This window comes from Ochotona curzoniae, unplaced genomic scaffold (assembly GCF_017591425.1).
Source record: "Ochotona curzoniae isolate NIBS_2020 unplaced genomic scaffold, NIBS_Ocur_1.0 contig_3819, whole genome shotgun sequence".
Taxonomy (NCBI): domain Eukaryota; kingdom Metazoa; phylum Chordata; class Mammalia; order Lagomorpha; family Ochotonidae; genus Ochotona; species Ochotona curzoniae.
Window position 1 is genome coordinate 26,555,020 of NW_024466004.1, and position 288,358 is coordinate 26,843,377.

The 288,358-nt window shown below is 41.4% G+C and overlaps 2 protein-coding genes across 9 annotated transcripts; one reads left to right on the plus strand and one right to left on the minus strand.

Annotated features, from left to right (window-relative positions):
* Positions 1-14,627: 14,627 nt before the first annotated feature.
* SMAP1 (small ArfGAP 1) lies at positions 14,628-145,392 on the plus strand. 7 transcript variants are annotated; one of them, XM_040983613.1, is made up of 12 exons: positions 14,628-14,936; positions 60,447-60,580; positions 77,943-78,028; positions 88,697-88,772; positions 96,564-96,644; positions 102,038-102,118; positions 115,630-115,639; positions 117,779-117,856; positions 137,346-137,473; positions 140,690-140,858; positions 141,698-142,005; positions 144,084-145,392. In XM_040983613.1, exons 1-12 carry the CDS (start codon positions 14,819-14,821, stop codon positions 144,216-144,218), a joined length of 1,404 nt encoding a protein of 467 aa, XP_040839547.1. In that variant the 5' UTR covers positions 14,628-14,818; the 3' UTR covers positions 144,219-145,392. The 7 variants fall into 7 exon arrangements, with proteins under 7 accessions (XP_040839547.1, XP_040839546.1, XP_040839545.1 ...); XM_040983612.1 differs by lacking the exon at positions 115,630-115,639 and having other exon boundaries at positions 102,038-102,142; positions 117,772-117,856; XM_040983611.1 differs by lacking the exon at positions 115,630-115,639 and having other exon boundaries at positions 117,766-117,856.
* Positions 145,393-145,492: 100 nt separating this feature from the next.
* Positions 145,493-234,383, minus strand: B3GAT2 (beta-1,3-glucuronyltransferase 2). 2 transcript variants are annotated; one of them, XM_040983621.1, is made up of 4 exons: positions 234,009-234,383; positions 178,978-179,122; positions 145,665-145,813; positions 145,493-145,579 (listed from the first exon to the last, which is right to left on the minus strand). In XM_040983621.1, the coding sequence occupies exons 1-4, from the start codon at positions 234,381-234,383 to the stop codon at positions 145,493-145,495; spliced, it is 756 nt and encodes a 251-aa protein (XP_040839555.1). The 2 variants fall into 2 exon arrangements, with proteins under 2 accessions (XP_040839555.1, XP_040839552.1); XM_040983618.1 differs by having other exon boundaries at positions 233,793-234,383.
* Positions 234,384-288,358: the final 53,975 nt, after the last annotated feature.

The following is a 288,358-nucleotide window of genomic DNA, read 5'->3' on the forward strand; positions in this document are numbered from 1 at the left end:
ATGTCTCCTATAGGCAATAAATAGTAGATGGGTTTGTTTTTTAAATTCAGTTTACTTACATTTGACTGGTGAGCTTAAGCCATTTACATTCAGAGTTTAATATGAATGGGTGGTAATTTGGTCCTGTCATTTTAGCAATGGGTTGTTCATTGGTTTAGTCTTCTGTTGTCATTTTACTGAGATGTTCTTCCCATTTGCCTTTGGTTTTGGTGAGTGCTATTCCTCTTCTCTGTCAAGAGAACATCTTGAAGTATCACTTGTAGGGCAGGCTTCAAAGAGACATACTCTTTTAACTTTTCTTGACTGTGGAAGAATTTTGTTTCATTTTCAAAGACAAAGGAAAGCTTTGCTGGATGTGTTATCCTAGGCCGACAATTCTTTTCTTTTAGAATCTGGAGTATGTGTCTCCATTCTCTTCTGGCCTGTAGAGTTTCTTGTGAGAGATCTCCTGTGAGTTTAATTGGCATTCCTTTTTATGTCAAGTGATGTTTTTCACATGCACATTGAAGGATCTTTTCCTTATGTTCAACTGAAGAGAGCTTGATGATCATGTGTCTTGATGAAGATTGCTTTTGATCAGGCCTTTTGGGAGTTCTGTGCCCCTCCTGGATCTGGTTTCCCAATTCTTTCTCTAGATTAGGGAAATTTTCCTTTATTATTTCATTAAATAGATTTGTAAAACCTGTTTCTCTTTCTGCACCTTCTGGGACTCCCATAACTCTTATCTTAGGCCTCTTGATAGTGTCTTTCAATTCTTGAATACTTTTTTTGGCCTGTTCCAGTTCTGCTTTCAGCTTTTTATTTCTCCCTGGTGACAGGAAATATCTTCTATTTTGAGATTCTTTTTTTTTTTTTAAGATTTATTTATTTTTATTGCAAAGTTAGATATACAGAGAGGAGGAGAGACAGAGAAAAAGATCTTCCATCCGATGATTCACTGCACAAGTAACCGCAATGGATAGTGCCATGCTGATCCAGAGCCAGGAGCCAGGAACTTCTTCTAGGTCTCCCACATTGGTGCATGATTCCAAGGTTGTGGGCTGTCCACAATTGCTTTTCCAGGCTACAAGCAGAAGCTAGATGGGAAGTGGAGATGCCGGGGTTAGAACCAACACCCATATGGGATCCTGGTGCGTTCAAGGCAAGGATTTAGCTCCTAGGCCATTCCGCTAGGCCCCTAATTCTGAGATTCTTTCTTCTGCCTCCTTCATTCTATTTTGGAGACTCTCCACTGTATTTTCAATTTGCTCCACTGTATTCTTCATTTGTGATATATCAGCTTTCATTTGATTCATTTCCTGTGTGACATACTCCTTAAATTCCTTGAACTCCTGTATTACATGCTTCTCGTTGTTAATAAGCTTTATAGCAAGTGTTTCAAATTCTGTATGCTCCATTTTCTTGATGTCTTCCTCAGTGAACTCTGAGGTTGGCAAAGGATTTTTCTCCTTTGCAGAGGAGTCTTCAGTAATATTCATTGTGCCTTTGTCTCTTCTTTTGCTCTTGGTCAGTGTACTTCTGGTTAGCAGAGTCTTCTTCTTGGGTCAGGTTTCTACACTTTGTCACCCACAGGTCTGCAGTTCAATTTTACCTATTGCAGTTGGTACACGATTTGTTGTTCCAGTCAGTTGTGCCAGTCCCTTCAGTGAGTTCCAGGTCTGGGTTCTTTTGTTAGACTTGCACCATGGTCTGCATAGCCCCAGTCCTGGCTCTCCTCTCTCTACCTCTTGTGATACTGTGCTGAAGCTGCACCATTGTCTGTACAACCTTTCTCCTATTTTCAGTTGGAGTAGGTCCCAGGATTAGGGAGATACCAGGTGTCCTATATAGCTAGGTTGTTGGTGGTGTTGATCTTGTCAGAACCTTTTGGCTATTAGGTCTGAGGGTCACATGGACCTATTTTGACCTGTACAATGCAATAGTCGGTATTATTTTCCCTGTGGGACCCATGAAATGCACTGAGCACAGTGAATTCCCACTGAGCTCACTGCATGTATAGCTCACTTTTATCCCTGCAGTCTTAAAACCTTTGCCACACTGTAGGAATTAGTGCCTCATGAGCTACTACTAGAGTTCTTGATCTCTGGCCATCAGGTCTGTGAGCTACCCGGACCTATCTTAAGTGGAACCTGGAAGGATGCCATGTTGTTGCAGTTTACTAGCCAGAAATTAGTTCTCTTCCAACTCAGTGCATGTGCAATCCTGTCCCATCATAACATTTTGGTCCCTACACAAAATGGTGCCTGTTTCAGCACTAGAGAGCTGACTGGCCTGTGAAATCCTCTCTGTTTCCACTGCCATCTGCTACCGGCTGCTTCATCTCTGCTCCTGGTCAAATCAAATGGACCAGTAAGGGGACTGGAGCAGTGGGCTAGCGGCTAAAGTCCTAGCCTTGAACACACCAGGATCCCATATGGACGCAGGTTCTAATCCCAGCAGCTCCACTTCCCATCCAGCTCCCTGCTAGTGGCCTGGGAAAGCAGCTAAGGAAAGGCTTGGGACTCTGCACCCATATAGGAGACCTGAAGGAGGTTCCTGGCTCCTGGCTTAGGACTGGCTCAGCACCGGCTACTGGGGCCACTTGGAGAGTGAATCGTCAGATGGAAGATCTTCCTCTCTATCTCTGCTCCTCTCTGTATATCCACCTTTCCAATAAAGATAAATAATTTTTAAGAAACAGACCAGTAAGATGAGCAGTTCTTTGTCTGGATTCACCTCCTAAGCTCCCGGTGAACACCCTTCTCACCTTGTTGCTGGTGTAGTTGTGGTTGCTTGTGCAGTTTAGATCACTGCTTGCTAAATGCCACGGGGGTATCAGTAACTGCACCACACTGATGTGTCCATACTTTCCTGTGTCTTTCAGTCTCCAGATACTGTTCTGCTGTTGTTCCGTCCTCTCCTATTTCCTGAAATGTGCCCTCTCTGCTTCACCCTGTCTAATGTTTCCCCATCTGTTTAAATGTGTCTATACCATATTCTACTATCTTGATTCTCTTTGCAGGAAATATTTTTAAAATTTATTTTAAACTTTTAAGTGAATGTGTAATCTTTGCATTTTTAAGGGTACAATACTACATTTCGATATGTATTTGTAGTTTTAACTCACCATATCAGCTGAAGAGCCTTTTGCTTTCCTTATTTTCACCTTTGTTTTTGGTACCTATCAACTCCTCTATCCGTATTCTTTTTGCAGAATATTACATATTATCCTGAACCATAGTTATCCTATTGTGTTGCCAAACACCAGAGTCCATGACATTTACATTTGTCCTATTATGTTTTTCAGTTTTTATTTATTTATTTAAAATTTTAAAATTGTTGATGATGTTTACATAGTTGACCAGGATGGGAAGAGTCAACCACTAGGGTGTTTTGGATGAGACCATTGTTTCCAAATCTTCTCCCCTTGTCCTCCTTAATCTAGTGAAAGAGGGAAATTTAGGGAAGAAACTGCACCCCACAGCCCCACTGCCACAGTACCTGGGGATGTGGAACAAGTACCTGAAGCCATCCCAGAGTCCCTGATGTGGGACCTGCTCCAAGATTTCCACTCAAGTGGTTTCGATAGTTCTGAAATGGTGTTGATCTCACCAATCCAAGGATGAGGGAATACTTCCAAGGTCCATCTGCTGACGCAGTCCATCCCAGAATCTTCATTTGCCTAGATTTTTGCTGCCTACGCTTGACTGGGGTAGTTGAACAATTTGATCTGCTCTCCTTCCTCTGTTATGGTATGACATGTCCACAAACGGACTGCCACATCTTCCATGTGTTTCTGGGCATGCTGTCTGCTGATCCATCTTAGCCACTAAAGAGGTCTAGTTCTGACACATGCATTGCAGAGTAAGACCACAGATACTACAATTGTCCCTAAGATTGGAGTTCTAAGTTCAGTAGTTCAGTGCATGTCTAGGGGCAATCCTAGACCTGACTCTTGTGTGTTCTTGCCAATATAGTGTGTAGCTCAATCAGTTGTCCATGTCAGCCTATACACACAGTGGTAGTTGCAATTGCTGGGTCAGTCCTATCTCCAATCCCATCTCTTAGGCAAGCTGATGTATACTGTAGCCCAGTCCAATCCTGTGCACACATGGCCCTCATGTTCACTATCAAGAACCATAGCCTAGTCAGGACAACCCCCACTCCTATTATGGTTTTTGTTACAGAAAAATTTATTGGAACCAGCTCAAGGGGCTAGCTGGCTAATCTTTTACCTCCAAGTGCCAACATCCAATATGGGCACTGGTTTGTATTCCTACTGCTCCAATTTTAATCCAGCCGCTTGCTTATGGCCTGGGAAAGCAGCAGAAAATGGCCCAAAGGCATTCTCATGTGGGAGACCGGGAAGAAGCTCCTGCATCCTGGCTTTAGATCAGTTCAACTCCAGACATTGTGGCCATTTGGCGACTGAACCAGTGGATGGAAAATCTTTTCTTCCTTCTATTGTAAATCTGCTTTTCCAATTGAAATAAATAAATCTGCATGCACCTGGGATTCCATATGGGTACCAGTTTGTATCCCAGCTGCTCCACTGCCCATCCAGCTCTCTGCTTGTGGCCAGGGAAAGCAGTGAATAAATCTTGAATAAACAAATATATATATATATTTAGAGATTATGTTTGTGTGCCTGTATGTGTTTAACTTTTTCATAATATTTTCAGAAAATCTGTGACTTGAATCTGAATTTGTTTCCAGTTGTCAATGATGATTTATGAGACTAGACAGAGGTGAACATAGAATAAGTTGAATTTTGTTTAAGTAAGGGAAAGAAGAGCTCTGAACAATATGACCAGAGGAGCTGGTAGGGGGACCAAGCTGCTGAGCTCTCTCAATTTATGGCATTTATTGCTTTCCTGTGTTATGTTGGAGGAACACAAGTAGTGTTTGCATGAGTTACTATGAAGGTGAGTGGGTTGTACACTCAGTGTAGTCCTTTCTTTGTTTTATGGAAACCTAGATCCTGTAATTGATAAGTATTTGTTATAAGAGGCTTTCAACCTTGTTTTGTTTAGTGTTCACATGCTGGAAGAGGTAGCAGCATACCTACTGACAAGGAACTATGGGATGATGTTAATGTGACATGCTTTTATTTCAGGACCCATGTAGTATTTGTCTTGGTCTTTCTGCCTCTGCCCTATTTCACTTAATAGAATGATCTCCTATGGGCATCTTTTTTTCTAAAAATTGATTTTGTTTATTTTTTCTATTGGAAAGGCAGATTTACTGAGAGAAGGAGATACAGAGGGAAAGATCCTCCATCCGTTTGGTTCACTCCCGAAGTAGCCTCAATGTCCAAAGCTGAACTGATCTGAAGCCAGGAGTCAGGAGCTTCTTCCTGGTCTCCCTTGTGGGTGAGGAGACCCAAGACATGGAGCATCCTTAACTGATTTCCCAGGCCACAAGCAGGGAACTAGATGGGAAGTGGAGCAGCTGGATTACAAACTAGCATCCATATGGGATTCCAGTGTGTGCAAGGTAAGAATTTAGCCACTGAGCTATCGAGGCAGGATTTCTTATGGACATCTTCACATGCCCTCCAGTGAGCACCTCTTCTTATTTGATCTGAAATGTCTTTTTTTCTTTCTTCCTCTTCAATGTATTCTGTTTTTATTGCTTTTCTGCAAAATGCCCAACCTAGAATGTAACTGCAACTATTTGGCAATGTGTAAGAGACATATCCAGGGAAGACATGATAAAACACACAAATGAAACAACCCAAAACACTTAAACACTGAGATTCTAACATCTTTGGGCTGTAGTGTGATCAGTGGAACTGTCTGTGCCTTGGAGTGATGTGATTCTCTCCTTTTCTCCACAATAATTACATGAAATTAGAGTGCCAGTGTTCTAACATGATAACCACAAGTTCCTTTCCTACAGTTTCCTCCAGTCCTTTAGTTGTAATCTGACCAGTACAAAGATGATTGGAATTTTTCAAAGTTCAAACAGCCTATCCCAGCTATGGCTGCTGTTGCCATTCGTGGAATGAACCTGTGAATGGAAACCCTCTCTCTGTCCCTCTATCTCTGCAAGTCTTTGAGGTAAAATGCACTTTAAAAAAAAAAAGGTTCAAATGGCCTTTAGTTGTTGTGTATGTGACCATCTCTTAATTACATGATTTTCTGCAATTTTTTTTCCACAGGACAAGCATGAAGTCCCCCCATTCCCAAATATCTATCTGAACATTGAATCATCTGCCTTTTCATCTTTTTTTTCTTTTTAAAGGTTAATTTTTTATTGGGAAGGCAAATTTACAGGGAGGAGCAGATACACACAGAAAGATCTTCCATCCACTGGTTCCATCCCTAAATGGCCACCATGGCCAGAGCTGAGCTGATCCAAAGCCAGCAGCCAGGAGCTTCTTCTAGGTCTCCTACACTGGGTGCAGGGTCCCAAGGCTTTGGGCCGTCCTCTATTGCTTTCCCAGGCCACTAGCAGGGAGCTGGATGGGAAGCAGAGCTGCCAGGATATGAACTGGTACCCATTTGGGATCCTGGGCACATGCAAAGCGAGGATTTAGCCATAGGCTACAGCACTGTGCCCTTTCCTTTTCATCATCACAAACCTTTTTCCAGTATTTATATGCAAGTTATTGCTTTTTATGTATAAGTTATTGGCTGGCTCTTTTGTACTGCACAGGGATGAAGTGGGTAGGAGATGACACAGGTTAGGATAGCCAATGCTTGTTCATCTACTCTACTCACTGTAATGTAGATGTTCTTGGTATTGCCAGGGGTGAAGACTATTGTGAGGTAGATGATGCCCTGCATGGAGACATGGAAGTTGTTGTAAAAGCTCAGGATCTTGGTGACTTCCACATATAGGCTCCTAGGCTTTGGAACTTCATGCTCTGTTCCTGATTTCCACATGTCTCTTGCCAGATGGAATTCTGGCAAAATTGAGGAAGTTGATGAGGCAGAGATAAGTGGCTTTGTCCATCCTGCTGGAGGCTAGTCAGTGGAATGCCTACAGAATGGTGCATGCTTGTCCACACCCTGGGGAATATCTTCAGGCTTTTATCCTTCGAGTGAAGGTTAAGGCTTACATGGGGGAAGTAGCAGATCATGCCCAGTGCTCCATGGATCCTTCCCTGGGCATGCTGACATGCCGACAGTGCCTTGCACAGCTGTCAGCTGCGATCTGCTTGTGGGATTGCACCTGCGGCTCCCGATTCACCACTGGATGGGGATCACGACCATCTATATTGGTAGCCAGAAAGTCCTTGACAAAGCACATGGCTTATTATGTCATGTTGGCAGAGCAGGCAGCTGTGCTAGAAGACAGTTTGAATGGTCAACATCCTGGATTCAGCCTGGCTACCACTGAGAGGCCAATCCTTTTCTGTTCCTGATCTGGGTTAATGGTATCCCCATTTTACCTGCCTCCAAACTTAGAAGCCTTGGTGTTACTCTCACCTCCTTTCTCTCACCCTTCCTGTACCGTCAGCTGCTAGATCTTGTTGCTTCTAATTTTAAAACACCTTTTGACTCTATCCCAAACCTTTTACTATTGGCTTAAAATAGGCCTCCATAATATTTTTTTGATTATTACTGTAATAATTGGTCATCTGGTTTAATAAGTATTTTCCTACCCATGTCCCCATTCCTGTTGCTAAATACTGAGAATAAAACCCAAGAAGTCATTTTTCTTGGTATAAGTTGGTTGTATGACGCTCTTAAGCACTAATTAGGCCTCTTTTTCTCTACCTTGTTTCCTTTCCTATTTTGTTATTTCCACACATAATTTGGGTTCCTGTTGCCTCTTACCTCACAAGCTTCCAACATAAAATCCTAAATTTTCAAAAGCACACGTTTTTCAAGCAAAGAGTTTTTTCACCGTTACCTCTAGGCACTTAGAAAATTTCTACATCGATTACAATAAAGTTGAAGCAATATCTCCTTGAGAAGACTTTCCCAAATCTCCAAGGATAGCACATGTTCTGTTTCTCTTGCTCACAGTCCTTCATATTTGCTACAGTCTTTACACTGTGACTCTAAGATTTCTGTTTGTTAGATCCTATCTCATAGTGGACCCAACGTTTCTGATTATAAGTGGATGAATGAATGAATATTATTGAATGAATGCAATGTGATTTTCTTGCCAAGGTGCCTTTGGTATCAGTCTCATCCTTTCTTCCTACTTCCGTCTTAATAAACAATTCAAGCTTAGATTGTGGTAGCCTCTGAAGCAACACTATTCAATAATGTAGCCTCTAGTCACATGGGACTATTGAGCATTTGAGATTCAGCTCCACCAAACTGAAGTGAGCTGTAAGTGCAAATACCGACTATATTACAAAGAAAATGTGAAAAGAATGTAATATATCTCAATTTTTATATTATTCACACATTGAAATGTTTTAGATACACTGAGTTAAATAAATTGCACTTTAAATTTTGCCTGTTTTTTTGAATGTAGCTATTATATTCATTTTCATTAGACATTGCTATGGCCCTACATTCTATCCTGTGGGTCATTTCTTGAGGTAAACCTATCCTCTCTTTTTCTGAATACTTGCAGTGCTAAGCAGAATTTTAGAAAGAGAGTGGTTAATACTAAAAACTAGCTTTTGTTGTAAGGTTGCTGCTACTAACTTTCCCCCCAAAGTCACTTTGATCCTGCTACTAATCTAATTGAAGAATCTGTAAATTTTCTTTTTTTTTAAGATTTATTTATTTTTATTGGAAAGTCAGATATACATAGAGGAGAAGAGACATAGAGGAAGATCTTCCATCCGATGATTCACTCCTCAAGTGACTGTAATGACCATTGCTGTGCCATTCAGAAGCTAGGAGCCTAGAACCTCCTCCAGGTCTCTGATGCGGGTGCAGGGTCCCAAGACTTTGGGCTGTCCTCGACTGCTTTCTCAGGCCACAAGCAGGGAGCTGAATGGGAAGTGGAGTTGCCGGGATTAGAACTGGCGCCCATATGGGATCCTGGCGTGTTCAAGGTGAGGACTTTAGCTGCTAGGCCATACCACCGGGCCCAGAATCTGTAAATTTTCTATCAATGACATGTTACTTGACTCTTCCAAGTTTTCCAAAATCTGTCATACTTGACTTATCCAAACTTCTCTCTCACTTGGACCTAACAAATACCTCTGTGCTACAGCCCGTTTTCCAAGCTACCTCATGACTACGGTTTTGTGCAGTTTCCTTTCGCTCATTATCATCCTCCATATCTCCCACTTTCTTTTTTTTTAATGTAGATTTTTAAAAGATTCATTTATTTTTATTACAAAGTCAGATATACAAAGAGGAGGAGAGACAGAGAGGAAGATCTTCCGTCCGATGATTCACTCCCCAAATGACCTCAACGTCCTGTGCTGCGCCAATCCAAAGCTGAGAGCCAGGAGCTTCTTCCAGGACTCCCACATGGGTGTAGGGTCCCAAGGCTTTGGGCTGTCCTCAACTGCTTTCCAGGCCACAAGCAGTGAGCTGGATGGGAAGTGGAGCAGCTGGGATTAGAACCAGCGGCACCCGTATGGGATCCTGGCGTGTTCAAGGTGAGGACCTTAGCTGCTACGCTATCATGCCAGGCCCCCAATCATTTTCAATCATAGTATTTTGTGACATGTTTGATTCCACTTGACATTATTTTTTTCCTTTTTATTGAAACTCATTCTCATAATGTTCTGGGATGTGAGAGAGATCATGCCAGACAAGTCTAGGATATATTAAGGATTCTTTATTAGTCAAGCTTGGTGATGGCAGATCCCGTTATTCTAGGAAAAGAATAATGTTCTAGCATGTTCAGAGTCCCACCTTCTTAATTACCAGCTGCAGGTACTAGGCAACCATTCATCTGATCATAACAGAAAATAGCAAATGAAATGTCATCGTGGCAATTCAGTCTGTATCAAAACCCTGAGAGGAACAAATGGTCATTCCTGTGAAATCCATCTGTTAAACTGAAGACCTATGTTCCAGCTTCCCCAGTAATATAAATTATCTTAAGAGACGTGTAGCAAACAGCCTGGACACATTTACAAAACTGCAAATATTTGCCTTTTCCTGGCTTCTCTGTTCACATTCCATGATTGTTAGGCTTCTCCTCTCGCAGAATTTTTGAAAGTATGCAAGTTACAAATACAAAACATTTTAGCATTTGCATCTTTGCTGACTTACTCAAGCAGTGAACAGAAGGTGAGGAGTATAGATAAATTTAGGCCATGTTCAGGGCTACCCCTATCCTCAGAGTCTGTCCCTAGGAAGCCAGAAGGCAAGCAGGTACTAGGCAGGCCAAGAGTTGCAGGAACTCACGAGAGGGCAATGGATGTGCAGGACCAAGAGACCAAGCCCCTCCTTATCTTAGGCCTTTAGGGGATTGAGAGGAAAGTGGTGATGCAACAATGGAATATCACCTTGCTTCCAGTTCCAGGTGATAATAAGTGAGCATCATTTAACTCACAGGTGTGCAGAAAAATTTTATAGGCAGTGGAGATGTGGTTTCTGAATTGGTGACCCTGAACTAGCTCCTAAGACCATAACAATAACCCCTGTATTTATCATTTGTCAGAGCAGCACAGTTTTAGCTCTTCTTTTTTTTTTAATCACAGAGCATTTTCATTGTCAAATCCATTCAGTTTAATTCCACAGCATTTTTGAGCCCTTGTTCCAAGAACAGGGCTAGGGAAGCATAAAGTTTTCTGTTACCAAGAGACCGAAACCAGCAATTAGTCTTATATAAAAAAGTTTAAGATGGGGACAAGGAGTGGATAAATATCACTTGGGACCCCGTGTTCCTGTATCCCATAAGCGATTGTCTGTGTTAGAATCCTGGCTCTGCAATCCCAGCAACCTCTTAACAGGAGGTCATATGCACAGAGCAGGGGGGACCCCAGAGTGGAGCAGGCAGACAGGAGGAAGCTTGTATCCCAACTCTGAAGACTCCTAGATCCTCACCAAGGACTATCAGTACGAGCTCCGAGGACTATATCCCAACCGCCAAGGAGACCACGAGGAATTGGAGTGCCTTCGGAGGCCGAGAACTTTGAGGTCACCCATTTCCATTTGGGTCTCACACATGGGATGGAAGAAGCCCATACCCCGCCTTGCAGGATCCAAGGTCTTCGGAACGACAACCAGGAGCACTGAGCAGTCCGCAGAAACAAAACAGTAAACTTCCTTCGGGACTAGGGAGAGGAGCTTTCTCTGGCTCTTGCCTGGTTCTAACTTTGGGTCCCCACTTTCTCTCATAATGACCATCAGGATTGCTCCAGAAACCCCTCAAAACAAACTAACAAATAAACAAATAAACAAAAAAACCCCCTAGAATAGATGGAGAACAGCAAGGAAAGCTTAGAAACAGGAAATGGGCAGTGGGGATGCACTTATAACTCACTGGGTGGGACACGAAGATTAGTTGCTCCTCACTAGGGGATTGAGGATTTCTCTGCACACCCCTCCTAAAACCGTTCACCTAAACTGTTGACATATGTCTTGTTAGAGTTATAGAGCTAGACTACCCGAAAAACAGCCAGGTTCTGCAAAATCAGGCTTCAACACTATGAACTGCTAAATACTAAAAAAAATAGACATGAGACAGCTGAATAGTAATCTATAGCCATTTTAAGGTGTATACAACCCAGCTGTATATAAACTAATAATTGTAATGTCAATGTAGCAGTCATAGGATGTGGTTCAGAACTTGTACTCTTTTTTTTTGTTGTTGTTTTCTCTCTCTCTCTTTGAACATGCTGGCTACACAATATCATGTCAAATAATTCCATTACGTTATAAATTGTTACTGATGTAATGTCGGGGCTTTTAATTGATTGAGACGATACTCTTTTTCGGCTGTACCTTCAGACCAGAGACTGTCTCCCCATGAAACTGTTGAACTTATCTGCACAATAAGATGCTGGACTCTATGCTTTGTAGATGCTTGCAAGAAAAAAAAAATTTCAACTGAATTTGATCTGTGGTAATGCAACAAGGTGGAAGAATCCACCATGGGGGGGGGGAAGCGGGTTTTGGGGAGGGGAGGGATGGGGGGAATCCCAGTGCCTGTAAAACTGTGTCTCATGATGCAATGTAATAAAAAAAAAAGTGGAAAAAAATATATAATATTAATGAAAAAAAAAAAAAAAGAATCCTGGCTCTGCTTCCAGTTCCAGCTTCCTGCTAGTGAACACCCTGGGAGGCAGTAGGTCAGGTCAAAATGTCGGATGTCTGCCACCCATGTGGGAGATCTGGATTGGGCTGTTAGCTCCTGGCTTCCACTTGTCTCAGTCTGGCTACTGAGAGCATTCAGGGGAGTGAACTGTTGGCCGAAGATCTCTTCATTTGCAATAAATAAAAATCATAAGTCAATAAAGGGTATTTGACACAAGCCCTGGTCCATCACTTTTCTTAGTATTTGTCCCATCACAGTTACCAGAGGAGAACAGAGCTTGCTTTGACTCCCCACTCGGGCCTTCGATTGAAACCCGGAAAAACAGCAGAAATCCAGTGTGCCCCTGAGGCAACAGACCAATGACAGATGCCAACCAATATCCAACACCAAGTAAGGACTGAAGTGACCCTGCTTCAGCCTCCATGTCTAAAGGGGTTTAAAACTCCCAGCACATGTCCTTTCCTTACCTTTCTTTCTGTTGCTTTGCAGCCCCTTCACCCCCTTCTTCAAGTCTGTTTCTCCACTGCAAGGGAGAAAGGTCCATGAACTGGTGTTTCTTTGAATAAAGGTCATCTATATTCTTTTCTTTACTTGGCTGATATGCTCCTTCATGGGTGGCCAGTGAATCTAACAGTGTATTGATTACACGAACCTCTTTATTACAAATTGCTAATAACACCTAACACACCATATCTTTCAAACGATCTCATGCAGAGTTCAAATCTTACGAACCTGGAATAAGGAGTCCTTGGCTCTAATCAAAAGTCTTTTGACCAGAAAGCATCTTTCTGGGCCTGGTACGGTGGCCTAGTGGCTAAAGACCTTGCCTTGCATGCACCAGGATCCCATATGGGCACCGGTTCTAATCCTGGCAGCTCTACTTCCCATCCAGCTCCCTGCTTGTGGCCTAGGAGTGCAGTCCAGGACAGCCCAAGGTCTTGGGACCCTGCATACATGTGTGAGACCCAGAAGAGACTCTGGGTTCCTGGCTTCGGATTGGCGCAGCTCCGGAGTTGTGGCAGCTTGGGGAGTGAACCATGGGATGGAAGATTTTCCTCTGTCTCTCCTCCTCTCTGTGTATCTGATTTCCAAATAAAAGTAAATGATTTTTCTACAAAAATGTCTTTCCAGTCCTCCTTCTCTCCCTTTTTTCCTTTGCACTGAAGATCAATGTTTATACACTGCCCAGTGTTTGACTGCTTTGAATAAACCTTTCCCTTCTTTTTGAAGATTTACTTTTATTATTTTTTTTTATTGGAAAGGCGGATATACAGAGAGGAGAGACAGAGAGGAAGATCTCCCATCCCATGATTCACTCCCCAAGTGAGCACAACAGCCGATACTATGCCGATCCGAAGCCAGGAGCCTCTTCCGGGTCTCCCATGCGGGTGCAGGGGCCCAAAGCCTTGGGCCGTCCTCGACTGCCTTCCCGGGCCACAAGCGGGGAGCTGGAAGGGAAGCGGGGCCTCTGGGATAGAACCGGCACCCATATGGGATCCCGGGTGTGCAAGGTGAGGACCTTAACCACTTGTGCCACCGCGCCGGGCCCAACCTTTCCCTTCTTATTACCAGGTTCCTGAGACTGGAACTACACTGCTTTGGGTCTGAATCTCAACTCTAATTTGGATAACTGCATCACCTTGGCAAACTACTAAACTCCTCCGAGCTGTAGTTTTCCTCAGCATACAATGAAGATTGCAGTATCACAGGATTAAATGAGTTAACAGTTCATGGCACAAAGCACTCACTTAATACACATTAGCTTTTTGTTACCATCAGATGAATTCTTTGTCCTGAACTGTAAGGGATCTGTTTCTCTTTTATTCCATGCGTGCTTCTACCTCACACAGTTTCAAAACTGCAGAAGAATATATTCAATCAATTCAATTACTTCTGCACTTATGATATTGTCCCTATTAGAAGAAACGGCCCAAGCATCAGAAACACGGAGAGGTGACTCATTGACAGCTGGGTCCGTTTTATTAGAGAATAAATCTGAAAGGGGATCTTGGGCTACTGAGACCAATGATGCTCCCTCTTTCAGGGGAAGGATGGGACTTCCCACCTCTGCTAGCTCTGCAGTGGCTGCAGTGCAGAGAAAACAAGGTGCGTGGCTGGGCTTTGTGGCTAGGTCAGGAGGGGCTGGGCGACTTTCAGGTGCAAAGCAGGGCAGCTTTCTCAGCACACCAGCTAGGCTGTGAACACTCCTGGTTGAACACATTCTGTAGTTTCTACCCTTTCTCATTAACAGCCCAGAAGAGCAGAGCTAAGGAGGCAAGTCATACTGGCAAGTGCCCCATTAGCACTCAGAGGCAGTCATCTCTAAAAACCCAGGCCAGATAACCTTTGAGGAATCACCTTGGGCAAAGGCCCTTCAGGGAAAACACCTGCGGACCGGATTCCGGAGACGCTGTGCGCAAGCGCAGCGCCCGCGCCTGCGTTTCTTCCTCCCTTCCACCCGGAAGTCTCGGCGTTGCCTCTCCCTCTCCCTCTCCGCCTCCGCCTCCCTCGCGGGCTCCGGCGGAGCGTGCGGGGCCAGCCGGGCGAGGAGGCGGGACACGTCGGCGCTGCCGCCGCCCCTCCTCCGGCTCCCGCCGCCGCTTCCTGGGCCGAGTCCGCCCGCGGCCCCAGCGGCGCCAGGTGCGTCCACCCTGCCCGGCTGCTGCCCTCGGTGCCCCGGGTTCCTCGCCCCGCTGCCGAGATGGCGACGCGCTCCTGCCGGGAGAAAGCGCAGAAGCTGAACGAGCAGCACCAGCTCATCCTGTCCAAACTGCTGAGGGAGGAGGACAACAAGTACTGCGCCGACTGCGAGGCCAAAGGTACACGCTATCCGTGGACGTGGTCGTCGCCGCCCGCGGCCGGGGCCTCCGGAGACCGGTGACCTTCCGCTCCGGGCCCTGCGGGGAGGGCGGGTGCCGGGCCGGACGCGGGGCTCCCAGCGCCCCTCGGCTCCTCCCGAGGCGGCGGCCAGGTCAGGCCCGCGGGCTCCGCTTCTCCTCGGGCCTCCCTGCCCAGCCGGTGACCGTGTCCGGCTGTTCGGGTCCTCCTCGGGGCTGGACCGGGAGCGCCGCACTGGGCGCCGGCCGGGCAGTGCTTGGGTGAAAGGGTTGTCCTCGCCTTTCTCCGGTCGCGGCTGTCTCCGTGGGTGGGGCCGGCCTTGGGTTTCTGTCCCTCTCTCGACCCTTGCTGGTGACCAAGTCCTCCTGCTCGGGGCTTGCATGCCTGCCTGTCACAGCGAGCCCTACCTACCTGCCCACCCGACAGCTTTCGTAGAGGGCGCTCGGCTGTGCTCTCTGCCAGACTCAAGTGGGCCTTTTGGGTTGGGATTTTAACTGGAGTGGGCAATTAGGGAGGGTCTTTGTTGCTATCAAGTGGTTTTAAGGTTACTTTTAGCTAGAATGGAGAGAATTTTATTTCATGTATTTCTTGAAGATTTTTTTTTTAAGTAATTCCCTAGTTTGAGGGAATTGTAGGCCCCCTAAACGCCAAAGATGCATATTGAAGATCCAGACATGCAGAAGATCTAATTTTGGTCTGTTCAGTTGAGGGGCTCCTGCACCAGCCTTTAAAATACATACACTATTTTTAGGCGATAAGTTGTCTTTGGAGGTCTGATTTATACTTGCTGCCTTGTAAGTTATGGGAAAAAAATGTTTCAAGCGTGTCTCATGTAGTTAGGAAATGATCTTGAGTATTTGTGATTGGATTTGATCATTCTGTTAGAAATTTGCAGTTCTTCGAAGCAAGAGACCTTTTTTTTTTTTTGCATTATTTGATCTAGACTTTTCCTGAAGCTTTACTGTTCTTAATACTAGATAAATGAGTCACATTTCTGTAGGCTGCTGAGATTTGATTAGATTGAGCCAGGCAGCATCACTGCTGTAACAGGTGTGAGGCTGCTAACAGGATTGGGGGCATACTCTAACTAGATCGCTTTCTGAAATACTTTAAAGTGTCATGGTAACTTGATTGAGCCAGTGTTCCCTGTATCGCATGTGATGGTTCGGGTGATGAGTTTAACAGAATTGTATGCCTGTTTCTTGTAGTGTTTGCCTGACGCTTGATTGTGTGTGCGGTAACTTGGGAAGAGAGGATCAGTTTTTTTGCTTATCACTAACTACTCCACCGGTGAAACTGAAAAACGGGGCTTTAACAGATTAGAGAAAGAAAGGTGCTGGAGGGATGTGTTACGCCACGCCGTACATTTTGTTGTTTTGAGGAATAGATCACATTGGCAAGTAGAAAATCTGGCCAATGTTAAATCTGTGTGTTTAAAATCCGGCCAGGGTTGGGGGACATTTGGCCTCGCAGTTAAGCTGTGTGTTGGAATGCTTGCACCCCGTGTCAGTGCCTGGGGCTATGTCCTGACTTGGCCTCCGGCGGTGTTCCCCGTGATTGGCAGCAGCTGGGTCAGGTAGTTGGGTCGTGGCCACTCAGATGGATTAGCTCCAGCTTGGGCCTAGGGGTGAGGGACCCTCACGTACACCTGGGGAATGACCCAGTTGATGGGCGTTTTCTGCCTCTTCCATTAAATAGGTAAATAACAACAAAATAGAATAAAATAGAATAAAAGTAGTTTTAACTATTACCTTCTTTTAGGTATAGAAATAATTAAGAATTGCCTTTGTTCAGATTCTTCAAAAGGGTACTTTGTAAAATCCAATTTTTCCTAATACTTCATACAGCAGTTTTTTTTTTTAAGAGCTTACCCCATGTTAACATTTTTTTTCATTTACTTTTTCTTGGGGAAATGGTGGGGAGAAGAGAATGGTGTGCTTCTTAAATAGGCATCAACAGTTTTAGCTTCTTACCTGAATAGTAAGAAGAGTTCATTTTGCTCACTGTTTGTATTTCCTCTGAAGTTAGTGGATATATGTTGAGTAAATTTCTTTTTTTTATTGTAATGCTTGGTCTTTTTGTTTATTTGTTTGTTTCTTTGATTTGTATATGAGAAGTGGAAGATGTGGGAAAGAAGGGTTAACATAAACAGCTCAAGTGCAAATTTGAGGGGCATAAACTTAGTCATGACTTAGAAAATTATTTTTTGATATTAATATAATATTAAAGCCAGAATGATGTTAAAATAAAGTTGTAGGTTATCTTGTTGCTTTATCATGATCTTTAAGAAAAAATATCACTAGTAAGACCACTTACAAGATTTGATTTCATAGTGTTTATAGAATTAAATACATCTTTGGAAAGTTTTTAAATCTTAGGTGGCTGAATGTCACTTTAGAGCCCTTTTAGTACAATTCTTTATTACATAGTTTTGGTTCTATTACGTATATGCTACATTACGTAATAAATGTAGGGAGTGAAAATCTGATTCAGTGTTCTTTAGAATGTACATTAAGGGTTTCATTCTATAGCTCCATTATTAAGAACTTCTATTCTGGGCCAGCGTGGTAACCTAGTGGCTAAAGTCCTCACCTTGCATGTGCCAGGATCCCAGATGGGTGCCGGTTCTATTCTTGGTGGCCCTGCTTCCCGTCCAGCTCCCTGCTTGTGGCCTGGGAAAGCAGTCTAGGACGGCCCAATGCCTTGGGACCCTGCACTTACATGGGAGACTCAGAAAAAGCTCCTGGCTCCTGGCTTTGGATCAACTCCCTCCTCCGACTGTTGCCGCCACTTGAGAAATGAATTAGCAGATGGAAGATCTTCCTCTGTCTCTGCTCTTCTCTGTAAATCTGACTTTCCAATAAAAAGAAATAAAATCTTTAAAAAAAATTCTAATTATGTATGATGTCTTCCTCATGACCTAATTCCATCCGGATTTTCATGTACTTTGAAACGTCTTGGTTACCTCAGTTTCCTTCTCAGAGAATGCATTCTGCGCTGATACTTGAGAACATGTATGAGACGAAAATACGAGGTTGGAAATGATCCCTTTCTGTTGCTAACTGTTGTTAACAGAGGTATGTCAGTTGAATTTTGACATGTAATTAGTCACCAGTTTTTGATCTCTATTGACAATGTTTAGGAATGGAGAAAAAGATGGTTTTGATGCCAGTTTCCTGTTTTTAATCCTTTTTGGCCAAATTTGAGCAAATTTGGTAAATCGGCACAGGCAGATGGAGCTGTGTTTGTTCTCCAACAGGCCACATGTGTGACTTTGTGGCAGATTTAAGGCAGCTTTCTTGGTTATTAGTTGGAAATATGGGGCAGTGAGGTTGGAGTGCCCCGTGAGGTTAAAATTTAGTTTTCAGTGTGTAGTTTCATACAGAGATAATACTAGCCTTGAATTTGGGTTTGTGTAAACTGGCATGAACAGGGGTCTCTTTCCTAGTAAGTTTTGGGGTAGTCAGAAACAAAAAGTTTGAACCTGATTACTTTTTCAGCCTGTTTGGTATTGTGAAGGTAAGAGGGTAAGCTCCTTGCTAGGAGCAAATTGAGATTTGTTCCTGTCACAAGCTTTTTCTTGAGGTCATGTGGTGTGTTAAGCAGTATCTCAATATTGAGGCTGTTGAAAATTCCGCCGGCTGAAGGAGTTGTTTGGTGCAGGCTGTTTTTGCAGATGAGTAATTCTAAAGCAGTGCTGAGTGCCGTCCTTGTTGTTTTGAGATTGGCCTCCCTCTCCACTGATTGCCACTGCTGCTGATTTTTTACTCTGATTTTTGCCCATTGGTTGTCTTCACAGTTCCTACAAAGCATTCCTCTGGCCTTTTTTTAAAAAAAGACTTATTTATTTATTTTTATTGGAAAGCCGGATTTACAGAGAGGAGAGACATCTTCATATGCTGATTCATGCCTCAAACGGTCACAATGGGCAGAGCTGAGCAGGTGTGAAACCAGAAACTTGCTCTGGATCTACCATGTGTGCAGAGTCCCAAGACTTTGGCCGTCCTTTGCTGCATTTCCAGGCCATAAGCAAGGAACTGGGTGGGCAGTGGAGCAGCCAGGACACAAACTGGTGCCCATATGAGATCCAGTGTTTGGAAGGGGAGTATTAGCTAATTGAAGCATCATTCTGGGCTCTTCCTTTGGGCTTTTTCATATTGTGTTCCTTCAGTCTAGGAAGCTCTGGAACAATTTTCTGATTGGTTAGACTTTACTGCTCTTCCTGCTTTGTTTTGTTTGTTAATTTAATTCCTACCTTCCTCTTTTCTTAGATTTATCTGTTTATTTGAAAGGCTGAATTACTGAGAAGGAAGGAGAAACAGTGAAATTTTCATCTATTGGTTCACTCCTCAAATGGCCATAGAAACCTGGCCTATGCCAGAATGAAGCCAGAAGCGTGTTCTGGGTCTTCCACTTGGATGCAGGGACCCCCTGTTTTCAATGCTTTGCTAGATACTTAACATGGAGACAGGTCTGAAATTGGGCAGCTGGGACTTGAATTGATAACCATGTGGGGGCTGACACTGAAGATGGTGACTGTACTAGGATACATTGCTAGCCCCACTAAAATGCAGTTTCAAGGAAAGAGATTGTCTTTGATCTGCCATATAAGGCTCAGTTTCCATTAATATATGTAAGGCATCACTTTGAATTGTTTATTGCACTTACCACAGTTGTAATTAAGTAATTATTGGATATTCTATTCTATATCCTTGTTGCTTACACCTGCAAGAGAGAGGAGGCCTTGTTTTTCTTGCTTGGGTAGTACCTCCAGACCTTAGCACATTATATGTGACATGTAGTAGCTAAAGGTAGCTCAGCAAATAGCTTTCATTTTTATTTATTTGTTTCATGAGAAGAATGTATGCCCATATGGGCCACTGATTAGGGCCACTGAATTGGACAAATGTCTCCAGTTTTTTTTCTCCTTTATCTTCAGGGAGGAGGGAAGGACCACTCCTTGCTGCCAAACTACCTCGGCACCTGGGCATAGGGGATGTCCACTTGAGGCATCCTAGAGACCGCTATGTGGCAATGTTCTGAGGGTGTACTGAGTGCTTTCGATAGTTCTGACACTTTGTTAGTTTTGATACTCCAGGGCTGAGAAAATGTTCCAAGATCCATTGGTTAATAAAGTTCACTTTAATGTGTCCGCACACCCAGGCACTTGCTGCCAAACTTGACCAGGAGAGTTGTCCAACTTGTTCTGCTTTCCATGCTCTGATGAGGCACTTGATGTTTCCAGTTGGCCTGGATAAGCTGGCTGGCATGTTCTCCCCTGTGTGCATCTGGGCATGTTGTTCACTGCATAGGCATCAGCAATCAAGGAGGCCCAGTCCTGATACTTGCACTCCAAGCTTGGACCACACATCTTGTAATTCTTCCCATAGCTGGAGTTTAAGTTTAGTGGTCTATCTGGGGAGTTCCCCAAGAAACTGCGCTAGGATGGTCCCATACCTGATGCTTGTGTGTGCCAGCTAGTGTGGGGTCCATTTCAATCTGACTCCTGCATCAGCTTATGCACACATTGATGAATGCAGCTGTCTGGTCACTTCTGTCCCCAGCCCCATGTCCTACATAACCTGCCAGGTACTTTGGGCTAGCTCAACCCAGTGTACCACAAACCTGGCCCTTGATGCACACCAGTGGGAACTACAGCCTGTTTGGGGCAAGCCCACGAAACTCTGACTAGGCCTGTCCCCAGCCCTAGTTTCTTCACATGCTGGGATGTACAGATTAGCCTGACCTTTCCAGCATCCCATCCAGCTGTCGTACATACCCATGGATGTTGTGTCTTAGCTTAGCCTCACCCATCCCCACATTCAGTCCACCTGTGTGCAAACAGATGCTGTTGCCTTGTCCAGCGTAGACTGACCCTAGCCCTGTCTCTCATGCTCAACAGTGGGAGCTGCAGCCAACAGAGGAGGAGTGGCCACAGTTTCCCTACTAGGCTCACTCTCAGCCCTTGCCAGCAGGTGCTGCAGCAAGCCTGATTGGCTTGCATTTATTCTAGCTCTTGCATGCACCAGTGGATGCAGTGGCCTAACCTTGGCCTGGCTCTCCCCCAAACCCAGTTCACATATAGGACAGTAAGTGTTGCAGCCCAACCTGGTCCATGCCCAGTCCTAGCTCTCAAGCTCATCAGTGGCCTAGCAGGGGAGCCCGTGAAGCTCCCCTGCCAAGCTTGTTCCAGCAGGGGACTTGGTCTTGAGTGTGCTGGTAGTTGCTGCTGCCCAGTCTGGTGTAGCCTGCTTTGCCTTGGCATTCGCTGGTGCATACTGCAGCCTTGCATCATTCAACCTGCCCTAGTCTCAGCTCATTCTGATGGGTACTACAGCCTAGCCTTGTCTGGTCAACTCCAAGTCGTGGCCTTTGTGGACTGGCAGATGTTACAGCTCAACCTGACCTGGGCTGGCCTGTACCTATCCTAGCTCCTGCACCTGTCAGCAGGTGCTACAACTGGCCCAATCTGATCTGCCCCCAGACCTGCCTTCCCTGCTTGGACCCTCTTCCCCTTCCCACTCCCACTGTAGCCCAGGTCTGGCCTATGATGCCCCCAACCTTAGCTCTAGGCCTCACCACCTAACACTGTGTCCTAACAGGGGTGTTCCTCAAGTTCCCCTGTCAGACCAGCTGTCAGTCACAGGTCTCCTGAACACCACTGGGTGCTCAGCCCAGCTTGACATGGCCCACCTCCAGTCCTAGCATTCACTGGACTGGCCCACATGCATTCTGGCTCTCATTGGTAGGTACTACAGCTCATCCCCACCTGGTCCTCCCAGACCAGGTTTTCATGTGGACCCTAGCATGACCTGCCTTCAGTCCCAACTTTGCCTGTGGTGCTGCACCCTGCTCTGCCCCCCATCCCTGGCTCTCATATGAACTGGCAGAGGTGTAGTAGTCTAACCTGGCATACCCACATCCTGTCCTGGCTTCTCTTTGTGCCAGTGAGTGCTATAGCTTGGCTTGGCCCTGCCCAGCCCGCCCCCACAAGCCAGCCTACACACATTCTGATGAGTGGTATGCAGCTTTTCCTGGGCTGGCTCATGCCCGGCTCAGCCCTAATATTCAGCAACAGGAGCTGTGGCCTAGTAGGGGAGTTCCTTAATTTCCCCAACCATGCCTGCTCCCAGACTCTTAGCTCGTGCATGCTCGTGGATGCTAGGCTCCTGCTTGGCATGACCCACCTCCCAGTCCCAGCCTTTGTGTGTGTTGGCAGGTGCTGTGGCCTATTGTGTCCCCTGTACCGAATTCTTGGATGTCCCCTCTGGGGCTACAGCCTGGGCCAGCCCAGTCTGCGCCCAACCCTCTGTTCCTGTGAGTGTCACTGAGTTCCATGGTCATTCCTAGCTTGGCTCATCACCATCCCTAGCTGTTGTGCAAACCAGGGGATGCTGCAGTCCTACAAGGATGAGCCCATAGATCCCCTATAGAATCTGCCCCCAGACCCAATTCTCTCATGTGCTGGTTGGTGTTATGGCCCAACCATGAGTGGTCTGTCTCCTTACTGACACACAGCTGTTGGGTATTGTAGCCTAGTTATACCCTCCAGCCCTAGCTTTTGGGTGCACTTGTGGGTGATGGGTGATGCCACTTAGCCCAGCCCAGGTCTCTCCCATGTGTGTGAGTGCATTGGTCTAACCCAGATAGGCCCTCCAGTTTCCCCTCTTCAAACTACCTTGTCTTACCCCCTCATAATCAGAAATACCACAGAAGTCATTCACATCTTTAAAGTATTTCCTTCGTGCATCCCCCGCCCCATCCTCAGATTGGCTCCCCAGGCAATCCACAGCCCCCATGCCAGCATGTACCTTGGGTCCTGGGCTTGTCCTTTTGGAGGCATGGTCCAGCAAATAGATTTTAAACAGATGAAAATGTGAATGAGCATGGGACCCATGGCAGGAGCAGGATGTGCAGAAAGGAGTGCACCTGAGAAAGGGAGCGACCTGGGGTGATGCTGTTAGGAAGAGTAACCGGTCTCATTTCTTCCAGGTTCTGAAAGTAGGTGGGATTTTGCCAGTTAGAGAAGGAATTAAAAGACACAGTTGTACACACAAAAGCATTGGTACATAGAATGAGAGGTTCCTATTTTTTTTTTTAAGTGTTTAATTGAATAGCAAAGAGAGGAAGACACAGAGAGAGCAAGATACACATCTTCTGTCCTGTGGTTCTCCAAGAACCGCGAAAGTTTCCCACATGGGTGTCCTGGACCCAAGTACTTAGGTCTTCATCTGCTTCTTTCCCAAATCTCTTGAAGATGCTGCTTTGGTATCGGAGCAGCCAGGACTTGAACTGGCACTCCAAGATGGGATGGTGGTGTTGCCAGCAGTGGTTTAACCTGCAGTGCCACAACTCAGGTCCCCCTCCCCCAGTTTGACTTTTTGTTTCTTTACTCTTTCCTTGAATATGATCATTGGTAAATCAAAGGAAGAACTGGGATGGTGAGAAATTGCAGGCAAGCCACTGATTTAGGATTAGTTAACAGTCTAAGAAGAGGGGTAAGGAGATGTGTAGAGCAGGAAACAAATCCACTCTAGCTATTTTTAGCTATCAGGGATTTAAGGAATCAGGTACTTAAAAATCATTGGGAGAGTTAGAGGAGGACAGGTCAGGCAGCCACTAATGGACTTCTGGTTTCCAGTCCACAGATATTGCCAATGTTACTACTGTCTCATTGCCATGACTATTTTTTTACTCAAAAAAACTGATGAGATGTAGAGCAACATGGGCTGTGGTTGCTGCAGCCATTGAATGTCTATTAGGATTAAAAAAATTTTTTTAAGAGAAGAGAGAATGGGTGAAAGATGGGCACATGGGGAGAGGAAGAGGGTGCTTGCTCCAACAGGCTGGGCAAGTCGCAGTTGTCTCATGGTAGGACTGGATTGGGCCAAGTTAGGGGGCTGGGAATACTATCCAGGTCTCCACTCAACTACTGGAGCCATCAGCTGCTTACCTCCCCAGGGTGCCCATTAACAGGAAATTGGCCTTAAATGTGGAGCCAGAACTGCAACCCAGATGCTTCAATATGGGATGCAGGGGTCTCAACCAGTGTTCTAGCTGTTAGGCCAGTTGTCTGCCCCTCTTTGTTGTTGCTGTTACTGTGGAAATGTGATCTCTGCCACATTTGTGCTTTCCATGTTAGAATAATCATCAGTCTGTTTATGTCCAACATACGCCTTTAAGGAACTCTTAACTTTCTAACCTTTTCAAAAAGCAGGAGTGTGTACAGCCTGTTTGGCTTAGGGAACCAATCTTAGTGTCAGCACAGGAGCAAGGATAGAAAATATTTGATATTTTAGAATTGTCACCTAAACCCATTTTAAAGTAATCTCACTAAAAGAATGTAAAAATAACCTTGAGGAAATGGTATTTATGATGTTGATGTTTACAGGATCAGCTTTTACAAACTGAAATCTGCTTGTAATTCACTTAATTCTTTTTTTTTTTTTTTTTGGAAAGGCAGATGTACAGAGAGGAGGAGAGACAGAGAATGATCTTCCGTCCGATGATTCACTCCCAAAGTGGTCGCAACAGCCGGTGCTGCGCCCATCTGAAGCCAGGAGCCAGGAACTTCCTTCTGGGTCTCCTACGTAGATGCAGGAGTGTCATACCCCATGTGCCTATCATTTACCCATTTTCTCTTCTCACCAAGGCTTTGGGCCATCCTTGACTACTTTCCCAGGCCACAAGCAGGGAGCTAGATGGGAAGTGGAGCTGCCGGGATTAGAACTGGTGCCCGTATGGGATCTCAGCGCATTCAAGGCAAGGACCTTAACCGCTAGGTTAGGCTGTCGGGCCCACTTAAGAAATTTGCCAACCTTAAAGTTCCCTTGAAATGGTCAGTTTCAGTGTAGCATAGCTGCTGTTGTGATTCTAGTGATGATGAGGTTTTCTCAGGATGATTGTGTGCAGAACCATGGTGTCAGAGCTGGGAGGGTACTGGAACCCATGACTCATTAGTTTAAGCTAGGGGTGCATGTTGCTCCCTGTCTTGTTTTCCTTCTAACTCTTCTTTGTCTTTTTTTTTTTTAAATTGAAAAATATTCATTAATTCATTAAGGAGATTTATATTCTCTAAATTCTTGATGTATGAGATACGTGAGTACACCCTATTGATGCACAAAAGACTTGACATTTTACTAAGGTAAGCTATTTGGCATTCTAATTGTATACTTTATAAATTCAGGCCTCTTGTTTTAACTTATTTAAAAGAGAGACACATCTCCTACCTGTTGGTTCACTCTAAATGCCCATAGCAGCCACTTGCTAGGCCAGGTCTCAGCCGGGACCTGGAACTCTTTTCTGGTTTCCCACATGGGGGACAGGATCTGACCATTTGTACCATCACCTGCTGCCTTCGGGAGCCTCTGGCAGCTGAAGCTGTGGCAAAGTCCAACCAACCCTCATCCACTCTGATTTATGCTTGCACTAGTTGTAACAGTCAGCCCAGCTTGGCTTTCCCCTGATCTAGCTCACATGAGGCCCAAAGGTGTTGTAGCCCTGCCTGGTCTGGTCTGCCCTCATCCCAGCTCATGCTCTCCAGTGGGAGTGGCTGTCCAGCAGGGAGCCCACATTCTCCCTGCCAGCTTTTCCTCCTTGCGCGCTGGTTCTCACGTGTGCTGCTTTGGCGCTTTGGCCACATCTAGTACGGCTCACCTCAGCTTGGCATTCCGTAACGTGCACTGGTTTATGTTGGGATTGAACCTGGTCTGACCCATACTCTGTTCTGGTGCTTGGATTTGCCAGTGGGTAATGTGAACTGGTTCAGCCTGTTTTGCCCCCGATCTATGCCAAATGTATACTGGTGGGTATGTTTTTCTGGCTTGGTCTGGATTGCTCCCTATCATGGTTCTTGTGCTTATCTGCAGGGACTGTCCTGCCAGAGGAGTTTCCCAAGCTCCTTCATCAAAACCTCTCTCTATGCCAGATCTTGGCATACTGGTGGGTCCATATGCCAGCCCTCCTTGCTTGCCTTCAGTCCGTTTTGGTTCTTACTGTTGGGTGTTTCCGCCCAGCCAAGGCTCGTCCATACCCAGACACTGCTCACACATGGCTTAGTAGGGGCAGAGACCTATCCTAGTTTGTCCTACATCTCCCCAGGTTCTCGAGAGCATCAGATGGTGCTGGTGTTTAGCCCGGTTAGGTTCATCCAGCCTTAGTTTACACTTCTGCCAAGGGAGATTGCAGCCATATGCAGACCAGACAGCAGCCCCCCACTTTGGCCTCTGCACTCACCAGTGGGAACCCCAACCCAGCAAGGGTGTACTCTCATAGCTCCCCAACCGAGTCTGTTCCCAGCCCTAGATTATGTGCCTGCCAGTGGTTGCTCTGACCTAGTTGGCTTAGCCCCTCACCTGTCTCAGCCTTTAGCTTCAGTGCTGTGGCCTAGTATCCCTGGCTTTTGCAGACCAGTCGTTGGAAGAGCCTAGCTCAGCATGTCCTGTGTTCCATCCTGAATTCTGTTCTTCCTTGTGAGTTGAGATTTGCTTGGCCCTGCTCTGCCCTGCTCTGCCCTGCCCGGTCCGTCCATTTCCAGTTGCAGCTCGGCTCCCCCCACATCCTATTTTAGGATGCACTTTCGGGTGCCTCTGCCTTACCTATACAGGGGAAGATTTTGAATGGTTACACACACACACACACACCAAAAAGATGATTAACTATTGAAAGGGATACTTAGTTTTACCTTATATGGAGTTGGGGATGACATGTGCTGTAGCTTAAGCTGCTGCCTACATCTGCAGCATTCCATGTATGAGAGCTGGTTTGAATACAAGCGCTGCCCTTGCAGCCCAGCTTCCTGCTCATTTGTCTGGGAAGGCTGTGGGAAGTGGCCTGTGTAGATGGACCTGTTACCCATGTGGGAGATCCAGTTGGAATTCATGGCTCCTCATTTGGCCTGGCCCAGCCCTGGCTGTTGTGGTCATTTAGGAGTGAACAAGGAGTTGGAAGATTTCTGTCTCTCCCTGTTTATCACCCTGCCTTTCAAATAAAGTAAATCTTAATTTTAAAAAAATGTTCATTTTTATTGGAAAGTCAGATTTATAGAGACAGAGACACAGAAAGAACTTCCCTATGTTAATTCACTCCCCAAGTGACCGCAACGGCCAGAGCTGAGCTTATCCGAAGCCAGGAGCCAGGATCCTTCTCTGGGTCTTGCATGTAGGTGCAGGGTCCCAAGACTTTGGGTCATCTTCTACTGCTTTCCCAGGCTGCAAGTGGGGAACTGGAAGGGAAGTAGAGCAGGTGGGGTATGAGCCAGCATCCATATGGGATCCCAGTGCATGCAAAGTGAGGACTTTAGCCACTAGGCTACTGCACTGGACCCAAACTTTTTTTAAACTGTTGACTAACATATAATTTCAGGTATAGATCAGTGTTTGCTGTGTGGTTTCCTTCAGTCTTCCATTGCTCTAACAAAACAGCTGAGGCTGAATACTTTTGTGAAGAAAGAGGTTTATTTAGCTTCCAGTTTGGGAGGCTGAGAATCTGTGCATCATGGTGCCAGTTCTGGTGAGGGTCCCTGTGAGGGTGCCCTGGCTAGTTTACCTCATGGTAAATGATGTGAAGGAAGGTGCTGTGCCAGAGGCAGAGACCACATAGTGATACCGGTAGTCGGAGATTGGGTGGGGTCAGGCTTGGTTGTTTCAAATAACTTCCTTTCCTGGGACCTAGCCACCTCTCACTGGGCTCCGTCTCACACATCACCGCTCTGAAAACCAAGCTTCCAACACTTAAACCCTCACGTGGTTTGGAGGCCAGGGGGAAACAACATCCAAAGGATGGCAAGGGCACTAGAGAGATTAACTACCCTGTTAGCTACTGTTGTATGTTTGGAACATTAGAAACATGAGAAACTTTGATAGACGTAAAACAGTTATCAGTAAGTCCTGTGTTTAGACTCACGGATTCACTAGAAATGGGATCTCTTTAATGTGTCCTGAAGAAAGACAAAAAAGAAATTTAGTGTTTACACGTGAGTTATACAGTGTTTTTTTTCTTGGTAAGGATTTTATGAGTATTTTATATTATTATGCACTTATGTTTTTAAAGATTGATCTATTTTGGGCCTGGCGCGGTGGCGCAAGTGGTTAAGTCCTCGCCTTGCACGCCCGGGATCCCATATGGGCGCTGGTTCTATCCCGGCAGCTCCGCTTCCCTTCCAGCTCCCTGCCTGTGGCCTGGGAAAGCAGTCGAGGACGGCCCAAAGCTTTGGGACCCTGCACCCGTGTGGGAGACCTGGAAGAGGCTCCTGGCTTCGGATCGGCATATCATTGGCCGTTGTGCTCACTTGGGGAGTGAATCATCGGACGGAAGATCTTCCTCTCTGTATATCCGCCTTTCCAATAAAAACATAATAAAAATAAATCTTTTTTAAAAAAAGATTGATCTATTTTTATCTGAAAAGGGAAATCTTTATAAATAGAGGAGAGATAGGTCTTCCATCTGCCCTTTCACCTCCCAAATAGCCCCAACGGCCAGAGCAGAGCTGATCCAAAGCTGGGAGACAGGAACTTCTTCCAGATGTCCCGAATGGCTGCAGTGTTCCAGGGTTTTGGGCCGTCCTCTGCTACTTTCCAGGGCCACAAGCAGGAAGCTGGATGGGAAGTGGAGCAGCCAGAACTGGAACCGGAACCCATATGGAATGCCAGTGCCACAAGTGGTAGATTAGCCTGTTGAGCCACTGTGCCGGCCCCTATTCTTTTTTTTTCTCTTTTTTTTTTTTTTTACAAGATTCATTTACTCTGTAAATCTGACTTTCCAATAAAAACAAAGTCAGAATTACTGAGAAAAAGACGGAGACACAGAAAGAGCTTCCATCCACCAATTTGTTCCTTAAATGACTGTCATTGTCAAAGCTGTATCAATGGGAAGTCAGGAGCCGGGAGATTCTTCTAGGTCCCCATGTGGATTTGGGAGCTTCAGGTCCCTGGCCATCCTCCGCTGCCTTCTCAGGCCATAAGCAGGGACCTAGATCAAAAGGGGAACATGGGCCCGGCAGCGTGGCCTAGTGGCTAAAGTCCTCGCCTTGAACATGCCGTGATCCCATATGGGCGCCGATTCTAATCCCGGCAGCTCCACTTCCCATCCAGCTCCCTGCTTGTGGCCTGGAAAGCAGTTGAGGACGGCCCAAAGCCTTGGGACCCTGCACCCATATGGGAGACCTGGAAAAAGCTCCTGGCTCCCTGCTTTGGATTGGCGCAGCACTGGCCGTTGCAGTCACTTGGGGAGTGAATCAGCGGACGGAAGATCTTCCTCTCTGTCTCTCCTCCTCTCTTTTTATCTGACTTTCCAATAAGCAAACAAATCTTTTAAAAAGGGGTGGAGGGGACAGCCAGCACTGGAACTGGCCCCCTTATGAGATGCTGGTGCCACAAACGAACAGCCGACTTTGCCAGTGCACTGTCCTCTAATTGTATTTTTAAAACCTTTTGAGACAGATAATTCTGATGTCCTGTTTTGCAAATGAGGGGAAAGATTATGTAGCTTTCCCCGTGCCATATAACTAAGAAGTGGTAGAGTCAGGATTCTTTTCATTAAAGATAAAATAATAATAAAGTTTAGGGGCAGGTGCTTCACCTAATGGTTAATATCCTGCTTAAGACTTTCATATCCCTTATAGGAATCCCTGGGTTTGTTACCTGGCTCTGCTTCTGAAAATTCCTTCCAGTACAGATCCTGGGAGACTATGAAGATGGCTCAAGTAATTGGATTCCTGTCTCCATTGAGTTCCCAGCTCTTAGTTTTGGCCACAGCTTGGGCCTGTTGTGGACATTTGGGGAACAAACCAGTGAATGGAAGGGATCTTGTTTCAGCTTCTCAGAAGGAAAATGTTTAGTGATCACTATTTCAGCCACTTCAGTAGGAGCTACACATGAAAGCAGGGATTTAGTAGAGGAGGCCTGTGCTGCTCATCTGCCTGCTAGTCTGCAGAAGTTAGCAGCAGGACGACATGCAAGCTCAGAGCTTGGGGATTTGGATTTGGGTGTGATCTCTCCACTCTAAGTGGGTAAGTTTCTCATTGTGCCTAAACTGTTCATATACATAATGTGGTTTATGTTGAATGTGCACTTTCCTTTTAGGACTGTGAAAATTGCATTTGTACCAGGCACAGGGCCTATATGGCCCCAGTGAGACCTTTCTCACCTACTGATTCTTTGGTGAGCTTCCCTGGGGGCAGTATTTAACACATGTCAAAATTCACTGCTGGGAAAATTGCTTGTGTCAGTGCAGCCCCACTGGCAGGGGTCTTGTTCCTGGTTTCTCCTGGAATTTGCTGCTTGTGCCTTTTTCTTTATCAATTTTTCTTTGTACCTCCTTGCTGCAATACACTGTAACTGTAGGTACAACTCCATATGGAATCTTGAGAATCCTCTTAGCAAGTTATTGAACCTGAGAGGTATTGGTTACTACCCAGCGTAACTAATGGTATATTTTTCCATTCACTATATAGGTATGTTGAGGTCTCAGCATTTGTCAATCAGATCTGGAAACCAAACCCAGTGATAAGGGTTAGGATGGGACATTATAGGCTCTTAGAACTTGGATAAATTCTGCTTTTCCTGAACTGAGGTAGTCGTGGGGCTGTGAACCCAGGAGATCCGGCCCTACAGGGTCTGTGCTGTTAACCATGCGTTCAGTGGAATGGTTAACACATGCTCTCTGTGTTTGAAATGCTGTCGTATAAAGATTGTTGTTTGGGAGACTGTGAAGCCAGGTTATGATAGTCAAGAGGCCAAATATGGAAGCTGTCTTCAGCAGAAATATCCTAACTTCTGTATGTTAGTTTAAACAGGTTAGATTTTGTTGCCTGGTTGCAAAAATGTATTCTATAAATCGATTTAGTCAGTAGGCAGGCATCTAAGTGCTTATTTTATTCATTTTTGTCTTCCATATTTGTTTTCTGTGTTTACAGTTAATATGGTGTAGGGATTCACCTTCGCATGACTACAGCCTTTTTGGTGGTAGCTGCCCCGTTACCCCTCAGGTGACCATGGACGGCATCCCAAGTCCTATAGGGACATAAAATTATTGAGATAAACTTCTGTACTTTTCTGAGGTCTGAAATGCTTCTTGTAATTGTTAATATTTTTTGAAAAAAGTCCTTGTACATTTTAATTAGACACCAGCCTCTTTATCTACAAACCCTTTTTCTGCCTGTTGGCCTGGAGATACACGTCTCATGGTCCTCTGAGACCACGTTCTCTCTCCGTCCTCTTCTGTCTCCTCCCCCGTATAAACACAAAAACACTTACGCTCCTTGCTGTCTTGGACTTTCTTCAATCTCAAAACACTTCCTGCCTTTTCCAATTGGTTCTTGTACATTGTGTTTTTCTAAAACAGCTAGGCTGGACCCAGCTGGGATAGAAACCCAGTTACTGAGCCATCACTGCTGCCGCCCACAATCTGCACGGGAGAACCTGTATTTTTTCTTTATTTTAAATATTTTTTACATAATTGAGATGAGGCACTCATGTATAGGACCTGTTAATTGCTTGGGTTAATTCCTGCCCCCAGGACATTTTTCCTTTCTTTTTTTTTCTTTTTTTTGTTTTTCTTTCAAATAAATCTCAAACAGAGAATTTTCCATCATTTGGTTCACTCTCCTAATAGCTGCATTGGCCAGAGTTGGGCCAATTTGAAACTAGGAGCCAGGAGATTCTTCAGTATCACCATGTGGCTGTAGGGATCCAGTACCTGGGTCATCATCTACTGCTCTTGCACTTTAGCATGCAGCTGGATCAGGAATGGCACAGCCAGGACTTGAGTGGAGCCCATGTGGGATGCCAGTGTTGCATGCTGTGGCTTTCCCCACTGCACTGTATTACTGGCCCCTCTTTGGGCATTTTAAACCATAAAAACAGGGTGATGTGATCACTGGGACTGGCCTGGGTTAAGCTGAGCCGAGCAGGTGTGAGCCAAGCTTGGCCTGTGACCTGCCTGGTGCTCTCTCATGATCCGGTTGCAGAGGTTTGTTTCAGTTGTTGTGTGTGTTCTCTTAGAATCCTATACTTTCATCACCTCTTGAAATATTTGACATTACTCATATTATCATAATTAAACTTTGGGTCATAATCAAATATTTTTATCTTTTCAAGTTTTTCCCGGAGAATTTAGCTCTTGCTGAGCCAATTTACCTGTCATTTAAGACAGGACTTACAGGTCTATTTATTTTTCAGCCTACCATGTACATTTATCAATGTCAGTGTTTTCTAGGGAGGTGTGTGAGATTCTCACATAGAAATGACATTTAAGATATTTCACTTAAGATAGAGCTTAGACTCTTAGACATGTGCTACATTTATGTTCACATGTGTTTTAAGGTACACATTAAGAACTTAGAGTGTAAAGGAAGAGAATTGTTAACTTTCTAGTAATTTTCCATTTGCTGTTTTCCCCCTCATGGCCCATCGAATTTTTGTCTTCATTTTGTGAGAGATCCAAGTGACTAACTACTTTAGATGTGATTAATGATGTCTGTGATTGATCTTTTATCTTGTGTAAAGAGTGCATTTCAAGGGTCAGTGTTCAGCTCAAACTTAAAAGAAAAAGTAGGGCTTTTTAAATTTAGTTCCTGCTTCTCTGTAACATAAAGCTACTCTTGGAGGAGGGTGGTCATTGTGTATGTTGCCACAATACTTGCAAAAGTGTGTGAATTTTTAAAAGGTTTACTTTACCATTTTATTGGAAAGGCAGATATACAGAGAGGAGAAGAGACAGAGAAAGGTCTGCCATCTGCTGGTTCACTTCTCAAGTGGCTGCAACGGCTGCAGCTGAACTGTTCTAAAGCCAGGAGCTTCTTTGGGGTCTCCCACACTGGGTGCAGGGGTCCCAAGACTTTGGGGCATCCTCAACTGCTTTCCCAGGCCACAAGCAGGAAGCTGGATGGGAAGTGGAGCAGCCAGGACATGAACCAGCACCCGTATGGGATCCCAAAAGATGCAAGGCAAGGATTTAGCCACTAGACTGTTGCAGTGGGCCCAAAAGTATGTTCATTGAAATGAAGTGATCATCCAGGATATATAATCATTTCCTTTTGTTGCTGTTAAAAACGTACTCAAATTTAGTTGCTTAAAAAAACACATACACTTCAGTTTTGGAGATCAAACTCCCAAATGAGAGTTACTGAGCCAAAAACAGTGGTAACAGGCTCATGTTCCTTCTGAAAACTAGGAGAGACCATCTGTTTACTTCTCTTTTCCAGCCCCTATGAGCCTCTGTTTTCCTTGGCTAGTGACTCCTTCCTTGCTCACATCTTCCCTGAAACTTTGAAGGACCTATGTGATTACGTAAGATGTATGTAGGTAATCCAGAATAGTACTGCCATTTCAGTGTCCTTAATTTATTCATTGGGATTTCAGGGATTAAAACAAGATGAGGAACCTTTTCTCTGCTAAGGACCCCTGGGATATTTGTAACATGATTTGTGTGCCATACAAAATTATCTTAAATAAGATGTGGATTTATTGAATCTCAACTTCTGTGGATTTATTGAATTTCAAGTTCTGCCTGTGGTTGTCTTGCAGGTATAGAAATAGCAGAGCCAGACCAAATGATTTTTTAGATCTTACGTGGCCTGTGGGCTGGATATTCCCCATTTAAAATTACAGCTTACGCATTCTTGTGGGTCATTATTCTGCTTGCCACAAGTAGGTTTGTCTTAAAAATTGTATATTGAGCCTGGACTTTTATAAAAGGTACTGCTTTGGATGGCTTTAAAATTATATAGGAGTGGAGCCAGTGTGATGACTGAGTTTGCTAATCCTCTACCTGTGAGCACCAGCATCCCACATGGGCGCCAGTTTTATGTCCTTGCTGCTGCTCTACTTCCCATCCAGCTCCCTGTTTGTGGCCTGGGAAAGCAGTAGAGGGTGCCCCAAGTCCTTGGAATGCTACACCCACGTAGGAGAACTGGAAGAAGCTCCTGACTTTGTAGTGGCTTAACTCTGGCCATTGTAGCTACTTGGGAAGTGAACCAGCAGATGGAAGACCTTTCTATCTCTCCTCCTCTCTCTATATCTGCCATTCCAATAAAAAAGTCAATCTTTTTTTTTTCTGAATAAACATTTTATAAATTTAAAGTCCTTGTTACAAATTTATGATTTGGCTAAATCTTTCATTTCTGAAACAAGATTGAAATGCCAATACCATCAAAATCAAACTATAGATAATCTTATACTATTCAAATAGATTATTAATGTCTTTTTTTAAAAATAAATTTTGACAATCTTTACATAGTTAATGCAGGAAAGTGGGTAAGACTATTATTTTTTCCAAATTGTTTCCTTCATGTTTAAAGTGGGGTACTAAGGAGAAAGCCCACCCAATTTCCCATACTCCCCAGGTCCCGATTGTAGGGTATACTCCGAGGGTCTTGCTCGAGTGGATTTGATATTTTAATAGTTATAAATCGTTGCCAATCTTGCCACTCCAAGCACGATGAGGTCCGTGAGGATTCCTCTGATTGACATAGTCCTTCATAGAGACTCTGTTTGCCCCGTATTTCGCTGCTAACATATAGCTGGGATGGTTGGTTGACCTGTTCTGTCTTCTCTTTTTTCTTGGTTGGGGTTCTGAGTCCAGCATTTTGACTGGGGAGATCTCCAATGAAACTTTGTCTGAGGTGTTCTTGGACCTGATTCTTGTATGTACTAGCAAGTACAGGGCCCGGCACAGTCCATCTCTGCAATCAGCTGGTGGTTGCAACTGCTGGGTTGGTTCTGTTTTCACTCCCGACTTCCACTGGAACCAGTGGGTGTTGCAGTCCAGCCTGGTGCTGCCCAGCACATACTTGGCCCTCGCATAAACCAGTAGGAGCTGCAGCCTAGTTGGAGCGACCCGCAATAACCCCCACCAGGCCCGCCCCCTACCCTGGTTTGCCAGTATGTGTAGCAGTAGTCCAGTCTGTCCCACACCCCATTCCACCCCAGCCGTAAAAAAGTAAGTCTTACAAAAAAAATTACAGGATGGTAATCTGAATACAATTAAATTAGTAATTCCCTCAGAAACTATTAAAAAATAAATGCATTAAGAGTCAATTTAAGTAGTTTCTTTGCAATATGATCTTATGCACAAAACTCTTAAGAAATTTATTAAGTAAGTATTAAAACCAATAATTGAGTTTATTAAGATAGCAGGGTTGCAGGTAAATATAGAACAGTTATTTCTATAAGTTATCAGCAAGCTGTTGAAAGTTGTATTAGTAAATCCCATTTATAATATTTATAAAATATGGGGCTGGTGCAGTGGTATTTCAGAGTAATCCTCCATCTGAAGTGCTGGCATCCCACATGAGTGCTGATTCTAGTTTTGGCCGTTAACACTTTTCATCAGCTCTCAGCTAATGGCCTGGGAATGCAGTGCAGATGGGCCAAGGTTTTGGGCCCATGCACCTATGTGATAGATCTGGAAGAAGCTCCTGGCTCCCTGCTTTGGATCAGCTCACCTCTGGCTGTTGTAGCCCTTAAGGCATGAACCAGTGGATGGAAGGTCTTTGTCTCTCTCCCCAGCACCCGCCCCTCTCACTCTTTTTTTTTTTTTTAAGATTTATTTTTATTATTTTTTTTTATTGGAAAGGCGAATATACAGAGAGGAGAGACAGAGAGGAAGATCTTCCGTCCCATGATTCACTCCCCAAGTGAGCACAACGGTCGATGCTATGCCGATCCGAAGCCAGGAGCCTCTTCCGGATCTCTCACACAGGTGCAGGGGCCCAAAGCTTTGGGCCGTCCTCCACTGCTTTCCCAGGCCACAAGCAGGGAGCTGGAAGGAAAGCGGGGCTCCCGGGATAGAACCGGCGCTCATATGGGATCCCAGGTGTGTAAGGCGAGGACCTTAACCACTGCGCCACCGCGCCGGGCCCCCCCTCACTCTTTTAAATAAAGTAAGTGAATATATATGCACATATGCTCAAGACCTGTAAACTGTAAACTACAAAAGATTGCTAGGAGAAACTAAAGATATGCATTTAAAAAATTTTATTTTTGATGTTATTTACATAGTTGACTAAAATGCAGACTCATGAGGACCCTGAATAGGGAGGGGAGGGTGGAAGTAGTGGGAAGGTGGGTGGGACAAATGCTTCCAATTTTCCTTTTCCTCCCTTATCTCCTGTATGAGGATAAGAGGGAGGGGGCTGCTCCCAGTTACAAACTACATCAGTACTCGGAGATAGGGGATGTCTACTTGATGTTACCTTATAAACTTCAGTGGGAGAAGGCTTCAATGGTATTGCTTGAGTGGTTTTGATGGTTTCAAGATGCTGTTGTTTTCACTATTCCTAGGGTGAGAAAATCCTTTCAAGATTCATTGGCTGATAGAGTTCACCGCGGTGCATGCACTCATCCAGACATTTGCTGCTAAAGCTCAGCCAGGAGAATTGTCAGTTCCGTTCTGTGCTCTATCTTCTGACATGACACTCAGTGTCTTCTGCAGGCCTAAATGAGCTGTCATGTAGCCCTTATACAGCTGGGTGTGCTATATCTGCATAGGCATCAGCAGTCAAGGAGGTCCAGTCTGATACGTGCTTTCCAAGGTTGGAGCACAAACCCTGTGGTTCTCCCTGTGGCCAGTGGTCTAGTTAGGGAGTCCCCCAAGAAACATCACTAAGGGTGACCCCAAACCTGACTTGCAAATCTGGCCAATACAGAGTCCAATTCAGTCCATCACCCATATCTGCCTATGCAAACACTGGTGATTGTAGTTGCCTGGTCAGTTCCATCCCCAGCCCCAGGACCCAAATATATCAATGGGTGTTGTGGCTTAGCCTACCATGCCACTGACCTGGCCCTTGAGCACACCAGTGGGAACTGCTGTGTAATTGGAGCAATCCCCCATAATCTACCAGGTCCACCCCCAGTTTCTACAGTTCCTTTGGTTCCTACACGTACCAATATGTAAAGTAGACTAGTCTGGTCTTGTCTATGCTGCATCCCAACCAGGTTCTTACATACACCTATGGGTTATACAGCTTAGCCCAGCCCAGCCCACCCCACCCCAAGAACCAGTCTACCTGTATGCTGATAAGTGCTGCCACCTTGTTAATTGTGGGCTGCCCCCAAGCCCTGGCTCTCATGCATACCAGCAGGAGCTGCAGCCCAGCAGGTGAGTTCCCACAGCTTTTCTACTAGGCCCAGTCTATTCCTGGATCTTGCACTTCCCAGGGAGCACTGCAGGCCAGTCTGACAAAACTTGCTTCCATCCCCACACTTGCTAATGGATGTTGCTGCAAAGCCTGGCTAGTTGGCACTTACTCTGGCCCTTGCTTATACCAGTGGATGCTGTGGCCTGGCCTACCCCTTCTCTCCCCTGGCCCAGCTCACATACAGACCAATCGTTGTAGCCCAGCCCGGGTTGCAGCCCAGTCTATGGTCACTCCCAGCTTTCATGCTTACCAGTGGGAGCAGTGGCCTAGCAGGGGAGCCCCTGCAGCCCTGTGACTAAGTTCATTCCTAGCTGGCATGTGCTGCAACCCATCTCACTTTGACATTCACAGGTGGATGCTGCAGCCTAGCCCTGCCCAGTCTGCCCCCATCTCTAGCTCTCATGCAAATCAATAGGTGTGATAGCCTAACCTGGCATGGCCCACACTCCATCGGGGCTTCTGTGCATGCCAGTGTGCTACGGTTTTGCCCAGCTCTGCCTGGTCCATTCCCCTACGGATCCAACCCACATACCTGCTGACACATGAGGCAGCCTTGCCCCGCCTGACCAACACCCAGCTGATTCACATGCTTACCAGCGGGAGCTATAGCCAGCCAGGGGAGTTCCCTCACCAGGCCCACTCCTAGACCTGCATCTCACATGTGTCAGCTGGTGCTAGGTCCCTACCTGGCATAGTCTGCCTCCAAGTCACGGCCTTTGTGTGTGCCCTTGGGTGTTGCAGCCCAGCCTGTTCCAATTCCAGTACCCATGAGTGTTGGCAAGTTCTGTGGTCATGCCTAGTTTGACCCATCACCACCCCCAGTTCTTGAGCACACCAGCTAGTATTGCAAACCTGCAGGGGTGAGCCCACATATTCCTCACAGAATCTGCCCCCAAATTTGGCTCTCTTGCATGCTGGTTAGGGTCGTGGCTTAGCTAACATTGTCCACCCTCTGCCCTGACGCTCACTGGCAGGTACTGTGGTTGAGCTCTGTCTTGCAGGCCCCTAGCTTTAGTTTTTTGTATCTGCTGCTAGGTGGTTGTCAGTACCAACAAGCCCAGCTCAGATTTTCCGTATGAGTGGGTGCATTGATCTGACCCAGAAATGTGCTTCAGTTTCCCTCCTTTAAATCACTGGGCCACAGCCCCCTCATTGACCTGCAGTTGCAGTGGTCTGGTTGGTGGAAGTCCCTCAGAAATCATTTCTCACCTGTAGTGTTCCCCTCAGTGGTCCTCTCTCTCCCACACACTTCCATAACACCTTTTCTGAGCAGTTTGCAGGCCTCATGCCCATAAGCACACAGGTTCCTAAGCCCAATTTTCTGAAGGGGTGGTGTGCAGCCTGAGGCTCTGCCTCCTGTCTGGGGCCCACACATGATCGTGCTGGTTCGATCCCCAGATCCATGCCATGCACTGGCATCTGTTCTGCTGTTACCTGTGAGAGATTAGCTTAATAACAAAAACTATGGACTTCATAGCATCATAGTTTGAGTTAAAAATCTTAATTTTTTAAACGCTGGCTCTAATTACATTCTGCTTCCTTCTTTATGGTGAGAACCTGTTGCTTAGATTTTCTGAGTTTTAGTACCATTACAAATAGAATGGTGATTGATCTCTGTGTCATAGGATTGTGAGGATTAACTGGTTAATGAAGTAATGTCTCACAAAGTAAGGATTACATAGATGAGTAAGGAAGGAAGGGCTTGGTAATTACACCCAATGTTAGTGTTTTGTTCTTGAGCACTTAGAATATTTAAACTACTTTACCATTGTAAATTACGTTGGCAGTGATGGATCAATGGCTGATCCTCCCCTTGGAGCACTGGGATCCCAAATGGGTGCCAGTTGGTGTCCCAGCTTCTGTATTTCCCAACCAACTCTAGGAAAGCAGTGGAGGATGGCGCAGAGACTTAGGACCTTGCACACACGGGAGGTCAGGGAGAAGCTCCTGGCTCCTGGCCTTAGATCAGGTCTGAGCAGCCTTTGGGTAGTGAACCAATAGATATCCCTCTTTTTGTAAATATTTCCTGTGTAAATCTGTCTTTACATTAAAAATAAATCTTTTAAAAAATCATATTTTGGTAGATAAAATGGTTGAGCAGATTGTGAGAATAGACTAGTGTGAAAGTCCTTTTTGGAAGACTCAGGAAAGCAGTCTAGTCGTTTCTGTCTGCTGGTCCACTAGAGGTGTACATCACAATCCCTTTTCTACCCTTTAGCAGCGTTTATTCTAAGGAAACAGGCAGGCCATAGCCAGAGTCTACTTCGTGTATCTGTGTGGAAAGAGTAGTGTTAGAAGTTGAGAGAGTACACATGACCGAAACAAGAGGTTGGGAAAGGCTTTTAATAGAAGGGATAGATCTTGAGGGAGAGAGGACTGAAGAAGAGCAATAAAGTAATTCTATTGTTCCACCTAGAGAGAACCTGGTTAGCAGGTTTCTACATGCATACTTGGGGTCATATGTTTCATTCCTGGTGCATGTGTAGGTACTGGTTTAGGCATTTAGGAAAGATGAGAAGACAAGATGTGATTGCTTAATTGGGAATCATTTGCATAAAAGTATTTGCCCAAACTGAGTGGCCAGGTTGGATGCTTGCTTAATCAGAGGCCCAGTGATCCAGATTTTGCAGGAAGACAGCAGAAGTAGGATTATTAAAGTAACTAAATAGCATTTGCGGAGACTGCAAGGAAATCCAGACTGGAGAGACTTCAGAAGGGAGATCTCATACAAAGAGGGATATGGACAGGAAAATTAAATATAACAGGGAAGTAAAAGGGACTAGAAATGACCATTTGATTTCTATGTTTTTTGGTCAACTTTAAAACTTTTCTTTTGTACTCTCTCTTATTAAAGACTTCTTTATTTTTAGTGGAAAGTCAGATAAATATAGAGAGAGACAGAGAAAGATCTTTTAGCTGCAGGTTCACTCACCAAGTAGCTAGAAGGAAGTGGAGCATTCAGGGCAGGCTCTGGTGCCCACGTGGGATCCTGAAGCATGCAAGGGGAGGATTTATCCACTGAGCCATTGTGCTGTGCTTTTTTTTCCTTCTTTTTCTTTCTCTGTTTTTTCTTTTAAACATTTGCTTGTTTTTGAGAGGTGTATTTACAGAGATAAGAAGATACAGAAATCTTCAGTATGTGGATTCACTCCCCAAATGGCTGCAACAGCCAGAGCTGGGTCAGACCAAAACCAGGAGCCTGGGGCTTCATCTAGGTCTCCTGTGTGGGTGTAGGGGACCAAGGACTAGGATTATCTTCAGCTTTTCAGCTTTTCCAGGTACATTAGCAGGAAGCTGGACTTGAAAGTGAAATAGCTGGCACATGGGATGCTGGCATCACAGAGGGAGACTTAACTTATCAAGCTATGATACCTGCCGCTGAAACTGTTTTCTAAGTGATAAGAAAGTGTCTGTTATGAAGCTGAACCCAAGTTGCTGCAGAGCCTGTTTCTGTGTGCTTTACAGAGCATTTAAGAAATTTAAGAAAACAAAACTAGCATGTTGACACCACTTAAAAAGTTTTTCCTAGGTAGTCTTTTGCCATTTTAAAAATTATCTTTGCCGAATTTCTTTATTTTTTGCATGTTGTTAGCTTTAAAGCAAATGCTTGCTTTAAAGCAAATGCTTGCTATAGAAAACTATAGAAATACAAGTTGGGCCCGGTGTGGTAGCCTAGCAGCTGGGGTTCTTGCTTTGCACATGTCAGGATCCTATATGGGTGCCGGTTCTTGTCCTGGTGGTCCAGATTCCCATTTAGCTCCCTGTTTGTGGCCTGGAAGAGCAGTCGAGGATGGCCCAAAGCCTTGGGACCCTGCACCCGTGTGGGAGACCCGGAGAAGCTCTTGGCTCCTGTCTTCAGATAGGTGGCTCAGCTTTGGCCATTGCAGCTGCTTGGGAAGTGAATCATTGGAGGGAAGATACTCCTTTCTGTCTCTCTCTGTATATCTGACTTTCCAATAAAAATAAATAAATGAAAAAGAAACAACTTTAATACTCTCAAGAATGAAAATTTATTTTTGCAGAAACAGGAATATTGTTAGTAGGTGTGTGAATGAACCTAGAAACAGTTAACATTTTGTAAAAGTTGGTTTTGATTTAGAAATTATACTTAACTTGAATAAACTGATATAAATCGACAAGGACTGGGTTCTGGGGAGGCTAATGAAGTGTAGTTTTGAAAAATATATATTTAAGAAGCATAATTACTTTGTATAAATGAATGTAATATCTTTTGATTCAGTGTATTTGGACTTGGAATATTGGAGTACGACTTAAGTGACATTGGAATACGGTTTAAGGGACAGTTTTGTAACTACTGCCCTCTTCTGGTGAAGATACATTATTGCTGTTAACTCAATATTATTAAGTTCTTCAAAAAATCCTATATTTTCAGGAGTGGCTATAAAGTGACATTTTGTAAGAAGTTATTTGAAAGGTTTATGTTCTGTTGAGATAGACTTGCTCAGTGAATTTTCTTCTTCAAATATTGCAGTAATGTCTTTCCTGAGAAGTAGTATAATACAGCAGTGATTAATTTTAAAGTGTGTGTGTGTGTGTGTGTGTGTGTGTGTGTGTGAGAGAGAGACTTTTAAATTTGGGGGTAAGTCCTAGGTATGTTCTGCACATTGTGGAAGCCATATGTTTAGCTTGTTAATTGAATAATTCACTAATGTAACTATTGAGTTATTTAATTTCACTGGGCACATTGCGAGGCTTAAGAGACACACTTGTGTGTTGAACAATTTGGATTACAGAATATTTCCAATATCACAGAACTTCATAAATATACACCCACAGACCAATCTGTATGCAACAAAGTTGTATCGCTGTGAGGATCTCTCTCTTAAAATGTATTTATTTATTGGAAAGTCAGATATACAGAGAAAAGGAGAGACAGAGAAGATCTTCCGTCTGATGATTCACTTCCAAGTAGCTGCAGTGGCCGGAACTGAGGCAATCTGAAGCCAGGAGCCTGGAGCTTCTTCCAGGTCTCTCACACTGCTGCAGGGTCCCAAGGTTTTGGGCCGTCTTCGATTTATTTCCCAGGCCACAAGCAGGGAGCTGGATGGTAGGCGGGGGCTGCTGGAACATGAACCGGTGCCCATATGGGAACCTGGGTCTTGCAAGGTGAGGACTTTAGCCACTAGGCTACCACACCAGGCCTGAGGTTCACTTTCATTGCCCTCTTAACCTGCAATCATCTTCTGCCTTCTCCTCCTCACCCCTGCTCCTAGCCCCTGTTTTAAATAGACTGTAAATTACCTCTAAAATTTGTCAGTTCAATAATATATAAATGAAATTCCTTCATTATGTAACCTTTTGGGATTATTTTTAGTAATGTAATTTTTGGAGAGTCTGTCAAGTTGTATGTGTTAATAGTTTTGTCCGGGATGAATACTTGGCCTGGTGGCTAAGATGCCACTTGGGGTGTCTGCACCCCACATCAGAGAGGCAAGGTTTAAATTTTGGCCCTGCTTCCGATGTAAAAATCCTGCTAATATGTTCCCTTTGAGGTAGCAAGTGGCTGTTGGCATTCCCTTGGGAGGTCTGGATTGAGTGCCTAGTACCCATCTTTGGCCTAACCTGACCCCTGACCATTGCGGATATTTGAGGAGTGAACCAGTATATCTTTTTGTCTGTCAAAAAAAATTAGCTTTTTTCTCTTATTAAATAACTTTTTATGTTGTGAATATTTATGTGCTGTACTTTTTTTCTTTAAGATTTATTTCTATTGCGAAGTCAGATATATACATAGAGGAGGAGAGGCAGAGAGGAAGATCTTCTGTCTAATGATTCACTCCCCAAGTGACTGCTGTGGCCAGAGCTGTGCGAATCCGAAGGCAGGAGCCAGGATCCTCTTCCGGGTCTCCCACGTGGGTGCAGGGTCACAAGGCCTTTGGCCGTCCTCAATTGCTTTCCCAGGCCACATGCATGGAGCTGGATGGGAAGTGGGGCTCCTGGGATTAGAACCAGTGCCCATATGGGATCCTGGCAGGTTCAAGGTGAGGACTTTAGCCACTAGGCAGGCCACAGTGCAGGGCCCCTATGTACTGTACTTCTTTCAGACATTCACAAGTTGAAGGACTCTGTTTATTGTTTTTTTACTTTAAAGTTGCTAGAGGGGCACATGTTGTGGTCTTGTGCTTAAGTCACTTCCTGCAATGCCAGCATGTCACATGGGCACCAGTTTGAGTCTCAGCTGTTCTGCTTCAGTGCCTTGGAAATAGTGGAAGATGGCCCACGTGCTTGAACCTTTGCATCAGTGTGGGAGACCCAGAGGATTCTGGCTCTTGGCTTGAGCCTGGCCCAGTCCGGGTGTGGTGATTTGGGGTGTGAACCAGCAGAATAAAGGTGTCTCTCTGTCTCCCTCTGTTACACAGCCCATCAGATAAATACAACTACTGTTACAATTACAGGTTTCTCAGTAATAGGAATTTTCATTTCGCTGATCAGTGTCTAGTAAGTAGTACAGTTCACTTGGTTGTGTGGTAATTGAATGTTTAGTTCATACAAAGTGGGTTGCTATTTCTTTGTCAGCATTTGGTAGTGTGACTATTTTTTTGTTTTAGTCATAGTGGTAATGATACTGGCTTTGATTTGCATTTTTCCTGTGGCTAATGATGTTTGCATACAGCTTCATGTGTTTGTTATTATTGGTGTATCTTTAGTCAAATGTGTCTTTTATGTTTTTCATGTTTTGTTGGAGCTTTTTGATTGTTGAATTTTGATGATATTCTAGATTTAGTCTTTTGTCGGTGTGTGCACTTTGTTCTGTAGCTTTTTTTTTTTTTCAAAAAAGTTTTAATTATTTTACTTGAAAGAGTAAAAGAGCGAGATCCTTCTTCTGCTGGTTTACTCCCAAATGGAATGAACTCCCAAGCTGCCAGAGTTGGGCTAGTCTAGCAGCTTCTTCTGGAACTACCATGTTGGTGCTGGGGACCAAGGCCTTGAGCCATCCCTCTGTTGCTTTTGTAGGGTATAAGCAGGGTGCTAGATTGGAAGTGAAGCAACTGGGACATGAACAATGCCTGCATGGGATGCTGGTGTTGCAGGCTGGGGCTTAGCATACTGTGCTGCAGCAGCAGCCCCTAGCTTCTCTTTTTTCTTTCCTTATTATTTTTTTTTAAGATTTATTTTTATTTTTATTGGAAAGTCAGATATGCAGGGAGGGGGAAGGAGAGACAGCTAGGAAGTTCCTCCATCTATTGATTTACTTCCCAAGTGGCTACAACAGCTGGAGATGAGTCAAGCTGATGCTGGGAGCCAGGAGCTTCCTCCGGGTCGTCCACATAGGAACAAGGTCCCAAGGTTTTGGGCCATCCTCGACTGCTTTCCCAGGCCGCAAGCGGGGAGTTGGATGGGAAGTGAAGCAGCTAGTACATCAGTTAGCACCCATATGGAATCCTGGTACATGCAAGGCAGGGATTTAGCGACTGAGCCATTGTCCTGGGCCGACGTGCCTTGACTTCTTGTCATGGCTTCTGGGCTTGAAGGCAAGTACCTTTAAATCTCTCTCTGCCCCATTTCCGGCTGATGCCCTCCAGTGTGCGTAACCTTCCACTACTCCACCTTGTAAGCATACAGCTGAGGGGATTAGCAGCTACCAAATGCCCCAGGATATTCCGCTCCATCTGGAGGTCCTCAATTACTTCCACAAAGACCTTGCTCCAGATAAGATGACACTTACAGGATCCCCAAATGGGATCCTGGTACATGCAATGCTTGGACTTTAGCCACTAGGCTATCTTGCTGGACCCCAAAGTTTTTTATTTACTTGAAAGACTGGTGATAGGAAGATCCTCCGTCTACTGGTTTACTCTGTAAACAGCTGCAATGGCCGTGGTTGGTCTCGACTGGTGCCAAGAGCGTAGAGCTCCATTTGGATCTTTCATGTGGGTGACAGGGGCCCAAGAACTTGAGCCATCCTCTTTTAATTTACCAGTACAATGTTAGCAGAGAACTGGATTGGAAGCCGAGCGACTGGGACTGGGTAGTTCATGTGGGATGGAGGCATTGCAGGCAGTAGCTAAGCTCATTTTGCCAGTGTCAGCCCCTTTCTATGGTTTTTGATAAACGAAGTTTTTGGTTTTGGTTTAGGTTCAATTTGTTACTTTAAAAACTTTTAAAATATCTATTTACTTATTTGAAAGGACCAGGTTGAAGGTTGGAGTCAGGATCACCATTTTTTAAAAAAGATTTATTTCATTGGAAAATCATATATACAGAGAGGAGGAGAGATAGAAGTTCTTCCATCTGCTGATTGACTCCCCAAGTGGTCACAATGGCTTGAGCTGAGCCAATCTGAAGCCAGGAGCCTGGAGCTTCCTCCAGGTCTTCCAGTTGGGTGTAGGTCCCAAGGCTTTGTGTTGTCCATGACTGCATTCTCAGGCCACAAGCAGGGAGCGGGTGGGAAGTGGGGCTGCAGGGGCACAAACCTGCACATATGTGTGATCAGCACATGCAAGGCGAGGACTTTAACCATTAGGCTATTGCACTAGGTCAGGATCACCATTTTAAAGTCTTCCACATGGGTAATAGGGACCTGAGCACCTGGGCCATTGTTTGCTGCCCTCCTGGGTTCATTAACAGGAAGCTGACCTAGAGATAGAGCAGTCTGGTCTCAGAGTCTGATACAGGACACTGCTGGTGTCAGCAAACTTAGCCCAGTTGGCCACAGTGCCGATCCTTCCTTTTGTGTGTGTGTGGATTTTGTTTTTGAGAAATCTAAATACTATGTACCTAACCATGAATGCTGAGGGTTTTTTTTTTTTCTCCTGTGTTGTTTCCTAGGAGTTTTATAGTTACATATTATGCCTGCGGTCCAGTTTGGGTTGCTTTGTTTTTAGCATGTGGACATATTACCAGCAAAATTATCCTGTCTTCCGTGAATTGCTGTTTTGTCATTTGCCAAAGCTCAGTTGCCTGTGCATGTTAGAGTATTTCTGTTTTTTTTTTTTTTTTTTGGTCTGTTTGGCAGCTTTTATGTCAGTATTGCCAACACTGATTACTATATATAGCTTAATAATACATTTTGAAATATTTTTCTAAGTTGTTTGAGAACTATAGGTCCTCTGACATGAGTGTAGTTTTTAGCATTAATTTGTAATGCTTTAGCATTTGAATCAAGATTGGTTTATATCTGTGAAGTCACTTTGGATTGAATGACATCTTTAAAATACTGAGTCTTCAAACCTGTATATCAGTGATATCCCTCCGCTTACTATTAAAGATCTACTCAATTTCTTTATTTTCACTCTATAGGCCTTGCTTATTTTTTGTCAGATTTTTTCCATATGTAGTATTTATTTTTTTTAAAATAGAATACCTTTTTTTTAAATGGTTTTCTTTTTAAAATTTTAGTTTTTATTGCTGGCATATAGGTGGATTTCTGCATATTTTTCTTGTAACCTTCAACTCTGTTAACTTCACTTGCTTAAAAGCTGTTTTCTAGATTTTCAGATCCTTTATGCAGTTAATTATCTCCCTTAAGTAAAGACAATTTTTGTTTACTTTGCAATCTAGATGCCTTTGATTCCTTTTTTTAATCTTTGTACTAATTAGAACATTCAGTGAAATAGAAGTGGATAGTCTTTTTCCTAGGCAAATTATTAGGAGTTTCCTGTTAGTATAATGTGAATTTAGTGTTTTTTTTGTAGATGATTTTATTTAGGAAATTCCCTTCTACCCCTAATTTGCATAGAATTTTCCTCAGAAGCAGAAGTTGGATTTTATTAAATATATTTTTCTGCATCTATTCAGAAGATACAGCTTTTCTTGTAGTTTTTAATATAATAAATTACACCGATTTTTGCATATTAAGCTGACTTCGTAGGGGCAGTGCTATGGTACAGTGAGTAAAGCGCTGTCTACAGCACTGGAGTTCAGCTCCTGTTTCTCACCCATCTCTCTGTTAATGTGTGTACGAAGGTAGCAGAAGATGGTCCAAGTGTATGGCCTGCTGCCACCCATGTGGGAGACCTGGGCAGAGGTTCTGGCATTTGCCTGGTCCAACTCTGGCCATTGTGGCATTTGGTGTGAAAAGAGGACTAAAGATCTCATATACATTTTTTCTCTCTCATTTTCTTTGAATGACTTTGAAAAAAATCAAGTATGTTTTTTAAAAGCCAGCTTACCTTGCATTTCTGGAGCAAATTGCACTTGATTTTAATGTATTCTTTTTAATGTATTCTTTAACCTGCTAAAGCTTTGTTGATTTTGTGAATTTTTATGTAGCAATTTGTTGATTGGCAGTTTTTATTTCGTATCAGGGTAATTGTGATTTCATAGAATTAATTAGGAAGTATTCCCTATATCTCCTCCTTTTCCTTTAGTTTGCAAAAGTTTGTATTTCATTGGTACCATTCTTTTTTTTCCCCTCTGTCTATTCATCTTTTTCCACATTAATATTTTTTTGTTCTGTATCTGGGGCAAGGGGAGGGATAAAAGGAAAAGCCCAACCCAACCTCCCACCCATCCCAGGTCCCCGACGTGGGATAAGCTCCGAGGGTCCTGCTCAAGCAGTTTTGATCAACAGTTCTGAATTGCTGCCAATCTCGCCATTCGAAGCAGGATGAAATCTCTCCAGAATCCACTGATTGATAGTCTCTTCATGGTTGAGGTTCTGAGATCAGTAGTTGGTTGGAGGGATCTCCAAAGAAACTTTGTCTGAGATGATCCCAGACCTGATTCTTGTGTGAGTTTGCTAGTACAGGGTCTGACACTGTCCGTCATCCCAATCAGCTTATGCACATGCTGGTCGTTATAATTGCTGGGTCAGTTCTGTTTCCAGATCTGTTTTCCACACGAACCAGTGGTTGTTGCAGTCAAGCCCAATCCTACCCACTTCATACTTGGCCTTCACGCAAGCCAGAGAGAGCTGCAGCCTAGTTGGGGCTACTCCCGGTAACCCCTACCACGCCTGCCCCCTACCCTGGTTCCCATGCTTGCCAGTATGTACCATAGAATTACGCAGTCTGTCCTACATCCCATTTAGCTCTTATGTATGTCGGTGGGCATTGGAGCCTAGTTCAACCCAAGCAGCCCTACTTTCCAGCTCACACATGTGCTGGCGGGTGCCTTTCTGTCTAGCCACCCCTGCGCCAGTCCTGGTTTACATGCTGTCCTGTGGGAGTGGTAGCTCTAGAGGGGGGTGCCCACTTTTTCCCTACTAGGCCACTCCCACTCCCTGATCATGCTCTCTGCAGGTGATTCTGTGGTTTAACTTGACAGAATTAGTCCCAAGTGCCAGCCTCTGCCAGCTGATGCTGCGGCAAAACCCAACCAACCCTCACTCACTCTAATTTTTGCTCGCACCAGTTGGAACAGTCAGCCCAGCCTCGCTTTTCCTTGATTTAGCTTGCATGAAGCCCACAGGTAGTTTTAGCCCTGCCTGGTTTGGTCTGCCCCCATCCCAGCTCACACTCTCTAGTGGGAGTGACTGTCTAGCAGGGGAACCCACATTCCTCCTGACGGCTTTTCCCACTTGCCTGCTGGTTCTCATGTGTGCTGGTTGGGCGCTTTGGCCCAGTCTGGCCTGGCTGCCCCCCTCACTTCAGCATTTGCCAGTGGGTGCTGAAGCTGGCTGGGCCCACCCCCAGTTCCAGCTCCCGCTTGTGGGGTTTACAGTCTAGCCCAGCCCAACAGGCACCCCATCCTAGCTGTAATGTGTACTGGTATTTGTTGCGAATGAACCTGGCATGACCTACATTCTGTTCTGGTGCTCAGATTTGCCAGTGGGTATTGTGAACTGGTTAAGCCTGGTTCGCCCCCGACCTGTGCCAAAATTAGGACAGTGAGTACCTTTCCCTGGTCTGGTCTGGGCTGTTCCTTTTTGCGGTTCTTGTGCTCACCTGTTGAGACTGTGTCTGCCAGAGGAGTTGCCCAGACTCCTCCATCAGAACCTCTCCCAGTGCTCGATCTTGCACATACCCGTGGGTCCATGGGCCAGTCCTACTTAGTCCATCTCTTGTCCTGGCAGGAACAGTGACCTTTCCTGACTGGCCTTGGACTTGTTCTGGTTCTTACTGTTGGATGTTTCAGCCCAGCCAAGGCTTATCCATACGGAGACACTGCTCCACATGGCTCAGTAGGGACAGAGACCTAGCCTAGTCTGTTCTACATCTACCTTGGTCCCCCAGAGCCCCAGATGGTGCTGGAGTCTAGCCTGACTCTGAGCGTCCAGCACCAATCTACACTTACTAAGGGACACTGCAGTCATATTCAGACTAGAACGCAACCCCCACTCGGGCCCCTACACTCACCAGTGGGATCCCCAACCCAGCCATGGTGTTCTCTTAGCTTCCCAACCAGGCCTGCTCCCAGTAGCAGATCGCAAGTGTGCCAGTGGTTGCTCTGACCCATCTTGGCACAGCCCCCCACCTGTCTTGGCCTTTGCCCTACATGCTGTGTTCTGGCTTCCCTGACTCATGCAAACCAGCCAGTATAAGAGCTAGCTCAGCATGACCTGTCCTCCATCCTGATTTCTGTTCTTGCTTGTGAGCTAAGGTTTATTTGGCCCTGCACGTTCTGCCCCCATCTATAATCAATTCACACTTCAACCAGCCTTTGGAGCTACTATTCCCAGCTTGCCCGATTCCCACGCCTGGCCCTTGTGATCATCAGTGAGAGTTGTGACCTGCTAGGAAAGTTTCCCCAAGTTTCCCCAGTTGACCCACTCCCAGTCCCAGATCTCATACATGCCAGTGGGTTTTAGGCCAGTGCCTGGCATATTCTGCCCTTTCATTTTGGCCTTGTATGAGTTGGTGAATGTTGGAGCCCGGCTTACGCCACACCCTGTTTTAGGATGCACGTTTGGGTACTGCTGCCTTGACCTGCCCAGACTGTTGTTGGTTCCTTTACCCGTGAGTGATAGCAGGTACCATGGTCACACCTAGCTCAGCCCATCACCACCCCAACTTTTGGGCTAACCAGCAGGACTTATATCTCCACAGGGTTTGGCCCACACATCCCCCACAGAATTTACCCATGGATCTGTTTCTCTCATGTGCTGGCTAGTGTCATGACCCTACCTATTGTGACCCATCCTCTGTTCCAGCACTCCATCAGGTACTGGTACCTAGCCCTGCCAGGCAGGCCCCCAGCCATACCTTTTCTGTGGACTGGCATGTGGCAGCCAGAGATGCTCTATGCTAACAGCCCATCTCAAGATTTCCATGTGGGCTGGTGAATCAGTCTGGCCAAAATGGATGTTACAGACTCTCCCCTCCAAACCACCAGGTCTCAGTCACCATGCTTGTCAGCAAGTTCCATGACCCCGTCACTGGGAATCACACAGGATTCATCCCTCACCTACACTCACATTGGGCTTATTCATGGATGTCCCTAAGCAGGAATTACATACCCTAAAAACCCCAGAGCTTGCTGCCAGGCCACCAGCAGGTAGAGCCTAGTGCCTAAAGCCTACGACTCTTAGCCCCTGGTGACGGTGCCCATGGGCCAAGTCCTGGGCATTGGGTTCGGCCTGGTTCGGGCACCCTCTGCAGCAGCCATGCTGCAGGAGGCTCCTTTCGCCTCAGCCCCACTGCAGAACACTGCCCTGGCTCTTCCTGCCGCAGATGGTGGCGGAGCCAGGGCTCTAATCCCATTCCTGAGATTTCCTCATGGTGTACTTACCCTGAGGGAAGAAATCTCTTGGTCCTGGGAAGGTCTAGGACTTGGTCACCCCTTGGCAGCAGTGACCATGGCCTGAGTCCCAAGCATTGGGGTCTGGCCTGGCTCGGGTACCCCCTTCAGCAGCCATGCTGCAGGGGCTCCTGTTGCCCCAGCCCCATAACCGAACTGCCATTCTTTATTTATCTCATAACTTTTCCATTTTTAGCAAGCTGTGCTTAGAAATTTGTTTAATTTTGCTGATGGCTTTAACCTATAGATTTCAATTTCTTAAATAGATACTGCATAGTTCATATTATCTTTGTCTTCTGGAGAGAAATTATTTGTGTCTTTCAATGAATTGGTGCATATAGTAACATTTATCTTCTGATAGCAGAAATTATTTGTCTTTCAATGAATCAGTGCATGTATTAAGATTTATCTTTTCGATACTGTTAGAATCTGTGACTGTGTCACTTCTCTTATTTCTGATATTGATAATTTGTTTTGTTTCTTAATCAACCAGGCTGAAGGGTTATCATGTTTATTTATTTTTCCCAAAAAATTCACTTTTATTTTTGTGTCTCATGTTATTAATTTCTGACATTATGTTTATATTACCTTTGGTTTATAAGATGATTCTAGCATGATAAGATTTGTTGATTGACAATAATATACTTTGAGTGCTCTTATGAATTTGTTCCAGCATCTGTTTTTCTGGTGAGAAATCTGTTCTGATTATATAGGCATTTGTTCCTTTGTACACAGTGCCTTTTATTAAGCTTCTTTTAATACCTTTTTATCATTGCTGTTTTTCATCAGCGTGATTAAGATGTATCTTTTAGTTGTTTTACTTATGCTTCCTGTATTGTAATTTTTTGGAGTTTTTGGTTCTGTGAATTTGTTTTTCAGAAAGTTTTTTTTAAATTATTATTGATTACATTCTATTATGTGACACAGTGTTATAAGCATTGGGATTCCCCCCGCCCCTCCCCAAACCCTCCCCCCATGGTGGATTCCTCCACCTTGTTTCATTACCACAATTCAAGTTCAGTTGAGATTCCTTCATCGCAAGCATATACCTAGCATAGAGTCCAGCATCTTATTGTCCAGATAAGTTCAGCGGCTTGTTGGGGAGACCATCTCTGGTCAGTTTTCAGAAAGTTTTTGCAGTTACTTCTTTACATGCTTTTTAAAAATTGTCCGTCCGTCCGTCCTTCCTTCCTTCCTTCCATCCATCCTCCCTCCCTCCCTCCCTTGCTTCCTTCTTTCCTTCCTTCCTTCCTTTCTTAACTTCTTTCTTTTTCCTTTTCCTTTTCCTTTCCTGTCACCTCCTCCTAAGTCAGAGATTCCAATTTTAACTTAGACTCTGAAATTGTTGCACAGCTCAGTTGTGCATTTGCAGTTGTCTTTTTCTCAGTTTCGTGTTGGTTATTTTTGCTTTGTTCTCACATGCTTTGTTGTGTCTTTTTATAATCTGTTACTTCTGTCCAGTGTATTTCTTATTTCAAATATTATAGCTTGTGGCTTCTAACAGTTTTAAGATTTACTTATTTATTTGGATGGCAGGGATATAAATAGAAGGAAGAGAGAGACAGAAAGATCTTCCATCTGCTTGTTCACTCCCAAAATGACTACAATAGCCAGGGTTAGGGTAGCTAAAGCCAGGGACCAGGAACTCTGCATCTCTCACACATGGTGGCAGGGCCCAAGTATGTGCTGCCTTTCCAGGAACATTAGCAGGAGGCTAGATTATAAGTGTAACAGGGTTTACATTTTGATGTAGTAGGTTCAGCAGTGCTAGCTAGCATGGGCACTGGTTTGGACTCTGACCTTTCCATTTATCCTTCATCCTGCCAGTGTGCTTGGAAAGCAGTGCAGGATGGTTCAAGTACTTCAATTCCTCTGCTCATGCAGGGAATATTGATACAGCTGTTGACCCCTGGCTTTGCCCTGCCCAGTACTGGCCTTTGTGTTCATTTGGCAAGTGAACAGTGGATAGAAGATCCTCTCTGTCTTATCCTCTTTCTCTATAATGGTACCTATCATATATATAAAAGTAGTCTTATTTATTTATTTAAACATTTAAATTAATTTATTTATTTTTATTGCAAAGGCAGATATACAGAGAGGAGGAGAGACAGAGAGGAAGATTCTCTGTTTGATTCACTCTCCAAGTGACCGTAACGGCTGGAGCTGAGCCAATCTAAAGCTAGGAGTCAGGAGCTTCTTTCAGGTCTCCCACACCAGTGCAGGGTCCCAAGTCTCTGAGCCATCCTTTGCTGCCTTTCCAGGCTACAAGCAAGGAGCTGGATGGAAAGCATGGCGCCGGCATTAGAACCAGTGAGCATATGGGATCCGGGTGCGTGCAAGGCGAGGACTTTATCCACTATGCTATCACGCTGGGCCTGATATTTAATTTTAAGGAGACCACTGGCTGGCTCCCAGATTGAACTTTCCTGTGTCAGTGCCTGAGCACTTCCCTAGGCAGTAATCTGCATTCATGATGTGACTCCCACCTAGTTTGATGTCTCTCACTTGATTTCCCATTGCTTCAGGGATGTTGTTTTATACATTTTGCTTATTTTTAATGTTGCCTTAGTTTAGTTTAAAAAAAAAATTCATTGGGGCTGGTGCCATTGTTCAGCTAGCTGATCTTCCATCTTGAGTGCCATCATCCCATATTGGCTCTGGTTCGTGTCCTGGCTGCTGCACTTCCCATCCAGCTCCTTCCTTGTGACCTGGCAAAAGCACTGGAGGGTGGCTCAAGTTCTTAGTACTCTACATCCTGTGTGAGACTCAGAAGAAGCTCCTGGCTCCTGGCTTTAGATCAGCTCAGCTCCGGCTGTTGCGGCCACTTTTGGAATGAACCAGTGAATGGAAGGTCTTTGTCTCTCCTTTGCCTTTTCAGTTAAAAAGAAAAGCTTAAAAAAAGAGAATATATTGTCATTTAAATGGTATGATTTAGTTAAGTATCATTTATAAATAAACATGACGAATCCACAGAATTTTTACATTCTGTTTATTAACTACTATAAATATTAGAAACATGTATTTGTCTTTCTGGATCTGGGTTTTTCCACTTAGCATAATTATCTGTAGTTTATTTTGCTACACGTTTCAGGATATCGTCCTTTTTTATGGCTGGGTAGTATTCCATTGTATATGGAATATATACCATATTTTCTTTAATGACATTTCAGTTGATTTCATGTTTTAGCTGGTGTGACTTGAGCTGCTGTAACCATGGGGAGTGCATGTGTATCACTTTCACACATGGATTTAATGTCCTTTGGCCATATTCCCAAGGTTGAGATAGCTGGGTCATGTGGTACATCTGAGGAGTCTTCATACTGTTTTGTGTAATGCTTATGCCAATTTGCATTCCCACCAGCACTGTATTAGGGTATTTTTTCCCCCATATCCTTATCAGGAGTTATTGTATTTTGATTTTTGTATAAGAGCTATTCTAACTGGAATGGGGTGATACCTCATTGTTTTTATATGCTTTACTCTGGTGGCTTGTGATCCTGAGCATGTGTTTATTAGCAGTTCGTCTTTGGTGTTTTGAAAAATGCCTGTTCATATCCATTACCCATTTCTTTTTTTCAATTAAAAATTTTTGATGCTGTTTACGTAATTGAGACACATGCATACCCATGTGGATCTTGGATTAGTGTGGGGAGGGTCAAGATTTGGAGGAGGTGAGTGGGACAGATGTTTCAGTTTTTGCTTTTCCTGTGTCCCCAGGGGGAAGGGTGGGGGACAGTCCTTGGTCTCAGACTACATCCCATCCCTGGGGATGGGAGCTGGTCGTTTGACAACACCTTAGATACTCTTTAAGTTGGAAAGAGTGTTCCAGGGGTGTTGCTTGAGTGATTTTGATAGTTTTGAGACATCATTGGCTTCATTGCTGCATAGCAGAGAAAATCTTTCTAAGGTCTATGGGTCAACCAAGTCCACCTAGTGCATCCACAGACCCAGGAACATGATACAGAGCTTGCCAAGAGAGTGTGCTGACCTAGATAAGCTGGCTGTCATGTGCCCTGTGTATACATCTGGACATGCTGTCTCCTGCATAAGCATCAGCAGCTGAGGAGGCCCAGTTCAGACGCATGAGCTCTAAAATTGGAGCACATGTATTATGATTTTCCTGTGGCCAAAGTAAATATCCAGCCATCTAGTTGGGGAGTCCACCAAAAAAACTTGATCTGAGGGGTGATCTCAAACTTGATTTCTTTTGTGTGGCAGCCAGCACAGGGTCAGGCTTGGTTTGTCTTTTGCAGTAATAGATGCAGTTGTCTGGTCAGTTTCACCCCAGCCCTGTATCTCACAAAGCACTGACAGGTGCTTCGGCCCAACTTGTCACAGCCCCAGGCTTCAAACACACTAGTGGGTGCTAGGTCTAGTCAGGGCCCCTGCAATAACCTCCGCCAGGCCTATACCTTGGCTTGGTTTTTGTGTGTGCTAAAGTGTACTGCAGCCTACTAGTCCATCCTACATTTCATCCTGCTCTTGTGTACACTCATAGGTGCTGTAGCTTAGCTCAGCCTGCCCTATTCCAAATCCAGGCCACATGTATGCGACAGATTCTGCTGTGTTGACAAGTCTGGCCTGCCCCCAACTCTGGCTTCATGTTCACCAGTCGCAGCTGCAGCTCTCATGGGAGTGTCCATAGTTCCGTACAAGGCCCACCCCCAGCCCTGGATGTTGTGCCTGCCAAAGGGGTACTGTGGTCAAGCCTGACATGACTCATACCCAATCCTGGTATTTACCAATGGATGTGCCAACCTAACCCAGCCTGGCCTGCCCCTAGACCCAGCCTAGATGCTAGCTGATGGGTGCTGCAGCGCTGAAAGGACTGCCCATCCTCCAAGTCCTAGCTTTCCTGTTCACCATGGAAGCAGTGGCCTAAGAGGGGAGTCCTTGAAGCTCCGTTTCCAGGCCTGCTCCCAGCCTTGGTTCTGTTCATGCCAGTGGCACTACAGCCCAGTCTGAGATGACCCATCTTCTTTCTTGACATTTGCCAGCAGGTGCTACAGCCAGACTCAGTTTTACCTGCTTTCAGTTCCAACTCTCACTGGTGGGTAAACCCATTTATAAACCATGTTTTCTGTGATCTGGGAAGACTTGGGGAACCCTCCCATCTCTCAGAGACAGCTGATTTAGGAGCCAGTCTCTCAAGAGAGTTACTGAAGTTGATGTAGTACTACTATATTCTGGGAAAATCAATGAACCTTGATTTATTACAGGGACGGGACATTAGTGAGAGAAAGAACAAGAAGTTCCTGCACTCTGTTTACGCTCCTGAGATCTAAGATTTGTCCTCCTCTTTAAGCTCCCAAGTTAAGCTAATAACCAGAGATCTGACCCCCCTGTCAAACTTTGACTGTATGCAGGCAGTTCTTTATAGTGAGAAACTGGGATCTGATCATTTCAATCATTTTTTTCTTGACTGATCTCAAGGGTTTAAGCTGCTGGTGGTGGTTGTGTGTCCATTCAGAACTACCTCTGGAAACACAAACGTGGAGTCCTTATTGCTCCCAGTTATTGGTGATTTCACAGTGAAACCCTTTAAATACTTTGTAAAAAAAATTAGAGTGATCGATTTAGGTCCTTAAAAAAGTTTATAAGAAGTATATGTCTTGATATGTGTAATGTGCCTGAGACTTGAATTACTCTGGTAGATGTGGTTTCAACCCTGCTTTCTTCAAGCAAGAGCTGCGAGTTGGGGAGTGCCTCATGAATGTATTACAGTATACAAGGGGAGCAGCTCATATGGCAGTGTCTCTATTTTTCCTAATTGTTTTGGTGTGGATATTTTTCTTTCAGTTGCACAGTGTGTGTAGAGTCCTTTACAGTTGCTAAATTTCTCTTAGTAGGATTTGTGTACAGATGTTTATTTGGTACATTTGTGGGATGAGCCTCTCATTTTACTGGTTTGTAGATGTCACTCAACACATTTTCAGATTACATTTTTTTAAATAGTTGATTTTATTTCTGGGTGTGCCATTTAGGTGGAAGAAAGACCTTTTACACTGGTAAGACATCTTTAGGAAATTCATTTTTATTGTATACATTCTCTTAGAATCAATATTTGAGGATTTGAGAAGATAATACACCGAATTTCAGGAACTTTGTTTCATGTGTCTATTTTAGTTCTGTTGATTGGGAAAAAAAGTTATGTGTGAATTATTACTTGCTGACTCTTTTACAGAACAGATTTTATAAAGTTAATGATCCCAAGAGGTTGTTTTGTTATTTCCTCTTTACCATAAACTCCCTGCTCAGTTCTTTTGTTTACTCTTGGTCATAGTATCAGGGTAAATAAGCATACGGTCTTCTCCTTCCCAGCTCAAGAAATGTCATTGCTGATTGCTAGGAGATTACTTCAGAATGTTTCTAGAAAAAGGTGAAATATAGTGATCATTTCCTTTTTGGTACGTAATAATGCTGAATGCATAGTTAAATGGAGTAGTGTTTTGCATGAGCTTTTTGAAGATCTCTGTATGCATATTTTTCAAGTACTTTTATACCCACATACACTTCTGTTTTCATGAGCTTTTCGAAGTACCATCTCATAAAGAAACTAGTAAAATTAAGTTCTTTTGAAAGAGATCTCCATTTTTCAGAAGATGCAAGCAGCTAAAATAGTTTAATTATGATATTAAAATTGTTATTGTGGATTAGAGAAGGCAGTTTAGAAGAAATAAGAAATAAGGGAAACCACTTAGCAGCTAGTATTAAATTCTCTGTTCCTCTTTGTATTTTATTTCATTTTTAAAAAAACATTTATAGTTCCATAGGTCCTGGGGTTGCCCAAGTCCTTCCACAAGGTCCTTCCCCCCAACATTAATTTCCCGTTTAGTTTTACAATGGATGTCCTTCATGAACAGTCAGAAGTTCATTGTGTTGAAGTGTTTTGTAGGCATGGGCATTGTCAAGGAGTACATCATCGTACTGTTAGGATAGTTTCAATTTTTTTCACTGGGGGGTCCATCTCTGGTCTGTATGCATAGATATATACAGTACTTTGTCTTTATATCTAAACATAGCAGTCTCTGCTACACTTCCATTATGTATTTCCTAACAATCAGTGAGCACAGTCCACATTGGGGTGAAAATAATAAGTTTTCATTAACATGAAGTTAACAACCATGCTGCTAAAATAAAAATGCATCACAGGAGTGGTAAAAACAGAAATCAGAATCCTTCTTGAAGGAATAGATGCCAGAGTGTGACTCTTGTGGCGCTGAGGAATTACAGTTAATAACTAGAACTTCATTATTTGTGATATGTAGCAAAGCAGTGTTGAAATGGACATTTACAATCTCAAGTGTTTATAAGCAATCCATCTCTAATGGATGATCAGTTAATGAATCACAAGACCTTATTGGGAAATACAGGTAACTAGGAAGTGCAAAAGGAAAGATGCACTGCAAAAATAATTAGGTTTGACTCTACAAAACTGCATATTGAAACAAGCAAGAGCCATTCCAAAAGATGAGCACCGGAGCAGGCAATTTTGTGTTTTCTGTGCATCTGGGAATATTGTTTTTCTTTGCATGAGAGTCAGACACAAAGGTGGCCTAGTTGGACAACATGTGCTCCAAGGCCTGGCCACACATCTTTGTCATGTTCCTTTCCCCCTCCCTAAGCATTCATTTATTTTTATTGAAAAGGCAAATATGTAGAGAGGAGAGACAGAAAGGTCTTCTGTGTGCAGGCTCACTCCCACAGTGGCTGCAATGGCCAGAGCTGAGCTGGTCTGGAGCCAGGAGCTTGTTCAGGTCTCCCACACAAGTGCAGGGTCCCACGGTTTGGGCTATCTTCTGCTTTCCCAGGCCATAAGCGGGGAACTGGATGGGAAGTGCAGCAACCGGGACAAAAACTGGTACTCATTTGGGATCCTGGTGGTTGCAAGGTAAGGATTTAGCTATTAGGCCATTTCACCAGACCCTGTGTGATATTCCTTGAGGTCAAGTTTTGAGTGCCATGGTGTAGTTGGGGAACTGCTACTGGGCTGGTTCTCAGACCCAACTCTGAAGCATGCTGGCCATAGTTGTCTGGGAGTTTCTTAAGAATCCTTACTAGGCCAAATAAGTTTTTTTCTTTTTTTTGTTTTTTTTTCCCCCTTTGGGAAAGTCAAATTTACAGAGAGAAGGAGAGACAGATCATCCTCCATCCACTGGTTCACGTCCCAAGTGGCTGCAACAGCCGGAGCTGACCCTATCCAAAGGCAGGAGCCAAGAGTTTCTTCCAGGTCTCTCATGTGGGTATAGGTTCCCAAGGATTTGGGCCGTCCCAGAACTATGTTTTATTTACAGAACTGTGTTTGCAGCAGTGATGATATACACAGGCTTTCATTCATTATCCATTTTGGTTTCCACATATAAGAGAGAACATATGGTATTTGTTTTTCTGTGTCTAGTTTGTTTCATTCAACATTATATCCTCTAGTTGAAACCATTTTGATGCAAATGATAGCTGAGTAACATTCTGTATATATAAATCACATTTTTCTTCATGTATTCTTCTGATATAGGGCACTGTGATTGATTCCAAATTTGAGGCATTGATGAATCACTGGTAGAATTCACCTTAAAGAAGGTGCTCGTATTTGTATCTCCAATAGACCTTGAGTCCTGTGTTCTTAATTGCCTGCTGGATGTTTTGTCCTGTGCTTGGTTTGTCACTGTGTTTTCTGTTATTGAGTCTTCTTATTTCTTCGGGATGCTGTTTACATTGTCCATTTCCCTTTTTTCTTCCTCCACATTTGCGGATCAACAACACTAGACACACTTACAATGCTTTTGCTTTTTGCAGTTTGTTATGTATAGCCTACTGTTTTTTCAGAAAGATTAACTGGAAAATTCTAGAGATAAAGTTTTAAATTGTGTGACATTCTGCATAGTGTACTGTAATCTTTTTCCTTCTCAGTTTATCTTATTGGGAAGTGAATTACTTAAATATCCATTGTATATATGCTAAATATTCTATTTGTTAATCAGAAAGAAGCTGTAAATTATGAGATCCAATGTTACATACTGCAGTGCTTATGTTTCACTGTTATTTTACTTAATAATGGTCTCATTGCACAAGGGTAGACATGGTGGTCATCAGATTTGCCAATGAGAAGTCATAAAGTACCTCATTTAAATACTACATTTCCCCAAGAAGAGTGGAGCAGCTGGAACACGAACTGATGCTCACATGGGATCCCCACACTTGGAGGAAGAGGATTAGCCAGTTGAGCCAGTGCACTGTGCCCTGAAAGGCATTTTCCTTAATTACTACAGCAATTGTATGGTTTTCATGTTTCTTGACAATATATATTTTCTGGGAACAACCCAGCCTTATTATTGGTAGCCATTAATTTCTATGTTTACTTTTCTAAATGTTTTTGTTTGATATCTATTTTTGACCACTTAAGCAAACTCTTCTCTTTGATAAATAATTACAAAGGATGTTACTAGTAGTAATTAAAATTGTGTAAGATATTGTTCACATATAGGGACAGTTTCTAGAAAAGAAAAATTAGTATTGGATAAGATTCTTGAAAATCGACTTTTAACCTTTCAGTGCAGTTTTGACACATACATATGTTTTGTTAGCATGCTATTGCACTGAAAATTAGCATGTGATTTTGGGAAGCTTCTAGTATAATTGTATTAAGAAAGAATGTATCATGTTTATTTTACCTTTTAATATTTGGTGTTCTTTGCTGCTTTTCCTTAATTAGGTCCACGATGGGCTTCCTGGAATATTGGTGTGTTTATTTGCATCAGATGTGCTGGAATTCATAGAAATCTTGGGGTTCATATATCCAGGGTCAAGTCAGTCAACCTAGACCAATGGACACCAGAACAGATACAGGTAAACATAGTTGATCAAGAAGTTATTAAAAATACTTAAAATGCTTTAAGAAGATTTACCTTTGCTTACATCTTAAGATTAATGCTAAAAATTTATATTGAAATGGCCTCTATCACGTATAAAATTTGCATGTTATTTGAATTGTCAGTTTAATTTTCGTTTATTTCCTGGGTCTGTGGTACAGTCAGGTTTTAATTTTTTTTTATTAAAAATGCTGATTTTGGAATATTTAAAGAAATATCATCTGTGTTGATACTATGTAACAGTGTAATTCTAGAGTTTTATTTTCTTGTCAGTAGAGGGAGCCAACATAAAGAAGATGCACCTCTAGTTAAAAAAGTGGCTTGTGTATGATTTCTCTTTATGCAGAGGTATTCTTGATTTTTTAGGTAGAGTCTAAGACGTTGAGGCCAGCTCCGTGAACAGATATTTTTAGGACTAGTTCAGACTTGTTTTGAGTGTTTTAGCTCTATAAGAGACAAATTTATAATTTTGAGTTTGCTGTTTTTCCAAAATGAATGTCTTTAGCTCTCACAATTTTGCTTTCTAATTCTTAAGATTGGCTGCTCATATAAAATGATCGTTTCTAGGCATGTTATTTTATAATTTGTGATGAAATTATACTACTTAAATGCTTTGAAATTACTTTGATTAAGTGTTGAGCCAACCAAATATGTAAATATAAAGTTGTTATTCAGTATTTCATGGGAGATTGTTTTCAGGACTCCTTTGTGGATACTAAAATCTGCAATGCTCAAGTCATTTAAATAAAATTGTATAGTGTTTACATATGTATATGTATATACATATATAACTTACACAACATTCTCTGGGCAGTTTAAATCTATGGATTAATTGTGCCTATTGAAATGTGTTGTATAAATAATTGGTCAAACTGTATTGCTTAGGAAATAATAACAAGTAAGAACAGATGTACTTAATACAAAGGTGGCTTTTTTCCTTACATGTTTTCCACTTTTGGTTTGTTTAGTCTAGGATAAAGGGCTGGTGCAAATTGAGAATCCCAATATATTTGATTGTAATCCACTATGATTTTATTATATGCCTTTCTACAGATTAAAAGACACCACAAAAATTTGCATGGATGGGATGAGATAGGTGTAGAGAAGGTAAAACATACATTCAGAGTATAGATTCACATGTAATTTTATTTGATTCCATCTTAAGTTAATTTTTGAGCTGTTTACTTGCTAGGACATGAAGAAAAACATGATTTTTATGTATTTCTAAGATTATGGAAGGGAAAACATTATAGTTACATCAAGCAAGCAGACCTTGTAGGGCACTTTATAATCAAAGAATGTTTGGTAACAGTTGTGATAATAGATGTCACAATCTAAACTTTAGAAAAATATCAGGGCTTGAAAATATAAGACTTGGCATTTATCATGGATTATAGAGATGAAAGTCATTCCAGACCAATGTGTAGTGCCTTTTTAATGGTTGGTTATGATTTATTTTTATTTAACTGGCAGATTTAACACACAGGGAGAGATTTTCATCTGCTGGTTCGTCCCCCTAATGGCTGCAGTAGCCAAAGCTGGGCTGATCTGATGCCTAGAGCATCTTTCAGATCTCCCTATGGGTGTAGTAGCCCAAGCACTTGAAATGTCTTCCACTGCTTTTCCAGGCACATTAGCAAGGAGCTGGATCAGAAACAGAGCAGCTGGGACTAGAACTGGTGCGCATAAAGGATACCAGCACTGCAGGTAGAGGCTGGACCTATTGTACCATGGTGCTAGCCCCATGATTTGTTGTTATTAAGGATAGAACAGTTCAGTTTTACAAAGATTCCTTTTTTCTCAGGTTCTTCAGAGTTGAATAGCACTGTATTTGAGGTAGTAACTGTATTGTGTTCAATATTTATTTCAGGTTAGAAAATGTGAAGAGCACTGATTCTAGAGAGGTAATAAAGCAAGGAATTCAGAGGGTTGTCCCTAGAGTCAGGCTGCCAGAGTTAGACCTGTGTGATCTCAAGAGAATATTTCAACCTCAGTTTCTTCATTTGTAAAATGAGAGCAGTAATAGTACCTATTTCTATATAGCAAATAAATTAATACGGGTAGAACATTTAGATAGTACCTGGAATCTATTTTTTAAAGATTTTATTTTTATTACAAAGTCAGATGTCATGTACAGAGAGGAGGAGAGACAGAGAGGAAGATCTGTCCAGTGATTCACTCCTCAAGTGAGCACAATGGCCGGTGCTGTTCCTGTCTGAAGCCAGGAGCTGGGAACTTCCTCCAGGTCTCGCACAGGGGTGCAAGTTCCCAAGGCTTTGAGCCTTCCTCGACTGCTTTCCCAGACCACAAACAGGGAACTGTATGGGAAGTAGAGCTTCCAGGATTAGAACCAGTGCCCATATGGGATCTGGGCCACGTTTAAGGCGAGAACTTAGCCGCTAGGCCACCGTGCTGGGCCCTCCTGTTTTTGATTTTTTCTATTTGTCCAACCTCTGGATGTTTCTACTTTGAGTTATATAGCCTTTGTTCTATTGACTTGAGAGAAAGTGTTGAGGAAGATACATTCTTAATTAATCTGATTTTATTTTCATTCTCAGACATCTTTTTTTGCTTTACTATCTAATTGAAAATTTGAAATCTCAGGGCCTGTGGAACTGTATAATAAAATGATAATAAAATGGGAAGATGTGAAATGTGATTTCGACTATGAAGTTCATTTTGAGTTTTTCATTTTTAGGCAATATGAGGGATAAAATTGCATGCAGTTTATTTATGCAAAATTATTGCTGTGCATTTCCTTTTTCTTCTTGACATAATTTACTGATTTAACTTCTAATAATGTCACTAATTGTCCTTTTAAAAGCTGCATCTGCTTACTATATAGTAGTTCGGTTAAAGTAATGAACAAAATTGTAAGATGAGTCTTAGCAGAAGTCTTTCATTTAACTCTTACATTGCCTAGTCTAGGTAGAATTTAGAGAGTATACATAAGTAGCAAGGTACTTGATAATAGCACTTGGATCTTCAGTAGATGACTATCTGGAAGGAAAATATTGAATGTGGTTGAATAAATACATGTGTGAACAGATCATCTGGAAAGTCAATTTCACTGCTTCTGTTTTAGATATATAGTTGATTTCTGCCTTGGTTTGTGTAACTGTAGTGATAATACATGTTATGAGGCATAAAGCACTGATCTGGAACTGTAGAACCAGGTTCGGGTTCTATCAAATACATGGTGTGTAATTTCTGCAAATCATTTACTTAATAGGGTTTTTCTTGTTTTTAAGATTTATTTATTTTTATTGGAAAGGCAGATAAGATTGACACAGAGAAGGAGACACAGAAAGATCTTCTGTCTGCTAGTTCACTCCCCAGGTGGCCACAGCAGCCAGAGTTGAGCTAATTTGAAGCCAGGAGCCAGGAACCAGGAGCTTCTTCTGGGTCTCCCACGTGGGTTCAAGGTCCCAAGGCTTTGGGCCGTCCTCTACTGCTTTCCCAGGCTACGAGCATGGAGCTGGATGGGCAGTGGATCAGCCAAGACACGAACTGGCGCCCATATGGGATCCTGGCACATGCAACACAAAGACCTAGCCACTGGGCTACTGCGCTGGAGCTATTAAAGTGGTTTAAATGGAAAAGTAACATCTGACATTCTTAACTTATGAACCTCTCTTGTTCCTGCTTTAGCTCAGGTGACTAGATCTAGCATTAAGGTACTGGCAGTGAAACTGATAAATGGGGAAAACCTCTAGGAAATACTGCAGATTAGGATCATTAAGACTTGTGGCAGAAGAAGGAAGAATGTGGGATGACGCAAGAGCTGAATTTTAAGTTACTGTGATTAAAGTAGTGGTTATCCCTGTACTTCAAATTGAGTGAATTTCATAGTAAGATGAAATGACAAGCATGTGATGTGAAACATTTAGATTTTTATAACGGTGTTTAATTTCTTAGCCTTTTTACAAGAATGCGTTGTGAATTTGTGCTAAGTAACAATTTTAGTAGATAAGACATGTAAATGTCTTTACGGTGTTGAAATGTATGAAAACTGCTGCCTCTAATTCCATGTCATCATGAATACTTTGAAATTATATTGCTTAGTCTTATAAACAATTGTTAATATAATTAACACAGAGAACAACTCCCCATAAAGTTTGAAGCTAGAGGAATGGACTCTGTTAAATATTTCCAAAGAGTTCCTGAGACCAAAAATGGTGGCCCTTCTTTTCCAGCAGCTGGAATCCAAAAGATCTTGAAAGCAGTCCTGAAAGGCTTGCTCCTATGCAAGAAATCCTGGTGGCTTTTGAGAGGAAGATAGAGAATTATTCTGGAAAATGTCCAGTGATAGTGGAGGTGAGTCACGGACATGAAGAACTTACCAAGGGATCATAAATAAATACTCCTTTCTCCTTTTAAATATAAGAATTTCTTTAAAAAATCAATTTATGTGATATACAGGGAGAGAGAGAGAAGAAAAGAGAATCATACATTTCTGCAGCAAGAGAGAGAAGTAGAGATGGAGAGATATCAGTGGATCAGTTGATCCTATGTCTACTGGTCTGTTATCTAGAAGTCACAGTGACTCAGGCTGGGTCAGCCTAGAAGCCAGGATCCTGGAACTCCAGTCAGGTCTCCCATGTGGTTGGCAGGGAACCCAGCACCCGAACCATCTTCTGCATGCTTCCTGGAAGCATTAGCAGCGAGTTGGATCAAAGTGGGACAACTGGTTCTCTGATGAGAAATGGGAGACAGCTTACATTGCTTCTCCAGTAATGCCCTGCCCCGGAGGGTTTTAAAAAATAGGCCTCTACCACTCTGAAAATTTTCTTTTGTGTGTTTTAAAGATTTTAATAACTAAAAAATAGACAAGTCTTCCCTCTTCCCCACATAAATATATTTAAGAAAACTCCAGTGTTAATCAACTAGTAGTGTTTAAGATGATACTAGGAAAAGACGTAGTTAAATACCAGATTGGTGTTTATATTTACATGGATGGGCTTTAGAAATATTTATGTATTTGATTTGCTTTTTGATGCATCAGTCACTCTCCTTAAAGGAGGAAGTCTACTTGCTCTGATTCAGACTTTGCTTAGATAGCCCTCCTGGAGTTCCTCTAAATGACATAGTATTGATATTGATGATAGTGGTTAATAAATGATACGATGCAGTTTTAGTGTTTTTCTATTCTATTGAGTTTGGGGAATGAGAAATATTATGAGTGTGGTACAAACCTCAAAAAATGTGCAAATATAAAGAAAACATACTCACGCCCACTTTCTCCCTTACCCAGTTTCCTCTGTATAAGAAACTGTATTTGTCAGTTTCCTGTGTAGCTTTCCTGAAGTATTTTATGCAAATACCATAAGTCTTCAAAAAGTTTATGAAAAACAAATTTCCTTTGACTCTCTTCTATGAACATTTGAAGCAGGTTCATGCATATAAACATATAAATTATTGACCTTCATAATAACAATTTTTAACCTGGAAGTAAGATTCTTTTCCCTCTTCCAATCTGTTCCTCAGAAAATTGGATAGAAAAATTTGAGTTTTAAGTTTTTTTTCCTATATGTTAAACACACATGTAGCATTCTTCTGTTAAACATTAATGCTTAAGAATCTATCAATATTTTAATGTCTTTCACTTTTGCGTTTGGAAATTTAGAAGACCTAGTTGCAGCCTGATGATAACCATATCATTTGCAATGCTGCTACATTACTATTTTTTCCACTTATTAAAAAAAGGGCAGGGAACATGGTACAAAGGCTCAATGGCTAAATCCTCACTTTGCAAGTGCCAAGATCCTATATGGGTGCCAGTTCATGTCCCAACTGCTCCACTTCCTATCCAGCTCCTGCTTTATGGCCTGGCAAAGCAGTACCGAGGATGACTCAAGTCCTTAGGACCCTGAACTCACATGGGAGCCCTACAGAAGCTCCTGGTTCTTTGCTTTGGATCAGTTCAGCTTTGGCCGTTGTGGCCATTTGGGGAGTGAACCAGTGGATGGAAGGCCTTTCTGTCTGTTTCTGTATATATCTACCTTTCTAATAAAAGTAATATTTTTCTAAATAAAAATAATTAATTTCAAAGGGCAAATCAATATACACAAATATTTGTGATTACTGATAGCATTCTAAAATAATGCATCTATGTAAATTGCAAATTTATTCTTCATGATTATAGCATCTGAGGGAAAATGTCAAGAATATATTGCAGGGGAGAGGTAGGAGGAAGGCATAGGAAAAAAAAAACCTCTGAGGTTGGCAAAGGATTTTGCTCCTTTGCAGGGGAGTTTTCAGTAATATTCATTGTGCCTTTGTCTCTTCTTTTGCTCTTGGTCATTGTATTTCTGGTTAGCTGAGTCTTCTTCTTGGGTCAGGTTTCTAAGCTGTTTCACCCACAAGTCTGCAGTTCAATTTTACTTACTGTAGTTGGTACATGGCTCTTTGTTTGCAGTGAGTTGTGCCACTCCCTTCAGTGAGTTCCAGGTCTGGGTTCTTTTGTTAGACTTGCGCCATTGTCTGCATAGCCCCAGCTCCTGGCTCACCTCTCTCTCCACCTCCTGTGATACTGTGCTGAAGCTGCACCATTGTCTGTACAACCTTTTTTCCACATCCGGTTGGAGCAGGTCCCAGGATTAGGGTTTTCTATATAACCAGGTTTCCTATATAACTAGGTGTTGGTGCTGATCTTTCCTGAACCTGTTGGCTGTTAGGTCTGGGTGCCAAACGGACCTATTTTGACAGGTATGATGCCATAGTTGGCATTATTTTCCTGTGAGACCAGTTCAATGCACTGAGCTCAGTGAGTTCTTGATCTGCTCAATGCTTGTGCAGCTCACTGTTGTCCCTTGCAGTCTTAAAATTCTTTGCCACTCCATACGAAATGGTGCTTGATGTGCCACTACTAGAGTTCTTTATGTGCTTGCCATCAGGTCTGAGAGCTACCCGTACCTATCCTGGCAGAAACCTGTAGGATGCCATGTTGTTGCAGTTCACTGAGCCAGAAATGAATTCATTCCCAGCTCTGCACGCTCAGTACTGTCAATAGCCCTTAAACAAAGATGGCATCTGATATGGCCGTAGGGGATATACAGAGAGGATATACAGAGAGGAGGAGACACAGGAAGATCTTCCATCCGATGGTTCACTCCCCAAATGAGCACAACAGCTAGACCCTAGCCAATCCGAAGCCAGGAGCCCTTCTTGGTCCTCTCACTTTGGTGCATGGTCCCAAGGCTTTGGGCCGTCTTCTATTGCTGCCCCAGGCCACAAGCTGGGAGCTGGATGGGAAGCTGGCCCACTGGGATTAGAACCAGCGCCCATATGGGATCCTGGCATGTGCAAGACAAGGATTTTAGCCACTACGCTGTCGCACCAGAAAATCCACACTATTCTTACACTGTTCTTCTGGGATCTGCTGCTCCATCTCTGCTGCTGGTCAAATCAAACAGAGCAGTAGGACAAGCAGTTCTTTGTCTAGGTTCACCTCCTGAGCTCCCAGTATTATGTCCCTTCCCACCTTGCTGCTGGTGTAGTTCCACCTGCCAGTGCAGTTAAGATAGTCATTACTAAATACCAGTGGGGTATCAGTCACTGCCACGCCATAGTTATTTCCACTGCTTTTCTGTGTCTGTCAGTCTCCAGGTACCCTTCTGCTGTTGTTCTGTCCTCTCCTATTTCCTGGAATGTGCCCTCTGGTTTACACTGGCTAGTGTTTCTCCATCCATTTCAATGTGTCCTTGTTCTATTCTGTTGTCTTTATTCTCCAGACGCCATTTTTAAGGAATCTTTGCTGCTGTTTTGTCATTGTAGAAGCTCTGCTGACATAAAACAGTGATTATTTTTACATATACACGCTGTTACATAGTTTTTCGTTGCATTTGTTTACTGCTTACTGATTTTGCTTATTTCTTAATCTTTTTTTGTTATGTTGCCTACTTTTTTGTTGTGGTTTGCTAGACAAATATGTTAAGCACATGTAATAAAAAGTTTAAATTGATAGATTCAATTATCTTCACTCATTGTAAAGCAGAAGTCAGTGTGTGTGTGTGTGTGTGTGTGTGTTTATTAAGTTTATTTATGTATGAAAGATGGACTTAGGGGTGGGAGAGAGAATTCTTCCATTTGCTGGTTAACTCCCCGAGTAACAACAGTGGCCAGCACTCCGTTAGTCCATGCCAGGATCCAGGAGTTTCATGCAGTTCTACCATGTGGATGGCAGGGGCTCAAGCACTTGGACCACCTTTTGCTGCTTTTCCCAGGCCATTATCAGGAAGCTGGATAAGAAGTGGAGCAGCCATGGTGTGAACTGGTACCTGTTTGGGATGCTGGCCTTACAGATTGTGTTTTCTCTCATGATATTATAACCTCGGCTCCTATATGATGTGAAAACTGGGACTAGGTAAAATATTTTGTGATTTAGAAGTTCAAAAAGGTGCAAAGTTTCTGTATGGTAGATTGTGGTGGTAGTATGTTAGGCTATTTAGTAATTCAAATATTGTCTTTTGAAATTAAAACCTCGTGATGTATGAGGCGTTGGACTGGTTGTATTCTGGGTTATATAGAGAAACAGAATACATAAATTTAAGATTAGTAAGGGCATGCTGCCTTTAAATCAGATTTTGAGATTCTAAAGTATGATTTACTATACCAATTCCAAGTAAAACATACTTTTGTAATTTTAATGGTGACTTTGAAGATGACTGAGTCAGAAAAGTACAATAAAACATTCTTTTAGGAATATATCATACATTAGTGAACAGACCACGTTTAATGGAAAAAAGTAACATTAATTTAAAAGTGTGTTCTACCCAACTTGAATTTGTTATAACTATGAACCACATAGGTTTTTTTCTTCAGTATGGTAGTATTTTCCTTAGAGTGACAATAAATGTTGACTTTGTATTTAAGTGTGTTCTTATAATAATTTGTTAAAAACATAAATACATCTTTACACTGGCAATTTTTGTAATTTAAAAAATTCCCAATTTTGAGACCAGCTATAGTATTCTAAGTAAATATCTATATAAAATATTTCAAAAACAAGCATAATAGAAGGTTAGCACTGTCTCAATAGGTTTATCCTCCACCCTGTGGTGCCAGCATCGCATAGGGGTGCTGGTGTGTCCCAGCTGCTCTACTTCTGATCAGCTTGCAGCTTATGTCCTGGGAAAGCAGCGGAGGATGGGCCAAACCTTGGGACCTTGCACCCACCTGGAAACTCCAGAGAAAGGTCCTGGTTCTTGGCTTTCGATCAGCTCAGCTCAGCTCTGGCTGTTGGAGCCATTTAGGGATTGAGCCAGTGGATGGAAGGCTTTTCTGTGTCTATACTTCTCTCTGTAAGTCTGCCTTTCAAATAAAAACAAATCTTAACAAGACAACAACCATAATCAAATTTTGATTTAAGTAATTGGGTGTCTTCCCCTTTCTCATACTCAACATATGAAAGAAGGTGAACTCAACGCTTACCATCACCCATCCATCCCCCGCGCCTGCAGGAATGACTTGACCTCTCTAAAGCAGAGACTTTTCAGGAGTATTAGTATCTTTGCAATTTTGATACTTTGATGTCCTTACAAATATTCTTGCTATTGGAGAAATTTTAAAAACAGGTTTGAAAATTTGAAGTTTTTAAGAATAAGACATAGTACCTAGGATCTGTCTTGGTTTCTGGAAAATAGATAGTAGAGGTTAAGTTCATAGCTTAAATCTGCTACTGGCTATAAAGAAGTAAAAACAGCTTGATCTTTTAAAATAAATGTCATTTATTGCCCTATTGGTTTTTTTATAACCAGTTTAAGTACCCAGGTTGCTTGTCCCAGATTTCATAGTTTTTTTTTTTTTATTAGCTGCCATGCAATGGTAAAGATAGCACTTACCTTGCTCCATTTAATGAAATCATTATTTGGTTTTTTTGAAACGCAGATTTAGAGAGCGAGTGAGCGAGAGAGAGAGAGAGAGAGAAAATATGAATATGAGTTGAGTGCTTTTATTTGCTGATTCACTCCCCAAATGACTGCACCAGCCAGGGCTGGATTGATTCAAAGCCAGGCATGTCTCATGGGTCTGCCGTGGTCATGTCTTGGGCCATCCTCCGCTGCTTTCCCAGGCATGTTAGCAGGTAGTGGACCAAAAGTGGAGTATCCAGGACTCAAACTGCGACATTTATGTGATGCCAGTGCCACAGGCAACATTGCCCATTATGCCACATTGAGGCTGCAGCTCCTAGTCTTAATACTTTCATTAAAGCATACTTACTCAACAGAAAAATTCTTACATTTTCATTGTGCCTTAGTTTCTTCATCTGTAAAAATAAACATCGAGTTTCTAAAGCAAAGTGCCTGGTGTCTATTAGCCTTGCTGGACATAGTTTCAATTCCACTGGATGACACTTCAGATGCCTAAACCAACTGATGGCTGGTGTTAATTCTATTGTTAGATGATAGAGACATAATCGTAGGAATATTATTGAATAACTTGGAGATTAAGCTTCATTTCCAGTAAAGCTAATGTTATAAAGCCCATTTTGGTGTTTTAAAATTTAAAATTATTAAAATTTTTAGAATATTGCATACTTGTGTATTTATATGTACACACACGAAATACTGAATTTGTTGCTTACTATCATAATTAGTAAATTATTTTCATTGTATAATTTCTCTTGCCAGTAACTGAACATAATTTTCTCTGATTATCTAGGCAGTAGAATGCATTTTGTTAATTTTTGAAGGGTCTTTTGCTGTAGTGTACTTACCCTTTCCTTAAAAGTCATCTCCACGTTACTCAGTCTTTCATGTCCATTGATCCTTTCACTGCTGATCTCTACTCTGCTTTTCAGAAACCTAGAAACTGTGTTTATCATTCTCTTCTGTAGTCTCATAAGACAATCTTTATACCTGTGAAGTTATTGAATCTTTGTTCACCTCAATCTCAATAAACATACATAAGCAACTGCATCCTGTAATTTTTGGCAATGATCTCCTGTGGAAATAATCTTATTATCTCACTTAACTTATCCCTTTCAGGTGTTTGTTTCCTTCTGTTTTTACTATTTAATTGTGGTGGATAAAACCAGGGAAACAATGTTTGATTGTTTGGTTTAATGTACATATATACATTGTTCATAATTAATTTATGATTTGTCAAAATAAAAATAGAATTGATGTGTACACATGTTTTCTAGTCTAATGAGGAAAAAAATGGCTGATTTATGAAGCACCAATTTTAAGGCACTTTTTTACTCAGAGATGCTAAAATGTGGAAAACATTCCAGGGGTCTCAAGGATCCTAGGCACGCCATACCTGCAGCTCACCATTGTACTAGGTTTGGGGCAAAAGGATGGAATCCTGGGGATGGGAGGAGGGTGCGCTGATGTCCTTTGACATCACCAAAATGCATTCGTTTTCAAGTGGAGTTTTTGATCTCTGACATGACAGGCTCTCCAGTCTTGGGGTCCAGAGCCCAAGGGCTATGTGTCTGGCATAAGAGCCCACAGTGCATGTTGTGCTGTCACCTCTACAGGAAAGATCATGCCTATGTGCACACAAATGATGAGTCAATCTGCTCATGTGAACCAGTTGAGGAGTTCCTTGAGTGCTGCTTCAAAAAAAAAAAAAAGAAAGGTCAACAATTTCTCTGAGTGATAATGATAATGTGGGGGACATAGCCATTAGAACCACTGACTAATAAAGATGAACCTGTTAGCTGAGACGGGAAAATATTTCTGAACCTGGAATATATAAGGCTTATGTCCTCATTCAGAGGGAAGTAGCTACAGAAGATGAGAAGAATCTATATCCTTCAGTCACCCTTAAGAACAGGATTGGGAATCTCTAATGGGGAAATAAAATGAGACCAGAAGGTAGCTATCTTTGAGTCACAAACTGGAAGCCATACCACTCCTGCCCTATATAATACTATCTGTTTATCTGGCAACCAAGTGATCCCTTCCCTAGGATGTGTTCCTGCTTACCTGGGGCTTGGAGGTGCTATCATGTAACTGCCTTCCCTTTAAGGATTGTAAGAGGCCAGGCAAGGGGAAGGGCACTTGCTCTCATTGACACAAGATGATCTTTCTCTGTTCACTCTGTTGCTGCATACGGCCTGTGTGTGTCCATAGTTCCTCACCTTTTTTTTAAAAAAAAAATTATTTTTATTGGAAAGGCCGATTTATGGAGAGAAGGAGAGACAAAGGAGAGACAAAGACCATCTGCTGGTTCACTCCTCCGATGGCTGCAATGGCCAGAGCTGAGTGATCCAAAATGAGGAGCCAGGAGCTGTTATTTTTTTTTTCAAAGATTTATTTATTCTTATTACAAAGTCAGATATACAGAGAGGAGGAGAGACTGAGAGAAAGATCTTCCCTCTGATGATTCACTCGCCAAATGACATCAATGTCCTGTGCTGCACCGATCTGAAGCCAGGAGCCCGGATCTTCTTTCAGGTCTCCCTGAAAAGGTGCAGGGTCCCAAGGCTTTGAGCCATCTTCGACTGCTTTCCCAGGCCACAAGCAGTGAGCTGGTTGGGAAAGTGGGGCTGCCAGGATTAGAACTGGCACCTATATGTGATCCTGGTGCATTCAAGGCGAGGACTTTAGCTGCTGGACCCTAGGAACTTTTTTGGTTCTCTCACCTCGGTGCGGAGTTCCAAGGCTTTGGGCTGTCCTGGACTGCTTTTTCAGGCCATCACAGAGAGCTGGAAGCAAAATGGAATAGGTGGGATACAAACTGGTGCCCATATGGGATCTTGGCACCTAGCAGTAGAGAATTGGTCCATTGAGCTATCCTGCTGGGCCTGAGTTTCTCACCTTTTAAGTAAACTTTTGTTTTTGTTTTCTGTCTTAAAGCTTTGTAGGCATAGTGCTTCCCACTTCTTTCTCTTCTCCTTTCCATTCTCACCAGCCCACTGATTTCCTCCATATTACAGTAATACAGTCCTTCAGCTGCAGTCACAGTTCTAACATTCTGTTACTTACATGTGACCTAACATCGTTGGTATAGGCAAAGGATGAGAACCTAATACATTGTCAAGGTATATTTAAAAATTTCTTTGGTGGTCCTTTTATATCAGAGTAGAGATACACACTGCAGCTCATCTTCTCCTGGTACTCTGGTCTCTTATGCAGTTAATTTATGAGAATATATGTATGTACTAGTTTACTTTGGCTTATTTCTGAAGATAATGGTCCCCAGCTGCTATCACTCTGTTGCAAATGGTGGCATTTCATTCTTTTTAATGGCGGAGTAGTATCCTAAGAGTAGATGTACCACGGTTTATCCATTCCTCTTTGGATGGGCATCTGGGTGGTTTCCATGTCTTTGCTGTTGTAGATTATGCTGCCAATTAAAAATAACTGAGAATTGATGAGACATAGTGTGTGTAATTGATGCTGCTTTTTGCCATCAACTTTCATGTTAAAATTTCCATATAGTCTTGCTTACCTGGTTGAACCTTTTCAAGTATTCTGTCACAGTTTCAGTGAACTATATCTACATGACTTTTTGTTTCATTGCAGATACTGTGAGACTAAGGTATTTTCTTTTTCCTGGTCGAATTCTTTCCAGATGTTTGACTTTTTGATTATGTAACTTGATCATTCCTGCTTCTAAATTCACACCGTAACATAAAGAAGCAGTGTTATCTGAATGCTGTGATTGGAATACATTTTTGTTTCTCTGTTCAGGAAAACTGAGCTACATTTGGAGTTTCTAGGTTCTTCTCCTCTCACATAGAATTACATTTCACCTTCACTTATAATCACTCATGGCAGTATCTGCCATGACATAATAGAGACCCTTGACCTTGTACTGCATGTTCAACTTACAAACTTTTTACGCAGTTTCGAAGCTCAGTTTTATTTTTCTTTAGTTTTGGCTTCATTTTGAGTTAAAATAATCACTGTTAATTTTTTCTCTGGCTGCTATCCCTGTTACTTGACTTTCTTATTATCTCTAGGGAGATGGCTTAAAAAATGTAATTTACTCTGAGAGAATACTTAAATTAGAGGTCCAATAGAATAGATACCCTGAAGTGATTACATTGGGATTTCATAATCTAAAATCTTTCATTTGCGAGAAGAAGCAGTATAATTTTGTTTGAAGGAAGGTAGTTCTGTGATTACTCTAGACCTGCAGCTCTAGATTGACATTAGCAAACATGGGTATAGGGACATACATGTGGGTTATCAGGAAAATAAGTGTTAAAAACTGTTTCTCCATTAGTTAAATCATGAATTTATGTAATAATTCTATATTTTTTGGTAACATCCCATTTAGTTTCTGATGTAATAGAACATCAAGAAAATACTGTTTGGCTAGTTATTACTCATAGATAATACTTAAAGTTATTTATGCTGTGGAAATTATTATAGTACTATTTCTATTTTACTGGGGATAACTTATTATTTTGTGATACAGTTCCATAGCCTCTGGGATTTCACTTACCCCCTCCCCAACACCCTATCCCCCACCCTCACTGATTACTTCTATATTATACTTCTTCAAAAATAGTCATAAGTCCATTATTGCAGGCATGGAAAATGGCAGCGTCTCCAGCACCCTGTAGTCAAGACATATTCAATGGTTTCATTAGTCCACTCCTAATCTGGTATCAGAAATGCATACTGCATTGTATCCTCACATCTGGATATGATCGTCTCCATTACAGTTAATAGTACATCCCCTTAAATGAAAAGCCACCAAAAAAAAGGAAGAAAAATAGAAATTTACAAGGCCACAAAGCTAAATAAGGTGCTACTGAATGACTAATATGTTACTGAAGAAATTAAATCAAGAACCTTCTTGAAGAAAATGATGCTGCTCTCTCAGTGAAGAATCCATTGATTAAAAAAAAAAAGTTCTGAAGAAGCAAAAGCATCCAAATCCATGAGATATAGTTTCTACTGATCATGATTGGTGAGCTATATCTCCTGTAGGCAACAGATAGATGGATTTTGTTTTTTTAATCCAGTTTGTATCACTGACAGATGATTGATGGGTTGAAGCCGTTTATATTCAGAGTTAATATGAATGGATGGTAACTTGATCTTGTCACTTTAGCATTGGTTTGTTCATTGATTTAGTATTCTGTTATTTTACTGGAATGTTCTTTGCATTTGCCTTTGGTTTTGGTGGGCACAATTTCTCTGTCAAGAAAACATCTTGAAGTATCATTTGTAGGGCAGGACTGGAAGAGGCATATTCTTTTAATTTTTCTTTACTGTGGAAGAATTTTATTTCATTTTCAAAGACAAAGGAAAGCTTTGCTGGGTACATTATTCTGGACTGACAATTTTTTGTTTTTAATATCTGGAATAAGTCCATTCTCTTCTGGCCTGTAGAGTTTCTTGTGAGAGGTCTCCTGTGAAATTAATTGCCATTTTTCTATATGTCAATTGATTGTTTTCACATGTACATTTAAGGATCTATTCCTTATATTTGGTTGAAGAGAGCTTGATTATTGTTTGTCTTGGTGGAGATGGCTTTTGGTCAACCCTGCTGGGAGTTCTGTGCCCCTCCTGTTTTCTGTTTCTCAATCCTTTCTCTTTTAGAAATGCTTTCCTTTATTATTTCATTGAATACGTCTTTAAACCGAGCTTTTCTTTTCTGGAATTCCCATAACTCTTCTATTTTGCCTTTTAATAGTGTCTTAATTCTTGAAATACTTTTTAAAGCTTGATTCAGCTCTGCTTCCAGCTTTTTGATTGTTTCCCCATTGTGGCAAGAAATATCTTCCAATTCTGAGAATTTTTTCTTCTGCTTCCTTCGTTCTGTTATGGAGACTTTGCACTGAATTTTTAATTTGCTCTGTTGTGTCCTTCATTTCTAATAATTTAGCTTGATTTTGTTTCAGTGTCGCTATTTCCTGACATACTCCTTAAATTCCTTGAACTCCTGTATGTGATTCTCACTGTTGTTAAGAAGCTTTATAATGAGTTTTCTTAATTCTCTACCCCCCATTTTCTTGATGTATTCCTTAGTTAAGTTTAAGGTTGACAAAGGCTTTTGTTCTCTTGCAAGGGAATCTTCAGTAATATTCATTGTGCCTGTGTCTCTTCCTTTGTTCTTGGTTATTGCAATTCTGGTTAGCAGGTGCAGCTCACTTTTGTCTCTCCGGTTACATAGCTTTTGCTACACTGCACAAAATGGTACTTGTTGTGCCACTTGTGGAGTTCTTGATTTGCTATTAGGTTTAGAGACTATACCTGGTCCTATTTTCGGTGGAACCTATAGGATGCCACATTAGTGCAATGCACTGAGCCAGAAATGAGTGTGCTCCCAGCTTAGTGTGTGTTCATTCCTGCCATTAAACCTTTGCCTCCCTATACAAAGTGGTGCCTCATGTGGCTCTGTTAGCAGTCTGGGATGTGATATCCACACTGTTCCTGCAGTGCTACTTCAGGATCTGCGGGTCTGTCTCTGTCTGTGTCTTTGTCTCTCTCTCTTTCTGCTCCTGGTCGAATCAAACAAATGATCAGGAAAGGCAGTTCTTTGCCTGGGATCACCTGCTGGAGGCCCAGTAAACTCCCCTTCTTACCTGACTGACTGTGGAGCTCAGATCACTGCTTACTGGCTGCCACTGAGGTATCTGGTCACTACAACACCACACAGTAGTTTCTGCCGCTTTCCCATGTCCTTCAGTTTCCGGGTACCACTTTGCTGCCAGCCTGTCTTTTATTTCCTGGAATATGCTGTCTTTGCTTCACCCTGGCTAATGATTCTCTGGTTAAACATGTCTTTACCCTATTCTGCCATCTTGATTATCCTGTGCTACTATTTCATGTCACAGATTATATAAGTTTTAAGGGAGACATAATAATAACATTTGTTGATAAAACTTGACCATTAGTCTAAATTTTGTGGGTAAAGCTTTTTAGAGTATCAAAGGACTTAATTACATCAAAGAAATAAACTTAATTTTGCACTGTGCTAGCCTAGCAATATTTATTTTCTAGCTTTAATTGTGACCCTGATTATGAATTTTGAGAATTCCAGAGTGGTTTACAATGCTAAAACTAAGACAGTTTGGTATTGTGTTATTAGTCATGGGGATCCCACTGTTCAAGTGGTATATTTAAGAAACAATACTTTCCACAGCCAGGAAATAAACTTTTAGGAAGTAGTGAATATAAAATAGTATGCTTCTTACAAAGAATACATGTTTAGAAATCTATGGATGCATTTGTTTTGACAACAACTCAGTATTAAAAATAAGCTGCTATTTTGAACTTGAGTAATTGTATAATTGTGGTTTAAATATGTTTCCAACAATAGCATACGTTAGAAACAATGTTACTCAGCATTTGTATATATGTATATGTAGGAATTACTTTGTAATGTTAATAGTAATGTAAATACTTGATTTTCTTTTATTATAGTGCATGCAAGAAATGGGAAATACTAAAGCAAGACTACTATATGAAGCTAATCTTCCAGAGAATTTTCGAAGACCACAGACAGATCAGTATCCTTTAAAATTGTGTTGTGAGATTGTAAAGAATTAGCTCATTTTCATAGTTCATATCTTATCTAATAGTATTTATGAAGATGTAAAATTTGCCTTGCCATTGCTCCATAAAGATAGAAGTTATTTTCTCTGGGCATCATTTGGTATATATAATAGGCTTTTAAAAGAAATTGTTTACTTATTTAGGAGGCCGAGAGAGAATGAGTGAGTGAGCATGCTCCCCTCTGTTGGTTCATTTGCCAGATGCCCACAACATTCATTTGGCTAGGGCTAAAGCCCTGGTGGCTCAGGAGTATACAGGATTCCAGTCATTTGAGTCACCACCCAGCATCTGCATTGATGAGAAGTTGTAGTCAACAACGGTAGCTTGGTATGGAACCCAGGTACTCTGATACGGGATATGGTGTCCCAACCAGCTGCTAAGGCTAAACTTCCACCCTTATAATCTAGTTGGCTTTTGATAGGAATATGGTAAATGTGTGATATATATATTATTTTTATGTATGTATTACTAAAATGTTGTGTAACTGGCAGTTTTGGCTGATCTCTGTTATTTCTTTTTTCATTTGGAAGAGTTACAGAGAGAAAGAGCTGTCTCCCATTAGCTGCTTTACTCCTCAGATGGCTATTATGCCAGGCAGAAGCCAGTAGACAGGATCTTGATGCAGGTTTCACTAATGTGCAGGTAGCTGGATTAGAAGTGGAGTAGCCCAGACATGAATAGGAGTCCGTATGCTGGCATTGCAGCTTAATCTTCTGCACCACAATGCTGGTGCTGATCCCTGTCATCTACTGAAAGTATATTGTTCATTACTTTATATTGTGAAAGATTTGATTTGTCTTTTAAAATCATTTTCGTAAGAATCTTGTTGGTTAATTCAATTCATTCCCTTTCTTTCTGCTCCCAGCCCACAAATTTGAATTTATATGTAAGATGCCTCATATTGAGGAATTCTGTTTTTCTGGAAGTTTTGTATAATTATTTTTCTGTGAAGCAGTTAAGTATTGAAATATTTTCAAGGGAAGTTATTTAGTATGAGTAATGAAAAATTCATGTTAATATTGTCTGTCAGTATTGCATTTTTCTCATAGGTTTCATGATGGTGTTTGCCTTTAAGAATGGATAAGAAATTTTTCCATAGGCATTTATTCAAGGTGTGTCTCATTTGTCAATGATACAATCATGTGATTCTGTAGGATTTGTGAAACTTTATATTTGAGAAAGTAATTCATCAAAACTGCACTGCTCTCTAATATGATCTAATTGTAGGCATCTGAGTTTTGTGTGAAAATGACAATAATGATTTGGCAATGAAATGTAGCTTCTTAAAATCAATTGTATATTGTTCTTTTCTATAGTTTAACGATTTTCCCAGATATAGTGTATAGGTCATTGCATACTTAGATTCGGTCAGAAACATTGTAATTAAAAAGGTAGTAATTTCCAGTTGGCCTCTTTTGTTTCGACTTCTGTCACCATTGTCTCACAAATTGAATAATCTGGTATAAAGGCCATTTCTGTTACAGAAAGATCCTGGACTAAGAGTGTGGGATGCATTTGCAGATATAAAAAAAATGGAGCAAAAGTATGTGGGTGGGAGAAAATAGGACCTTTTAGGGTTTTGTTGTGATAAGATTATGCATAAGGTATCATAAAGAAAGGTATTTTGTGAATACTTTTCGTATTATGTAGAGCAGTTTGAACTTTTAATAAATGTATTTTAAAAAGAAATATTAAAGATGATTTTTTTTTTTAACACAAAGGCAGAGTTATACAGAGAGACTAACAGAGATCTTTGATTCACTGATTGGTGTGCTGCCCAGGTGGCTGCAAAAGCCAGAGTGGACTGTGCTTGGTCATCTGCTGCTGTTTTTTCCAGGCATGTTAGCAGGGAGCTAGATTGGACATAAAATGGTGCGGACTGAAAGTGGTGCCCGTACAGGATACTGGTTGTTTTAATTCACTCCCTTTTTGCTCCCAATCACAAACCTGATTTAATAGGTAAGATGGCTCACATTGAAGGATCTTCCTTTTCTGAAAGTTTTTGTGTATGTGTGAAGGGTTTGGACCAGATTTTTTGGTTTTGGCTTCCCTTGAATATTGTGGGGCAATTTAATTATTTGAGGATCCTAAAGTTTTGGCTTTATTGTTTATACAGTGCCTTCAATAAAAAAAAAAGTTTTCAGATTTAGTTGATAATTGTGAATCGTTGTTTCCACATTTAAACCTGAAAGAAAGCAGGGAAGGGTGATATATAGCTTGAATGTATTTCTGTATATTGAATTCTTCTGTGTATCATTTTGTGTAAATTAATAGGCATTCAACTTCTTAAGTTATTATCCATTTTGTGATGAATTTTGTAAAAGGAAGATTTATATTTAAAAATATTTGTTCTTACCCAAAGTTTTCAGGAAAGATGAGATTTTTATAGTAAATTGATTTGTATCTCGTATCTATAAATCCTTGACCTTTGACATAGTGAAGATATAATACTGGCAATAATAGCTACAAAAGATTTTTTGTTTTTTGCAGACATGAGTTTTCCCTTTGCTAAGCACTGCTCTTGGCATTTTAAGTATTATCAAAATAGCCACATGACATAAGCATATTTTATTTTTTAGGGAGGGTAGGTGGAGTGCACAGAAATTTTAAGAAACTTTTCAAAATTCCTGATATTACCTCCTGAGTAAGGTTCTTAAATATTATTTTGTGATGGTACTCTGCTTGAAATTATTTTTGCCGCATTTGCATTTTGTCAGCCTTTAATAATAGATGGACTTATAGTGTGTGTCTCTGTTCATCTAGATCAAGCTCTAGGTGAAGATTTCAACTCTGAGTAACTATTGGGGTTCATGTTTAGCTTCTCTATTATCTGTATGTATTTTATTCTTAGCTCAAGCATGCTTATCGATTTTTTTTCCCAACTAAACAGTACAGCTTTCAAAGCATTTACAAATTATAGCCATATTTATGAGGTGTTAAACTTTTGTTGTTCCAAAAAGATAATCTAATGGTTACTGGAAACAATTTGAATATAAATAGAAGGTGCAAGTACAGCTCTTGGACAATGAGCCCATCCTCCATATTTTCATATAAGACTGTAGCCTTAAAATCATTATAATAATTCTTTTAAAAATTATTATAACAACACTTTCATCATTGCTTCTTTTAAGTATGTCATTTGGATGTTTTGTAAGGAAGGCTAGTAATAAAACTAGTATCCTTCCTTTGTCCCTTCCACTCACTCATCCACCCTCCTAACTGCCCACCTGTTGGTTATTCTAAAACTCTTTGCTCTAACATTTCTGCACTTTTAAGGGTGTAACATTAATTGTCTTATCCTTAGGGGTGAGTAGAACTAACCTGGGTTAAAAATATGGGGTTTCATTGCATTCCAAAAAGTACAAAGCGTCAGTGCTTACAAAAATCACACAAAGACTACTGTGAAAAGTGTAACTCTTCCTATTAATGATGGACTGATTGCATGTGCTAATGCATGACATAACGCTTTACATTAAGCTTTTCAGTATTAGATATTTTGTCTGAAAAATTTAATTACTTCACGTCCATGTGATCTGTTGTACACCAAAGCTAATGAGCAGTTCTCTTTCATTGAGTGTTTCAGAGTTTGCTGCTGTCAGTGGTATGTGTCTAAAACTGGAGGGATTTTGGTCTTTGAAAGTAGACAATTTAATTGTCTCTGAAATGATATCTTTAAAGAAAGGGAAGAGAATCTTCAAATATAAACACATGTTATAAGAAAAAGTAAGTAATTAAATGTTTTCCGGGGCCTGTTGGCTACCAGTAATTAGTTTTGTTAGTGTAGTCAATTGGGGCATTCTAGTGCGTGCTTTGTAGCTATAGGCATGGGAAAGAATCTGACATATATTGATGTCCAATTACTAAATCCCAGATCAACTACTTACAATACCAGGAGTCTTCAGGAAGTTAATAGAGAACTGCATATTATGAAACTACTGTGTGTGAATTTCAAAACTAAGTACAATCATGTTTTCTTTATGTTGGTGCTTGAAGATATTATTGCTGTTTCTAATTTTTAAAGATTTATTAATTTATTCAAAAAAGCAGATCTACAGAGAGAAGGAGAGACAGAGAAGGATCTTTTGTCCACTGGTTCACTCCCCAAGTGGCCGCAGTGGCCTGAGTTGACCTGTTTTGAAGCTAGGAGATTGTTCTGAAGCTAGGAGATTCTTTTTTTTGCTTGTTTTTTTTTTTTTTATTATATTTTGACAATCTTTACATAGTTAATTAGGGTAAAAAGGTTCAAGGGCTATAGGAAAGTGGGTAAGACTATTATTTTTTCCATATTGTTTCCTTCATGTTTAAAGGAGCGTATTAAGGGAGAAGGCCCACCCAATTGCCAAGCCTCCCCAGGTCCCGGATGTAGGGTATGCTCTGAGGTTATTGCTCAAGTGGTTTTGATATTTCAACAGTTATGAATCACTGCCAGTCTTGCCACTCCATGCATGATGAGGTCTTTGAAGAATCCACTGATGGACATAGTCCTTCATAGAGTCTCTGCTTGCCCCATATTTCGCTGCCAAGATATAGCTGAGATGGTTGGTTGACCTGTTCTGTCTTCTTTCTTTTCTTGGTTAGGGTTCTGAGTCTGGCATTTTGATTGGGGAGATCTCCAAGAATCTTTGTCTGATGTGTTCTCGGACCTGATTCTTGTATGTGCTAGCAAGTATAGGGCCTGGCACAGTCCATCTCTGCAATCAGCTGGTGGTTGCAACTGCTGGGTTGGTTCTGGTTTCACTCACGACTTCCACTGGAACCAATAGGTGTTGTAGTCCAGCCTGGTTCTGCCAGAAGCAAGAGATTCTTGCAAATCTCTCTTGCAGGTACAGGGTCCCCAGGCTTTGGGCCATTCTGGACTGCCCTTACAGGCCACAGACAGGGAGCTGGATGGGAAATGGAGCAATCAGGATTTGAACTTGTGATGACATGGAATCCTGGCATATGCAAGGCGAGGACTTCAGCCACTAGGCTGCTGTATCGGGCCCTATAATTTGTTAAAGTTTATTATTAATCTGCATCATTGTAACAATATTTTCATTTTAGGTGATATTTGAAGACTGGAAAATATTTATTTGCCAGTCTGATTCTTTTGTTTCTCATATATTCTTCTATGTAAACTTAATAATATGCATGGCATTTTATCCCAGAAACAGTTGCTTAATAGTAGTTATACCTTCTCCCTGCCATCGTCTCTGTTTTAGAAGGTTTGCCTATCAGAATAGCTTTATATTAATAAGAAGAGTAAAAAGTTAAATAACATTCATTTTTTACCATGCAGTGTTCTTAATTCTTCATATATACAATTATCCTGAAGGATGTGTTACTGGTATTTCTCCCATATTGTAAGTAATAAAAGAACACTAAGTTATATAATAACTAGAACTGTCTTTGTCTATTTCATGCTTACCATTTGTCAGTTACTGTACTAAGCAGTTTGAGTGTGTTATTCCCAAAACTCTGGGCAACCTTGTGATGGGTTACCACCATTTCCTAAGTAGATATGGGTTCCATGGAATAACTAATTTCATAGTCCCGGTACTGCCAGTTAAACAATAAGTTCTACCGGAACCAGGAATGAAATGTATATTGGAACTATTCTGCTTTGAGAAATTAGATACTGGATTTAATGTATGAGATGGAAGTATGGTCAAAGTTTTGGAGAGAATCAAGATGGGGGAATAGGGTAAGGACAAGTTTAAACGGACAGGGAAACACTTAATCAGGATGAAGCAGAGAGGAAATATTTCAGGAAATAGGAAAGCACAGAACAACAGCAGAGGGTTATTTGAGAATGACACAGAAAAGCAGTGGACACAATGGTGTGGTATTGCAGTGACTGAAACTCCAGCGGCATTCAGCTAACAGCAATCTGAACTCCACCAGCAGCCAGAACTCCACCAGCAACTAGGTGGGAAGGGACTTTCACTGAGAGCTTGGAAGGTGAACCCAGACAAAGAACTGTCCGTCCTGCTCATCCATTTGATTTGATAAGGAGCCGAGACTGAGCAGCAAATCCTAGACGGGCAGTGTGAGAACAGGGTGGAATTCACAACCCAGTCAGCACCCTAGAGCTGAATTGGCACCATTTTGCGTAAGGAGACAAAGGCAAAGGAAAGGACTGGGCATATGCTGAGCTGGGAGTGAGTTCATCTCTGACTCGGTGACTGCAGCAATGTGACATTCTACAGGTTGCACCCAAGACAGGTCTGAGTAGCCCCCAGACCTGATGGCCAGCAGATCAAGAATTCTAGCAGTGGTATAACAGGCACCATTTGTACACTATGGCAAAAGCTTTTAACACTGCAGGAGACAGCAGTGAACTGCGCATGTGCTGAGCTCGTGAGCACTCACTGAGTTCTGTGGATTGCATTGGTCCTTCAGAAAATAATACCAACTGTGACATCGTATGGGTCAAAAATAGGTCTATGTGGCACCCAGACCTAAAGTCCAACAGGTTCTGGCAAGATCAACATCACCAACAACATAGCTATATAGAACACCTTGTGTCTCCCTAATCCTGGGACTTAATCCTATCAGAAGTGGGAGAAAGCTTGTACAGACAACAGTGCAACCTCAACACAGTGTCACAGGAGATGGAGATTGGTGAGCCAGGATTTGGGGCTATGGAGTTCTTTGTGGTAATCTAACAAAAGAACCCAGACCTGGAACTCACTGAAGGGAGTGGCACAAGTGGCTACAAGCAAAGAGTTGTGTATCAACTACAACAAGTAAAATTGAACTGCCTACTTGTGGGTGACACAGCTTAGAAACCTGCCCCAAGGAGAAGACTCTGCTAACCCGAAGTGCAATGACCAAGAGCAAAAGAAGAGACAAAGGCAGAATGAATATTATTGAAAACTCCCCTGCGAACTAGCAAAACCCTATGCCAACCTCAGAGTTAACTGAAGAAGACATTGAGTAAATGGGGGACACAGAATTCAGAAAACTCATTTTAAAGCTTCTGATCAACAGTGAGAAGCACATACAAGAGTTCAAAGAATTTCAGGAATATTTTACACAAGCAGCAGCAGCAATAAAGCAAGTCAAGGCTGATATATCAAATTAAGAACACAGTAGAGCAAATTAAAAGTACAGTGGAGAGTCTCCAAAATAGAATGAAGCAAGCAGAAGGAAGATTTTCAAAATTGGGAGGTATTTCCTGTCATCCCGGGGAAGCAAACAAAAAGCTGGAAGCAGAACAGGAAAAGGCCAAAAAAAGTATTCAAGAATTGAAAGACACTGTTAAGAGGCCTAAGATAAGAGTTATGGGAGTCCCAGAAGGTGCAGAAAGAGAAACGGGTTTTACAAATCTATTTAATGAAATAATAAAGGAAAATCTCCCTAATCTAGAGAAAGAATTGGGAAACCATATCCAGGAAGGACACAGAACTCCCAACAGGCCTGATCAAAAGCAATCTTCAAAAAGACACATGATTATCAAGCTCTCTTCAGTTGAACATAAGGAAAAGATCCTTAAATGTGCATGTGAAAAAAATCAATTGACATGTAAAGGAATGCCAATTAAACTCACAGGAGATCTTTCACAGGAAACTGGGCAAGAAGAGAATGGAGAGACACATACTCCAGATTCTAAAAGAAAAGAATTGTCAGCCTAGGATAACACATCCAGCAAAGCTTTCTTTTGTCTTTGAAAATGAAATAAAATTTTTCCACAGTCAAGAAAAGTTAAGAGAGTATGCCTCTTTGAAGCCTGCCCTACAAATGATACTTCAAGATGTTCTCTTGACAGAGAAGAGGAATAGCACCTACCAAAACCAAAGGCAAATGGGAAGAACATCCCAGTAAAATGACAACAGAAGACTAAACCAATGAACAACCCTTTGCTAAAGTGACAGGACCAAAGTACCACCCATACATATTAAACTCTGAATGTAAATGGCTTAAGTTTAATCAAACGTCATAGATTAGTAGACTGGGTTAAAAAGCAAAACCCATTTATTTGTTGAATAGGAGAAACACATTTCACCAGTAAAGAGCAGCAGAAACTATATCACATGGGTTTTGTTGTTTTCTGTTAGTTGCATCTCTTCAAAACACTTTCTTCTGATTAAATCATTCAATGACTTAGATCATACAGTGGCATCATTTTCTTCAAGAAGGTTCTTGATTTTCATTTCTTCAGCTACACGTTAGCCATTTAGTAGCGTGTTATTTAACTTCATGGTGTTGTTAATTTCTTTTTTCTGATACCGATTTTTGGTTTGTGACTTTTAATGGAATGTACAATAGCTGTAAAATGGAGACTGTCATATCTAGTAAGATGTTATTTAACTTCATGGTATTGTAAATTTCTATTTTTTCTATTGTTGATTTTCTATTATGACTTTTCATTTGAGCGGATGTTTAGTAGCTATGAAATAGAGACTAACATATGTGAGGATAGAATGTAATATGCATTTCTACTTCCAAAGATGGACTTACAATGAAACTGTTTATTATATCTTTTTTTTTTTTAAAGATTTATTTTTATTATTTTTTTATTAGAAAGGCGGATATACAGAGAGGGGAGACAGAGAGGAAGATCTTCCGTCCGATGATTCACTCCCCAAGTGAGCGCAACGGGCCGATACTATGCCAATCCGAAGCCAGGAGCCTCTTCCGGGTCTCCCACACGGGTGCAGGGTCCCAAAGCTTTGGACCGTCCTGGACTTCTTTCCCGAGCCACAGGCAGGGAGCTGGCAGGGAAGCGGGGCTGCCGGGATTAGAACCGGCGCCCATATGGGATCCCGGGCGTGCAAGGCGAGGACCTTTAACCACTTGCGCCACCGCGCCGGGCCCTGTTTATTATATCTTAACAATAGGATGCTGGTATTGTCCATGCCTGCAGTGATCGACATATGACTGTGTATGAAGAACTGTAGTTTAGTAATGATATAGAGAAACTGGAGGTGGGTAATTGGGGCTAGGATAAGGGAAATGCTAGGAGCCTATGGAACTGTATCATAAAATGATAAAAATAATAAAATGTAAAAAAAAAGAATCGTCAGGATTTCGTTAGAAAATGCTATACATTGGCTGTAGTGTCTGTTAATAGGTAAATGTGTCCCTGTATAAATTTGTCTTGGCTATTCTTTGACATTAAATACAGTCCAGGAGTCAGTGATTATTGGTCCACTAGCCCACTGTCTGATTTTGTAAGTTAAATTTAATTGGAATGCAGCTTTTCTAATTCATTGATTAATTTTCTGTGGTTGTTTAGGAAGCCTGTAGGCAAAGCTGGATATTGAACATCTGGAACTATATAGTGTAGTCTTTTAAGGTCAAACTAACCATGAGAAATTCACTTGCATGTGGATTTTATATGAAAATAAGAGAGGACATTCTTGCTCTAAGAGGCATGCAAGAACTGAAATACTCATTGGCTGGCTTCAATACTGAGTGCTGTTTCAAGCCCCAGCTGCTCTGCTGCCAGTTCAGCTTAAGGTGACCCAAACACTTTGGTCTCTGTCGTTTGAGAGACCAGGATAAGAGTTTCCTGACTGGTACAGACCTGAATGTATTTTCCAGCTAGGGAATGAAGTAATGGAGGGAAAATCTCTTGACCTTTCTTGTGTCCTCTCATCCATTTTGTTGACTTTCAAATGAGTCAATCAATAACTATTAAAAACTGAAGCTAGGAAGTGAAAACCAGCAAGGACTTGCCATGCTTCCTAAATTAATTTTCCTTTGGGTCACTCCTGTGGACTTAAAAAAAGTTCACTTTATGGCATGCGATTTTTTTTTTTGTTGAAGTAATGTTTTATGTTAATGATTAGGAATTCCTAACCAGTCACTCTGTTCCATTAGTGTCTTCCATTCCATTGTTTTAAAACAGTTGCAACAAAGATGCCAGTTTTGGCTTCATATAATTTTTTTTAAAAATTGCTTCCTTCTAATACAGTTTTTGAAAATGTTTGTCCTAAGCAGAAACCTTAGTTTTAGCTTCTTGACTTCAACTTTGTGAAGAAAAAACCGCTCCTTTTTGAATGCACAAGGAATCCTATATGATACAGCAAGAAACAGCATGAATATAGTAGAGAGTTATATAATTATAATAGACAATACATGGTATATATCTATATGTTATGTATAATTATACAGTACATAGAATATAATATATTATCTACTATTTAGCTATATAGTATATATTGTATATATTATCTACTATATATAGTATGGAGGAGAGTGATTTAATTATTCAGACACTGGTTAAGCAAATAATTGCTTAATTCTTCTGATTCTTTGTGAAGTGAAAATAATTAAATATTTTCCTCAGTGTTTTGTCAGTGGAATTAGAGGAAACAGCATATGTATAACATAGAGCAAGCAGGGCCTTCTGAGTTGTGCTTACTGCACATGTGTTCAAGTTTATTCTGAGTTTTCAGTATGCAGTTACAGTTTGGTGGTAGAAATGTTGTTAGTAATAGTAGAGTTAAGATTTGATAAAGCAGAAGAGGAGGAGGTAGACTTTGGGAGAAAGAATGGGTTGCAGAATTTAGTTGAAGATGTAATGCTAAGTGAAGTATAAGTTGAAGAACAGGCAATTTAAAGTTGAAGTCCAGGCTTTGTCAGTTGTCCAGTGTCATCATAACCATGCTTTTCCTTAAGTTATTTGTTTTCAGAGCGGTGGAGTTTTTCATCAGAGATAAATATGAAAAGAAGAAATACTACGATAAAAATGCTATAGCTGTTACAAATGTAAGTAAAAATCTTCATCTCCCTCCAACTGATGTGTGTTGACTCTATTTCAAACTTTTAGCGTGTAATATATCCAAATTTTTTGCTACAAAAAGTATTAATTATATATTTTAAATATTTGAATACTAGAAATTCTTTAGTCATGTAATGGTGAGTCATTGAGAAGCAGAACTTCCAATTCATAGAGAATCACATTCTAAGTCTTAATAATTGCAAATGTGGCATTTATTAACTTTATAAAATGTGAAAGAAGATAATGCTTCAGCTGTGAAAAGAGAGACTAGTTTGCTGGATTTTGGAAATAAAAAAGAAAGCAGGTTTATACCTCTTTTCTGAAGGCTTTGGTGAATTTGCAGAAATAATAAATAGCCTACATATGTATTAAAACATGGTATTTTCATTGCTTATTATCATGCATTTTAGTTGAGGACTTAATGTAATAATTTAGCATCTTCTTTTTTTCCTGATTAAATGTTCCAATACAAGTTAGTTGTAGTTTAAGGTTAATTGCCTTGATTTTTGAAATCATTTTTTGGTCTTTGATTCCTATATTAATAAGCAAGCTGTAAAACTTCTGATTAAAGTCATTTCTCAGGCAGTTTAGAAGCCAGTAGTTTCATTACATTTTGCATAGGAACTCAGTTTTACTTTTAGCTTACATGGAAAAGCAGTATTCTAAACATTCCATCAAATCCTAACAAAATAATTTTTTTTTCTCTCTTTTTTTTTTTTTTTTTTTTACAATCTTTACATAGTTAATTAGGGCACGAAGGTTCAAGGGCTATGGGAAAGTGGGTAAGGCTATTATTTCCACATTGTTTTTGTCATGTATCTGGGGTAAAGGGGGAGATAAAGGGAGAAGCCCCACCCAGCCACCTACCCATCCCAGGTCCCTGATGTGGGGCATGCTCTGAGGGTCTTGCCCAAGTGGTTTTGATAGTTCAGCAGTTGTGAATTGCTGCCAGTTTTGCCATTCCAAGCACGATGAGGTTGCTGCAGAATCCACTGATTAACATAGTCCACCTTAGAGTCTCCGTTTGCCTAGTTTTTCACTGCCAACATATGGCTGAGGTGGTTGATTGATTTGTTCTACCCTCTTGCCTCTGTTGTGGTACCAGGTATCCTCTGCTGGCATCACAACAGAGGACAGAACAAATAATATTTTAATGTATCATTTTTGAACATAAGAAAAAGCTTTCTTCAGAAAGGGTTATTTATGTTTAGTATGTATTTTGGAGTGAGGAGGTCCCTGTTGTAATTTATGCTGTATTTATGAGGACACAAGATGAATCTGAACAATTTATAAAAGTTGATTTGTTGAGCATTATGTTTTAAAATATCCACAAATTTAAGGTTAGTGTAAGCATTATGGAAGGGGAAGGACTAATTTAAAATATAAGTAGCATATTTTCTTTTGAAACGTTTGATAACATATTTATAAAACATGTTATTTTATATTCTCTTTAAAATGTTAAGTGTTCTATTGCTTCTTGTTTCATTTGTATTATACATTTTTTTTTTTTCATTGGCAACAATTTTAAAATTATTTTTACGTGGTAATATACAGGAAAATAATCTTATCTTTGACAGCTGTTATTGTGGTACTTGTTGTTTTTCCTCCCTCAGATGTGGCAGTAGTATGTTAATCGAAGAGAATTTCTTCATTCTTGATGTGATAGAATAAAATATTGAAATAATAAATGTTTCAGCTGATTCAGTGAATTCTGGCAGCTGTGGTGTTGTGTGTATGTATGTGTATTTTTGGAGTGGGAACATGACAGTATTAGTATTTGATGGACATTGGTGATATTTATACAGGTATTAGTTCTGTAATTTCCCCTGTTTTTATAGGCTTGATAGTAAAAATTTTAAGGCAAAGATAGTATACTAGTGAGCTTATGTTACTAATGAAATAAAATTTGGAAAAACCCACAAAAATCACATTTAACTTAAGGAACGATATATTCTGTTTATGCCTTTCTAAGCAAAATTATGATTGAAGAAAACCAATTTATGCTGTAGGAAAGTTTGAATTATTTTTCCTCTGTATGGTAGTTACTGTGCATGTAATACAATTATAATGAGAGTTGCATTAGATATTTGTATTTGTCTTCAGTGACAGATGAAGCATACATTCAAACAAGCTTTGCAAACATGCTCATTTTTTTAAGTAGTACTAGAACAAAGAGAATATGACCCTTGCTTTCAGAGACATTTATCATAGTGCAGGTAAGGTCAGATTTTAAAAATAGGCACAGTATGAGGAAAAATGTAAGGATCTTAAATCTGTGATATTTAAGGACTATTAGGTTACTTGTGGAAGATAGTTTGAAAGCTGACTGTACTCTGATAGCGATATCTTGAGTGACTGTTAAGATTCATGTGATCGTTACCCTCTTATGAAATGATCTTAAATTATTGTGACTTTTTTGTTTTTTGATTTGCGTTTCATAATGTAGTCTCCTCCTGTTTCAGACTATGTTTTTGAGGGTTCTAAGCAGTATATGTTGCTGTTCTTTTTTTTTTTTTTTAATTTTCAGTTAGGGCATTACAGGAAGAATGCAAAGGTAGACCTTCTTTCTCTGTGTAAAACAGTAGTTTTTGATCTTGACTGACTTCTTGCCCTCTATAAAATGAACGTGTCAACTGCTATAACACAATACAAAGCAGTAAACAGCCACAGAACAATTAGCAGCCACAAAACAAAGAACTTTTTGTTGTTTTTGTAAAATATCATCCTGCTGCATCCCAGGCTGTTTTTGACTTTGTATTTTATTTAAGAGACTGAGAGTCTAAGATTGGCAGAGAGAGCTCCCATTCACTGTTTTAATCCCCAAATACATGAAATGCTTGGTCTGGGCCCAGGATGAATCTAGTAGGGAGAACTCAGTCAAGATCTGCCATGTGGGCGGCAGAAGCTCACCTGAGCTGTCATCTTCCCAGGTCTGCCATTAACAGGAAGCTGGAGCCAAGGGTGAGAGGTAGGTATTGAATCAAGGCATTCTAATAATACAAGATGTGAGCATTTTAACCACTAGGCTAAGTTCCTGCCTCCAGGTTATTAATTTTTGAGTTAAGGCTCACCAAAATGCATCTTTTTTTTTAATTAAAGATTTATTTTTATTAGAAAGGCGGATATACAGAGAGGAGAGACAGAGAGGAAGATCTTCCATCCGATGATTCACTCCCCAAGTGAGCACAACGGCCTGTGCTGTGCCAATCCGAAGCCAGGAGCCTCTTCCGGGTCTCCCACGTGGGTGCAGGGTCCCAAAGCTTTGGGCCGTCTTCGACTGCCTTCCCGGGCCACAGGCAGGGAGCTGGAAGGGAAGCGGGGCTGCTGGGATAGAACCGGCGCCCATATGGGATCCCGGGCGTGCAAGGCGAGGACCTTAACCACTTGCGCCACCGCGCCGGGCCCACCAAAATGCATCTTAAAGAGCATGGGTTTGAATGGAACTTCCAGCATTCTTAGGAATTTATTACAGAAGCCCAAATACCTGGGCATTGCTCTGCTGCTTTTCCAGGCTATAAGCAAGGAGCTGGATGGGAAATGGAATATCCGGTATACGAACTGATGCCCCATATGGGACTTAAAAGCAGAGGATTAGACAATTGAGCTGCATGCCTAGCACCCCACCCCCAAGAAGCACAGTCGTGAAGGGAGCTCCCAAGTCTAGCAGCTCTTCAGCAGCTGAGACTAAACTCACTTTATTTGCTCTCTTCCTTCACTAGCTTGTCTCTGCTCTGACCTCTTTTCTTTTTTTGTGTTTTGAATTAGCTTTGATGTGAAAGAGCTTAGTTACTGTTTGGTTTTGTTTGTCTCTATTTTTCGTTGCAATTTGTTTTTCTATAGAACAGGGATGATCCCAGGGTATACATTACATATTATTGTAATAAGCAAATAAGATACAACATGGTATTGTTAGTCAAGTACCTAGCACACCACTGAAGAGGGAAGGTAGTAGTGATAACAAATCACTGTAAGCGAGTAGGTGATTAATAAAGAAACCTTAACTGATTGCTAGTTGGTTAATCCCTCTTCATTTCAGTCCTTCAGCTTCTGTCTGTGTGCTCTCTAGTGATTCTTGCTACAGATCGTAAGTGTGTTGCCCTGCAAAGGGCCTTGAGCTGGCTTTGTTAGAAGACTTAAGTCATTTTCAAAGTTTTCCAGAATTCTTGCTTCTTCTTGACTTAGCTAAAAATTTAATGTGTTAAGATTATGTGTTTCTGCTAACTTGGTGGTTGTGTTTATCTTATCAGTATCTTAACTCTCCTAATGATGAGTTTAAGTGATGATGTCTTTGGTCTTATTAATTTAATCTGTTTTCAGATATTTTGTACTATCTTTTTATAGAATTTATTGCTCTTCTTCGTCTTTTTTTTTCTATTTGGAAAGTCAGAGACAGATTCCATGCACTGATTCACTCCTGAAATAAACTCAACACCTGGAGCTGAGCTGGTGTGAAGCTAGGAGCCAGGAGCCAGGAGTTTCCTCCAGGTCTCCCACATGGGTGTAGAGTTCCAAGCACTTGAGCCACCCTCTGCTGCTTTTCCAGGCTACAGGAAGAAAGCAGGATTGGAGGTGTAGTGCCCATTTGCGATGCTGGTTCCAGCAGGAGAAGATTATTAGCCAGTTATGCCACCATAATATGCCCCATAATTTTTTATCTTAAGACATACCATGAAACATAAATTATGATGGAAATATTTTAATTCAGTTTTCCCACAATTTTTTTTTAAAGTTTTATGGCTAAATAGTGGAGGATAGGCAGGGCAAGGAAGTATAGGAAAATAAGGTAGATAGCACTTGTGGCCTGATTAATGAATTTGGACTCTGTCCTTATGTAATACATGTGTGAAAACTATTTAAACCCCAGCGCCTATAAAACTGTACTACATAATACAATGTAAGCAACAATTAAAAAAAAAAAAAGAAAACTATTTAAGGCTTCTTTTATTTTCAAAGATTTATTTTATTTTTATTGGCAAGTCAGATATACAGAAAGGAGGAGAAACAGAGAGAAAGATCTTCCGTCCAATGATTCACTCCCCAAGTGAGCGCAACGGCCGATGCTATGCTGATTCGAAGCCAGGAGCCAGGAACTTCTTCCAGGTCTCCCACACGGATGCAGGGTCCCAAGGGTTTTGGCTGTCCTCGACTGCTTTCCCAGGCCACAAGCAGGGAGCTGGATGGAAGTGGAGCTGCTGGGATTAGAACCAGTGCCCATATGGGATCCCGGCACGTTCAAGGTGAGGACTTAAGCTGCTAGGCCACGCCGCTCGGCCCTGTTTAAGGCTTCTAAGCAGGGATAAGTGGTAATAAGATTTGTATTTGAAAATGACTTTATATTGAGAAGGGATTTGGAAAAGAATAAGACTAGGAAGAGACTAGTTATAGGAACTAAACTAGGATGAGTATCGGTGCTTTCTTTTAAAAGAAGACTTAGTAGGCCTTGGTGTTTGTTTTCTTTTTGCTTACACTTTGCTCTTATTTTTCTTCTCTCTCTTATATCTCTGTTTTATTGAGCCTTACTTTCCATTGTCAGTATATTAATTTTTCTTCATTTTGCTCACAGTGCATCTTACCCTGCTCAGTGACATTTTAAAATGAATTTTTAGAAGTAAATTTGGAATGTAACATATACAGTAAAAGGCAAGCATTTTACGGAACACATCAGTGAATTTCAGCAAATACTTTTCCCTATGTAACCACTGCCACTGCAACCAAGATGTAAAATCTATGTAGCACTCCAAAAGAGTTCTTGGTGTTCCTTCCTAATCACCTTCCACTTCTGCCCAGGAAACCACTCATTTCCTTTTTATCCTTGTTGTGTTTTGTTTTTAGAGTCTCATATAAATGGTGTCATGTGCTGTGTGTGCACCCTTTTGGGTGTGCTTTCCCTTATAATGCTTTGAAAATGTTATCTCCATTTTTGTGTGTACCTGTTTTTATGTTTTTTACAGTTTCTATTTTTCATGCTATAGTTCCATTGGCTCAGGGACTTCCTCCTTGATCCGCCCCATGTACTCTCTCCAACCAGTTTCCCCCTATATTATTACAATGGTATAGTCGTTCAGCAAGTCACAGGGCCATCATTATTCTATGTGCATCATGACATTGTAGGTGCAGACAGTGGTACAGAGTCTAGCATCCTATTGTTAACACATGTTTATATATTTGTTTGCAGGTAGTATTTTATTATATAGGCATACCATAGTTTGTCATCTATTCATTTGTTGATCTGTTGACTTTTTAATTGTCTTTGAAGCTGAACAAATTACTGTTTCCTTTCTCAGCTGGAACATATTAAAGTTCTTGTATATTTTATACTAAAATGTAAATTAAACTACTGATGTTGAATAAAATTTTATGGTCCTTTTGTGTTTTGAAAGTGCTCATATTTTCTTTCCAAAAGACGAACAAGCACTTTATAATGAATTATATTACCTGTTTAGCAATACTTGACATACTAAATGCTTTTATTTCACACTTATATTTTATGTTCTGTCTTTACAGAGTTGGCACATTAATATCCTGATTAGATTGTCATCTGCTGAAGTGATTTTGTAGCTTTTTAATTCTTTCCTTTCTATATAAATTAGCAGTTAAAAATTTCTAGCAAACAAATATGCAGTAGTGTAAATCAACTAAGTCAGGGTTTAAGTATTAACCACTTTTTAATGAAGATGGACCTCTCTTTGTAGCATATGTATTTTCTTTTGTGTGTAATTTTCAGTAGTAATTATATGGATAGTTTGCACAGTCGTAACAGTGCCAACACTTTATAGGGAAAAAAAAATCCCCAAAGCTTTATAGTCTTGGGTTATGGTTCAGAAATTACTTCTGCAGCTAATTTAATGAGCATATTGAGGGAGTACTTGTCATCGTCTCTGTTATTTATAATGACCAGTCTCTAATGACCAATCTCTAACAGTGCCATCCCTAAAATATAGAGATGTCAGTTTTATGGCGTTAAAGATCTATACATTTTGCAGATGTATTTCAGTTGTATTTTTACAGTAAAAAAAGCAGGAATATAATGTTTCCATTCAAGTGATCAATTGCATGTATAGAAATTAAATAGAAGATAGGTGAAAAAATTTCAGGTAAAACCCAGTTTATATACATAAATTGCCTCTGCTCCATGTAAAAGTGCTGTATATATAACTGTCTCATGATGCTTGGAGTAGTCAGCAAATACTGCACTGAAAAAAATTGTGTTTGCGTGCTTATCTTGGAGGCAGAGGTATAAAAAATGCTTTAGTAAGACTGTTGGCTTCTCAGCTGTTTTATTAATATTAATCTGTTCTTTTTTTTCCCTCACTTTTTTCTATTTTAAAGAATTAGAAATTGTAATTAACTTACTGTTTGAGCTGTTTTTATTTTTTAGTCTTAAAAATTTTATGTAACAGTGAAAACTGTTCTGCTACTTGGGACAAGGTGTCTCCATGCCTCAGAGCATTCCTGTTTCAATGGTAACATTAATCAGAAATGAACTGTCTGGGAAGTTTTGTTATTTTTCAGATATTTTTGGTGTGTTCTTTTCTAAATACATTTGGAAATGTTATATTCTGGTGAAACCGCTGTTTAATAACAATATTTCATGCTAAATCCTTTTAGAAATTTCAAACAAATTTTAGGCAAACAGTGCCTTCTTGATATACTGTTAGCATATTCCTGAGCGCTCTGTATCTCAGAAGTATGCAGGTTTCTGTTTCCTTCCTGTGCCTGTTAATTCTGATTCCGTTCTTTTTGCTCTTTTCTTCTTACCTTTCACCTGCCTTCCACAGAGTTCTTCCTCTGATGCTCCTCTTCAGCCTCTGGTGTCCTCTCCTTCCGTGCAAGCTGCTGTTGAGAAAAACAAACTAGAGGTATGGCAGTGTTTTAGTCAGTTGCGTTATATTAGCGTTCAGTTGTGAATGAACTTTCTTTGACAGTGTGCTGTGCTTTCAGAGTGTTGAATAATTGCTGCTTATTTTTAAAAACTATTTATTCTCATTTTGTTTAAAAAGCAGACAAACATGTCTTTAACGGTTGGTTCACCCCCCCCCCCCCCCACTGCCCACAATAGCCAGGGTAGGTTTAGCTTGAAGACAGGAGACTGAAACTCAGTCCAGGCTATCTGTTGAGCCATTACCTGCAATGCATGTTATGACCTAGCTGCCTCCTAAGGTTTGCAGTCATGCGAAGCTGGTTTGGAAATGGAGGAGCCAGTATTTGAACAGGCCCTCTGATATAGGATGAGGGCATAACTGTGACTTAACTGCTCAGTCAAATGCCTATCCTGTTGTTTATGTTTTAGATGATTCCTTGTACTGAAATCTATTAAATACAACAATTTCTAGAATTTTTCTTATACCACAGGCATATTTGGAAGTCTTTAATTTCAGAGCAACTGACTTATTGGTGCCATAGATATATCTGTACAATTAAGAAGCATTTAATTTTTGTTACTTCATTGACTACCTTATATGAACTTTTTGAACTATCAGAAAGGTCTCGGGCCAGCATGTTGGCTCAATTGACTCATCTTCCTCCTCCCAGTGCTGGAATCCTAATGGGCCCAGTTTGTGTCTGGGCTGCTCCACTTCTCATCCAGCTTCCTGCTTATGTCCTGGAAAAGCAGCATGGGATGTCCCAAAGCCTTGGAACTTTGCACCCATTTGGAAACCTGGAAGAAGCGAAGGTCCTGGCTTCTGGTTTTGGATTGGCTGAGTTCAGCTCTAGCCATTGCGACTATTTGGGGAATGAACCAGCAGATGGAAGATCTTTGTCTCCGTGTCTTCCTCTCTCTAAATCTGTCTTTCCAATAATAATAAGTAAAAAATAAAGATCTTGATTAAAAATATCTTCTGTGATTCAGTTGTTACAAGCACCAGCAGAATGTTGACTGTCATTTTTTTTTAACACTACTAAGCCACATACTAGATTAAATGTATGTAGTAGTAGCCACATACTAGATTAAATGTATGTAGTATGTACTAGATTAAATTATGTAGGATCATGAATTTAGATTCTTCAACAGAAATTGTTAAATATATTCTGAATAGTGGTGGTTATGCTGCAAAAGTGATACTTAACAGAATGCATTTTTAGCATTATCCTTATAAGTGTTTGGTAGTTTTAATTCCTTTAGCTATCTTTTCTTTTGTTAGGTTAATTTTGAGGCATTCTTTGTCATTTTTCCTGTGCCTTCTCCTTGATGATTGGTATATTACATGTTAGGGTTACATAGATAAGATACAGCCCCTACCCTCAAGGAGCTTCCAGTCAAATGAATGAAAATAAATGCAGTAACACACATACTGTACTTTGAGGTATAATTACTGTCCTGCAGTTAATAATGGAGGCATCCTTCTGATTCAGCTTAAACTCTGAGTAAGTATGAGTTAAGATTTAGGTAGCTTTCTATGCAAGTCAGTTTATGAAGAAAAATGGATAAAGTGCAGTATTTGGGGAGTTGTAAATTGATTGGCATGGCTTAAATAGGTGTGGGGCAAGGAGAGAAGTAGAAGGGAGAGAGAAATTGGAACTCAGTGAAGGAGTTTGTTCTTCATTCTGAAGGTCCAGGTATTTAATGATACAGATGAAGGAGGAACGGACTGATGGGATACGATTTTTAGGTTGTAACATTGTTTAACTGGTGTATGTACTTAATTTTGTGATGATGAGTGAGTCTGTTCGCTCTAGTACAGGAATAAACTGATGGGACATGTGCTAACCTTGGAACAGTAAATGAAAATGAATGTGTGATTTTTAGAGCTGAAGAAGGTTGAATCCATAGGCGTTAGCTCTTTATGAATTGTGGAGGTGGTTTGAAAAGCTTGTGATTATCTCCATTGAAAATGGCATGGTTTACTTTGATAAGGAAAAGAAGGATGTGAGGAAGGAAAATCAAGAGAAAATTCAAATGTAGATTTGTTTCTGAGTATGAGAAACTGTGGAACATGCAAATATCCAAATGGTTGGTTGGATATACATACAGGTGTGTATTTCAGAAGAAGTGTTTAGGCTGCAGAGAGAAAGGAATAGAGAAGGAGTGACACTACAAAGCAAATCTGGGAGGTTATGGGGACAGTTTTGGGGTACAGAGTGCAGGGTTGGAGATAGGCAGGCCTGGGTAATTTAGCTGTGGTGGCTGAAGTTAGTTGGCAAGCTTAGGAAAGGAGCTCTCCAAAGAGTATGGGGATCACCATGAGAAAATCAGAGGAGGCCAAAGATCAAGTGTAACTTTCTGAAAAATTTTATTGGACATGTTTCTTACTTGGGGATGAGAATAGTGATGCTGTGTTGCTTCTGCCTCCAAGTTTCTTAAAAGAGTGTTCTAATTCTGTGGTCTTCAAAGTTTAGGAAACAGCCTAGAAAACGTGTTTGGGATATCTGTTCAAGCATTTTTCCCTTATACTTTTTAAAATGTCTACTTTTGTGTATGTTTCATGTGTATATTATATTGTTATTGGTACTTTATAAGCTAATCTACACATGATATGTTTTTAACGTAGGAGTACCTAATCAATTTTTGGAAACCGTCTTTAATCAAATCACATATTTTTATTATAATGAACCCAATATGTACTTTTCACTATAGTACTTGAAGGTTTATAACAGTTTTCGAGAAAAAAAAATTTATTTTTAACATTGTTTACATAGTTGAGAGGGATGCACACCCAGTGAGTCTCCGATTAGGGTGAGGGAGGGTCAGGGTATGGACGAAGGTGAGTGGAACAAATATTCAACCTTTTTTCCTCCTGTGTCTGCAGGGAGAGAAGGGGAGACTATATCAGTAGCTGGGGATGAGGGACAGTTGTTTGATGATACCTTAGACACCACAGTGTGTTCTGGGAATGTTACTTGAGTGGTTTTAATAGTTGAGACATCATTGCCTCATTCTTTAGTTTCCATTTTATCAGTTATTTGTATAGCAACCAAGTTTCAGGAACTATTATAATACCAAATGCTGTTACAGATTTGTTCACAAAATAGTTCAGGACACCTCAGGGTCTCACAGTATTCTTTGATTGCATAGCAGCTTTTGATTCTATAAATGGGAATCACTGTAGGTCAGGTTGTTTGTTCTAAATTTAGAGACATATTGTTACTTCAAAGACTGCTCATACTTTGACTACTATCAAACTCAGTAGATGATATCTATATTTTGAAAACTCAAATTTCATAGACTGAGTACACTGTAAGGAGCAGATATTTATTTCTCATAGGTAAGGAGGCTGAGAATTCCAAAATGAAGATTCAGCAGATTCAGTGTCTTGTGTGAATGTACTTCCTGCTTTGTAGGATGGTACCTTTTTGTTTTGACCTCAAATTGCAAGAATGAAGGATTTTTTATGGGGCTACTTTTACAAGAGCACTAGTAGCACCCATTTGAACTCCGCCTTTATTAAGTAATCACCCTCTTATGACTCCCATGTCCTAATAGCATCATATTATGAATATCAGGGTGAGTGCAAGTGTTCAGAATATAACAATACCTAACGATTCTGAGAATTTATGGGAAAAAAATCAATTGATTTGAGCAAAATAAGCTAAAGTTACGGTAGTGTTTTAGTTGGTTGCATGATGTAGTACTCAGTGTAAGTGAACTTCCTTCTGCAGTGTGCCACGATTTGGAAGTGCACTTTGAGTACACACACTCACACACACACACACAGTTATTTGATTTTATTTATTTTTTACTTTTGAGAGGCAAAGGGATGTTCCATCTGCTCATCCATTTTCCAGCATCTAGGACTGGGTCAGACTAAAGCTCGGGAGCCAGGAACTTCATGCACAACTGGCATGTGAGTGGCAGGAAACAAGTACTTGAACCATCATCTGCCGCCTGTGAGGCTGTGTTGTGTTTGGTAGGAGGCTTGGTTAGAAGAGCAGAGCTAGCACTTGATCCCATGTATTCAGATCCCAAGTAGCAATGTAATGTGCTGCACCACAGTACCTATTACTGTTACTATTTTTAATCTTTAAGTTTTTTTTTTAAATGCAGGAAGAAAATGCTGAAACAAAGACAGAGGCAGACCCCCAGCTGAACAATTGACCTTCCCTTCATTGATTCACTCCCTAAATCAAAATTAGTGGCCAACTGGGATAGGTCGAAGCCAGGAGCCTCATTGCAATGTCCAGAATGGGTGACCCATGTATTTAACCTCGTCTTCCAAGTAGGGCGGCTGGGACATTAAGTGGTGCTCCATGAGATGTCAGTGTCTTATGTGGCAATTTAATTCACTATGCCACAACACTAGCCGGTGGTTGGTATCTTAATTGTTAGGCTAAATGCTTGTCTCATTCCTGAAGTTTTTAATCCTATCAGAATGCCACTATAGCGTATCTCAACAGCATTATACTAGTCAATTAACTAAGGTCCACAAGTACTATCTTTAATATTTTTAAAGAAAATTACATATTTACCTGTTTTCCTCAAATGCAAAACAATGATAATGAACAAAATTGGCAATATATTTAAAAAAATAAATTGATCTTACAACTTTTTCTTTTTTAAATATTTATTTTTATTGGAAATATGGTTATACAGAGGAAGAGAGATAGAGAGGAAGATCTTCCGTCCGACTGTTCAGTCCCTAAGCGGCCGCAATGGCTGGAGCTGAGCCAGTCTGGAGCCAGGAAACGGGAGCCAGGAGTTCTTCCAGGTCTCCCACGTGGGAGCAGGATTCCAAAGCTTTGGCTGTCCTTGACTGCTTTCCCAGGCCACAAGCAGGGAGCAAGATGGGAAGCAGGGTGCTGGAATTAGAACCGGTGCCCATATGGGTTCCCTGTGTGTGCAAGACAGACTTTAAGCACTACGCTATTGCTCCGGGCCCTGATTTTATAATTTTCTTCTCATTTACCTGTTACAGTTTGTCTTTATATGCGTGCTAAGGAAATTTGTTCTGTTGTTACTTTTTCTCCTTATTTAAAATTCAACGTTCCGAGACTATTAGGAAGTCTAACTTTATATAAGAATCTTAGGACAGTGGAGGACTCATTTGTTTGAAGTAAAGAAAAATAAATCCTAAAGTGTCAAAGCGGTTATGAATTGTCTCACTGAAGTTTTTAAGATACTCTTTATATGTCACCAATGTGTTACTGCAATGGGAATATGAATATGCTGTGTTTACTTCTATATTTCAGCAGCGTCCGTGTATTATGATTATTGAATATTTCCACCTTTCTAAAATGACCCAAATGATAAAATAAAAATGAATTAAATTGCTTTATTTTAAAAAGTAAACTTATCAAAATTTGGGCTATATTTTAGAAAGAAAAGGAAAAAAAAAAGGAAGAGAAAAAGAGAGAAAAGGAGCCAGAAAAGCCTGCAAAGCCACTTACTACTGAAAAGGTAATTTTTTCAAAAAAAATACCAGTGTACTCAAATATACGAATGACTTGGTAGGTATATCATTCATTTAACAAGTGATTATTAAGTGATTACTTTGTGGAAAGCATTTCCTTCTGACTTGTTCTATGTGCCTTGGAATCGATTACATATGTGTAAGTATAACTCAATCAAGTATTCTTTTGAATGGCATGGAGAATGATGTTTTAGCTTTCATGCAGAGAATTCAGTGGAATTTAGACAGTGAAGATACCATACTTGAAAGGGGCTTTAGAGAAGATGTGAGCATTTGACAACTTGAAGCAGAGTTAAGTTGGAAGGTTGGAGGAGTATATCAGTTTGAAACAACAGCTTGAAGACGGGGATGCAAACTGGAACAACATAAATAGGGGTATGCCTAGGATAAAGAGGTTTAAGAATGGTACATGTCAGTGATAGAAATTGAAAAAATAAAAAGGTTATAATGGTAGGTTAAACTCAAATTATTGATGTTTTATTGGTTTGGGGAAAGAAAGGCTTCCAAAGCTTCCCTTGAAACTATTTCAGAGGTGTGTGTATATGTATAAAATTATTTTATGATACGGTTTAATAGGTATAGGGTTTCCTTGCCTATGCTCCCTGTTTTCCCCCCTCAGCATTTTCCTTCGTTATTATAGTGGTATAGTTCTTCAGTAAAAATTAAAGTATTATTCTATTTAAGTACATTATGGAACTGTAGGTATAGATCATAATACAATATCTAGTATCATATTGTCAAGGAATATTTCACAGGAAGTCCTGCTTTTAGTTTTTTTATCCTAGGCATACCCCTCTGAGACAGTTGTGCTTGATGTGCCAATCTCTTATAATCCTCCATGTCATCCGGTGTTGGGAGGAATCTGGGCTCTTCCTCCTCCATTGTCTTCTTGATGGTGGTGGATCTTTCAGGATGAGGTCATGAAGTTGTCTTACTGGAGGGGCTTACTCTAGTGGATGGGGTCTAGGGCTTTACATTATGAGCAGGCACCCCAGGTTAATTTTTTAGTTCATAATTTTGTATGGTCTGTGAATTATATTTTAAATATTAAAATGACCCTTGGCAAAAAATCCTTCACTGAGGAAGCCAGCTGAATAGGCAAAGGGTAGGACAGGTAAGGGACAGTGCTATTTCACCCATCTAAAGGTTGGGCTTTGTAAATCCTAGTGTTCCTTGTTTTTTCAGAAGTTCAGTTGTTGTATAGTAAGTATTTGTAGGGTGAATGAGAACACATGTATTGAATGTATGAGAACCCATTCAGGTTATTTTTTTCTTTTTTCTTTATTATTAATAACATTGTGTTATGTGACACAGTTTTATAGGTACTGGGATTCCCCCCATCCCTCCTGTCACCCTCCCCCGAAGGTGGATTCCTCCACCTTGTTGTGTGACCACAGTTCAAGTTCAATTGAGAGTTTTTCATTGTAAGCATATACCAAGCATAGAGTCCAGCATCTTATTGTCCAGATAAGTTCAGCGGCTTCTTGGGGAGACCTTCTCTGGTCTGAAGGTAGAGCCAACAGAGCAAAAACCATTCAGGTTATTTTACATCCATCTTTTCAAACAAATTTTATTAACACTGAATAGTTATAAATATGTGATACAGTATAACCTTTTTATAAATGTATACAGTATGTACACATGATATCAAACTAATTTTTCCCTCTTGCTATAACTTTTAAGATTGGACCATTTGATCCTCTCCTATTATCTAAGAAAATAAATAATAGGCTGTTGTTAATTGTATTGACCTCAGTGTACTAACACTAGATGTTTATTTCCTCTGTTTTGCTGTGTTGTCCAACCTCCTACATGTGTCTTCTGGCTTTGTCACATGGGTGCATGAACCCAAGAACTTGGGCTAGTCTTCGCTGCCCTCCCTGATCACCAACAGGGAGCTGAATTGGAAGTGGAGCAGGTGTGACACAAACCAGAGCCCACTATGCCACTGTGCTGTACCGCTTCTGCCACAGTTTTCTAGGGTGCCATTTTATATTCTTTTGTGGCAGTTACAGTTGCTTTGAATTGTTCATCATAACTGGGTTTTGTCGTTTGAAAAAGACTGATATATATTCAAACAAATATACTCTTTTTGTTGATACTAAGTAGGCATGTAGAATGTCCTCAAAACTGAAAGCTTTCCTTAAAATAATAAGTAACTTAATTAGCTTGAGATACTTTTCACTGGCACGTGGAAAGTTCATTCAGTTTGGTTTGCTGTGTTCTGACTGATTAATATAATTCAGAATTTATTAAAATAAGAATTATCTTATAAAAAGCTGTATCAAATTGGTAGTTACCTCAATTTGTCAGTTGAATGCCCTCAAGTCTTAGAGGAAAGGGGAACTAGGTGACGTTTTAAAAGCTTTAGGAGTCTTGCTTAGTATTAAAGCAACTAATGAGAAAAAGTATGAGGACTGAGGCAAAAGAAAAAAAGAAACCTGTTAGATTATGTTACAGGCCTTGTACTGGATTGGAAACGTTTTTCCTTCACAGAACTTAAATGTTTTTGTAATCATCTAAAGCATTATTGCTAGTAAAGTAATAAAAAGGGAAAAATCCAATTACTTTAGCGGCAAAGCTTTCATTTCCTATTTAATGAAAGAAAGGCTTTTATTCACTAAGCATGCAAGCACTACAGCCTTTTTTAGTAAGTCAGAAATTTCTCTTAATAGAAAGTTAGGAATATGCTTCTCATTAAATGTTTGGATAGAAGGTAGTTTTAGTAAGGTTAAGTCTTTGCATAAGAGTTTTGTAGCTAACAATGCCTTGAAACTCCTAAGTAGCAGAAAAGTTAAACTTGTAACTGCTACTCAAAGACTATACCCCTGTGAAAATATGGGAAAAATAGCAGGAGTGGGAAAGCAGGGGAGGCCCAGTGAGGGAGAGGGAGGAGCCCCAATATCTACAAAACTGTGCCATGGAAAATACTGCTAAAAATGGGGAACAAAACGTTGTAGCTGAAGTGTGGATTAGTCATTGAAGATAACTAACATAATCACCAGTTACTTACCTTGTAATTAACATATGCCATTAATAGACACTATTTCAAACCATTTACATATACTATTTGATATTCTTCCCAACAGCTTCCTGACTCTGATGCTAGTGGTGTTTTCATTTATGTTGAGAGCATGAGAGATCCAGATTTGATGGCTTAATGTTGTTATCTAGCTATTGAGTACTGGCTACCTTAAAAATCGAATCCAGTCTACCTTCAAATTATCTGTTTTTATTCCATATGCCGTACTGCTTTTTAGTATAATAATACCAAAAAGTGATAGAGGAAAGAAGGGAGAATAGGTAAGGACACTGAATCAACACTTAATGCTCTCACTGCCATGCATTGTGCTAAGGGTTTTTATTTAAGCAATTCTCAGTTACCCTAGGAAGCTTTAGCATAGTTATCATATAGTGGACAAATGTAAGATTCAGAGACCAAAATTTGTTCAAGATTACTTATGATTTTATTAGAGAAGATGAATCAAAAAATGAAGATGTTGAGATTGCTTATCTTTTCATGAGTAACTGCCATGGGTTAGTGTAAAAAGCTGCTAATACTCATTAAGAAGTAGCAAGCTGTTAATATTTTTTAACAGAACATTTTTAGTAGTAGGTGTCCCTGGACTGACTGAAGACATTGTCTGTGCTAAGTTATAGCAGCTTAGTATAGTTAAAAAATTTATGAATGCTGGAGTCAGAAAATTAAAGCTTTGAAATTAAGCTATTCAGAGACATTGTCATTGTCTGATTATTTTTGGATAAGATGCTCATCTGCCTAATCCTGAAATAGGCACAGATTATTCAAAGTGAAGTGTGTGCTTGATTTGTGACACTGTTAGACGCTCTTGATGTGGTAGTGAACAATGAGACAAAATCCCTTCCTTTGTTGTGTTTACTCTCTACCAGGTTGATTTAGTTGTGATTTGTTTTTGGGAAATTGATGTTTCTATTATTGGTCTGATGCTTTCCCTCTATCAACTTGGTATTTGCTGATCTGCCTGACAGAGCTCATTTCCAAGAGCCCCTGTTTTTATTTATGTGCTACCTGGGCTCTTTGTGTGATCTTCAACTTATTGTTTCCCTGCATGCTCTAAATACAGTGTATTTTTTATCGAGTATCTTCTAAGTAGCAAGTCCTGTTATAGCTTTGGAGTGCAAAGATGTCATTAGAAAAAAAAAACCTACTCTATCTTCTAGGGCAGAAGGAGGAGAGAGGAGAAAACCTTTTTGTCTTCCACCTATGGTCTTTGCCCAATCCATTCCTCTACCCTCTTCCATAACAATTAATTGGCATAGCAGATGTATAAATGCTTACATAAGCAGATGTGTAAGTGCTCACTGTAGACATCTCTACCTCAGTCATCCGAAGGGAAGGAAGCAGAAAGGCGCGCTTTAGATGTATGTACACTTTGTTTTCTTTACCTTGCTTAATTTTTCTTGAGCTGTCAGTGCTGTTTTCATATCTTTTTTCATGTCTGTATTTGCATACTGTCACTAATATGCAAGAGGTCCTTATTAAAAAGGGTTCCTCTTGTCCTGCTTGGTCTTGTACTTGCTCACACCCACTTGTCACTCAGTAGCCATCTTAATTATCAGGTCAACTCTGCAAATTCACAGCACTCTAAGTAGCCCCAGTTTAACAGTGGCCCCAAAACATCGGGGTGTTGATACTGGTCAGCTTCATTGTAGTATTCTGGTACACATTGTTACCTGATTAGTGAAAAGGTTTACTGTTTCTAATTTATACATGAAGCTGCATCACAGGTATAGGATCTGGAATTGTCTCTACTTTGGGCATCTGCTTGAGATTTTGGAATTTTTTCTTTTACAAGACAGGGGCACTTCTATAATGCAGACAGCTCTCTAAGTTCACTATACTTCAGGGAGTGAATGGTTAGGATCAGAAACCAGAAAGCTTAAAATGAGAATCCAGCCACTGAGCCAACAGTGGAATATGTAAGCAGTGTAGTGTTCAGCATGCTTTTTCTTCCAGCTTATACTTTTTTTTTTTAAACTATTTCAAGTTTTTTTTTTTAAAGATTTATTATTTTTGTTGGAAAGTCAGATATACAGAGAGGAAGATCTTCCCTCCGATGGGTCACTCTCCAAGCAGCCATAATGGCTGTAGCTGCGCTGATCCAATGCCAGGAGCCAGAAACCTCTTCCAGGTATCCCATTTGGGTGCAGAACCATAAGCCTTTGGGCCATCCTCAACCGCTTTCCCAGGCCACAGGCAGGGAGCTAGATGGGAAGTGGGGCCACCACGACTAGAACTGGCACCCATGTGGATCCTGGCACATGCAAGGCGAAGACTTTAGCCACTAGGCTACCATGCTGTGCCCCCAGCTTATGCTTTTAATAACCTTTTTAAAAAGGAAGGAAAAGATGCAAACATGATAGGAAATATTTAGTCAAACTGTGGAAGACAGTTTATAGAAGGTACTGTCTGTTTCTATTGTAGCAAAATAGTCCTGGAAGGTAAGCTGGTAGTAAAACTTTGCAGCATTAGAATTGGATTAATACGGTGTTAATAATTTGCAGTATATTTTACCCTGAAGATTTATTTTTAATGTGAAATGCAGATTTATGGAGGGGGGGGGAAGAGAAAGAGAAAGAGATTGATCTTCCATCTGCTGGTTCAGCCCCACATGGCCATGTTAGTGAGAGCTCAGACAATCCAAAGCCAGGAACTTTCCCTGGAACTCCACAGGGTGCATGGACCAAGAACTTGGGCCATTCTCTGCTGCTTTAAAGCCCATAAGAAAAGAGCTGGATTGGAAGTGGACCAAGTGGGACGTGAACCGGTACCCATATAGGATGCTGGTGCTGCAGGTGGAGGACTAGCCTCTTTAGCTGCTGCACAGCCCCTGATTTATGTCTTCTAATACTTTTTCCTAGAATATCTATATGAGTTTTGCCATTTTTTGAAAGATGTTTTCCTGCACTGTAAATTGTGATTCAGTCATTATAGGCTGTGTGAAAATCTATGCAAAAGGCCCTTAATGAGCACTAAAGTGCTTCATTGGCTATTTCTATAGAGAGTTGGTATTTAATGCCCATACTGATTTCATTGGTGGACTTTAAAGCTAGTGAAGATGTAAATAATCTAGTTCAATCCCATTATAGATCAGGTTTGGGGAACCTTTCGTCCATGGGACATAAAAGGATAAGAAATAACTTGATCTGTCTCTGCCAAGGTAACCACAAATAGACTAAAAATACAATAGAGCTATGGTAGGTTAATTTTAAAGTATTTATGTGTTTGAAAGGCAGTTGTAAAGATAAAAGGAGAAGCACAAAGAGAAAAATCATCCATTTGCTAGTTCACTGCCCAGATGGTCACAAGAGTCAGGGGAAGACTAGGCTGAAGCCAGGAGCCCATATTCCATCCATGTCTGCACTTAAGTATAGGGGCCCAAATAACTGGGTCTTCTACAGTGAGCTGCTTTCCTAGCACACCACCAGGGGGCTGTGTCAGAAGTGAGGCAATTTGGACTTGATGGGATGCTAGCCCCAATCGCAGGATGATGTTCTAAGTCGATAATGTTGCATGGCCCTAAATAATGTTTTAACTCTCCAAGTGATACTTAGAGATACAAATGATTCTTAGATGAAGAAATGAGAGCCAAGTATGATTATACAGTCAATAAGTATGGCAGAACTTGAATCCCACAGCTCTTGATCGTAGTTTGAACCAGTCACAGCTTCTTACTATCTTTAATCTCTTGGAACCAACACTGCATATGCATGACCATCACTGGATGTAGTGTTTATTTTTAAAATAAGTTGACCATTTATGCTTACCTAAACCCTATCTAACCTATAGGGTTTAGATTTCAAAATTTTGGATTAGTGATGCTCAACCTTTCTATATATATATTTTAAAGATGTGTTAAGTGCATTTGTGTACACACGCACTCACACATGGAAAGAAAGATCCAACCTCTTGGGTCAGTCCTCATATACTTCTGATGGTCCCCAGGTGGGATTCAAGCTGTGAATCAGGAATGTAATCCAGGCCTCTCATCTTAGTGGTGGGAACTCAGTCACTTTAACCATTATTTCCTGCCTTCTTTGGTCTTCTTTAATAGGAAGCAAGAGTGAAGAATCAGAGCCCAGTATTCAGTACTCTGATTTGTGCTGGAGTTACTGTAAATTGTATCTACACTCTTGGGCTATGTACTTCAACCCAGAAAACATGGCACAAGGAAAAAAGACTTGTCATATTAACTACTATCACGGTGATACTGACATTCCAAATGAGTGCCAGTTCTATTCCTGGCTGTTCTACTTTAAATCCATCTACCTGATAATGTGCCTGGAAATGGAACAGAAGATGGCTCAAGTGCTTGAGCCCCTGCTGCCTAAATAGTGGATTCAGATGTAGTTCCAGGTTCTGGCTTCTGCCTGGCCCAGTCTGGCCTTTGCTGCCATTTGAGGAGTCCAGGTATGCAGGAGCTGTATGTCTCTCCTTCTGTGTAACACTTTCAAATAAATAACAATCTTAAAAAAAATAGTTTAATGTATAGTTTAATGTATATGTCCTTTCTAGTTGTATTATCTTACTGAATGTGAAGGAAGTATTGCAGATACAATAGTAATGTTTTAAGCTATAGTCAGTTTTTAAAGTAAGCTATAGTCAGTTTTTAAAGAACATTTTGAATCTCTAGTTCTTAGAATTTCATGTTCTTGTATATTAATTCTATTAATTGGCCAACTGAAGAATAGCAAACCGCATTGTTTAAAAAGATTAGGAATGGCAATAAATGTAGAAATTGGAACCCAAAAAAGTTTTGATTCAGTTATATTTTATGTAGCAACATGGATCATAGAAGATGGTACAGTGAAACTTTGCTAATAAAAGCTTTAATAATTTGAATGAGACATCTCAATATGAATCTAAGGAAGTTGCATTTTATAAAATTGCTTTATCTAAGTAAGCCTATGCTTTTGCTTGTTAGAAAATTTTATTTGCCAAGTTGATAGATTGCCCAGTATTATCCACTCATAGTTGACTGCTTTCCTCATTTACTAGGAGCAGATTGCCTCTGTGTTTCCGGTAGCAGGAGAATTTAAAGTGCAGTGATTTATACATAATGTCTACCAAGTCTGAGCAGATATGAAATACCAAAGGATGACAGTTTTATGAAGGAAAATGTGGTCATCAAGCTATCAGTTGACTGTTAAATTTCACTATAGTAGTCTCTGCCCATAAATCCTGACAACGCAGTAGCATCTTTATTCTTAATCTTATAAAGTTTGACTTTAAGATATTACAAACTTTGGGTTTATGAGAGCTGTATTTCAAAAGCCTTAAAATTTTTTGTTATGCTATACCATAGGACAAAAGAACAAATTAATGGCTTATATATTAATATTTTGGTGATTTACTCCTGTATCCTGATATTCTTTTGAATGATAATATCTTTATTTTAGAGTTACACAAAGTGAAATAGATCTTCCATTGTTGGTTCATGGAACTCAGTGGCCAGGCTGGGCCAGACCCAAGCCAGGAGTTAAAAGCTTCAACCAGGTCTACCACATGGGTTCAGGATTCCATGGACTTAGGCTGTTTTCTGCTGCTTTCCCAGGCATGTTAACAGGGAGCTGGATCAGAATTAGAGCAGCTAAGAGCTCTAGCTGGTGCACATATAGGAAACTGACATTGCAGGCAGAGGCTTATTTAATACCACAATGCTGGTCCCAGTATTATAACAGTTTTTTTTTTTTTTAGGATCATGACTTCTTGTGTAATAGGCAAATCTTAGAGAAAGCAGACATCTTCTTGAAGATTATTTTCAATTTAGGAGAATTTATCAGGAAACCATGTGTGTTGCACATCTGTTTAATTGTTAACTAAAATGTGTTTAGAATTTTACTTAATTTTGCTTTAAAGGCAGAGGGGTAAGTAAGAGGAAGAAAATGATGGAGAGAGAAAAAGGCAATCAGATTTTCCATCTGCTACTTAACTCAAAATATGTGTAACGATCAGGAACTTCCAAAACTCCAATTGCATCTCCCATATGCATGGCAGATCCCAAATGCTTGATCCATCAGCTTTTGCCCCACAAAGTATGCATTAACAGGAGGAGGGTGGGAAATGGGGCAGAGATCCTAACCCAAACACTGTGTATCGGCTGCAGTTCTAGAGGGAACTTACTGTGCCAAGTGCCTGCCTCCACCAAAGTATTTATGGAAATTTGTTTAAAGTTCTGTGAACATTAACGAGAGATCAGCAAATGTGAGGAAATGTCAGATAGTATGTAGGGAAAAAAGGTTAAAAAAGGTTTATTTTGGTGCATTTTTTTGGTAACACTGCATAGTTTTTTCGTAATACATATACCCCATGAAGTTTTTGAAGGCCACTACTACAGTTTGTTTTAGTCACAAGATGTGATTTTTCAGGATGAACACAGAATACAGCTTCTATTAAGTCCAGATTATGTAAATCTATCCCATGTCTTCGATGCTGTATAAGGGACAAGAAGAAAACTTTTCTAAACTTGATCATCTTAAATACTTGGTTTTTGGACCTGGCGCAGTAGCCTAGTGGCTGGGGTCCTTGCCTTGCATATGCTGGGATCCCATATGGGCACCAGTTCATGTCCCAGCTGCTCCACTTCCCATCCAGCTCCCTGCCCGTGGCCCGGGGAAGCAGTGGAGGACGGCCCAAAGCCTTGGGACCCTGCACCTGTGTGGGAGACCAGGAAGAGGCTCCTGGCTATGGATTGGCATAGCTCAGGCCATTGCGGTCACTTGGGGAGTGAATCAACAGCCAGAAGATCTTCTTTGTCTCTCCATTAAAATTAAATAAATCTTTAAAAACAAAAATTCCACTTGATTTTTGAAATGCTAGATTATATAATGTGCCAAATAAAGGAGACTTACCCTTACCTGTTTCTTCCCAGTTCATTATCTGAGATCATTAATATTCCCCTTCTATCAAAAACTGAGTATCTGCCTTGTCAACTTTAACAATATGACATTATTGGGCAGCCCTAGCAGTGAATTGATTCAATGGCTGGAGGTAGTGCTTATTTGAAATAGGCTTTACCTCACAATTTAATGATCGTATTGGGTTGAATATATAATATAATGGAGTAAAACACAAAACATAGACCATAAAAATTGTATAAGTACTTATACACAGACTACATTCTGGAGTTTCAATACAAATGTGGTTTATATATATATAAAATATTTGTTCTGATCAAATTAGGATAGTCAGCATTTCCCATTTTTGACATTACTTTATAATTAATAGTGGTTGAATTTATATATATCTTTGTTTATGTAATTGTACATTTTAGGGTTTTTTTGAACCGTGGCAATTGCAATATTACAGAAACATTTGTTTTTCTCTAGTCTATAATTTTAGATATTATTAGCCCCAAACTAAGTAATTTTTCCTTCTGCAAAAAGCCTTGCAAGAGTAGTTACTAATCAAAATTGCTTTTCAAGTGCTGTTGAATAGTTGTGTAGACAATGTGTTTTTATTGGTATTTAGCTACAAAATATAAGCTGTTTGTTTACCTGTGTAGAATTTTAGGAAGATTTCTTAGCCGTTGTTGTGCTTTGTTGTATCTCTGGCTGTTTCATAGTTAGAATAAAGAGGTTAATTTATTAGGTTTCTGATTATGTATAGAGGAGTGTGACATCTGAGTTCAATCTTGGTAGCTCTCATTACTATGTGTAAGTAGTACTTAGGTTACTGTGAAACAGAAAAGTAACATCAAAAGTTACTTCAGTATGACATCAGTATGTTCAAGTTACTACTTCACTATGACTGGAAGATGGAGATGCCAATTGTGATTAATGTATGGTTTGTTTAAATCCATCTGGAATAGCCAACTCTGTACTAGTAAGTTTGGGGCATAAACAATCTTCACTAATAATTTGACCTGTTGTAGAAACAAGAGAAACTTCTCTAATGATTTTGTTAAGCACTCTATTAAGAATTAATTTAACACTAGGATTTAGTTTTGTGAAAAAAACGCAAAAAAGTTTCTTTGTAGGGATGAGCATTTGGCATAGTGTTTAAGACTTAGCACAGCAGCATCACATATTGGAGTGCCTGAATTCAGGTGTGGGTTCTGCACCCCCTTCTAGTTTCTTAACACACTCTCCAGGATGCAGCATTGCTGTCTTAAGTTACGCAGGAGACCTGGACTGAGTACCTGGCTTTGCATTTTGACCTTACCCAACTGTGATTATTACAGGCATTTGGAAACAGGTATATAAAATGTTTTTTTTGTTTTTTTTTTTTTTTTTCAAATTTTAACCTCCCTTTCAAATATAATAGTTCTGATTTGGTGGCAAAATGCCTCATAAATGAGAATTTGAATTTGGATTTACAGGAAACTTATCTTGGGGACCAGCATTGTGGTTTTGCAGGTTTAATCTCCTGCAATGATTGTATCCCATTTGTGAGTTGGTTTGGGTCCTGGCTATTCCACTTCCAATATGGCTCCCTGCTGATGGCCTGGGAAAGCAGAGGAAGATGAAATAAGTGTATGGGCCCTTGAACCTATGTGAACGACCTAGATGAAGCTCTAGGCTCCTGGCTTTGGCCTAGCCCAGCTGTGCCTGGTGGGGGTGTTGGTGAACTAGTGTGTTGGGGAGATCTCTGTTATCTCCATTTCTCTTTGTAACTCTGCCTTTCAAATAAGTACGTTCTGAAAACAAAACAAAACAAAACAAAACAACCTGAAAATCTTCCAGATTGTTAGAACATTGGAAGTAAACAGGAGTAAGACCAGTACAGGTTTTGTTGTTCACTGCATTTTCCCCTGGAACATTCTGGGTTTTACTGATCAGAAAAAAATAAGAATGTTTGTTACACTGTTTGTTTTTGATAGAGTATCTGAGATTTAGTGTGCATAATATATGAATTTGGCTAGATTATGTAGGTTTCTTTTCAGAATTTTGTTTGAAAGGCAGATTTACAGAACAGAAGGATTATCTTCCATTCACTGGTCCATTTCCCAGATGGCCACAGTGGCTGGAGCTTAGCTGATCTGAAGTGCAACATGGGTACAGGATCCCAAAGACTTGGGGCATCCTCCACTGCTTTCCCAGACCACAAGTAGGGAGCTGAATGGAAAGTACCAGCCAAGACACAGATTGGTACCTATTTACATTGCTGGCACCTGCAAACAGTAGATTAGCTGGTTGAGCCATGGAACTGGGTTTGTTTTCAACTTACATTTTGTTCTGATTTTAAACAATTAACTATGTGTTAAATTTTAAATGTCTTTAAAATGTAAGACCCTTTCCCAGAGTATTAAAGGGCAGTGCAAATATGCCTCAGTAAGCTTTCAGGATGATATCCTGGAACATTTGAAGTTTGCGTGCTTGTGGCCTCTATCCCTATATTCCTTTGCACATTTGGATAGTTGCATAACAGGTTGTCTAGTAAAAGCTTAAAAGGGAGGAAGGAAGACTGTTCTTCATAATTTTAAGTAATCGGGTGAAAAGAATTGTTTACTTCATTACTGCAAGTCATGTCTTTGAAATTATTTTGAGTTCCTTTTTGATAAATAGCATAAATCTCAGGTTGAAAAGTAAGCATGTAGAAAGGATTATGTGAAACCCCTTTAAAATATATATGGTTATAAAGTGATGTTTTTGTATTAGTGATGGTTATTAAATCAGTGGTGGTAATCTGATGAATAAAAGTAATTTTAAATCAGAAAGTGAGTAATATAAAAATATTTTTAGAAATTACATATTGATAATTGAAGAAAAAGTGAACTTAGTAACAAAGTTGTGAATTTGGGTAGTTATAGAAGGATTGATTTTATAAAATTGGTTTGAGATATGAGGGAATGATTGAATGTTTTATTTTTTTAGTTTAAGAGAGGTGGATGTTCAAGCTCATAATTCAGTGGTTGAAGGTTATTTCTTTTTTTCTTTTTGTATGTGTGTGGGTAAGACTATTATTTCCACATTGTTTTTGTCATGTATCTGGGGCAAAGGGGGAGATAAAAGGAGAAGCCCCACCAGCCACCCACCCATCCCAGGTCCCTGATGTGGGGCATGCTCCGAGGGTCTTGCCCAAGTGGTTTTGATAGTTCAGCAGTTATGAATTGCTGCCAGTTTTGCCATTCCAAGCACAATGAGGTCACTGCAGAATCCACTGATTGACATAGTCTATCTTAGAGTCTCCATTTGCCCAGTTTTTCACTGCCAGCATATGGCTGAGATAGTTGACTGACTTGTTCTGTTCTCTGTCTTTTCATGCCTAGGGTTCTGAGTTCAGCAGTTCAATTGGGGAGATCCCCAAAGAAACTTTGTCTGAGGTGTTCCCAGATCAGATTCTTGTGTGTACTAGCAAGTACAGGGCCCAGCACAGTCCATCCCTGCAATCAGCTGGTGGTTGCAATTGCTGGTTCGGTTTTGTTTCCAGTTCTGTCTTCCACTGGAATCAGTGGGTGTTACAGTCCAGCTTGATTCTACCCAGCATACACTCGGCCCTCGCATAAACCAGCGGGAGCTGCAGCCTAGTCAGAGCGACCCACTATAACCCCCACCAGGTCCGCCCCCTATCCTGGTTTGCCAGTATGTGCAGCAGACTAGTCCAGTCTGTCCCACATCCCATTCAACTCTCATACATGTCAGTGGGCATTGAAGCCTCGTTAAACCCAACCAGCTCGACTATTCAGCCCACACACATGCTGTTGGGTGCCTTTCTGTCTAGCCACCCCAGCCTCTGTCCTAGTTTTTCGTGCCCTCCCATGGAAGTGGTAACCCAAGAGGGAGGAGCCCACTATTTCCCTCCCAGGCCTCTCCCACTCCCAGATTATGCACTCCCAGATAGTTCTGTGGTTTGATTTGACAGAACTAACCCCCAGTGCCAGCTTCTTCCAGCTGATGTTGTGACTAAGCCCAACCAACCCTCACCCACTCTAATTGTAGTTTGCACCAGTAGCAATAATCAGCCCAGCCTGACTTTTCCCTGATCTAGGCCACATGAGGCCTACAGGTGTTGTAGCCCTGCCTGGTCTGATCTGCCCCCATCCCAGCTCATGCTCTCCAATGGGAATAGCTGTCCAGCAGGGGTGACCCCTTACTCCCCCTGCTGGTTCCACGCCCTCCCTCCCTCCCTGGTTCTCACGCATGCTGGTTGGGCGCTGCAGTCACATCTGGTACAGGTCACTTCACCTTGGCATTCCTTATTGTGCACTGGTTTTTGTCACGACCAAACCTGGCTTGACCCACACTCTGTTCTGGTGCTCGGATTTGCCAGTGGATGACGTGAACTGATTCAGCCTGGTCTTCCCTGACCCCTGCCAAATGTATGCCAGTGGGTAACTTTCCATAACCTATTCTGGGCTGTTTCCTATCCGTGTTTCTTGCACTTACCTGCAGGGTCTGTGTCCTGCCAGAGGAGTTGCCCAGGCTCCTCCATCAGAACCTCTCCCAATGCCAGATTTCATGCATACCAGTGGGTCCATGAGACAGCCTTACTCAGTTCACGTCCTGTTCTAGCAGGAACAGTGGTTTTTTCCTGACTGGCCTGGTTGAAAGTCATTTCATCCTTACACAGGGTTTCTCTTGTGTCAGCTTGGAATGTAACTGTGACTTTAACTGCTGAGAATGAGAATACTGTATTTCAGAAGTCATTAATAGGTTGGGCTTGTGATGAAAATCAAAGAACTTTTTTTTTCAGCTTTTTCCTGGTACAGTGGTGTCTTGCCAGCCATGAATATGGGTGATGGGGGAGCAGTGCATTTGAGGCTTCAAGCCCAAATATTGCCAGAGTCCAGCTCCAGCCGAGTTTGGAACTCGAGAAGGGTGCATGGAATAGGCATAGAGAGAAAAGAAATGGACCGCTACAATTTCAGCATTATAATGGACACTGCAAGAAAGCTGTCCCCTTTTTTATACAGAAGCAGACACAATCTCTGGCACAGACTTTTGATGTCATGGTCAAGTGGGTGTTTCCAAGGATAATTCTGCCAATTATTTCACCTTAAAGCTCTCAAAAGAAGTTTTGAGTCAGTAACATTTCTATTACAATCCTCATTCTACAACTTAATCTTAATTCAGTTAAGGGAGGAAATTCATCACAAAAATGGGGAAACTAAAGACCAAGGATGATCAATTGGGGGCAGCAGAGACAGCATGAATTGTAAAAGGCCTTTGGCAAGACTTAGCAGCAGCATCAACTTCCAAGCTCACATTGATAGTAAAGACCAACTCCCACAGTGGCAAACAATGCCTAAATAGATTACAAAATTCTCAGCGCGGTTTTCCGGTGTCCATGCAAAGGGAGGTAGACCGCTTTCATGTGGTTGTAGAGACATCCCCTGGGCCCTGCCATGCAGCGGGAAATTCCTTGCGACCTTGCCTGCAATGGAACAGTTCTTTTCACACCTTTGTGTCCCCCACACCCACTGCACAGACCCTAGCAAAGTATAGGAAGAATCAGATGTGTTTAGACATGATTTTAGGGTCCTGTCACAAATTAATTAATCATATATACTTGCTCTTGATATAACGGTAAACGGTCTGGGCTTCATTATAAATGTTTGCTATGTTTCTTTATATATGCTAGCTACATCAAAGGCATATTGTTTATTGATACTTGTTTGATAAAAATTAATAAATATAATCTTCTATTTTAAAACTACAGAAAAAAGAAGATCAACAATTAGAACCTAAAAAAAGTACCAGCCCTAAAAAAGCTGCAGAACCCACTGTGGATCTTCTAGGACTTGGTAAGTAATAATAATAAGTCATCACTAGAGTTCTAAAACAACTGAAACCTTCAAGATGATGGCTCTAGCCTGAGTATACCATAAGACACCTATTACCTGAATTTGAAAGTGGTTTGTTTGGCTTACTGAGCTCTCACAAAAAAAGAGATGTTTAATAAGGAAGCCAGTGTATGTCAGTGCTCTCCTCATTGATGCACACATAATGAGTTCCTAGGGGGAAAAGGAGATGTGAAAGCAGTCTTCAAAGACTTTTGGTAGATGTGACATCTCAGCATTTTAAATAGAAAAATAGTGGTTCACCCCCTCCACGAGCACCATCTTTCTCTCTGGTTTTATAGAGAATGTTTCCCTTTACAAAATAATTCTGAAAAAGCTTTACTGTAAATAACATTAAAATGTAATTTTTGATAACTTAAATAGCAGATTTTATACCCAAATCTAGGGGCTTATTGTATGTAAATATAACTGATGAGAATAAAAAGGGGTCATTTTAATTTAATATTTATTCTCATGGCTGATGGAAAATATGAGGGGTTTGAAAAGTTTTTGGAATATGGTACAAAATGTTGAAATTCATATATACAAAGTGTCTTTAGAAAATTAATGGTAAACACATGCTATGAAAAAGTGCATGGATTTCTTTTGTTTTGTTAAAAAGTACAAGAATCCTTATTGTTTTAGAAGCAATGTTGAGCATACAGTTCAATATTTAAAAAGAGACGCCATATATAAACTAATGGTTTAAACATTTGAAGGGGCCCGGCACGGTTGCCTAGTGGCTAAAGTCTTCCCCTTGCATGTGCAGGAATTCCATGTGGGTGCTAGTGCATATCCTGGCTGCTCTACTTCCCATCCAGCTCCCTGCTTGTGATCTGGAAAGAAGTCGAGGGCAGCCCAAAGCCTTGGGACCCTGCTTCGTGTGGGAGACCAGGAAGAAGCTCCTGACTCTTGGCTTTGGACATGCTCAGTTCTGGCCTTTGCAGCCACTTGGGGAGTGAAGCAGTGGACAAAAGATTTTTTATTCTGTCTGTCCCCTCCATAAATCTGCTTTATATAAATAAACCTTTTTTTAAAAAGGCATGGAAAGTGTTTACATGTACCAATTTTTTCTAAAACATGAAAAACATCCAAAGGCGAATATAGTATACCACCAAGGTGGAAACCAATAAAACAAAAATTGCCAAAGATAAAGAGCATGTGGCTATGGAAAATAATATTATAAATAGGCTTATATATACAATTTAAATTATATAGAATATTATATATTAATGTATAAATTATTATATATCGATTATATTATATATGATATAAAATAATATTATAAATAGCCTTATATAAACCTGTCCACGTAAAATACAGGTACTTGAGCCAACTTCTGGTTTTTTTCCCAAGTGCATTAGCAGGGAACTGAATCAGAAGCAGGTTGACTGTGTCTGTGCCCATATGGGATGCTAGTGCTGCAGGAGCAATGTGTTAATTACTTTTTTCCATAAACTTTTTTTTTAAAGATTTATTTATTTATTTATTGGAAAGTCAGATATACAGAGAGGAGGAGAGACAGAGGAAGATCTTCCGTCCGATAATTCACTCCCCAAGTGACTGCAATGGCTAATGCTATGCCGATCCTAAGCCAGGATCCAGGAACTTCTTCCGGATCTCTCACATGGGTGCAGGGTCCCAAGGCTTTGGGCCGTCCTCAACTGCTTTCCCAGGCCACAAGCAGGGAGCTGCATGGGAAATGGAGCTGCTGGGATTAGAACTGGCACCCGTATGGGATTCTGGCATGTTCAAGGTGAGGACTTTAGCTGCTAGGCCACGCTGCCGGGCCCTTCCATAAACTTTTTAATATTCCCTTGCATGCTATCTGGTATGATAAATAAATAGGTTTCACACAAGAGGTGCTTATTCTTTGCTTATGAACAGATATTATCAGTTTATTTTTATATATTTTTTTCTCTTCCTTATGAAAGAATTGGCTTGATTTTTTTAATTTTAAGATTTTTTTTTTTTAAGATCTAGGCCCTTCCCCCACCCCCCGCCTTTGGAGAAAGGTTGACAACTAAAGTAAACTAGTTGAAAAAAACAGACCTCATTTACTATTAAATTTTTTTTGTTTTAAGAATTAGAGTTGAATGTTTTATTTAGACCTTGGGAATCTGGAATATCATATGTGTATACTCCCTAGAGGTAAAATTCACCTATGATGAATGTAGTACATTAGAAATATAAAATATAACTTTAATTTTAAAAGCAGAGCTTCAGTTCAGGGGCTGTAAGTACAATTGTGTTGAATTCTTGGCCACATAATTTCTGTATTTATTTTCATTTGTGGTTAAATAAGAGAGAAAGAAAAAAGATTTATTGCCAAGGTAAGAAAATATCTTAGATTATATGCATTGTTGTCTTTTATGACAGAATTTTTTCACAGTCTGAATACTCAGTTTTATTAGTTTGCAATTTGGAAATGTAAGATATAGGCTAGCTCTGATTCTTGTCCTACACTTCCAGATTCTCATTAATTTATCCAATATTTATTTATCCACTGTGTGTCCAGGCACTATTGTACATACTAGGGAGACAGTTCTAAAAGGAGATCAATAACAGTCCTTGTCCACTGGAAGCTTTCCATTTGGCACATAGTGAATAAATAGTTAAGCAAAAGATGGATTGTATGTAGTCAGTGCTATAGATAAAACAAAAATGCGTAGTTGTAATTTTTCAAGTGGGTGGATGGGGAGGTATCATTGGAAGAAAAAGAGAATGTGAATATTTGGATGAGTGGGTGGCAGCATCCAAACAGAACAAGTGAAAATCATGGTCTGTAGCATTCTATTTGCCGTGTACAGGACCAGCAAGGATGACAGTGCAGCTGAGGTGGATTGGTCTGAGGGGCAGTGATGACAGGACAGATGTGGTGTAAGGGGTGAAGAAAGGGGCATGCTGGTTGAGATAGTGATTTGCCTTTTACTCTTAGTGGCTTGGAAACACATTGGAGAGGTTTGTCAAGAAGTTAAGAATTTACCTTTAAAGAACTGTTGCAGCTTCCTGTGCTGAGACTAGATTGTAGGAGGGCAAGTCTAGCATCAAGGAAACCGTTGCCATAATACTGAGGAAAGATGACGATGGCTTATGCTGACTGGTGGCACTGGAATATTTAGGATGTAGCGTGACTCTAGATTCATAAAACCAGCAATTTACTGACTGGCTATGAGAAGTGAGGGAAGAGGGGAGAATTAAGGATGGTACAAAGTATTTTTGACTTGAGCAAGCAAAAAGATGTTAGTTTTCATCCACCCTGTCACAAAGTTTACCAGAGATTTGGGTATGCAGTACTGTTGATCTGCTGGCTGTTCTAGCTTGTTGCAAATAGCAGAAAACTCCAAAATCTTGGGGTTCAATAGCTACCATTTATCCAGACAGTTGGAGAACTTCATAAAGCAGCATCTTCAAATGAGAATCAAGGTACCTTTAGAGCAAGAAAGTAAAGGAAATGTTTAGAGATGTTAAGGATATATAGGAGAAGTTGCAGATGACGTACAGTGGGTGGGCTTTGGATCATATAAAAGTGTTCCATAGGTGTGTTTAGAGACTTAAAAAGTCTGTTAACCATAAGATTCATGAAAGTGTGAAAGACTACAAAGATCCAACTTCGTTTTTCAGTTCAAAGCATTCAGTGATCCTGGCCTTACTGGTAGCTATATTGGGCCACAGTTTATTTTCTCCTCAGGAGCAGGCCACTGTCCAAAAATGAGACTGATTTGCACTTAAAAATGCAAACACAATGGAAGTTTGAGAGCATGTGTCTTAACGTCATGTTTTAGAGTTTTGATCTCTTTAAATTAGTTTTAGTGAAGTTATGATCTTTATTTCAACCTGGTAATTCAGGTTAGATGTCCATTCTTAAGTTCACTGTTTGTGACCTATTTACTGTTACGCCAAAGGTCACCAAGTGCTTTTGGTGTAGTTTTAGCAAGGGCTAACAAAACAAGTTTTCTTCTGGATAGGGCCAAATATAAAATATTTCACTTTGCAGGGCATATGGCCTCGTTAGGACTACTCACTCAGCTCATTAATGCATAGGTAGAACCATGGGAAATATGTGAATATGCATGTGGTTTTCTGTCCCCTACTTTAGTTCCTCTTCATACCTGCAAGAGCTGCTTTGTATTTAATTACTAGTCATTTAAGTCTATTTAAATGCTTCCATATGCCAGAAGGGGTTTCAGAAAGAGGGGCACACATGGTTGTTACATGTTCTTCAGTATTAGATGTTCTTCAGAGTGTAGGATGTGCTGTTGACCACAGTGACAGATGTAACAAACTCTGAATACACCACACTTGACTCAGATGGATGGTTTTTTTTGATTTAGTAATTTATTCTGTTTGGTCCACAAGATTTATATAGCTTTAGTTTGAAAAAAAAAATTAACCATCCAAACACAACAGCAGTGAAACCAAAACACTGTTTCCAAGTCTGGGTCCTTCCAGCATTCGAGACCCAGCGCTCGGAGGCTGTATGTACCAAATGGAGGAATAAAACAAAAATGTGAATGAAGCCATGGCAATTCACAAAACAAAATTTTATATAGCTGAAGGATCCTTCCTGAGACATGGTAATTGCCTTTACAAAAGTAACAAAACAAAACAAACAAATAAAAAAGAACACTCTAGAATAGAATAGAATGAAATTCCAGTGTTCCAAATAAACTTGCTGTATGTGGACAGAGACCCACTGTGTCCTGGCAGAGGTCCGATTTCCCTGTCTCTCCCTAGAGCTCTAATTTTGAGTCACTTCAGCAGAGACTCCACAGGCAACAGGGAGGAAGATTGTGGCATTAAAATACTCATGTAGACTTCTGTCTAGTTAGACAGTGGTCTTATTTCTGGGCAAACCATGAGGTTGGAAGTATAATTTAAAGACTCAGATGCAATTTAACTTGAATATTTATCTTATGTTAAATAAGTGGTGGTGGTGTTCAAGTATGGTTACGTAAATAGTTGCTTTGGTGTTGTGAATGATACTGCCCAAGGCTGTTTGGGTATTTATAACATCACTCACAGGGCATACAAAATTATCAAGTTAAAAATTAATCTGCTATAGATTTACTGAATTTTGAGTTTTGACTGTGGTTGTGTTGGCATGGCCACACTAAATGATTTTGTGGGCTCTCTATGATCTGTTTCCATTCCAACCTGCATCTGTTCTTTGCTGACAGTTTTGATACTGATAAAAACTGACAGACTGCTTAACAGTTGGCTAGCATATTCTCCGAAGACTAATACTTCCCTTTACTGGTGTCTTTTGTGGATGAGAAGACTACCTCTGAGAATTAAATCAAGTGAGCACATGCTTTGAGCATAAGGCATGAGAAGAAACGCAGTCTGCTGGTGTGAAATGAAGCCTCAGAGGTTTCATTTCCATCTCCCTGAGTGATTCCTGCAGGGTTTCTGTTTTGTGGCCATCTGTGTGCTGCCTGTACGATGCCAAACAGCCTGATCCCAGCAGGGAGGCGTTGGCTCAGCATCCTGTGAGGCCCAGAGTTGTGTACCTGTGTGAGAGGGACCACCAAGTGTGTCTGAGAAGTGCATCTCCTCTGTGCTCCAGAAAACAACTCAAAAACAAGAATGGTGTTGGTAATGAAAATGTAGCTCAGAGGTGCTGTTGTGTGTCTGTTTTTTGCTGGTCAAATATAATTGACTAATTTTTTAATCTGTTCTTACTCTTTGATTAAAGGAATTTTCTCCATAACCATTTTACAATTTTAAATTATTTAAAATAGTGAGCTGCAGAGAGAAGTAGAGATTCCATTGGTTCTTAATTGAAGTGATCAAAGGAATGCATTACTTTTAATTTCTTCATTCATGCTTGTATTCTGGAAAAAGTCTTTTTACTTACCAAAATGATGAATACAGTGCTAGTGAAATGTAATTATCAGCATATAACTTATTTAGTTAATAGCAACATATATTCCTGTTTCATATAAACAGATTTAAACATTCCCTTTTTTTTTCTTTTGATGTTTCTTTTGTAAAGATTTTCTGGGCAGAAATTAACCAAAGGATAAAATACCAACAGAAGCATTCTACTTACCTTTTAAATAACAAATTCCTACAGAGAAATTTCTAAACATTTCTCAGAATCCTTTATATTGTGAAGTGAAGCAAATTTGCAGGTGAGATGTGTGGGATGCCAGCATTAGCTTTGCAGGAGTGGTCCTGGAAAGCCACTAGTGTTCTAAGTGAGCTATGTATTCTACCAACTCTTGAGAATGTTTGTGAAGATTCATACATATCTCCCTTGCGATGAATACTGCAGTGAGAGGATCCAAGGACATTTTTTAGCCATGGTTTTCAAACAGGGTTTAAAACCTGTAGCAACATGTATTACTTCTAATTAGAAGATCATGTTTGATTAACTGTCATCAAAAAACAGGAGTTAGGAATTAGTACTATTTGTGCATGATCACATTTGTGAAAAAGAAAATGTAGGTACAAGAATATGTTCGTGTGATGGAACTGGCAATGGGCAGATCCTTACCAGTGGTCCTGAGTCTGTGCTAGGAGAGTTGGAGAAGTGACACTGGACCTGATGGAGAATGTAACACTTTAAAAAGAGAGCAAGAAGGAGCAGCTTCTTGGTAGTGCTGAAACAGCATAGAGCTGCTGAAGAATGTGCTGATGGACTAAGCAGCAAACATAGTTAGGGGCAGGCATGTGGTGCAGGTGGGTGGCCAGCATCCTATATTCTCAGTAGATGCAAGATATTCACTCTCTGCTTCTTTCTTTCCCTCTCCCTCCCCTTCCCTCCCCTCCTCCCCCTCTTCCAAATAAATATGTGCTTCTTATAAAACCAGAAACAGAAAGCTTTGATGTCCGAAGAAGTGAAAATGCCTCATAAATGAGACTAGTACTGGCATCGATAACTGAAAGCCTTAAAATGGCTGCAAAACACAGATATGAAGTTATCACACATGGTGGGAACTCTTGAGGGGCTGTGCAGTGGTGGAACACTGAATTCGGGGAGCCAGGATCTGCTGCTTCCTGTGCTGCCCCCCTCATCCCAGCCCTGACTTGGATCTGTAGAATTGTCCCTCCATGGTTGACAGATTGCATTGCACCATTAATCATTCTTGTATAGCACCATATAAAGGGTGGTTTTCTTTTACCAATTTGTTTCTGAGGAAGGAACTTTTTTTCAGAAAAGTGCTCGAGAGAATTTGCAGACTGGCTCTGGTCATAATTAGATTACATGACTTCACTCATATTGCAGGAGTGGCTAGAAAAATAGTCCCCCTGTATCTGATGTGGCAGCATCAGAGCCTCTGCTAAAACAAACTGCAGATAGTACCAGTCCTTCTTATGCAATGCTTTTCCCCTCTGTTTCTGTGTTTCATACCTAAGATAAATTTTGATTTATAAAAGAAATTAATAACAGTGAATGATGAAATTAACTAACCATAGCAAAATACTGCAATAAAAATTATTTGAAACTTTTATATTGTTTATTTCTTGCAGTTTCCATTTTATCTTTTCACACCATGGTTGACTATAGATTACTGCTATCATAGAAAATGAAACTGTGGTAAGGAGGAACTTATGTATTCAGCTTTACAGTGGAGGTATGTCTTGCCGTTAGGTAGTACCCAGATGGAGTATAGTGGGGAATGTTGTGGGCTGTGATGCCAGCATCCCACATAAGCACTGGTTCAAGTCCCAGCTGCTCCACTTGTGAACCAAATTCCTGCTGATGGCCTGGAAAAAGTAGTGGAAGATGACTAATGTTTCAGCCCTTCTGCCCATGTGGAAGACCTAATGTGGCTCTTGGGTTTGGCCTGGCTTAGTCTTGGATGTTGTAGCCAACTGGAGAGTGGACCAGCAGATGGAAGCCTGTTCTTTCTCTCGCTCTGTGTCTCTTCTTCTCTCCAACTCTTTCAAATGAATAAGCAAACCATTTAAAAAAAAAAGTGCCAGCCCAGTGCCATGGCATAGTAGGCCAAGCTTCTGCCTGTGGTGCTAGCATCCTTTTTGGGCACATTTTTTGGGTCCCGGGCCACTTCTATTCCACCTCCTTGTTATAGCCTGGGAAAACAGCAGAGGATGGACCAAAGCCTTTGGCCCTTACACCTATGTGGGAAACCTGGAAGAAGCTCCTAGCTCCTAGTTTTGGATCGGCTCAGCTCAGCTCCACCCATTGCAGCCTTTTGGGGAGTGAACTAGTGGATGGAAGATCTTTCTTACCTTGTCTCTGTAATTGCTTTTCAAATAAAAATAAATCTTGGGACTTTGGCAATCCAGTGTCTGGTACAGGTGCTTTCCATCCTTATAACACCTCTTTAGTATAGCATGTTTTACATACATGCATGTAACACACATTCTTTTTCTCACAGACTAGAAAACTGGAACTAGCAAAGTTAACTTCCAAGGCAAAGCAGGCACATGACTAGCTTGTTGAGCCACTGCACCAGCCTTATAACTCAAGTTTTAATTATCTTGGTGTGCTTAAAATAACAGCAACAACAACAACAACAAAACTGGGATTCCAGTTATGCTCCAGGCAATGCTTTGAGTGTTTCCATATACTTATTCATTTAACTTCGTAATAACCCTGAAGATGGTAAACTGTTATTACTTTTGTAGATAAAATAACAGGTGCAGAGGGGTCACACAGCTAGCATGTTATATAACTGGCATTTAACACAGCAGTGTGTATGTTCTTAACACTGAAATGAGCTATGGTTAAAAAAAAAAACTATAAAAAATGAGATTGTGCCACCCAAGATAGACATTCAGTCCATTCACTTGTTATGAAAAGAAACTGGATTCAGAGGAAGGATTTTTATCTAGGTTCTAACATCTTCATCAAGAAAATGGAAATAACAAATGTGTTAAAGTTCATGGCCTGGATGAATGGTATGCTGTAGGGAATCACCTATTGCGGTTATTTGTTCACAGTCCTATGCTGAGTCTGGAGCCTGAATGCTAAGTCAGAGGAATCAGCCTGTGCTCAGAAGGGGATATGCAGAGGAGGGATTCAAGTTATGTTCAGTAGTGTAGCCTGGAATTCCTGTTGGATTATGCCACAGGTAGCTATTACTAATGGGAAGGAGGGAGACTGTGATCACAAAGCATGATCTTCCTTTGTGGAGGATTTGCAGTTGCCTAGAATTGAGGAAATTGGAGGATTTCAAGCAAGTCTCGTCACCCATTTTTAAATATGTAATTATTATGCAATTTGGTCTCGCATTTATATGTATTTTGAGGCTTTAAAATGGTACAGAGATATTTGAGATGTAAAAATAAGTTGGAATAGTCAGTGCTAAATATTTTTGCTTAAACCACTTTCTAGTAACCTTGTAGAGCAGTGCTGAGTCAGTGAAAGGTTGGTAGCCCTGCAGAGTTCCTGCAAACATCATTGGTTTGTGCAGTATAGACTCTCCTCCTGGTAAAGCAGATAGATAATATGTTGGGGCTTGGAAGAGGAAGGACAAACAGCGACAAGGTCAGGATCATCTTTTAAGTGCTTGTTCAGTGGCGGATTAGCAAGGAGCACCTGTTTTAGCATTAAGAAAAAAGAGTTTGAGAATTTTAATATGCCACAAATGGATATTTGTGACTTTATTTTACAAAGTATGATATATGAAACAAGTCATGTGTTTTTAATATGGAGGACTTACACATTTTTTTTTTTTTACTAAGGATAATACTTTTTTTAAGCAGTGTAATTTTTAAAGACATTTTTATTATTCGAAAGGCAAGGACAGATGAGAGACTTAGATCTGTTTGTTGTTCTTCACTCAAAACCTTGTAGCAACTTGGATTGAACCAGGCTGAAGCCCAGAGCCTGGATCTCAAGCTGGGCTTCCCATATGGGTGGCTGGGACTCTACTACTTGAGCCATTGTTTAGTGTTTCCCAGGGTGCTCATTAAGAGGAAAATGGAATCTAAAAGCAGAGCTGGAACTCAAACACAAGCACTCTGATAAGGAATGCAAATGTCCCACACAGTATCTTAACATCTGTGCACGATGCCCACACCTAAATGATTTCTTAAGTGGAAGTTAGTTTGAGCGGTTAAAGATTTGAAAGGCTTTGTGGTTTTACCATTAAGAAGACAAGCACAGAATCTGATGCTATTTCTGCTTCAGTTTCATCCCTGTTCACGATTGTGCCTCAGTAGTCATCAGTGAATGAAACATGCCCATTTTCATTGTACAAAGGGTCTACTCAAGGCTGAATTGTTCGTGTTCAGCCAGAAATGGTAATGAGGGACATGACATCCATTTGCTCATCATGTGCTTATCTAAAGTAGATCAGCAGTTCATAAAATTTCACATTAGTCATTGGCTTTACTATTTGTGCAAATAGATTTTGACCAACTAATGCCTCTTAACATTCAAGTAAAAGATAAATTGAATTATTGAGCAACCAGCAGAGCTGGTAGGATTTCTGTAAACACAAGAAAATGCAGCTCTGTATTTGCAGTCATATGAGTGGGGGATGTAGTTGTTCTATAAACTGGTGATGAGAAAATTATCCCTGACAGAAGGTGCGATTCTGTAGAATTGGTTGTGAAAAAGCAGTTTAATACCTGGATTAATGTTAAAAATCTTAATATTTCTTTAATTCTCAGGTAATTTTTGTTATTAGAGTAATAACAAATTAGTTTATTTTGCATTGTAGAAGCTTATTTCATGCAAAAAGTAGTAAGAATGGAGGTCTGTTTAGATTCACAGTTGGAGAAACTGACTACCCAGATAAATGTAGCTATTAGTACCTTATCTTTATGGAGCAACCTATGATTTGAAACATCTGTTTCACATTGAGCAGACAGCTGTGGAATACATGTCAGATGTTGAATAGGGCATGTGAACAGTGACTGCAGCAAGAAGGTGAACTGCACCTGTCATAGGATAGTGCTGTGGCAGCAGTGCTGCACCAGCCTGCAGGGAGCGTGATCTGGGAGGCATTTCTGATTTAGAGAGAGGATTACAGCCTCTATAATCAGTGGGGTTCCAATTACAAAGCAGTTGTCATATCTTAGTAAAATAATGGAGTGGAAGCTGTGGCTGTGAAACCAAACTTTGAAGAGCAGCAAGCCAAAGCTATCAGCAGCAGTAGCTGGAGGATCTCAGAATGTGGTAGAAAGCTGGGGGCGAGGACAGAACTGAGATTTATAACCAGAAGATTATGAGTACTTTTCAAAAGTCGGGTAATTACTCTCTTCTCTCCTGCCCTGCAAAAAAGTAAAATCACTTTATATCTTCGTTTGTTGGCTCCCTTCCCAAGCTTGCATTGGAAAGGTCCATCCTGGGTAAAAGCTGGGAGCTGAGAACTCTATCCAAATCTTGTGGCAAAGCACTAAGTTGGCAGTCACTTGCTGCCTCCAAGGTCTGCAAGAGTAGGAAAGCTGGAATTCTATGTATGCAGTTCAGGAATTTTGGTATGGAATGTGCTTGTCTTTAACTGATAGACCAAGCATCTGCCCAAAGATGATACCTAGTGGTTGTTCTCTTCATGATTCTAATATCATGAAGAAATTCTTCCATCAGTTATTTATTGAGCATTTGCTTTGCACCAGACATTAACTTAAAGATGCAGGTGCAATTTCTCTCCCTGGTGACAGAGCATAAGGGACTGGATGGGGGCTCCGGAGCATAACATTGGTGCCAGGCAGTGAGTAACAAGGCTTATATCCTACGGGGTAGTACTTGTTCATTCTTAACTGTGTTTAGATTCTATTACACCCTAAAAAAGGAGAAGGATAAGGCACCTAAAAAGGCTTTCACTTTGTTACCTCCTGGATTAGAGACAGTAGGCCTAATTTATCTGATGTTGGTGGTGAGGCCTTCAGTGAAAGTGGGCTGGACCTTGTGGGCACCATTCAGTTCCTTAGAATAGTTGCTATGCCTGGGCTGGGCCTTAAGGTCAGCCCCTTCTCTTCCACCATCAAGGTGGGTTTTTTGTAGATTATTGGTTGATGGCTGTGTAAACTATTACAACTCTGAGTTGGAAAGAAGCACCTGTTTTCTGCCTTCCTTGGAACATCAGGGAATTGTCTTACACTGTTTATAGTGTTTGAGTTTTCTAGGTGTACCAGCTTGTAAGCTGTGTTGAAATCCTAGGCTTATTTGTACAGACGCCTTTTATGTGGTATGAGGATTGAGATACATTGCATAAAGCATAGGTCAGAGTATCCAAACATAAAACTTAATGTTGAAACATGCTATTAAAACGTGAAATATTGAATTCTTATTTCTTCTATGTTTCTATTTAGAGTTCTATTCAAGTTCTATTCAGAGTTACTAGGAATGGGCCAAGGGAAAGACACCAAATGTTATTTTAAATACTTTGTCTTTTGGATTATTGACATGAGTTTTGGCATAGCTGTAGTTAATAAAATGAACAGCTTCAATCATTGTATTAAGGATTTCTAGCTAAGAGAGATTGGCCTTCAAGATTTTCACATTTGAAATGCTACCTTCTTTCTAAGCATCTCAGTGTCCTGATATAAGAAGTAGGCCAGTCAATGCATGGAAGATACACCTTATGTTTATTTAAGATATAGGACTGATAAAAATAACCATTTTTGTAAGTCACACTTTAACCTTTCTTTTCAGTTCTGATATAAATGAGTTTAAAATACCCATCTCCTAATTTAGTTCACAAGTAAACACTAGCTTGAAATATAAAGGTTATGTAGAAAGAAAATAGTACATACCCATAAATTACTAGCTCTAGGTTTAATGCCTTGACTTTAAGTTTGAAATACCTTCTTCATTTCATTGCATTGTCCTAAGTTCTTGTGTTTGCTCATTGCCTTTTCAGGAGGTCCGTTGTGCTTCATTTTCATTCTTTTTGATGTCGCTTACAGCTAGATTTCTTCCATTTACCTTAGGCTTTTCTTGTACTCTTGATTTCCCTATTTTTATTTTCCACCAACTAGTTTGTGCTACTGATAAAAGGGGAGTACTGTCTCCTCCTGCTGGTTGCTGCCACTGTTGTTTTGTAGCTGAATGAAGAACACATACATTAGTAAGATGCATGTAAGTGGTGAATTCTGATTAGTTATTGACAGAGAAGGCTCATAAAAGGCACTGTGTGGTTGGCCTGGGGTTCCTTTTGTCCTAAAAAAGGAAACTTGCATGTGTATGCATGTGTGTATGTGCACACACACAATAACTCATGCTGTGCTCTGTGCTCTTGGTGGACTTTTGATGAGAAGAATGAATTACCTTCCAGTGATTTGTCAATATTCCTCTTTGCTCAACAGCTGATTATATCCCATAGATGCTTCCTTTGGCCCACTTACACTTCAGTGATGAGCATATACACCTGTATCTCTCCCTGAGAAGATACTGGTCTTTGTACAAGGGCAGTGGAATTGTGGGATAATAAGAAGTGTGTGAAGCATAGAGTGGTTTTGAATTTTTAAATCATTGCTTCTCAAATTTAGTGCAGATAACTAAATGATTGATGACGATTTTTTTAAAAAAATAGATATGATTGTAATTGTGTAGAAAGCACTAGTTCAGGAATCAGAAGACTGCACCATTGTGCATGTTTGCTATTTAACCAGGTGAGTGACATTGAGAAAGATTTATCTTTCAATGTTGAACTTTCCGTAACTAGGGACAATGGAAGAAAATGCCCGTCTCATCTTATTTTGAAAACAAAATAATATGCATGTGTTCTTTAAAGATGTAAGTGCAATGTTTATAAGTGATGGTAGTAATTACAAGTCTTTCATTCCCCTTATATTAAATATTTATTTACTTGAAAGGCAGGTATACAGAGAGTGAGACAGACATTCTCTACCCACTGGTTTATTCCCAAGATAGCTGCTTTAGCCAGGGCTGAGTGAGGCCAAAGCCAGGAGTTTAGCCTGGTTTTCCCACGTGGGTGGCAAGGACCCAAACATTTGGGCCATTTTGCTCTACTTTTCCCCAAGCAATTAGCAGGGAGCTAGATCAGAAGTGGAGTATCCAGGACACAAAACATTTCCCATATGGGATGCCAGTGTTGCAGGTGGTGGCTTTATTCACTATGTGACAATGCTGGGCCCACTGTCCTTTTATATACTAGATAAAGATGTTACAGCCTTACATAAATCAAAACTGTTTAAAGAATTTGGTTTAGGAAACCAAAACTATTAGTGAAATTAGAAACTATTGAAACTCACTAGGAACTTTTAGTTACTCATTTTTCAAGGTAGAGAGATTTATTTTTAGGTTAATTTATTTCTCAGCAGTCTGTTAGTGCAAAGCTTTTGTAAGAACAAGGAAGATCCATGGGAGCAAAATCTAGGACCCAACATTAAACAGCATGTGAGGCAGAGAGTCAAGAGCGGCACTTTCTCTGCTTGGAAACAAGAGTTACTTGTGTTCTCATGAGGAATGTACAAAGTAGTACCAACCCTTCCACAAAATAACAACGTTACTAAGCAGGTACATTCTTTTTCTCATTCTAAAGGATTCCTAAATCAACTTTTACTTTGGGTTGAATTTCACAACAAAGATCCCAAGGTTTCTAGTTATGTGGGATGCCTGAGATTTCAACAGGCTAGTTTCAAAATATTAATTGAAAAAAAAAAAAAGGAATGAGAGAATGGACCTTATTATAATGCAATGATAAAAATAAAAGTCACATTAGCTTGTAGTGAGTGTGCAGACTTTGTATTAACTGTAGATAGATGTTTAGTGTTCTATTTTTGCATTGGTGAATGTCATAAAATTAAATGTCCATGAATTATGGATTAGTTGTATAACAGATCCATTTAGTATCACCACTCATGCATAAATTTTAATGATATATAGGAAAACTTTTGGTGTAATCCTATGTGAATTATTTTTGTAAATTGTGGCAAAGCAGGCACAAATGTGGTGTCATGGTTAAGTTGCTGGAGTGCTTTGTTTAAGTACCACATCTGCTTTCTGGTCCAGCTTCCAGCTAATGTGCATTGTGGAAGGAAGTGGGTGCTGGTCCGTGTCACGTTTGTGAGAGATTTGGATTGAGTTCTGGCTATTGCAGGCATTTGGAAAATGAACCACTAGAGGGTAGATCTGTTGGGATTTTTGTGTGTGTATGTCTGTTTGAATAAGATGAAAATAAATAAAGTTTGGTGAAATACACATTAAGTTTCACATTGTAATCATTTTTAAGAGCATAGTCAGTAGCATTAATTATTGTGCAACTGTCAGCACCATTCATGGTAGAGACTTCTAATTTCCTTATTTTTTGTGATTTGAATCTTTTACAAGAATGCATTGCTTTTATGGTAAAAATTGAACAAGATTACAATCTAAGACTTCACTGTATCTCATGACACTGGATAAGTTACTAGTCACATCTGATTATAAAGGCTGTGAGGAGTAAAATAAGACTTTTATGGGTTAATATATTGCTGTATGTGAGTAGAATATAGAACAGACTTAAAATTTCTGAGAGATACATAGCTATAAATGTAATGAAGACATACTTCCTTATAGGAATGAACCTTGTAGTTTTCTCACAGTGCATCCCAGGCACAATGGTGTTCTGTGATGTAGTCTGCACCCCAAATTAATATTTTCTTATGTTAAAGGTTTGTATTTCATAAGTGCTAATAATACTTGTTACTGCTTAAAAATAAAAAGTAACTTGAAATTATTGCTTACACTCAGTATTTTTTATATGTTCTCTTGTTTTCGTGAGTTTGATTTTATATTTATATTCTTTTAACAAAGTTCTTCCTCATTCATATGGTAGGCTTGGACATGTCTAGCTGCTGACATTTGTCTCCCCATTCCCAGCACTAGCACCACTGGTCTACTTGTCATTTTTTAAGTCCAAGAAGTTCTAAAAAGTGTTCCTTTGGCTGTATCTATAATCTAGAATATCCTCTTCTTTAAAAGTATCGCTTTATTTCTGCTTAATATTTATATGACTACAGTATGTCAGGGAAATTGAGTGTAGATTTGATTGAATATGATTGTTTAAAGAAGGCTAACTTCAGAATGCAAGTTACTTTTTGTGAAAGTATTAGAAATAAAAGAAATGTTGAAGCATATTTTGCAGTTGATAGTTGTCTCATGTAGAAATTCTGTCGTAACTGTAATAATCTGTTGTTTTGCCCTTTAATTAGTTAACTATGGTTCCCAATATGTGTATAAATGTATGTGATGTGTAGAAGTATGTAGTAAATATATTTTTATACAGCTCTGATATGATTTCCTTAAAAAAGTCTTGAAAAATACTTGATGTCTTCAAAATAGCCTAAATTGTTTTCACACACTTTATAAATAGTAAAAACATTTTAATTTTGTTGATATTAATGATAATCCAGAGATGTAAATAGGAAAATTTAAAAATTTTAATTCTGTAGTTAGATAAAAGCATGATTTTCTTGGATTATGGAGACCATATCTAGGGTGTGGTAGACTGTACACTTGTCAAATATTTGACGGTTTTGCGAAAGTCAGCCCATTTAATGTTGACAGGGTTTGTAAAGATGACTTTGAGGAGGCTATGATATCAAACAGGGATCAAATGGTAGTATAAATTGTTAAAATAGAAGACTGATAAGGATGTAAGTCCCAAGACACTGCAGTTTTGATGCCTGGGCTATTATATGGTTGTGGACAAAGAAAACTGAGCTTTGTGAAAGCCATGCTTGCAGACTCTCTTCACTGTACCCAGTCCAGTTTGCACCCCTTAAACCCTATAAATTGGTCTATAATATAAAGAAGAGACGTCATAAACTATTTCTAAAGTTTTTTTGAAAGTAAAACTCTGCACAGATGATTTTGAATTGTGTCAGTTTTCCTTTCTGTTTTTAGTACTACCATAACTAAGGTGACAGTGCCTAAAGAAAGAACTTAAGGTGTGGCCCTTTGGGTGAATATTTGAGGCACTGATAAATACCCAGGTCACATGTTGGTGACCAGGTTCAGTTCCTGGCCCTTGCTGCTGCCTCCAGCTTACTGCCAGTGAGGACCCTGAGAGGCACAGTAATAGCTCAAATAATTGTGTTTCTGCCATTGATTGTAAAGACATGGTTTGTGTCTGTTGCCTTCTGGCTCCAGACATTGTAAGCATTTAGTGAGTGGACCAGCAGATATGAGCCCTCTAGGTCTCTGCCTTACAAATTAAAAAACAACAGAACAGAGCCTATACGGTAGCCTAGCGGCTAAGGGTTCTCACCTTGCACTCTCTGGGATCCCGTATGGCCATATGGCAGCCTCATTTCCCATCCAGCTCCCTGCCTGTGGCCTAGGAAAGCAGTTGAGGACGGCCCAGAGCCTTGAGATCCTGCATCTGCGTAGGAGACCTAAAAGAGGCTTTCAGGGTCCTGGCTATGGATCGGATCAGCACAGCTTGACTGATGTGGCCACTTGGGCAGTAAATCATTGGCCAGAAGTTCTTTCTCTCTGTCTCTCCTCCTCTCTGTATATCTGACTTTAATTTAAAACAAAACAAACAAACAAACAAAAAAAACAACCAAACAAGAAATCTCAAATTCTAGAAATGTTTCTTACAGAATGTGTATAGTATATATATGTGGTTCCTTTCTTCCTTATTATAGAATGCAGCATCTTGAATATTTTAAATCATTAGCATATATTTCCAAGGTAGAAAAAAATGATAGGAAGTAGGGCCAGTGTTGTTGCATAGTGGGCAAGCTGCTGTTTGCAACACAGCATTCCATATCAGTGCTGCTTTGAGTCCAAGATGCTCTGCTTTTTTTCTTTTGGAAGATTTGTTTATTTCTATTGGAAAGGGTGATCTATAGACAGGAGAGACAGAAAGATCTTCCATCTGCTGGTTCACTCCCAAGGTGACTGTAATAGCCATAGCTACGCTGATCTGAAACCAGGAACTTGTTCCAGGCCCCCACACGGGTACAGGGTCTCAAGGCTTTGTGCTGTCCTCCACTGCTTTCCCAGGCCACAAGCAGGGAGCTGTATGGAAGTGGAGCAGCTAGGACACGAGCCAGCACCCTTCTGGGACCCCAGAGCATGCTTTGCAAAGACTTTAGCCACTTGACTACTTTGCCAGGCCCTTCTCTGGTTTTGATCCAGCTCTGTGCTGATGCACTTGGCAAAGTAGCAGTATATGACCCAAATGCTTGGACCTCTGCAAACATGTGGGAGATGTGAATGGAGTTCCTGGCTTCTGACTGTGGCAGCTGATTGGGGAGTGAACCAGCAGATGGAAGATCGATCTTTCTTTTTTATTTTTTTTTTAAGATTTATTTTTATTGGAAAGGCAGATCAGATTTAGAGAGAGAAGGAGAGACAGAAAGATCTTCCGTCCACTTGTTCACTCCCCAGATGGCCACAATGGCCAGCGATGTGCTAGCTGGTCTGAAGCCAGCAATCAGGAGCTTCTTCCATGTCTCCCACATTGGTGCAGGGTCCCAAGGTTTCAGGTTGTAATCTGCTTTCCTGGCCATAAACGGAGTGAGATGGGAAGTGGAACAGCTGGGACACAAACTGGTGCCCAAAAATGATCTGGTTCTTGCAGGTTGAGGAGTTAGCATTTGAGCCATCACACCGGACCCTCTTTTACAAATAAATATTAAAGTTAATTTGGTATATTGGGTAAAGCCACTGCCTGCAATGCCAGCATCCCATTAGGGTGTCCTGGCTGTCCCACTCTGACCTAGCTCCCTGTTGATGGTCTGGCAGAAGCAGTGGAAGATGGCCCGAGTTCTTGGGTTCCTGCCACCCATGTGGAGACCCAGAAGAAGCTCCAATGTTTGACCTGTCTCAGCCCTTGCTGATGGGGTCATCTGAGGAGCAAAGCAGTGTATGGAAGGTCTGTCTCTCCCTCTTTATAACTCTTTGAAATAAATAAATAATGAAATAAGAAAGATATAACGTAATCTCAGACATATGCACGTGCATGCTGGGGGCATTATTTATAATAACCTGGAGATTGTATTTTAGCCACTTATCTCAAAAGAAGTATCTGTTTTATAAGAATGTAATGACTTTATCAGTTCCTGGCACACAAGAAGCATCAGAAAATTTTTAAGATCATATAAAAAAGAACAGTGTAAATTCTGATGTCATTTGTCAAAAAGAGAGTTTGGATATTTACATGAAAGCAAGTGGATAAAGAATATTTCTGAGAAGATAAATCAGATTTATAAATTTTTAAAATCCTTTTTATTTGAAAGAGATACAGTCATCAACTGTTCAGTTCTCAAATGGATGCAACAGGCAGGTTGGGACCAGGAGCTCTATCTGGATCTCCCACGTGGATGAAAGCGCCCAGAGGCTTCAGCCGTCTTCAGGTGACCTCCCAGGCACAGTAACAGGAAGCTGGATCGGAACCGAAGAGCCAAGGCTCAAACTAGCACTCCAATATGGCGTGCTAGTGTCACAGGTTGCAGCCTAACCAGCTGTACAACACCAGCCAGTGTCAACTTTTGAGTGGTTACTTTTTAAAACAACTAATATTTCAAGTAGCTTAAGAGATTCTGCTTCAAGAATTTATGTTCTGTTTAGATGGTCCTACTGAGGCAGCAGTGACCAATGGAAACACAGCCACAGTGCCAGCCCTGAATGACGACCTGGACATCTTTGGACCGATGATTTCTAATCCCTTACCTGCAACTGTCATGCCCTCAGCTCAGGTATGTGCTGCTTCCTTTGGAAATTTTTCGTGGGCTTTTTTTTCCCCAAAAAATTGCGTTCTTGAAAGAATTGTTTCTCCATACTCACTGATGAGTGTTTCTGCAGTTTAACTTAACAGAATTCCCTCTGCCAACCCCCTCGTACCAGCATCTGCCAGCTGATGCTGTGGCAAAGCCCAACCAACCACACCCACTATGACATGCATGCACCAGTAGGAGCAGTCTATCCAGCCTAGCTTTTATCTGATTCAGCCCACATGAGGCCAACAGGTGTTATAGTCCAGCCTGGCCTGGTCTGCCCCCATCCCAGCTCTCACGCTCTCCAGTGGGAGTGGGGTCCAGCAGGGAGGCCCCTCGCAGCACCCCCTACCATGTACACTCCCCCCTCCTCTGGGTCTCACGTGTGCTGGTTGGGTGCTACAGCCCAATCTGGCATGACTCACCTCATCTCGGCATTTGCCAGTGGATATTGTAGCCTGGCCGGGCCCAGCCCACCCCAATTCCAGCTCACGCTGATGGGAAATACAGCCTATCCCAGCCGATCTGGCCCCCAGTCCTGGCCCTCATGTTAACTGGATTGTGTTGTTGTGACCCAACTTAGCCCGACCCATACTCTATTCTGGTGCTTGGATTCGCCAGTGGGTGATGTAAACTGGCCCAGCCTGGTTTGCCCCGACCTGCGCCAAATGTGTGCCAGTGGGAACCATTCCCTGGCCTGGTCTGGGCTGCTCCCTACTATGAACGCTAGTATTTTTATTGCACATCTTTTCTGTTATACAAGTTCTTATATACTTATGAGTAGAACTAAGTTGATTTCTTAGGAGTAATTGGTTTAAATGTATCTTTATCAAAATTATCTGTAGTAGTCGGGTTTATTTTCAGCAAAGAGCTTATTTTATGGATTTGCCCTTTTCCCCTGTGATAACACATACAAAGACCAAGTATTGCTGCTCTGTTAGTTAATTAATATCAATTACCACAGGGATTTCTGCAAGCATGGGTATGTATGAGATAATAAAAATGCTTTCATAGTGTGACTTTGGAAGGAAATGTTCAGGATATTTACAATCTGAGTGTGAGAAGCAATTTAAGTCTAGTATTCTAGTAAGGCAATTACATCTGCTAGACTTCCCTGCAATTTTACAACTACTAAAGAATTAGACTCTGAAACCGTTGAGGTTTTAGTATTCTTGCTATATTCTGTTAGTGTCATAAACATTGTCATAGCAGCAGTTCCCGCAATGCAGCCTTAACATTTAACAGCCAAGTCCAGGCCGTACCATAATGAGTATGAGTTGGGCTTCTACCATTAGCCAGGATAGGAATTGTTTTCATGCTTTATGTCTTCTGATTAGTACATGCTACGTCGATGGGACTGTTTTAACTCATCTTTATTTCTCCTTTTGGAAATTTGTTTTAGGACCAAAATTTTGTTAATTCTGTTGATTACTGTAAAATATTCGGTGACTTATCTCTTCATGGTAGCTTACTTTTATTACAAAGTCAGACATACAGAGAGGAGGAGAAACAGGAAGATCTTCCGTCCGATGAATCACTGCCCAAGTGACTGCAACAGCCAGTGCTGTGCCAATCCAAAGCCAGGAGCCAGGAACCTCCTCTGGGTCCCCCACACAAGTGCTGGGTCCCAAGGCTTTGGGCTGTCTTCAACTGGTTTCCCAGGCCACAAGCAGGGAGCTGGGTGGAAAGTGGAACTGCCAGGATTAGAACAGGTGCCTATATGGGATCCCGGTGCGTTCGAAGCAAGGACTTTAGCTGCTAGGCCACAGTGCCAGGCCCATCAGATACATTTTAATCATATGATTTGATATTCCATACTGGTTCATTATGCATCTAAGCATTTTGCAAATTAGGTGGCTTCTGTGATTTCATCATTTTTGCTCAATTAGTCATGAATTATCTATTTTGAATTAGTGTCAGAGTAGAATGTTTGGTAATTTATCATGTGTTGTTTTAGCCAGGGCAGTAAATGTTTAACTTCTACCTGCTACTCAGTTTATTGCATAGTTTGAAATAATTTTAGCCAGCTTTTACTGGTCTTGATGGAATTCTCTGACATTATTTTCATGTATAAAACATGTCAGCATGGTTAAGAGTACTTCAAAAATTAATGGAAGACAAAATTGCTTATTTTAATGCAAAAAATTCAATGAACTTTTTGAAATACCTGTTTGCTTGCAAGGTTATCAAATACAATTATCAGTTGCTATTGCAAAATACTATCTGTGTGCAAACAGATTGAGAATTTGGGCTTTGTTCTACATGTCAACATGCTTGATGTTTGTTTATTTGAAAAGAAGAATGACAGATGGGGAGCTTCACCTGGCGGGTTCACGCCCTATGACTGTAATGGCTGGTGCTAGGTCAGACCGAACCTGGGAGTTTAGAACTCTGTGGGTCTCCCATGTGGGAGGCAAGGGCTCAAGTGCTATCTTCTGATGCTTTCTCGGGCACATTAGCTGGAAGTTGGCTCAGAAGCAAAACAGCCAAGATTTGAACACGCCAGCACTGGATGCAGGCAATACAAGCAGTGGTGTAAACTGATGTACCACCATCATGACCACTATTTTTTATTTATATTTACTTTCTCCATCTAAACACAAAGTACAGCAAATAGCTGAGTGTACAGATGGTCTGCGTTTAGCTCTGCTTCATTTCTAATAATTAAAAGAAATCAGATGTTGTAGTTAATAGTTGCTTTAAAAAAATTTTTCCAGCATAGCTTAAAAAATGAAACATTTGGATGAGTGATGGTAGGGCATTTTCAGAGTCTTCCGTAATTGTACAAGTGTGCCTCATTCCATGGGATGCTGCCAGTCCAGTTCCATAAAGACGTGCTTGTGGAGGGAGAAGCCTGAGCACCTCTCGTGAGAGTGACAGTGGTCCTGACAACACTGTAGGACTCGTATTGAACCCACTGGTTCAGGAGTGCAGTGTGTAGAAACTCAGTGTCGGTGTACCTGGTGAGTGCAGGGTATTATGGAAGAGCTTTAGGTTTACCCTTTGTATTTTACCTGATTGATAGGAGGAAACATTGTGCCTTTATTCTAGATTTTTTGTGTGTGTGAGTCTGAATGATCCTCTAAAATGTCACTGTTTATTCATGTGTAACTTCATAAGTTTATGTGGATTTTAAATAATAGGTATGCCATGCTTTACTCTGTGGAATTTGACAGCTTATTTTGGTGTTTGTATCAGGGGGCATCTTCTGTACCAGCAGCTGCAACCTTGTCTACAGTGACATCTGGGGATCTGGATCTGTTCACCGAGCAAGCAAAATCAGAAGAAGTAGCAAAGAAACAACTTTCTAAAGACTCCATCTTATCTCTCTATGGTACAGGAACCATTCAGCAGCAAAGTACTCCTGGTAAGTAGCTTTTAAGATTTGCTTTGAGTGAATGCAGTGACATTACTAAAAGCATACCCTTTGTAATTACAATAGTATCAATTCTTTCCTCATTTCCATGGTTAGTACACACTTTGTTGTAGTCAACACAGCTATGAAACTAAAATGAACAGAACATTAGAGTTATAAGCATGCACAGGATTCACAAAACTTTATTCATTTAGATTTAACAAGGTGTTCACATATAAGTATTTCACAAGTTTACAGGACACAAACTGTCTTTAAAGAGTTACTGAAATTTGATTTACATGAAGTTTATGATTTTATGTACAACATATATTCTTTCCAGGTAAACAATAAGCAGTATGAATTATGTGGATTCCAGAAATGCTTTCAAAACTTTTGTAATTCTAATGAAACATTAGTGTAAAATTTGGTTAACACAATTTTAACTGGGTATACTAGTTCCTCTGCAGTAATGACTTGAATTTTACATATGTATGATCTGAAATTATATGACAACTTGTTGACTTCCATTTGTCTGATGCTGGGAGACCAATGGCTGGGTCATAGAAACAGCATATATTCCCATGCTGTGTAGTTTGGAAACATTTGTGTGGCTGTTGAACATCTATATTTCCTAATTAAATTTTATCAGGTTAATAACTGATTTGTCTACATTCTGAAAATAGTTGTGTAGCTGTGGGTTGGTCTGAACATTATGAACAGTCTGGAAATAAAATTGTTATAGATAATTCAGAAAGACAGTAATCCATTTTTTATGTGTATAAGTAACTACAGCTATTTGGAATAACCCTATGTTCTTACTTCATTTTCTATTCATGGTTCTTATGATACAGGTGTGTTTATGGGACCCACAAATATGCCATTTACCTCACAAGCACCGACTGCATTTCAAGGTTTTCCATCAATGGGTGTACCTGTGCCTGCAGCTCCTGGCCTTATGGGAAATGTGATGGGACAGAGTGCAAGCATGATGGTGGGCATGCCCATGCCCAATGGGTTTATGGGAAATGCACAAACTGGTGTAATGTCTCTTCCTCAAAATGTGGTTGGCCCACAAGCAGGAATGGTGGGACAGATGGCTACACCCCAGAGTAACTTTGGCCTGCCACAAGCGCAGCAGCCTCAGTGGAGCCTCTCACAGGTAAGGGTCATATTCTCCCCTACTTAACTCACATTTGAGACCATACCTAGATACCACGGAGTTGTATCAGATAGACACATGATTGGACATTTCCCCAGTTTATAGTTTTAATGAAGATTCCCTACTCTGTTTATAACCACTAACAGTTACCTTTAACTCTGTATATTCTCCCTTAGAATCAGGTGTTATAGTTTCCTGCTGTAACATTTTGTGATCTGTTTAGCCCAAACTAGCTGATAATTTGAGGTCTTTCTAAACCTTCAGAATACAAAAATAGCAAGCTTTATATTTTCTTTCTTAATAACTCATTTATTTGAAAGGCATAGTTAAGACACAGAGAAAAAGATATTCCATTTGCTGGTTCATTCCCCTAATAGCTATGAAGCCCTAGCTTGGGCTAGGCCAAAGCCATGAACTTCATCCTGAGCTCACTTGGTGGGTAGCAGCATGTGAAGTACTTGGAACCTCTTCCACTGCTTTCCCAGGTATGTTAGAAGGAAGCTCGATCCAAAGTGGAGCATCTGGAACTCAAGCTGGCACTCACGTGGTATGTCAGGGTCACAGACTGCAGTGTAACTCACTGTACCATAATGCCAGCCCCTAGTTTCCTATTTTTAATGCGGTATATGAGGAATCTGGGTGGTCTTCTGTGGGGTGTGGTTTCTGCCCATGGACTTAAAAACAAATACAACTTGAGTAAAAGAATTCTTTTAACACATTATTTAAATGTGAGTTTTATAAGCATCTACCAATTCCTGTGAGGTGTGAATAAGTTAATATTTGTCTTGGACCCTTTATACGAGTCCTGATTTCTACTTCAGTGGTTTTAAAGTGCATTCAGGTGCTGCCTTCATGGGCAGTGCCTCTCAGACCTAGGTTCTTATTCCCACACCCCTTTCTTTTACACTTGATATTTGTTTCCATTTAACTAGTTTTACCTTAAGACTCTTTGTCCTAATGTTACATTCTGGACTATTCCCTAAATTGATATATATTTCTATTCAGTTCCAAGGTATTGTTATCTGTAAGTATTTATAGGAGTATAGTTATAGTAAGACAATGAACTGTCCTCTGGGAGTCTCAAAATCCTTAAGTGCCAAATGTTACTAACTTCTGGTAAACTTAAATGGCCAACATGCTGGAGCATGTCCAGCTAAGAGGCTGGAGGAACAAATGGAAAGTTAACATTAGCTATTACTTCCAAATACTGCAGAAGAGGAATCTTTTGGTACATCAATGAGGTGGTTAAAGCAGTTCTTGTAGGTATAAAAAGGTGATCTGTCAGCAATGTGGTTAATATTAGTGTCTGCAAATTTCAAATTAATGAACTTCATTCAGTTCAGAACAGATTAATTGAACCCACTCTGTACTTCGTGAGTATTTTCCTTCTGATATTGCCAATTTTAGAAGAGAACCACAGAAGTTAATTGTATCTAAGATCATTATTGTAAAAAATTGAGATCTATGCAGTTTTCAATTTTAATTAGCTTTTTGAATATCCTTCATAGCATGGATTTCAAAAATATTTTGCTCTAAAATTCACCATTGAAATCAGTTTTTCATGAGCTTCTGAATATTTGTATACACACTTGACAAGACTATTAGAAAAATACACATAATTTTACACTTTATAGCATACAATGAAAATTGATTTTAGATACTTACATTGTGAAAACAGTGAAGGAGAATGTATGCTTCATAATATTTTAGGAAGGATGCAGTGCCATGTAGTGTTAATAGAGGATTTTTACAGCTATTAATAAAGTACTTTGGGGACTAAGAAAATTTTAGAAATAAGAGTAACTGGTTCATTGTATAATGACTAATTATAACATGTTTTTAAAAATTGTGGTTATTAATTTTTGAGGACAAGAAATTTAATGTAGAATGTGAATAGAACTGATAACATTTTATAGGTAGTGCTAAAATATGGAAGAAAATTAACAAGAGTGCTCTGTAAAGAAAAATTTCTGTTGTAGTCTGCTTTTACCTTAGATTTGACTTTCACATTAGTGCAAATAAACAGGAATGAAAAGTGAAGTAATCCTTTTAAACTAAGCCTTCTATGTGTTTCACAGATGAATCAACAAATGGCTGGCATGAGTATCAGTAGTGCAAACCCTGCGTCTGGTTTCGGCCAGCCCCCCAACACAACAGCAGGCTGGTCTGGGAGCTCTTCGGGTCAGACCCTCAGCACACAACTGTGGAAATGAAAACTGTAACACAAGTCTCATCCAGAACTAACACCTGACATTCCTTGCTAAAATGCATCTAGTTCCTGTTTAATCCATGTACATATAATTTTTTTCTTTTCCCCCATTTGTTCACATTAAGAATGATCTGACTTTGTTGGTCTGTTCTGATTAAGTTTAATGTGGTAAAAAGCGGGATGAAAAACCATTTTATGTCCAGGGCAGCTTTACTCATTTTTCCCATGATTTCATAAACTGCATTATTTGAGAAGCTGCTCAGTCAACTTGCATAATCAGTTTTACTCTCAATAAAATTATAGCTCTAATGTTTGCATATAAGGGAAGTAGATATCATGTTAGTAAAATACCTCTAACAGTATAAACCCTACCCCTAAATTAGCCAGTAATCCTATAGGAAGGTACTGTATGATCAAATGTTTAATCATATAAATAGAATGTAAATGTATCACTGAGCACTGTTTTCTAGTGTATCAAAATTCTTTTATTTCATCATTTCACTTCACTGTGCTGTTGTTATGATGTGCTTAACAGGGGACGTGGTTAAGTGAAAGGAAGATAAACCTGGATGTTACTACAAAATAATTTAGTGACTGTTTAAAGGATTCAAATCTTATCTGCCTCTTACAATTTGGATCTCTTTATGTACATAGTGCTAACAAAGACCTTTTCCTGCACTATATGCAAACAGGGTAACTAAAAGCCACTTTGAACCCTTAAAGTTATGTCCAGGTTTATGACAGTAATTGTGTTTACATTTTATGGTGCCTAGTATTGACAAAATGTTATTACCCTATATTAAACAGATGAATCCCAGGACCTTTTTATTTGTGGGTTTTATTTCCTATGATGTAAACTGCCACCAGCCTTCCAAATTTGACTTAATGTTGCAAAGTCAGGAACTGGGAAATTTAGTTGACAAAATACCTGTTGTGTGGTTCTAAAACCTGTTCAGTTCTACCAATGTTAAGATCAAATGGGGAGAAAAAAAGGATGGAATGATATCTTCCAGTGTCCTTTAGCAGTACTGTACAGAAATATTCAAACTAAGTTGTAAGGAATACATGCAGAACAAATGAAGACAAAATATACATTTTGTACCATCCAATTAACTTATGTTAACTGACAAGCTCTGTTTGAACAGATGTCCATCAGATGACAATAAAGGCTGTTGTACTGAAGTAAAATGAACAATACCTGAATGCTTTCCAGCCTAAACTCCAGACATCCTCTTCCACATTCCTGGGCTGGGCAAACTAATCAGTTGCTTCTTCATTTTATACTTCAATTTTCACTGTATCGAGGTGGTGTTTCGGCTCATTGGCCAAGTTAACCTTTTCTGTCCGAGTGTGCCACACAAGAACCTAAAGGGAATGGAAACATTCTGGGTAACATTCTAGGTAACTAATGCCTACACGCAGGATCAGGTAGCATAAGTGAAATGAATACCTTGGTGCAATTATTTGCTTTAGGTTCCAGTTCTTCCACTGTTGTTATCTGTTTTAGAAAGTCGGACTCTTGCATCCCTGGCTGGGATCCACGGCGTTTAAATACTGCTTTTGGATTGGACAAGATGACTTGAAGACTTACAGCAAATCCTTTGTGAAAGTTAAAAAAGAAAAAAAAAAACCCTTATAATGTTGGTGCCTATTTTTCCTTATGCAATTGTTATATCAAAAGCAATTTTTAAAATCTGTTTCAATTCTTAGTGTACAAAAGTTGAATATCAGTCTCACAAGGAAGGTTAATCGTTATTTAATTCACGATACAAGAGCAGTGCACAGTGGGCATGTAGTATAAAATATGGAGTTATTCTATAGATAATAAAGGGGGAAGTTTCCTTTAATGGTCTTATGAGAAATCATCAGTATGTAGTTCAACAAATTCTGTGCTAGGACTCAGCCCTACTGAATTAGCAAGTAATTGTTTTCAAAGTCCCAAGCTCTGGTTCTTCTTCCAGTTTTGAAGCCATGTGAATAAACACCCAGGGAGCATTTCTTGGCAACTTAGACTTTTTTGAAAAAGTACAGTTGGCAGTGTTAAGTACCAGATGACACTGGGCACTAATGGAGCAGCTATGAGGAAACCACATTTCCACAGACTCTCCAGTTGCAGCTCATTGGTCTAACCCTGCTGAGACAACTGCAGGTAGAGCATGGATTGAATCTGTATCAGGTCACCTTTTAAGTTGTTCCTTGGCAGATGAAAGTTCCCCCACCGCTGCTCTAGATTTCTGCTGCCTTTTTGGGAAAATTTTAACACCATGCTACAAAAACACACAACTTGGTCCAGCTGGTGCTGAGTGAAGCACAACAGAGAATTAAAAGGTGGCAGTCTTAGGACTGTCCCCACATCCTTCAATCCTGGAAGGAGGCAGCACATTCCAGCACAAGGAACACTGAAGCTGGAATTAGAAGCCTTTGTCTTGGCCAGTGTCCTAAATGCAAGGACGTAGGCAAACTGAGCTAACTTTCCTGATTCTCTAACTTCGCTTTTTAAACTATTATTGGGGGCAGGTGGTGTTTGCCACCATCTCCGCCTGCCAGGCAGTAAAATCCTGGGTGCCAAAGCCAGGTTACCTACATGTCACCATTCTGGCAACACATCTGAAGCTTTCCTTGGGCATAACTGGGATAGCACAGAACTTCAACAGAAAATCACAGGCTCAAGTTATTAAAAAAAAAGAAAAGCCACAGATTCAAGTATATAAAATGCCTTCTCGTACAATTCAGCTTTAATGTGAAGAGGTTTCTTTACAAAATGTGCTTATACGGAAAGTTCACATTTTATATACTGTCACACTGAAACTGTTCGTGCATTCATGTGACTTCAAGGGGGCTGATTTTATTTTTCTCATTTTCACATTAAAGTAAATCAGATTTAAACTGTGTAGAAATAATTTTGAAAATGATATGAAGGACTCTGATCAGATTTCTTTCATTTTCTCCTAAGACCGCTAACACAGGCACCATGACTGCTGGAAGTCTGAGATTCGGAGTGTCTCCTTGTCTTAACTCAGCAATGACTTTCCAGCTCCTGACGGAGTTGCCAGCAGCCCTGTTTGGCACAAGTGCCCTCTTTCCCAGCCTCCCTTGAGAGGTCTGCGCAACCAGGGGTACTCAGCCTTGCAGGCTCCTTGCCTTGAGGAATCAGAATTGGAAATTTGAGGAAACCACCACAATTAACAGTATTTGCAGACAGAGGTCTGGGGAGGAGACCCGAGTTGTTGAAAACCTGGAGAGAGCCCTCTGTAGACCAGCAGGGTTATGACAGCGAATAAAGCCTGCGGTCAGGCAAAGCACCCCTGGAGAGGTGCAGGTAGTGGATCAGCTACTGGTGCTAACTTAGGGTGGGGAACAGTTTACATTCTCAGTTGGGGGTACATGACAGAGTAACCAGAAGGTGATACAGCCACTGTGATATAAATTATGCCCAAGATAAAGACTAAGTATTTTTGCCTGAGATGAGCTGGAAAGGACTGCTATGTTTTACTCAAAAAAAGGCCTTTTTTGGGCCCGGCGCGATAGCGTAGTGATTAAAGTCCTTGCCTTGAACGCACCAGGATCTCATATGGGCACCGGTTCTAGTCCCAGCAGCCCTGCTTCCCATCCAGCTCCCTGCCTGTGGCCTGGGAAAGTAGTCGAGGATGGCCCAAAGCTTTGGGACCCTGCCCCCCGTATGGGAGACCTGGAAGAGCTCCTGGCTCCTGGCTTCAGATTGGCGCAGCAACAGCTGTTGCGGCCACTTGGGGCGTGAATCATCGGATGGAAGATCTTCCTCTCTGTCTTTCCTCCTCTCTGTATATCTGCCTTTTCAATAAAAATATATCATTAAAAAAGGACTTTTTCTTAATTATAAACGTTTTTAAAAATGAGTTACACACTTATATTATGCATGTCCACTTTGCATAAGCACACGTTTTAAAATTCAGAATGCCTGAGACAAAAGTTGCCAGATGTAGAGAGAAGTACGAAAGTCTAGCAGAGATACAGAATTACAGAAAAAGAACACTAAATGCATTGTAAATATATGCATGTGAGGTAGAAGATGTTAAAATCTAAACAAACATTGGTGAATAGATCATTACTAGACTTGGGCATATAACATTAAAAACTACAAAAATGAAACCACCCATAGAGATCATCACACAGATGCACACACGTGTGCCCGGTCACAGGAGGAGCCCGTGTTTTAGCTGCAGCTGGCTACGTCAGCACTTCTGGTGCTGGGATCCCACCCTAAAGCACTGCTTGGAATTCCAGCTGCTGCACTTTGACCCACCTCCCTGCTGAAGCCTCTGGGAAGGCCTAGGAAGTGGCTCTAGCACCTGAAACCTTGCCATCCAGGTGGGAGACACAGATGAAATTCTTCCTGGTTTCAGCCTGTAACAGCCAGCTGTTGTAGCTATTTCAGGAGAGAATGAGCAGTTAAAAGCTATCACATGTGCTTCACCTCTGCCTGTCAAAAATCTTTAGGACAAAAAAAAAAATTACTGGAGCTTACAACAAACGATGTCCAGACTTGGAAAACTGGGATATATAAGACTTAAGAACACTATTACCAACCTGACCTAAATGACAGTTTTTGAAACGCCCCACTCAACTGTAGCAGAATACACAGTCTTCAGGTACAGATGGAATACAGCATGTTCTTTGACCATAATGGAATAAAAATAGAAGTAATATCTGAAAAAGCGCTAAAATATTGGGAAACTAAACATTTTTACAGGAAATGTTTGTAAAGACAAAGGGGAAATAAAATATAGCTGCAAAATGAGAAATTTGAACTGAAAAGAATTGTTTCTGAATTGAGCACTGGAAAAGAGGGTCTCAATGTCCTAATATAAACTAGAAAAAGTAAATGAAATGAAGTAAATGAGAAAGGAAGGTACTAATATAAAAGCAGAAATCATTAAAATAGAAAAAAGTCAGTGAAATCAAAACCTGCTCTTTTGGGAAAAGTCAATAAAATTGTTGAGCATCAACTGGCTTTCAGGACACAGGAAAGCCATGAATTGCCAACACTGAAAATGAGACGATGATCAGTATGAATTCTGGAAGCACTACAATGATAGCAATGCAATATTACTCGTAATGCTGCAGCAAATTTGACAACTTACATCAAAATAGACAAATTACTTGAAAGTCAAACTAGCAAATTTCATTATGAAGCATAACCCAAAATAGCTTTCCATCAAATTTTAGTTAAAAATCTCACATATAAGCTGTAAGTCAAGTTTCTATATTATCAAACACCGAAGAAATAATAGTTTTCTAAGCTTTCTAGAAAACAGAAAAGGACGAAATGTTTCTCAAATCAATTGTATGACCTGCATTTTCCTGATGAACCAAAAGCTAAGAAAAACAGTGTAAGAAATCTACAGACCAGTAACTTGTCATGAATACAGAAAAATTCTCAAAATTTTAACAGATCCAACTATGCAGAGTTCCGTAATCATTACTCTGTGTGGCTTATCCCAAGATGGCAGATTTAACTTTTCAAAATCAGTCAATGTAGCTTGCTGTATTCACAGACTGAGAAAGGGTGCGTAATGACCGTATCTCAGCAGAAGAAATGCACTCAAGAATATCTAAGTTCTAGTCATGCTTAAAAGTGCCTCTCCACAAAGGTGGCAGTGTGCTTTATCAACTTCATAAAGAGTACTTATAAAAACGAGCATGGTGCAGTGTGTTAAACCACCTCTTAGGTGATGCCAGCAAGCCGTAACACAGTACTGATTTAATTCCCAGCTATTCTAAATCCAGTCCTGCATCCTGGCAATGTGCCTGGGAGGCAGCAAACAATGGCACAAGTACTGGAGTTCCTGCTACCCACATGAAGACTTGAATGGAGCTCCAGGCTGTTCCTGGCCCAGCGCTGGCTACTACATGCATTTGTGGAGTGAACTAGCAGATGGAAAATACATCCTCCTGTGTTTCTGTGTTTCCCTTTCAACTCGGAATAAAAGCATTAAAAATTTTTTTTCTTGCCAGCATTCTACTTAATGGGAAAGACTGAGTGCCGAAAACTTGAATGAGAGGAGGCTGGCTGCTCTTGGACTTACTCAGTAATTTTGCCATTGAAATCGGGGGGTGAGGGGTGGGTGGGAAAGGCAGAGGTTCAGTATTGTAAACCATTTCCCCTTTACCCACAGGTCAACAGCAGTGCTTAGTTAAGTCTCTCCATGTATTTGCCCTGCTTCTAATTCCTCTCCCACTACACATGCCTGCTTTCAGTAAGACTGTTACAAATAACTATTTTCCAATTCCTAAAGAACTGGCTTTTGGGAACAATATCTCTGTAGACTGCTCACAAGAAAGGTGCCAACAGCTTTTTCTCTGGAATCATTTGTTCCTGCTAATTGTACTAGATTTGGAGTTCTTGACACATTGTTGCCAGTAGGTATCAGGTACTTTCTCAAAGGTTGACTTGGAGATTATAATTAACATGCTGTAAAAGTCTAGTTTTGTCTAGTTTAGTAGTATAGAAAAACTTTGCTTTCATATATTCATACACTCTTCTCTTCCATCACCACTGTATTGCCAAATTAATTTTGTACAATGTGCCTCTACAATCAGATTTCTAATTACTGCTTTACACAGTTTTTTAAACAAAGAAAAAGCTACAAATAAGATGAATTTGTTATTTTAAATTTACCTATATGGTTCCCATGACTTTTGCTATTTGTTCATGTCTATTGTCCCTTCACGTAATCCTGAAGGCCTCCCCTCCCCCCTCAGTGTTTCTTGTAAAGCGCAATTGCTGGCAGAAAATTTTCCTGGTATTTGAAATCTAGGGATATTTTCATTTCTCCTACAGTAATTTGGAGGAATCGTTTGTTATCTGTAGAATTTCTGGCTGATAAAATTGTTTTAGTCTGCCTTCTACTTCTAGTACTTTAATGTGTCATGTCCCTGCCACTGGCTTAGCTGGTTTCTGGTGAGAAATCAGCTGTCATTGCAACAGAAGACTCTGCGTTCACTCACTTTGCTTTATCTGCTCAAGAGTTTCTTCATCTCCCGGCTTCAAACTGAGGATGAGCCTTTGTTTGGACTGGTTTGAGTTCATCTATTGATCTTCCTGGACTCTACACGGAGTCACATTTTTCTTATAAATCTGGGAAGAATTCAACCATTACTTTTTCAAGTGTTTTTCTGTCCCCTAGTTTCACCTTTTCAGCCATGCACAGGATGCATATTGGTATATTGAGCTCTTAAACCTCTGAGGCCCTATTCATTTAAATGTATTCTTTTTCGATTTAGATTACCTCAGTTTGTCTAGGTCTAAAGTTCAATCTCTATTCTGCATGTGTTAGCCTTTCTGGTGAATTTTTCATTTCTGTTAATGTACTTTCACTCAATTCCAGCATTTATGTTTGGTTCTTTTAAAAAGAAAACAATGAGGGCTCGGTGCGGTAGCCTAGTGGCTAAAGTCCTCCTCTTGAAAGCACTGGGATCACACATGGGTGCCAGTTCTAGTCCCAGCAGCTCCACTTCCCATCCAGCTCCCTGCTTGTGGCCTGGGAAAGCAGTCGGGGACGGCCCAAAGCCTTGGGACTCTGCACCCATGTGGGAGACCCAGAAGAGCTCCTGGCTCCTGGCTTTGGATTGGTGCAGTACCAGCCACTGTGGTCACTTGGGGAGTGAATCATTGGATGGAAGATCTTCCTCTGTCTCTCCTCCTCTTTGTTTATCTGCCTTTCCAATAAAAATAAATAAATCTTAAAAAAAAAAAGAATGAATTCCATCTCTAAGTTGGACCCTTTCTTGAATGAGACATGCTGCTTTTCATTTTGCTTTAGTTATTTAGACTTGTTTTCTTTAGCTGACGGAATATGTATGCTGAAAACATTCGACTTAAAATCTAGTAAGTTTAACATCCAGTTTTTTTTTTTTAAATATCCAGATTTTTTAAGGACAACTTCTATTGCATGCTGTCTCTTCTGTATATTGGTTATGCTTTCCATTTTCAGTTAGTAGCTTATACTTAGGTGCTTAAAAGTACAGATTTTAAGACTAAAATGTTGTAGCTCAAGATATAAATTCTGCTCTAAGGTTCATTATCGTTGCTCTTCGTTTAGCAACATTCTAGAATAGACTATTAGAAAGTCTGTATTCTGAGCTGAATTAGGACCAATGCAGTGTGTTTGGCTAGCTTCGGTACAGCTACGTTTGCGACACAGTTTTCTGTTAATGCCTGGAGCCAAAGGGTGTTTCTGTCAGGATGCTCCACATGTCTGTTAAACACGCTCTGAACATCCAGACCAGTAGCTACAGCCCTTCACCTTAACTTCCTACTGCACAGAAATTTATCATCAGGGATGAAAACAGGGGCTTGTAAGGCTCTTTGAGCCTACACACTGCCATGAGCATGCACTCAGCTGTGCATATCCACCCGTCCTTCCAAATTCCCAGAAAGATGTCAGCACTTCAAACTCCTAATGAAATGAAGTATTTAAATGACTTTGTTTGGCTTGTTGCCACAACTGTTACCATTATCTTCATGACCTATGTTGTTAAAAGTTGACACAGGTTGTTTCTGACCTACAAGGTGAGTTAAACATGTGATCAGATAAGAATAAGCCATTTGAATAGAGCTTTCTAGGGAACTGTTGGATAAATTCATTAAAAACTCTATTCTGAAAGAATTTTAAGTGCTGCTCTGTTCTTCCAGTGAACACAAGCTATTGTTTTTCTTTTTTTTTTTTAAGATTTATTTTTATTATTTTTTCATTGGAAAGGCAGATATACAGAGAGGAGAGACAGAGAGGAAGATCTTCCGTCCGATGATTCACTCCCCAAGTGAGTGCAACGGGCCGATACTATGCCAATCCGAAGCCAGGAGCCTCCTCCGGGTCTCCCACGCGGGTGCAGGTTCCCAAAGCTTTGGGCCATCCTCGACTGCTTTCCCAGGCCACAGGTAGGGAGCTGGAAGGGAAGCGGGGCTGCCGGGATTAGAACCGGCGCCCATATGGGATCCTGGGCGTGCAAGGCGAGGACCTTTAGCCACTAGGCCACCGCGCCGGGCCCGAGCTATTGTTTTTCAAGGCTACTATGTAGCTGTGGGAAAGAGGAAGGGAAGCTGAAACAATACAGCACTCAGTGTTTGTCTTACCAAGATTTAGCCATTAAAACAAGTGTATCTTATTTTAATGGAAAACTTAGGCAGAGAGATCCTCCTCCTGTTGATTCACTTCCCAAATAGCTGCAGTGTTAGGGCTGGGTCAGGTTCAAGATTGAAGCCAGGAGCTTCATTTATGTTTCCCACATAAGTTCAGGAGCCCAAGTGCCTGGGTCATCCTCCGCTACTTTACCAGGCACATTAGCAGACAGCTGAACTGGAAGTAGAGCAGCTGGGACTCCAACTGGTGCTACAGGTGACAGGTTAATCCACTATGCCACAGCTCTTGCGCCAAGATCTAGCCATCTTAAAGAACATCAATCCTTAGATTGTTACATATCTTTGGTTTGGGGACCAAAGGTGCTGTAAAGGTTTGGGGACCAGGTGCTGTGGCCTAGCGGCTAAAGTCCTCACCTTGAACGCACCAGGATCCCATAAGGGTGCCGGTTCTAATCCTGGCAGCTCCACTTCCCATGCAGCTCCCTGCTTGTGGCATGGGAAAGCAGTGGAGGACAGCCCAAAGCCTTGGGACCCAGCACTTGTGTGGGAGATCTGGAAGAAGTTCCTGGCTCCTGGCTCTGGATCGGCACAGCACCGGCTGTTGCGCTCACTTGGGGAGTGAATCATTGGATGGAAGACCTTCCTCTCTGTCTCTCATCCTCTCTGTATATCTGACTTTGCAATATAAATAAATCTTTAAGAAAAACTTTGTAAAGGTTTGGCAAAGTTCAGTTTGAGAGTTTGTGTGTGTGTGCAGTGTTCTCATTGCTGCTGTGCAGGAGGTTCTTAACTGTCACCTGCAGTGACACCACTGCCTTTCTCTTTTTGCAACTCTTGTTATTACCCTTTAAGGTGAATTAAGCAAGGGAGGAAAGCTAAGGTAGAGCATGATGGTTAAAAAAGGATAATCTCTACTGAAGTCCAGTTTCCCCTCCATAATCTTGTATTTCACAGGCCTGGCACTTCAAAACTAACAACTGCAAAACAAATGAGCAGTATTGTTGTAGAAATCGTTTCTGCTAGACTTAACTACAGAAAACAGGGAACAATGAGACTCTGACGGGGAATGAGCCACTGTGTATGATGTAAAAGGCAGCACCACCAGTTCAAGAGTTACTGTTCCCTGCTTCTGTTCCCCTCGGAAACTTTCTGCTTTGCAATGCTCAGGTCACATTCAGCCACTCTAGTCCAGCCCAGAAAACGTAACAGCATCGGGTGGAGAACATACTTGTGGTCCTGGTTCTCAGCCTTAGTAACCAGCAGCATTTTCTTTGACAATTCACTGATGCGGAACTGATAGATTTAAATTGCCTTCTTGTTCATTGATTACTGAGTTGCAGAGACGGAGGGTCATTCCCCCAGATGCCCAGCATGGCTGCGCCTGAGCCAGGCCAGGACCATGGACTCCCCTCAGGGTCTCCCGTATGCAGGGACCCAGCCACTGAGTCATCACCTGCTGCTTCCCCAAGGGCACATGAGCACGAAGTTGGAATTGGAACTAAAGTTGGGACTGAAGACTCGAGCACTGTGTGGGGCGGTGGCCCCTTGGCAACATTTTAGCTGCTGCAACAGACGCCTGCTCCATGTCCCTGCCTATGTGGGATGTATGTTGGTCTTCTAAAAACTTCTTTTCATGAAAACAGAGTGGCCATAGGAGAGAATAACTGAGAGAAGGTTTTTAATCTGGAATGCTTGGGTTCAAATGCCCCCCCGCCAGCACTTACTACTAATGACTCAAGGAAGTCCTTGTCATGTTAAATCAGAGTCTCACTCCAAGTGCAGGTGGAAATAGTTACTTTCAGAGTATCGTACTGTGAACCTTTGATGAGCTAATCCATGTAGGGCATGCAGAGGAGTCCCTGGCACATTTTAAGCATTCTCTGTTCAAAATGATCACCATAAGCTCCTTCTGGTTCTAAATAATTGTCTTACAAATGTAATTCTAAATGATGCTACCTTTGGTCTTTCACATTCTCTGGTGTTCTCTCCTTCGTGGGCCCTCTGCATGTCGCCGTCTCTGGCATTGATGCTGTGACCTGGAGGAAGACACAGCCCCTGGCCCCTGCTTGCCAGGTTCTGGATATTGCTGCCTCTGAAACACTGCACAAGACAGGAGTGCAGATCCAGGCACAGATGCTGGAGACGCCGGTGCCGGCACATTGGGGTGCTGCGTGGGGACAGGCGTGAGCGTGCACATGGACTGTGGAGCACCATCTGGCCATGCAAAGGAACAGCAAGGGAAGTTGAGGCAGGAGCACTGAAAGTGGACAGCAAGGCACCAAAGTCCCCAGACTCCTCCTCCCTGCAGTGAACAGCGGAGCTTCAGGAAGATTGCCTGGTAACAGGAGATGCTGAGGGACGGCTGGCCACTGTGCTGGGGTGTCCGGGAGAGACACTGTGCGGCCTCATGCTGCTGTGAGTGCAGGCATGGGCAGGGGTGCAGGACAGGGCCGACAGCCGGTGCTGCACGTGGAAGAAGAGCTCGTGCTGGAGCCCTCAAGGCCAGCTGCGATCTCTCCTGTGCGCCACGCGACTACAGCAGCAGCAGGGGAGTAATCCCACCTGGCCAGCCTGCTCCCTTGCCCTCTGCCCCTCCACCTCTTCTACGAAGCTAGGCGTTTTGCCCAGGACATGTCCTGCAGCTCCTCATCAATACTGGTTTGTGATATGAAGTCCACCCTACGCCCACTCCTCTAAAACCTGTTGGCACCTAACTCCCTTCCCTACAGGGCTTCTAGCCATCAGAGATCTTCACACGCAGAATCCTGCGCTCAGCCTGACCTTGTCTTGGCTTTGAAGCCTGGCACAGCCTGAGGCCCCGTGGCCAGGCTCACCCTGACCTCCGTCTTACCTCTGAGCCCCTCCTACTGGTCACCATGTCTGATTCCCTGTCAATTTTTTTAAAAAAATGTTGTTTCTGGGCCTGGCACGGTGGCGCAAGTGGTTAAGGTCCTCGCCTTGCACGCCCAGGATCCCATATGGGCACCGGTTCTAATCCTGGCAGCCCCGCTTCCCTTCCAGCTCCCTGCCTGTGGCCCGGGAGAGTAGTCAAGGACAGCCCAAAGCTTTGGGACCCTGCACCCACGTGGGAGACCCAGAAGAGGCTCCTGGCTTCGGATTGGCATAGTATCGGCCATTGCGCTCACTTGGTGAGTGAATCATCGGACGGAAGATCTTCCTCTCTGTCTCTCCTCTCTGTATATCCGCCTTTCCAATAAAAAAAATAATAATAAAAATAAATCTTTAAAAAAAATGTTGTTTCTATTTACCAGATATCTTCTGGAAGTTCTTGAAAAATGTGCATTATGAAAAAAGAGTTTGGATTAAAATACTTATCTTTTAAATTCATTTTCTCATCGACTTTTGAAGTCCCTTCATAGTAACTTCTAGTGTTAGTGCTTTGAGCATGAATATGCATACACACTTTGATATTTTTAATGGACCAGTACAATCCAAACTTTTGTTAACTTTTTATGAACATCTGAAACAGGCGTATTGTTTGTGTATATCGAATGTGGCTTTTTATATGTGTAGCTATTCACTCCATTTCTCACACAGCCAGTTCCCTACAGCCTTTTGGTGTGCTGAATGTGCCTGTCCTGACGAGGGCGTTGCCGAGTTTCCTGTTCTTTATCTGTGCCTACTTGTACCTTTTGGATCCAGCGGCATTTGGTGCAGCACGGCTGATGAATGTGTAATACTTTTGTGCTACAACCCAGCCTTTTGTCAACACATTAGCTGTGTTTTCTGACTCAGCACTTGCTGCCTGGTCTTGTCCTTTGTTCCCCTGCGTGTGTGCTGTTTGTCCCTCCTTGCGATGCTGATCCACCCTTTACCGTCCACCTCCATCCCTCGCACAGTGTATCCTTTATGCCGGATGATGCTCTCTCCTGCTTCCGACTGCCGCCTTTACACATGCACCAGCCACGCTCTGTTCTCCATCATTTGTTGCTCATTATTTTACCTGGGATAGCAGCCTCTCAGCTTCTGAATTCTTTATTCTAAGTAACTTTACTTAGGTACTTTCATTAAAAAGAAAACAAACTTAAGAAAACACATACAATCTGATTTTGGTCCACACGAAGACCCATGATTTCCTGGGTACAAAACTGTACAACTGATTCCTTTTCCTCGGAATTCTACCTTTTCCCACCCTTCTAGATCATTGTATGTTGCAGCAAGGAAATCCTATGCCAGTCTCACTTCCTTTTATCCACCAGGAAGTAACTTGTTTCTCTCCAATAATCCCAAGGATGACTGTGTTTTAAGATCCTAGCACAATTGTTCTAAACTTGGCGTTCAGCATCCATTCAACAAAATATACATACCAGACAACGTGCCACAGGCTAGAATGCAAGCAGTAAGCAAAGTCGGTCAGAATTTTAATCTTGGAGTCACTATGGTTACAGAGTGTTCAGCAAGGCTGCAGGTGCCCACACTGTGACAAGAGCCATGGAGGTGGGGTGCACAGGGCCACGTGAGGACGGGCAGAGGCTGGATTTGTACGAGTAAGCAGAGATGAGAGAAAACAACTCTAGGTTGGGAGAAGCATTTGCAAACAGAGTTCACCAAGGCCAGGGAAGTTGCAGTGGGCTTGACCTCTAGGAGCTGGCACAGCCCTGCTCAGATCTAGCAGTGGGGTCTCTCAGAACTCCAGGCTGGAGGAAATCTACTTCATACATAGTGGCTCATGTTCTAATTCTGAAACTCACACTGAATATCTTGCATTTATACTGTTATTTTCCCTCCTCCCACAATTGCCACCTTCGAGACCCAGCTCCCTTGGGGCAGCTTTCAGGAAGGTGGGCTATTTCCTCTCTCTGGCAGCATGGGGCTCCTCTCAGGACCATAGCACTTGGCGCCAATGGGCCTTCCCTGTCCTGCAGGAGTTGGGCCAGTAAATTATTTCTGAGAATCCTTGCTTGTTCTCCGGTTATTCCTACATAATGGTGGCCAACTCTTGTCAAGCCACAGCTTTTGAACAAGCACAGAGAATTAACAGCAAAACCTTTGAAGCTCTCTCTCTTGATTCCTACCCTTAACTGCTCCAGTGAAATTCCTGAGTCCCATCTTTAAAAAAAAAATCTTGTTAGGGGCTAGCACCATGGTATAGGGGCTAAGCTTCCACTTACAGTACTGACATCCCATATGGTTCAAGTGCTGGCTGTTCCATGTCTGATCCAGCTTTCTAACGTCCAAAAGGGGCAGCTTTACCTTCTCTGACACAGTACTGGTCCCAGCTTTGGCTTTTCTAAAAGTACTTACTTGCAGCAGCTAGCATTGTGGCACAGCAAGCGATGCGACCATCTGTGGTGCCAGCATCCCATAATGAAGCGCGACCTCAAGCCCCAGCTGTAGTGCTTCCAGCTGGGGAGCTGTGCACACAGGAGGCCACCGAGGACAGCCGCTCTGGGCCCGGGGGGCTTCCTAGGGGCCATCTCCCCCTGCCCTGGTCCTGCCTGGGCACTGACTTTGCTTCCACCTAAATGCACCTTTACTTTCCCTCCCCCCATGCTCCATGGTTTCACTGCACACAGCCTTTCCTATTCCCTGGCCTAGTTGACACCTGCCTCATTTCGTCCTCTTCATGATTTTGCACAAGGAAGGAGAAGGAAGGGATGGTGAAGCCACTTCACTGATCAGAGAAAAGCTCTTCCCATCCTCCACCCTCAGACATTCTGGATTAAAAGGACATTTGCTTATTTTTCTTTAAACATAGATGGATTTCCAGTATACAACAGTTAACCCCCAAACAAGTCAAAGGCTAAAGAATTAAGACTTAGTTAGAAAGCAGGAGAAAAGCATCAAGACCCTTGGATGGTGATTCCTCACTCGTGACACTGAGAGCACACGCAACACAGAAATAAACTGGATGTCATCAAAATTAGAAACTTCTGTGCAAAAGCCACCATCAACAAAGTGGCTACCCACAGAATGGAGAAGAAAAAGGTGCAAGTCGGATCTGGTAAGAGAAGATGCCAGGACATACAAAGACATTCTACATCTAAACCCCTAACGGAGTAACTCAATTCAAACCTGGACAGAGGAACTGCACAGACACCGCTCCAAAGACGGTGAACAAACGGCGAATCATCACACAGAAAGGGACTCAGCATCACTAATCGCCCGGAAATGCAAATCAAGACCTCAGAGACGGAGCACTTCATCCTGAGGAAGTTCTTAAAACTACATATAAACTACGTGAACTTTGTTCTCTTTATATAAATGACTTTTTAAAAGGATATAGGGAAGTTGGAACCGTTACATACTGCTGGTAGGAATGTAATATGATGAAGCCACTATGGAAAACAGACCTGGGGTTCCTCTGAAACAGACGTAATCATCCCGTCACCCAGTGACTCCTCTTTGAGAAGCACTCCTGAAAGAACTGGAAGTGAGAACACTATCAGATACCGGCGCCCCACATTCACGGCAGCATCAGTCACAACAACCCGAAGGCAGAAACAATCCAAACGAATGCGACTTCATGGAACAAAGCTTTGATTTTTAATTCCTTCAGGCAGTCAGCAAGAATTAAGCCTTCCACCCACCAGGGCCAGCCTGAATGCAGCTGCGGCTGAGAAACCTGGAGGAAGAGGAGTCGGGCGCCACCTGGCGGACGCATGCGTAAGCACAGGGCTCTACGGGAACAGGTGGGTGATCCATCTACGTTGGGCGGGGAATCTGGAAAGAATTCCCAGGGAAAGTCATTCCAGCAATACTGATGGGTCCAGAAAGGTGACTAGAAATTCACCAGGCAACTATAGGAGGCCAAAATGGCATTTTTTACTCGGGCCACTCGATTACCGCAGACCCAGCCAACAGTGTCAGAGGGCACTGGAGGTAAGCAATGGCTGAAGGATTTGCAATGAAGTGGACTGATGTGTTTGGCCTCAGGGATTTTATGGCTGCCGACACAGTCCAGGAAGCACTGGGTATGCTGAGACTTCTGAAACCAGTGAGGACAGAGGCATGGTAGCCACAGCATTTGAACTGAGTGCTGGCCCAGTTACCCGCACAAAGATTCTAATTATTTTTTAAAAATATTTATTATCATTGCAAAGTCAGATATACAGAGGAAGATTTTCCATCCAATGATTCACTTCCCAAGTGACCACAATGGCAGGAGCTGCGCCAATCCTAAGCCAGGAGCCAGGAATTTCCTCTAGGTCTCCCATGTGGGTGCAGGGTCCCAAGGCTTTGGGCCATCCTCAACTGCTTTCCCAGACCACAAGCAGGGAGCTGGTTGAGAAGTGGAGCTGCTGGGATTAGAACCAGTGCCCATATGGGATCCTGGTGCATTCAAGGAGAGGACTTTAGCTGCTAGACCACCACGCCGGGCCCAAGATTCTAATTATTTACACAAAGAAATCTCCTCCTTGACAGGCTCCCAAGCAAAACTGCATCTGCAGAAGCTCTCCCACGCCCTCTCCAAAAAGCACAGTGAGAACAGGAGGTGCTTCTCCTGATTTGACTGGAAGGCACCAGAATCCCTCTCTCCAACGTTTCCCAAATGGCAGGAGTAATCTGTAGGATGAAGACATGGCCCTGTCCCCACACTCCCAGGGGCACACCGGAATGTCCGCTGCGCCGGACACAATACAGATCTCAGCGCTTCAATGGCGCCTTCTTTCACATTGCTCGAGTGCTTCTCTTTGGACAGTTTCTTAGCTGGGAAGCTAAAAATAGGCACATACTGCTCCCCCACAACTCCTCAGTGCTCTTGGCTGGTCTTGCGTTTTCTCTCATTGATCACTCTATTTGGGGGTTATTTGTAAGCAGAGGCCAGCACTGTGCTCACTGAGCTAATCACAGCACGGTGATGAGCCAAAGTCCACGGGCCAGGACTGAACGCATGAGCGCAGAGCAGGGCTGGAAGGGCCCGGAGCACTAATGTCTGTGGGCTGCACTAGCTATGGGCTGCGCAAACCAAGCCTTCCCAGACAGCAGGTGCTCTTTCTTTCTTTTTTTTTTTTTTGATTTATTCATTTTTATTGCAAAGTCAGATATACAGAGAGGAAGATTTTCCATTCAATGATTCACTCTCCAAGTGACCACAATGATTGGAACTGAGCCAATCCAAATCCAGGAGCCAGCAGCTTCTTCTGTGTCTCCTCTGTGGGCAGAGGGTCCCAAGGCTTTGGGCCATCCTCAACTGCCTTCCCAGGTCACAAGCAGGGAGCTGGATGGGAAGTGGGACCCCCAGGATTAGGAACGGCGATCATATGGGATTCTGGTGCATTCAAGGCAAGGACTTTAGCCATTAGGCTACCGCGCCAGGCCCAGCAAGCACTTTTAATGGATCTAATTCTCATTTCAGCATCTCACGAATACAGGGAAGGTGGTACAAGTCCTAATCCTTAGGGGGGGAAACAGACCCCACTCCTTGTTCAGGTTAACATACGTACAGGTCAGGCATTGTCCTAGCCCACAGCCTCCTGCACAGACCTGACCACTGAGACAGCCAAGCAAAGCACCAACCTGAATCCTCTAAACAAATGTGTAAGTCAATGCAAGACCCGAGTGCCGCCTGATTTCGCTCCACATTCACCGGGTACCTACGATGTTCTCCTGGCTCCTTTGTGGGAAAAGTCTTACTGCACGAGAGCATTCGTTTACCAGATTCTGCTTATGAAAAACATGGAGGCTGAGAGATCAAAAACATGGCCAGGTAGTGCAAGTAGGAATTCAAGGCCAGATGGAAGCCCTCTCTGTAGACATGGAACCCTCACCTTCACTCCCAGCTCTCAGGAACTGCAACTCCAGACAAGGCCTTCCTAGGTCTCAGGCTTCTCCTATTCCAAAGGCGATAAGGAAACCAGCGTCCCCTGCACAGAGCCAGGTGCACACACAGGTGCGTGAGGAAACACACCGAGGACCCAGGGATCTCCAGCAAATACTCAGCACACAGTCAGTAATTACCGTGTCTGACAGACTTCCATGATACAAGGGCGCAGTGCATTTTCAAATCTCTAAGCCCCAAATGCTTTACTATTCTGATTGATAGCTTCTGGAGAGTTCTGAGAAAGAAGGTAGACCTTCCAGAACTCACGTGGAGTGGAGTCCTGGAATTGCCATCCAGACCTCCCCTGCAGCATTTACAGGGTTCCAGGGATCCTGCCCGTCCTCCCTCCGCTTCACCTGACCGGTCAGCTGCTGCACCCAGGTTCCCCACACCATATGTCCACCTCCGTGTGACACAGTACATGTGTGGGCAGCACACGTGGTGTCCTTGAGACCATCAGACGCCGCCAGGTCTCTCCAATGTGCCTCATAGCAGAATGAGAAAATCCCACGGTTCTTACCAACTTTACATCCAGCCCAGCAAGTTGACTAGGCTCCAAGAGATTCCTTTGCTCTGAAAACAGAGCCCATATTGCCTCCCTCTGGCTCTGAGTGCCAGACTCCCAGCTGCTGGGTACAGCTGCTAAGGCCTGCAGAGACTTAAGGACAGCAAGCAGCCCTGCTTCTTTCAGAAGCCCCCAGAGCAGCCAGGGTGATGAACAGGCCCCAGGGTCACACCCCCTTGCTCTCCATGATCCACGGGAATCTGTTTCGGGAGGCCAGCAGCAGCTCACAAATACTCCAGCAGGACCAGCCCCCAGGAAGTCCCCTCTGCACCCAAGACACACAGCTCAGAAAACGCCAGCAGGACCAGCGCCGGGAAGATCCCTCCACACCCCGAGACATGCGGCTCAGGATACACAGAGGTCAATGCGGCAGGAAGGCGTTGCATAAATGTATATGCATGCCACCTAAGATCACCCAGATACACAAAGCACAAACTCAGCCCTAACAGGAGAGACGCAATCCAGCAGAGCAGTCGTGGGGGCCTTTAATACGCCACTGTCACCAATGGTCAGCTCATCCACACAGGAAATTACTCAAGATACATCTGAGCTGAACTGTATCACCAGGCCGCTGGACTCTGCAGGGGATCTCAGGGCACTTCACCCAAGGCTACAGAACGCACGTCCTGCTCACGAGCACGCAGATCACCTTCTCAGGTAGACCACGTACTAGGCCATGAATCAAGGCTCTGTAAATTAATATAAAAGAAAGTCATACCATGTGTCTTACCCAGACTACAAAAGCATAAAATTAGTAAACAAGAAAAACAGAAAACTTACAAATACAAGAAAACTGAGCTACATGCCTGTGGTTGATCATTAAAGAATTTAGTTTTAAAAAAAATCTAGAATACAAATGAAAACAATATATCAATGTATATGACATACAGCAAACAATATTAAGAGTAAAGTTTATGGCGGTAAGTTCTTATATTAAAAAAAATTAATTAAGTAATCCAATGATAGTATCACAAGGACTTACAAAAGAGAACAAACCAGACTCCAAAATACCAGGAAACAAGAATCAGTAAAAATCAGAGAATAAATGAAGTTTAAGCTAAAAAAAAATACAAAAGATAAAAAAACCCAAAAACTGGGTTTCTGAAAAGTTAAAACATAGATGAGCCAAACAAAATAGATAAATGTTTAGTAAAACACTAGACTTTTGTTTATTCATTAGACTAAACAAGACTAATGCTATAAGGAAATCTGTAGTTAGACTAACCAAGGGGAAAAAAGAGAAAAAGCTGCTAAGGTTTATCATTTTTTTTTTTTTAATTTTAAAGGCAGATTTACAGAGAGAAGGAGAGATAAAGTCTTCCATATGCTGGTTGACTCCCCAAATGGCTGCAATGGCCAGAGCTGAGCTCCAAAGCCAGGAGCCAGGAGCCTCTTCCTGGTATCCCGCACAGGTGCAGGGGCCCAAGGACTTAGACATCAGCAGGGAGCTGGGTGGGAAGAGGAGCAAGTGGGACATGAAACAGTGCTCACGTGGGATGCTGGCATTGCAGGTAGTGAACTAGCCAACTGAGCCATTACATTGGCTATCAAGAACAGCTTTTAAGATTAGAGATGGTGCCCAGCACGGTAGCCTCGTGCTTAAAGGTTCTCGCCTTGCACAGGCTAGAATCCCATATGGGCGTCAGTTCTAATCCTGGTGGCCCTGCTTCCCATCCAGCTGCCTGCTTGTGGCCTGGGAAAACAGTTGAGCATGGCACAGGCCTTGGGACCCTGCACCTGCGTGGGAGATCCGGGAGAGGCTCCTGGCTCCTGGCTTTGGATAGGCGCAGCTCCAGCTGTTGCAGCCACATGGGGAGTGAATCATTGGACAGAAGATCTTCCTTTCTATCTCTCCTCCTCTCTGTATAGCTAATTTTCCAACAAAATAAATAAAATGAATCTTTTAAAAAAGATTAGCTGAAAAAGAAATATTAGCACCAATACCTCAAAAAACACAAAGGGTTGTAATAAACTACAGTGAATAACTTTGCGAACAAATTGGTACTAATTTGTACCAAACTAATGAGTAAAATCCTCAGATACATCTAAACTACCAAGATTAAATCAAGAAGAGATGGAAAAGCTAATTAAAGGTCTACAAGCAAGAAAAGCGTCAGCTCCTTTAGGCTTTACACCTGAATTACAAAATAAAATTAAAATAAATTAAAATTAAACTTAAAATAAACAAAGTAAAATAAGTATAAGTAGTTTTCAAACTATTCCAAAAGATTTTAAATGATGGAAAACTGTCAAACTCTTTATGAGGCCAGTATTACCAATATCGAAACTAGAAATTCAACACAAAAGGAAAACTACAGACAAACACACCTAACAGATGCAAGAATAGATGCAAAAATACTCAGATCTATAATAATGCTAGATGCAGGAATACTCAGCAAGAAACAAGCGGTCCAAGTGCAATGCTATGTCAAAAAGATCATACATCATAAGGTGGAATTTCTGCACAGATGCAAGGGTGGCTCAACACTTGAAAATCAGTAATATCATAAATCAAACAGAATGAAGGGGAAAATACAAGCACCTCATTGATGCAGAGAAAGCATTTGATAAGATTCAATATCCCTTCATGAAAAAAATCCCAACAAATTATTTATGCTAAGGAACATACTACAAAATTATAACGGCTACATATGACAAACCAACAGCCAATGGCATACTAAATGGGGAAGAGATGAAAGCCATTTCCTCTGCAACAAGACAAGGACGTCCACTTTCACCACTCTTATCCAATATGAGAGATCACCTCCGGATCTCTTCCTGCTACCTGGTGGGCGTGACTCAACAGCCTTCCTGCCCATGACCTGAGGCACAGCTTCTAGCCGTGTGTGGAACATGAAATGTGACATGACTGGAGGGTCTAAAGGGACAGATGTGTCTTCTAGCCAATTACAGTGTCATTGCCGAGTGGGAAGACAACTGGGCTGCCCCCCTGCTTTCCTCTTGCCTGGTCTATGTTAAGTTATGCTCATTTTATAATAAATAGACATTTTTCATAGGACTGTCCCCATGGTTCTGTGCCAGAACAACACTGTCGCCTCACACACGTGGTAGGCATGGGGCCTGCTGGCAGAACAGTAGAGTATGGGAAGAATTAGAGCAATTGGGGAAGAGAAAATAATAAAAGGCACCGATTTTAGAAAGAAAGAAAAAAATTCATTTTTACTAATGATAGGATTCTGTACACATTCCAACAAAAAGCTGTTAGAACTTGAGGAAACCAAGATGGCAGAATAGGGTAAGGACACGTTTAAACAGATGGAGAAACATTAGCCAGGGTGAAGCAGAGAGGGCACATGCCAGGAAATAGGAAAGGACAGAACGACAGCAGAGGGACACCTGGAGACGGACAAAGGGGAAAGCAGTGGACACAACAGTGTGGTAGTGCAGTGACCAATACCCAACAGCATCCAGCAAATGATGATCTGAACTGCACTCGCAGCCAGAACTCCACCAGCAACAAGGTGGCAAGCAGAATTCACTGGGAGCTCAGGAGATGGACCCAGACAAAGAACTGCCCATCCTGCTGCTCTGTTTGATTTGACCAGGAGTAGAGACAGAGCAGCAGACGCCCAGACGGGCAGTGTGAGAACAGGGTAGATTTAACAGCCCAGTCCACTCCCTAGAGCCAAATCGGGCACCATGTTGTGAAGGAAGGCAAAGGCTATGGCACAGGACCTGCATGCACTGAACTGAGGGGAAACTCATTTCTGGCTCATTGAACTGCAACAACGTTGCAATCTACAAGTTCCATTCAAGATAGACACGAGTAGCACCCAGACCTGACACCCAGCAGATCAACAACTCTAGTAGGGGCACATTAGGCACCATTTTGTACATCGGAGCATAGGCTTTAAGACAGCAGGGACATTAGTGAGCTGCACATGCACTGAGCTGGGAGCAAACTCACTGAGCTCATGAATTGCATTGGTCCCACAGGAAAAATAATACTGGCTTTGGCAAGCACAGGTCAAAATAGGTTCATGTGGCCCTCAGAACTAACAGCCAATAGGTTCCGTCAAAAACAGCACCACCACCAACTTAGCTATATAGGATACCTGGTGTCTCTCTAATCCTGGGAACTACTCAAACAGGAAGTAGGAGAAAGGTTGTACAGACAACGGTGCAGCCTAAGCACAGCATCACAGGAGGTAGAGAGTGGTGAGCCAGGAGCTGGGGCTATGCAGACCATGGTAGAAGTCTAACATGAGAAACTAGACCTGGAACTCGCTGGAGGGAGTAGAACAAGTGACTGCAAACAAAGAGCCATGCACCAACTGCAATAAGTAAAATTGAACTGCAGACCTGTGGGTGATACAGCTTAGAAACTTGCCCCAAGGAGAAGAATCTAATAACCAGAAGTGCAATGACCAAGAGCAAAAGAAGAGACAGAGGCACAATGAATATTACTGAAAACTGCCCTGCAAAGGAGCAAAATCCTTTGTCAACCTCAGAGTTAACGGAGGAAGACAACGAGAAAATGGTGGATACAGAATTTAAAACACTTGCTATAAAGCTTCTTATTAACAACGAGAAGCATGTAATACAGGAGTTCAAGGAATTTAAGGAATATGTCACACTGGGAAATGAATCAAATGAAAGCTGATATATCAGAAATGAAGAATATAGTGGAGCAACTTAAAAGTACAGTGGAGAGTCTCCAAAATAGAATGAATGAAGCAGAAGAAAGAATCTCAGAATTGGAAGATATTTCCTGTCACCAGGATGAAACAAACAAACAAACAAAAAAGCTAGAAGCAGATCTGGGTTCACGTTAAAAAAAAGTATTCAAAAATTAAAAGAAATTACAAAAGATCAAATATAAGAGTGATGGGAATCCTAGAGTGTGCAGAAAGAGAAGCTGGGTTTAAAAATGTATTTAATGAAATAAGAAAAAATTCCCTAGAGTTGTGCCAGAAGGGGCACAGAAAGTGTTGACCAAAAGTGTTCTCTCAACACATGATCATCAAGCTCTTCAATTGAACATAAGAAAAAGATACTTAAACATGCACATGAAAAAAATCAATTGACATATAAAGGAATGCCAATTAAACTCACAGGAGACTTCTCAGATAAAACTCCATAGGTCAGAAGAGAACGGAGAGACATATTCCAGTTCTAAAAGCAAAAATTTGTTGGCCCAGGATAACATACCTAGCAAAGCTTTCCTTCTCTTTGAAAATGAAATAAAATTCTTCCACAGTAAAGTCAAAAGTTAAAGGAATTTGCCTCTTTGAAGCCTGCCCTACAAATGATGCTTCAAGATGTTCTCTTGACAGAGAAGAGGAATAGCACCTACCAAAACCAAAGGCAAATGTGAAGAACATCCCACTAAAAAAAAAAAAAAAAAAAAAAAAAAAAAGAAAGAAAGCAACAGAAGACTAAATCAATGAACAATCCACTGCTAAAGTGACAGGACCAAATTACTACCTATTTGTATTAACCCTGAACGTAAATGGCTTAAACTTATCAATCATATGTTATAGATAAGCAGACTGAAACAAAAAACAAAACCTATCTATCTGTTGGTTACCAGGGACATGCCTCATCAACAAAAATCAATGGAAACTAGACGATGGGTTTTGATTTTTTAAAATTTCATCTCTCCAAAATTCTTCCTCATGAAGTTCTTCATTTACTCACAGATCATACAAAAGCATCATTTTCTTCAAGAAGGTTCTTGATTTTCTTTTTCATTTCTTTAGCAACACATTGGTCATTCATTAGCATGTTATTTAACTTCATGGTGTTTTTAAGCTTTTTTTTCTTCCTGTTGAATTTGTTTTGTGGTTTCTAATTTAAAGAAATGAACAGTAACCTTGTGATAGAGACTAACATATCTAGTGGCATGTTATTTAACTTTATGGCATTGTAAATTTCTACTTTTCTTCCTGTTGTTGATTTTGTATTGTGGGTTTTCATTTAAGGGGACATATAGTAATTGTGTAATGGAGACTATCATATCCAGATGTGAGGATACAATGCAGTATGCATCTCTACTTCCAGATCAAAGATGGACTTCCAATGAAACAGTTTACTATATCTTGACATTAGGATGCTGGACTCTTTGCCATTGTCCATGCCCACAATGATGGACATATGATGCTTAAGCACTATACTAAAGTCATAACAGGGTAATTCAATGGGGGCAGGGGCTTAGGGAGGGAATAAGGGAAATTCTAGGGCCTATGGAATTGTATCAAATTAATAATAATAAAAAAAGGAGAAGAAAGAATTGGTAGGGTTAGGAATGGGTGTGAACTTCTTTAAGGAAAAAAAATAACAAAATTTTAAATACAAATAGGTATGAGTTAAAAAAAATCACAATAAATTATAAATGTATTAATGTCAATAAAAGGTTTTAGAACTCCTAAATCAATTAATTGAAGTCACAATGTTTAAAATAAGCATATAAAAAGTAGCATATATATGCACCAAAAGTTATTTTGCTAAAAGAAAAATCAAGAAAGAAATCCCGTTCACAATAACTGTAGCATACAAACACTTAGCATTTAGGGATGGATATATTTAACTGATATTGAAGATCACTGCAATGCAAAGTACAGCACTGGTGAAAGAGGTAAGCAACACCACCAAAAGGGGGGACATTTTGTGGTCATGAATAGGAAAAGCGATGTTAATAAAGTGTCCATTTTTGCCTAGAGCAATCTTCAGAGGCAGTATAACCGCTGTCAAAATACCCATGCCATGCTTTACAGAATTAAAGAGAAATTCTAAATTTCATGTTGGACCCAAGGACTCAGAGTAGTCACAGCATTCCTGGAGTATAAGGGAATCAAGCCAGGGGTATCACAGCTGACTCCCAAGCATAATACAAAGCTATAGTAATTAAAACAGCATCGAGCTGGTATGAATACAGGCTTAGGTCAAAGCAGAACAAAGAATCCACACCGCCAACTGAGTTCTGACAAAGGTGCCAAAAACATATCTGAAAAAAGAGAATCTTTTTAATAAATTGTTCTTAAAAAAACTAGTTATACATATACAAAAGAATGAAATCAGGTCTTCGTCTCTCAGCACATTCAAAAATCAATTCAAGATGGATCGAAGACCCAAAACGATGAGACTACTAGGAGACACGGGGGATATGCTTAAAGACATTGATGTAGACTATGATTTTCAGCAAGACCTTCAAAACTGCAGGCAAATAAGAGCAGGAATGATTCAAAAGCGATTATACCAAGCCCAGAAGCTTCAGAATAGCAAAGCAGAGTGAAGAGGCATTTGACAAAATGGGAGAAAATATTTGCAAGTTACTCATCTGACAAAGGGTTACTATCTGGAATATATGAAAACCTCAAAAAGCCTCAACAATAAAATTCTAGTGAAGAAATATGCTAAAGACTTGAATGGGCACTTCTGAACCAGAAAAAAAAAACATTTTTTTTTCTTCAAAGGTAGATGTTTTTTGAAATGCTCAGAATCAGCAAGCACCTGGGAAATGTGCATCAACCCACACTGAGGTGTCACGCCACCATCAGAGCGGGTGTTGGCAAAGGGCCAGCGGCACAGCAGCAAGGGGCTGCTGCATGGGGAACTCATACAAACTGGCAATGCCAATCTGAATAGTCACTGTGAAACGCCACATGGTGATTTCCATAAAATCTACAGAGAGCTATACTCAACCCAGCAACCCCACTACTGGCTCCTGGCTCCTGGCTTCAGATCACTCAAGCTCCAGCCCCTGCAGCTATTTGGGAAGTAAATCCATGGTTGGAAGACCTCTCTGCCTCTCCTTCCCTGTTTGTAAAAGTCTTCCAATTTAAAAAAAAATCTGGGCCTGGTGCTGTAGCCTAGTGGCTAAAGTCCTTGCTTTTGCAAGCATCAGGATTCCCTAGAGGTACTGATTCATATCCCAGCTGTTCCATTTCCCTTCCAGCACCCTTCTGCTTGTGGCCTGGGAAAACAGGAGCGAAAGACCCACGTTTTTGAACCCTAAACCTGCATGGTAGACCTGGAAGAAGCTCCTGGCTCCTGGCTCCGTATCATCTCAGCTCTGGCCACTGCAGCCATTTGCGGAGTGAATCAATGAAGACCCGTTTCTCCTTTTAGAAACAACACAGTTACATAATGATGGGGATATATATATTATATTAGCATTATATATATTATCATTCAAAGTGCAGTTTTATTTAAGGGAGAAAAATTCCAAACAATATGACTGAAGGGATGGCTCATATTCCTGAAGTGAAGCAAACCTGTGACTTGGACTGTAGCCATTTGGCTTTGATGTTCTCCTGATCTGGCTTGGGCTGTGGTTTATCATGGCACCATCCACCAAGAAGGGCTTCCTCTAAGTCAACTGAGTCAGGTGGAAGTCCTTGTTGGCAAGTAGGAAGACCAAAGAACCTACATACGCTGTCCCAGGTCCCTGCAGAGCCCACCAAAGAACCCCACCATCTGTCCTGACCTGTCACTTTTAATGGTTGTGCAGTCACTTGTTGGGCCACCTGCCAGTGGAGTCAGACACTTCAGAATAAGGTAATTACTCGGATTCACTGAAAGTGTTGCGGTATACATGGGACTAGGGCTGGGCAGAGAATGGACCACATGGGGGTTCTGCCTTCTGCCCCTAGGGGTGCTACACTGCAAACAGTGTGGGTGTGCAGGTGAGGGACACGATGCCACACTGCTGGGAGTTACAGGCACAGCAGGTGTAAAGGGAGGAAGCTACCTTAATGCAGGGTGGCCACCAAGACTCCCCCTGAGAGGGCGACCTGCAAGCCGAGGAGGGAGGGACAAGCCAGGCCTCGCCATGCCGAGGTGGGAAAGAGGCTCCAGGGCTGAGTGGTCGGAGGTGCTGCAGGAACTTTAGGAGAGATGGTTCCTGAAGACCGAGGAGGAGTTGAGGCAGGCACGGTAGCCCTTGTGGGTGACAGGGTGCTGGTCCTCAGCCTGGGACTGCTGCCCTGCAGACCTCCTGCTGCTTCCGCAGCATGGCAGGGAGCTGGGGAGAGGGACAGTGGGCTGGGACGTGTGGTCCTGGGATGCCAGCCTGCCCTTCCTCATATCCACCTCCAGGGCCCTGCGTGAAGACAGCCGCCCACGGCCAATCCAGAGCCAAGAGACTTCCATGAGGAAATGAGACCTTTTCCACACAACTTCCTGTTTTCCTCAACTGACATTTGAGTTAACATGCTTTTCTAATTACCCCCAAATTACCACAGTTTCTACACATAAATTACCACTCGAGGATAAAACAAATTACACCTATTAAATCTAACCGAACTTAGATCTAACATGTCAGTTATCACCACACCATCCATCAGAACAGGTGTTACCAAGACTTAACTGTCTGCTGCTTTACAAGCATGATCTGAAATGGCTTGTTAAAATTGTATAAGCCCCTAATAGCCACGCCACTTGAGGCCTCCATCCCTCTTTCCCTCCCCCCATCAGCTGCACCAGCCTCTTCCTGGCCCAGCCCTCCACTCACTAGGCACCCAAAGACATGTGGGTCTCAAATCCTATTTCAAATCACCCTAATCGCCGCCCTGAGAGAGTCAGAGACCCTCTGGTACCCACAGAGAGGAGGAGGAACTTCTCATTCCAACAGGCAGGCCTCAAAGTCCCACCCCAGCCTGCCTTTCCCCAAAGCGCAACACACCGGAATATGCTGGTTCCTCGCTACAGCCTGCCTGGCCCTGGGCTCCTGTCTTCAACAGCATTCCAGAACCTCTAAGAGCTGTGTGCTCTCTTCCAATGTAAACCCAAGCCTTCCCCCGCCGCCCGTGCCTCTCTAGTTCTCTCTCTTTAGATCTCCCCTTCAAGTTCGGTAAGCATCTGTGGAATTCAGACCAATACTGCCCCTCCCTCTCTACTGTTATTTACAGGATGGTTGGCTCAACATCTGGCACACCCAAACCCCCAGATCTAGGATACACTCTTGCCTTTTTCCTAGGAGCAAGACATGACTGCCCATGTGAGCTGGTCCGTCTAAGGCCCCGACTGCCCCTCAAGGCCTCTCCTTTTGGGTCTTCCATATTTTCTTCCCTTAAAACTTCAGAAAGCTGCCACATCCCCACTGTCTCTGCTCTTCCTATTGCTGCCACAGCTCTTGACACATGGGGGCTCCTGGCCCTGCTCCTTTGGAATCTTGCTTCTCATGCCCAGCTCTGCACCCCAGCCATCTTCCTCCCTGTGAGGCCTGGGGCCTTTCCAGTCTCTAGAGATTGGAAATCACCAGCAACTGGAAATCAGAACCCACCATGTGTAGGAGGAGCTGGGTATGGCCTTCGCAGGTGCAGACATGGGATGCAGGAAGACCTCCGGCACCCTACACCCTCGGAATGAGAACTGGCGGAAAGTCACATGATGATGCCTGGGTTGGCTCGGACCCCAGAGGAGCTGTCCCAGCCTTCCCAGGCTTTGCTAAACCCTGTGCCATGGCCATCCTGCCAAATGGGGGCCTCCTCAACGCCTGCCCAACCTTGCTCTACGGGAGACCCGATTTCCTCAAGCAACCTTGCTGGTCTTCTATTCAGAATCCTGGCACCTTATTCTCCCACACATCCCTTGCTCCATGGGCAGCTGGGTTACAATCGCATGACGCTGACTCCGTGCTTCTGGCTCCTGTGCTCCCCAGGGATCCCCTCCCTGCCCTGACACAAGGCATCCACATTCATGACCTACTCACCTTCTGCCCAGCATTGTCTAGGTCAGTTTGCCCCACCACTGCTGTGCTGCGCCAACGTTCCCTCCCTGCTTCCTCCCGCAGAAGCCGTTCCATGCAATCCTGGCTTGCTGCAGACCCTTGCTGCGTGTGCAGCCACTCCCATGGCGATGATCTTAAGAGGGCCCTTGGGCCTCTCACGGCTTTCTCTAACGCGCACCTGAGACAGTTTGATCACTGACAATCACATCTCACTTTTACTGGTCACGAAAAAGCTCACGAAGCCCAAAGTGACCCTGAGCCACCACTTAAAATACTTTGCGCTGTCGTCGATACAAACATTATTAGCACAATAGCACACAGATGCCATTCTTTATGACTGAAGTTACCCTTTGCTGATCCTGCGACATAATACTAAAAAGCCAAATTGATCTTTGCGCCGTGTTCCTGGCAAGGGATTTCAGAAATCCTTAACATTTCTTGATGGGAACGTATGTGATGCAAATAAGGTGGCCCACGGTGGGCCCCAGCTAGCTTCAGATGGAGGAAGTCACCAGACAACCGAAGGTCGAGCAGAGGGTTGGGAGGGACCCTGGAGAGTAACTGCACCACACAGCTAGGGGATTAGTCAATCACACCTGATAAAATGGAACCCTCCCACGAAACCTGCACTCCAACACCGAGCAGGGTGGCCTGGTTTGTAAATATGTGGGGTGGCCCAGGAGACCTGCACCCCCACCCATGTCCGTGTGTCCCTCTTCACTGAGCCAGTCCTAACGTGCATCCTCTGTCATACACCTGGAATCGTCAGCATGCCACCTTCTTGAGTTCTGAGTCCTTTGTAGCAAATCACACAGCCTGAGGAGACTGTGGGAAACTGAATGAAGGGGCAGTGGTTGCAGTGCATCTGGCTTTAGGGTCCCCACAGCATAGCAGGCGTCCGAGATAAGGGCCATACAGCTGGCAACTAGGACTTGCACACCACCTCCAGGGTTTGTGCGTGGTGCACCTGTCTGGCCTGCTGTCAGAGCAGTGTGCCTACTGTGTGCCAGGAATGTGCCCGGGAAGCGCAGGTGCACACTATCCTGAACACAGCTTGCCACTGGTTACTGCTACTAACAGCACAGGCAGATAGGGAGAGTCCCTCCCCACGCATTTCCGCCTTCAACTCTGCACCTGAACAAATCCCCGGCTCCTAGCAAAGCAGATGTTAAGCTCCCTTCTTTCAAGCCATCATTCTTACTATCACCTTCCTGGAAATGCCAACATTGAGACTACCACTTTAAAGTAGTGCTCTGCCTTTGAAACAGAACTGAAAACTTGAAGAGGATTGTCAGATGTCCACAGGGTAGGAGCTGGCGCCGAGGCACAGACTGGCAGAAGATTTCAGGGCCTCACTGGCCTGGCTGCCTCTGATGTGTCCTTTCCAGCCTGGGGTGAATAAATCTTTAAAGTCGTGATCATTATGGTTTAAATGTTTCCAGTGCAACCAAAATATTCTTTGCTTGTCAAGATTGTATACACAAGATAAATTTCAAAGCCATGCTTTTTGTCATCTGAGAGCAAAATTTCAGCACTAGGACAGTCCAATATGGCAGTCAAGCCTAAGTTAGAGCTGCCAAGGGATGTGAACCAACACAGTCTCTACGTCTGATCTGCAAATGCACTTCCAGTGATGGCACAGACAGAGCAAAACAGGACAGGCTCAGGGGGCATGACTGAAGGGCGCGCCTCCTCTCAGAGAGGCAGCTGTGGAAATATGACCTCTGAGCTCTTTGGCTTCCACTCTCACTTTTCCTTCTCTCTCTCTCTTTTTTTTTTTTTTTAAAGATTTACAAATTTGGGGACTGGCACTGTTGACATCCCACACAGGTTTAAGTTCTGGTTGCTTTTTTTCTGACTCGACTTGCTGCTAATGGCCTGGGAAAGCAGTGGAAGATGGCCCAATTCCTTGGGACCTGGAAGAAGCTTCTAGCTCTGGAACAGCCCAGTTCTCTCTCTCTCTCTGCCTGTCAAATAAATCATCTAAAAAAAACAAAAAAAAATAATTTATGTATTTGAAAAATGAAATGATGGAGCAATGGAGAGGGAAGGGGGGTGAAGAGAGAAAGGGAGAGGCTGCAGTGGCCAGGGTTCGGTCAAGCCAAAGCCTGGAACCAGGAACTCCACCTGTGCCCCCCAGGTGGGTGGCAGGGGCCCCCAAGGACGCGGGCCACCTTCTACTGCCTTCCCAGGCGTTTCAGCGGAGAACTTGACTGGAAAAAGAATGGTCTAAGTTTCATATTTCTTAATTGGCCTTGTAAATTTAAGAGACAACTAGGTTCCAAATACGCCCTGCTCAGCCGTCACAAAGCATTTTCCAAGCAGTGTTCCTCAGCCTTCCCCAGTCTTGTAGGGAAGTGGGCCCCACTTCTCCTCCTTTCCCTTGCAGAGGGAGGGAAATGCTGAGTACGTGGAGCCTAGGAGGCCCCTCATTTGGCCTGGCCTGGCCTTACCAAGGCAGCCACAGGGAGGGTGCAAATTCAGTAAGTCTAACAGACTAATGTTTACATTCAGAATTTTTATATGGCCTGTGAATGAGGTTATAAATATCAAAATGGCCCTTGGCAGAAGAAAGGTTCTCCACCCCTGCTGGAAGTGTGTGTGTGTGTGTGTGTGTGTGCCTGCATGTATACCCAGGTAACATAAACATGTGCTAGGAGGGCAGCTGTCTGGTGTAGCCCCTAAGATGCCATTTGGGATACCTATGTTCTATAGCTGTGCGCACAGGTCCAAGTCCTAGCTGAGCTTCTTACTAATATGCACCTTGGGAAGGAGCAGGTGGTATCTGAAATACTGGGGTATTTAAAATGGAACCTCTGGCTTCAGTTTCAGCCTTTGGGATTTTGCCTGACCCATGCTGGCTGGTAAGGCATTTTGGGAGTGACTCTTTGACAAAAGACCTCTGCTGTTCAAATAAAAGGGAGTAAATAAAAACCTAAACATAAAGTAGATGTGGTAGGAATCACCATTTGGTTATAACAACCGAAAAAGTGTTGTCCTCTCCCCACAGTAAGTCAGAGTCATGTAACATCTACACTGGCATAAACTCGTTCAAAAAAACAGGATCATGATCCTATCAAGCAAATCACAAGTCAAGGTTTCAAGAAATAGCGATACTTTACTGAAAACTATGATACAATCTAAGTTCGTGCGTGAAAAAAATTTAGTGTGGCAAAAGCTGTCTTCTGAGAGACAGATATTTTATTCCTATTTTCGTACAATGAAAGTAAAACAAGCAAATCCTACCTTTATAAGAGTATTTTATGGTGCTTTAAAAGTATATTGAATGCTCAGAAAAAATCCAAACATTGCTAATGTCTCATTGGACATTTTCCCATAGAATTTAGCAATGAAAGTGCATCAAATGTGTTGCCCTAAAAACCCATGTGTCTTTCTTGAACTTCTGGAAAAAAAAATTGCACCCAAATGATAGGGGAACCAGTGCAATCATTCAACAAATATATTGGATGTTGTCAGGAAAACATGATACATTAAAATCCAGAAGATTGCCCTCACATTAAAGCTCAGTGTACAAGGTCACGTGGTAGAAATCTTATGCAAGTAGACATGTGTGGGGGATGTGTGTTGAAACAAGAGTCAGGGAATGGTCAAGGCCAAAGGTATGTCTGCTGTCTCAATGGCCTCGAGTCCTCACGTGGAAGCCTGGCTGCTGGGCTTTGCTGAGCTGCCCAGGGAGGCTGGGAAGTTAGACAGGAGGACACACTGGAGTATTCTGATCCACCTCCCCTACTTCACGCATGAGGAAACCAAGTCTAAGAGAAATGACAGGACTTTTCCTATTTATCTCTGATTTTGTTTTTTAAATTTTTTTCAATATTTGTTTTATTTATCTGAAAGACAGAGTTGCAGAGAGAGTGAAGCAGAAAGAACGGCCCTGAGATATCCCATCCACTGTTTTACTCCACAAACGGCTACAACAGCCAGGCCTAGATCGGGCTACAGCCAGAAGTCTGGAACTCCCTCTGCATCTCCCAGGTGAGTGGCAGGTGCCCAGACAAGTCAGCCATGTTCTGCTGCTTTCCCCAGGTGCATTAGGAGAGAAGCAGATCGGAAGCAGAGCAGCTAGGACTCGAACCAGCATCCACATGGAATGCTTGCAATACAGGTAGCAGCTTAAATCACTGTAGCACAATGCCAGTCCCAGTGATCTCTACATTTTCTACTCAAGTACATACTTTTGGTCAGTCTGGGGCTAAGTTTTCAAGACACACAGAGGCCAGCCTCATTTAGAGCAATGGACTGAGGACTGAGTTCAGGCCTCTGAGACACAGGGGCCCCCAAGGATAATCTCACATGCCTCCTGGCCTGCCTCCAAGTAAATGCTTGAGTTGCGATACCAGCTCAGCTCTGTGGTGCTAAGCACTTAAGGCCAAAGGGTATGGCTGGGGTTGACAGAGGGATGGAGAAGGTGCAAGGGAGAGGCCAGCCAGAGAAAGCTATGAGAATGAGACTGCCCTGAGAGTCCCACGGTGCCAGAGCTCCGCAAACACCTGCTAAAGGTGGTAGGACAATACTCCTCTGTCGCAGTGTGACAGACTCACCAAGCAACCATCAGTGAGAGCTTAGTGCCTGCCCCTTCAGGTCTGTAGTACTCTCCGAGGAAAGGCTGTGAATCCAGTTAAGAACACAGCCCTCATGGCTTCAGGATTCTGAGCACAGAAATTCTGACTGTAGCTGAAAAATCTGCACAAGAAAACTGGGCGAGTCCAGGCTGACAGACGGACGCAGCTGCACTTCAGAGCTGAAGATGGATGAGATCAATTTTGAAGCCTTTCTGCTTTCATCTTCGAGGTTACAGATGTCAGGGATTTTTTCCCCCTGTTTTGCCTCTAAGCCCCATGTTTCGAAATCCACCCTTTCACAGTTATCACAGGCATTTTATATAACCCACGGAATTCAAGTCTCTTTATGATAAAGCTGCCTTTTGGAACTTGTGTCTACCACAGATCTAAAACAATTCAGTTAATTCTTCAGGGAATACAACTTAGACGGCAGTGAGACTCAAAGTTAATATAAATGCTTAAAGAACCAGCACTCCAATTTTAATAGCTTAGCTTCGAAACACATCAGTAAAGCACCAAATTCATCAAACAAGCATTAATAGGACTTGTCCATCTTACACCATTATAAAGAAATTACCAACAAACATGTGGTACATGCTACTGCATCAATAAGTCTTCCCGGGAGAAATACCTTAATGGTCCAGCTAACAGAGCCCTGGGGCAAGGGAGAAAGAGGAAACTTGGTCAGGTTCTTAACACAAAATCCTCCCTGTCCAAACCAGCACTTGGTACAGAGATATTTGTTGGATAAAACAGAACAGCACAAGCATTTTTTAATCGACCCCTGAGCCATTTTCCACTTGAAATAGCCCAGAGGCTACTTTAGAGCTATGATGAAATGGTTCATTTGTTGAATATGATACGGTTTTATCCAGAGTAGTTTTTCAAAGCCTTGTCCCTCTAGTGCCTAGTATAAAAGCAGGATCTCACACGCCACCACATGCTGGTACCCCAGGACAGAAGGGGCCACTCACACACAGCCAGGCAGGCACACGTGCCAGCACCCACAACCTCACCTGCCATGTCGATGGCGAAAGGCCTGTCCGCCCTCCAGCCGGTGTACCAACCAACCACTTTGCCGTTTTCCACCAAGGGACGTTCGTAGCGTCGCCCGCCAACCAGGCCCACTGGCCACACGGAGACCTTGCGTGTTGTTCGCATCTGTAACAGGGGGAAAGAGATGAGTTTTAGGTCTCCTTATGGGGAAAAAAAAAAGAAAAAGGAGAAAAGAAACGTGTTCCACATACATAAACGAGAGGGTGTGGCTTTGAAAGGCTGACAGTTTTCGGACAGAATCCATCTGTCGGGAACTGTCACCCAAATTTATCCCTGTTGGATGGCCCGGTGCTATCAGCTCTGCCCTTGGCATAAATCCAGCTGCTTACTCAAGAATTCAGAGAAATAAGGTGAACAACACTTGTCTGCAGGTCACTGGTGACTACTGAATGTTTCCTATTTGTGTCAAAGTTGACTTTGCAAAGCAATGCTTTGTATCTTTAAAAGTGAGAAGGTCGAAATTCCCACTGAGGGAATTTCATGATTCAGTAACAACAAAAACTTGGTTACAAGTGCATCCTTTTCCCAATTTTATTTTATATTGCTACAGAAATAAACAAGTCTTGGCTGGAAGCATAATGGAATCCAAGCACAGTAGAGATCCCAAAGGGAGAAAAAAAGCACAGATCCACCAAATCTATCTGCCTGCTCAAGGCAGAGTGGCACCAACGAGGGAGGTGCCCTCCCCGCAGCTGGAACAGATGGTCCTCTTTCAGTAGACACTGGCAGACTGAGGAGGCTATACTTGCTTGACTTCTTTGAGGGAAAGATGCACTCTCAAGAATATTTGCCACTGTTCAGCAGCAATGTTGCATCACTGCCACCTTCGCCCAAGACCTGTTACGCAGTCCACAAGGTGCCTTAGAGTCCACTCTCTCAGCCAGATATATTCCATGTCAGAGCCCACAGATTGGAACAAGTTATTTTAAGATCTGCTCACTCTTATGGTTAGATGAGCCTTTATGCAGCTCATCAATGTGCAGGTTGAATGAAACAGCCCTCAGTGTATAACACTCACTGCTGGGAAACTGAATTGTGGGCAGGGACAGTGTTTGAAAGGGCAGTTAAGACACCCATCTCATAATGCCTGCCTGACTCCCAGTCTCAGATTTAGTTCCAGGTGCCCTGCCTTTCCCTAGCTGAGTCCCAGATGTTTGATGTACGTGGGAGTGAATGAGCACATGAAAGAGCTCTGCCACCATGGCACCACCAAGGTAACAGACATAGCCAGCACCTCAAAGGCATCCTCACTTCCTTTTTGAAGATGTTGAATAGTAAAGCTTTTGTTATTTTTAAAATGTATTCATCTTTATTGGACAAATATATAAAGAAGAGACGAGACAGAGAGGAAGATCTTCCCTCCGATGGGTCACTCTCCAAATGGCCACAATTGCCAGAGCTGAGCCTATCTGAAGCCAGGGCCAGAAGCTTCTTTCAGGTCTTTTGTGTGGGTACAAGATCCTAAGGTTTTGGGCCATCCTCTACTGCTTTCCCAGGTGTGATTCAAACAGCACCCATATGGAATTCTGGCATGTTTAAGGGGAGGACTTTAGCCATTAGGCTACCATGCTGGGCCCGATTTATTTATTTTTATTGGAAAGACATTTACAAGGAGGAGAAGCAAAACAATTGTCCACCCACTGATTTGCTTTCCAAATGGTTATATCAGCTGGAGTTGAACCAATCTGAAACCAGGAGCTCCTTGCAGGAATCCCATGCAGCTGTAGGGTGCAAACACTTCGAGCCATTCTCCACTGCCTTCCCAGCCCACAAGCAGGGAACTAGATGGGAAGTGGAGCAGCCAGGCCACAAACTGCTGGCACTTTCAGGCAGAGGTTAACCAGTTAAGCCATTGTGCTAGACTTACTTCATTTACTTTTTAAATCTATCCCTCAGGTTCTTCTTCACATCCCCATCTCCAGGAAACCACATACCACCTTTCTGGGACCATACATTGGCTTGAATTTTCTATAATTTTAGGTGAATGTACTCATTCACCATAGGGTGAGAGGTTATATAGAAATTAAATAGGAAGAATTATATGAAAACCAAAATTATATGAAATTCAACTATTGTAACATGTTTCCATGAGAGAGAACACCCCTATCTTTTGGTTCATTCCACAATGTCCAGAATGGCCAGTACTAGGCCAGACTGGAGTCAGGAGCTGGAACCTCATTCCAGATGTCCCAATTGTGTGCCAGGAATTCAACTATGTTGAGCCATCACTGCTGTCTCACAGGATGCGAGAGACAGGTGTCCCTATGGCTACTTCAGTATGGGTTGCAGGCACCTTATCAGCTAGGCCAAACATTTCCAAAATGCTGTTCTGCAGTATGCAGACAGCACAGTTCATTCATTCACCCACTGATGGATGCGTGGCTTGCTTTAGGCCTTGGGCTATTGCAGATGAAGCTTCTCTGAGTATCTGTGTTAAAGTCTGTGGGATTTATGGTTTTAAAAAGTAAAAAACTGAGAGGAGAATGACTAGATCATTCAGTAGGTACTCAACCTTATTTTAAAAAGTTTATTTTCATTTACTGAAAGGCAGAGAGAGAGAGAGAAAATGAATCCCAAACAAATGGCCATAATAGCTAGGTCTGAGCAAGACTGAAGCTGGTTTCCAGAACTCCACCTTGGGAAGCAGGGGGCCCAGCTATTTCAGGGCCATCTCCTACTGTCTTCCAAGGCACACTAGCAGGAAGCTAGATTGATAAAAAGAGCAGCCTGAACTGAAACCAGTACTTCAATGTAGGATGCAGCAATCAGTGGCTTTGCCAGCTCCCTATTTAGCTTTTATTTTAAAAAAGAAAGATTTATTAATTTTATTGGAAAGGCGGATGTACAGAGAGAAGGAGAAACAGAGAGGAAGATCTTCCATCTGATGATTCACTCCCCAAGTCAGTGCAATGGCTGGTGCTGCGCCAATCCGAAGCCAGGAGGCAGGAAATTCATCCAGGTCTCCCACACAGGTGCAGGGTCCCAAAGCTTTGGGCCATCCTCGACTGCTTTCCCAGGCCATAAGCAGGGAGCTGGATGGGAAGTGGAGCTGCTGGGATTAGAACTGGCACCCATGTGCGATCCCGGTGCATTCAAGGCGAAGACCATAACCATTATGCTATCGTGCCAGGCCCCCCTATTTAACTTTTAAGAGAACTGTCACAAAGCATCTTCTAAAGTGGTTGTGTTAGTTTAATTAGCATCACCTCTGTGCGACTGTTCCAGTGCCTGCTGGTTCTCACCAATGTCTGGTATGGTTAGTCCTCCAATTTTACCAATTCTTTATTATTCTTCTAAAATTTTAAAAGATTTTATTTCAAAAGATTTTTAAAAAGTAACTTAAAGACAAGTTAACAGAGAGGAAGAGAGAGATCTTCTGTCTATTTCCCTCCCCAAATGGCCGCAGAGGAAAAGACCAGTTCAGGTTAAAACCAGGATCCAGGAAGTCCACCCAGGCCTCCCATGTTGGGTGGCAGGGGCCCAAATACTTGGGCCGCCTTCCACTGCTTTCCCAGGCATCTTAGCAGGGATCTAGATCAGAAGTGGAACAGCCAGGACTCAAACCAGCACTCTGATATGGAATGGCAGCATCACAGGCAGTGGCTTCATCAGCTGCCAACGCAATGTTTCCCCTTTCAACTCTGGTACTTGTGACAGGTTGTATCTCATGGTTATCATTCATATGTTCCCAGTGCCTAATGATTTAAACGTCTCTTCATATGCTTATCATCAACTGGAACTCTTATTTTGTTAAAAGTCCTTTGAAATGTCTACTTTGAAAATCAGCTTTCTTATTAATAGTTTCCCAACTATTGAGTTTTTTGAGTTATGTTTTTGTATTCAATTAATGTATCAAGTTAATTATTTACAAATATTTTTCCCAGTCTGGAATTTATCTTTTCATTCTTTTAACAGTGTCTTTTCAACAACCGAAGTCTTTTATGTTGACAGATGTCAATTTATATCAATTTGCTTTTCTACTGGATCATGTTTTGGTGTTGTATCTAAAATATCCTTGCCTAACCTTAAGTCATAAGGTTGTTCTCTTATCTTGTGAAAGTATTCACTGCTACCTTATACATTTAATGATGACGAATATTCAGATATGAGGGATTGCCGAATAAACAAACATTTTATTTGCTCCTTTTTGTGTATGACGTCCAATTATTGCAACTTTATCAAATTGTCTTGGAAAATGGAACTGATTTTACATCCTTTTAAAAAAGCAGTTGTGCATATATATGAAGGTAGGTGTGAGTTTAGTTTTGGAAGCTATATTCTAGTCCATTGGTTTATTTGGTGATCTTCATGCTAATGCCTCCCCTTTGATTTACCAAACTTTATGTGTGAAGTTCTTCCTTCTTCAGCCCGCTGAAAGGACACTCCACACTCGGTAACAAAGTGCTCAGCGTTTATTTCTCCGGCATACTTCTCCCGGGAAGGAAGAGCACAGGCATATACACATAGCATAAATCGATCCACATAAAGTCATTCCAACATGCACAGCACACACCAATCCTTAAACAGGTCATGCGCTGTTCACGTGCACAGCACGCCTTCTACAACCAATGGGAAGAGACTTCCTTAAACCTGTATACAACTGCTGGTGCTTTGGCACGGCACCAGGCGCCATCTTGGAGCTAAGCAGAAGTAAGCTCCCAACATTTATGAAATGAGTACTTTAAGAAAACTCAAAGGAAATGCAATCAAAAGGTGGTTGAGCAAAGCACTGATATCTTTGTATAGCTTTTTCATAATATATATACATTCCACCAACGTTTAAGATGATCATTTATATGTATGATATTCAAGCATTTTTCCACTGACATAATCTTAGCTTTTAATTCCATTTTCATGTACTGATGAAATACCTTTGTAAGTTTTACAGTCAGTGTTAGTCTTCCAATTTTTCCCCTTATTTACAAGGCTGTTTGGACTGTCCTGGGTCCCTTCAATTTACATATGAATTTCAGGCTGTTTAAGGCAAATTTTAAATGGGACACCTTGATTCTTACAATTTGGTGAGATTGCCATTTTACTAATATCAAGTATTCTAATCCAAGAACATGACTTCTTTTTCACTTAGATCTTTAGTTTCAATCAGCAATGCTTGAGTGATTACACTCGAGTCCATATCAACATTTAAATCCTAGAATTTCTTCATAGGTTGGACAAAAACTCAGAAAACTTAGTACGATTTTCACAAATAGTCAGTCTATCTTTCCAACTCACTCCACTTTCAGATTTCTGGTTTCTAACAATGCAAAAAAGGAAAACATTTTAATTTTTTTCTTATATATATCAAATATGCCAAATGCAAGGGAACTCATTAAATCTAATACACCCGTTTTAAGTAAGCAGAATGGCTTCAGACCTAGAAGGCATCAGAAAAAATAATGCTCTTTAAACAAAAAAAAAGGGAATTTTCTTAAAATGGTTATGATTTTTAGACTCTTAAATGTGCTTCTGCCTGGGGCATTAAACTGTCAAATCTTAGAAAAAAATGGTGAGCAGACCCCATCTCAGGCACTGATATTCTCTTGTGATTCTATAACCTGTGCCCTGCACAAAGCAGCTGCCAAATAAGTACTGAGACATCAGATGGAGTTGAAAGGTGGGCTTGACACGTGTTAACAGTCAGTCGGCTTGTGCCTGGGTCATGCAAGAGATATGCTAATCTTGGTGGAAGACAATCACAGAATCATAAACAAAAAAATTTTTTTAAGGAGGGAGCAAAAAAATGTCACTAAAGAGAACAATTGTGGGACTACCATGAAGGGACAATTCAATTTGCCGTAAGAATGAGGTATGTTTATGATTATCTTTCTTTTAAAGATGTATTCTATTTCTTCAAAAGGTAGAGTTAGAGAGAGGAAAAGACAGAATCTTCCATCCACTGGTTGACACTCCAAATGGCTACAACACCTGGACCTCAGCTGGTTCGAAACCAGGAGTGTTTTCCAGGTCTTCCAAGTGGGTGCAAGAGCCCCAGCACCTGGGCCATCATCATTCACTGCCTTCCCTTGAGCATTACCAGGGAGCTGCGTTGAAAGCAGAACATCCAGGACTCAAGCCAGCACCCATTAGGGATACCAGCACTGCAGGCAGCAGCTTTCACTGCTGTGCCACAATGCCAATTTTTCACTAGAGGAGAGCCATGGAAGACAGGATTTTGTCCATACAATTCAGAATGGCCTAGAGTTGCAGGTAATGAGACGAAGCAAAGGCTCACATATCTGTGCCAGCTTCATGTTAGAAAATGCAGGTTTTGTATACTCTGAATTTCTGAGAGCAGCTCATAGTGAACATTTGTTCATGTTTTATTTTTCCAGAGGGTTGGGTATTACAGGTGAGGTGGTAACTATGTAAATGCAGATGATGTGGCAGGATTATGTTTCAAAGAATCTTAAGTTTTTAAAAAGTTTGCCAAGGCAGTAGTTACAATGTTGGAAAGGCTCCAGATGCCCCTGCTGGCTATGTGCCGTTCTGAGATTCACTGCAGAAGGCTTCATCACAGAATTAGGCACACGACCGCTATCCTGCACGGAGGGCGCCAGACATTTCAAAGGAAAATAGCACAGCTATTTACAGAGCTTCGGCACTCACCCCTGGGATCTCTCCTTTGTTCCATGGCCTTTCCACTCAATCTATGCTCTTTAAGGATTCCTTGGCAGCTACTTTCTCTTTGGAGAGGAGGAAAAAATGTAGCAAAGATTATGACTAGTAGAAATGAAACTGCCTGCATATTACTAAAAGATTCTCGGTCTTCAAAAGCCTTGTTACTTTTAAAATGCGGAATAGTGTTGACTATTCTGTATATTCTGTATTCAGGCATAACTTCAGCAGCTGGAGTAATGCAATGGGTGGTAAGATACAGAGAAAGCAACTTAGTTACAATATCATATATGGTGTAGCACTCAAAAGCTCCCTGTTCCCATTTACTGAACAGCAGAATCATAATGCTGCACTGGACAGACAGAGCTTACAATGCTAACCAGTCAAACTCAAATCCACAGTAATTTCCAGAGACACAATGCCTACACACAGGTAACACACAGTGCGCCCTGTGCCCCTCCAGGGCTGCTGCTGCTTGCTTGTTTCATTGTCACCTGCCCCAGGAAGAAGAGAGGCAGGTAACCGCTGTGCGTGCCCTGCCCAGTGACCCACACTAACAACCAGCTGTTGTTCCTCTGGCCCACTTTCCCTTTCGCCGCTTTAAGCTGTGCTCTCTCAGTCTCTCCACAGGAGATGACTAATAGCCAAGTTCAGGGACTGAACACTTCAGAGGATCACGTGCCAGGCACTCATCAGAACACACTCAGAGAAAGGCAGAACAAGTTAAATAAATGCCGTTAGCTTCCCTGAAGACATGGAGCTGGTTACAACCTCATCTTACTTTTTTTTCCAAAGAAAGATGAATAGGTTTTGATCTTCTAAAATTTAAAATGCTATAGGCAACCTCAAGGAGTAGTGTTATAATAAGGAATATTATACTCCAAATTCTGCTTTTTAAACTTCTGATTTCAATGGAATAACAAAAACCAGCACTTCCAGCAGGCTCAACAAACTAAAGACACAAAGGAAAAGTAGAACAAATATGGGGAAGATCTGAATGCAAAGGCCATCACTGGGAACAATCTCATTGTTCACAAACATCTACTACGTTCCACAGAACTGCATTTAGATGATCCCACTGACCCACAACTTCTCCTTGGAACAGCTTGAAAATTACCATGCTTGTTCCTTTTCTTCCTCTAGCACCTGCTTCTTGATTTTGCCACCCATTTTCTTCCATGCTTGTTACTCAGTTCATTGCTATTCTTTCCACACAGTGTCCTTCATATAACTTTCTATGTAAATTTTTAAAACAGGACAATAGAGTGCCATTTCCACCATGTCATTTTTGAGGCACGTAAGCAAATTATTTTCAGGAGCAAAAATTTCCAGAAAGCAGAAAAGTTTTTAATGTGACATTCTCAGTCCTTCTACAGCGTCGCTGGGAAGAAGACTGACTTTCACATTTCTTCTTTTATTTTATTATTTTTGCATTTAGTTTGTACATTTTAACTATTAAGATAGCAAACTTTCAAAAAACTCAATGTACTTAGAAATGCAATCCTGGCCCAGCACTTGCATTTAAGTAGTGAGCAGCTTATCTTTACCCAATACTTATCATGCACCTAATTTGTGTCCAAACTTATGCTAGGTCCTATGCAAACCAGGAAAGATCTTTATCTCAGGAAGCCAACATTCTGGGAAATAGAAAGCGAGAAAGCAACTTCAGAATGGTGAAATAAGTTACTTTCTACATCGATAAATACTATAAGAAAACCAGGTGGTGGTATGGGATCCTGTTGCCCAAACTATGCCCTGACCTGATTTGCTGGGTGCTTCTTTGAAGTTATTAGTGTGAACTAAGCCTGAGGCCTGTGTAGCATTTATCATTGTGGACAGGAAGACCAAAAACTTACAGGAAGAAAAGCTGAAGGCCCCCAGGCCCTTGAGAGAATACTCTGTTGTATTAAACCTGCATCTGTGTTAAAAACACCCATCTTGGAGAGTGGACTTTGGGAGTCAAGTTTTTAGTAAAGGAAAGTTGGGAGTGGAAATTCATAGACCAGCAAGCATGGCATGAGGCGTGAATGTTTTATGTTATCAGAGATTCAACTTGGAGACATCAGTGTGAACTATATTTAGTTCATTTCGATAGATATCATTACATAAAGGCGTATTTCTGATGCATGCTAGACTCTGGCTAGCACGTACACCTTATTTCTCTGGCTGAGAGTCCTGGAAGCCTGGGCTCTCCAGAAGCTATGATCATACCTGGCACACAGAGCCTGGCTCAAGTACCATGTTCCAAAGCAATTAGACCTACTTGGACAAGTAGCTGATGTCATCACTAGGCCAAAAAATATACACGATGAGTTTTCAGTATCCTGGAGAGTCAGAAAGTGAAGAAATGTTACATAAAAAAGCGACAAATAGAATAAACTACCATATTGAAGCCAACGAGTAAACGTGCTCATATAATTGCACTGAGGGTGTTCACAGACTAAAGCTGGAATTATCTGAACAAGAACATAGTTTCAGATTGAAGCCCAGAGTTCACAACAAACACAGAAGAGTTGAGATGGATACTGATAAACGAATTGGGTAAGTTAAAAATGAGAATTGGGACTCAAGATGGCAGAATAGGGTAAGGACACACTTCAATGGATGGAGGAACATTAACCAGTATGAAGCACAAAGGGCACATTCCAGAAAATAGGGGAGGACAGAACGACAGCAGAGGGGTACTGGGACACTGACAGTCATGGGGAAGCAGTGGACACAACAGTGTGGTAGTGCAGTGACATACCACAATGGCATTCAGCAAGAGGCAATCTGAATTGTACCAACAGCCAAACACCAAAATCAGCAAGGTGGGAAGAGACGTATACTGAGAACTCAGGAGGTGAACCAGGCAAAGAATTGCCCATCCTGCTGTTCTGTTTGATTTGACCAGGAGTAGAAACAGAGTAGCAGACGCCCAGACGGGCAGTGTGAGAACAGGGTAGATTTAACAGCTCTGTCCACCCCCTAGAGCCAAATCGGGCACCATGTTGTGAAGGAAGGCAAAGGCTATGGCACAGGACCTGCATGCACTGAACTGGGGGGGGGAACTCATTTCTGGCTCATTGAACAGCAACAACGTTGCAATCTACAAGTTCCATTCAAGATAGACACGAGTAGCACCCAGACCTGACACCCAGCAGATCAACAACTCTAGTAGGGGCACATTAGGCACCATTTTGTACATCGGAGCATAGGCTTTAAGACAGCAGGGACAATAGTGAGCTGCACATGCACTGAGCTGGGAGCAAACTCACTGAGCTCATGAGTTGCATTGGTCCCACAGGAAAAATAATACTGGCTTTGGCAAGCACAGGTCAAAATAGGTTCATGTGGCCCTCAGAACTAACAGCCAATAGGTTCCGTCAAAAACAGCACCACCACCAACCTAGCTATATAGGATACCTGGTGTCTCTCTAATCCTGGGAACTACTCAAACAGGAAGTAGGAGAAAGGTTGTACAGACAACGGTGCAGCCTAAGCACAGCATCACAGGAGGTAGAGAGTGGTGAGCCAGGAGCTGGGGCTATGCAGACCATGGTAGTAGTCTAACATGAGAAACCAGACCTGGAACTCGCTGGAGGGAGTAGAACAAGTGACTGCAAACAAAGAGCCATGTACCAACTGCAATAAGTAAAATTAAACTGTGGGTGACACAGCTTAGAAACCTGCCTGCCTCAAGGAGAAGATTCTGATAACCACATGTAAGATGACCAAGAACAAAAGAAGAGACAAAGGCACAATGAATATTACTGAAAACTGCCCTGCAAAGGAGCAAAACCCTATGTCAACTTTAGAGTGAACATCAGAGGAAAATATTGAGAAAATGGTGGATACAGAATTCAAAACACTTGTTATAAAGCTTCTTACCAAGAGTGAGAAGCATGTAATACAGGAGTTCAAGGAATTTAAGGAATATGTCACACAGGAAATGAATCAAATGAAAGCTGATATATCAGAAATGAAGAATATAGTGGAGCAACTCAAAAGTACAGCGGAGAGTCTCCAAAATAGAATGAATGAAGCAGAAGAAAGAATCTCAGAATTGGAAGATATTTTCTTTCACCAGGGCAAAACAAACAAAACACTGAAAGCAGAGCTGGATCAAGCAAAAAAAAAAAAAAAAAAAAAAAAAAAGGTATTCGAGAATTGAAAGACACTATTAAGAGGCTAAATGTAAGAGTTAGAGGAGTCCCAGAAGGTGCAGAAAGCAAAGCTAGGTTTAAAAATGTGTTTAATGAAATAAGAAAAAATTTCCCTAATTTGGAGAAAGAATTGGGAAACAACATCTAGGAGTGGCAAGGAACTCCCAATGGGCTGCCAAAAAGCGATGTTCACCTAGACACATGATCAAGCTCTCTTCAACTGAACATAAGGAAAAGATCCTGAAATGTGCTCATGAAAAAAATCAATTGTCATATAAAGGAATGCCAATTAAACTCACAGAGACCTCCCACATGAATCTCCATAGGCCAGAAGAGAATGGAGAGACATATTCCAGATTCTAAAAGCAAAAATTTGTTGGCCCAGGATAACATACCTACCAAAGCTTTCCTTGTCTTTGAAAATGAAATTTTTCCATAGTAAAGTCAAAAGAATATGCCTCTTTTAGCCCTGCCCTACAAATAATATTTCAAGATGTTCTCTTGACAGGGAAGAGGAATAGCACCCTCCAAAACCAAAGGCAAATGTGAAGAACAACCCAGTGAAATGACAACAGAAGACTAAATCAATGAACAACTCATTGCTAAATGGACAGGACCAAATTACCACCATTTATATTAACCCTGAATGTAATGCATTAAACTCAATCAACCTCCATTTATTTGTTGCCTACAGGAGACATATCTCACCAGCAATGATCAGTAAAAGCTATCCCATGGATTTTTATTTTTTAGTTTCACCTCTTCAAAACTTTCTCATTAAGTTCTTCACTGACTCACAGATCATACAGTAGCATAATTTTCTTCAAGAAAGCTGTTGATTTTCTTTTTCATTTCTTCAGCAACACATTAGTCATTCAGTAGTATGTTATTTTACCTCACTGTTTTTTAAGTTTTTCTTCTTGTTGATTTTGTTTTATGGCTTTTCATTTAAGGCGTTGTGTAGTAACTGTGTAATGGAGACTATCATATCCAGATGTGAGGATACAATGCAGTATGCATCTCTACTTCCAAAGATGAACTCCCAATGAAACTGTAGCTATATCTTGACAATAGGATGCTGGACTCTCTTCCATTGTCCATGCCCACAGTGATGGACATATGACTGCTTATGAAGGACTATACTGTAATAATAATATAGGGGAACTCAGTAGCAGGGAGTGTATTTAGGTAGGGGACCAGGTAAATTCTAGGGCCTATGGAACTGTATCATAAAATGATAATAGTAATAAAGAAGAAATGAAGAACAGCTAATTTTTCCAGGCCAAAAATTTCCAAATAAGTTATACAGTTATTTGTGCTTCCCACAGAGTAGTGGAGAACCACTCCTTACCCTGCAGGTGTGGGCTCCCCAATGTAATTTCCTTTAAGGGCACAGCATGGGCTACTGGAAATGGGGGATTAACTTCACAGTGAAGAAATACTGTATGTTCTGTTCAATGATCAAGGATATTATTAACAGTGATGAGAAAGGTTAACAGTATGTATTCTTGATATGATATACTGTGATAGACACAGTAACTCTGTGATCTTATGTTTTAGAAGCATTCGAAGATTCTTGGAGAAATGGCTAATTCCAAGACTGGGATGGGAAATGCGCAAGATGAAGCTACAGGAATTTGCAGTAGGAGAAAGAGAAAAGTAATAGAAACCCTATACAAACCCACTTAGAGTGTGGCAAAGGGACAGAGACATCTGAAATGGCCCAGTGGTCAAAGCCTGAAGAATCTGAGAATAATGCTGACAATATGCACTCGACAGTATTTTGTGAAGATAAATGTCACTTGGCTTTTCTAAAAAACATTACCACATTTCCAATCATGAGAAAATGGCAAACAAACTTTTGAGGGGCATCCTAAATACTCCTCAAAATTGCCCCAGTCATCAAATACAGAGGAAATCTGAGAAATTTTCACAGTCAAGGGGAGCTTAATTGGACAGAGAGACTAAACATAATTGAGAGCCCTGGATGGCTTCTGAATCAGAAAGAGCACTGAGTAAAAACCGAGAACACATGAATGAATAACAGGATTCAGCCAATGTCAGTCGATTAATTGCAGTATGTGTTGCCAGCAGGGTGGTGTAGGAAGTTATGCTGCCATCTGCTGCATCAGCATCCCATAGGAGTGTTGCGTCAAGTCCCAGCTGCTCTGCTTCTGACCCTGTTCCCTGCTAATGTGCCTGGGAACACTGTGGAAGATCTTCAAATGCTTGGGCCCCAGCCACTTACACGGAGAGCCTGATGCAGTTCCAGGATACTGGTTCTTGCCCAGCTGCCGCAGCTATCTGGGAAGCGAGCCTGCAGGATCATAGATAAATCAACTGATCTACCTCTGTAGCATTCACATTTAAAGCAGCAATAACAAAGGAAATTTGGCAAGGGGAAAGAGTATGTAGCATATCTCCAGTACCTTCTCAGTATTTCTTTAAACCTAAAACTTGGCTAAAAAGAAAGCCTATTATAGAAAAAAAATCCATTTTAAAAGTACCTATGGCAGTGGGTCCCCATCCATCCACCTGTGTCAAGTGCACAGCAGACTTTCTCTTTGGACTTGGATCGATTATCTACACCTGTTCCACACTTTTCTTTATTGTGCCAACGAGAGGCTGAAGGGGAGGCCTACAGCCTTAGGTGGCTCTACAGGGATGTTTGGCTTGGCATGCACAGAGCTTTGGCATTTTAAATTGAGACCTACTACAATCCAGACATTTCTGGCCCTTCTGAAAACCTGGCAGTCTGGGCTAGCAGTCCATCATGACAGTCATGGGTAAGGGTTCAGTCCCCGCGAGCAGCACTGGCTCCTCCTGCTGGCCATAGCCAACCTCCCCTCTCCCTCCAGTTCCCTATCACATCCCAGATGCTGAGTCTGCAGCCCAATCACCTTTCATTCACAGCTCAAGCTGTCACAGCAGATGATTTTTCAAGTGGAAAACTAAAAAATGGACCAAATAAATCACACATGTCCAGATCACTGGATGGCCACATTGTTTTATGTGGAAATTAGGAATGTTCTTACATATTTAATATACAAAGAACATGTGTGAAAATAGGGGCCTGGTGCAGTAGCCTAGTGGCCGAGATCCCATATAGGCACTGGTACATGTCCTGGCTGCCCAGCGTCCCATCCAACTCCATGCTTGTGGCCTGAGAAAGCAGTCGAGGATGGCCCTGCACATGTGTGGGGGATCCTGCACACACATGGGAGACCCAGAAGAAGCTCCTGGCTCTAGCCAGGAGTGGCCACTTGGGAATCATTGGATGGAAGATCTTCCTCTCTTTCTCTCCTCCTCTCTGTATAGCCTAACTTTCAAACAAAAATAAATAAACCTAAGAATGGAAATCTATGTATCATTTTTAAAAACATGCATTTTGTATGAACTTCTTAGGACCCTTTATATCTATGGATTTTATAAATTTTTGCATCAAAATAAACAGTTCCAATTTCATTTTCTATAAACTTCTTGAAATACCCTCATGGATGCCTCTATGGATGTTGGATGAAAAGTTTCCACCTAAATTGTTTTAAGAGAAGCCCTGACTTCTAAGGAGATGAAATAGCCAGATGCAGGTGTGTGTGTGACTACAAACTTACCAAGGTTAAATCCAGGAGCCCCTTACATTTTTTTTTTTTTTGGTTTCTAGAAAAGTAGCAACTGCTGCAGGGAAGAACCTCAGTTTCAGCGTGCAATCATCATGTTGTATAGCTTACATGGCCATACTGGGGCAGAACAAGAGAGCATGTTCCTGCAGTGCACTTGAGCTGCCCCCGTCCTGCCATCAACAGCCTTCTAGAAAAGCCAAATGAGCGTTGTCTACACCATTATTCCTATATAGAACTGTGTAACAGTAAAATTTGGCATTTTTCAAATTATGCTCATTTAATTGTCAATAACCATGTTAATCTTCATTTGGAAATCAATAAAGAAAAACTTGGTATCAAGTTAAACTATACTCAAGTTTGCAAAAGACATTTGTAAAAAAAGTATCTGGCATATTTCAATATTCTAAGCTGTTGCCTCTTCTAAACGTTAATTCTTGGCTACACAGACACCTAAATGCTTCAAGGGCCTGGAGTTCCGTTATGGAGGAGAGAAGGTGACTCCCTCCACGGCAGTGTGTTCAACTTATACCATCATACAGCTCCCATGGTGGGGGGTTGGGAGCTCTCAGCAGTATCCAATGACTGGTCTCACTAGTTCAGTAACCTTTAATTAATTAATTGATTAATTTCAAAAGTCAGATATACAGAGAGGAGAGAGAGAGGAAGATCTTCTGTCTGATGATTCACTCCCCAAGCAGCCGCAACAGCCAGAGTTGCGCCTATCCAAAGCCAAGAGCCTGGAGCCTCTTCCAGGTCTCACATGTGCATATAGGGTCCCAAGGCTGTGGGCCATCCTCAACTGCCTTCCCAGGCCACAAGAAGGGAGCTGGATGGGAAGTGGGGCCACTGGGATTTGAACCAGTACCCATATGGGATCCTGGCACATGCTAAGTGAGGACTTAAAGCCACTAGGTTACTGTGCTGGGCCCTCAGTAGCCTTTTTAAAAATGATTTATTTATTTTTACTTAAAGGGAGATTTACAGAGTGAAGGAGATATGGAGTGATAACAATCTCCCATCTACTAGTTCACTCCCCAGAAGGCCACAAATGACAGAGCTGAGCTCATACAAAGCCAGGAGCTACTTCCAGGTCTTCCCTGTGGGTACAGGGTCCTAAGGCTTTGGGTCCCTTCTCAGCTGCTTTACCAGGGCAAAAACAGGCACTGAATCTGAAGTGGAGCAGCTGTGACACAAACTTGTGCTAATATGGTATGGAACTGGCATGCTGAGTCACTGTGCCAACCCTAGTTAAGTAGCCTATTTCATGTAACAGGCAAACCCTGATACAAAAAGATGTGTCTCAAAAGAGAGACAAACTAACATTTGAAGGAATAATGTCTTTCCTTTAACAATTTTGATGTAGTCTGCTGTCTGCTGTGTGCTGTGGTGGTGGTATCAGGGCAGTGGGTACTGGGAGGACGGAGAGGAAGATTGGGGACAAGTACTAGATGTTCGACTCATTTTCATCACTATGGAAGATGCAGAGTTTGTAACAAGAACCGTCACCTTGTCCACACTCAGCCCCGAGTGAATACTGAACCACAGACTTCTACTCTATTTATGTTGGACTGTAATTACACGAGGAAATCTGAACTGCATTATCTCTTTTCTAAAATTTTCCATATGAAAACCACCTGTTATCCTTTATTTTTTTCCACCTGCTATTCTTTTCGGGGAGAATGGTGATGGGAGAGGTCCTTAAAGCACTCAGTTTTAAAGTTCTTGTTATTCACCTAGTTCTAGCAGTAGGTGTCATATTCTGGGATCCTGAAAAGATCTTGCCTCCCTGCCAAGCCCCAAGTCCCCCAGCATTTTCCTACAACAATTTTCCAGAGAAACACTCACCCAACTTTCTCCCCCAGGCAGTGAGATGTGATCTCATTCCATAAATTTAAATGTAGTATTCTTTTCCTTCTTATTCTTCAAATTTGCCTTGTGCTTCCTTTAGAATCACTCTACCTCTGAATTTCTTAGTATTTGATTAGTGTGCTTAGCATTTAATTAGCACCCAATCAGGATATAAGCCAATTTAGAATCACAGAGGAAGGAAAATTGAACAGAGGTGACTGAAAAATCAACACTTTGTCTATCCAGATCAAGCATACTGAAACAACATTACAACAGTAAGACCAAATACGCAATGCTAGGCACAAACTTACTGGGAATAGTGCAGGAGCCTCCTGAAGAGCAATCAAAAACTATCAAGAAACTTAAAACATATACACAAGTAAGGAGACTGGCTGTGGCAGATCATGTTAGCTGCCTATTCCCCATCTGCTCTTCCCTTTTCCTTAGTTTAGGTCAGAAGATGATCAGCTCTTGCTCAATATTATCAAGAAGTTGAGGAGATGGAGACCCCTCCCAATGCCAGGGTTAAATTATGACTTGTCAATGGTAAGTTTGGGTAATGGAGGTTATCATCAGAGGAAGACTGTCTCAAGAAAAATTCTCTCTCTCAGGCGAAGTTCTCTCCCTTAGCACAATGCCACATCTGATTGTGATGGTTGGAACTACGGGAGCCTCTTCATAACCAAGAGGAGAGCCAGTCTGAGATAAAGCTGATATTCTTGAGCAAGTGTTTGGCAAAGCAGTTGAAATGCTACTTGTGTTCTCAGCAACCCATACCGGAGGGCCAGATTTCAAGTTATGGTCCTGCTTCCAATTCTCTCTTCCAGCCAATGCACACTCTGGGACACAGCAGCGATGGCCCAAGTACTTGGTTCCTGTCACTCACACGGGAGAGTCAGACAGAGATGGAGGCTCTTGCGTCAGTGTAGCCTACACTAGCCCTTATTGTAGCAGACATTTGGGGAATAAACAGTGGATGGAAGATTTCTCTGAAATAAAACTAAAAATACAAATTTAAAAACAGAAAGCTGACATTCTGGTAAGAGATGAACTGGAGAGACAGATTCCGAGAGCCTGGTGTCTCCTTGGAGTCACAGAGTCATGTCTACTACGGGAATGAGGCTCCTCACACCTTCTATAGGAATAAGTTCTATAGGAATAAGTTCCTCTTTTTCCTAAGCTCACACGAAGGCTACATGTTTTAGCATTATTTGCAGTAGAACTGGGTCTAATGACAGATAACAGGTTTCTGGTGCATGGGATCAAGTGACATAAGGTAATTCCAAGTCTGGTCCTTAAAAACCACCGGTATTATTGACCAGCAGTCTTCCCACAGAAGGATGGAAGACTTTAGAAGTCATGATTTGCAGGTGGTACAAACACAAAACAGAAGCACTGGCTATCTGCGACGTTAACTTGGCCGAGGACAGTCATCAACCCCAGCAAACTGTATAGGACCAAGCAGTAAGTGGACATTCCATCATTTTTCAGAGAAAAAGGTTTGCTTCCTGTGGCAGCAGATATGTTTCTTCCTATACAGTGAGTATCCTATATAGTATGTGCTAACACATATGTAGTATTATTTAAGTCAGTTCAGGTGGGGCTTTTAAAAGCTTACAAAGGTTTTCTGCTTGTCACACTTGCCATTTTGTTGGACCAGAATTCTCGATAATACATAGGATTGCTCATGTTGATGCTCCAGGTGAAGAGCCCCGGACTGCGGCTACTCTGGGTTGCTGGTCAGCTGCAGGGCCACAGAAACTTTAAGCATCACACCAGAGAAAAGTATGGCAGGATTTTTTGGCAAATAAATGGAAGGCATGTAACAATGATGAGTACCTGAATAGAGAAGAGTCAGGGGCATTGCCCCTGGGGAGTTGGTCATGGGAGCCACAGGTCACTTCTGTGTAACAGATTGACTTACTGTGTCCCTGATAAGAAAATAGAAGTTTTCCATTTTGCTAGTCTTTGACAGTAAATGGGTTCTTTGAACAGCAGGACAGAAGTTTATTTTTTTACTGATTAAGAAAGCTCTAGAATGCTATGGGTTGAATATAGAGCATGACCTTGTGGGAAATTCTAATTTCTAAATAAATAGAGCATTTGTGAGAAGTTCACTTGAAGAAAAGTTTTAGAAGCAGAAAATAAGAGATGAAGGCAACAATATAAATACATCTTAAAAATATGGTATAACATGAGAAAATGGAAAAATCTATTCTGCAATTCCGTTCACATGTAATTGTATATCGTGTAGCAGGGCAAGTGTTTTAAGCAGTGACTGTGAAATCTGTATCCCATGTTGTGGGTTTGGGTCCCTGCTCTATTCTCCTTATTTTTAAATGAGATTGATTTATCTGTGTACATACACATAATACATTATTTAAAGGCAAAGTGGAGGGAAGAAGAGAAGAAGAGAGAAGGGGATGAAAGGGCGGAAGGAAGAGAGCAGTATCGCTCATGCACATCTTCACTCTTCAAAATGCAAAATAGTTAGGGCTTGGTGAAGACAAAACCCAGGAGCCAGGAATTCCATGTATAAGTCTCTCACAAGGGTGGCAGGGGCCCAAGTACTTGGGCCATTTTCTACCGTTTTCACAAGCACATTAAGTAGGGAACTGGATTGGAAGTGGTGTCCACAGAGGATGACGGCATCACAGACAGCAGTTTATTTGCAATGTCACAACACCAGCCCCAGCCCTGCTCCATTTTCCATCTAGCTTCCTGCTAATGTGCATCCTGGGAGACACAGATGATGGCTCAAGTACCTGGAGCCCCACCATCCACATCGGACACTTGGTTTGAGTTTTGGCTCTGATTTTGGTTTGGCCCTACACTGGATATTGTGGGTATTTCTGAAACTTACTCTTTTTTTTAAAAAAAAGATGCATTTATTTTTATTGCAAAGGCAGATTTACAGATAGGAGAAAGAAAGGGAAAGATATTCCATCTGCTGGTTCACTCCCCAAGTGGCCACAAAAGCCAGAGTTGAGTTTATTAGAAGCCAGGAACAAGGAGCTTTTTCCACATCTCCCATGCAGGTGCAGGGTCCCAAGGCTTTGGGCTGTCCTTGACTGCTTTCCCAGGCCACAAGCAGGGAGCTGTTTAGGAAGTCAAGCAGTTGGAACATGAGCCAACATCCATATGGGATCCTGGTGCCTGAAGGGGCGGGGGTGGGGGGCATTAGCCAATTGAGTCATTGTGCTGGGTCCTGGAGCCCTGATTCTGTTTCTTTTTGTCCTCTGTATTTCTAACTAATAAAACTAAAAAAACTTTAAAAACACATTTTTGAAAAGTAAAATTAACTGCTGCACATATGATGGTAAGCATTGGACATAACAGTTAAGATACCACTTCAGATACCTGCTTCCCACATCAGTCTCAAAGGTTTGAGCCCCAGATCTGCCCCCATTTAGCTTCCTGCTAATGCACAGCAGAGAAAGAATCAGGGCTGTCTCATGGACTTGGATCCCTGCCATTCACATGGGAGACCTTGACTGCATTTCAGGATCCCACCTTCAACCACATGCTGGAATGAAAACAATACTGAATAAATTTCAATGAGTGTTGAGTAAATTTTTCAACCATGATAAATTAAATCATGGCAAGAAAAACTAAATAATCAGAAATTGACAATATTTTTATAGTATTTAATAAAATTATGGAAAACTTTAGCAAAATGAATCAGTGGAAAATTCTAAGTGAACATGGAAATAAAGCTTTAAAATGTGTGGGATGCATTTGAAATACAGCTCAGAGGAGCATATAGTTTTAAGCAAGAACTGAAAAAGAAGAAACAAAGGTCTAAGATTCCGGTGCTTGGTCACTTAGTCACTTTCTCTCTCTCTCTCTCTCTCTCTCTGTCTCTCTCTCTCACACACACACACACACAGACACACACAGAATAGAGCAAAAGCGGATAAAAAACAAAATCAATGAATTAGAAACATACAACAGAGATAAAACAAAGTAAAATCTGGATCTGTGAATCTGTGGTTCCAAAAAATTAAATCTCAGCTTCAACACTATTAGCTCTATGCTCTTTTCCATACATGTGTGTATAAAGACTACTCCATACCATCTTACAGGATTATTTTGAAGATGAAGTTAATGACAACAGATAAAATACTTAAGGTCCTGGTGCTGTAGTAGTGCCTGCTTTGGCTAAAGTCATCACATCTCAGGTTTTTCAGAGGCACAGATCCTCCAACCTTGGTGAATCCCACAGACCCAGGCCTGAAGATGCACATGAACAAGATTCAAGTCATTAAAGCATCGCTTACAAAAAAAAAATCAATAGAAATCAACAGTCTATAGTACTTAATTTGGCAAAGTCTAGATGTATAATGCTTCAAGTATTTTAATATAAAATAATGCCACTATGCAATCAGTTTATGTTTTCAAATTCTAGTTCTTTTAAAAAATTATTTGCCTCTCTCCCTCTGTATATTTCAAATAAAAACACACAGGCAGAGAATCAGAGGAAAAGGGAGAGAGGGAGAAGGAAAAGGGAGGGAGAGAGAGAAGGAGAGCACACCTATCTACAGCCTATTTCTATTTCCATCCATCTATAGTCTATTTCTCAATTTCCACAACAGATGGGGCCAGGCTGAAGTCAGCAACTCTATTCAGTTCTCCCACATTGGTGGCAGAAACCCAAGCACTTGAACCATCATCTGCTGTCATCCAGGTGCATCAGCAGGAAGTCAGATCGGAAGGACGGAGTTGCTGGAACTTGTGTAGGAACTCTAAATGCAACAGTGGTGTACCAAGCAGAGGCCTAACCCACTGTGCCACAATACCCACTACTATTTGAGTGATTTATTGCGTTAGTATCTAAAGTTTCTCTGTCGTGTATTTTTTCAATTATTTGAAAAATATATGATGCTATTTTTCAGATATGTGACAAAGAGCAAAACAAAATAATAATTTTAAAAAACCCCACATAACATAAAAAAGGAAATGTTTAAAGTAAGTTTAACAAAGGAGAGAAAAAGTCCATACACTGAAAGGTATGAAAGACCGCTGAGTTAAATGAAGGATAATTTAAATGCAAAAGGCCTTTATGAATGAACTATTATTATGCAAAGTGAAATTTCCAATTTTCCTTTTTCCACAAAATTTCCAATTTTTCTTTATGGCAGAAACAGAATACATTTGAAAAATCATACGGAATACCAAGATACCTTCAACAATCAAAACATTCTAGAAAAAGAATAAAGTTGGAAGATTGACACTTCTCAATTCCAAACTTCCTACAGAGCTACACCAGTCCAAACAGCATGGTACTGGAAAACACACACATATAGACCAATGAAACAGATGGCCCAGAGATAAACTCAGATATGTGGACTAACAATTTTCAATAAGGTCAATGATTTTCACTAAGATCACACAAAAAGGGGGAAAAGTCTTTTTAACAAATACTAAGAAAAACTAGTATCCAACCCACATGCAAAAAGTTGAAATTGGGTTCTTACCTAACAGCAACAATAAAACAGCTGAAACTGTTTAACAAGAAAACATGTAAGAAAAGCTTCCTGGCACTAGATTTGGTGTGAGTTTTGCATAGAACATCAAAAGCATAAAATAAAAGGTAAATGAACTTCATAACATTTAAAAGCCTTTGTGTATCATGAAACATTATCAAGGGGAAAAAAGGCAACACATGATAGGATAAAATATTTGCAAATAACATATCTGATGCAGAATATGCAAAATACACAAACTTCCCCAAAACTCAGTAACCAAAACAACCTAATTCAAAAAGTAAGAAGAACTTGAGAGTCAACATTTCCTTAAAGCAGTAGCCAATAAGCACCAAAGAGATGCTGAGCAGCACTAATTAGGGAAATGCAAGTCACAAACACAATGAGACATCACTGCACATGTTTCATGAGATCTCACTTCAAATTTTTATGTGTGAGTATTACCCTGAAAACACTGGACAAGCTAGCATTGGCTAGGGAAATTGCTGACCTTGTGATCTGTTAAACAGAGCAGTTGACCTGGAAGGCAGCATGACAATTCCTCAAAACTAAATGCAGAATTACCATGTGGGATCTAGCAATTCAAATTCTAGGAATACATGACCAAGACTTAGAGGTAGAGGCCCAAGTAGGTATTTTTTCTACCAATAATTAGACCAGCATTACACCAAGAACAAAAATGTAAAAGCATGAAATGAAAGCAACCCTAGAGTCTATCAGTGAATAAATAAGAAAAAGGAGGTCTAAATGGACAATGGAAATTATTCAATCTCAAGACAAAAAAAATCCTGGAATCCTGGGATTAAGATGCCTGCATCCCATAGCAGGTGTCTGGGCTCAAGACCTTGATTCCATTCTTGATGGTGGACACTCTGGGAGACAAGAGGTGATGGCTTAAGTGCTTGGATCCCTGCCACACAAATGGGAGACCTGGACTGAGTTCCCAACTCTGGGCATTTGGGAAGTTCAGAGGGTAGGTGGTCTCTGCTCTGCTGTGAAAAAGGGTAGAGGCCAGCATGTGGTGGAGTATGTTAAGCTGCTGCCTGTGACACTGATGAAATCCTAATTCCTCTGCTTCTCAGGATCTGGGACAGCAGAAAAACAGTTTGAGTACTTGGCCTCTACCACATTTGTGGGAGAGCCGGCTGGAGTTCTGGCTCTGGCTTAGTTCTGTCCTGGGTTGCTGTGGCCACTGTGGGGGAAAAGCAGCAGCAGCAGCAGTTTGTATCTCTGTGCCTCATAAACCAAATCCTTTAAAAACAATTAAAATATGCATGCAAAATACAAATAAAGGTTGCTGTGAATGGAATTAAATTCTGACATATACTGTAATGTGAATCAAATTAAAGATCTGCTAAGTGAAATCTGCCAGATGAAAGATAAATATTGTAGGTAATCAAGATGGCGGAATAGGGTAAGGACACGTTTAAATGGAGGGAAAAAGATTTAATCAAGTTGAAGCAGAGAGGACGTATTTCAGGAACTAGGAAAGGACAGAATAACAGCAGAGGGGTACCTGGAGACTGACAGACACAGGAAAGCAGCGAGCACAGCAGTGTGGTGTTGCAGTGACTGATACTCCAGCAGCATTCAGCTAACTGCAATCTGAACTCCACCAGCAACCAGGTGGGAAGGGACTTTCACTGGGAGCTTGGCAGGTGAGCCCAGACAAAGAACTGTCCATCCTGCTGGTCCATTTGATTTGACCAGAAGCAGAGACTGAGCAGCAGATCCCAAATGGTCAGTGTGAGAACAGGGTGGATTTCACAGCCCAGTCAGCACCCTAGAGCTGAATAGGGCACCATTTTGCGTAAGGAGGCAAAGGCAGGGGAAAGGACTGAGCATGCGCTGAGCTAGGAGTGAGTTCATTTCTGACTCCGTGAACTGCAGCAATGTGGCATTCTGCAGGTTCCACCCAAGACAGGTCTGGGTAGCCCTCAGACCTGACTGCCAGCAGATCAAGAACTGTAGTAGTGGTATATCAGGGACCAGTTTCACACTGTGGCAATAGCTTTAGGACTGCAGGGGTCAACAGTGAACTGTGCATGTGCTGATCTTGTGAGAACTCACTGAGTTCCGTGGATTGCATTGGTCCCACAGCAAAATAATACGAACTGTGGCATCATACGGGTCAAATAGGTTCTTGTGGCACCCAGACCTAACATCCAACAGGTTCCGACAAGATCAGTGCCACCAACAACCTAATTATACAGGACACCTGGTGTCTCTCAAATCCTGGGACCTGCTCAAACCAGAAGTGGGAGAAAAGTTGCACAGAGACAACAGTGCAACCTCAGCCCCATATCACAGGAAGTAGAGAATGGTGAGCCAGTAGCTGTGGAGACCACAGTGGAAATCTAACGTAAGAACCCAGTCCTGGAACTTGCTGAAGGTTGTGGCACAAGTGGCTGCAAGCAAAAAGTTGTGTACCAATTGCAATAAGTAAAATCACATTGGAGACCTGTGGGTGACACAGCTTAGAAACTTGCCCAAAGGGGAAGAATCTGATAATCAGAAGTACAATGACCAAGAGCAAAAGAAGAGACAAAGGCACAATGAATATTATTGAAAACTCCCCTGCAAACTAGTAAAACCCTATGCCAACCTCAGAGTTAACTGAGGAAGACATCGAGAATATGGGGGACGCAATCCATAAGACTCATTTTAAAGATTCTGGTCAAAAATGAGAAGCTCATACAAGAGTTCAAAGAATTTAAGGAAGCGATAAAGCAAATCAAGGCTGATAAATCAGAAATTAAGAACACAGTAGAGCAAATGAAAAGTACAGTGGAGAGTCTCCAAAAATAGGATGAAGCAAGCAGAAGGAAGAATCTCAGAATTGGAAGATATTTCCTGTTACCAGTGGGAAGCAAACAAAAAGCTGAAAGTAGAGCTGGATCAGGCCAAAAAAAGTATTCAAGAATTGAAAGACACTATTAAGAGGCCAAATATAAGTTATGGGAGTCCCGGAAGGTGCAGAAAGAGAAGCTGAGTTTGCAAATGTATTTAATGAAATAATAAATAAAAATTTCCCTAACCTAGAGAAAGAATTGGGAAACAAGATCCAGGAGGGACACAGAACTCCCAACAGGCTTGATCAAAAGTGATCTTCGCCAAAACACATAATTATCAAGCTCTCTTCAACTGAACATAAGGAAAAGATCCTGAAATGTGCCCATGAAAAAAATCAACTGACATATAAAGGAATGCCAGTTAAACTCACAGGAGATCTTTCACAGGAAACTCTATAGGCAAGAAGAGAATGGAGTGACGTATTCCAGATTCTAAAAGAAAAGAATTGGCGGCTTAGGATAACATACCTAGCAAAGCTTTCTTTTGTCTTTGAAAATGAAATAAATTCTTCCAGAGTAAAGAAAAGTTAAAAGAATATGCCTCTTCTAGCCCTGCCCTACAAATAATACTGCAAGATGTTCTCTTGACAGAGAAGAGGAATAGCACCCTCCAAAACCAAAGGCAAATGGGGGCGTCTTATGCCTGGATCCCAGACGACAGCCACCATGTACACATGGTGAGCTGTCCCGGGCTGCCAGTGCGCCATTTGGTGCCAGGCTCTGCCTGCTGGCTGCCCAGCCGGGGAGCTCTGGTGTTTTGGTTCTTTGAGTTGCTGCTTAGTTAGCTCCAGGTTGAGCCCACTGTGCTTCTAGGACGTGAAGCATTCGTAAAGATTCCCATTGGCAGTAACTCTTCCTTTGTAAATCTTGTAATCAATGAACAATGTTGGCCACCATATACCAATCCATGCAAAAGCTATGGCTCGGGGCTTGTCTAGCAGAATCATATTCTGTTACCTGACATGATGATGGATCAGGAGAAGGGTCACATTAAGCAGGCCACTGCAGTAACTAGCACTCAAGAACCATAACCAGGGGTAAATTGTGAGGGTTGTGTGGGCCACACCCTGTGGAAATTCTAGCCCCCCTGGTTAGCTCAAGAGTCGGGGTGGTGATGGACTAAGCAGGTGTGACCAAGGAGCCTGCCATCAATCTCAGGTAAAGGAACCCCCAACAGTCTGGATTGGTCAGGGTAGCAGCACCTGAATGTGCATCCTTATTAGGGTGTGGGGTGGGCTGGGCTGCAACATTCACCAGCTCATACAAGGCCAAATGGAAGGCCAGACTGCGCCAGGCACTGGCGTTAAACCCAATGGCACGTATGAGAACTGGGTCTGGGAGTGGATTAAGTGGACAAACTTGGGCAACTCCCTTGCCGAGTCACAGCCTCTGCTGGTGAACATGTGGTCCAGACCTGGGGGTCGGACAAGCTGGTCAAAGTAGCTCCAACAGCTGACAAATGTGTGAATTGGTAATGGAACAGGGTAGATCACACAGTACTGAGCAAACCTTATCCCACATGCCGATCTAGGCTCTTGCACCTACTGGTCTGCATGAGCCAGGAACACTAAGACACAGTATCTAAGGCAGAGGTCGGGACAGGTGAGGGGCTGAGCCAAGCTGAGTCAGAGCAACCACTGGCATGCATGTGATCTATGGCTGGGAACAGGCCCCAGTTAGGGAGCTAAGGGGACAACCCTAGCTGGGTTGAGGATCCCACCAAGGGGCGTGTGGGCTGGAATGGGGGCTGCGTTCTGATCAGGAAACAGTTGCAGTCTCCCTTGGCACAAGTGTGGACTGGGATCGGATGCACCGAGCCGGGCCAGACTCCAACCCCCGCTGGTGTCCTGCAGGACAGGTATAGATGTGCGATGGACTAGACAAGGTCTCAACCCCTACTGAGACATGTGTGAGCCATAGGTGGGTATGGACAACCCCTGGCTGGGCTGAAACATCCAACAGTAAGGACCAATTTGAGTTGAAGGCCAGTCAGGAAAAAAACCATTGTTCCTGCTAGGACAGGAGGTAAACTGAGTAGGGCTGGCTCATGGACCCACTGGTATGTGCGAAACCTGGCATTGGGAGAGGTTCTGATGGAGGAGCCTGGGCAACTCCTCTGGCAGGACACAGACCTGGCAAATAAGCACAAGCAACATGACAGGAAACAGCCCAGAACAGGCCATGGAATGTTACCCACTGGCATACATTTGGCAGGGGTCAAGGGAAGACCAGGCTGAATCTGTCCATGTCATCCACTGGCAAATCCAAGCACCAGAACAGTGTGGGTCGAGCCAGGTCTGGTTTGCAACAAAGACTAGTGCACAATACGGAATGCCAAGGTGAGGTTGCCTGTACCGGATGTGACCGCAGCACCCAACCAGCAAGTGTGAGAACAAGGAAGGGAGGGGGCAGAACCGGCTGGGGAATAAGGGGTGCTTCCTTTCCTGGATAGCTACTCCCGCTGGAGAGCATGGGCTGGGATGGGGCAGACCAGACTAAGCAGGGCTACAACACCTGTACACCTCAGGTGGACTAGATCATGGAAAAGCCAGGCTGGGCTGATTATTCCTATTGGTCAAACAAAATTAGAGTGGGTAAGAGTTGTTTGGGCTTAACCACAGCATCAGCTGGCAGAAGCTGGCTCTGGGTGCTAGTTCTGTCAAGTCAAACCACAGAACTACTTGGAGAGTACATAACCTGGGAGTGGGAGAGGCCTGGGAGGGAAATAGTAGGCTCCTGCCTCTTGGGTTACCACTTCCATGGGAGGGCATGAAAACTAGGACAGCGGCTGGGGTGGAATGCAGTGTGGGACAGACTGGACTACTTGCTATACATACTGGCAAACCAGGGTAGGGGGCGGGCCTGGTGGGGGTTAGTGTGGGTCACTCCAACTAAGCTGCAGCTCCCACTTGTTTATGTGACAGCCGAGTATGTGCTGGGCAGAACCAGGCTGGACTACAATACCCGTTGGTTCCAGTGGAAGTCGGAACTACCAACCCAGCAATCGCAACCACCAGCTGATCGGGGCGATGGACTGTGCTGGGCCCTGTACTTGCCAGCACATACAAGAATCTGGTTTGAGAACACCTCAGACAAAGTTTCTTTGGAGATCTCCCCAATCAAAATGCTGGACTCAGAACCCTAACCAAGAAAAGAGAGAAGATACAACAGGTCAACCAACCATCTCGGCTATATCTTGGCAGAGAAATACGGGGCAAACAGAGACTCTATGATGGACTATGTCAATCAGTGGATTCTTCAAAGACCTCATAGTGCTTGTAGTGGCAATACTGGCAGCAATGCATAATTGTTGAAACATCAAAACCACTTGAGCAAGAACCTCAGAGCAGAGCATACCCTACATCTGGGACCTGGGGAGGGTGGGAAATTGGGTGGGCCTTCTCCCTTAATACCCTCTTTAAAACATGAAGGAAACAATATGGAAATAATAATTTTACCCACTTTCCTATAGCCCTTGAACCTTTTTACCCTAATTAACTATGTAAAGATTGTCAAAATATAATAAAAAAATTTTAAAAATAAAATTAAAGAAAACCAAAAGCAAATGGGAAGAACATCCCAGTAAAATGACAACAGAAGACTAAACCAATGAACAACCCATTCCTAAAATGACAGGACCAAAGTACCACCCATACATATTAAACTCTGAATGTAAATGGCTTAAGCTCAATCAAACATCATAGATTAGTAGGCTGGATTAAAAAACAAAACCCATCTGCTTTTTGTCTGTAGGAGACACACTTCAACAAAGATCAGCGGATACTCTATCACATGGGTTTTGTTTTCTATTGGTTTCATCTCTTCAAAACACTTTCTTCTGATTAAATCACTCAATGACTCGTAGATCATGCAGTGGCATCATTTTCTTCAAGAAGGTTCTTGATTTTCATTTCTTCAGCTACACGTTAGACATTCAATAGCATGTTATTTAACTTCTTGGTGTTGTTAATTTATTTTTTCTTCCAGATGTTGGTTTTGTGGCTCTTCATTTAAGGGAATGTATAGTAGCTGTGTAATGGAGACTGTCATATCTAGTAATATGTCATTTAACTTCATGGCATTGTAAATTTTTATTTTTCTTTATTGTTGATTTTGTATCATGAATTTTCATTTAAGGGGATGTAGTAGCTATGAAATGGAGACTAACATCCAGATGTGAAGATGCAGTGTAGTATGCATTTCTGCTTCCAGACAAAGATGGACTTACAATGAAACTGTTCACTATATATTGACAATAGGATGCTGGACTCTCTGCTATTGTCCATGCCCATAATGATGGACATATGACTGTGCATGAAGAACTATACGTTAGTAATGATATAGAGGAACTAGGTGGGGGGGAGGGAATTGGGGAGGGGATACGGGAATATGGAACTGTATCATAAAATGATAATAATAATAAAATGTAAAAAAAAGATAAATATTATATGATACCACCTACAAGGGGAATCCAGGACAGTACAATTCATAGAGTTGGAAGGTTGCTTAGAATGACTAGGGCCCAGTGCTTAAAGTCCTTGCCTTGCATGCACCAGGATTCCATATGGGTGCCAGTTCACATCCTGGTTGCTCTACTTCCCATCCAGCTCCCTGCTTGTGGCCTGGGAGAGCAATGGAATATTTCTCCTTTGTGAATCTGAATTTCCAATATAAATAAATAAATCTTTTTTAAAAGAAAGAAAGAAACAAAGAAACAAAGAAAGAAGGAGAGAGAAAAACAAAGAGAGAGAAAGAGGTAGGTAGTTAGTGAGGGAGGGAAGGTAGGTTGGTAAATAGGTAGGTAGGTAGAAATGGCTAGCTTTGTTCGTAGCATGATGGCTCAGTGGTTAGATCCTTGCCTGGCATGCATGGGATCCCATATAAAGCCCTGGCTCATGTCTTAGCTACTCACTTCCCATCCAGCTCCCTGTTTGTGGCCTGGGAAAGCTGTAGAGGACACCCCAAAGCCTTGAGACTCTGCACCCACATGGGAGACCTGGAAGCAGCTCTGGTCTTCTGACTTCAGATCAGCTCAGTTCCAGACATTGTGGCCACTTGGGGAGTGAACCAGTGGTTAAAAGATCTTTGTCTCTCCTCTCTGTAAGTCTGACTTTCCAATAAAAATAAATACATCTTTAAAAAACAACATGGCTATGTTAGGTATATACTAATAAATATACACTTAACCAGATTAGGAGAATAGGTATTACTCTTTAAATGTCACTGGGTTTACTCAGAATCAGCTAAATGAACACTTCTATTTCAATCCATTGGACAATCAACTGATTTTCAGACTGGCTTGGGTGGCTGTAACAGCCCAATTCATTGCCAAAAGAAACTGCAAGCTTTGCAGACCCCAAACTGGAAAAGATAAAAATCACAAACCCTGTGCTATTGGTAGGCCAAAGCAAGAAGCCCAGGTAAAAGGATTGTTTTCAAATTACATCGGTGATGGAGGGGGGTGTTTCAGAAATTCGTGGATTATAGGTATTAGGGAAAAATAATGCATGGATTTCAAAATATTTTATTCCCAAATAAACATCTGTTAATTTTGTTTTCCACAAACTTTGTGAAGGCTCTCTATAGTAAGTGCAGGAAAAATGAAAAGAATGAACACCCAAGACACACATGAGTGTTAATAGCAGACCCTTCCTGCAAAGCAGTCTGTCTCCTGGCCAGGCCAGGTCTCCCTGGGATGACTGAGCATGCCTGCCAGTGGGAGCAGATGTAGCTGAAGAACTTTCCAAAGTTATAAAAATATCCCCAACTGTCATTTGACCTTTAAAAATGGTACTGGTATTTTCATCTTGCAATGCCAAGTTTACGTAGACGATAAACTACATGTCCACATACAGACCATGCGTAATTCTCACTCCCATCGTCCACCAGAGGAGTGCTTGGAATCTTGTAGACTGCAGCATTACGGCAGCTCCAGTAGCCAGGTGACACGCTGTGACACTCTGCCTTCTGGAGCCCCTCCAACACTTGTGACCATGGACTTAGGAAGAATGTCCAAACGGACAAAGAAGTTACCCTATGAGCCACTTCTTTAATTACTTCTACATATGTGTATCAGGCCCTCGGAAGAAGCTCAACAGCAGGGCTTCTCCTGCATTGGAGAACACACACAGAAATTTAAGATTTGTGGACACTTTTAAATGAGAGTGCACACACCTGAATGTCAAGAGTATATAGCACATGGGGAAGCAAAAACAAGGCAGGACTCAGTTTCCCTCGGGTCCTGGCAAACGCAGTCCTTCCATTCGGCCAGGCCCCAAAGCCACCTCTTCCAGTTCCCCATTCACTGTTTTCCTACTAAAACATCACGCTGCACACTAGAACACATAATGCCTCAACATACATTCTCTGTGGTTTATATGGATGAAAGGAGTGTCAAGGGCATAAGCTCTAGTAGGCTCTCAGACTTCCTATGTTTGCTTTCCAAACACTCCCCACTTGGACATGGACAGATATTGCTCCACCTGCCTCACCTCCCTGTCACTATTGTACTGCACAAGAGCACAACTTCTCATCCACCTGAATCCTGTGATTCCCACCCAGGTAAAAACTTCAGGCCACCCAACAAAGGCAACTAAGATTCGTAAGAATCCTTTAGGGAGACAAGTGGCTCATGATGATCTGTATGCAACAAATGTGTAATTACTGGTTGAAGGATCCTAACGTCATCAACTGATCATTAAAATAGTTTCTGTTGAGTATTTGATCTTGGGCTTAAAGTTTCAGCATTCACGAATTTAAACAGAACTGCTTTAAGGAAAAGTTTTCTATGGCCAATCTGAAGCCTTTGGTGGTAGCAGATTCGTGCCAAACCAAAGTTACTCTTATTGACTGAACATCTGGGGTTTTGTTTCCCGAAAGAATGCCGCTTTCTTGTTAATGCTGTTCTCTCAACATTGGCTTAGGTGATCTGATTTTTTTTCAGAGTGCTACTGTTTCTAGTTGCGGGGCAAGAGGGGTAGCTGGGGGAGGAGAAAAGAATTAGACTTAATACTATGGTTCAAGAGGAGTGAAAACAAGATCTACCTGTACACTGAGGCTTAGGAGTTAAAAAAAACCATGTTATCTCATTTAAAATAGCAACTGTAACTTTCGAGGTCACTTCAAACTTTGGAATGTGAGATGTTACAAGCTAACAGTCTCCAAGACCTCACGCTGAAGCAGGTTCCAAGAGTCAGATCAATCAAAGCTTTACTCTGTGCTTCCTTAACTGGTAAGAGCAATATTTTCTTGATAAAATTGCTCAAGGGTGGTGGTGTTGCAAAATTCAAGTGACGGTTAAAGACAAAGATACAATCACTTGAAACTCTGTCATCCATCTGCCTAACAATGGGGACTGTCACCCTTTAATACTATATAGATACATATTTGCAATTTTTTAACCTTTCACAGTTTCCTCATTTTGCATTGTCAAAGGTACAAAATTTCAAACTATAAAATAGTGCTGATAATGCTTGTAATTACTGTGTGAATGTTTTTAAATCATGCACATTAATGAAGGGACAAATGGATTATTCAGGTTTTATTAAGCAAACTTTTTGAATTGTAATTTCCACAGATGATTGCCCATCAAATTTAAACCACTTTTATTTGTCTTTAACAGTCCCAATAGAAAGTAATAGCTTTCGCTGTTTTTCAAATGGCTAGATCCTTGAATTTTGGACTCTGGTGGAGTTTTTTAGTTTCCAGGTCATAGTCCTACATTTAAGTTTTCATAAAATTATGCGATGCTTGAACACAAGAAGCCCAACTTTTTCCCCTCCCAAATGCATTATTTCCTTTCTTCTTGAGCCCCTCCCCTTTTGATGTGCAGCCCAGTGAATGGGACAGCAGAAGGAAGCACAATGTCCATTGCACAGAAAATGTCAGGCCCCTCTCAGGACTTCACAAAGCTTGCACTGAGTAGTTACATGCTTGGTGCATTACTATTCCAAAAATCACCTTCTCTAATTTTCTGGATATACATGTCAAACTTACTAAAGTTACTGCAAGCTGAAATTAAGGTACTTGTGTTTATGCTGTTGAAGCTGTTCACCTTTTCTACACTGCTTTTCTTGTATCTGAAAAGAAAAATCCTTAGTTTGTTATCAAGAGGCAGTCTCCACCCACAAAATGCATATAGGCAGCAGCAAAGTGACAGCGTTCGTGCATTTTCTGTCGGTCTTCTAATGGCAGTGGTGCCTTTGCCACCTTCTTCTAGATGGCTGGAAAGCTGTTTTTGTTTTAAAGAGCAAGTAGGAGCTTGCTTCTGATTTCACAGAAATCTCCCCAGATGGAGAAGATGGATACCAGCCTGTTTCTAGATTCAGGGACACCATTTGTACTTTTATTGTTATCAAAACAAATAGTGGTTGGTAGCAACTGGCAAGTAGGTGTGGTTTCTAAATTGAGAATAAACCTTAAACTTAACAAAATGAAAACTTTCAGGAATGATCTGTTGATGAGTGATTATGGTGGAGAATTAGAGGATGACTGTCCTGGGTTGTCCCCCAGGAGGTGGGTGGAGGGGCCAGGTGGCTGGGCCTGTGGAGTGGCTAGTGTGAGCAGTGGTGGTGAAGTCTCGCTCACATTATTGGTGCACCTCATTGTGTGGGCAGTTCTGCCAAGCCACTGAATCCCCCAGGGCTGCAAAAGGCAATAACCACAGATTTCATTGCTCGTTCTTTCTCTTTCTCTTTCTCTCTTTTCTTTCTTTCTTTCAGGATTTTATACTACATCTTGCTTAAAGTCATGTGAACGTATGTGGTGTTACTATTAAAACTGATTTTTCTCAGTTTTTTTTTAAAAAAAGGCATCTTCCAATCACCTGTGACAGGCAGTAACGACTATAGACTATATAATAAAAGTGCTGCTTTCATCCCTCTCAAGTCAGCTTCTGATAAACATAGACTTCATGTTTAACAGTAAATGACCCAACTTGGTAAGCACTATTTTAGTTAATTATCTCTACTAATGAATTTTTCAGACAACACTGAAAAGTTAAGACAGATTGATAAACAGGATTTTGAAAAATTCATTTTCTCTACATTATTTTTTTGGTCACCATTGAAGATACATGTAATCAAAGAATAAAGGGACCTTGAATCATAAAATATTGCACTAGGCTAACATCCCAAGGGAGCAATGTAGACAGAAGAAAGAAATATAAATTCTTAAATGCTATATAGAAAATTATGCCAACTGAATGATGGCTTAAAGCTGCTAGTAATTACTGAATCTATTGGGATATATTTAAGCTTCATTTACAAATGTCAATATTTATAATACACTGGAAATCACATGCTTTGCAACTATTTAAGCATTTAAAAATATTTTAGTGTGTGTGTTGTAGATTTTTAAAAATTTGTTTAAGAACCATGTAAATGAAAAACATCAAGACCTGTGTTAGATCTCTGGGGATGAACAGGATCTGTGCCTAAGACCGACCTGCTAGACGTAGGGTCTGTGACAAAAGACCCAGAATAGGCACCTCCTTCCCAGGCAGAGGAGACCCTGCAGGCAACCAGCCACACATACACGCATACTCTCTAAGCTAAAACACAACTACTTCTCATCTTCCCATTCCAAGAAAAAAATCAAGCAACCATTTCTAATTATGTGCTCCAAAATATGTTTCATTCAGACCTATTAAGTTGCTTTCTCCTTTGTAATTATCTTTGATTCATTCATTTTTTCCAAAAATAACCTGTCACATATTAAATACTACCTATCTAAATCTATGCTAGGCCCTGGGACGAGGCAGTACTTACAAACCATAGCCAGGACTTGTGAAATTCAGCATCCTGTTCTGAGCTGCACACAAACTCTCGGCTTCTCTGCGGTTGTTAGTCAGCCTCAATCTCTTAACCCACAGGAGGATGCCCTTCTGCTTCCATCAATCTAATCTGCCCTTTAGATGCATCTTGTTCTCACCTTACATTCTCAAAAGACTCTGTATACAAGTCCCATTTAACATTTGTCCTCATCATGGTGGAAACACCCAATGGTGTAATTAAGATGCCCAATATGTGTACTTCTACTTGGCTGTAGACTAATTTGGGAAAATCAGCCTATCTCTAGCTGCCTCTCCTTCCAGGCCTCTAGAAACAGTCCAGATGTCTACAGAAGACTATTTATAGGCTTACACCTACTGTGACAACTACGTCATCAAGCATAGTAACCCACAAGAACGGTCATCCACAGGAAAAGAAGTTGGCAATTTATCCACAGTCCAGTATGTACAGTAACCACATGAATCAGGTAATGCTTGCAAATGTATTATAGTCACTAAGTCATAAAGTTGGATTTGCAGGAGACTGCTTATGCTGACGCTCCACTATGAATTTGCCACCCAGCTCCAGCCTTCCACCTGCTTCACAACTACCTTGACACACTGCTCCTTTCCCCCTTCTAATTTTTGTTTTTTGAATACCTTTTTAAATTATTATTTTATGATACAGTTTCATTGGTTCTGGGATTTCCTCACCCCTTCTCCCCAATCCCTCATCTCCCACTAATTCCCTCTTTATTATCACAATATACTAATCCCTTAATGGTTAATGAGGGGGAAGTCTTGCTCCACAGATTCATGGACCCTCTCTCTCTCCTTTTAGCATAAAATCTGTTAGAGCAGGGACCATACTCATCTTTAAACTACCATTGAAAGGGTTTGATATCATCTTAGGAAAAGAAGATGTTTGAAAATGTTCATGGGGAACGGGTTGAAAGATTTTAGTGGCAAAAAAAAAATGCTTGGAAATCTGTATATTCTTTTCATACTACACAACAGCCATGAGCCTTCTGAAGATTCCTCATGCAACAAGGACTTCAAACCAGACTCTGCAGGGGTCCTTTCTGGGATTAATTTCCTACTATATAACAAATTCCTGAAGATTCTAAGTGTCTCATAATTCACTTCTTTGCCCAACAAACATTTAATGAGCATTTCCTACATGGAAGATACTGTTTTGGACCCTGGAGACATGACAACAAACAACATATCTAGCCCTATTTTTGACTGGTGGAATCAAACCACTGAAAATAGGTATAATGTTAGGTACTATAAAGAACTCACAAAAGCCTTAAAAAACAAGTACTTGAAGTCCAAGATGGCTGAATAGGGTGGAATCACACTGACTACAGTTGCCCTAGGATATATATATATATATATATATATATATATATATATATATATATATTTTTTTTTTTTAAAGCCAAGAAAGTACCATGTTTCTGGGGTCTGACAAGTTTTCAGCAGGCACATAGCAAGAAGAATGAAGACACTTCATAGCGGTAAGAGGACAGAGATGCAGCTGGGACCAGCTATGCAGTACAGCCAGTGGCTCACAGGGAGTCACCAGGTTTCCAGAGCAAGGTAGGAAGGAGTTACTACCTACCCCACCGCTTTAGCTGAGGAGAATTCTAGTCACCCATTGACTGTAACTTCAGCCTTGGGAGACGATTGGGATCTGAGCAAAAGGGAGCCAAACTGCCTTCCTCCCTTCCTCTGCCCATGCAGAGCACTGGGCATACGGCGAAAACTCATACAATGGCTCTCCCACCTGCTGTTATCAGAAGTGACTGGTCAGAGTCAAGGCCATTTACAGAGCTGAGGACAGATTCTCTGCATCCTTAGCACCAGGGCATCTGAAGCAGTCCATTAAATATCCACTTCCACCCAAGGAGATCTGGGTGGGATAGTAAATGTCTTCACTATATCTTGCAACGCCAAGACCCTAAGAACAAGTTCTAATTTCCTCAGTCCTAGGGAATCAACCTGGTAGGCCTTTGGAAGTCTCTGCATTCCATCTCCCCGGTCCCACACCTGTCTGAACAAAATCTCCTGTATACGTACCCTGTAATTGCCCTGTGGACCAGAGTGAGGATCAGTTTGTAATCCCTAGTCCTGGAACTAGGGGTGATGGTGTTATAAACTGAAACACCAGCTGCATTATCCCAGAAAACCAGAGGAAGGGCCCATCCATGTCATACAGGCAATGAGTACTACAACCCCCTGCATCACCGAAGCTTGCAGGGGGACAAGGGCTTTTATTATCTCACTTAGCACTAACAACTAGACTGTGGCTATTATAATCCCTAGTGTGACCCACACTGTGCTCTCCGTGGACTGAAGGGACACACTTCAGCAAACCTACATTCATCTCAACATCACACTACTAATCCTATGAACTGTGGCCAACTGGACTACCCTATCACTAATAGACACAGTAGAAATCGGTTAAACCAAGGAAACCACTCAGTGGCCATACTTCTAGGCTCAATTAGAATTAAAGCCAAAGCAATAGCCCAAGTCAATACCCTGAATTTCATTTGAGAAAAACTCTCCTTCCCCAAAAACCCTACTCCATAAAGAGACCATTACACCTGAAGCACAGTGATTAACACAAGCAAACAGAAAATATGAATAAATATGGTAGCAAGACACCTCCCAAACAACACAATAATTTTCCAGAATTAGATCTATGAAATGCCAGAAACAATTAAAAATAATGACTGAAAATAAATTCAATGCAACTCAAGAGGATAGACAGATTGAACGAAGTGAGAAAAATACCAATAGGTGATATGATTGAAAATATTACCAAAGAATAGAAATCTTTAAGAACCAAATGGGTCTTTTTGAAATGAAATCTTCAATTAGTGAAATGGAAAATATGATTAGGAGCCTAAACAGCATAAACCAAGTGGAAGAAAATACTTCTGGCTTCAAGAATTTTAAATAACCCAATTAGAAAAACAGCAAATATAAAAAGAATGAAAAAAATCTACATAGGACACCATTAAACAACCAAATATCTGCATTAAATGTATTTCTGAAAAATGGAGAAAGGTGTTGAGAACATATTAAATAGTAGTTGAAAATTTCAACAAATCTTCAGACACACAGACAGCTGAATACAAGAAGTTCCAAGGATTTCAGAGTCAACTGTAAAAGATCTTCTCTAAGACATAACCAAATTCTGAAAAGTTGAAGAAAAACAATAAGAGAAAGGCAGTAAGTCACATTCACAGGAGAATCAGACTAACAGCACACTTCCTAGAAGAAATTCTAAAAGAAAAACCAAGAATTTTATATCCAGTGAAGAGGTTTTTAAAAAGTAACAGATATAAAGTATTTTTCAATAAGCAAAACCCGAGAAAATTCACCACCACAAGACTAGCATTATAGGAAATTCTGAAAGCAGACTTGTATTATAAGGAAACATCATGAAAGCATATGACAGCAACAAGTTCACTACAGAGCAGTTACAATCAGTATCCAATTAACAAAATGACAGTAACCTTGAATGTAAATGGATTAAAGACTTAGGATGGCTCCATGGTTAAAAAAAAAAAAAAACAAGACCCCACTATGTGTTGTCTGCAAACACCTTACAAATATTTACATAAATCGAAGATGAAGGGCTGGGAAAAATATACCAGAAAAACAAATCAGAAGACAGACAGACCCATATCAACTAAAACAGACGTTAAACAAAAAAGCTGTAAAAGGGGGACAAAGCAGCTCATTATGTTTTGATAAAGGGTTTGATTCAGTAAGATGTATACATACAACACAAGACCATCCCGATTTATACAAATACTATTTGACCTAAAGAGATAGACTCCAATTAGAGGGTGAATCCAACACCACATTCTCAACAATGTCCAGATCTTCCAGACAGAAAGTCAACAAAAATACATTAGTGAAGAAACGTTTGAGAAATTGGACTTCACACATGTACAGGACACCCTCTTCAAACAGCCTCAGGATGTACATTCTTCAACAATACCTGGAATGTGTCCTCAGACCACACAGAGTCTTACATTTTAAAAGGACTGAAAACACATATCTTCTCATAACAAATAAGACTAGAAGAAAAATAAAATGCAAATATATGGAAATTAAGTAACATGTTAATTATCAATGGTTCATGGAAAAAATTAAAAAGGAAATAACTTTCTTGAAGTAAATGAAAACAAAAACCCAATTTATCAAAACCTGTACAACACAGCAGAAGCAGAATTAAGACAGATGATCATAGTATTAAGTGCTTACAGTGAAAAAAGAGAAGTGTTTCAAATAAATGATCAATTAATGCATTTTGAAAACAGAAACCCAAGATTAACCAAATCCCAAATTACCAAGGGGAAAAAAATAAGGATCTGGGCAGAAATAAATTAAACCGAAACTAAAAAATATGAAGGCTAAACAAGAAGTTGCTTTTTTGAGAAGATAAAAATAGACAAATCTAGCTAAACAAAGTAAAAGACAAATACTTAAGTAAAATTGAGATGAAGATATTACAACTGACACAATGACATAAAAGGATGACAATAAACCACCATGACAATTATCTGGTAATAAGCTGGAAAGCTTTGAAGAAAAGACTATGTTCTTTAATACACAGTCTACCAATATTAATTCAAGAAAACAATCTATACATAATGAGCAGTGATATTGAAGCAATAAATAAGTCTTCCAAAAAGTCCACAGTCTAATGGCTTTACTACTGAATTCCTCAAAACATTTAAAGAGGAACAAGTATAATATCTTTCAAATTATTATAGGATATTGGATTGGATGGGACTTCGCCAAACTGAGGCAGCATCACTCTGACATCACAATTGAACAGACATAATATGAAAGGAAAACTACAGGCCTATGTTCTTGATGAGCACATGTGCAAAGATTCTCAGAGTATTAGCAAACAAACCCCTAAATCACAGAATACACATACAACATGATCAAGTGCAAGTTCTTCCAGAGATGTAAGGGTGATTCAACATTCATAAATCAATGTCATAAACCACATGAATAGAATGAAAAACAGGAATTATACAGGCATTTCATTAGATGTGGAGAAAACAGTTGAAGAGATTCAACATTCTCTCATGATAAAGACCCTTCACAAATTAGGTACAGATGGAACATGCCTCCAAATGATAAACACTATGTATCACAAACCGACAGTCAGTATTCAGCATCTCAACAAATTCAGAAAGATTGAAAGTATTTCCCCTTATATCTGGAAAAAGGCAAGAATGTCCACTTTCACCATTATTAGCATATCACTGGAGGGTTTTAGAAAAAGCAGGCAGGAGAAATAAAATGCATCAAAATCAGAAAAGAGGAAGTCAAAATATCCTTGTTTACAGAGGACATGATGTTGTACATGGACAAACCTAAACACCACCAAAAAGCTGTTGGAACTGATCAATCAAGTAAACATAAAAAGCAGTTTATATGCTAATGATTAATTCACTGAAAGAAATTAAAAAGGAAGTCTCATTCATAGTAGCCAAAAATAAAACAGTTAAGAATAAATTCAGCCAAAGAACTGAAACATCTCTACAATGAAAATACAGTCTGGGAGACTATCATGTTCAGATATGTAGATGCAGTGCAGTGTGCATCTCTATTTCCAGATCAAAGATGGACTACTAATGAAACTATCAGCTGTATCTTGACAATACGATGCTGGACTCTCTGCCACTGTCCATGCCCGCAATGATGAACATGTGACTGTTTTTGAAAAGCTATGCCACAGTAATAATATAGGAGAATTTGGTGGGGGGAGGTGGGGAAATCCCAGGGCCTATGGAACTGTGTCATAGAATGATGGTAATTTAAAAGGAAGTAAAAAATAAAATTTGAAAAATGCAAATATAAAACATTGGTGAAAAGAGACTAGCAAGACACATAACAATGGAAAGATATCCTTTGTTCACAGGCTAGAAGAATCAATATCAAAGTGTCTACACCACCTAAAGCAATCTATAGATTCAGTGGAGTTCCTATCAAAAATACCAGTAGTTTTATTTTTAAATTTTTTTATATGTGCAAATGTAGATTTATTTTTATAATCATAACTACAAAGAAATTTGTATCTGGACTAGATGACACTTTTTTTTAGGTTTTAAAAAAAAATTTTTTTTGATTACATTGCATTATGTGACACAGTTTTATAGGCACTGGGATTCCCCCCGCCCCAGGTGGATTCCTCCACCTTGTTGCATTACCACAGTTCAAATTCAGTTGAGATTCTTTCAGTGCAAGCGTCTACAAAGCATAGAGTCCAGCATCTTACTGTCCAGATAAGTTCAACGGTTTCTTCTGGAGACCATCTCTGGTCTGAAGGTAGAGCCGACAGAGTATCATCCCAATTAAAAGCTCCGACATTACATGAGTAACAATTTATAACGTAATGGAATTAGTTGACATGGTAAAATACCAGTAGATTTATATAAAGAAAAATTATTTAAAAGGCAGATTTTACAGAGAGAGAAGCCAGGAACTTCTTCCTGGTCTCCACATGGATGCAGAAACCCAAGCACATGGGCTGTTCTCCACTGCTTTCCCAGGCCAAAACCAGAGAGCTGGATGGAAAGTGGAGCTGCCAGGACTTGAACTGGTGCCCATATGGGCTGCTGGCACTGCAGGTGGAGGCCCAGTTTACTAACTTGCAGCCCCAGCCTCAGTATGTACACAAATACACAAACCACATTTTCTATTTGTTCATCTGATGATGGGTACCTTGGCCAATTCCATAATTTGGCTATTGTCAACAGTATTTCTAAAAACATGTGTCTCTGATTTAGCATGCACATTTCTTTTGAGTATTTACCCAATAGTGGGATTGCTATATCGTATGGGGAAAGGTTTAGTTTTTTAAAGAAGACCCCATACTGATTCCCACAGTGGCTGCACTAATCTATATTCCCATCAACAGGGTGTAAGTGTTCTCTTTTCTCTACATTCTCACAAGCTTTGGACCACAGCAGCTCCAGCCGCTATGGCCATTTGGGGAGTGAACAGTAAATGGAAGATTTCTCTCTCTCCTCTCTTTATAACTCTACCTTTAAAATAACCTTTTCCTTTCTGTATATCCGCCTTTCCAATAAAAAAAAAATAATAAAAATAAATCTTTAAAAAAAAAAAAGGGCCCGGCGCGGTGGCACAAGTGGTTAAGGTCCTCGCCTTGCACGCCTGGGATCCCATATGGGCGCCGGTTCTATCCTGGCAGCCCCGCTTCCCTTCCAGCTCCCTGCCTGTGGCCTGGGAAAGCAGTCAAGGACGGCCCAAGGCTTTGGGACCCTGCACCCACGTGGGAGACACGGAAGAGGCTCCTGGCTTCGGATCGGCATAGCATCGGCCGTTGCGCTCACTTGGGGAGTGAATCATTGGACGGAAGATCTTCCTCTCCGTCTCTCCTCTGTATATCCACCTTTCCAATAAAAAAAATAAAAATAAATCTTTAAAATAACCTTTAAAAACAATAACAAGATATGCATACATACTTTGTATGCATATAGATATGTACAAAGATTATTATTTAGCTATAAAAAAGAAAATTCTCTCATTTGCATCAAAATGGATGCAACTAGAGGACATCATGTTGACTGAAATAAGCTGGACGCAGAAAGACAAGCACTGCATGTTCTCCCTTATAAGTGTTGAATTAAAACTAAAAATGAAAACACCTGCTTCGGCACTGATACAAATATATTTTTGTAAAACTTCTTTATAGCTCTGTAAAACCAATGGTTAAGAACGTTATGTAAGTGTTGATGACCTGATTATTTTAACTATAATGGTCTGTGTTTTATTTTAATTGTATATTTTGCTGTGTGCGTGTGACGTGGTCATCTTTTCAATTGATGACTGTTTCTAGCCTTTGCCCTTTACTTTATTTGTTGATGTCTTTGTCTAGTGCAGCATCAAACCCCTGGATGAAACACTAATTAAAAGTACCTTCTCCCACAAACTAAGAATGAATAAATGAAGGAAGAAAAGTAGGAAGTGAGGGGGAACTAGAAGAAATGGAAGGAGGAAAGGGAGGGAAGAAATATCATTATGTCCTCAGAATTGTATCTGAACTACGCTGAATCTGTTCTGTGTTAATACTACATTAATATGAGAAAAGTATCAGAGAAAAAAAACAAGTCATAGAAATGGAATTAAAAGTTTATTTTGGTACAGAAAAATTTTTTTTAACATGGAAGTAAGATGCACTGACAACCATCTTTTCACAGAAGCAAGAATTTGCTGCCAGGTCACTTTCACAAGAGCCAAGACAGCCAGACACAGACCACAGTGCACCAAAGAAGGCGAGAAGTAGAGAAGTAGAGCTGCCACATTACCATCCCCCAGTTCCAAGCAGCTCTTCACTATGCCTCTGCTTGAGGTAGTTACAGGGAATAAGGCTGAGTCTGCTCTACTGTAGGGGACCCAAGCACATCCAAGGCCTTCACCTCTTGCTCCAGGCCAGTTCCTGCTGAGTAAGCCTTTCAATCCTCCCTGACAGAGCCTACAGGGAGCCTCCTGACACCCCTACCTCACCCTCCAACAGACAGTGGAGTAAGACTGCAGCTGCTGGGGAACGGGGTGGGGAGGGCAGCAGAGAACTTTGATTTACAGTCAGGCTTGGTGTGGGGAGGCCCTGCTCTCCGTAAAGGGCAAAGTCTCTACTGCCAGGCCCTCTGCTCACAGGCATCGGTTCTTGTGGCAGCACACACCAACTGCAGACCTGGGACAAACTTTAGGTAGAGGAGCCCTTTGGAGCTGAAGCAGCAGCAACCAATCAAGACTTGTGGCAAACCTTGACCTGTGGCGACACCTAGTGCTGACACAGCAGAAGCGTCTGAAGGCCTTCCTACCTATCCTCTCTGCCCTCCCACTGCCCTAATGGCTTGGAATCTCTGGACAGCACACAAAAAGCCAGAAAGAAAAAACAAACAAACCAACCTCCAATCTTTCCAATGTGCAGATGCTATCATACGGTAGCAAAAATAAAAAGGCTCCTAGTGAAGCATGATCTCAACTAATGGGCAAAACAAAGAGTCAGAAACCAATCAGAAATGGATATATGCAAATTTTCAGATGCAGAATGTAAGATACTTGAAAGGATCTCAACGAGATTCAGAAAAAAAGAACTAATTTATACTCAACAAGAAACTAACCAGAAAACAGAGGTAAATTTCTAGACCTTGAGACAGAAATCATTAAGTTGAAAAGTGCTTTAAATGAACATAAAAACACAGCATAAAGTGTCAACAGCAGAATATAACGTGAGGAACACTGAATCTGAAGTGAACCTGAAGACAAGTTACTTAAAAACACATAGTTGGAGAAAAGAAAATTGAAGAAAGTGTACAGGAGATAGAAGACAGAGCAACCATGAACAAGAATGATATGCTTTTCTTAAAGATATACAACCTATACAGCTTTTCATAGTATACATTTTCCATAAAATTTCTGAGGACTCCTTATGTTATTATTTCTTAGCACGGGATATGCAAATGATATAGTTTTTCTGTCAACTTACTGCCAAAGTTATTTTAAGTCTAGGGAAAAAAGTATAGGTAAAATATCTGAGAAGTATTCTGAATATCACATGGAAAAAGTAAAAATGAAATGAAAGCTTGTCCCTCACACTGCTTTGTATACTTTCAGCTTTATGTAAGAGCTTTACAGTACTCAGAAAGAGGACTGCAATAGCACTTCCAGAGGCTGGCCCACAGCAGAGTGGGCTACACCTGCGGTCGCAGCATCCCATATTGGCGCCAGTTTGTGTCCCAACTGCTCCACTTGTGATCCAGCTTCCTGCTAACGTGCCTGGGAAAGCAGTGAAAGAGGAGTCTGTATTAGCAGGAGGCTAGAGCAAAAAGCTAGAGCTGGGGATTGAACTCAGATACTGACATGCAGATGTTTCATCTGCCAGGCCAAATGCTTGCTTTATGTATGGTACTGTTATTATTTTAGAGTGTAGTCCATCTGCTGATAAGGAAACCTTACTATGAAATAGCATGTCCTGTTGCACTGTCAGCAACCTCAACATGTATTTATCATACCTCTTGGTTTTATCAAGAACATTCTGAATGACCTAATCTTTCCAGGTATGTGCAAGCACACTCTACGACATGCACAGTACAATGAAACCATCATAGTTATGAAATGCATGACCATACCTGCAGTTTAAGGAACAACAGTCTTTGATTCAGCACATCATGTAAATGTTGTTTAAAGTCCTTTCTAAAACAGGCAAAAAATTATCACGGAATCTGACTTATTACAGGTAAATAGGATTGTGTCCCAGATTAGCCCATCTCCAACTTTCCGTTTCAGCACACAAGAAGACTCAATCAATGATGTATTCATTTTGCTTCTAATCCAGGGACATTTGTGATTTCCAGAATGAGAAAAGCTGAGCAGACTTTCTACCAACAGGTGTTCGGGGAGGTGAATCCGGCTGGGAAGTCACCAATAACCAGTGTAACAAGCACACTGGTGTGGCAAGGAAGGTGCCTACAAGCATGGCTTTATGCCCCCATCACAAAGTGCTTCACCCTTGAGGGGAGGGAACCATCAGGGCATCAGTGTTACCCCACCAGCTGCAGCTCAACCTGATGCAGGTCCCCTGCTCCTCGCCTCTTTGCCATGGGAAACCCTGAGGCAACCCAGAATACTACAGTATTTCCCTCCTTTCCTATTCTACCCAGAAAATTATTCTGCCATTCAATTCTGTCTGCCCTGAGAGATACCTGGCTGATAGAATTACTGATGCATATCTAACAAGTGAGAAAAATTAATTTTAATGTTTTAACTTCTTGCAGAAGATAAATCATGTATTTAAAAGGCAGAGTTAGAGTGTGTAAGAGAAAAAAAGAAAAAAAAAAGGAAAAAGAAGAGAAAGGAAAGAAAAGAAAGATAATATCATTCACTCACTGGTTCACTCCTTAAATGGGTGCAACAGCCAGGACTGGGACATCCCAAAGCCAGAGGCTTCATCAAGGCCTCCTTGTTTGGCACAGAGGCCCAAGCACCTCATACGTCCTTTGCTTCCTTCTGAGATGCCATTATCAGGGATCTGGATTGGAAATGGAGCAGCTGGGACTAGAACCAGTGTTCATGCAGGTTGCACTTGCAGGTGGCAGATTCAATTATGACACCAAACAGCCAGCCTACATTTTAAAAGATGCAGGACTACAGTTTATATACTAATTTATTAATTAGCTAATTTGGCTGGTTTTGTTGGTTTGTTTTTTAACCTAACATGAATACAATACAAAAATCAAATGGATTATAAGTTAGAGATAGTGAGGAGATAGGGTTTTAAGAACAAATGATAGAGAAAAAAGGTTGAAGGTGGGAGGAAAAAAACCCAAAATTTCAGTGACAAAGGAAGAATTAAAACAATTTTCTTTTTTTATTATTATTTTATGATATACTTCCATAGGCTCTGGGATCCTCTCCAGTTTCCAAGTCCTCTCCCCCGCCCCCAACTGACTTCCCCTCTAGTATTACAATGGGTGGCCCTTCAAGCAGTCCTAAGTCCGTCACATGCCACTTTTGAAGTGTTTCTTGACATTGTAGGCATGGACAACGTCAGCAAGTCCAGCATCCTACTGTCAGGATATATTCGACAGTTTCACCGGGAGTCCATCCTTGATTGGATGCAGAGATGCATACTGCACTACGTCTCCACATCTGGACATGTTAAGCTCTGCTACACTTCTATTACACATCCCTTTAAATAGAGCCAGAAAACAAAATCGAGAAATACAGAAAATTTACAGCTACATGAAGTTAAACATGCTACAAAATGACCAATGTGTTGCTAAAGTGATGAAAGAGAAAAATCAAAAACCTTCTTGAAGGAAATGATGCTATTACATGACTCATGTGGCACTGAAGAATAAGAGAAAAAATTTTGAAGAAATGACCATAAAAATATCAATGCCCATGAGATGTAGCATAAACAGTGTCAAAAGGGACATTTACAACATCAGTTGCTTATAATCAAAATGTCTCATATAAATGATGTATTAATGAATCTCAAGGACTTAAGAATTAAAATAATTTAAAAGAGAACAGCACAACATGCCAGTGCCAATGAACTATGTATTATATTTTGAAATTTTTTGAGGGTAGATTTGAAATGTTCTCACTACAGAAAGAGATAACTGACAATTGTGGGAGGAGCTCAGGTGGCTGAATGGGAAAATGATATGCCGATTTCGGTAGTACATTCTCAGCACAGAGCTGTAGAGAAGGTTGCAACAGAGTCTGCAGAGTAGAGACATTAGAAGAACATTCCTCATCACAATCAAGGCAATATCTGCAAATCCATAGCTAGCATCACACAGAATAGAAAAAACCGGAAGCACTTCCACCAACATCTAGAACCAAACAAAGATGCCCACTCCCATCACTGCTTTCCATGCAGTCCTGGAAGTTTTAATTAGTCACTTGGCAAGAAAGAAAAATCAAAGATATGAATTGGAAAGAAGGAAGTCAAGCTATTCCTATTTGCAGGGGAATCAGACGAGTGCATTAAAAAAAACTACTGAGACAGAGTTTGGTAAAGTTGCAGGATATAAAATCAATACACAAAAGTCAATAGCCTTTGCATACACAAACAATTCCAAGGCTGAGAAAGAATTTGTTCCACTCACAATAGCTGTGAAAGATTTAAATACCTTGTAATAAATTTAACCAAGGATGTGAGGGACCACTACAATGAACATTACAAAACATTAAAGGAAGAAACAGAAAAAGATTGAAGAAAAAGAGAAAAATCTTTAATGTTTGTGCATTGGTAGAATTCATATCAAAATGTCCATAATACTGAAAACAGTATATGGATTCAATTTGATCCCAAACAAAATATTCATGACATTCTTCCCTGATTTTAGAAAAACTATGCTAAAATTCATATGGCAACAGAGGAGACATTGGATAGCCAAAGCAATCTTAAACAAAAAGCTGGAGGCGTCTCAAAACCAGACTTTGAAAGAGTACTACAGGGCAGTTGAAATCAAAACAGTCCTGAACTGGCACAGATATAGACATGCAGATCAATGAAAGAACAGAAGTACCAGAAATGAATGCACACATCTGCAGTCAACCGATTTTTGACAAGCAAACTGAAATCAATCCAGGAAGAAACAAGCCTCCTCAACAAATAGTGCATGAAACATACAGAAGTATAAAACAAGACTCTTACCACACACCTTATACAAAAATCAACTCAAAATGGATCAAAGATCTAAAAACATGCTAAAAACATGATTGGACACCATATAATTTTTAGAGGAAAAGTTCAACTCTGGGCCTGTGCAAAGATTTCTTAGGAAGGACTCCAGAAGCAACAGGTAATTAAAGACAGATGAATGGAATTACAACCAGCTAAGAAGCTTCTGGACAGCAAAGGATATTGGTAACAAAGAGACAACAAACAGAATGGAAGAAAATATTTACAAATGATACAACTGATAAAGAATTAATATCCAGAATCCATAAGATCTCAAGAAAGTCAACAACAAAACAGTTAAAAATGAGCAAAACACGGTGGCATCATTTTATCCAAGAGATTTTTGCATTTTCTTTTTGTCACCTATGTGTGGGTTACTCAGAGGCATATTTTTTCATGGTGCTCTCATTTTGTTGTGCTAACTCATATCAGCTTTTGACCTTACCATGGCTTCTCATTTATGGGAATTTATTCTGATGGAGTAGTAGAGTCTACCACATTCAGATGTGAGGCTACAATGCAATATGCAACCCTGCTTCCAAATCAAAGATGGACTCCCAATGAAACTGTTTTTAAATGAGCAAAGGAGACAAATTCACAATTTTCAAAGATAAAATCCAAATATCCAACATACACATAAAAAACGTGTAAGATCACTAGCTATCAGGGAAATGGAAATTGAAAACATCACCCGTTAGAATAACTATCATCTAAAAATCATAAAACAATAAATGCTGGAGAGGATGTGGGGGGGAAATGCACCCTAATTCACTGTTGGTGAGAATGTAAAGTAATAAATCCATTATAGAGGACAGTATAGAGATTCCTCAGAAATCTGAAAATCTATCATGTGACCCACTTCTGGGATCTTACCCGAATGAAATGAGATGAACTTAGATATGTGTACATCCACGATTATTGTAGCTCAAATCACCATCGCTAAGGTGTGGAGTCAATCCAGATGTCCATCAGTGATGACTGAGTAAAGAAAATATGGTATATGTAAACTACGGAAAAACATGAAAAAAATTAAATCTTTTCTTTTGCAATAAAATAGATGTGACTAGAAGTCATCATGCTTTGTGAAAGAAACCAGTTCCCAAAAGACACATACCATGGTTTACCTGAGCTGGGTAACTAATACACAGTACAAAAATGTAACCTATACAGATGGGCATTTTGGGATTTGGTTATCACTTGCACTCTTTGTACTCTCGAGGAACAGTGTTTTTTTCTATTTGCTACTTCTTGAACTCTAACGTAATAGAGTTCTAAGCCTGATTATGAACTGAAGGTATGTCTCTATTAAAAAAAAAAAAAACTAAAAAGGAACAAACAAGGAAGGAGGATGGTACCTGAGGAATACTGGCAGGAGGGAGGGAGAGCAGGCTGGGGAGTATCAATGTGCTCCGAAATCTGTATTGTGAAATACATGAAATTGGTTCACCTTACCTAAATTTAAAAGAATTGTTGAATCTAGTTATCCTACAAAGTACACAAGTATCAAAACATGGTTTTATATCATAAATATAATCTTTGTCAGTTAAAAATTAATAAAACATTCAAAAGAGAAAAATAAAACCTGACCTAACCAAGAAATACTTGAGTTCAAAGAATGGTAGAATAAGAGCGGATGTTCAGGTTAGTACACTGTGACATCAACATTGCATATGGGAGGGCCGACTGAGTCCCAGGTACTTCACTTCTCATTGAGCTTTTGGATAATGCATCCTGGGAGGAAAAGGATAATGGTACAAGTGCTTGGTTCCCTTCTGCCCTAGTGGCAAGTCTGGATAGAGTTTGGGGCTCCTGGTTTCCCTCTGGCCTAGCCTTGCCTGTTTTGGGAATTTGTGGGTAAACCAATGGACAGGTATTCTCTCTCCACCTCCTACCCCTCTGTTCCTCCCTCTCCCTGTCACTCTGCCTTTCAAGTAAATGAAAATACACAGAAAAAGTGGCAGAATACCATATAGCAACATACCAGAAAACTCTTGTTAATCAAATTCTTGACTTCTTACAATGCCATCATTCCACCTGACTCCATGTGCTGAATTAATGAGCTTCAGGGCAGTAACAGTACAGGCTCTAGATTCAGAGCATGCGCAGACAAACTCCTCTGTCATAAAATAGTCATATGACTGCTTCAAATTCTTCCCAAATAAGGGTACTCATTACACTGTTTAGAGGTTTAGACAACTACCTTATGAACAGGTTGTACTTGTTACAAACTCTGTACTTACCCAAGGACTGTATTCATGCCTACATATCAGTATTACGGTGGGCAGGGGGGGGTCTGCTACATTAGGATAGGACGTGTTGTAAGGACTAAATTAATATGTGCAAAAACATTAAGGTTGGGAAATATTCCCATAGTAAATATTTGGTTAATGTCAACTAGGTTTTACTTACATTCATGGCAAAGGAAATAGCTAACATTTATTCTAAATTGTGCACAAAGATTATCAGACATGAATGATCAGCTGTCTTGCTGATTTCTGTGAATTAGAAACCTATTATAATCCGACTCCATAGATGGCAGATTTTATTTTTGGTTTTGGGGGGAAATTTGAGAGCCATGCAAAATATAAATTTCATACATCAATAGCACTGCAAATCAATTTACAATAATGTGTTAACTTCCACAGAATGAACAAACATTCCATCATAGTTCAAAAGGTTTGGAGTAGTTATATCTGAGTATTATTGAATTTGATGCTAAATATCCCACATAATTTGCGTCCCAACTGGAACACTTAATAAGATGGAAATACTATTTCATTACTGTTCACACATGATAAAATTCACCAGCCTGTAATTTAGAAGCAGAGAAGACAGAAGGAAATGGAGCCACCCTTTTTAGCTTTAAGGAAGAAGCAAACAGCTTATCTGGTGAAAAGACACAATGTTTATCACACCAAACAATGATCTGTACATATTAATGTATCTAGTACCGAAACAGTATTAGAAAAAGTAGGCTACACGGAAGACTGATGAGAAAAGATAACAAGAAAAGGAGGAAGGGAGGATGTCTTTTAAGCCCGAATTGTTACTCTTGGTCCATTAAAACATCAAAGGTCAAATGAAAACTGTTAATCCCAAAGGATACACTCAAAAACAAGATGGAGTTCAAGTACTGTATACCCAGGGAGAGCTACAAATTCAACCTCTGCAGGCAAAGACAACTGACACCGTTTTATAAACACATTGTTTCAAAATTCTCATATTTTATCAGACCTATGGCACTACTATTAATGCATTTTTAGAAGGAGAGAAATAAAATATAAGGGGCATATTTCAGGGAAAATGTTATACTCCACTGAAGGGAATTTACAGGTTTCTTAGCTTTAAAAATACAATTATCCCAATTCAAGTGACTGTTTAGGAGTGTAGTATATATAAGTTGAAGTTTCCTTTCAGAAGACCTACACAGAATTACTATTTAGAGGGAAAAGTATCGAACAGTGTGAATGCAAATATCCATGGCGCTCAGCCAGAAGTTTGTAAAGCGCAAAGCAAAATCTACAAAGGAAAATCTACAAGACAGAATTAAACTCCACCTTTACCGTTCTAGTACACACAAGCTTAAGAATGTGCAACAGAAAACTTCTAACAAGGGGCCTCTGACCTCCCTGCTTTCCAGGGACCTTCAAGATGGAAGATTTATTAGCTCCTTTCACTCACGCCAAATATCTCAGAGTTTGTCCGTCTTCCAGTCTTACTTCAGAGTTAAAAAATACTCAAGCTTTTTGTGCTTGCTTAGAAAGTGCTATTTTTTTAACCTTACAATTGTTTTCCAAAGGTGAACTTCACCTGAAAAGCATCCACGTGAGGGAAATCTTTAAAGGTTTCCTAGTGAAGAACAGAGGGCTAGTCAATACTTGTTATTGTTATTGAAAATACGACAAGCAAGCAAGTCGTGTTGATCTGTAGTGTGGCCTTTATTAAAGCAGCTTAACTCCTTTGCAAATAAGTGGTTCTAGAGAGCTGGATCGATGGGATGTGCAGGCAGGCAGGCTTACCTGGGATCTCTTGCACACAACCACACGAGTGCCCACAGGAAAGCCCAGGGTTGGCGAGGAAATGAAAGCACTCCTACCAATCCCTCCAGGGGTGAGCCCAGCGTCTGAGATACACTCAGCATCACTTGCAAATAGATTTGGCTGTTAACACAGGATGGTTCAGTGCAAATAGTTCTTTCCTGGCAGCATAGTTCAGTTGAAAAAGGAGGCTGAAAATGAGTTAGCTGCATGGGAGGGGGAAAAAAAATACCCTTCCAGTTCTCAGGAGGAATAATTAAGCCCAGGTTGCCTGTTGTGTCTCTAATTTAATTTGGAGACCTTTCATCCATTCCTTTCCTTCACTGGCAGCCAATACATAGTGAGCTAATTTGTACCTGGTTCATTTTTCCTTTTATCTTATCTACTTTTAACATCAACCATGGAAATTAGAAGCGCTGAGAATAAAAAATGAAGCCTGACATGGGACATTTTCTTAAGTACTGTGAACTACTTAAAAATGTGTGTGCATGCACAATATAAAGGACTGGGAAATAGGAGGATGCCTCAGGCCTACTGCCTCCCTCATTAGCATTTTCATTTCTTTCCCCAAGACGCTGCAGGTTTTTTTGAGCTTCATCCACTCATCCTTTTCTCGCATGAATAGCATCTACCCCGTAATCCATGAGGAATCATCCAAGCACAAGTATGGTGCACAAGTATGATACATCACTCTACTGAAAAGCTAAAGATAGAAACGGATCATTAAATTCTGGAAAGTGCCCACATCCTGAATACACACATTCCACTAATGTAGCGAGTGGACACTTGGTGGTGTGGTGAAGATGAAGCTTACCAGTTCACATCCCACATCAGAGTGCTTTGAATCTGGGCTCTGCTTCCTGGGATGCACACCCTAAGAGGCAGCAGGTGACGGCCTAGGTGCTTGGGGCCCCATCACTCCTGTGGAGTCCTAGAAGGAGCTCAGGGGCCCTGGCTATGGCCTAACCTGGCTATGCCTCCCCAGTTGTTGCAGGCATTTGGGGAGTGAATCAGCTGATGGAATCTCTCAGAAAGAAAAGATTTTAAAAATTTCACCGATTAATGAGTTCAGTGGGGCTTGGTATTCATGCCAGCAGGGAGGGGAGTGTTGGTAAAGAAAATGGTATCAACACACATGATGGCAGAGGGGTCTAACCTGGTGAAAACATCACTGGCGGGTGTGCGAGGGGTCTACTGCAAAGAAAGGTGCTATTCACTCAAGAGTCAAGTCCACGACCACAATCCTCTCCAAATAAAAAACACTCTTGATACTTCTCCATCCTCATTTTAAGATTAACGAGTTTTATTATTTCCAATCAGATAAAATGTTAGTATCTTGGAAATTTCATTATACCTTCCATTGTGTCCATACTACTTCTCCTTTTTCCTCTCCTCTTCATCAGCTCCTCTACCATCTGTGGATCACTAACCCCTCCCCCCAAAAACAAACAAACAAAAACCCTTCATTTATTTTTCTTCTTGCAGCTTGACAATGCCTACCACCAAGCCCTTTGCTCAGTTCGGGAAACAACCAAGGAAGACTGTTTCGTGAACCATGCTGTGGTGCCTGTGTGTGCCCCACTCTCCCACCATCTGCCACCTTACAGCAACGGGCCAACAGCTGGTACCATTTCACAATCCAGCCCAACCAACCAGATTAATGCTGAGGTGCGCTATACCTCAATAAGGCCACCTGCTTCACAGGAAAGGCCATTTCTAATTTATATAGGAAGGGGACATTGCATTTTAAAATGATGGGGCATTGAAACATGAAGGTATTCGCTTCAGGATACAAGCCCCTTCTTTCTGGAGAAAGCATTGACGCAGGATCAAAACAAAAGTCTAAGTTCAAACTCAGACGGTACCTTTAACCTGACTTATAACAAAGACTACCCCATAAAAATGGTGAGCTTATTTCTTTGGACACGTATGGGGGAAAAAAGCACTACGCAGCGAAATGGGGGAGAAGATGGAAACGACTGCGTCTTTTATTGATGAAGGTGAAGGAGTCAGCAATTACCTCTAAGAAATGGATTTTTAAAAGCCAGGCAGACAGAAAAATTAACCTGGAAGGATGCAGAGTAGCTCCGCCTGAGGTTAAGAAAAGGGGTGTGTGTGTGTGTGTGTGTGTGTATGTAGGCTAGCTGCTCACTTGACACTTAGCTCACTCACGGAGTTCTCAGTGTCTAGCTCAGTATTTTCTCAACCTCCAGTTTAGAAGGCTGCAGTTGATCTCAGAGGCAAGAATTCAAAGGATTTCAGGTGCAAAGAAGCAACAATTTTGGGGGATGACAAGGAATTCGAGATTCCGCTTTGCTCCAATTGACAGCTGACAACACCTCACAACCCAGCCTCATCTGCAGATAATTACTGCTGCTGTTGCTACTACACACACCACAACGTAGAATCGAAATCCCACTCAGTACTCCAGGCGACCCGTGAGCACACTCCAAGGCTTAGAGACCACACCCACATCAACAGGATGCAGAGGCCCGTGCAATTATGGCCTTGTTAACTTGTTAAGGAAACCTGGAGGAGAGTGGGAGGTATGGAAATGGCCTGGCAGGACGGTCTCAACTCCTTGGCTATAGAGGGTATTCTCGAGACAGCTACTCATGGGGGTCCATGGGACTTTCCCCTGGAGTGTAGAAAAGACCTCGACAGACGCTAGTGTTTCACTTACAACCACTTCCACGCAGAGGGCAACAGGAGAAAAAGACTGCAGGTTCACTGCCAGTCACAAGCTCAACAGGTGTGCCTCACACCTGCAGGCACGCGAGGGCATCAGCGCACGAGCAGCCTAGCCATACCGGCCCTTCTTTCCCCAGGCTCCAACGCGTACACGGATCCGAGCCAGGTCCCTGCGCCTTACACCTGCGTTAGTCCCGCCACCCTATCTCTAGACGGTAAATCTACAGTGGTCGCCTCACCCACCTCCTCCTCATGGCCAGGGGTTGGGGACAGTAGCTGAGCGGCGGCTCCACCCGAGTCCCGAAGGCGGACGGAGAGCTGAGAACTCCAAAGTGCAGCCCACGCACGAGATGAGGGGAGCGCAGCTGCCGGCTTCCCCAGCCGGCCGGCGGCCCCTTCCTGCCCCGGTGCCCCGGCTCCCTCCCTGTCCCGGTGGAGCGACTCTTACCTCTTGGAAAAGCTCCAGACTGTAGGTGTTGTCGTCGTCGGCGAAGAAGAGCACGCCGGGCTGCGCGCGCTGGTGCTGATGCCTCTGGCGCAGCCAGGCGAGGCCGGCGTTGCGCTGCTCCGTGGCGCGGGGTAGCCCGGGCCGTTTGTATCGCCGCGGCGTGGGCACGTGCAGGTGCGTGCTGGGCAGCCCGGCCCGCGCGAGGAAGCGGCTCACCAGCTCGCTGCGCGCCGCTGCGTCCTCCACCAGGATCCAGTGCAGCTGCGCCACCTGGCGGAACGTGTTGGCCAGGCGGGTCAGCTCGGCTTTCTGCACCGGCCGGCTGTAGGTGGGCGTGATGGCATAGATGGTGGGCAGCTGCGCTTGGGGCGGTGGCTGGGCCCGAGACTCGTTGCGTTTCTCCGTGCCGCGCCCGGGGCCGGCCCTGCGGAGCGGGAGGCGAGCGCTCCCGCGGCCCAGCGCGTACGGAGAGAAGTAGGGGCGCGGGGTGAGCGGGGGCGCCGGCCTGCGCGTGTCCACGTCGAGCATGATGATGACAATTAGGATCCAGGGCAGGAGGATGAAGAAGCGACTGAACAGCACGGACTTCATGGTGCTCCGATACCGCTGAGCGGGGCGAGCCTAGGGACCCCAGAGTGCGGCTTGGACGGCGACGGTGATCAGCGCGCTGTCTTCCATGGGCGCCCTGGCGGCCGCGGGGACCCCGAGCCTCGCGGGCTCACCACCTGGGCGTGGGGGCTCCGCGCAGGTGCGCAGAAGCCAGAGCTGCGGGGAGCGCCCGTCAGCACCGCGGGTTGCCCGGCTCTCCAAACGAGCTGGCAAGAAGCGGAACTCGGTCCAGCGGCGCGTGGCTGGCCCCGGAGTTGTGCGGGGCCGGTCTCGGTCCTCGCCGCGCTTTTTTCGAAGAGCGGGATCCGGCACGGGGTGCGCTTGGAAGCTGGCGTCCCGCGGCGCTGCGGGCCAAGGGACTGCAGATGCTTTCCGGGACCCCTTCCGGGGCGCCAAGGGCTTTTCCTTCTTCAGCCTCCCGGGTGCGGGGCGCCAACGACCCGGAGGGGGACGCCGGGGCTGTGGATCCCCAGCGCTGATGGCGCGCGCGCCGCCGCGGCACCGTGCGCTCCTGTCCGTCGTTCTTCTCGCTTCTCAGCAGCTCTCTCCGCTCCGGCAGCCGGGATCCCAAAGCCGCGAAAGAAAGAAAGGGAAAAAAAAAAAAAAAAAGCGAGGGGGCGGGGGCGCTGCAGACTCCGGCGTCCTCCCAGTCCTCCGGTGGAAAGGCGGCAGCGTTGCTGCTTGGAGGGCGGGGGTGTGCGCGGCCGGCCCCGCGAGCCGGCTGGGGAGGCGGCCACCGCACCGCGCTGCACCGCGGAGGGCGGGAGGGAGCGGGAGGGGGCGGGAGGCCGGTCCCCGCCGGGGCCGCACGACCTCGCGCGCTTAGCTTGCTGAAAGCCTGCAAGGTCCTGGAGATCAGCCCGGAAAATCCATTCACGTGTGAGAAACTCTGAAGACCGAGGGTGAAGAGTGAGAGGAGAGAAGCCGGGGGGCGGGGGAAGAAGGGGCTGGCGTCTAAGGGATCCGTTCTGGAGCCCCCAGCTGCGGATGGGGGTGTAGGGAGCCCCGGCGACAAAACTGGCGTTCTTGCCCCGTTAGAAATCTACGACAGACAAGGAGGCGGACGGGTGCCGAGGGAGAGGTTAGGTGATAAGCATCAGAGCGTGGTGGCAGCTACCTGGGTGGGGCGGGGTCAGGTGGGGTGAGGTAGAAGGAAGGGTCCTAGGAACTCCAGCTGAGCAGGCTTAACTTATTTTCCTTCGGCAATCACAAGTCCCCGCAGTTAGCTGTCGGGGAATTGTTTTGAGAAGTAGAATGACCTCCAGTTTCTGGATGAGGATGCGATGCAGAAGCCTGGGGTTCCAGAGGGATTTCTCCGAGATCAACGGAGAGCCAAGTGGGAGAGGACAAGGCTGTGGTGCGGAGAGCAGGCGGCTTCATCTCTGCACGCCACGCAGGGCGGGGCTGGCCTTGTTACACACACCCACCCACCCATCAAATTCAAACGGAACACCTGATGACAAATGGAATCAGCTGGTGCTCTTCTACTAGGAGTTCCTGGCTATCTGCAATGGACCTGGAAGAAAGGAACGTGAGCCAGGCTTGCTGGGGTGACGCTAGCAAAGCTGCGTGAAAACTCCTCTCCCCCAAGCTCATGGTCGTTTTTGAACCCATCTTTCTTTGGTACATCCTTTATAGTTTGTTCAGACAAACTATCCTGGGCGTTCTGAGAGCTCAGTGGTGAGCTGTGGGGGCTGTCGGCGCTTAGCTTTTCCCATACTTGTTTGCTCACTCCGACTCTGCATCTGCTGCCTATAATCAGACCTTGGACAGTCTGCAAATTTCTCAAACTTCCCCTTCAGATTCTAAAACCTGGGAAGGAAGTTTCAGACCAACACCCTATCCAACCTTAAACCCCCAACCCTGGCAGGGCCAGTGAGCTTCCTGTCTCAAGTTCCTTTAACTCACTCTCAACTCGTCATTCAAACTGCAGATTAGTGCATCTTCAGCACCCAGGCATCTGTTGGCTTCCTTTCCCTGTTTTCCAATGGCACAATATGCCTCTGAATGTAATACCTGGGTAAGAAACATCCTGGGCAGACTTTGTCACCACTGGTGAGAGGGATGGGAGGGAAGTGTGAGGCTCGTCACTGAAACCATAAAGCAGGACACACCACTTACAGTCCTCCGGCCACTCCACCAACAAGGTGACTTAAGTCACCTGTTGGGATTTTCATTTTGGGGAGCAATGCCCTGTGTTAGCTAGAATAGAATTCAAGTGGTTACTGAATTGTATTTTAAATCCTCATGCTAGTTTCAACCGTTGCTAAAACCTACAAGCCAATCGTCATCTTCAGGAATCAGGCCCATTCAGACACACATGGTCCTGATTTGGAATTTTACCTGGTGCGCAGAATTCACTGATCCCACACAGCAAAAGGCTTAACCAGAACAACGTGGTCACTTTGCTTTCTCCACCAACCTTGTCAGCATAGGCAGTCATCCACCGCGGGAGTTCTGGGATTGTTGGAGTACAGGAGACCTGAGTTTGATTCCCAGCTGGGCCACTTTCTCAGAGCCGCTTTCAAAGCTTCGGTTTCCTCCTGGCAAACTGGGTTAATACCTACTCCTTTGGACTCCTGTAAATATTCAGTGGGATACATCAGGCAAAGTATTTTGTGAAGGATCTGATGATCTGGTGGTCTTTGAATACAGGTAACGAGAACACTTAACACAGGAGGTTTTGATTAATGATAATTATCGCACAAAAAATAATGTCCCTTTGAAACAGAACTGACAATGTCATTAAATAGTACTTCCAACTTACAGTGAAGCTTATCCCTGAAACTATATATGCTGTAATCTTCCAAGTTGATGTAGAGAGAGGAGGAAATAATTAATTCACCCCAAATACAAGGCACAGCTTGTCAGAATGACATGGTTCCAAATGACATCTCAAGGGGCTAACTATGCTGTTGTTTTACATTGATATGAAAGTGCGGAGGATCTGAGTATGGGAAAAAAATATATATATATATAACAATTATCACTAACGTGTCCATTTGAAGTTCAAAACCAAAGTGAAAAGCATTTTTGGTGAAAGAAACTCATGCTTTAAAAATAGGCGTTTATCATGTGCTGGGCTGAAAGCATCTCCCTTAAACGAAAACTTGACGACGATATTGCTTTGTGAAGCACAATCCCTGGGTAGCTATAATACTTTCCCATATACCCGTGCTATTCTTACAGTAAAAAATTTAAACTTTGTCTGTGGCTGATAATGAAGGTTGGAGGAAGTCACTAGAGTAATTAAAATAATTACCTATCTTCAGAGCTTCTGTTCATCCTCTCAGTGTTTACTTTCATTTAATCTCTCTAATTATTTGTGTAACAAAGTGAGCATGGCTTCATCTGTACTAATGAAGCCTTGCAACGCTGGCATCAGCTATTGCATTTCAGTATTCAGTGGTTGTCCTCAAACAAACAAACGTGAAAAAAAAATTTCCCCGTTTGGGGAGTTAGCACAAAATGTATCATATAATCACAAAGCATTTACATTTTTGCCTTGATGAGTAATATGCCGCTGTAATCTCTGTAGCAGAAAGACTGCTGTAACCCCAGAATACTGTGTTTTGAACTGATCCCATTTGACATGTGGGCCTAGGGGTTTTGCTAGGATGACTAAAACGATCCTCAAATGAGCATTTGGTGACATTTTTGTTACTCTAGGTCAAGTAGGAAAGAAAGGAAAAAATCTATATGCTGTGATGAGTAAGTATTTATATGACAACAATGTAGCTATGTGTTTGAGCTGTGAAGAGAACCACAACTAATTTGCACTGATGTGAAAGTGTTGATAATCAATGCCCACATACAGAGGAACATGAATCCTCTGTGTTGAAACTATGAGGTGCAATTATGTGGAAATATGGTATCAAGTTAAATTTTCTAATAGCCTCAAATTCTGGGGATACTTGACAGTTTCATTGATAACTGTCAGTATGTGACATCTAAACCACAAATTTAATAGCTCATTTGGTTTATTTTTATGCATTTGAATCCTTTACAAAGATCATTCTTAGCCTAGATTTATTCTAAATTATGATGCTTTTAAAAATGTAGACATTTGTAACTATTGTGTAAAAATGTGATATTACAGGTAGTTTGTTCAATAAAGTTCTTACTTTTATAGAATTATTTGGGAACAAGTTTATTCCTTCTAGAAAATTAGAAACCAGCAATTTATCCTCACAGTTTTCTTGTAAAATGCTTTCATGCAGTTTGAATAAAAGCTGAAGCTGCAACATGCCAGTGTCCTGTCTTCTCCTTTTATTAATGATTTAGAATACACAGAAGTCCAATAAAACATGCATGGAGGCATACCATCGTCCTTTCTTAGTTTTCTCCCATATCTCGAAAATGGCATTGATACCAAATTAGCAATTTGTTAGTAACACAATTTTACTATAAAACTACATAACCTAGCTTTTGCAGTTGGTGCATGAACAAAAGGAGGTCATGAGAAATATTGTAAACACTGTAAAGTGGTATATACACATAAAATATAAGATTGACCATTGAGCTGGTAAATATTGAAACTTAGAAGTAAAAACATGGGGGTTCCTTACGTCACTGGGTCTATTTTTGTCTATATTTCAAAATGTCCATAAGTTAAAATATCAAAAATAGCATACTACAAACTATAGTTTGCTTACCAAGATAGTGCTGTTGTTCTACTGCCATTATTTAAAAAACTATAACAAATACCAACTTTTTACAAAAATGTGATGTTACAGGTAGTGTTATGGGTTGAATCATATCCTCCAAAATTCATATGTTAAAGTCTTAACCCTGCTACTTCTGTGATCTTAGTTAGAAATAGGGCAATTTCATATTTAAGTTGACATTATGCTAGTTTAGTGTAGAACCCGCTAATCTACCATGACCAGTATCCTCCTGAGAGGGGAAATTTGGACCCTGAGACAGGCACGCAGGGAGAATATCACATCAGGACTATTGGTTTGTTGCTACAGTCAAGGAATGCCAAAGATTCGTGTGAGTCATCAGGAAGTAGCTAAAGGGCCTGGAATAGGTGCTTGCTTAGTGCCTTTAGCATGGGCATGGCCCTGCTGGCCCCTGCCTGCATCCTGAATTTCCAGCCCCCAGAAATATGAGAAAAGGCATTTCTGTCATTTAAGCAATGCAGTTTGTGGTATCTGTTACAATAACACTAATGTAGGTAGAGAATGATGCTGGTGGTGAAATTATAATCAACTAGGGTCTTATGCATGATGACATGAGGGGAAAAGTGTGTGTGTGTGTGTGTGTGTGTGTGTGTGTGGTGAAGAGCCTGAGAAAAGAAATCAGCTTCCTCAAAGCTCCAGTGAAATACAGCCTTGTGAGATTTATAATACATAGTACTTGCAAGGGAGCTGCGCTGTGGCACAATGCATTAAGCCATGGAATGCTGTGCTGACAACCCATGTGGGCACCGGTTTGAGTTGACAACTCCAGGTCTAGCTCAGCTCCCTGGGAAAACAACAAAGGATGGTCCAAGTCCTTGGGCTCCTGTATGTGGAGGCCAAGAAGAAGCTTCTGGCTCTTAGCTTCACGCTGGTCAATGTGGTCATTTTGGGAGTGAACCAGTGGATGGAAAATTCTCTCTCTCCCTCTTCCTCTCCCTTTCTTTCTCTCTGCTTTTCAAATGAATAAATCCTTAAAAAGAGAGAGATTAGTTCTTTTTTTTTGAGATTTATTTATTTTTATTGGAAAGCCAAATTTACAGTGAAAAGGAGACACAGAGATTTGCTATCCACTGTTTCACTCCCCAAAATGGCCACAACAGCCAGAGAACCAAGTATTTGTTTTTTTCTTTTTTTTTATTATTATTAATAACATTGTATTATGTGACACAGTTTTATAGGTACTGGGATTTCCCCCACCCCTCCCATAACCCTCCCCCCACGGTGGATCCCTCCACCTTGTTGCATAACCACAGTTCAAGTTCAGTTGAGATTCCTTCATTGTAAGTATATACCAAGCATAGAGTCCAGCATCTTATTGTCCAGATAAGTTCAACGGCTTCTTGGGAAGACCTTCTCTGGTCTTAAGGTAGAGCCAACAGAGTAAAATCTCTATCAATCAAAAGCCCCAACATAACATCAGCAACAATATACAATGTTGTGGTATTAATTGACATAGTATTGGGTAAACAATATGTTAAAAATAATGCAAGTTCTTAACCACTTCCTGTGACTACTCCATTGACATTTCAACAATTGAGGTGCATAACCATTACAGGAAGGGTGTGCAGAGAAATCTTCAATATCTTGGTAAGGAGTGCTTACTCTGTGTCCTACCTAGTAAGGTATGTGTGAGTCCATGCTGACCAAGCTTTCCTTGTTGTTCTCTGCCTATCTATTCGTGTGTGTGTGTGTGTGTGTGTGTGTGTTTGGAGGGGGGGCTCTGGAGTGACCCTGATGGTCATGGCAGAGAGGGTGGAGACCCAAAGTTGGAACTAAGCAAGGACCAGAGAAAGCGCCTCTCCTTAGTCCTGAAGGAAGTTTACTGTTCTGATTCTGAGGATTGCTCTGGGTTCCTGGCTGTTGTTCCGATGACCTTGGATCCTACAAGGAAGAATTCGGGCTTCTTTTATCCCGTGTAGTAGATCCAAAGGGGAGGGGGGGATGCCCTCTGAGTTCTAGGGCTCTGAAGGCATTCCAGTTCCCCGTGGTCTCTTTGGCAGTTGGGATGTAGTCCTTGGTACCTGCACTGATAGTCCTTGGTGGGGATCCAGGAATCTTCAGGTTTGGGATATAAGCCTCTTCCTGTCCTACTCCACTCTGGGGTCCACCCCTGCTCTGTGCATATGACCTCCTGTGGTTGTTAGGATCGCTCTTGGTTCCCCCTGCATGTCTTTGTAGTTTAACTATTGTCTAATGCTGTTTTGAATCTATTACCAATAAGTTACCTGTTATTTTCCTGATAGGTTACACTACATGTCTTCCTCACACATTCTAAGTAGATAGAAGATTTCTTTGCTCTCCCGCCCCATTTCTGATTACCACAAGGTTTTGAAAGTATAGTAGGTTTTACAAAATTTTTCAAAACACATAGGTTGAGACAGTATTAATTACAGGTTTATCTGAGGAAGATTTACTGTCCTTGGAAATCTTTAGGATTAATTCACGTCACCAAAGCACTGAGGGTTCAGCAAGGAGCTATCTAAGCAACATATCAAAGAATGAAAATCCCAGAGCTCCCTGGCTGGGCGGCCAGCAAGCAGAGCCTAGCGCCAAATGGAGCACTGGCTGCCCAGGGGCCGCTCACCACATGTGCGTAGTTGCAGCTTGTATGAAGTAGGCAGGAGGCAGCCGTCTTGCCCAGCAGCTCCCGTAGCCAGGCTGACAGAGGTTAAGCTCGCAGGACTCCCAGAGATTAGTTCTTAAAGGGCCTATACAGAAGGGGCCAGAAAAGGTTTAATAAGTGAACACTGTCTCCCATATCTAAGATGACTTTTTATGCCACAGTAAATTCTTAGTGGAATCATCTAACTCCACCATATGTCTTGAAAGTCAGCATACTTCCAGTGGGGGTTGGCACATCAGGGCAAAGTCCCAATAGACACTGTGAGGAACACAGTGGGTCCTATTGCTGAGCCCATCAGGGCCCAGGCATCCAGCAGCAAGATCAATAGCTCCTATCACCATGTCTAATGGGATGGGGTTGAACACAGAGTAACAGAACAAATTGTGCCTCAGTGTGGTTTTTTATTAAACATATGTGTGATTCACCTAAGGACACATCTTACCAAGAATACAAGCCATTACTTAATAGTGTTTCCATATAGGAGGAGACAAATTTAAAAAATAAAGTTTAGGAAAACAGGATCTATTTCTAAACCATTTATTTAAATTAGATATTTCTTTTTAAATGGTTGTCACTTAGATAGGATTCCCTTTATTAGACATTTCAATGTTAAGCACAAACATTGGGAGTAAATACTATGAATTTGTGGAAGTGTACCAACAGATGCCAAATAAGATTTCCAGAGCATGAACAGCAAGTTCATGTCCCAGGACCCCAGTTTCCTGAGGCATACAATGAACTGGCTTAGATGATATTTACCTAAAACCCATGGAAAATTGAATGCTGATTTTTTTTTAGCAGTGCTGTTGATGGGTTTGCATTAAATTGTTAATACCATGTTCTCAATCCTGAATTAAGTTGAGCCTGTTTGCTAGTGCATAACACAAGACCAAACACTAAAGTCACAGTGTTTTGCAAAAACCCTATTATGACGTGGCCAAACGAAGAGTTATGAGCAATGCTTGCATGTTATTCCCAGATCTGAAGCTTAAGGTAACTTTACAGATGAGGTAGAAGAGAGCAGATATGTGAAAATGCTGGCGTGATGAGGCAGATTCTGGGTGGAGGGGCTTGGAATCAGGGCAACATACTGTAATGGTGTTCCAAGAGCTTTCCTAAGAAAGCAGGAACTTAAAAAAAATAAGAAATATGGTTAGACTCTGTTAAAACAAGATGATGGAACTTTCAGGAAAATAATAGGGATACACACATTTTGGACATCAGGGAAAACTCAGTGAAGGGGGCACTTTAACCAGAAATGATTTGCTTATCAATTCTTATGGTCAATTATATACACATAGGAGATGCAGCCCAAGTTAAAGAAAGCTTGTAGTATTTTCTCAAGCAAGATAGTATCTCTTGTCCACCACCTTAAAAGCATATCTGCTTCCTTTAGGGAAGCATGCTATACAAGCAACCCGGCTCCAAAATATAAGAATTAAAATAGTAGAAAATTGTCAGTATGGTAGTCCACTGGTTTTAGATTACTTTGCTTCTATTTTCATAACAGATTCATTTATGAACCAGCAGTTGGACAATTGAAATGCCTACATTTATTAGGTTCTGTTTCTTGAATGTCAAATTTAGTGTGACTTGGCTTAGACGTGGGTTTCGGAGTTTAAATGTGAGATACACAAACTAGAGGGGAAGGTTGATCTCTTATTCTGTGCATCGTTTGTAGTCCTACCATACGATTTTTTCCACACAGATTTAGTCAGAGGAGATGCTCGTTAAGACAGCTTGGTTCTGAAGTAGAAATAGCATAAAAGCTGCAGAATTAAGGCTATTATTTTTCAAGAAAAGTGCTTGGAATTCTATTCAAATAGAACGCAATTAAGCCAGCAAAATCATCCTTCTCAACTCTAGTATAATTGCTAAGAGTCACTTCAACACTAATCAAAAATAAGAGCCCTCAAATTCCAAATGAGGCTTGTGTTTTAACACCATCTCCAGCAGCTGGGTCTCCAAGGCTGTCACAGCTGAGGTGGTGTCCCTCAACAGGGTCTGGAGGCTCTAGAACAGTTTGAAGATGGTTGTGATATAACACTGGAATCTAAGGGTGCAAACGCTGCCCAGCATAGCTGTGACAGTGTTCAGAGCTTTCCTGACCTGGTGAGCCTTGTCACAAAGTGATGACATGTCTTGTCATGAAAAGCTGGGAGAAGGCTTCCCTAGAGTCAGATCTGCGGGCATATTCACTCATTGCTTACCTGTCCAAACTAGTCTCCTTATTGTCAAATGAGGACTAAGTGGAACAAATAGCAATGTATATTATAATGATACTTGCACTCTGCTGCTCCTAACACTAAGGTGCTATGTAATAACTATCCCTGCACCAAACATCAAGCATTGCTATACTCCCTGGTTCTTGCCCTGGCTGCAAGAAAGAATCTGTGAGTTGGAAATCGTAAATAACAATCAGCAATTAGTTTACTGAAAAAGCTGAAGTTCATACTCCGCAGTCAGAATGTGGGCCTCCTCAGAAGGGAGTGGCTTCATCTTTGAAAGGAGTTTAATATAATGTGGGCTATCAGAACTGGCACTGTGGCATAGCAAGTTTAGCCACTGTCTGCAATGCCAGCTTCCCATGAGTGCTGGTTTCAGTCCTAGCTGCTGCACTTCTAATCCAGCTCCCTGGATTAATCCAGCCTATGAAAGCAGCAGAGGATAGTGCCAATTATTGAGTCCCAATTTCCACGTGGGACACCCAAAAATGACCTCCTGGCTCCTGGCTTGATCTTTCCCAGCCATTTGAGGAGCGAACTAATGGATGGAAGCCCACATTCATTCATTCATCTCTGTTTCTAATTCTGCCTTTCAAAAAATTACATTAAATCTTTAAAAAATATTACCTGGGCTTTTTAATGTAAGGGTGATACAATGAAGAAAAGCAATAAAGTAATATTGATAGTTTTTCCTGGGAAGTAGGTAGAGAAAAGCTACCATGCCTTTCATTTCTTAAATGGTTTAATATTCCTTATCATGGCAGCTGGTGTGTCTGTTAGCATGTGAAAGTATTATATTCATTGTGTGTAATTGGTTAGCCTGGTCCCCTGAACTGTTACGAGCCAGGGTTAGGCAAAGAGTCTAATTATGTTGAGAGCAAAAGGAACCAAACCCATGTTCTGTACACCTGGAGATAACAGGAAGGACCCCTAGGGAGCTCAGCTGCTCCCTCTACCTTCCTGTCTTGTGGGAAGACCAGGTCCTGTACATTGCACTGAACATACTTTAACACAACTCAATGAAATAGGTAAAACAAGAAACTTTTTGGAGGTCACAGCCAGTAATGAGGGCACTTTAGAAAGTGAATTAAAAGACAACTTTATTTTAGTGCAAAATAATTAAAAATCATGAAGTTTTTTCATAATACACTTTTAAATTTTATTATTTTTTTATTCTGATACAATTCTGTTGGCTCTGAGATTTTCCTAGCCCCCTTCAAAAGCTCCATGCCTCAACTGATTTACCCCATATATTTATAGTAGTATAGTCCTTCATAAACAGTCTTAACTCCATCATTCTGCTATGTAGGTGTATCCTGACATTGCAGGTATGGACAATGGCAGACAGTCCAGCATCCTACTGTCAAGATATATTTAACAGTTTCATTAACAGTTTCTTTGGTTTGCAAGTGGAAATGTATACTGCACTGTATCTTCACATTTGGATATGATAGTTTCTATCACATAGTTACTATATATTCCCTTAAATGAATAGCCATAAAAGAAAATCAACAACAGAAATAAAGATAGAAAATTTACACACCATGAAGTTAAATAACATTCTACTGGATGACCAAAGCATCAAAGAAGTGAAAACAAAAATCCTTCCTGGAGAAAATTATGCTACTGCATGACCTATGAGTTATAGAAGAATTTAATAAGGGAAAAGAAACCATTTTGAAGAAATGAACATAAAAACAAAAACATCAAAAACCATAGTTGCAACAAAAATGGTATTAAATGTATTTTCCTATATTTTGCATGAAGGTTGCCTCATAGCAGAGAGAACATATGATATTTGTTCTTTTGGAACTGACTTATTTCACTGAGCATAATGGTTTCTAGTTGGGACTATTTGGTTAAAAATGGCAGAATTTCATTCTTTTTGATGGCTGAGTAGTATTCTATGGAGTAGATATATCACAGTTTCTTTATCCACTCCTCTTCTGATGGGCATCTGATGTGTTTCCATGTCTTTTCTATTGTAGATTGTGCTGCTGTGAATATAGGATTACAGATCCCTTTCTCATATGCAGATCTCATTTCCTGTGGATATTCTCCCAGTAGTGGGAAAGCTGGGTCATATGGCAGGCTTATGTGTAATTCTCTTAATACTCTCCATACTGACTTCCACAGTGGTTGTATTAACCTACACTCTGACCAGCAGTAAAGTAGGTTACCTGCCTCCTCATGTCCATGGTATCAGGTGTCCTTAGTAGAGTTCTGAATGTAGGTCAATCTCACTGGAGTTAGGCGGAATCTTAATGTGATCTTCATCTATGTCCCTGGTAGCTAGGGAGCTTTAGCATTTCTTCATATGTCTATTAGTCATTTCCTTTGTCCATTTCTTCACAGGATTGTTGGTTTTGCTATCACTGAGTTTCTGAAGCTCTTTGTAAATCCTGGATATTGGTCTCCTATCAGTTGTGTAGTGTACAAAGTTTTTCTTCCATTATGTTGGTTGCTTCTTCATTTTGTTGATTGTTTCCTTTGCTGTACAGAAGCTTTTTATTCTGATGTATTCCCATTTGTTTAGTTTGGCTTTGATTACCTATGTTTATGGCATCTTTTCCAAAAAGTATTTCACACTGCCTATAACTTGCAGAGTCCTTCATATGTTTTCCTCTAATATTTTGATGGTTTCTGGGTGCAGATTTAGGCCATTTAGAGCTGATTTTTCTATGAAGTGACAAGTGGGGTGGGAGGTCTTGTTTCTTACCTCTGCAGGATGCTATCCAATTGTCCCAACAGCATTTGTTGAAGAGACAGGCTTTTTCCCTGGATTGTTTTCAGTTTTCTTGTCAAAGATCAGTTGACTATACATGTGTGGGTTCCCTTCTGGAGTTGTTTATATTGTTCCATTGATCTCTTTTCTGTTTCTGTACCAGTATCAGACTGTTTTGATGGACAATGCTCAGTAGTATGTGTTAGGTCTGGAATTGGGATTCCTCCAGCTTGATTTTTATGCTTCACGATAACTTTGGCTATTCACAGTCTCTTGTGTTTACAGTTGAACTTTTGTATCTTCTCTTACTGAGAAGAATGTTGGGTATTTAAGATTCCTCTCTGCTATATTAAAGGAGACTGTTCTTACAATTTCTTTCTCAGCCGTGGAGTTCTTTGTGTATACTAGTACCATTGATTTGTGTTCATTAATTTTGTATCCTGTTACCCTGCCAAAGTCTCATGAGTTTCAACAGTCTATAGACTGAGTCTTTTGGTTCTCCTATGTAGAGAATCATGTCATCTGCAAACAAGAACAATTTCAATTCCTCATTTCCAATTGTATTTCCTTTAATTTCTTTTTCTTGCCTAATAACTCTGGCAAAGAATTCCAATACTATATTGTAGAATAGTGGTGACAGTGCACATATCTGGTTCCAGATATTAACGGAAAGTTTTCCAATCTTTTGCCATTTAGTATGATGCTGGCATTGGTTTTTCTGGAAATTGTTTTGATTATTTTGTAAAATTTCCTTCTATGCCTATCTTGCTTAAGGTTTTTAGCATGAAGTGGTGAGTTTGATTATTATGTGTCGTGGTGAAAATTGTTTTTGGTCAATTCTAGTAAAAGTTCTGTGTCCCTCTTGGATGTTTCCCAATTCTTTTTCCATATTAAGGAAGGTTTTCATTTATTATTTCATTGAATACAGCTCTGCGCTTTTTGGAACTCCAATAACTTTTATATTTGGCCTCTCAATTATGTCTTTTTAATTCTTGAGGTTTTTTGTTTGTTTGTTTTGATTTGTTTTTAGCTTGATCCAGCCACTGCTTTCTGTTTTTTGGTTGTCTCCCCATTATGACAAGAAATATCTTACAATTCTGAGATTCTTTCTTCTGCTTTATTCATTCTATTGGTGAGAGTTTCCACTGAATTTTTAATTTGCTCCATTGTGTCCTTCATTTCTAATAATTCATCTTGCTTTTAGTTCATTGTTTCTATTTCCAGTGTTTCACGTTCCTTAAATTACGTGAATTCCTGCATGTGCTTCTTGTTGTTAAGAAGCTTTATAACAAGTGTTTTGAATTAGTTATTTCCCATTTCCATGATATTTTCCTTGGTTAACTCTGAGATTTGCAAAGACTTTTACTCCTTTTCAGGCAAATTTTCAGTAATATTCAATGTACTATTCAATATTCAATGTAATATTCAATGTCTCTACTTTTGGTCTTGGTCATTATATTCTGGTTAGCAGATTCTTCTCCTTAGGGCAGGTTTCTAAGCTGTGTCACTCACAGGTCTACAGTTCAATTCTATTGATTGAGCTTGTACCTGATTCTTCATTTGTAGTAACTTTTGCCACTCCCTCTAGTGAGTTTCAGGTCTGGGCTCTTGTGTTAGGCTTCTACCACAGACTCCCTCTGTAGCCAGAGCTCCACTCTTCACCTCCCATTATCCCATGCTGTGGTCACACCATTGTGTGTACAGCCCCTTTCCAATTTCTGGCTTGAGCAGTTTTCAGGATTAGGGATATACTAGATGTCCTAAATAACTAGGTTGTTGTTGGTGCGGATCTTGCCAGAACCTGCTGGCTTTAGGTCTGAGGGCTACCTGGACCTATTTTGGGTGGAACATGAAAGGTACTGTCTTCCCTGGGGGACCAGTGTAATACACCAAGCCTGAAATATTTTGTTTCCAGTTTAGCTCTTGTGCAGCTAGCTCACTGCTGTTTTGCTAGAGTCACAATCTTTGCCACACTACACAAAATGGTGCTTAATGTGGACCTGGTGAAGTTCTCTTTTTGTTGGCAATTAGGTCTGGGGCCACCTTGAAGTATGTTGGGTGGACCCTGTAGGATACCACTTCGTAACTGTCTTCTGTGGAGGACCAGTGCCATGTGCTGAGCTGGAAGTGATTTTACTGCTAGCCTAGTGCATGCACAGCTCATTGTTGTCCCTCCAGTCCTACAGCCTTTGCCACAATACAGAAAATGGTACCTGATTGCTCTTGGTTTAGTGCATGCGCAGCTTACTGTTGTACCTCCATTTCTCAGGGTAAACCTGAGTCTTGCCAGTAGGCCCCAAAGTTACCGAGGGTGAGGCAACAGTGTTCTTTGGTCAAGGAACCACCAGACACAAGCTGGTGAAGACTGTCCATTTATTTAGTACCAGTTCCACGGTTTTAAAGGTTAAGAAAAGAGAGGGTAGGAAGGTGTTTTCAGGCAGTCTCCCTGCCCAATTATGACACTGTGATTGGCTGAAAGGCAACCCTAATCCTGTTAACCTTCTACTCATGTCAGAGGTCACATTCCATATGCAGGGCTGGAAGTTGTGCTTTAGGCCAGGGCAGGTAAGCTCTAAACCATGCCCACCAGGTAGCAGGCAGAGACCCAGGAGTGATTGCCTACATCTAGTCACAGCCTTAGTTCCATTACACAGAATGGCACCTGAAATGGCACTGGTGGAATTCTGGGTCTCCTGGCCATTAGGTCTGGGGGTCACATGGACCCACCATGAGTGGAAGCTGTAGGATGCAATGTTGGTACTACTGTCCCTGTGGGATCAGTACAACATGCTGAGCCAGAAACAGGCCTGCTCCAAGCCATCCTTCTAGTCCCACTACACAAAATGCTTTGCCCTACTACGCAAAATGCTACCCAATGTGGAACTAGTGGGGATCTGGGCTGTGAGATCCACCCTATTCCTGCACTGCCCCTTGGAGTCTGCTGCTGTGTTTTTGCTTGTGGTTGGATCAAACAAATCATGAGGGCAGTCCTTTGCCTGTGTTCACCTTCTGATCTCCTGGTGATCTCTCTTTTCTACTTGACTGTCCCTGGAGTTCTGGCCACTGGTTGGAGCCTGGATTGCCACTTGCAAACTGCTGCTGGGTTATCTGATCACTGCAACACCACTCCACTGTCTTTACTGCTTCCCTTTGTCCAAAGGTCTCCACATACCCTTCTGCTGTTGGCCTGTCTTCTATTATTTCCTGGAATCTGCCTTCTGTGCTTCATCCTGTCTAATGATTTTCTATCAATTTAAACCTGCCTGCACCCTATACCGATCTTGCCTCTCATTATAATACACACATTCTTTTTCAATGAGCTTTTTGAAGACTCTTCACATACCTGGATTTTTGTTAACACCAAAATAAGCATCTTTTAATTCCATTTCCATGACATTTTTGAAGTCCTCAAGTAAAAAAGGCTTTGAATCCATTTGCATTATTATTATTTTTTAATTCCAAAGCCAACAGTCTTTCCAGTATGGCTATGTTCTACAAATGTAAAAGATTTGAGTGAATAAAAGATCTGTAAATGGATGTCGCTTTAGCATTTAGAGTCCTTGAGTTAAAACAAGTTGAACAATGATGTAGTAATCAGTAATCATTGGCCCCTGCTATTATTGTTATTGTGTAGGGTACACTTTTGGTCTCTCAATTTATAATGAATTTGTAAGGATTAGAATGGGACGGATGGCTTGCATTCTAAAAAATGAGTAATCAAGTGGTTATTGCAATGCAAAAGTGGAAATTAAAGAAGCCTGGATATGGGGTTGGAAGATCAAGGGTCATTTTGGTCCCTCATGGTTTGTTCCCCATAACAATAAGAGCTATTTAGGATGAGCTTGAGGAAGTTGAATGGTTCATGAGGACTCATTTTCACAGTGAGTGAACTGAATTCTATTTGTAAAGCACTGCACTCCAGAAATGCTGGTCAATATTCAGGGAAAGTGATATCTTGTCAGCCTGAAGATTCAGTGAGTCTCCATGCTTCCTCCTTGTTGTTGCTAGCATCAGTCTTGTTGGAAATTTGGGGAGAGAAAGAGGTCTCTACTGGACCATCCACAATTGAATGTAATGTGGAAACAAACTGTGGATTCAAAGAAGGGTGGGTCTGTATTACTTCCTTTTTGTTCAACAGGCATAGCTGAGTAATAAGTAAAAAAAAAACTCTAGTAACGAAAACATAAAAATTTACTGTGTTATTGGTTAAAATTTGTGGAGTTCTTAGGGCAGTGCTTGCACCTGGTACGTGCTACATGAGTCACTTAGAAGTATTATTGCTATGTTTACAGAAATTGACTAGGAAGGGTAAACAATACCAACTTTATTATACTAACTCTCTTCACTAATGACACAACAATCATCCTTGTAATAGTAAACTGACAAGGGCTCACGCATTTGCCAAACTTTAGAGAGGCTTCCCCTTTGATCCTCCTTTTCTATTTTTAAAAATAAATTATTTTCAGTTTCTTTTTTTCTTTTCTTTTATTATATTTTTGACAATCTTTACACAGTTAATTAGGGTAAAAAGGTTCAAGGGCTATAGGAAAGTGGGTAAGACTATTATTTCCATATTGTTTCCTTCATGTTTAAAATAATCTATTTTCAGTTTCTTTTTTTAATCTGAAAGAGATGCAGGGAGAGAGAAATGAAGGCACAGATATTTCATTTGATGGTCCATTCTACAAATGCTGGCAAAAGACAAAGCCAAGATCTTGGAACTCCAACTGGGTCTCCCACAATGACGGCAGGGACACAACTACTTGAGCTAACATCTGCTGCCTCCTTGTGTACACATTTGCAGGAAGCTGGATTGGAAGCTGGATTGGAAACACAGAAGATAGAACTTGAAGCAAGCATTCAGGTATAAGATGTGGGAGTCATAAGGGGGCAACTTAATCCCTCTGCTGAATGAATACCCAGCGGTTCAGTCTTGGGCTTCTCTTCAAGGCTGCTTAGACTACTTGTGGCAAATATCCTGCTAAATCACTTGGTGAGAATCCTTTCTTTTTGAAATATAATCACCTTGATATCTCATCAAATTCATCATTTCTCAACCTTTATACTTGATGACCTGGCCTTATCCTGGCCAAGAATGCTCTTAAGTCGATTTAGCAAGAATCCCCTTGTGCTTGTTGTTTATACTTAGTAACTTTCCATCCACTGACCTCCTACCCTTTGTCTTTGCTATAAATCCCCCATTCCTTTATACCGTATTTGGAAGTGAGCCTAGTTCTATGTCAATAGCTTATTTCATTTCTTTTTTCCCCCTTTGCTATTTTAACTATTATCCAGTTCTGCATAACTATTATCCTTCTCAGAGTACATAATGTTACATGTTTTTTACATAAAGCTTTTTTCTTTTTTTTTTTAAGATCTTGAACAATTATGGACAGAGATATATGAGGGCAATTCAAAAAATTCATGGGACATGAAATTAAAAGAAATTTATTGTGCAAAAATATTTTGAGTTTCATGTATTTTTTGGTAAGTTTAATGTACTTTTTAATCATACAGTCTATTAAATTTGCGAAGGACCCTCATATATGCTATATGAGAAGAGGAGAAATGGCAAGAGAGCAAGAGAGTGAGAGTATGAGAATGAAAGCGAGAGATTTCAGAGTAAATGTAGGGAAAAAATCAGAGAAGAGACATGTTGGTTAATTTTGGGCCAAAGCATGCCCAGGTAGTTGGTAAAGCATCATTTTAGGGTGTTTCTGTGGGAGTATTCCTGGAAAAATTTTAGCATTGGATCAGTACACAGGATAAAGATCTGCACTCAGCAGTGTGAGCAGGCATTATCCAATCATTTAGGGTCCCAACAGGACAAAAAAGGAGAGGTGAATTCTCTCCCACTCATCTCAACCTGGGACATCTTTGGATTTCCTGGTTCTGAGACTTTTAGATCCTCGAACTTAGACCAATGCTTCCCTCCCCGCAACCACAACTGTACTCCCGGGCTTCAGGCCTCAGGCTAAGAGCCACCCAGCCAACTCCTCTGTTCTTGGTTCTTGAGATTCAGAATTACACCATCAGCTTTCCTGGTTCCCCTATTGGCAGATAGGATATCTTAGCTTCCATAATATTGTGTTCAATTCCAGTAATCACTTTATATATCTAGAATAAAGTTTTTGCAAAAGTATAATTAAAAGTGAGTTTGTTTTGGAATAAAAAATTTGAAGTTCATGCCAAGTATCTTTTTCCATAATACACATTTTCAATGAAGTTACTGAGGACTCCTTATATGAATACATTTCAATTTTTTTGCACCAGAGCAGATATCTCCTAATTTCCCCAAACTTTTAGAAATACCCTTATAAGCATGTTCCATTGGCTCCTTTTCTATAAAGAACCCTGACTGACAGGAGGAGGTAAAGTTATGCTGCCCAGTATGGTAACCACTGACTCACCATCTGTGGCTACTGTGTACTTGATATGTGGTTAGTCTGAACTGTGATAACTTCTAAAGTGTACATAAGATGAAATGTATATCCCACACACCAGCCCCGCCAAAAAGGAAGACGAAGCATACAAAACAGGAACACTTCTCAACTTGTGATGGGGTCATGTCCTGATAAATCCAGAGTAAACTGAAAATATCAACAAGGCAAAAGTACATTTAATACGCTTTACCTACTAAACATTATAGCTGTAAACATAGCATACTTTAAAACTGCTCAGAACATTTAACATTAGCCTACAGTTGGACATAAGCATCTGAACACCAAGTCCATTCTACAATAAAATAAAATAAAATAAAATAGTTCATATAATTTGTTGGACACTTTTTTCTACAAAACACAGTATATTGAAAAACATCAGTTATGTGTCCTATGATGGTGAAGTTGACTGGAAGCTATGTATGTTGCCATTGCCCAGTATCACAATAATATCACAGCATATATTGTTAATCTGGGAAAAGATCCAAATTCAAGATTTGAAGTGTGAATTCTACTCATACAGCACTATTGCACCACCAAAAGATTGAAAAATCATAACCCAAACTATCATAAGTTGGGCCTATACTATAACTCACTATTAATTTTTATACCAATGAAAAATATGGAGTATATTACAGTAAATGGAATGTATTATTACATACTTTGATCTGATTTTTTAAAAAAATCCAATGTTACAAAACGTAAAACTCATATTTGGCTTGCATTACATTGCTATTGAAAAGCACTAGGCCACAGGGGAAGGGACGGTGGAAAAGAAGCATGCAGAAATGCAGAGAAGCAAGAATGTGGTTAGGGTCACTCTCAGTGAACAGATCCACAGGAGATCCCTACAGAACTTAACACTGAGGCTTTCTTGATAGTGATTCTTTTTGTGCCTGTACTACAGTCATAAATTAGAATGTTATCATGGTATTACCCAGCCTGCCTAGAACCAAGTAAAATGAAATCATATTGTCCCCTAGCTGTACACAACTGCACAGGTTGCCTTCTACCTAAGCAAGTGTTCCATTGCTAGGAGAAAAGCAACCAATACCAGGCAGGCATTCTGGCCGGGTTAATGCCAAATTTGCGTTAATTATACCGGTGTGCCAACATAGTTGCCTACTGTATTTTTTTTTTTTTAAATATCTGTGGGGAAGGTGGGGAGCTCAAGGCTGGGAACTGCCATCTTAGCCCTAAGATCAGGGAGGGGAGAAGGGGGCTGGCTGCAGATAGTCTGGGGAAGGGACGTGGGGATGTATTGGAGTGGGAGTGGCTCACACATGTTTGACAGGTGAAGAATAATTTTTGGGCTTGTTCACAGAGTGGGCCACTGCACTCACAGATAGGTAAGGAAGCTGAATCAGAGTGGCTTTTTTTGGGTGGGGGGTGGGAAATCAGAGGGCAAGTCTGGGTCAGCTCAAGGCACCCACCTATATGGGAGACTTGGGCTGGGCTAAATATCATCACCTACTGCCCACTGGCATATGCAAAAGCTGGGGCTGGGGGGCATGCCTGGCTGGGCTAGGCCATAGTACCTACAACATGTGTCAAAGCAGAGTGTGGGCCTGGTCAGGCTTGGCCACAGCACTGACTAGAACACTAGAGAACAGGATATGGGGCTAGATTATGTAGGGACTTGGGGGTTCACCTCTGTTGGACTGCAGCACCTCCCAGTTTAGTGGAAGACTTGGGGTAATGATGGGCTGAGCCAGTCTGGAATGCATCTGATATTCCTGGGAGCCAGGGCTTGGAAGTGACCAGGCTGGGTTAAGCTGCGGCACCCTCTGGCACATGCAAAGGCCATGAACATGGGCAGCAAATCATGTCAAACAGGGCTGTGGCACCCACCAGCTTGCATGAAGTCTGGGGTTGCAAATGGGCCTGGTAAGGAAATTGGGAAACTCCCTTGCTAGGTCACAGCTCCCACTGAGGAGTATAAAATCTAGGGTTGAGATGGGCCAAGCCAGGCTGGGCAGCAGCACCTGCTTGTGCTTGTGAGAGCCAGAATGGGTGTGGGACATGCTGGGCTAGGCCATGACACTTGCTGGTTCACATGAGAAGCTTTCTCTGGGCATGTGTCAAGCTGGGTTAGGTTATAGTACCCACTGACCAGAGCTGGCTGCAGTATCTGCCAGTGAGTGCCAGGACTGGGGGCTGGCCTTGTCAGACTGAGCCAAACCACCTGCCTGCACACTGGAGTTTTGGGGCTGGAAATGGGCCTGGTAGGAAAACTTGGGGAACTTCTCCATTATGCTGTAGCTCCTGCTGATATGTACTAGTGCTGGGTCTGGTTGCAGGCCAAGCCAGGCTGGGCTCTGGGCTTATCAGTATGAGTGAGCTGGGTCTTGAAGCAGGCTGGGTTGGGTCAGTTCACAGCACACACTGGCATGAATGAGAGACATAACAGGGTGCAGGCCAGGCCAGGATGGACCATAATACTGCCAGTTCACATGAGGGCTGGGGATGGGCTGGGCTGTGGTAGGCTGCTGCACCCATTAGTTTGCACGAGAGATGGAGCTGGGGGCAAAACTGATTGGCAGCTCCATCCACCAGTGTGTGTGTGTTAGCTGCTGCTGGTGACAGACTGGTGTTAATCCTGCAGTAGCTGTTGTACACAAGAGACAAGCGTGAGGTCACCTCAGGTGAAGTTTCTGGGGGGATTCCCCAGCTAGATGGCTGGAATCAAACCCTGGTCACAGGGAAAATCACAATATATGTGGTCCAACCTTGGAGTTCCTGTGTTTGGATTGGGTCTCCTCAGTTGCTGATGTTTGTGCAGTGGATAGCATGCCCAGATGCACATGGGGGACATGATAGCCAGCTCATGTAGCCCGGCAGCAGACACTGACTGCCTTGTCAGAGACTGGGGAGCAGAAAGGTTGGACAACGCTTCTGGTCAAGCTTTGCAACATGTTCCTGGGCCTATGGATGCACTAAGGTGGATCCCAGAAAGGTTTTTTCATCCCTGGTGTAATGAAACTGATGATTTTTCAGAACTACCAAAAGCACTCAAGTAACACCCTTAGATTATTAATCTCCACATTGAAGATCATCTATCTAATGCATCATCAAATGACCATCCCTCATCTCTAGCTGGTGATGCAGTTTGATAACAAGGAGTAGTCCCTCTCTCTCCTCCCCTGAGGACACAGAAGAAAATAACTGAAACATTTGTCCCACCCACTTTCCTCCATATCTCTCCTTTCCCCACCCTAATTAGAGACCCACATGGGCGTTCATTCCTCTCAACTATGTGAACAATATTAAAAATTTAAAAATTATAAATTATAAAAAAATCATATTGTCAAGATTTGGATCACAGGTTACACCTTTCTAGTAATTCCCAACTCACAATCGCAAATCAGTTTCATGTGCTCTTGTTATTCTTATCCCTGCTGCTTTGGGAGGGACACTGTGAAACACATAACTATGGTGCATTAGTGTGCCCATGAGGTGATTTTAGTAGGCACTATATAAATGTCTGTTGAATTTATGAGCAATTATTGGTAACATTTAAATTAATTGTTACATAGGTGTATTCTACAAATAACAAAACCAAAAGTATAAAGGCTCAGTGCTCTTGATTTACCCAAGTTCATAGACATATAGCTGCCCAGTTGCTGATTCCTGGGCTTCATGAAAGTGGAAATCTGTTTAATTAAGTGGATAGGACCTTCTTCCAGAGATCTGAATACATTATCAGAAGCTAATCTCTGTACTCATGCTTCAGGATGAAGCTCTCTCAAAACTTAGGCCAGGAACCAAGGAAAGCTAACTCTAACCTGCCTTAGAGATTTCCAAAGGAATGAAACCCATAAAACAACAGAAGGATTTAAAATGCATTTGTTGTAATGCCTAGGGCAAATGTTGATATTCCAGAGCTAAGTTCTAATAACAGTTGTGCTGAAATCTTTGAAGAGTAACCTACAAACCCATGTTAAGTCTAGGGACATAGAGCTATAGCTAAAGGGTGAGACAGTGGGTAAAGGAGATAATATGCCTTCTTTTCAAGAAAGACCTGTCTTACCCTCATGGTTAAAGAGATGGCTTGCTCAACTGGAAGCCTGCTTCTGCTGTTTGCATACTTCTCTAAAGACCCAAAGTAGAAGGAGGAGAAAGAGAGAAAGGTGTAGCCTTGGCAGGAGCAGTAAGTATATCCCTGATGTGTATTGGCAGAAGCTAGGAAGGTGAGGCCCAGAGGGGCACAGGTGTAGACAAGTTGGTTAAGAAATTCTATTGTAGGGCCAAGTGAATTCAACCTTAGGACTTAGATGGACAGACCTCCCAGCAGCATGGCAGCTGCTGGAGACACCTGAGCAGGTCAGATTCAATGCTTGGGGCCCTAGTCCCAGCCACCACTGCCAAGTGGTGGGCAAATCCTGGGCTTGCCTGTGCCTGAGAGTTTTCACCCTTCATGGTAAATGCACTGTGAGATCTTGGCAATCCGGATCCCTGGCTCTGCCCACCACTGCCATCTTGTGGTGGGCGCAAGTGAGTTCAACCTCAGGGTTTGGATGGACAGATCTCCAGGTACCTGAGGTAGGTCTAACTCAATGCTTGAGGCACTGGGGGCCTACTGGGCAGGACTAGGCTGTAGCCCCTACCAGCATGAGCTGGAATTTCGGGTGGGCTGGGCCCAGCCAGGATATAGCACCTAATGGCAAATGCCAAGGTGAGGTGGGCCGTGACAGACTGGGTCACAACACCCAACCAGAACACGTCAGACCAAGGGGAGAGGGAATGAAGCCTTTAGGGGGTGCTGTGAGGGGCTCCCATGCTGGACCTCCACTCCCACTGGAGAGCATGAGTTGGGATGGAAGCAGACCAGGTTAGGCAGGGCTGCAACACTTGCTGGCCTCATGTGAACTGGATTAGGGAAATGTCAGGCTAGGTTGACTGTTCCTTCTGGTGCATGCTTAAGTCAGAGTGGTGTGGGTTGGCTGGGCTTTGCTGAGGCATCAGCTGGCAGATGCTGGCATGGTGGAGTGGGGAGAAGGACAAATTCTGCCAAGTTAAATTGCAGAAGTACCTGGAGAGTGCAAGATTCAGGAGTGGGAGTGGGCCCAGTAGGGAAACAGTGGGCACCTCCCTCTTGGGTTGCCACTCCCACTGGTGAGCATGAGAAGCATGAGTGGGGCAGGCATGGCTAGACAGAGAGTGACACCCGCCAGCATGTGTCTGGGCTGGAGAGTGGGGCTGGTTGGGTTGAACTAGGCTTCGATGCCCATTGATGTGTATGAGAGCTGAATGGGACGTGTGACAGACTAGACGAGTCTGCTGTACATACTGGCAAGCACAGGAACCCGGGCAGGGGGCGGGCCTGGTTGGAGTCATTGGGTGTCGTTCTGACTAGGCAGCCCCATCCTCTGGTGTATGTGAGGGCCAAGTGTATAGTGGGCAGGACTGGACTGGACTGCAACACCCATTTGTTTGTGTAAGACAGGGCTGGATACAGAAATGACCACCAGGGTCAATTGCAACCACCAGCGTGTGCATAAGTTGATTAGGGTGACAGACTGTGCCAGACCCTGAAAGGATAAGCACACAGAAGAATCAGGTCTGGGATCAACTCAGATGAAGTTATTTTGGGGATTCCCCCAAATGAATTGCTGGACTTAGAACCTCAACCATGGAGAGAATGCAGGCTCCACGGTCTGACTGTGGAGTGGATGTGTCAGAGCTGGGCCTCCACAGTGATTCAGGCGGAGCAGTGGACAGCATATCCAGGCGCACATGGAGGATAGAGCAGTATATTGGAGTCTGCAGAGGATATCTGGTACCACAACACAAGACGGAGGACAGAACAGATTGATCAACAACACCAGTCAAATTATGGCAGTGAATTTTGGGGCAAACAGAGTCTCTAAGTTGGACTATGTCAAACAGTGGATTCTGGAGAGATAGTAACGTGCTTGGAGTTTGAGATTGGCAATAATTCAGAACTGTTGAACTATCAAAACCTCATAAGCAGGACCCTCAGAGCATGTCCCACATTGGGGACCCTGGAATGGTGTTGGGTGGCTGTCCTCCATCCCAGGGTGCAGAGGCATTGCGTTTGGGAGGCTGGGTGTGGTTTCTCTCCTTGTCTTCCTCTTCCTCTACATACAGGAAGGAAAAAAAAAAGAGAGAATGTGGAAATATTGATCTCTTGCACCTTCTTTTAGCCCTTGACTCTGATCACCCTGATCAACTATATTAAAATCACCAAAAATTTTTTTAAAGTGTGGAAAAAAATTCTATTGCTTCCAAATGCAGCTGAAGGCAAACCGCAGGTGAAAGAAATGCTTTGAATCTTTCCTGGGGCACTCAGAAAAAGGGTCTAGATCAAGGCCTGCTCAGTGGGAGATGGGAACCTGAAAGCCATCTCCACTGAAACCACAATTGAGTCCCTTATTAATCATTTATCTCAACCATTTAACTTTCGCCCTGCATTTGTTTTCTTCTTTTACTCTCCCTCATCTCATTTTAAACTTGTTTTATTACCAATATACTTTTACAAATATCAGAATTTACCATTGGTAAAGGCTAAAGTTTTTCTCTATTTGTAATTTCAAAAAGGTATTATTTAGGAACTGGCATTGTGGCAGGGACACTGGCATCACATATCAGAGTTGTGGTTCTAGGACCAGCTGCTCTGATTTCTATCTAACTCTTTGTTACTGCGCCTGGCAGGGCAGTAAAAGATTGTCAAAGTACTTGGGCCCTTGCTACCTATGTGGTAAACCAGTTGGAGTGCCTGGCTCCTGATTGCAATGTACACTAGAACTTGCTGTTTGTAGCTATATGGGGAATGAAACAATGGATAATATTTTTCCTTCTCTTCCCTTTCTCTATTTGTCTTCATTTAAAGTTAATTAATTAATTAACCTTTTCTGTAAAAAAAAAAACACACTAAAACTGATTCATAGTTATCATGTGCCTGTCTTTTAATGTGCTATACACTTTAAATGTGCTGTATCATTAAATCTTCACAATAATTGTACTACTAGGAATTCCCTTCATTTTACAGATACGAACATTTTACAATGGAGATGCCATTGAACTAGCAGTGGTAGAGCTCCAAATAAGCAAGCTGTGTCTAAATCCAGTAGATGTGGTTTTGATTTGTGACTCTATAGCCTTATTTCATTTGCTTGTATCTCTCTACGCTTCCTGCTTCCAGTCTGTCCTTTATTTCTTTCTTTTTAATGAGAGATAGATAGAGATCACTCCAGTTGGCTATTCTATTCCCTATATGCCTGCAATTTCCCTGGGTTGAGTGGAAACCAGAGCCGGGCACTCAATCCAGGTTTCACATGAGTGGTAGGAACTGAATGACTTGAATCATCACTTGCTGCCTTCCAGGTACTACAATTAGGAATGTAAATGTTTCAAGTAACAATCTAAACATATGTCCCCTTTTAGTTTTTTTTTAATTAAAAAAAAGATTTATTTTATTTGTTGGAAGACAGACTGACAGAATGAAGGAGAAACTGAGAAAAAAGATCTCTCCCATTTACTGCTTCACTCCCCATATGTATGCCCACATGGTTGCAACTTCTAGTGTTAGCAGAGACTGAAGTCAGGAGCCAAGGACTCCAGGACTCCATCTAGCTCTCCGATGTTGGTGACAATAATTCAAGAACTTGGGCCATCTTCTGCTACCTTCCCAGGCACACCAGCAGTGTGCTGGATCAGAGGCAGAGCAGCTGGGACTGGGATTCCAATAACCCAGGAGGAGGCTTACCCCTCTAGGTTGCAATTCTGTCCTATCTTTTACTTTTTAAATAGTTTACTGCTCTTTTTTATTTTACTTTGTCTTCAAACTCTTATTTCACTCTTTCTAGTAAAATGATCTCTTTCCTCTTTTTTAAACATTCTCTTTCTATTCCTTTACACCAGTTTTTCAGTAGCCTCTAGTGGGCAGTGGCATAGATACAGCTGTGATGGGCCTGGTGCAATGGCACAGAAAGCTAATCTTTCACCCTTGGCACCAGCATCCCTTGAGGGTGCTGTTTCTGTCCTGGCTGCTTCATTTCCAATCCAACTCTCCGCTTATGGTGTAGGAAAGCAGCAGACAATGACACAAGTCTTTGCGTCCCTGCACACATGTGGAAGACAGCTCCTAGCTCCTGGTTTCAGATCAGCTCATCTCAGGTCATTGTGGACATTTGGGGGAGAGAACCAGTGGATGGGAGACCTTCCTTGTTTATTGCTTCTTCTCTCTCTGTAAAATCTGCCTTTCCAATAAAAAACAAACAGATATTTAAAAAAACATAAACAGTTGTGATGACAGTAGTAAAGCTCTATCACCTTCTTCTTTCTTCTATTCTGGAAGTGGATTTCTCATTGTTCAAACAGCAATGGCTCTCAAACCTAAGCATGCATCAGAAGCACCTGGTTGGAGGGCCCACAAGATACTTGTGACTTGGCTCCACCCTCCAAATTTTTGATTAAGGAGATGTTTAAAGATCTTGGAATTAGCATTTTCTACCTGGTTTTTACTGATGCTGTTGCTGTTCAGACTGGGACCACCATTGAAAAGCATCATTCTCAAGAGCTTCCATCACACTCAAAGCAGTGTTTCCAAATTACCTCCATTGACTCTTGGAGAACCAACAGGTCTTTGTTCTTAGGGAATCATGAGAGTTCTGAAAGTAATCTCAATCACACAATTTAAAACCTCTGTTCTCTGACACATGCAGTCATTCAAGCTTAGGGGAATGATTTCAATAATTCAGAGCCAAAATGCAAGGTGACTCTTCCACGCATGGCCTCCAGTCCATTCTTGGTGACCAACTGCATGACTGAATCTGGGTACATTTGCTGGAGGCTGCTGGGGTACCAAAGAGTCTTCCTCACTCCTGGCATCATTTTCAAAGTGGCCTAATTGAGATTGCTTCCTTCCTTCCATAGGCAATCTCAGTATGTGGGTTCCTCAGTATCTTCTCATGAAAGTTAATGAGATACTAGATTGAGTGCTGAAAGACAGTAACTAGTTCAAGTCTACTGAGATTGAATGGTTTTTCCGAGATCAGACGAGATCAGGCGCGTTCAGGGTGCTATGGCCGTAGACGAATGGTTTTTCTAAACTAATTAGGATCTGTTTCTAGACCTCCCTGGAATAGTAGTGTGTAAAGGGAAGGCTAACAGTGGGCCTGGACCCTTTTAGGAAAGAAGTTAAGACTCTTGGAGGCATCTACAAATGGGTTTCTTTAATCCCTTCAAAGTGTAGAGCCTCTAAAAATTTCTGAAGATCTGGAGCCATGTCTCTAATTTAGGCATTTTTCTTCCAGTAGTTACATGGGTTCTTTCACAAGATTCTGTTTCCTTGTGATGGGCTCTATCTAGCTGCCTTCTACTTCAGCCAGTTGGTTAAATCTCCCACTCACCCTTAAAAAGTTCCATGAATTCTCATTGAGGAGCTCATTCATGTGCCTACTGATCTACTACTTAATTTTCTCTGTAACCTTCGAGGAATTCTTATTCTTTGCCTGGCTCACTCAAGTGCCTGCAATGTGATTCAAAAAACTCGCACATTTCTCCATTGTTGCAACCTTAGAATTGGCACAGAGTGGTGTCCTCATTCTTACACTAATCACAAATTTAGGCATCTGTGACCATCATGGGATTTAGTCACTCTGTTAAAGAACTCACAGCATTCACTGAATGCTTTTATAACCATGATTCCAGGTACTAGAGCTAAAAGATGTTGATTAAAAGCAACTAAATGAGAAAAACTCAGATCAGAGTAGGCTGCTTAGAGTAAAGTCACACTACAGTTGCTCTGGGTTATGAAAAGAACAAAGAAAGCACTACAATTACAGAGTCTAACTGGTGGAAATTTTTGATGAGGACAAGAGGAAATAGGAGATACTATTGTAGTCAGCAACATGACACAGTGGGCTGCTACCTTAGTGCCTCAAGGTAGGAAAAAATTGCCATGTGCCCCTCTTGCTTGCAATTTTAGCTGTGAGGCATTTCCACAGTCACACATTGACTTTTACTTCAGCCTGGGGAACTGTCTGGGGTCTCAGCACTGCTTGGTGTGGAGCAAGGAAGCAGCAATGCTTCCCTTTCCTCCCCAAACTCACACACAGAACCGTACTTGCTAGTGAAAAGCCAAACAGTGAACCTTCATTTTGCTCCTAACAGCATCATTGCCAAAGTCAGGGCCATTTGTAGGGCAAAAGACAGATCTCCTGCCTCCAGCAACTGTGGATGTGTTTTGGGAATTAATTCCAGAGCTACATTCATGCATTCTGCATGAGCTGGGGGATCGGCCTTAGTTTTCTGGAGGCTACCATCAAAAGCCAACTCATAAAAAAAAATCTGCACCAACCTGAGATCTGGATAAGGACCCAAGTAGGCTCTGCAACACCAGGACTGCAACAACTGATCCTAAACTTTTTGGTACCACTGGAAGACAGAAGGAAGGACCTCCATGTATTTCACCTCTCTGGACCTAAACATTTCAGAGTAAAATCTCCTCTGTATCTTGTAGTCACCCTGTAGAACTGAACCCTGTAGGTTCAGCTCACATCCCCTAGTACTATGTCTAGGGCTGCTGGCATTATACACCAAAATACCAATTGGACTCTGCCAGTAGGATTTGAGAAAGGGTCCATCCAAATCTCAAAATCATAGAGTCACAATACTTAACTGCACAAGCTTTAGCATCACATAACTTTTCCAGCAGGACAAGGAGGCAGCCATCCTGTCATCCTCAGCACGAAGAACAAAGTTCTGGTTATCATATTCACCAGGGAGAATGATCCTGAGCTCTCCATGTGCCAAAGATCCCTACCCAAGGAAACCATTACTCATCTCAAAGCCACATGTCCATCTGTATGAATTGCAGTAGACCAGACAAGTGTGTCACAAACACAGCTGACATTGATTAAGACAAAAGAAATCAGAGACTACACTCCCAAACCCACTAGAACAAAGCCCAAGGAACAAGCCAAGCTATGTCCTGTATTCCAGCTAAACCATAAATTCTTTTCCAATAAAACCTATCCCACAGAAAGGAAGGGGCAAGTAACCAGATGGGTAGACATCAACATAGGGACACAGGAGACATAAAAATGCAAAGGAGTGTAACCTCCAAAAGAAGACAATAATCCTCCAGAGTTAGATCCGGAACTGAAGAAAATCCATGAAATGATAGATGCAGAATTTGAAACTATGATTATAAGAGCACTCAATAAGATGCACAAGAATACAGATAGACAGGGAAAGGAAACGAGGAAATAAATGACATGAATGAAAATATTACTAAAAAAGATGATCCAAATAAAATTTTGGGGGAGAAAAATGTTCAATTAGTGAAATGGAAAATATGACTGAGAGCTTTAACAGCGGATAGACCAAGTAGCAGGAAGAATATCTAATCTTGAGGACAAGAATTTTGAAATAACCCAATCAGACAAAAAATAGATACAAATTTAAAAAGAGTGATAAAAGCCTACATGAAATATGAGATACTATTTCATAGCCAAATATTCATATTATTGATATTCCTGAAGGAAAAGAAAATAAGCTGAGGATCTGCTAACTGACATAGCAGTTAAAAATTTCCTAGATGTTGTGAGAACTGGCATCCAGATATGAGAAGTTCAAAGAACTTCAAGCAAACTCAACCAAAAAAGATATTTTCCAAATCGTCCTGTCATCAAATTGTCAAAAGTTTAACACAGGAGAGAAACCTAAAGACAGTAAGGTAGACATGTCAAGTTATACCTAAAGGAAAATGACTTCTCACTGCAACCCTACAGGCCAACATAGTGGGAAGATGAATTCAAGATCTGAGAGAAAGAGAGAGAGCAAGGTTTCAACCAAGAATATTATATCCAGCAAAGCTATCCTTTAAAAGTGGAGGAGAAATAAAATATTTTCCAGGTAAGCAATAACTGAGAAAATTTCACAACCAGTAGACCTGTCTTACAAGAATTTCTGAAGGCAGACCTGAATTAGAAGTAAACATGAAACATTTACTGCCAAAGTCACACCAGGAGAGTGAGTAGAATCATTATCTGATCAACAAAATGACAGATCTTAGTTCTCATTTCAAAATACTAACCATGAATGTAATGTGTTAAATTAAATCACCCAGAAGACTTAGGTTGGCTGAATGGGTGAAAAGTATGATCCCACTATGTGCTGTCTACCTAAAACTAACTTTACAAAGATTCATACAGGCTGAAAGTGAAGGGTTGGAAAATGAAATACCAGGTGAATGGAAAGCAAAATCAAGCAATCATATAATAGCTGTCCTGAGAATAGATAAAACAGACTCTAAATCAAAAACTGTAAAAAGAGATGAAGGACATTGTATTTTGATAAAGGCTCAATATAGGAAGAAGCTATAACAATTAGAAATAAATATGCACTGAACACAAGACCACATAGATATATACAGTGAATACTTAATGGGAAAGACAGACTCCAATACAATAGTAGTGCATGACTTCAATACCAAATTCTCATCAAGGGACAGATAATGCAGACAGAAAATTAATAAAGGTGTATTGCAGCTGAAGCATACTATAAAGCAAATGGACCTAATACACATTTGTAGGACATTTTGCCCCACAGTCACAAAGCATACATTATTTTCATCAGCACCTTTAACATTTTCTAGGATAGACCACATATCAGGCCACAAATAAAATCTCAGCAAATCTAAAAATACTGAAACCATACAATGTTATGTTCTCAGAAAATAAAAGAATAAAACTAGAAATCAACAACAATAAGAACAATAGAACACTCCCAAATAGTTGGTGATCAAACATGCCACCAAGTGTTCAATGGGTCATTAAAGAAATGAAAAAAAAGTTTTTTTAAGTGAGAATGAAAACAGAACATATGAAAGCCCATGGGATACAGAAAAAGTATGATTAAGAGGAGAGTTTATGGTATTAAGTGTTCATGTTGAAAAGACAAATGACTCCTGGGTCAGCATGGTTGCTTTCAGGTTAGCTCTCAGCCTCCCAATGCCAGCACCCCATGTAGGTGCTGGTTCAGGTCCCATCTGCTCCACTTCCTGATTCAGATCCTTGTTGCAGGTCTAGGAAAGCAGCAGAGGATGGGCCAAGTCCTTAGGCTCCTGTACTCTCATGGGAGGGGACAGAAGGCAGAGGAATCTCCTGGCTTCCAGTTTCCTACTGGCACAGCACTGACTGTTGTAGCCATTTGGGGCGTGAACCAGTGGATGGAAGTGCTCTTTATCTCTCCTTTCCTCTCAGTAACTCTGTCTTGACAAACAACAACAACAACAACAACAAAACACTTAAAAAAAAGTCTCAAATTAAAAATGCAATGGTGCAACTTAGAAAACAAGTTATTATTATTATTATTTTACAATTTTGTATAGTCTGGGATTACCCCCCGCCCCGCAAACTCCAACCCCCTGTCAGATTTTTCCCATTTTGTTACAATACTGTAGTCCTTCAAAAGGAATCATAATTCTACCAGTCTCTTATTTAAGTGTTCCCCGACATTGTTGGTACAATGTCAGACAAGAAAACAAGTTTTAGAAAAACAAGAAACCAAATACCTGATAGGAAGCAAGAGGTAATATAAAGTTTAGAGCAGAAATGAGCTTAAAACTAACAGAAAAAATAAAATTAAAAGTTGCTATTTTTAAGAAGAGAAACAGAATAAACCTCTATCAAGACTAATCATTTAAAAAAGAGGAAAAAATCCAAATAAATTAAACTGGACATGTAAAAGGAAACAATACAACTGATACCACTAAAATACAAAGGATCAAAAGATACTCCTGATTTTTTTTTTTAAGTTTTATTCTATTTTTTGAAAGGCAGAGTTACAGAGCCAGGGAAAGAGAGAGAAAGATCTTACATCGGCTAATAGGAAAGAAAGATCTTACCTCCCTAGATGGCCATAACAGTTCAGCACTGGACTCATCTGAAGCTAGGATCCAGGACCTTCGTCTGGGTCTCTGATATGCATGCAGAAGCCCAAGCAGTTAGGCTATCCTACCCTGCTTTCCAGGTGGGTTAGCAGGGAACTAGATGGGAAGTGGAGCATTTGAAGCTCAAACTGGTGCCCATAAGGGATGCTGCCACTGCAGGCAGCAGCTTTACATGCTAGGTTCTTGCCTCAGAAACTACTCTAAAGAACTGTATGCTAATAAACTAGAAAACCTTGAAAAAATGGATAAACTGTTGGATGAATACAATCTGCTAAGATTACATCAAGAAGATACATGCAATCTAAGCAGACCTATAATAAGTGATAAGATTAAGCAGTGATTAAAAGTTTTCATAAAGGAAAAGTTCAGGACCTGATGTCTTTACTACTGAACTCTATAAAATGTTCAGAGAGAAAGTAACTCCAATATTCTTCACACCATTCCAAAATATTAGACAAGATGGAACTCTGCTAAGTTCTATTTACAAAGTCAGCATTTCTTTTATATCAAAATCAGATGCAACATGAAAAGCAAACTCAGACTTATAATCATAATGAACAAAGATCAAAAAACTCTCAACAAGATACCAGCAAAACAAATTGAAGACCACTTCAAAAAGACCATACATCACAATTTATCCCAGAAATACAAGGGTGGTTCAACAGTTGCACATCAATAAACTTCATACTGATGACGTGATCATCAATAAAATGAAGAACAAGAATGACATCTTATTTTTTTCTTTCCACTAGGTAAGGTTTTAATTCCAATTTTGGCAAGTAAGTGGCAGATACCCAGAACCAACTGAGAGACCAGGGAGACTGGTTTCTCACTTCCAGCTCCAGCTGGATGCACAGACCTCCTCTCTATCCCCAAATGTTACTGGCTCAGAGTTCCCTGCTAGGGGGCCTTACAGCTGGACAGCCAGAGTCCAAGGTCAGCAGGAAGGATGATGCAACTCTGGCATAAGTCAAAGTCCTTTTTCATTTGGAGGAGTCCCCAGGGTGTCTGATGCTCTGGGGAGAGGGTCTATGGAGAGCTGGCCAGGGGTGGAGGTGACAGTCTTATCTGGCCCAGGTCAGCTCTGGGGCTACAAAAGTTTAAGCCCTGAAGAGGAAAGAGGAAGAAGGTCCGTGGGTGTCACCTGGAGGGGAGGCTTGGCCAGCCACTTCCAAGTTTGGTCCCTGGAGAACTCAAGCTAATACCACGTGACTGGCAGTGCTCACCCTACCCATCACATTGTGGAAGTCCCCAGGTAAACAAAAGATACTTTTTTTAAATCAGGGAAAGATATTCCAAAGATTTAGAGATTACCTCTAGGGGCTGAGGACAAAGGTTAGACTTCTCCTTGGAGAAGTATAAAATCTTCAGTTATCAAGACCTACCCTGAGTCATGATATCCAGCAGGAGCAGGAGCATATGGGATCTTTAGTCACATAGTTGGTATCTCATCCCACCCTGGCCCATCCTGATTTTACCTAAGAAGATGCTACACCTACCTCAGTATGGGTTATGAGCTTAACTGGCAATATAGAATAAATGCATTTCTTGGCAGTTTTCAAGGCAAATGATAATATTTCCTATCAATCAAAGTTTTGCTAAGGGACAGGTGCTGTGGCATAGCCAGTTAAGCCACTGACTGTGATGCTATGGCCTTTATTGCGACACCAGTTTCAAGTCCCACTTAATCCACTTCTGACCCACCTCTCTACTAATATATATGGGGAAGCAATGGAGGGTGACCCCAGTGCTTGACCTCGTAACCCATGTTGGAAACCTACATGGAATTTGAGGCTCTCAGCTTCAACTGAACCCAGTTCCTGCCTGTCATGGCTATTTTAGGGGAGCAAATTGGTGGTAGAAGATCTCTTTTTTCCCTCTGCCTCTGTCTGTCATTCTGTCTTTCAAATAAATAAAACAAATCAATTTAAAAAAAGATTTTGCTGGCATAAAGGAGAAAATCTATGTGGAAAAATCAGATAGATGAGTTCATATGTACTGTAAGTCATACTCTACCACCTCTGGAGACACTATCAGGACAGACTCTCTGCATGCTGACTTCTTTTTCAGTTACATCAAGTGTACACATTATAAAATACATGTGAGGACACAGTGCTTACTATTTGGTTATTAATCTTCAGGATTGGTGCAAGTAGAACTGCCAGATACTTGGAACAAATGCTCTCATGTGCTGTGGAAAATAGAAAATGAACACAACATCCTCACGGCCCTGGAAATGCTGCTCCCACAACCTGCTCACTGGGGAAGATGCATCACAGACTGAGATGCTGACTAATTGGAACACCAGGGAATTCATCCAATCGGAACTCCACCTGCCCTTGTTCACTCCTTGGTCATTACACATATGCTAGCTTTCAGAATTACAGCAACTAAAGGATAGCAGTAATTACTTTTGGCACTTACATGAGAAATATGGGTCAACTGAAAAGATAAATTGACTGGGGTATCACAAATAAGGAAAAAATAAGATTATAGCCATCTCTATAATACTCATGTCTGGAAGAGAATGTGACAAGAGCAAAACATAGTAGTAAGGTTTTGTAAAAGAAAATGCATATCTAATTTGGGATACTATAAATTTCTCCTCTAAGGATCAAAATCTCACTAAATCATTTTCCTTTTTTTTTTTTAAAAAAAAGTATAAGGACTTCATTAAGGCAAAATCTTTAAGCAGAAATAAGAGCAGCTAGAGTAGGAAGTCAAAGTTCTCTGTGGATTTATTTTTATGCTGCTTCCCTCACTCCCTGCACCACCTTCTGAGCTGTCAGCAATGCCTTTGAGTTTGGTTTCAAGTATGTCCTCTCTTCATCCCACCAGACAGCTGTAAGTGTGGTCTGTAGTTCTCTTCCTTTCCTAAATTGACCTTTGCCATGATGCAGCTCTCCTACCCATAGTTATGAGGTGAGACCCTGAAAATGGGCACCATTTTATTCAAACAGCATCAGGAACCTGTTCATTGCTTCACACAGTGTTCTCTTTATGAAGACCTGGAAGAGGAATTTGTCTTTAGTCACTCAGAACCAGGGATTGTTAAGCTTCATTGTGTGTGTAGATGTACTGCAGTTGCTACCACTGCATGATGAGTTATCCTAAAGCTTATTGTGTAAAATGATCAGTTACTGTGTTCATGAGTTTTGTGGGCCAGGAATTACAGGACTCGATGTCAGGGGTGTGAAGTGGAAACTATAGCTGTAGGGTTAGAATCTTTAGATGCTCTTTCCTTCATGTGTGTGAGGTTAGCTTTGCAAAATATTTAGTGGGGCTTTTATCTGCAACATGTACCTGTGGCTTCTCTCTAATATCTAGGATTTCTCGTATGAAGGCTAGGTTCCAAACAAGAGCACTTACAGAGAGAGGGAAGAAGAGACACTTCCCTGAGTAAGTAAATATGAGCTTTCAAAACCTAGCTCTAGATGTCATATAGCATCACTTCACACTGCTCTCCCCAGATAGGGAAGTTACGAGGTTGTTTTCAGAATCAAGGGGAAAGGAAGTATGGTTTGCTCTTGGTCGGGCCTAGCAAGATACTGGAGGAATTGTGGAGCTGGAAATATTTGTGTCAATTATTGGAAAACATGATTGGCCAAGGCACCTCTCACATATGTTCTGCTGAATATACTAACTACTTAGAAATCCTGGAGGGAAGGAACTCTGTGGCCCTCCCAAGCAAATGTACAGAATTATATACCCTACATTGTACACACAAACATCACTCTGGTTTTTATTGTTCTTCCCCTTTTGGCTTCCTTTTGCTTTATTTTCCTTATCAATTTTTACTTTGTCTTGCTATATTTTATGTATATTTTTAAATCACCATAAATAATTTTGAAGGAAACTAAGATATAAATGAACTAAGATGGAACTCCAGGGGAAAAAATCACATTTAAGTATCAAGTTAATTAACAAGAAGAATAAGAATGTGACATGTTGTATCCAAAGCTCAACAAACATTTTCTGGTATCTAGATCTCAGTTTTAACTGAGGTTGATAGGGAACAGAAACCCAGAAGAGTAATTCATCTTTGCATGTCAATTTCCTGATCTCTACAATGGCACAATTTTGAGTTATCACACTAGAAAATGCGTTAAATAACTGAGTTCACTTTATCATTCTGCAGTTTGGAAACATGCATCTCATATAATTCTGCTGAATTAAAACATTTTTGTTTTATATTGTACTGGTTAAAATAACATTTTTTTTCTGAAAATGTAGATTGAGGATTTATTGGGATACTTGGCATAACATACAATTTCATTTTTAATGATTTGATTATGTAAGTTTTCCTTTCTTTCTCACTAAAGATGAGAAATTATATAATACTCCCATAGCATAATTGTAATTTTATTTGATGCATCTATATTAGGAATTCCTTATCTATGAAGAGCAATGAGCTTTATTAAATATGCCACCAACCACATCAGATTTATTATAAGCAAATTTCCTTTTGCCTCATTTGTTTTCTATTCTACTTCTGGGCTGCAAAATCAATTCTCTGCTATACAGAAATTGATTATTTCATGAAAAGATAGTTGCTATAAACTATTAAATGCAAATTTTGCCACAATACTTGTATGGACTAAAATTGGCAATTTATCTATACCTAAATCAAGAAGCTAAAACGTGACTGTTTTTAGAAAAGCAATTAATATAACAGCTTTTGAATGTTTCTTATGGACATTCAGCATTACAAATAGCATTCAGAGGACCTGGCGGCATAGCCTAGTGACTAAAGTCCTCACCTTGAACGTGCCAGGATCCCATATGGGCGCAGGTTCTAATCCCAGCAGCTCCACTTCCCATCCAGCTCCCAGCTTGTGTCCTGGGAAAGCAGTGGAGGATGGCCCAAAGCCTTGGGACCCTGCACCCGTGTGGGAGACCCGGAAGAAGTTCCTGGTTCCCAGCTTCAGGTCGGCACAGCTCTGGCTGTTGCGCTCACTTGGGGAGTGAATAATTGGATGGAAGATCTTCCTCTCTGTCTTCTGTATATCTGACTTTGTAATAAAAATAAATAAATTTTTTAAACCTCCCCCACCCAAAACAAATAGCATTCAGAGCAACAGGATGTTGTTAATGTTCTTAAGTGAGTTAGTGTTCTTAAAAATCATGAAAAGCATATGAGTCTAATGTGCCTGTAGCGTAATTAGAATTAGCTAAGGTTTTACTGATTCTTTGTATAAATTTTAAGCCAGTTGATCAACAAATTGAAAACAATGTGGTTGGAACAAGAATCACATGACTAACAATGACCGTAACATCCAAGAAACATTTTTCTCTTGATAAGCTGCTATTTTTTTTTTTGCATGTTCTGCATGTTGGTGTCCCTCTGAAGCCCCTGGAGAGACTTATCCTTGTGGTGGTGGTGGTGGTAAGAGGTACAGCCTCTTGGGAAATGGCTGAGCCATAAAGGCTCTGGCTTCTTCAACAAGATCAACTTCCTCCCAGTGGGCTCCTTCTCTCCACTGCCTGATGAGGACACAGCATTTGTCCTCCTTTGACCTCTTCTGCCAGGTAAAGGAAGCAGCAAGGAGGTGTCATTTGAAGGAAAAAGCCACCTTCCCCACACACCAGACCTGCTAGAGTCTTCATTTTGACTTACTGGCCTGCAGGACTGTGAGAAGTGCATTTCTGTTCTTTGTAAATTACTCAGTCCTAGGCATTTTGTTGTAACAGAACAAATGGACTAGCTACATCTCTTTCATTTTTCTCTCTGTTTTTCTGCTTCCTTGAAATGCCTGGCTCTGTCTTTGTCCTGGACCCTGCTATCCAAGATTGATTGTCCAGATCCAATATCAACAATCGCAAGTTACATACTGCTTCTTCCAAGGTGAAATCTCTTCCTGACTTTGCAGTTTTATTGTTAATTAGCCTATCTTTGTCTCAACACCTTATATGTACTTGTCATTTTCCTATAGCCTTTTAACTAACTCCCCCCTATTCCTGGTGAGATGAACTAAAGAAAAAAAATTATTCATACCACTTGTTAAAGATGATGAGGAAGACTTTTTTAGGGAGCGATAACAATAGGCAGGCAATACTATAATGAGTTCTTTCAGAGAGAGAAAATGGACTCTGAATAACATGGGGAAAGAGAATTTATAGCCAAAGAGCAGGTTGGAATCAGTAGATGAAAAATTAGTAGGAGAAAACATGGGGAATAAGGGAAATTTTGCCAAAGTATCTAATAGGATTCTTGTTCAGGACAGGCCAGCATGATCAGTTATCCCCTAGGGAATGGTGTAAGATTAGCAATCCAATCAGATATCCAGGATGAATAGACACCAAGGGGAAAAGATTTTTGAAAAACTGATTTAGCAGGCTCTTCGCTAAATTTGGATTTTTACAAAGAACACAGATAGACCTGGGAGAAGTTTCAGGAGCCTGACTAATGTTTGATTAAACACAGAATGTTTGTCTCACACATTTTTGCCTCCCTCATAGCACCTAGGCCAGGACTACCCATACAAAAGGTGCTCAAAAAAGTGACTTACTGAAATATGAACTACGTTTCAGTGTCCATGAAGCTGATTTAAAAATACACACCCTCAAGCCTTTGTGTCACTATACCTGTAGGTTTCAGTGAGCCCATTTTGTCCTGATCTGTGTTTGTGAATGAGGTTGTTGCTAAACAGTTTATGAATTTCTTTTTTTATCATATTGACCTGAATGTGCTCCATCATGGTATAATAAATTGTATCTTAAGAACAACAACCTTCTGGGGCTGGCGTGATGGCTCAATTGGCCAATCCTCTGCCTCAAGTGCAGATAATCCCAAATGAACGTCAGTTCATGGCCTGGATGCTCTATTTCCCATCCAACAGTCAGCTTTTTCTGTGAGAAAGCAGTGAAGGATGTCCGAGCTATTGGGACCCTGTACATGCATGGGAGACTAAGAAGCAGCTTCTGCTTCAGTTTCCTCAGCTCCAGGTATTGAGGTCATTTGGGGGAGAGAACCAGCAGATGGAAGATCTGTCTTCTCTCCTCTCTCTATAAATCTGCCTTTCAAATAAAAATAAACATTATTATTTGTTTTTTAAAAAGAGAGATGAGGCTAAAATTTGTATTGACCCAGGACAAATTTTAAGTTGATTCCTAAAAATTAAATCTCTTGGTTCATTTTTGTTCCTAAACATTCTCTCACAAAGAAATACAAATATTTTCAGGGCTCAGAGCCAATACCGTGGCTTAGTCATAAAATTGCTGGCACCACAGATAGCAGCTTAACTCACTATGCCACAGCACCAGCCCCAACTGGTCTAGTTTTTAGAAATAAAATTCAGAACTCATTTGGCAATGGTTGCTGGAGGGCAATTCCTTCATAGATTGAATGGAGATAAAAATAACTTCCTGGTCTACTTCAGAAGTTTAATATGGGGCTCATAATAGAAAAGAAATGAGTTACATATAAAGTGCTACAAAATTTGCAAATAGTGGTTTGAAAAGAACTCTGAAAACACAAACTGTCCAGAACATCAGGGATAAGTGGTAGAGATTTTCTGAACTGGTATCATTGATGAATACACACACAACTTTCACATTTTCACTTTTCCAGAGAAAAGTAGCTGTAGGACTTAAGAAGACAGAGTACAAAGATGTTTACAAAGTTGTGCCATTAAATTCACTTATAAAAAAATAGAAAAGCCCTTAATTTAAAAATATAAGGCCATGATAATAAATTATTGTTAATCTTCAGTTTGTACTTGAGGTTTTGGGTACATTTCTTTAACATATCTTTGAAATTTCTCATTAAGGTTTTGTTCTACTGTTTTAGTTATGTTTCTTTTCCAGTGGAAGGCAGGCACTGTTGTTAGCATGTTTTGCCACGTGACAATTTCTTGTAAAGCCTGCATGGATTTGGACTAGTTGGATTTTCTAGTGAGTTACATCTTTAAATTGACTCCACTTCTTTGTTTTTTTCATTTCTATGAGAACCTCTGGTTGTAGCAGAGTTTTCTGTGATATGGAAATCAGCAAACATGTATGCTACAGAACAAAACATCACAATAATGATGAAGCTGACATAAAAGGAAATTTGATGAATGCAGCTCATCTGTTTGGAGTCAAGACTGCCCAGCAATCCAACCCAATTGACTGTTTTCTAAATCTTGATACAAGACAAAGTAATTGACAATGGCAGGAATAGGGGAAAATCAGATGCAAGATCGGGTATATCACTGTTAGATGGTTAACAAAATAAATTCCTTGTGTCTTTTAGAGATTGCACACTTCTAGAGAAAAAAAAGTAATTCTTTCCAAGATTGAACTTATTTTCACAGACAATAAAAGAGTTTTCATCATCCAGAAAATGGGAAAATGTTAGCTAAGTTGTTAGTAAGAGCCAATCAAAAGCTACCTATTTTGTGCTTCTCATAAAGATGCAAGGCCAGCTTTCTGATATTACAGACATCTATACTTTGTAAAATCAGAGTCCCAAATTATTATCTATTATTATAAACTCCTACACCTTCTATAGTCAGCATCAGATTATTCTGGAATTGGTTGAACTCTGTCCTCCTTGTTTACTACTAACAATGTTGAAGTCAATAACATAATCGTAACACATGATGAAATATATTAAGATTAAAAGGCTGATTATGATTTTTTGTTATATTTTTATATTCACAGGAAATAAATTTGACAGGAATTATTATATTCCTTTAGAATGAGAAAACTGAGATCCAAGGTTGCTGCATACTTTGCCTAAAGTCACAGCTGGTACAGGAAGGAGTTCTGGCTGGTCAGACTCCATATCCAATGCCATCCCCACTCTATGACCCCCTCTTTATTCGTTTCAACCTCCATATATTGTGGACAGACAGTACAGCAGAAAACATTTATTGGAATCTTTAAAAAAATTTTTTTTACAATACTGACCCAATATAGACAAGCAATGTACAATATAAAGCTAGCAAATTTCATTATTAAGGAAGAGGCAGTATAAAGAATTCAGGAATTGGACTCAAATGGCCTGGTCTTAACATTTATCAACCATGAAAATTTAGTCAAATGTAATTAGACCAGATCTCAGTTTTTATAACCCTCTTAAATAAAATGTTGGCAATAGGATGAGTAGAGGTGCCCACCATTTTTCTCCTCCTCTAAAGAGAACAAAAACATCAAATAAATAGCTGCATTTGAGATGCCTGGGGAATAACACTAGAGCTTAGGAGGCGAGTAGTGGGAATCAAGGTGAGTACATGGAGAGGAACCAAGCAAATTGGCACCTGGGACCCAGACCCAGTGACTGGCAGGAGTCCTTACTGCAGCGGGAAAGACAAAGACAACCTCAGCAGAAGCTACTGCACAACTGTCTTAGCAGGTAATCCCAGCTTTAGGAGGGTCCTGTAAGAAGGCTAGGAGCTCAGCAAGGAGAGTTACCTGGGGGTCCCACAATTAGCTGTTTTTCACAGAAGGAACAGAATGTTAACATTTCTAACAACCTCAGAGCCCATGCTGCAGTAATGTGCCACCCTCTTGAGAAAGGAGGGCCCCAATGTCCTGAAGGTCGGAGGGCCCCGTTTGGTCACAATCCCTGGAGTCATACAGACATTCCACTACATTAGCAAAGTAGTTCAGCACCTCAAATTCAAGCAGACCAAGCAGGTCAGTGATGAACCTAGCCCATAGAATACACTGTGCTACAGGGACAATGGTGAAGAGCAGCAGGACATCTCGCTCTTAAGATTGTAAAACTAGGAGTGCCTTTCCTGCAACCTTGATCCTATGTTTCCCCTTCCTTCTCCCCCTCAACCTTTCACAGCCACCCTGGGCATAACTTGCTGCTTCTGTGACACATCAATAACAGGTCTTCCATACAGCAAATCTTTGCTGTTCAGGATTGTGCATGCACTCAGTTCTATGCTCAGCACTATTTGTGTTGTGTCCAGCCAGCTCACCGCACCAGCACTCCTTCTGTGGCTTGGAGTCCTCAATCAGGCAATAGTTTGGAGTGTGTGTACCACAATCCTCCCAGAAGCACTGGTCTTGTGGCTTCAGGCCCTTGCATAGATAGAATGTGTATGTGTAAATGTGTGTTCACTCTTGTAACAATGGCTGTCCCACAGATGACACTAATTAGCAACCTACATGCCAGGGATCTGAGCAATCCCAGTGGGTACCCTAACCCCTGTCCCAACCATTGCCATTCATTACAGCAAAAGGAAGTATTAAGAAGACTGCATTACGGCATCTAATTGGAACTGATGCCAAAGTAGCTCACCAAGCAACACCAGAAGCTACATTTCCAGGAAAAACAACTGCAATCTACAAATGCCCTCATTTAAAAGGAGACAGAAACAATGGCTCTGCCAGGTGCACAAAAAACAAATGTACGGCAGGAGAGGGGCGGGAAGGGGAGGCTCATGCTGTGGTTCAGCATGATAAGCTGCTAGTATCCATTCCCAGCACTCTACTTCCAATCCCGCTTCTTGCTAACGTGCTTGGGAAGGTCACAGGTGATAGCCCAGATGCTTGGGCCTATGAAATCCATGTGGGAGACCTGAATAGAGTTCTTAGTTCCAAGCTTCTGACTGGGCCAGTTCTGGCTTTTGTGGCCACTTGGGGAGTGAATCAGTGGATAGATCTCCCTCTCTCTTTGATACTATGTCTTTCAGATAAATAAATATTTTTAAAAAATCTATGTGACAAGGCCCAGTGCAGTGGCCTAGTAGTTGAAGTCCTCACCTGGAACGTGCCAGGATCCCATATTGTCGTTGGTTTTAATCCCAGCGTCCTTGCTTCCCATCCAGCTTCCTGCTTGTGGCCTGGGAAAGCAGTCAAGGACGGTCCAAAGCTTTGGGTTCCTGCACCCATGTGGGAGATCCAGAGGAAGCTCCTGGCTCCTGGCTTTGGATCCGTTTCAGCTCCAGCCGTTGCAGTCACTTGGGGAGTGAATCATTGGACGGAAGATCTTCTTTTCTGTCTCTCCTCCTTTCTGTATGTCTGACTTTGCAATGAAAGTCAATAAAAATTTTTCAAAAACAAATCTACACGGTAACATGAGAAATATGCAACAAAAAGTCAATATCAGGCCCCAAATAGGACTTTTAGTACCAGACTAAAAAGAAGGGAGGTTGATAAAATGCCTGATGGAGAATTCCAAACAATGATTATAAGGATATTTAAAAGTGAAACAAAATTAGAAAATAGATGCATGATGTGAATGAGAAATTAAAGAGAGATCTTGAAAAGGAACCAAGTACAAATCTCAGCAATGAAAAATTTAATAAGTCAAATAACAAATATAGTTGAAAAGCTTCAAAAATAGGTAGATCAGTGGAAAAGAGAATATCTGAACATGAAGACAGGTCTTTTGAAAATATCACAGCCAGACAAAAAGAAATACGGAAAGGAAACAAATGAACAACAACAACATAAAGGGAATGAAGTGAGCCTCCATGATGTCAGGGACAGCATTAGCCAAATTTATATTTGCATATTAGGAATTTCTGAAGAAGGAGAGAAAAGGCATAGACTACAACTTCAATTCATTAACAATAAAAACTTTCCTAAATTGGAAAAAGATATGGATAGTGAAGTGCAGGAAGTCCATATGATCACAGGTAACAATGATCAGAAAAGTCCTTATCACACATGTTACAGTCTAAATCTCAAAGTAGAACACAGAGAATTCTGGGGAGTGTACTCTGGTCAAGTTGCCGCTCGGATGCTGCAATATCACTCTGCTTTCAACCTGGCTTCCTGCTAATATTGCTGGGAGGCAATAGATGATGGCCACAATTCTTGCCTTGCGCCACATATATTGGAGACCAGATGGACTTACTGGTCCCTGCCTTTGATCTGGCCCAGCCCTGACTCTTACAAACATCTGGGAAATGAAACAGTAAACATAAGATTTCATGCCCTTTTTTTTCTCTCCCCTATTCTCATCACCCTCTCACGTAACTATCTAACTAAATGTTAAAAACAAAACAAAAGCAAAGGAAGAATTGTAAAATTTGTTAGACACCAGCTCCAGGTTATTTTAAAGAGAATATCCACTAGCTTAGCAGATTTTTAAACCAAAAACTAAAATAATATTTGCCAAATTCTGAAAAAAAAAGAACTTCCAGCCACAAATAGTTAATCTAGCAAAACTATCTTTTAGAAAACATAGAAATATAAGGATTTTCCAAGACAAGAAAAAAAGTTAAAAGAATTTATCATAACCAGACTAGTTTTACACAGATGCGCTGATATGCAATGGCTTACTGTTGCCATTTAGTTGTTACCTGCTTTTGTTGTTCCTTTGCTTCCTTCTCCATCTCTCTTTGTGATTTGATCATTTTCTGTAGTGCTAAGCTCTGATTTCTCTCGCTTGTGCATCTGCTGTAAATTTTTGTTTTGCTTTATTGCTATCTCAAGGCTTACATAACATCATAGAACCTACAAATTCTTTTTTTACAAACAACTCTGGACTTCTACCCTTCCCTTCAAATTTTATTTTCTGTCAAGTTACATATTTTCATATTATACTTTTCTTACATATTATGCACATATTTAGCTTAGCTATTTTACCTTTTAATTTTTGTTACACAGACATGCATGATTTATCAGAGATATATGATTTAGGTACTGACATACTCTGGATTCGACTACATATTTACACCTACCAATAAATTATAAACTTTCACATCTATATTTGTGATAATAATTTGTCATTTTGTTTCTATTTGAAGAACTATCTGTATTTTAAAATATTTATTTATTTTTACTGGAAAGGCAGATCTACAGAGAAGACGAGACAAGAGAGACTCCCCAAGTGGCCACAACAACTGGAGCTGAGCCAATCCAAAGCCAGGAGCCAGGGGCTTCTTTTAGATATCCAGCACGGTGCCACACTCTCTGCTGCTTTCCCAGACCACACACAGGAAGCTGAATGGGAAGTGGAGCATCTGGGACATGAACTGGGCCCCACTTGTGGGAAGAGAGTTAATCAGTTGAGCTACTGTGCCAGCCCCTTGAATAACTTCCTTAATAGCATGCCCAGAATTCATGAATTCTCTTCCCTTCCCTTCCCTTTCCTTCCTTCCCTCAACTCTTTCCCTCAACTATCTTTTTTCTTTTCCTTTTTCTCTTTCTTGCTTTCCCTCCCTTCCTCCCTCCCTCCCTCCCTCCCTTCCTTCCTTCCTTCCTTCTTTCCTTCCATTTTTTCTTTCCCCTTCCTTCCTTCCTTCATTCCTTTGATTTATTTATTTTTATTGGAAAGGGAGATTTATAGAGAGAAGGACAGACAAAAAAGAAAGATCTTCCATCCACTGGTTCACTCCCCAAGTAGCCTCAATGGCCAGAGCTGACTCAATCCAAAGCCAGGAGCTAGGACTTTCTTTCTGGTCTCCCACATGGGTGCAGGGTCCCAAGGCTTTGTGCCATCCTTTACTGCCCTCCCAGTCTACAATCAGGGAGCTGGATGAGAAGTGGAGTAGTCAGCACAGAAATTGTATGCATATGGGATTTCTCACGCTTGCAAGGTGAGGATTTAGTCATTGAGCCATGGCACTGGGCCCAAGTACTTCATTTCTGAAGGACAATTTTTCTGGATACATTATTCTTGATTGGCAGATTTATTATTTATGAAAACACTGATTGCCTGTGACATGAGGCACCACATCTGCTCAGCTTTCCAAACTGCGGCTACCTGGGTTTAGAACCTCTGACTCCTTGAGAGTGGAGCACATCACCAGCTGATGTGCTGAAGGTGACGGGTGCAACTGCTTTTTAGTGCGTGGGAGTCCCGAGGTCTCTGGGGACAGGGAGGAGCAGGTGGGGAGAAGATTTGACTGCTTTGATAGTTTAAAACTCTTGGGCCCTGAGGGTATGATTCTACTTCAGACTGGCCTTTAGGGGAGAGTACATCATTTACTGGCATGGCAGGGGAGGGGGCAGAGTGGCTCTGTGGCAGCCTGGTTCTGAGGGATCCCTATTCCTCATTGTAGCAACTCAGGGATAGCATGCTACAGGTAGGCATAATGGAGTGGCATCTGAGCCTCAAGTGAGGAGGAATGCAAGGGCTACTTACCCTGGAGTAGGGCAGACACTAACAGCGGCTCTAGTTTTAAGATGGTAGTAGCAATGTGACGGGCTAGTGGCGCAATGGATAATGCGTCTGACTGCGGATGAGAAGATGGTAGTAGCAGTATCAGCAGGAAGCCATGAGGAGGAGCACAGGGTAAACTCCTTCTAGAGGCTGGAAAGTTAGCTCAACGTACTTGGCTCTAGGGAACTCCCTCAGTGGGGAACAGAGCCATGAATGTGCAGTAAGACTGCAGGTAGGGTGCTGATGGAGGGTGCTGGAGTCCATTTGCTTGCCCTTTTTTGCAGGGGGAGAACTCTTTTTTTTTGATTTCAGGTTGACTCTGCACAGGGGCAGGGGTTGTGGAGGCAAACAGTTTCCCTCCCTTCTCTGGAGACTCAATCAGGGTTTTTGTGTTCAGGAGGATTTTTGCTGCTCCCCTGATGCTCTCCAATCTCATTTGTTAATCTTGTCTTGTTTTTGTTTGTTTTTGGAATGTGTGTGTGTGTGTGCCTGTGTGTATGTGCAAAGAGCACCAGGAGCTGGTAGTCTGTCATCCTGCTGAGCTTCCATCCAGTCTGAATCTGTGCAATTATTAGAATTCCAAGATAGCTGAAATACACAGTGAAACACTATTACTATGTTTCAAATACAGAGATAAACCAAACATTAGGTTGTATATCCCTAGACTAAGGTCTTTAACCCAAAGCCTATGTACATAAAATATCCTGCACTGTCTGTGGCAGCAGGTGACAAACCTGAACAGGGAAGCCAAAAAGTCCAGTTTCCAACAAAGATGCTATGATGTAACTCAGCACAGTCTGACCATCACTCTCCTGTGTCTTTCTGTCTCCCCTCTCTGCCCCTTGTCTTTGCCTCCTTCTCATGTCTCTCTTGTGCCACACAGGAAGACTGTATGAGAAGCAGAGAGGCTGGCGTGTTGCTCTGCTTTCTTTCTGGGCCACATCTTGCCAGCCCTGCAGGTGCTCAGTTCTCCACTCAGGTACACTGTAAATCCTCTTTTGCCTTTGCTTCTTATTTCTCTTTTATCCCTAATGTGACAGCATCCCAGAAAATTTGCATATTTGGCCATACATGGAAGGTCTTGGACAGGCTTTACTGAGTTGGAACCATTTTCTTTTATTCTCATTAAATCCCACAGCCAGAGGATGGGGGCAGGGAGGAGGTGGAAAACCACTATTGACCTTTGAGAGGGAGTGATTGAATTGATGGCATTATCACTGTTTCCATCTGTCAGGGTGACATGCCAACTGGCTAAGGCTGAATTATTGATACTCCTTCCCAAAGTGAGTTAACCAAACAATTCAGTGAAAAGGGGGTGGCCAGTTGTAAATGAAGCTAAGTTCATTTTGTCACAAGAACAGGAAGCTGATGGCTGCTCAAAGCCAAGTCTGCTTGATTTATGTGATTGCCGAGAGAAGTCCTCAATGCCACAAAGGGAAAGGATGCCACAGAACAAGAAAATTAGTCTTTCATACAAAGAGGATTCAGATGACCCTCCAAAAGAGCCACACTTGCCACCCGGAGCAGCAGAATCTATGTAGAAATAAGAAGATGGGAAGCTCTTTCACTGTCAAAAGAAAAGCCAAGATTCCCTTGAGTAACAACATCTGGGATTCTTCCACCAGTGTGAGCTTCAGTGCTGAGGAAAAGATGATTACTGAAACACAAAAGCTCATAGGCTAAATTTATACTCTGATTTTCCTACTGGGCATTAGGACACATAGAACAATTACTGAACCTGAGATATGACAACCCGCTGATTTTACTGAGCAGTATCTTGGGAGATCACAAAACATTCTCTTACATGTTCAGTCTCATACATTCTATTCCTTAGGGAAAATTGTTAATTGTTATGCATGGAGTAAACAGCTGTTTTATACAGAGGTTGGTACCAGGAAGTGCCAGATGTAGTAGATAAATGGGTAAGTCGTACATTTCATTCACCTGGATGGACCTTGTAAGTGCCAGCCACCAAACAGCATGCTGGAACGTTTAACTTCCACACAGTTTAAGCCTCCCACCTGTCTACATTTCTAACTCCCAAGCCCAGTGAACTGCTATAAATACAGGTCTGCAGCACCATCTAGTGGACAGGAGAGAGGGGTAGTGAATAGACAACTAGCTATAAAATTTAAGTCTAATTTCAGTAGGGGCCAACTCCTTGTGGGGTATTCTCGCCATATCCTGCAAAGAATGGGGCATGAGCTGGAAGGCAGGAACTGTCACTGATTGTACTCAAGGATTTTTATTGTTGGGGTAGGAAGACAGGGAAGGCTGCAAACATATGGAGCAATGGATCGATCTGCGTGCATTTTAATCGGCAGAGAAATCAGTTATTAATCAGCAAAGAACTATTGATTTCCCAGCTCAGTTGTGGCCAGAAAACAGTGTATCAGATGTTACTATTAATAATCAGTGTGCTGGGCAGTTAACCACCAGCCACTGTGACCTTGGCTTCAATAAGCAGATCATTAAATGATGGGTGATCTTGAACTCTCAGGAGGGATGCCTAGAGACGGAGGAATCTTAAACAAACACGAAACTAATTTGCATTTCCTATTTCAAAATAGGGCTACTCATTAATTCTGCACGTGTGAAAAGAATGTGAAAGCTGCATAATGATAGCATACAGGTTCTTCCACTTAACAAAAATTGAGTTGTTAAACTTTGGGAAAGAATTACCAACAAATATTTAAGTGCCTATCATGTGTCCTTCATTCCTTTAGGAGGAATAGAGATTAAATCTGTGATAATTGAATTATTGTTTAATAATCTGTGTCATACAACAAAGATATCAAGGCAAAACTACAGGATGAAACCAACCCCTACTTTCATTTAAATGCTCTTTAGGGTTATATTAAAATACTGTTATGGTAACAATATTCAACCTATTCAGCTTATTAACTTTTTCTCTTGCTTCATTTTAATAGGATTATCCTTAACGATAACAAGATTTGGGGCTTCAGTAAGATTTCTTGCAGAAATTGCTCTTTAAGCCGCAGTATGGAAGCAATTCCAGATGAATTACTTAAAAGATCTTCAGGCACTTGAACTAAGCCCAGGTTCCTCAAAGTTTGCTTTGTCCAAAGAAGAGAACGGGTATTGGGGGCTGCTTTGCTGGCCTTCTTCTCTGTTCTTTGTGCACAATATCTGCCACCAAACCCACCAATTTCACAGAGGGTTGACAACTTGGGAGAATCCAAAAACACAGGTGAGGCTGAAAAGTGACAATGAAAAAAAAATTTTTTTAAATGATGCCATGGATAGGTCTTGTGAAAGACTAGGAATGTGAAAACTTGTTTATTTAAAAGCTTTTTAGCTTTATGGAGACAGAATTTTACAAATAAAACACATTTACAAGACACATCAAACACACACAACTGCATGGGAGGGTTTCAAAAAGTTCATGGGGAACAGAATTTAAGATACATTTGTTTTGGTGCAAAAGTTTAAAAGCGCAAGCATCATTTTCCTGAGCAATTCTTCCAAGACATTTGGAGACCTTTGTATGCATAGATTTCATTTGATATTTTCATTTGATATTTTTTGACATTTTTATTAAAATTGGTATTTTACAGTTTTTAAAAAGTTTTGTCACATTCACTTAAGATGCAGATATTATATATATATATATGCATACTATTTTTCCTTGAAAGCATGTTAAATCCAGAGCAATTTATGACAAGGATCATGATGTGGGGAAAGAAATGTATTATTATCATTTACATGGTATGATTAGGTAAAGCAATATGCATAATTAAATGGAAATTGGTGTGACATTCAATTTTTACGCTCTATACACTAATTTCCAAAACAAGAAAAGAAAAGAAAAAACATGTGAGGTTTATCTTTCTGGGCTTGGCTTATTTCACTTAGAATAATGATTTCCAGTTTTGCATTTTTTTTTCAGATTTTATTTATTTTTATTGCAAAGTCAGATATGCAAAGAGGAGGAGAGACAGAGAGGAAGATCTTCCGTCCAATGATTCACTCTCCAAGTGAGCGCAACGGCCAGTGCTGTGCCAATCTGAAGCCAGGAGACAGGAGCTTTTTCCAGGTCTCCCACATGAGTGCAGGGTTCCAAGGCTTTGGGCTGTCCTCTATTGCTTACCCAGGCCACAAGCAGGGAGCTGGACAGAAAGTGGGCTACTGGGATTAGAACTGGTGCCCATATGGGATCCTGGCGCGTTCAAGGTGAGGACTTTAGCCGCTAGGCCATCACGCCGGAAAATTCCCCAGTTTTGCATGTTTTGTAAAAGTCAACACTTCATCCTTTTTTATGGACAATTAAAATTCCTATATATAACATTTTATTATCCAATCATTAGTCAGGAGACATTTAGGTTGATTCCAGATTTCTTTGCTATTGTGAATTGAGCTACTATAGGTATGCAGATAACTTTATAATAAGCTGATTTCATTTCTTTTGGATGTATTCCCAGAAATGGAATAGCTGGATCACATGGTAGGTCTACTTTAATTTTTCTAAATAATCTCCAAATTGTTTTCCGTAATGGTTGTGGAAATTTGCATCCCGACCAGTAGTGTTTTAGAGTACTTCTTTTTCTTCATATCTTCACCAGCATTTCTTCTTATTTTTTTTATAATAACCATCCACATGGGGTAAAATGATACCTCATTGTGGGTTTTTCTAGAATTCCTTCATGGTTATTGATTTTGAGCATTTTTCATGAATTTGTACGTCATTTCTATCTCATCCTTGGAAAAAGCCTGTTCATATCCTTCGCCCATTTCTTAACTGGATTTTGCATTTTGTTGTGGTGTTTCTTCAGCTTCTTATATTTTCTGGCCATTGATTTTTCATTGAATGCATAGTTTGTGAACATTTTCTCCTGGTTTCCTGTTCACTTTGTGCAGTGTTTCCTTTGTTGTACTTTTTATCTTAAAATTATTCTTATTATTCAATTTAATTAATGTCGTAGATTCAAACTTTTAAGAACTTAGAATGAAGACAGTATCAAGCCAGGATCAACTCTCTATATACATGTTAACCCATTAATTAAGGTTTCAATAAGCACTGGCAATATTAACAGGGTAGTATTTGTGAGAAACAAATGGTTAATGTGAGATATAATCAGGAAAGGATTGGCACACTGAAAAACATTTTTTATGATTCCTTAAGCAGCGAAGTTCAACTTAAAATTTGTAATTTTTTATAAGCCCAGCAAGTTTTCACAATCATTTATAAAATGATCTTTACAACTTAACTGATACACTACAAGTTGCATTTATAAACACAGTGCTCTTTTCTCTTGGAAAATCAGTCATTTAAGAAATAAAACATGAAGTTGCCTAAAAATTCTCATAAACATAGAATTTAAAATTTATAAATATGAGGGTGGTTCTAAAAACTTTTTGGGACAATGGAATTAATTAAGTGTGTTTTGGTGCAAAAAAATTGAAGTTCACAGATTGTGTTTCCATAATGTGCATGTTCAATTTTTTTAATGCCTTTTACATGGGGAGTTCTAATTAGTGACATGATGATGGTAATAACAGATGTAGTTCTCGGTCCAAACAATGAAAAAGTACACGAAATGTGGAGAATATAAAAACAGTAATTAAACCAGCTAAATGTTTGTCTGGTTTTTATTATCATCATGTAACTTATTTGATAATAACAGGAACAAAAATATTCCTCAAAACTGGCATGTGCTCTGCCAATAATATCCATGACTTTCTATAGGAACAATGATGTTAAATTATTACTGCTCCAATGCTGCTTAGAATCAAAGCCAAATTTCCTTTTACTTTTTAATTAAAAATAACCATCAAAAGTTGTCCCTAGGCTCATCTATAGATTGCTTTATCATTAAATATAACAAGTATTTAAAATATATCATATTCTATAATTTCCATTAGAACAGTTAAAAATTTAATAAACTTGATTTATATCAGCATTTGCACATTTAATTACACATTTTCCAATGTTGACTCAATTATGAAACTCTTGTTAAAGAAGCAGAACTTAGTGAGCTTCTTGGTGAACTAAGAGTACGATTCCTCAGAGCAGAATGGTTGGTTTTCAGCCTGGCCCTGGCATGCGGCAGCTGTGAAATCTCAGACTGATTATATAAACTCTCTGTGTCTCCGTTTCCTCATCTCAAATTCTGCAGCAAAAGCCAAGTAACATAAAAATATTTGCTAAAGTATGTATAAAATGGTTTTTATGTAAGCAGGGATCTATTAGCGAGGTCAGTGGTTCCATTTCACTGACTCAGAGTTGGAATCCACTAGTTGATTCTGAACGTTCCTGCAATGGTGCAGCTACTTGGATTATTAACTGCTGCCTCACAGGGTGAACATTAGTAGAAAGAATTAGTGGGGCTGGCACTCAAATTCATCAGGCACTCTAAACTCATCAAGTACTCAAGGAGGAGAGAGAGAGGAAGTTCTTCCGTTTGATGGTTCACTTCCCAAGTGACCACAATGGCTGGAGCTGAGTCAACCTGAAGCCAGGAGACAGGAGCTCTTCCATGTCTCCCACGCGGGTGCAGGGTCCCAAGACTTTGGGCCGTCTTCGACTGCTTTCCCAGGCCACAAGTAGGAAGCTGGATGGGAAGCGGGCTGCTGGGATTAGAACTGGCAACCATATAGGATCCCGGCATGTGCAAGGCGAGGACTTTAATCACTACGCTATTATGCCAGGCCCAGGAATTCAGCTTTACTTTATAAGTAAAAATGCCTCCCAAATCCTATCTTCTAGGGTTCTTAAGAGAACTGTACGGTAAATTAACATTGTCCAGTTTCACAGAAACAATAAAATTCCACAACTTGTTACTCCTGGCTAGCTCCAACTTAGTGCCTGTCAATAAACCTCTTCCATCCCTTCATCTGTACTCCTTTCCTCAGCGTCTGGTAACCACCATTATGTGTTCAAGCTTTATGGGATTAGAACACCTCCCACATGTGAGTAAGATCATGTGATACTTGCCTTTCTGTGTTTGGCTTATTTCAGTTAAAAGAATGAACTCAAGTCCCGTCCATGTTGTTATAAAAAAAGAGATTTCATCCTTTCTATCACTGAATATTTGCAGTATAAATGTACATTTTCTTGATTCAGCCATCAAATGATGGACAATTAGGTTATTCCATCTCCTGGCTATTTTGAATAGTACTGCAGTAAACATGGGAGTGCAGATGTTTCTGCAAGAAGATTTAATTTCCTCTAGATATATACCAAGAAGTGAGATTGCTGGATCATATTGCAGATCTTTCTTTTTTAAGATTTATCTATTTATTTATTGCAAAGTCAGATATACAG

Bases quoted from the DNA above. Each gene is read 5' to 3' on its own strand.
- SMAP1 (XM_040983612.1), top strand. From the start codon at position 14,819: ATGGCGACGCGCTCCTGCCGGGAGAAAGCGCAGAAGCTGAACGAGCAG. The intron at 14,937-60,446 runs GTACACGCTATC...TTCCTTAATTAG, and splicing joins CGCCGACTGCGAGGCCAAAG to GTCCACGATGGGCTTCCTGG. The intron at 96,645-102,037 runs GTATGGCAGTGT...GCTATATTTTAG, and splicing joins TTGAGAAAAACAAACTAGAG to AAAGAAAAGGAAAAAAAAAA.
- B3GAT2 (XM_040983618.1), bottom strand. From the start codon at position 234,383: ATGAAGTCCGTGCTGTTCAGTCGCTTCTTCATCCTCCTGCCCTGGATC. The intron at 179,123-233,792 runs GTAAGAGTCGCT...CCCCTGTTACAG, and splicing joins GTCTGGAGCTTTTCCAAGAG to ATGCGAACAACACGCAAGGT. The intron at 145,580-145,664 runs GTATTCATTTCA...CATTCCCTTTAG, and splicing joins AAGCAAATAATTGCACCAAG to GTTCTTGTGTGGCACACTCG.